This window comes from Lissotriton helveticus, chromosome 1_1, assembly GCF_964261635.1.
Source record: "Lissotriton helveticus chromosome 1_1, aLisHel1.1, whole genome shotgun sequence".
NCBI lineage: Eukaryota > Metazoa > Chordata > Amphibia > Caudata > Salamandridae > Lissotriton > Lissotriton helveticus.
Window position 1 is genome coordinate 1,029,523,264 of NC_136057.1, and position 288,358 is coordinate 1,029,811,621.

General features: G+C 45.7%; 1 protein-coding gene across 1 annotated transcript; it reads right to left on the reverse strand.

Annotated features, from left to right (window-relative positions):
- Positions 1–50,453: 50,453 nt before the first annotated feature.
- On the reverse strand, positions 50,454–219,278 carry RBM28 (RNA binding motif protein 28). The gene is made up of 19 exons (XM_078677774.1): positions 219,049–219,278; positions 184,146–184,295; positions 181,668–181,762; positions 181,240–181,315; positions 180,387–180,479; positions 179,135–179,206; positions 178,560–178,773; positions 158,526–158,695; positions 156,643–156,715; positions 156,194–156,303; positions 151,225–151,298; positions 149,670–149,805; positions 130,802–130,866; positions 118,979–119,137; positions 96,305–96,454; positions 95,755–95,829; positions 52,759–53,189; positions 52,340–52,433; positions 50,454–51,386 (listed from the first exon to the last, which is right to left on the reverse strand). Exons 1-19 carry the CDS (start codon positions 219,164–219,166, stop codon positions 51,246–51,248), a joined length of 2,496 nt encoding a protein of 831 aa, XP_078533900.1. The 5' UTR covers positions 219,167–219,278; the 3' UTR covers positions 50,454–51,245.
- Between the last annotated feature and the right edge of the window lie 69,080 nt (positions 219,279–288,358).

Genomic DNA, 288,358 nt, shown 5'->3' on the forward strand with positions numbered 1-288,358 from the left:
ACCTGCGGGCTGCCTTCGACCTGGTTCCAAGGTCAAAACTGTGGGAAGTTCTTGTGACACTTGGGGTCCCCGGGGAATTGTTGTCCTTAATCATGCGGTTGCATGAGGGCAATTATGCCAAAATTCGCTGGGGCGGGTATGGTAATGACACCGCTGAATTCCCAGTTGAGCGTGGGGTTAGGCAGGGCTGTTCAATGGCGCCTACTTTGTTCACCCTTTTTATTAATGGTGTGGTTTCTTCTATGCAGTCTCAGGCAGTGGATGCTCCCTTCCTTGCAGGTGAAAAAGTTCCAATTTTAATGTTCGCCGATGATACCTTAATTTTATCAAAAACACCAGCTGGGTTGCAAAAAGCATTGGCAATATTTGATGATTTCTGTGTAGCTCATGGACTGGAGGTAAACGGGTCCAAGACAAAACTCATGGCCTTCAATCCCCACAGAAATTTTAAATCAAACATTTCGTTGAGTGGTCGTACCCTGGAGGTTGTAAAATCTTTTACCTACCTAGGGATCCACATTTCCAACGATAATAGGTGGCGGTCACACCTTAACATTGCTACATTAAGGCACAAGCAATTAGCTGGCACAATCATCAAAGAGCAAAGGAAATCGCTCACTAAGCCCATCAAACCACCTCTGATAATCTACGAGGCAAAAGCAATAGGGTCTGCCTTGTATGGTGCGGAACTATGGGGGTACGAAAACCTTCAGGAGCTCCAAACCTCTGAAAACAAATTCTATAGGAATCTGATAGGCGTCCCTCAGAGCAGCCCGCAATTGCCTCTAAGATATGAATTAGGTAGGAGAGCAATCTCTGATAAGGCCAAACTACGCCCGATTTTATACTGGCGTAGGCTTTGGACCACGCCAGAGCTCTCTCACTATGCGAATGGGTTTAAAGATGTTGTCACAAGCGACTGCTACAACAAAATTAAATGGTTTAAATCATTGAAGATTGCCTTGTTCGATATAGGACTTAATGCTCTCTGGGCTGACCCAGCTGGGGCCTCATTTCCTTCCAAGTCCACCATAAAAAGCATTTACTGGGATCATGCTGTCAATAAGAGTATGCTTAGTTTAAACAGTGGGTCTATGACCACTAGCTACTTAGAGACCAAGTTGTACCCAATTTATGAAATGTACTGGGATTACATATTAAAGCCCATGGACAGGAAACTGCTTTTCCAACTGAGGGTAGGCTCTCTGCCTCTATCTAACCTAACATCTAAATGGAAAGCAGGAGGTGCGTCAATTTGTCCTGTCTGTGGGGTAGGTAATGAGACTCTTGGTCATTTTCTGTTCTCCTGTTCAAGGTACTCCACTCCTAGGCGAGTTTGGTTGGCTCCAATGTGTAGGAACCTAGGTACAAAAAATAGCATGGTAGCATTGCGGATTTTAAGAACTACATCTGCTAATTGGATTATAATTGCCATTGCAAAGTACCTGGGGTGGGCTTGGATTATAAGACAGAGAACGATTAGAGGATAATAATTTATTGTGTCGTTCATAGGAACTGTTAGATACACGTCTATTCTCTGTAATAATTTATGATATATTCAGAGACTGCTAGGCTACAGTCTATTCTCTGAAAAAATTTATTATTTGGTCAGTGACTGCTAGACTTGTATCTATCTTTTATTCTATTGTAATATATTTAATTTTAACGTATCATCGGTCAGAAACTCTATGATATATTTTTATAAATTGTTCATCTGTGATTACTATTTTGGCACTTTTTCATATCAAACCTGCTTTTGACATTTCTCTTTTTATGTACTGTGTTTTTAAATACTAACTGCGTGCTTAAGTCTAATATGACGTTGTAAATTTAATTGTTTTTTAATATATGTATGTTTGTCTGCTTTTATGAGTAATACTCGAAATAAAGCACTTTTGAAATTGAATTTGAAATTGTAATAGTGTAAACCAGTGTTAGCCTATGGTAGACCCAGCCTTGCCACAGTGAATATTTACTATTGGGGGGGGGGGGTCATTGCCAGGGTGTGTAAAACATTAAACATACATGTCCTACTTTTAAATACCATTCACCGTGCCCCATGGGTATTTAAGGCTTACATTAGGGGTGGCTTATAAGTATTGAAACTGAAGATTTAAGTGTGTCAAAAGGCTTATTTTGTTTTACAACTGCACAACCAAGCTGCAGAGGCAGGCCTGGAGACATGCTTTACCTTGTCACTTTAGTAGTGGCACAGGAAGTGCTGCAGTCCACTAGTGGCATTTAACTTACAATCCCTGGGTACATGGGGTGCCATAAACTAAGGACTTGTAGGTAAGTTAAATATGCCAATCAGGGATTTAGCCCTTGACATGTTTTAGGGGTCAGAGCACATGCACTAGGCACTAGAAATCAGTGTCTCAGTGTGCAGAGGTCAAAAACCAGCAATAAAATCTAATAAAAAGATTGGTGGCCACGCAAAAAGGTCATTTTTCAACAGCAAGATTAAGTTCCAAGTGAGTGACGAGAGGCTGGCCCCTCTCGAATACATCTTTCAATCCTTCAAACCTTCATTAGCTACTTCCCCGTCTCCCCCTCCTATCATTCACAATTCTACTTCAATCAGAGCCAGTCCTACACTTAGGCCAATGCTATCAACACCCCCTCTGCCTGCTGCGTTTGCCCCGTCCTATACCAATACCTAGTGCTATCATCCTTTCCTTCCCTCTATTTCTACACATCCTCCATCAGGTCCCAAATTAACCTGCCTCATTCTCCATTCTCAGCCCTCAAATCTTTACTCTCTCTCTCCCTGCTCTCCCACTCCCCATCTATGCCACTCCAGCACTCTGTCCTCCTTCACCCCTCAACCTATCCTACACAATGCCCACTCCAGTTTTTCTCATGCCAGACTCTGCCCCCCCAACCAAACTATAGCCTCCTCATAGCACTCGGACCAATTTGCTCCTAAACCATTCTTCCCCACTGCATCATCTCCCCTGGAATCCTTCGGATTCACTCTACAATACCCCCTTAATCTCTCTCACCCTAGACCCAGCCTCTCAACATAACCTCTTCACAGCATTCTCTGTCTCTCCCTCCCAATTGAACTTTGCCCTTTTCTTTCCTTCAACCACCCACAGTCACCTCTACCCATCTTTCATCTGACTTTCTCACCTACAGAGACCCCCAATTCCTCACACCACTATCTTCTCTCATGTACCCCTCAGTACAATCCTTACTCTAGCACCAGAGGCCTAAACATATTTGTACTAGCCAAGCCTAATCAGAGTCAACCCCAAATCATATACAGTATCCCATCACCCAACTTCAAAAGCCACTCTGACCCCTCTCAATGCACTAATGCCCTCCTCGGCCATATTGAAGGAGAAAATGGATACCCTATCTCAGATAATCAGCCCAACTATCTTACCTATTCCCCAGTTTAAAAGGTGACACACCTCCCATCTTTCAATCCAATCATCAATCCTTGAAGAATAATCCTCCGGGAGAGAATCTCCCACGGCTAAAACATGATCCCCGTCTCTATGGAACCTAATGCTCCCCCAAAGACTCCAAACTCAGTAATTTTATAGCTAGTTATATTTTCTGTGGACTGTATGGTAAACAAGTAACCACTCACCATAACACAAACCTGATAATTGATCACACTGCAGCCGACAATGCAGTCTCTGTCATCCTAAACATCAGACACTCCCATGCCCTCTCCTCACCCAAGATGAAGAAGCAGGACAACCTCATTCAAGTTCCTTTAGACAAACTAAAGAACTCTGTGACCTCAACCACTCACTATTCATGGCAATGCAGGTTACACAGCTGCTACTCAGCAGTCAAGTACTGCATGGGTAACTTTGACAAACTTTTGGCGTTTGAGCTGCATATCCTACTTCTTACACAAACGTAGCTCGGGGACTCCACTAACAATATCCTTGACTTCCTTATCCTGCCACAATACTCCATTATACAGTATGACCAGTAATAGGACAGGCTGAGTGATGGAACAGCAGTAGTATACAAGAACTCAATGACCTGCAGAAAAATGCCTACTCTCCATCCCCAATCGTCCCAGTGACTTTCAATGGAGATCTTCAATCATAAGGGTCTCCCTCTCATGCTACATGTCCTACATCATCCCCTTAGTGAAAATATTACTTCCAGAGAGCAATGCATGGCCTTCATCATGTCTCAAATCCTGATCTCTAAAGCAAACAACTTCCACTGTGATTTAAACCTGCATTGGAGTGATTCGGCTGATAATTCTGTCACTATGTTGTCTTGATTCCAGAACAAAAACCTTACGTAACACTTTAATAGCCTTAATCGCTCTAAAGGTGCTACCCTTTACTAGATTATCTCAAAGATCTCAATGCTCTCTGTCAAGGACCCCATTCTGGTGGATTAGTCAGATTCTCTTCCGTCTTGTCTTTGCTCACCGGAATACCTCTCTACAACAGAAAAATAAACAATATGGTTTCCTGACACACAAAATGTAGACTTCTCCGCTCTTGCAAACAGGGCCAAATTGAATTTTCCTTCATTCGACCCTCTGAAAGACAATAACTTAACTACTGATGAATTAACAAATGAAAAAAGTACCTGATTGAAGATTTCGTTCCACTAAAAATAGGAAAGAAGATACCAAAATCCTTTCTCCGTGGGTTCTCTGGCTCTAAAGTTTTTCAATGAAAGAGCAGCCCTAAGAAGACTTGAAAAATAATTAAGAGACGTACCCCCTCCAAGAATACTCTGTTACAACCGAAGGCCACCAAAAGCAGCTACCAAACACACATTTTCGGAGTCAAGTCCACTCACATCAAATTACTGCTGAATACCTCTACCAGCAAAAACTCTCTTTGCATTGGTTAAAGAGTGAAATCACCTGACCCCAAACAACTTCTCCCATGTTACGGAACATAAGTGTGAAGTTGTGGCTCTCTTCTTCGCAGAGAAAATTGATTCTATTGACCTTTCCTTTTCCCCAAAATCTTCTGACTCGTATTACCACAAGTTCCCCTGTAGACTACTGTCCCACTAGTCTAACTTATATCCAAACAGCTGTCCCACTGGTCTGAATTTGAAGAAATATCAATTAGAGCAACTTGAAGCTATTTGTAAAGTAAAACTGTCAAACCACTAAATGGATGCTGTACTCAGCTCCATCAGCAAGAATTTTATTTTGCCAAACAGTTGCTCCAATCCTGGATCTCCTTTGTGAACTATTTCATCATTCAAGGTATCTTACCGGACTGCCTGAAAATTAGTCAAATCCATTCCCTTCTGAAAAAAACATAGCATATTTGAATTATTTAAAGAAGTACCACTCTAGCTCTAGACTTCCCTTTGTATAAAAGGTGATAGAAAAGTTGTATTAAAGAAAAGCAGGCAGAGCCTCCATAGTACATAAAGGCCTAGAGGATCCAAACCAAAAGCACATATAGATTTCAAAAGAGAATGAATACATAACCAATAACATGGCAGCAGAATTATGCATCATATAACAATAGAAAGGAAAGACATCCAGGTTGAAAGGTGCCAGGTGCCACCCATCTTTCCTTTTTCTCTTGTTTGTTAAGAAACTAAACCTCGAGAAAATGAAAGCACAAGACAAGGAACAAGAGACTACCAGGCAAACATGATAATGGACAAGCAAACAAAACAAGTGAAAATGAAATGACAGTGGACAAGCCTACAAAACAAAAATACATTTAACTTAATATATTTTCTGGGTGATCTGACCACATGAGTACTCCTCCACAACACAGCATCTTGATCCCTTCTCAATGCAGACATAAAATTGTTTTTAACAGAGATAGTGTTCTTGTCTTCGGCAGATGCTGAATTGGAATCTACAAGATTATCCTTACTTGAGTTATTCTTCTTACATTTCACCGTTGACCATCGGACACACCTACAGCATTATGCCGCACATCAATAACAACCACAGGGTCTCTAAACTTCACAGATCCTTCATTTAGCAGAACAGGTTATTTGATACATACCAAGTCACCTACTTCAAACTTAATTCTCTTGTTGAAGCTTCCTTTGAGTATCATATTTCTTTGACATCTAGCAACACTGGAATCATCACTTATCATCTGGGCCTTGCCACTGGATGCAGCAACATCACAACCTTGACCTTTCATCTCCATTTTCCAAAAGGTACACAAAGCTGAAACAACCTTCCTTCATCCCATAAGTTCATTGATACTTTCCCAGTAACCAAATACGGAGTAGATCTATAGGACCAAACTAGGTTCCTGATGGCTGCCTCACAATCCACCTTGGATTTAATGGCACTCTGAATACACTCCATCAAAAAACCCTGTTAAATCTCTCCACTCTACCATTGGCTTGAGGGTGATGAAGTGGATAGAGTAGATGTCTTACACCACACTTCTTTTAAAACTGCCATGGTGAAAGGCATACATTGAATACCATTGTCAGTTAGTATATCTTCAAGAATGCCTTCTCTGGCAAATACCTCATGAAAGAAATTAATGAAAGCATCAGTATTGTATTCTGCCAAAGCACATACCTCTTCCCACCTAAAAAGATGGTCAATCGTTACTAGAAGAGGCAAGACATGAAAAGGGCCTAAAACATCAGCAGTAATCCTTTGCTATACCTTGCCTGGAGAAATTACCAGAACTGTATCAGGAACAACAGTGACTAAATGTTTGTCACTACAGCAGCATTGTGTGCATTTCTTCACCAATTTTTCCAAATCAACATCAACTCCATGCCACCAGCAATCATTCCTGACTCTACGTTAAGTGGCACTCATGCCTAAATGACCTACATGAGCAGTTTATAGGATTCGGTGAAGAAAACACTCCGAAGGTATCAACTTATCCCCTCTCACCAACTATTCTCCTTCTATAGATTAATCATTAGCCACTTTACTATAACACTGTAACAGCACATCCAGAACTTTTTCTCTTAGCCATTCAGTCTTCACAAACTCCATGACCTGACTCAGTATAGCGTCCTCTCTGTTGGTTGCACCATAACCCCATGTCTGAACATGCTACAACATCCTCATCCTTAGCTATAATGCATTCTTCAATTTCTTTAAACACATCTAATTCACAAGGTCACAAATAAGCGAGACAAAAAGTCTGCTCTAGAATTCTTACCTCCTGCAAATGTGAACATAAAAAATTGAATTCCAAAAATGTGGCCAGCCTGGCTGTAGCATTCTCAATTTTTCTGCCTGATAAAATGTCCACTAGTGATCTGTGATCTGTTCTTAGACCAAATTTCCTACTCCAGAGTTATGACTTGACATTTTTGACACCCCATATGCATGCTAAAATTTCCTTTTCTATAACAGAGAATCTTGTTTCAACTTCTTTAGTTCTCCTGGAGGCAATACCCACAGTCACTTCTTTGTTGCCATCTAACTGTGACAACACAGCAGCCATGTCATAAGCACCGGCACCTACAGTTACAAATGTCTCGCTCCCTTCAACATAAGGTTGAAGAAATGGAGCTGAAAAAATGCATTGTTTAATACTTTTGAAACTTTGTTAACATACAGACAATCACTTAAAGGTAGTATTCTTTGTTAGCAAGAATCTAAAACATCCAGTCTTGCTTGCAAAAATCTTAATGAACTTCTGGTAAAATTCACAAAGACCTAAGAAAGACCTATGCTGCTCTTTGTCGGTGTGACAGCGTGCATTGAGAATTACATCAATTATGCTTGGTTTGTGTTTAACTCCGTCTGAAGTCAAAATAAGGCCCAAATACTCAACTTAATTCACTCTAAATACCACTTGTCATCTCTCATAGTGACTCCATTGAGTTCCAATATGCTTCATACTTTTTCCACACACTGACATGCGACACAACTGGAATGTACCATCAGGTGTAACAAACACTGTGAGATGACAGCATTGTTCATTCAATTCCACCTGATGATATGCTGCCTGAAGATCTAGCTTTGAAAATCACTTGATTTGACCTACAGTACTGATGAGGTCTTCAATGTGTTGCAATGGAAAAAAGATCTACCCAAATGGTATCGTTTACGGATCTTAAATCAATACACAACCGTAAATGTCCTGATTTTTTTACTCGGCACTATTGGAGAAAGCCACAAAGTGGTGTCAATGGGTTGAATAATTCCATTTTCTTGCATTTTTATTAAAATTATAGAGAACTCACCCCTTACACTATAGAGTACATTACACAACTTAACAGGTGTAACACCCTCTTTGACCATGATTTTTTGTGCCCAAAATGTTTGATTTTGCCCACTTTGTTTTGAAAACCCCCTTTTAAATTAGTTTTTTCTAATTCACATCAGAGATAGGCTTTATAAGAGTTACATGGTGTTTATGTATAGGTCTAATAATTAAATCAAAGTCTGTCTGATGACACCTAACACATTAATACTTTTGTGAGCCTTTTCCTTTAATGGTTTTATTTTCAAAGCAAATATCTGCCTAAAAGTACTTGACTAAATCGTTGTGGTAATATTTGGAGGAAGAAGACCTTTGGTTGCCCAAAATTCCTTGTATTTTTCAATGGAAATAACCATAATTCTTACTCCAGAATCCAGAATCAAAGGAATTAAAATTCCATCCATTAGAATTGGTATGTGGGTGACGGTGCCCACATGCATCACAGATAGTGTGCTTCACCGGCCACACCCCCAGAAGGAGAGGAGTAGCGTTGAGGCGAGGACGGGGACGCTGAGGCTATGGCGGCTCCAGTGTTTTTTTGATTGAAGTGAAGCTTGTTTACTTTCCCGGGGCTCTCTGAGAGTCAAGGAGGGGCGACACGTACGTTCGAGGCAGTGATGCCGAGCACAGCACTTGAGGCATCCAGGGTAGAGGTCGGCTGCGCAGCGTTGCACAAATTGCCTAATTGAAGCTGAAGTGTCGAGGCTGCCGTGGGAACTTCTGAAATCCTGGTGTCACATTAGAGCCAGCAGTCGTGCAGACGAGCCAGAGTGAGTTCCTCCTCTGTTCGTCCCCGCAGCCTTGCTGGTTCCACTGCCAGGCCCCATCAGAGAGTGACTGTGCAGTGCTGGCTTGTCGTGTGCAGTTCAACAACGCTAGATGGGAGACATTTGATGGCTCGGTGAGTCAATACTGACTATGTATTGGTGGGTGCAGTGACATTTGCAGTGAATGGGTGGGGTTGGAAAGGGGCTTTTCAGCGCATATTTCAACAAACCTTGCAGAGAGGGGGAACAATAGAGCTCTTCTTTTGGCACCAAGCTAGTGCCACAGTATAGCAGCAGAGCATGGAGGCTTAAGAAACAGCGCCTCGAAGGTACCGGAAGGAGAGGGTAAGACCACACAACACAGGGGCTGTGCTTTGCGTTGTACTTGCGCTCCTCCCCAGGAATCCAGCGCCAGCTCTCCAGTGATATTAGAAGCCACCCTCCCAGAGTTGCAGCATGAGAATTGACACCTGACTGCTAAGGCGAGGGGTGGTGCAAAGGTCGGAAAAGGGGAGCTGAGGATAAAGGATTCGCAGCATGTGCACATTTAAGCAAAAGTCTGTAACTGCTAATCCTCATTTGATCATTCAATCTACCCCTGTTCGAAAGTCGCATCATAAGGGTGGTCTAGAGAAGACATTGAAAGGCTCCTGCACCTTGCCCAACACACAGCAAAGGATGGATCTCAAGGTGCAACAGCTGTTGGAAGCCAATAGGTTGCATGCTACAGATCTTCCGCAGACATAGAAAATGGTGATGTCAATGTAAACGAAAAGTCACAAATTGCGAGTTTGTCTATGAGTCTGGAAAGAACTGAACAGTCCGACAAAAATATGGAAGCTGTGGACCCCAATAAAATGTTCATTCCTGAGCCTTCCAGACCCATTTCCACCCCTACCTGCTGTAAACAATATCCTTCATTCTCAAAATCTCATATGGTTGCAATAGCTGCTAATACCCCGGGCCAAACAATAAATAGAACAATACAAACTATACCAGCCCCAGCTCAACAGGCAAGGCCAAAAGAGACAGCAACAAGCATTCAACCTGCTTTTCAATCTGTTACATTCACAGTAGACAATGAGGAATCTTCCCAGGGGGTAGGGAATGGAAAAGATCCCAATCCATTGGTTAAGGATATGTTTGATGTGATTTTATATGAGATCAAAGAACTATGGACCATTCAATCACATGAGATTGCCTTGTTGCATACAAGACTGTTGCAAAATGAGGATACAATGGTAAAAGTCCCAGAGCGGCTAGCTGAAGCTGAACAACAGTAATCTGTGATCAGGATATCACACAATTTAGACAAAATATAGAGGCACTTGAATCAAAGATGCAAGATATGAAAACTTCAATCCGCTGTCAAATCTATGGCTAGTGGGGACTCCAGAAGCAGTGGAGGGACCACAGGTTCGGGACTGGGGTGAGTCCCTGCTCAAAAAAGCCATTCCAGAACTATCAGAGGCTTTAACTATCACAAGAGCTCACCGGGTGCCTTTCCAGCTCCCCAATAACGTGAAACATCCTCGTACCATTTTAGTGAACTTTGCTGACTTTCGAATCAAAGAATAAATTATTTTCAAGGCAATCGAAAAAAGAACTTTGACAACACAAGAAATTCCACAATTTAATTTTTTTCTGACTATGTCGGCAATGGCAGCAAAAAGGCAGAGAGAATTTATTTGAATGATTGATCTTTTTAAGTCTAAAGGGAGCAGACAATTATCGCCCAAACAACGAAGCTAAAGGTTCTCAAAAATGGCAAGTTCCATTTACTGGACAATGTAGCAAAGGTGCAAGAACTGTTACAGCAGATATCTAATTGAATAAAGTATTTAATACGCTGCCATGAATGCAATATGTTGACGTATGGTTTTTCTTTCTTTTTTTCTTTCTTTCTCTCTTCTTTCTTCAGAGGGCTATGCCAGGGGCTTAGGAGATCAGATCCCTTTGGGGAAGGGATGAGCACTAAGGGGTGCAGAACCATGGCACCCAGCACACCAGAAGGGGGTTGGGAGGAGATGTGGGCTATTCTCCCACAATTGCCACGGGGTGGGGTTAGGGCTGGGGCACCTAGGGTGGGGGAGGGCTGGTACCGGGGTAGGGAACAGAAGACCTGCAGGACGAAAAAAGAGGATAGTTCATCTAAACGCCGATACATCCACATGACACTGGTAAACATCAGGAATCAATAGAAGACAAGAAAGGCTAATGGGCCAAAAGATTACCTCCTCTCTCTAGGTATCTATATTCGTACGAAACACTATCATACACTTTATATGCTATTTGCACAACACTGTCACTTTATTTGCTTCTTATGCACAGACACTTTAAACAGTTAAATTATGTACTGTAAAATAAGCACCTTTTGGTTTTTCATGTTGATATGTTTACAGGCACAAGGCACTTTGAATATGATCTGTTTCCTTTGATGGCTACTCATCAGCAGATACCTAAGGATTTGGTAAGAATTCTTTCTTTTGATGCCAGATGCCAATGGCATTAATAACAAAACTATTCAATAATGGCTGCAAGGCAATACCCCAGACATTATATTGATTCAGGAAACGTATTATATACATAAGAAGAAATTCTCAGCTAACATCTTTCAACAAAGGGCAGGTAGTAGTCATTTCTCATCGGCAAGTACGGCCCAAAGGGGGATACCAATTTGGTTTTATACATTTCTTCCTTTCCAGATTTTATACTCCCGAGCACATAAAGATGGAAGGTGGGGTTTGTCAATGGCTAAATTAATGAAAAAATACTCACCATAGCCACAATTCGTGCCCAGTAGAAGATAATCCTGCGTCTCTGTTGGATCTATATCACACATTGTTGCTACTCCCTAGCATGGTAATAATAGGCGGTGACTTAAACTTCTTACAGAACCCTGTATTGGATTCATCTTCTGGGGTACGGAAACAAAATAAACCATGCAAGGGTGAGGTGCTATCGGACTGTATGGAAAACTGGATGTGGTAGACAGTTAACCGGTAGGATTTCCTAGCAAAAATGAATATTTGTGCTTCTCTGCCAAATATCAAACAGCCGCTAGGTTGGATTATTTTGTAATTTCTAGGAAACTAAGTTTAGTTAATTGTATGTATAAATAGAACAGCTTTTCAGATCATGCTTTAGTAAAACTCGAATTATCTGGACTCGGGAGGGGCAAAAAATCTTCTAATAGAGTTCATCTTGAGGAAGAAGATTGGTGTGGGGAAATCCAAAATGAAATCAAAAGCTTCTTCTGTTTAAACAGAAATACGGCTATGATCAAAAGTGTGTGTGAGGCTTTTAGAGCCACTATTCGTGGATCTATAACTTCTAAAGAGAATGTAACTAGACGTGCTCAAAACACAATAAGAGCACACTTAGAAGCAGAAGTAAGGCGCACACATGAGCAATATCTAAGGGAGAAAAGTAGTAAAAACAAATCAGCTTTAGAGATAGCTCGTAAGACCATGCAAGACTACTATTACACTAAAGTACATACAGCTAACTCCGCCTATCTCCAAAGGGTTTATGAGGATAGCGAATTTACTGGCAAATTTGCCTGGCAAAAAAAAGATAAACAGGCACAGAATAGAGTTCACACTTTGACGCACAAAACCAATAAAATCCATATTACAAATGAAGAGCAAATACAAAAGCCATTTTTAGAACACTATGAAACCATTTACTTAATCAGACAGGAGGTTGACAGCCTAAAATTAAAGGAATTTCTTAGTAGATTGCAAATTCTAAAAATACAAGCAAGTCAAAGCGAAAGTGTAATCGCCAGTGTACAAGAAATCGAAGCAGTTGTTCAATCTCTGGCTAATGGTAAAGCCTGTGGGCAGGATGGGTTACAGGCGAAATAAAAAAAAAAAAATTGTGTAATATTAAATCAGGAACTAGTTTTGTTGGCTAATCATATTCTGCAGGATGGAGATACCACCTTTCTTCCACATGGCTGTGGTGTTTAGCTTCTTGAAAAAAATAAAGATAAAGAGGATGTGAATTCTTACAGGCCTATCAGCCTCCTGAACATAGAATATAAAATTATAGCTAAACTACTGGCAAACAGAATGAATACGTGTGTAGGGTCAATTATACACACAGACCAGTGTGGATTTGTCACCGGGCATCAATTATCTTTTAATACCAACTTTTTAGTTAAAACTCTGGATTATTTTACTCAAAACAAAATCCCGGCTAAAATAATGCTATTAGATGCCAAGAAGGCTTTCGACCTTCTGTGCTGGGAATGTCTCTTTCACCTTTTAGCTGAATTTGGTTTTCCTTCTGAGCTGATTGGCATAATCTCCAAATTCTATGGGGGCTACTGCACAAATAAATATAAACACAAATTAAATTGGTAACTGTAGAGTTGTTAGAGGAGGTTGCAGGTAAGAGCAGTGGGGCCAGCTAGGGGAGATTTCAAGAGACGACTATGAGGTCGCAGCTTGTTAGAGGAACAAGACAGGATTGGCTCAGTCTCCTTTACTCTTTGCTTATTTTATAGAGCCGCTTGCTATTGCCAATCGCACAATTAGTAGGACGACATCTCCAATGCACGGTATGACAAACATTAAGCTATATGCTGATGAAATTGCTCTTTTTTAAAACCTTATTTAGAAGTTCAAAGTCAAAATATCAGTATTTCTCGGGAATATCAGTCATTGGAGGATATAGAATAAATAAATCAAAGACAGAGATATTGCTCTGTAACTGCACTTCAGACTTTTTATTATTAGAATTAAGTTCACTGCTTGATATTAGGCCTAAGAGATATCTTGGCGTATATGCCTCGGAGAATTCTCTATATGCTCTAAACTATGTTCCTCTAATTATTGACCAAATGGAAAGATCTCCCTATTTCAATAATTGGCCGGGCAGCTATTATTTGTATGATGATTTTACCCTTATGCAATTTTCTATTTGTAGCTATTCCAAATGCTGTTCAATTGAAAAATGTTAAGGAAGTGCAAGGCTTGTTTTCTATGTTTATTTGGGCAAATAAGGTAGCAAGAATTGCTATTGATGTACTATATAGACCTGGTGAAGAAGGGCGTTTAGCTCTTCCGGATCTGAGAGAATATTACTTTGCGAACTTTGTATATATCATGTACAGAACAATGAAGATTTTAAATATTAATAGATATGACAATTTCTTTATAGATCTAACCCACCAAGAATATGATATCAAGGTTTATATGCGTGTAACAAAAATCCCCCAAAAAGTTAGATATAAAATATTATAATGGAGTATTAAGCAAAAAAAAAACTTTTTAGTCATTTTGCTATCCCCAATATTAATGGGGAAACGTTGCTTGCAGATGTATATATAGGCCAAGATCTATTGCTAGAGCAGGCTGGTATAGCCAAATGGAGAAGTCAGGGTGTTGGCAAAATAGGAGAGTTTTTTAAATGGGAATTGGAAAAACTGGACTGAAATAGAGCCGAGCATTGATCATAGTAAAACAACTTTTCATTGGTCCTTTATTAGAATTAGATCTTTTTTACAGGAACTCAATTCCATACCTATAAATGAGACTAGCGAGCTTGTGGGGCAGCTGCTAGATCCCAAAACCTGTAAAACGATCAGCTGCTGGGCCCTCTCTTACAAAGTCCGGCAGCAGGTAAACTTTATCTGAAAGCTCAGAAAAAATGGCAATCCCAGGAAAGGCTTCAGATCACCACCTTGACCTGGGATCAGATCGAATAAATTTAACTACGCTTTATTGAAAGCGGCCAATCTTCGACAAACGCAATATTATACTATGTGGCTCTTATATAGCACGCCCGATTTTTTACATAAAATAAACCCCCAGTTTTTTTCCACAAACTGTTTTTGCTGCAATATGGAGGGAGGAGGGAAGTAGACAAATATCATCTGAGAATGTCCAAGGTTAAATGTATTTTGGGGAGAAATTTATCAGTACTGTATTAACAGATTGAAAGTTCAGCAGATGTTAGACATCCAGACCGTTGTGTTAGGATACTCACCTGATTTAATAGTCGATCACTGCAACAACAAAAAACAAATATATCTTCTGGTTTAGGTAGCTCAGTCATTAATCCTTCAAAGATGGCGGACTGATGATATCTCGACTTTTAGCAATTACTTTGCAAATTAAAGAGGATTAAGGAAAGTGGAAGAAAATATGCTCTAAGATCGGGGTCATATAGCAAGTTTGCGAACCTATGGGAAAGTCATGGCTAAGAGCTAGTTTGTCAAGAAGATATGGAATAAGTAGTGAAGTATACACTTGGTGGATTAATATGTGGGTGATATAACTATGGTTTAAGAAATGCTGTACATGTCTAGGGATTTGAATCGTGCAATATTTGAACTATTTTTCTCTTTTCCTGTATATGTCTTGTACATTCTTAATCATGCGGAAATGTGAGACAGTGCAATAATTTATGACTATATTATGTTTGGTGAACTATTCCTAAATAAAATAGTTAAAAAAATAAATATTAGAATTGGTATGTGGTAACAGTACTTGCCGTTACTATGTACACTACCAACCTCAATACAATCTACAGAAAGAACTAACTCCTCCACTTTGTTACTAATGTCACACTCATCACCCAAAGTTGCACTCCTTATTCCTATTCATTTGCCACCTCTACACACTGTTTCGAAGTATCTCACTTATTTGCATTTTCAACGTTCGTGTGGTAGCTGGACAATTTTGAAAAACCAACAGGTGAGTTAAATATCTACACCTATAACATGCAGGCTTCATTTCAGCATTAACTGGACATTTGCCATAGTTTGCACTGAGATTAGACTGTTGTGAAACGGACCATTTATTGTAGGAATAGCTTGTGACTGGTTATTGTGGGGGTTAACCTGAGACACCTTTTCCACACAACTCACGGAATTGTCATTCTCCAACTGCTTGGAAACCTTTAGTGATGATTCAATACTTTTGCGATGTTTATCGTTTCATCTAGAGAGGGATTCTTAGAAGCCAACAGTCCCTGTTGTATTTTTTAGGAATAACATCTGGACACAATTTGGTTTCAAATAAGTTGTGAAGTAAAACCTTCAAAATCACAATATGCTGCCAACACTTTTAAGGCCGTGACATATGAATCAATAGACTCACTGGGAGCCTGTGCACGTGTGAAAAATGTGTGACAATGCACCACTAAATTAACCTTTCCTTCAAAGTAAATTACCAACTGCTTGACAGCGACTTCAAACTCATCATATTCTTCATCCTCACTACACACATATTCAGGTAGATGATCAAATACATTTTGACCTTCTATACATAAATAATAATAAAGTAAATTGTGTTTCATATCTGGTTTGAATTTCAGACCATCAATAGCACCCACGTCAGCATTGAATGACCTAAACCTAATTATCCAGTTCAAGTGAGGATCTTCAGAATCCTGGAGTTGTAACTGCCTGCATCATGGTATATCAGAAATAATAAAAACAAATACTCACAATGAGTCCACCTGGCAAATAAGCACAAGTTAAGCAAACTATAGAATACTGTAGAGAGAAAGATAAAAGTGTGAAGTACGTTGTAGAAATTAACAAAATAATATGAATACGATGCAAGCCATTTGCTGTGGTAGACTAGCAGATTGCAGTGTGCTGATCACTGTGGTAGAGCAGCACATGACGGTGGACGCGATGGTCAAAGGCGTTGCTTAACACCAGTGGGTGGCACTGCTCATAGTAAAGCTTAAGTTGCAAGCAGGAGTTTCAAACAATAGGTGGTGCTGCACAATGAAGAACTGACAGGAAGTAGTATAATACACAGGCAGTAGGATTGTAAAACGCCACTGCAAGCTGGAGGACGCAGCTGACAGAGATTCAACAATCACAGGTGCTATTCAAGGTAGGTGCAGGAGAAATCCATGGCGAGAGCAAAAGCGCGCACTCCAAAACAGCAGACATGCATTCCAATGCGCCAAATGCTGAACAAATAGACGAGCTCAGCAGACAGATAACCATAAGATGACCCACATGCAGAGCGAACCGGCATGCGCAACAAAGAGAAAATCGCGAGGGACTACAAGTGCTGACACAGGCAGCTCCAGCAGTTGTCCATACTCTGCACACACAGACCGGCTGGTCTGTGAAACCCTCCCGTCTTGAGGGAAACACCAGAGAGGGCTCTTTAAACTCCTAAAACCATCCCAAATGTGTGGAACAAGCACATGGGACACCCACCTTGAAATACAAGGATCACTGCAACGATGAGGGGAAAGTGGATCCCTGGGCCCCGTTAAAAAATAAACACAGTACCTGATAACTGACCTTAAGGAAGCCCAGTAAAGGTCTGAGGGAGTGGTGTGGCGCAGCTGCCAGAGCAGCTGACTCCGGAGCGCGGGACTACGGTTCAATCCCCGGCGCCAGCTCTACTCAACATCATGTGACTCTGGGCAATGGCTCACTTAATCTACCCGATGGCCCCCAGCACCTTCAGACCCTTCAGGGTGATTAGTTTGCGCTTAACAGATACCAGATTTATTTATTTAAAGGTTGCCCATCTCATAAATTTTTTTGTATCCAAATAAACTCCAGTAAGCAAAGTGAACTACTTGAAGGGTATTTATTGAATATAGCAGACAGAGTTTCCTAGGTACTTAAGGTCCCAGAGAATCCAAACATATGACTTCAGATTCAAACCATAGCACATATAGATTCCAAAAGAGAAGGAATATATAACCAATAGCATGGCAGTATAATTATGCATCACATAACAATAGAAAGGGAAGATATCCAGAGTGAAAGGTGGCAGATGCCACAGGTATCTTCCCAGACTGCTTAAAATGGGTAAAATCTATCCCCTTCTCGAAAAACCTCAGCAGATGTGAATTATTCAATCAACTACCATCCTAGCTCTAGTCTTCCTTTTTTATCCAAAGTGATAGAAAACTATGTTACCTCACAACGTTATCTTCATATCCAGCCAAACACCGCCTGGACAAATCCAATCTGCTTTAGATATGGCCATACCATCTTCACGTGGTGGATGACAGTCTCCATATTCTTGACTCTGGCAGCCCTGGCCTCATTGTTCTCCCAGCGTCCTTTGACAAAGTCAACCATAAACCTCTGATGAACATCCTGAAAGCTCAGATGGCCATTGAGGGCACAGTCCTAAACTAGTTTTCTTCCTATCTTTCCAAAAATTCCAAATTATTACGATTGGCAATTGCCTCTCCAGAACCATCACCTTATACAAGTGGTCCCTGAGGTTTCAATTTTGCTCTGTGCTCTGTTCAACTTCAATATAGAACCCCTTGGAAGAATTCTCGGAAACTCTTGTGTTTTATATCACCAATATGCACAAGATGTGCAAATCTACCTCAAGATGTACTTCGCAAATGACAGCCTCCCGCTGGCGAACTCTAATCCAATCTCTAGAAATGGATGTCCAACCACCACCTGAAACTGAACCCGACTGAAAAAGAATTCCTTTTAATATCACCCAAAAAGTATCCCCTGTCCGTTCAAGAATGGATTATTTGGGGCTTTTCCTTTGGGCTGCACAATATCGCGGACAATGCCAAAACTCTGGCATTTGTACTTGACTACTGTTTTAACATACACTTCCAGATATCTAAGAGGGCTAACAATACACACAAACGCCTACTGCTCATTTGGTACACAAGACACTAAGGGGCATATTTACGCGCCCCTTTTACGCCGCCGTTGCGTCACTTTTGTGACGCAGCGGCAGCGCAAAAGATGCACCATGGTGCGGGGTACTTACAACGTGACGCATCTCAGGGACAGGTTGTAAAGCCCTGCGCCAGAAGGAGGCGTTCCTGCGCGGGGGGGGCGTTCTGGCGCAGGAACGCCTCCTAAAAGTGGCTGAGTGAAATCTACAAGATTTCACTCAGTCACTTTGGGGCCCATGCTGCGTCAAAACCCTGCGCCTGCTTGAAAGCGTAAGGATTGACGCAGTATTAACAAGATAGGGCCCCCCAGAGCCTTGCTGGAGCTGCGCCACGCTTACGACGCAACTCCAGCAATGCGCCGCCTTTACGGCACAGATGCATGACGCATCTGTGCCGTTTTTGCCCATTGGTGCACCGCATTGTAAATGCGGCACATCAATAGTGGCAGAGGAATGGCGCACAATAAGTGGTGCATCCCTGCTGATATGCAGGGATGCGCCACTTATTGTAAATCTGCCCCTAAATCCTTAATGGAGACTTAAAAGTCTGTAATAAAGGCACTAGTCCTCTCCAGACTGGATCATGGGAACTCCCTGCTCTCTGGGCTCCCTGAAGCTCATCCAACCACCCTCACAGACATTCTCCTTGCAGCTGCATAATTTGCCGCAGGATACATGAAATTCTACTTTATCGTACCGATCCTGCTTAAAGATGGCCGGCCTGCCTCACTCATAGAGCCCCAATGCCTCAACTCCCTACCTGGCCATGAAACTGAAACTCTCTGGTGCTCAGCGACGTATTAGAAACTCTGAATTGCTCCTAGTTGAGCCCATAACCTTGCTCAAGAAGTCTCCTATTATCACTATTTGATTACTTTCTTATTTGTTTGCTGATCGAACTCTGCTTCTATTGTAAAGCGCTCTAATGCCGTGGGCAACACAAAAACAAATAACAAATATACGAAGCATCCTACATTGGGAAGTATGGCGATTGTATTGACCGCCATTGAGGAAGGTACAAGCTTCACATTTTGCAGGGTCTCGGCGAGCAGTTTTATTTTCTACCACCAGGTGGTGTCCTTGGCAAGAATTAGTATGAGAAAGACTTGCACTAGAAACCGAATGTAACAAGTTAATATACCATCATGTTGTAACTATATAAGTAATTGTTCTGCTGTGTATATTTGCTACTGAAATGTTTAATGAAGCACCATTAAAATATACGCACGGTGTAATATATTTACTAATGGAAAGAAAATCCTGTCTGTGACTCGATTTACCTAGGGTGACCAGAATTTTAAAGCCAAAAACAGGACATTTCACAAAAATAGAAGAAGGACTACAATGTTACTTCAAGCGATGAGAGCGCTCCTCAGCAGAGAATTACAGAACAGGCAGTAAGAACATACATAAAATGCAATTTTTAAGCCCAGTAGCTTGCCTGTAAAGTAAATTGCTTTCTTAAAACAACTGATAACTATCCCTGCTTTGTAAAACATAAAAAACACCTCCCACCGTTTTCAGTCTACCCTCTCTAAAAACGGGGACATGAGCTAAATTTCTTGAAATTTGCTGGGACAGCTGGTTAAAAACAGGGACCGTCCTGGCAAAACGGGGACGCCTGGTCACCCTAGCATTTACCCCCTATTTTGGGCTTTAACCAGATTTAAAAAGACATGGACAGAAGACGCATCGATTCATACACATATACTGGGGAACGGGCAGCATTTCTGTTGGCAAATGTACCTGAAAACCCGCCTTGTAGTTTTGCTAATCGAAGCCTACTCCTACTGGGATTTCACAAGGAAAAGTGCCATCATGTATGAAATACAGATCGAACTAACCATATTTAACTCTTTTAGCGAGGGAGGGATTGTACCCAGTTTAAAAAAAATTGCAAGCACAAACCTTCTTTAATGGTTGTTGATCCTTGTAAGCTTTTGACATTTTTCAATGGTTGTGCTTTAGGTTTTCTTACGGATTTGGGCGCCCACTAGTGGCAAAAATGAAAATCCTGTCTAAAAATGATTTTGTCTTGCTTGTCAAATCAGCATTTTTAGGTCGAGCCTAGGGTAGCGCATGCGCTGCTCTAGGAAATTGGCCTCTAGGAATCACTTCAGCTTTTCAACAAGCTCGTGGGTGTGGTGCTCACATGCTATTGGCCTTTGCGTCTGGCTTTAGCATGCAATTGGCCAGGAGAGTGTGGATGTCCCAGCTTTTCCTGAAATGTTTACTCCCAGAGCGTTTTGCTCTCGGGAGCCAGCAGCGGCCCGCAGGGGTCATCTGTTTCAGGTCAGGTATAATTTCCAGACGTTCGCGGTGGCGCTTGTTGCAATTACTGTTAATGTGATTTTGTGTGCGATGTGTTCTATGACTTTCTTTCATTGCTATATTATTTTTTAAAGCCTTTTGCATGTGTATGCAAACATTTTTATTTTATGTTTACTTTCCAAAGGTTCTTTTTGTTCTCTTGTGCAGCCACACACCTTTGATCAGCACTATGGCCGCCGAGCATAATGTTTCAAAAGACTAGCAAGTTAATTTCGCTTCACGTTACTGAACCCCTTGTCTGGTTAAAACCATGGCCTTATAGATTGGATTACGTTTTCCCTTTACCTCATGTACTCCCAGTCAATTTTTGATCGTCACTTGTTGCACAAAATAAGTAATATTCACTACTGAACAATTCAGCTACAGCGAGCAGTGGCTTGCTCGTACCTATAGAGAAAAGCGAATAAACCTGCTCTATTATTAATTTAGTTGCTGCACTGCTCCAGCACTTGCTAAGGTATTTGCAAGAACTATCCGAAGCCCCTCACTCTGCCTGTTCAAACTTCCTCTTTTAACAGCTATTTATCAAGGATAATACAATGGAAAGTAGTTAATTGCTGTATATGGCAAGTACAGATGTTGTTGACGTGAATCCACAACACAAGATTCATGTGCTTGCATATTCTGACACCTGCTGGCCTGATTCTGGAATTCGACATCAGTCAAAAGAAGTAAGATTACAATTATAATCTATGGAAACCGAGAGCAGGCGCCGTGTTGTTAAAAAAAAGTTGCGTGCTGCTTCAATGTAGAGTGAGCACTTCTTGAAATAGAATCTTTGCACAAATTTAATTTAATGTATTAAATTTGTGCAAAGATTCTATTTCAAGAAGTGCTCGCTCTACATTGAAGCAGCACGCAACTTGGTTCTGTCTGTAACATGCTCCTTCTAAATCAGACGCGTAGTTATGTCCTCAGAAGAAAATGTCCATGATAATATAGGAATTTCAATTCGTATAGCGTCATTTTACAGGCATATTCTTTTTTAGAGTACAAATCTCTGCTCTTTTGAAAGTCCTATTCCAAGAGTGATGTGAAGCTTTCACAAAATCGTAAAAGGATTCCTACAGTTGTTCAACCCTACTGTAACTTGGTCCATGATCTGCATTTGTAAAATAATGTACTATTCTTTGCTTTTCGCTTTGGTTTTAGACTGATTTGTATATGTTTATTCAATATCTGTAATCATGCACGTGAGCTAAACAAGTATTTACAACATGCTACACAGAAGCTGTACTACTGTAGAACATGGCTAAAAGAAAATTGACAAACCCAACAGACAGATCTCACGGATGAGGCCTCTCAGGTTTGCCAGTGCCTGCTTTATTAAGTGTTGAGCTCTTGCACCCAGGGTTTACGTCTCAGACTGTCCAGTCCAATCCTTATGTTGTATATGTGTGCACACAGGGCATGACGCTACATTCTCAAATGTGACGGCAAAGTACCACTCTTCCCTTCTTAATTGCAGTTATGTTGAAATATAGTTAAAGGTTTGTTCCCTTTTCTTCAAATTATGCCTTATCTTTATTTGTAGATTTGTCATAGTGTTATGAGATTTGATGCGACTCGTTTTTCTCAATTTTTGCCTCTGCTGATAACTTTAGAGTATTGCAATTTAAAAGGTTTGCCGATTTTTGAGGTCTCTAAACTTACATATTTGTTTAAACAGAAATTTGTCAAAAACTTTGAAAAAACTAAATATTACAGCTATTTGGCTGTTAGGTGTTTTTTGGCATGTTAGCAGCACAGTTGAAAATAAAAACAAATGATAACAAGCATTGGCATAGCCAATAGGACTTGCTTTTGGGACCTTATAAGTATTTAATTATGCAGCACAATATCCTTGGTGCAACAACATCAACTGTTGCATGGCTAAACACTTAGAAGGTCCCAAAGGCGAGACCTATTGGTTATGCCAATGCTGGTTATCCCTTTGTAACTTTCATTTAAATGGCGCTTGCAACCTTTGAGGGGGCCCTCTAGAGCTTTACGCTGGGCAGCACGCTGCTTCAGATCCCAAGGTTAGTGGATAACTCAGTGTTCGGTATTGGGGTTAGCATTGCGCTCTCATAAAAACTATTGCATACATTTAACCCAGTTTCTTATGCAGGGCATTACATTTCTCCAGAAGTCAAGGCTAGTGGTCAATCCACTGTTGGTTATTGGAACTAGTCTTCTGCTGTCAAAGAAACCATTACCTGCTCTAGTTTCTTTGTGCAGGATTAATTGATAAGAGTCAGGTGTGACCATTAGTAGAGAGGGGCTTGTGAGATCATGCAGATGATTGGGCGATTAGATGAGCTAGTAGATATTAGGCATGGTTAGGTGGCAGGAGTATGACGTTCAAATGAGAGGTGGTGATCTTTGAAATTATAAGAAATTTGCAGAACTACAACAAAGATTAAGGCTGACATGCATGTGAGTTGACATGCAGAGGATGTAAGTAAGTTATAGACCAATGTCATTTTTTCATACAGAAGTTTGGTAATTGAGGAGGCTTTTTGAGATAGCAAACAATGTGCTTCTATACTGTAGAAAGAACATTTTGTGGGGCATTATTAAGCAGGAAAAAACTCAAGAACTGACTGACATTTAAAGATTGGTAGGAGGATTTTTATTTTAACACTGACTGCTCAATATTGGTCTTGCTGATAAGTAATCAATGTATATCTGAAGGTTCATAAACAGGTCTCTTAACGAATGAACAGTGCTTAATGCTTGCCTGTGGTTTTCCTATGCCCTGCGCCAGCACTTAATTGCCAACACTGGCACTTATGACAGTCTGCCTCATGGTGGCGCTGTTTGTCTAATTTAGAGATTAGCTCAACAACAGTTGTCGATCAATTCAATACACATTAACAATGACTAATACCTGCCATCAAGCCATTCTTATAGTTTGGGGGCCTAGAATAGTCTGAATTATTACACTTGTAGGAGTGTAATTGTTAGTAGTTGAGTTGGTACTGTCAATGGTAACACTGTCAGGGCAATGTGTGGTGCAAGCCTACTGACAAGGGCCCCGGTGCTTACATATATATATATTCTTGTTTTATGGTTTACAAGTAAATGTCTGCTCTTTGCTCTTTTCAGATCTGTGGCTTCAGGATGGGGAGAGGGGGTGCTTTTTACAAACCAACTGCGTTCTGACCAGCATATGAGAGACAGTTGTGCAATTCTAGGACAATTAGGTTTTCATTTATCGTTCTAAATCACTCTCCTCTAAATAAGGTCATCAAAAAAATATAACATGTCCGGAGATTGAGTTTATTATGTGTGATTACGCTTTCATACTGTATGGGAGTTCTAATTCATTTACTGCCTGGACTGCTCGCTAATGCAACTTTTGAAGGACGAAGTTAGGATATCCGAATGGAGTACAGTGATCTTCAGCTTAGAAACAGCAGTGGTAAATATCATAATCCACCACGCATACTACTTTGGCATAACTAAGCCTTGTGCTTGCTTTTGTTCGTGGTAGTTCTGTTTGGGTGTCATGAAGCTACGGTCTAGTCATGGTCAATCAGGACTGGACTGACCGTAGCAGGCATCGGGTGATTCCCCGGGAGCCTGGAAGGGTGGAGGCCAGTTTCAGAGTGGTGGGGGCCAGTTTTGGAGCGGTGGGGGCTAGTTTTGTTACTGGAGGGTGGTTTTGCAGCAGTCCTGCAATATCTGCACCAGTAACAACAGCAGCAGTACTGGGGGGCGATTTAGTTAAGCAGCAGTGCTTCACACTTCCACCCACACCCGCCCCCATCCCCAGTGGCCAGTCTGATAAAATTGCCAGGGCTGATTTGGGTTCTCAGTCCGGCCCTGTGGGCAACTGTGCCATAAGGTCACAATATGTAGCAGCCTTAGAGCACAAGCTCACACAGCCACAAGAAGGCACCAGACAGCAACAAAAATGACCACAACAAAAAAAAAATTGCTAGGGGAAAATATGCCTGAGCATTTAGAGATGGAAAGGCTAAAAGGGGTTTGGATGGCATATACCCCCAACCCCCAGATATATTTTTTTAAAACAATGGGGTCAAATTGTGCATTTTACAGCAAATATTTCATAAGTATTTGTTAAAAAGCACAGGCTTACCAACTGTGGTCCTCCTAAATTTTGTATTGCTGAAAGCCCTCCCTCATACACTTCAACCACTCATACCTGCTAAACCTCCTCAGCACCACTGCCCCACCTACTCTCATATTCTTCATTACATTAAGAGGCAAATTTATATCCCCTGTACTTGTCAGTCCCTTCTCAGCCTGTGCTCATCTCCTGATCTCCACAAGTGCTGGAAACCTTTGTATTTCTGACCGGATCAAACTCCTTCCAGTCCTTCACCAACTTTATCAGTCTCTTAACAGCCTCTTCTCTCCAGCCCCTTGACTTTTGAGTTCCCTCGACACCTTCAACCCTCTTCAGATACTGGTACACCTCAGACCACCTTGTCATCCCTGCCATTCACTAAATTTGCAGCTTGGTCACGGGATCCCATTAACAGGAGATGGCTTCCCCGGTTCCACTGTTCAGCCCAGCCTCTTAACTCTCCCAATTGTCACACACTTTTTTTTGTTGTCTAGTTAACTCTCGCACTCTTCGTCTTTCGTTCACGTTGTCACTTGCTTTTCACTCGCTCTCTCACTCCCACTCACTCGCATTCATTCATTGCCTCACTCACTGTTACTCACTTTCACCCCTCAATTTCTGTCTTTCTCTGTATCAGGCAGCACAGTAGGAGACAGTTTTTTCCTTGACAGTGTCACTTCGGGTCCGCTTCAGTCCATGCACCATCTCCCTCCCTTTGAAGCACCACATGGTGAAGTTTGCAGTCACATATAGCAGGCAACTGACAGCACAGGTTTGACTTGGTCCTGTTCAGTCAGTGACACTGTGATTGTTACTATGGGCCTTGCATTTAGTTAGATTGCTGACAGGGAGCACTCTCGGGTAGAGAGCTGCGAGGACTGCTTCAAGACCTGTCTCCACTCAAGCAAAGACCTGTCAGTGCTCTGAACGGACAAACTGCACATGACAGCCTGGACGAGGTCTCCTCACCAGAAGTGGCATGTCCTGTTTGTGTATCTTTTGTACATGATTGTTATGGTATGGCTTGACAGCGTAGCTGTTGCCAGACAATTATGTGAACCAGAAGCACATGCTTTAATTGGTGAGAAGTGGTGTGCTTCCACAAAAGAAGTGATTGCCCTCCGCCCAGCTGTGATCATTTTGTTGTTTATCCAGCTGCCTAAGGTTGAAGATTTGGCAGGAACCCACGATACTGGAGTGCTATTAAAGTATCTTAGATAACTAGAAAGTGGTGTACGCCAAGGCTGTCCCTTATCTTCTCTCTTACTTATTTTATCTCTTGAACCTTTTTTTGTCTGCCATAACTCCTCTATTTCTGGATTTCTTTATGGTGAAGCTATCGGCATATGCGGATGATATTTTACGTTTTATATCAAGACCTGAAAGCTCTATTCCCCCTTTATTGCATGAAATGTCCGATTTTTCTTGTTTCCGGTTACAAAATCAATTCTGATAAGACAGAAATTCTCCCCATCATCAAATTTTGTCTCAAGCAACATTTTGATTTGAATGGCTTCCGAAGGAACTGTTCTGAAATTAAATACTTGGGCATTTGGTTTAATAATTCACTTTCAGATTTGGTTAAGATTAATATGAAGGAAGAGTTTGATCGTGTCTCTAAGCTCCTCTCTTCTTGAAGTGAGGATGGGCAGATGCACCACCTTATGCGGCCTGCATCAGACGTCCCCCAGCAAATTTGTTAATCACCATAATCCTTGCAGTAGAGGCACAGGTCGGCCACTTGGCCAAGTTTGCAAGGAATGATCAAGGATTTAAACTTGTCATCCCTGTGTCATAAGGGGGTAAGGCTGAACACTGATCCTTTGTTTAAACAAGAACATGCTGCACCTGCACTTGAGTCACATTAAACGCTGATTTCCTGTCAGGAATGGAACCCAGTAGACATGGAGAGTTTAGCGCAATGAACACAAAACACACCGAAGCATAGTAAGATGTGTATGCATTGCATTTTGTACATCTGTGATTAAAAGTACTCCCTTTCCTTGAAAAGAGAAGCACTGGACTGGAGGTTGGAGCTATTGTGTCTATTGGTTGAATATTGATTGCTGAGCTCGAGCACCACATACTACTCTCAGAGGCATGCGACTTCTTACCCTCATTACAGAGATTCACATGCTTACGGGGTTGTACTTGGCCCACTTCAAAAAGCCAATAGTAAACAACCCTAACCCCCAGGGTTGGTATTAAGTAGTCCTGTCTGCACTGTGCTAACTCCCACCACCACCACCACCACCACCACCACCGCCCCACTAACCAGGGAGCATTCGGAGAGTATCGCTCCTCCTTTCTGCGCTAACTTGATGCTTTGGCTGCCTTCCTATTTATTGAACAGCTTCTCATATCTAGGGTGAGCTTCTAGGATCCTTCAGGATGATGAGCATCTTAGGAATCCAGAATATATTCAAAGTACTGAAGTAGTGTAGGTATGAATTACTACTACAGTTTCAACAGTGAACAGAGAAGGTAACAATAGAGTATATTTTATGGTTTTTACTGACTATGACCTTAGTTACAACTAGAAATGCCTCTATAAGTCAAAGAGAAATAGAAACATTCTAAACACATGCGTGAATGTCAGGTATAATATGCCTTGATGTGATCTGCTCACATCCGAGGTGAGATAATTGTAACTGGATCCGAATCAATGAGGAATCTGGGTGTGTGCATCTATAGTTAGGAGTGGTTGAGTCTCCTATAAAGGCTCTTGCTTTTAGAAGGTGAGCAGAGGGATCAGACAGCTGAATAAAAGATGCAGAAGCTGGATAAAAGCCAAAATAACACAGAAAAATTGGCAGTACTTTAGGAGAGTGAAACTGAACCTCTTAGACTGTGACAGATCTGGAATGAGAAACCTCAGTGGGTCATATCTGTTAACCTGCCATAATCAAAGTATGAAAGGGTATGCAAGCGTGTATGTCACTATTTTGCCTTGGATTAGCATTACTGATAACATAACTAGAACAAAGCCTAATTAGAAGAGGGCTTAAGGATCTGGATCTTTGTGTTTCGGGTGGCTGTAGGCGTTGACCATGATTACCTCCTCCTCGTTTCCATCAAAAATGAGGCTAGTCTTGACTGTGATGATGGCTGTTAAAGTGGAGTGGACTTCCTCTGTCTCGGTTGCGAAGTCGATACATAATTTGCCAGCCCACCTGATAGGTGATATTGAGACCGCTTGACTGCTGGCGTGGAAGAACTCAAGAAGGCTCTGTATTTGGGGCGGTTTGGCAAGTCAGGTTTCATGAAGGAGAATTATATCAAAGGATTTAATGTACAGCAGGAAATGTGAATCCATAACTTTACTTGCCAGGCCACTAATGTTCCATGAGCACAAACGGAGGGTAGGTTTGCTCTGCATGAGTGGCACATACCAGTGCAGATTTTGTCACTGGTGGCCATTGAGGCCGTTGATGGCTCTGGAGACCCACCTGAGATCAGAGTGCATATTTGGTTGTTGTGGTGGAGAGTAAGGTTGACTACGCCTGTCGTTGGGCACCCACCTCTCTGTAGGCGACTGTCACCGGGCTCCAATGAGTACAGAGCAGGTAGTTTTTGTTGTGTAGATAGTTGTGTTGCCCTCGTTGGGGAGTAGGGTAGCCTGTATTGTAGTGGAGTATTGTTTATGCCTAAGGCTCACGGTTTTATGGTATATATTCTTTCAACATTTCAGTCTGTATTTTTCCATATTTATTTTTGGCTAATTTTTTCTCAATGTATACATTTTTATTTTGTGTTTTCTTTATAAATGAAGCTGCAGTGGGTATTTTTCCACATTTATTTTACTGATAAATGTATACTTGCATTTGAATGTCCAAAAGGTTTCAGCAGTATACAGTGCAATAGCGTTATCTGAAAACACTTGCATTTTAGACTAGCATAAATAACTATAGATCTGCACTTAATTGGGAGATCTATAGTCTCTTTTATTTACCCTACCTCCCAATCTGTACCCCTACTGACCTGGCACTCATGATTGACAGTATAACAAATCATTAAAGGAAGACCCATGTTCCATATTTTTCTGTATTCAAAAATAAATACAGACAGGAAAATAAATCGTTTTCTGTCTATATTTATCTGTAAAAATCTGTAAAAACGGAAAACTGGGAGCCCTAATTAGGTACCATGCCTTGAATGTTTATTGTTGAGCTAGTTCGTTTTGGGCAATTGATGGTAATCAACAGGTAGTCTTGGTGACTTCACCCGCTGAGATAGCTTCTAGCCTAATGAACTACTGCGTTAAAGTCGGTTGACCTTATGTCTGCTAAAGTTGGAATGGTTTAGAACAGCAGTAGAATATTGACTCTGTTCAGGACATCACAGTTGCCTTTTGACTTATACCCGGGTTTAAAAAGCAGGATACAAGAGCCCAGCTGTGAGTTAGAAAAATGTGTAGGATGGCCCCGCCCCCTGAGGTACTGGCTGGCTGATCCGGTCCTGGTTGTCAGATTTTGCTCCCCTCCGCATAGAGTGCTATGACCTGCGGGCAGAGTGAAGTAGTTGGCTTGTGGGGGCCCGACATCTGCAAGCTCTTGGCGGGATGAACCTTCTGTGCTGGAGTCCCTGGTTGGCAAACCCCATGTACTCCCAGGCAGTGTTTAAGAGCCTGAGCCGGAGTCCGGGATGGCCGCTGTTGAGGTAGAGAGGCTTGTGAGCTTTGTCCTTGCTGTCGTTGGCTCTCTACTGGGCAATATAGTTCCTCTGGCTGCTGCCAGGTTCCTTACTGGGCTCCCCTCGTAAGCTGGATTGTGATGGGGAGTGAGGAGAGGGGACAGGGTTTTTGTTATGCTGTGAGGTCTGTGTGAGCTGGCGGTGTTCCCTGAGGAGTGAATTGGAAGATCACGGTTTGTGTGTGCGATGGACCTCTTGTCCTCGCGTGATGATTGGTCCGATACTTCCCGCATGTCTGCACTCGTGGGGGTCGGTTGACTGGTAGCTCCTGGACTGTCCTGTGATTGGGGGGCGGGACTGAATGGTGTGTATCCTCTGAATGGATTTGTTTTGGTCAGAAGAGGTACGCAGCTGGTTGACCTGTGGCCGTTTTCTTCTGCCCTTCCTCCTTTGCATCCATTTTTTTGTCTTGTGTTTTGAGCTGAGAAAATCTCAGGCAGTGAGGGTACTATGGCAGGGGTTCATTGATCTGCAATAGGAAGATGGAAGATGGAAGATGGGCGCCCCCCAAGCACCCCCCCCCGGGCCGGCTGCCAGTGTTTGGTGTCTGAGAGTTTGTAAGAGTCGATGGCTCCAGGCATGGATCCCTGTGGTCTGGTGCTGTTATGGCAGGAGTACCCTCACTGGCGGTGGACTCATTCTTGAGTTCATTTAGGACATTGTTGAGCATGGAGGCAAGAGCAGGCAGTTTATCCACAATCGGGCAGCACCTGTAGATCAGTTTTGCCTCTGAATGTGCCCATTTTATCAGTGAATTGAGGTCCCCCAGCTTCTCATCTATGCCTACGACAGAGAGCCAATGTGTTATGTAGGGTCAGCTGAATATCCATCTTGTTGGACTGGTACTGAAGGGCCTCCACCGACCGTTGTATGGTGTTTAGGAGGGACGCCTTACGCATTGTCAGTCTTGGACACAGCTACTCTGCCAGAACTGGCCCTACTCCTAGTGTGCGATTCTGGCACTGCTCTGTGATCATGGGCAGCAGCTGAGGGGGAGGGTTCCTGTGATAAATTAAGAGAGTAAGAGACCAGAATTTCTGACTACTCCTGGGAGCCCAGATATGAGAGGACCCCCTGCTCATCCACCTAGTGTTCTTGGTCTTCGGGGTCTTCTTGGGGCTCGGAGTGTTCTGTGCTTCGGTTGTAGTAAGTTTGGTGTGCCGATATTGGGCGGTGGGCCATAAAAGTGTTTTGGAGCAGTTGGGCTGATGTCTTGATGGCCAGATTTATGGTTGGAAGGAGTGAGGCGTCTCTTGACGTAGGCAACCATCTCATCTATGCTGCTGCTCACTGTGTCCTGTGGCCCTGAGTCGAACATTACTAGGGGGGCCGGTGGCTGCACTTGCCCCCTTTCTTTCGGAGATTGTATTTTTGCTTTTTTCTGGAAGGGGGTGGTCCCCTCATCTTTCCTGACCTCACGGGGATTGGGTTGACAGTCCCCCTGTGGTGAGAGTTCCCCTTTCATACGTCTTCTTTGCTTTGATGCTTTGCTTGGCTAATGAGCTTGCTTTGTGCTTGCTTGCCTTGCCTGTACTTTACCTGTTTTTTACGTTTTTAAGTGATTTCAGAAAGAGCAAGCTGGTATTGCTTTGGTGCTGAGGTGTCAGCCGTGGAGGTTGAGGTCTCATTTCCCATCTGTCATGTGGTGCTTGTGGAGCCGGCTTCTTGGTGCGGGTGTCTCAAGACCCAGCCAGTTCAGTGCCTCCTCACCCCTCCTGTGAGCTGCCTAATGCCTTGGTGCCTTAGTGAAACAGGATCGGGGCATGTGCATGCACGTCTTGTTGCTGGCCTGAGGGGCTAAAGTAGTGGCTGGGGTGAGAGTGCAGGGCAGAGATTGGGCGGCAATTAAGTGGTGTTTACATGTTGGGGAGAGGCTGGATGGAGGTAGCTGAGAACAACACAGATCATCAGTGGGTCCAGTCCAGTTTGGTTGAGGCTCCTTGGCCTCAATATCTGGTCCCCCTGACCCTGCCTCAGCACCAGAAGCCCCCAGCTCAGCTCCCCTGCTGCCACTTCCCACCGCACTCGACCGTGGCTGTGCCCCTCTGCTACCTCGCAATAATCCTCACTCTGAATCACTCTCATGCATGGGCTCTGAGATGTAAAAATAACAGGTATTTTTATACATATTGTAACACAAAGAACTTCGTATTTGGGAAAGTACTTTAAGATATACATTTGTACAGGTAAGTAAAATTGTAACACAAATGCGATTTTACGGGGCAATATTTTCCTATGGAGAAAGAAACATGTACTGCATCCAGTTACTTGCAATCATATTTCAGGAGTACTCTTTAGTATTTAAAGTGCTAGGGGACCAAGGTCCAAAGAACCACACCAGTTCAGGTGACCCCGCCCTGGAGTGTCTGGTTGCAGAGGTGCTGGATGAGTGGTAGCCTTGGGTGCTACATCATAGACAAAGAGGGGGGTCACCTCGAAACAGGCTACAGAGGGGGACTTGGGGACAAGTCCAGGAGCTCCCAACAAGGGGCTCAGTTTGTGAGGGTCCTGGAAGCAGGGGGGCACAGTCGGTTGTCGAGGACCCAGGCAGAGGAGCTACGGTGCAAAGGGTTTTGGTCAGCTAGGCCCCTGCGTAAAAGGCACTTGTGGTTCTCGGTCGGAACTGCAAAGGTGGACAAAACAGGACAGGTGGGCCACTCTCGGTGCTGGCACTGTGATGCTGATGTCCCTCATCTGCTGGTTGGTCTTTGCAGCGTTGGAGTCTGGGTAGGACTTCAAACACACTTTGGTTGCTACAAGGGGTCTGGTAAGCCGGGTATTGGTGCAGGGCGGCTCATGGGGGTCTTCGCATTTTCACACTTGGTGAGGAGACAGATCTGACCTTTAGGAGCAGAGTGACCTCCTCCTGTGTGGCTGCTGTGACGGTGGACATGGTGCTCAGCAAAACTGTGAACCGGACGTTGCGGTCGGTGCCTGCAGGTTGCAGGGAAGTGGCTCCTTCACTTGAAAGGAGATGCTGATGGCTTGGCGAAGTGTTGGTAGCCCTCCATGGCTTTTGGAGGATGCACAGATTCAGGCAGAGACGGGTTGTCATGATTGTAAGGACAGGAGCAGGCAGACAGGGTTTGGCACCAAAGTCCACCGGTAGTCCGCAGTTCTCGCTTCTTCAGCTCTTCCTGGTCCTCTGAGTCCCTGGTGTCAAAAGGCCACCTATGTACTGACTTAGGGGCATGAAGGGTAGCAGCAAATGGGCTACTTACCCTTAGAAAGGGAAGATATCCAGAGTGAAAGGTGGCAGATGCCACAGGTATCTTCCCAGACTGCTTAAAATGGGTCAAATCTATCCCCTTCTCGAAAAACCTCAGCAGATGTGAATTATTCAATCAACTACCATCCTAGCTCTAGTCTTCCTTTTTTATCCAAAGTGATAGAAAACTATGTTACCTCACAACGTTATCTTCATATCCAGCCAAACACCGCCTGGACAAATCCAATCTGCTTTAGATATGGCCATACCATCTTCACGTGGTGGATGACAGTCTCCATATTCTTGACTCTGGCAGCCCTGGACTCATTGTTCTCCCAGCGTCCTTTGACAAAGTCAACCATAAACCTCTGATGAACATCCTGAAAGCTCAGATGGCCATTGAGGGCACAGTCCTAAACTAGTTTTCTTCCTATCTTTCCAAAAATTCCAAATGATTACGATTGGCAATTGCCTCTCCAGAACCATCACCTTATACAAGTGGTCCCTGAGGTTTCAATTTTGCTCTGTGCTCTGTTCAACTTCAATATAGAACCCCTTGGAAGAATTCTCGGAAACTCTTGTGTTTTATATCACCAATATGCACAAGATGTGCAAATCTACCTCAAGATGTACTTCGCAAATGACAGCCTCTCGCTGGCGAACTCTAATCCAATCTCTAGAAATGGATGTCCAACCACCACCTGAAACTGAACCCGACTGAAAAAGAATTCCTTTTAATATCACCCAAAAAGTATCCCCTGTCCGTTCAAGAATGGATTATTTGGGGCTTTTCCTTTGGGCTGCACAATATCGCGGACAATGCCAAAACTCTGGCATTTGTACTTGACTACTGTTTTAACATACACTTCCAGATATCTAAGAGGGCTAACAATACACACAAACGCCTACTGCTCATTTGGTACACAAGACACTAAGGGGCATATTTACGCGCCCCTTTTACGCCGCCGTTGCGTCACTTTTGTGACGCAGCGGCAGCGCAAAAGATGCACCATGGTGCGGGGTACTTACAACGTGACGCATCTCAGGGACAGGTTGTAAAGCCCTGCGCCAGAAGGAGGCGTTCCTGCGCGGGGGGGCGTTCTGGCGCAGGAACGCCTCCTAAAAGTGGCTGAGTGAAATCTACAAGATTTCACTCAGTCACTTTGGGGCCCATGCTGCGTCAAAACCCTGCGCCTGCTTGAAAGCGTAAGGATTGACGCAGTATTAACAAGATAGGGCCCCCCAGAGCCTTGCTGGAGCTGCGCCACGCTTACGACGCAACTCCAGCAATGCGCCACCTTGACGGCACAGATGCATGACGCATCTGTGCCGTTTTTGCCCATTGGTGCACCGCATTGTAAATGCGGCACATCAATAGTGGCAGAGGAATGGCGCACAATAAGTGGTGCATCCCTGCTGATATGCAGGGATGCGCCACTTATTGTAAATCTGCCCCTAAATCCTTAATGGAGACTTAAAAGTCTGTAATAAAGGCACTAGTCCTCTCCAGACTGGATCATGGGAACTCCCTGCTCTCTGGGCTCCCTGAAGCTCATCCAACCACCCTCACAGACATTCTCCTTGCAGCTGCATAATTTGCCGCAGGATACATGAAATTCTACTTTATCGTACCGATCCTGCTTAAAGATGGCCGGCCTGCCTCACTCATAGAGCCCCAATGCCTCAACTCCCTACCTGGCCATGAAACTGAAACTCTCTGGTGCTCAGCGACGTATTAGGAACTCTGAATTGCTCCTAGTTGAGCCCATAACCTTGCTCAAGAAGTCTCCTATTATCACTATTTGATTACTTTCTTATTTGTTTGCTGATCGAACTCTGCTTCTATTGTAAAGCGCTCTAATGCCGTGGGCAACACAAAAACAAATAACAAATATACGAAGCATCCTACATTGGGAAGTATGGCGATTGTATTGACCGCCATTGAGGAAGGTACAAGCTTCACATTTTGCAGGGTCTCGGCGAGCAGTTTTATTTTCTACCACCAGGTGGTGTCCTTGGCAAGAATTAGTATGAGAAAGACTTGCACTAGAAACCGAATGTAACAAGTTAATATACCATCATGTTGTAACTATATAAGTAATTGTTCTGCTGTGTATATTTGCTACTGAAATGTTTAATGAAGCACCATTAAAATATACGCACGGTGTAATATATTTACTAATGGAAAGAAAATCCTGTCTGTGACTCGATTTACCTAGGGTGACCAGAATTTTAAAGCCAAAAACAGGACATTTCACAAAAATAGAAGAAGGACTACAATGTTACTTCAAGCGATGAGAGCGCTCCTCAGCAGAGAATTACAGAACAGGCAGTAAGAACATACATAAAATGCAATTTTTAAGCCCAGTAGCTTGCCTGTAAAGTAAATTGCTTTCTTAAAACAACTGATAACTATCCCTGCTTTGTAAAACATAAAAAACACCTCCCACCGTTTTCAGTCTACCCTCTCTAAAAACGGGGACATGAGCTAAATTTCTTGAAATTTGCTGGGACAGCTGGTTAAAAACAGGGACCGTCCTGGCAAAACGGGGACGCCTGGTCACCCTAGCATTTACCCCCTATTTTGGGCTTTAACCAGATTTAAAAAGACATGGACAGAAGACGCATCGATTCATACACATATACTGGGGAACGGGCAGCATTTCTGTTGGCAAATGTACCTGAAAACCCGCCTTGTAGTTTTGCTAATCGAAGCCTACTCCTACTGGGATTTCACAAGGAAAAGTGCCATCATGTATGAAATACAGATCGAACTAACCATATTTAACTCTTTTAGCGAGGGAGGGATTGTACCCAGTTTAAAAAAAATTGCAAGCACAAACCTTCTTTAATGGTTGTTGATCCTTGTAAGCTTTTGACATTTTTCAATGGTTGTGCTTTAGGTTTTCTTACGGATTTGGGCGCCCACTAGTGGCAAAAATGAAAATCCTGTCTAAAAATGATTTTGTCTTGCTTGTCAAATCAGCATTTTTAGGTCGAGCCTAGGGTAGCGCATGCGCTGCTCTAGGAAATTGGCCTCTTGGAATCACTTCAGCTTTTCAACAAGCTCGTGGGTGTGGTGCTCACATGCTATTGGCCTTTGCGTCTGGCTTTAGCATGCAATTGGCCAGGAGAGTGTGGATGTCCCAGCTTTTCCTGAAATGTTTACTCCCAGAGCGTTTTGCTCTCGGGAGCCAGCAGCGGCCCGCAGGGGCCATCTGTTTCAGGTCAGGTATAATTTCCAGACGTTCGCGGTGGCGCTTGTTGCAATTACTGTTAATGTGATTTTGTGTGCGATGTGTTCTATGACTTTCTTTCATTGCTATATTATTTTTTAAAGCCTTTTGCATGTGTATGCAAACATTTTTATTTTATGTTTACTTTCCAAAGGTTCTTTTTGTTCTCTTGTGCAGCCACACACCTTTGATCAGCACTATGGCCGCCGAGCATAATGTTTCAAAAGACTAGCAAGTTAATTTCGCTTCACGTTACTGAACCCCTTGTCTGGTTAAAACCATGGCCTTATAGATTGGATTACGTTTTCCCTTTACCTCATGTACTCCCAGTCAATTTTTGATCGTCACTTGTTGCACAAAATAAGTAATATTCACTACTGAACAATTCAGCTACAGCGAGCAGTGGCTTGCTCGTACCTATAGAGAAAAGCGAATAAACCTGCTCTATTATTAATTTAGTTGCTGCACTGCTCCAGCACTTGCTAAGGTATTTGCAAGAACTATCCGAAGCCCCTCACTCTGCCTGTTCAAACTTCCTCTTTTAACAGCTATTTATCAAGGATAATACAATGGAAAGTAGTTAATTGCTGTATATGGCAAGTACAGATGTTGACGTGAATCCACAACACAAGATTCATGTGCTTGCATATTCTGACACCTGCTGGCCTGATTCTGGAATTCGACATCAGTCAAAAGAAGTAAGATTACAATTATAATCTATGGAAACCGAGAGCAGGCGCCGTGTTGTTAAAAAAAAGTTGCGTGCTGCTTCAATGTAGAGTGAGCACTTCTTGAAATAGAATCTTTGCACAAATTTAATTTAATGTATTAAATTTGTGCAAAGATTCTATTTCAAGAAGTGCTCGCTCTACATTGAAGCAGCACGCAACTTGGTTCTGTCTGTAACATGCTCCTTCTAAATCAGACGCGTAGTTATGTCCTCAGAAGAAAATGTCCATCATAATATAGGAATTTCAATTCGTATAGCGTCATTTTACAGGCATATTCTTTTTTAGAGTACAAATCTCTGCTCTTTTGAAAGTCCTATTCCAAGAGTGATGTGAAGCTTTCACAAAATCGTAAAAGGATTCCTACAGTTGTTCAACCCTACTGTATCTTGGTCCATGATCTGCATTTGTAAAATAATGTACTATTCTTTGCTTTTCGCTTTGGTTTTAGACTGATTTGTATATGTTTATTCAATATCTGTAATCATGCACGTGAGCTAAACAAGTATTTACAACATGCTACACAGAAGCTGTACTACTGTAGAACATGGCTAAAAGAAAATTGACAAACCCAACAGACAGATCTCACGGATGAGGCCTCTCAGGTTTGCCAGTGCCTGCTTTATTAAGTGTTGAGCTCTTGCACCCAGGGTTTACGTCTCAGACTGTCCAGTCCAATCCTTATGTTGTATATGTGTGCACACAGGGCATGACGCTACATTCTCAAATGTGACGGCAAAGTACCACTCTTCCCTTCTTAATTGCAGTTATGTTGAAATATAGTTAAAGGTTTGTTCCCTTTTCTTCAAATTATGCCTTATCTTTATTTGTAGATTTGTCATAGTGTTATGAGATTTGATGCGACTCGTTTTTCTCAATTTTTGCCTCTGCTGATAACTTTAGAGTATTGCAATTTAAAAGGTTTGCCGATTTTTGAGGTCTCTAAACTTACATATTTGTTTAAACAGAAATTTGTCAAAAACTTTGAAAAAACTAAATATTACAGCTATTTGGCTGTTAGGTGTTTTTTGGCATGTTAGCAGCACAGTTGAAAATAAAAACAAATGATAACAAGCATTGGCATAGCCAATAGGACTTGCTTTTGGGACCTTATAAGTATTTAATTATGCAGCACAATATCCTTGGTGCAACAACATCAACTGTTGCATGGCTAAACACTTAGAAGGTCCCAAAGGCGAGACCTATTGGTTATGCCAATGCTGGTTATCCCTTTGTAACTTTCATTTAAATGGCGCTTGCAACCTTTGAGGGGGCCCTCTAGAGCTTTACGCTGGGCAGCACGCTGCTTCAGATCCCAAGGTTAGTGGATAACTCAGTGTTCGGTATTGGGGTTAGCATTGCGCTCTCATAAAAACTATTGCATACATTTAACCCAGTTTCTTATGCAGGGCATTACATTTCTCCAGAAGTCAAGGCTAGTGGTCAATCCACTGTTGGTTATTGGAACTAGTCTTCTGCTGTCAAAGAAACCATTACCTGCTCTAGTTTCTTTGTGCAGGATTAATTGATAAGAGTCAGGTGTGACCATTAGTAGAGAGGGGCTTGTGAGATCATGCAGATGATTGGGCGATTAGATGAGCTAGTAGATATTAGGCATGGTTAGGTGGCAGGAGTATGACGTTCAAATGAGAGGTGGTGATCTTTGAAATTATAAGAAATTTGCAGAACTACAACAAAGATTAAGGCTGACATGCATGTGAGTTGACATGCAGAGGATGTAAGTAAGTTATAGACCAATGTCATTTTTTCATACAGAAGTTTGGTGATTGAGGAGGCTTTTTGAGATAGCAAACAATGTGCTTCTATACTGTAGAAAGAACATTTTGTGGGGCATTATTAAGCAGGAAAAAACTCAAGAACTGACTGTCATTTAAAGATTGGTAGGAGGATTTTTATTTTAACACTGACTGCTCAATATTGGTCTTGCTGATAAGTAATCAATGTATATCTGAAGGTTCATAAACAGGTCTCTTAACGAATGAACAGTGCTTAATGCTTGCCTGTGGTTTTCCTATGCCCTGCGCCAGCACTTAATTGCCAACACTGGCACTTATGACAGTCTGCCTCATGGTGGCGCTGTTTGTCTAATTTAGAGATTAGCTCAACAACAGTTGTCGATCAATTCAATACACATTAACAATGACTAATACCTGCCATCAAGCCATTCTTATAGTTTGGGGGCCTAGAATAGTCTGAATTATTACACTTGTAGGAGTGTAATTGTTAGTAGTTGAGTTGGTACTGTCAATGGTAACACTGTCAGGGCAATGTGTGGTGCAAGCCTACTGACAAGGGCCCCGGTGCTTACATATATATATATTCTTGTTTTATGGTTTACAAATAAATGTCTGCTCTTTGCTCTTTTCAGATCTGTGGCTTCAGGATGGGGAGAGGGGGTGCTTTTTACAAACCAACTGCGTTCTGACCAGCATATGAGAGACAGTTGTGCAATTCTAGGACAATGAGGTTTTCATTTATCGTTCTAAATCACTCTCCTCTAAATAAGGTCATCAAAAAAATATAACATGTCCGGAGATTGAGTTTATTATGTGCGATTACGCTTTCATACTGTATGGGAGTTCTAATTCATTTACTGCCTGGACTGCTCGCTAATGCAACTTTTGAAGGACGAAGTTAGGATATCCGAATGGAGTACAGTGATCTTCAGCTTAGAAACAGCAGTGGTAAATATCATAATCCACCACGCATACTACTTTGGCATAACTAAGCCTTGTGCTTGCTTTTGTTCGTGGTAGTTCTGTTTGGGTGTCATGAAGCTACGGTCTAGTCATGGTCAATCAGGACTGGACTGACCGTAGCAGGCATCGGGTGATTCCCCGGGAGCCTGGAAGGGTGGAGGCCAGTTTCAGAGTGGTGGGGGCCAGTTTTGGAGCGGTGGGGGCTAGTTTTGTTACTGGAGGGTGGTTTTGCAGCAGTCCTGCAATATCTGCACCAGTAACAACAGCAGCAGTACTGGGGGGCGATTTAGTTAAGCAGCAGTGCTTCACACTTCCACCCACACCCGCCCCCATCCCCAGTGGCCAGTCTGATAAAATTGCCAGGGCTGATTTGGGTTCTCAGTCCGGCCCTGTGGGCAACTGTGCCATAAGGTCACAATATGTAGCAGCCTTAGAGCACAAGCTCACACAGCCACAAGAAGGCACCAGACAGCAACAAAAATGACCACAACAAAAAAAATTTTGCTAGGGGAAAATATGCCTGAGCATTTAGAGATGGAAAGGCTAAAAGGGGTTTGGATGGCATATACCCCCACCCCCCAGATATATTTTTTTAAAACAATGGGGTCAAATTGTGCATTTTACAGCAAATATTTCATAAGTATTTGTTAGAAAGCACAGGCTTACCAACTGTGGTCCTCCTAAATTTTGTATTGCTGAAAGCCCTCCCTCATACACTTCAACCACTCATACCTGCTAAACCTCCTCAGCACCACTGCCCCACCTACTCTCATATTCTTCATTACATTAAGAGGCAAATTTATATCCCCTGTACTTGTCAGTCCCTTCTCAGCCTGTGCTCATCTCCTGATCTCCACAAGTGCTGGAAACCTTTGTATTTCTGACCGGATCAAACTCCTTCCAGTCCTTCACCAACTTTATCAGTCTCTTAACAGCCTCTTCTCTCCAGCCCCTTGACTTTTGAGTTCCCTCGACACCTTCAACCCTCTTCAGATACTGGTACACCTCAGACCACCTTGTCATCCCTGCCATTCACTAAATTTGCAGCTTGGTCACGGGATCCCATTAACAGGAGATGGCTTCCCCGGTTCCACTGTTCAGCCCAGCCTCTTAACTCTCCCAATTGTGTCACACTTTTTTTTGTTGTCTATTTAACTCTCGCACTCTTCGTCTTTCGTTCACGTTGTCACTTGCTTTTCACTCGCTCTCTCACTCCCACTCACTCGCATTCATTCATTGCCTCACTCACTGTTACTCACTTTCACCCCTCAATTTCTGTCTTTCTCTGTATCAGGCAGCACAGTAGGAGACAGTTTTTTCCTTGACAGTGTCACTTCGGGTCCGCTTCAGTCCATGCACCATCTCCCTCCCTTTGAAGCACCACATGGTGAAGTTTGCAGTCACATATAGCAGGCAACTGACAGCACAGGTTTGACTTGGTCCTGTTCAGTCAGTGACACTGTGATTGTTACTATGGGCCTTGCATTTAGTTAGATTGCTGACAGGGAGCACTCTCGGGTAGAGAGCTGCGAGGACTGCTTCAAGACCTGTCTCCACTCAAGCAAAGACCTGTCAGTGCTCTGAACGGACAAACTGCACATGACAGCCTGGACGAGGTCTCCTCACCAGAAGTGGCATGTCCTGTTTGTGTATCTTTTGTACATGATTGTTATGGTATGGCTTGACAGCGTAGCTGTTGCCAGACAATTATGTGAACCAGAAGCACATGCTTTAATTGGTGAGAAGTGGTGTGCTTCCACAAAAGAAGTGATTGCCCTCCGCCCAGCTGTGATCATTTTGTTGTTTATCCAGCTGCCTAAGGTTGAAGATTTGGCAGGAACCCACGATACTGGAGTGCTATTAAAGTATCTTAGATAACTAGAAAGTGGTGTACGCCAAGGCTGTCCCTTATCTTCTCTCTTACTTATTTTATCTCTTGAACCTTTTTTTGTCTGCCATAACTCCTCTATTTCTGGATTTCTTTATGGTGAAGCTATCGGCATATGCGGATGATATTTTACGTTTTATATCAAGACCTGAAAGCTCTATTCCCCCTTTATTGCATGAAATGTCCGATTTTTCTTGTTTCCGGTTACAAAATCAATTCTGATAAGACAGAAATTCTCCCCATCATCAAATTTTGTCTCAAGCAACATTTTGATTTGAATGGCTTCCGAAGGAACTGTTCTGAAATTAAATACTTGGGCATTTGGTTTAATAATTCACTTTCAGATTTGGTTAAGATTAATATGAAGGAAGAGTTTGATCGTGTCTCTAAGCTCCTCTCTTCTTGAAGTGAGGATGGGCAGATGCACCACCTTATGCGGCCTGCATCAGACGTCCCCCAGCAAATTTGTTAATCACCATAATCCTTGCAGTAGAGGCACAGGTCGGCCACTTGGCCAAGTTTGCAAGGAATGATCAAGGATTTAAACTTGTCATCCCTGTGTCATAAGGGGGTAAGGCTGAACACTGATCCTTTGTTTAAACAAGAACATGCTGCACCTGCACTTGAGTCACATTAAACGCTGATTTCCTGTCAGGAATGGAACCCAGTAGACATGGAGAGTTTAGCGCAATGAACACAAAACACACCGAAGCATAGTAAGATGTGTATGCATTGCATTTTGTACATCTGTGATTAAAAGTACTCCCTTTCCTTGAAAAGAGAAGCACTGGACTGGAGGTTGGAGCTATTGTGTCTATTGGTTGAATATTGATTGCTGAGCTCGAGCACCACATACTACTCTCAGAGACATGCGACTTCTTACCCTCATTACAGAGAATCACATGCTTACGGGGTTGTACTTGGCCCACTTCAAAAAGCCAATAGTAAACAACCCTAACCCCCAGGGTTGGTATTAAGTAGTCCTGTCTGCACTGTGCTAACGCCCACCACCACCACCACCACCACCACCACCGCCCCACTAACCAGGGAGCATTCGGAGAGTATCGCTCCTCCTTTCTGCGCTAACTTGATGCTTTGGCTGCCTTCCTATTTATTGAACAGCTTCTCATATCTAGGGTGAGCTTCTAGGATCCTTCAGGATGATGAGCATCTTAGGAATCCAGAATATATTCAAGTACTGAAGTAGTGTAGGTATGAATTACTACTACAGTTTCAACAGTGAACAGAGAAGGTAACAATAGAGTATATTTTATGGTTTTAACTGACTATGACCTTAGTTACAACTAGAAATGCCTCTATCAGTCAAAGAGAAATAGAAACATTCTAAACACATGCGTGAATGTCAGGTATAATATGCCTTGATGTGATCTGCTCACATCCGAGGTGAGATAATTGTAACTGGATCCGAATCAATGAGGAATCTGGGTGTGTGCATCTATAGTTAGGAGTGGTTGAGTCTCCTATAAAGGCTCTTGCTTTTAGAAGGTGAGCAGAGGGATCAGACAGCTGAATAAAAGATGCTGAAGCTGGATAAAAGCCAAAATAACACAGAAAAATTGGCAGTACTTTAGGAGAGTGAAACTGAATCTCTTAGACTGTGACAGATCTGGAATGAGAAACCTCAGTGGGTCATATCTGTTAACCTGCCATAATCAAAGTATGAAAGGGTATGCAAGCGTGTATGTCACTATTTTGCCTTGGATTAGCATTACTGATAACATAACTAGAACAAAGCCTAATTAGAAGAGGGCTTAAGGATCTGGATCTTTGTGTTTCGGGTGGCTGTAGGCGTTGACCATGATTACCTCCTCCTCGTTTCCATCAAAAATGAGGCTAGTCTTGACTGTGATGATGGCTGTTAAAGTGGAGTGGACTTCCTCTGTCTCGGTTGCGAAGTCGATACATAATTTGCCAGCCCACCTGATAGGTGATATTGAGACCGCTTGACTGCTGGCGTGGAAGAACTCAAGAAGGCTCTGTATTTGGGGCGGTTTGGCAAGTCAGGTTTCATGAAGGAGAATTATATCAAAGGATTTAATGTACAGCAGGAAATGTGAATCCATAACTTTACTTGCCAGGCCACTAATGTTCCATGAGCACAAACGGAGGGTAGGTTTGCTCTGCATGAGTGGCACATACCAGTGCAGATTTTGTCACTGGTGGCCATTGAGGCCGTTGATGGCTCTGGAGACCCACCTGAGATCAGAGTGCATATTTGGTTGTTGTGGTGGAGAGTAAGGTTGACTACGCCTGTCGTTGGGCACCCACCTCTCTGTAGGCGACTGTCACCGGGCTCCAATGAGTACAGAGCAGGTAGTTTTTGTTGTGTAGATAGTTGTGTTGCCCTCGTTGGGGAGTAGGGTAGCCTGTATTGTAGTGGAGTATTGTTTATGCCTAAGGCTCACGGTTTTATGGTATATATTCTTTCAACATTTCAGTCTGTATTTTTCCATATTTATTTTTGGCTAATTTTTTCTCAATGTATACATTTTTATTTTGTGTTTTCTTTATAAATGAAGCTGCAGTGGGTATTTTTCCACATTTATTTTACTGATAAATGTATACTTGCATTTGAATGTCCAAAAGGTTTCAGCAGTATACAGTGCAATAGCGTTATCTGAAAACACTTGCATTTTAGACTAGCATAAATAACTATAGATCTGCACTTAATTGGGAGATCTATAGTCTCTTTTATTTACCCTACCTCCCAATCTGTACCCCTACTGACCTGGCACTCATGATTGACAGTATAACAAATCATTAAAGGAAGACCCATGTTCCATATTTTTCTGTATTCAAAAATAAATACAGACAGGAAAATAAATCGTTTTCTGTCTATATTTATCTGTAAAAATCTGTAAAAACGGAAAACTGGGAGCCCTAATTAGGTACCATGCCTTGAATGTTTATTGTTGAGCTAGTTCGTTTTGGGCAATTGACGGTGATCAACAGGTAGTCTTGGTGACTTCACCCGCTGAGATAGCTTCTAGCCTAATGAACTACTGCGTTAAAGTCGGTTGACCTTATGTCTGCTAAAGTTGGAATGGTTTAGAACAGCAGTAGAATATTGACTCTGTTCAGGACATCACAGTTGCCTTTTGACTTATACCCGGGTTTAAAAAGCAGGATACAAGAGCCCAGCTGTGAGTTAGAAAAATGTGTAGGATGGCCCCGCCCCCTGAGGTACTGGCTGGCTGATCCGGTCCTGGTTGTCAGATTTTGCTCCCCTCCGCATAGAGTGCTATGACCTGCGGGCAGAGTGAAGTAGTTGGCTTGTGGGGGCCCGACATCTGCAAGCTCTTGGCGGGATGAACCTTCTGTGCTGGAGTCCCTGGTTGGCAAACCCCATGTACTCCCAGGCAGTGTTTAAGAGCCTGAGCCGGAGTCCAGGATGGCTGCTGTTGAGGTAGAGAGGCTTGTGAGCTTTGTCCTTGCTGTCGTTGGCTCTCTACTGGGCAATATAGTTCCTCTGGCTGCTGCCAGGTTCCTTACTGGGCTCCCCTCGTAAGCTGGATTGTGATGGGGAGAGAGGGGACAGGGTTTTTGTTATGCTGTGAGGTCTGTGTGAGCTGGCGGTGTTCCCTGAGGAGTGAATTGGAAGATCACGGTTTGTGTGTGCGATGGACCTCTTGTCCTCGCGTGATGATTGGTCCGATACTTCCCGCATGTCTGCACTCGTGGGGGTCGGTTGACTGGTAGCTCCTGGACTGTCCTGTGCTGTGATTGGGGGGCGGGACTGAATGGTGTGTATCCTCTGAATGGATTTGTTTTGGTCAGAAGAGGTACGCAGCTGGTTGACCTGTGGCCGTTTTCTTCTGCCCTTCCTCCTTTGCATCCATTTTTTTGTCTTGTGTTTTGAGCTGAGAAAATCTCAGGCAGTGAGGGTACTATGGCAGGGGTTCATTGATCTGCAATAGGAAGATGGAAGATGGAAGATGGAAGATGGGCGCCCCCCAAGCCCCCCCCCCCCCCCCCCCCCCCCCCCGGGCCGGCTGCCAGTGTTTGGTGTCTGAGAGTTTGTAAGAGTCGATGGCTCCAGGCATGGATCCCTGTGGTCTGGTGCTGTTATGCCAGGAGTACCCTCACTGGCGGTGGACTCATTCTTGAGTTCATTTAGGACATTGTTGAGCATGGAGGCAAGAGCAGGCAGTTTATCCACAATCGGGCAGCACCTGTAGATCAGTTTTGCCTCTGAATGTGCCCATTTTATCAGTGAATTGAGGTCCCCCAGCTTCTCATCTATGCCTACGACAGAGAGCCAATGTGTTATGTAGGGTCAGCTGAATATCCATCTTGTTGGACTGGTACTGAAGGGCCTCCACCGACCGTTGTATGGTGTTTAGGAGGGACGCCTTACGCATTGTCAGTCTTGGACACAGCTACTCTGCCAGAACTGGCCCTACTCCTAGTGTGCGATTCTGGCACTGCTCTGTGATCATGGGCAGCAGCTGAGGGGGAGGGTTCCTGTGATAAATTAAGAGAGTAAGAGACCAGAATTTCTGACTACTCCTGGGAGCCCAGATATGAGAGGACCCCCTGCTCATCCACCTAGTGTTCTTGGTCTTCGGGGTCTTCTTGGGGCTCGGAGTGTTCTGTGCTTCGGTTGTAGTAAGTTTGGTGTGCCGATATTGGGCGGTGGGCCATAAAAGTGTTTTGGAGCAGTTGGGCTGATGTCTTGATGGCCAGATTTATAGTTGGAAGGAGTGAGGCGTCTCTTGACGTAGGCAACCATCTCATCTATGCTGCTGCTCACTGTGTCCTGTGGCCCTGAGTCGAACATTACTAGGGGGGCCGGTGGCTGCACTTGCCCCCTTTCTTTCGGAGATTGTATTTTTGCTTTTTTCTGGAAGGGGGTGGTCCCCTCATCTTTCCTGACCTCACGGGGATTGGGTTGACAGTCCCCCTGTGGTGAGAGTTCCCCTTTCATACGTCTTCTTTGCTTTGATGCTTTGCTTGGCTAATGAGCTTGCTTTGTGCTTGCTTGCCTTGCCTGTACTTTACCTGTTTTTTACGTTTTTAAGTGATTTCAGAAAGAGCAAGCTGGTATTGCTTTGGTGCTGAGGTGTCAGCCGTGGAGGTTGAGGTCTTATTTCCCATCTGTCATGTGGTGCTTGTGGAGCCGGCTTCTTGGTGCGGGTGTCTCAAGACCCAGCCAGTTCAGTGCCTCCTCACCCCTCCTGTGAGCTGCCTAATGCCTTGGTGCCTTAGTGAAACAGGATCGGGGCATGTGCATGCACGTCTTGTTGCTGGCCTGAGGGGCTAAAGTAGTGGCTGGGGTGAGAGTGCAGGGCAGAGATTGGGCGGCGATTAAGTGGTGTTTAGATGTTGTGGAGAGGCTGGATGGAGGTAGCTGAGAACAACACAGATCATCAGTGGGTCCAGTCCAGTTTGGTTGAGGCTCCTTGGCCTCAATATCTGGTCCCCCTGACCCTGCCTCAGCACCAGAAGCCCCCAGCTCAACTCCCCTGCTGCCACTTCCCACCGCACTCGACCGTGGCTGTGCCCCTCTGCTACCTCGCAATAATCCTCACTCTGAATCACTCTCATGCATGGGCTCTGAGATGTAAAAATAACAGGTATTTTTATACATATTGTAACACAAAGAACTTCGTATTTGGGAAAGTACTTTAAGATATACATTTGTACAGGTAAGTAAAATTGTAACACAAATGCGATTTTACGGGGCAATATTTTCCTATGGAGAAAGAAACATGTACTGCATCCAGTTACTTGCAATCATATTTCAGGAGTACTCTTTAGTATTTAAAGTGCTAGGGGACCAAGGTCCAAAGAACCACACCAGTTCAGGTGACCCCGCCCTGGAGTGTCTGGTTGCAGAGGTGCTGGATGAGTGGTAGCCTTGGGTGCTACATCATAGACAAAGAGGGGGGTCACCTCGAAACAGGCTACAGAGGGGGACTTGGGGACAAGTCCAGGAGCTCCCAACAAGGGGCTCAGTTTGTGAGGGTCCTGGAAGCAGGGGGGCACAGTCGGTTGTCGAGGACCCAGGCAGAGGAGCTACGGTGCAAAGGGTTTTGGTCAGCTAGGCCCCTGCGTAAAAGGCACTTGTGGTTCTCGGTCGGAACTGCAAAGGTGGACAAAACAGGACAGGTGGGCCACTCTCGGTGCTGGCACTGTGATGCTGATGTCCCTCATCTGCTGGTTGGTCTTTGCAGCGTTGGAGTCTGGGTAGGACTTCAAACACGCTTTGGTTGCTACAAGGGGTCTGGTAAGCCGGGTATTGGTGCAGGGCGGCTCATGGGGGTCTTCGCATTTTCACACTTGGTGAGGAGACAGATCTGACCTTTAGGAGCAGAGTGACCTCCTCCTGTGTGGCTGCTGTGACGGTGGACATGGTGCTCAGCAAAACTGTGAACCGGACGTTTAGGTCGGTGCCTGCAGGTTGCAGGGAAGTGGCTCCTTCACTTGAAAGGAGATGCTGATGGCTTGGCGAAGTGTTGGTAGCCCTCCATGGCTTTTGGAGGATGCACAGATTCAGGCAGAGACGGGTTGTCATGATTGTAAGGACAGGAGCAGGCAGACAGGGTTTGGCACCAAAGTCCACCGGTAGTCCGCAGTTCTCGCTTCTTCAGCTCTTCCTGGTCCTCTGAGTCCCTGGTGTCAAAAGGCCACCTATGTACTGACTTAGGGGCATGAAGGGTAGCAGCAAATGGGCTACTTACCCTTGGGGTCAGTACACCCCCTGTATGCTCAATTCCTGTGGAGAGTGGGCATAACCATGTCCCAAAGTAGCTAATTCCACCAAAACAAGATGGTGGAATCCTTCTCTCATGGAGCACACTAGACAGCCTTAGGGGTGTGACTGGTAGTGCAGCACACCACCTTGCATAGCTATGTTCCTGTCTGTCCTGGTGCCAAATAGGCCTCAGTGCAGGGGGTGGCATCTCCCATGTCTGGGGGAAGCCGGGGTCGCATATCAAAAGCAGCAGAGGCGTTGACGCCTTTGGCTTTGGTATGCAGATTTACTAGCCATCCTGCTGAAGGAGGTGTTCACATTTCCTGCCAGAGCAGGCATTTTTCCTGACCTCTGAGGGCCCTCCAGGGGGTCAGAAACACGCCTGTGGTAGCAGGCTGGAAGATACCAGTCAGACAGCACAATAAGAGGCTGGTAGGTTTTCAGGGGGCACCTCTTCTGGCATCAGGATTTATTAAGACAAGATATTTGATGCCAAACACCATAGGTTTCAGTGAAACCATCATGTAGCTGGGGAACTCATAATGACTAGTGCCCAGTACATATACGTAAGATGGCTTCCATGTTCACTTGTACTATCTAGCAATTGTACTAGACAGAACAGGGGCATATCTGCTCATGCAGATATGTCCTCACATGTAATTTAATGCACTCTGCCACAGGGCTATAGGGGGTGACCTCCATATATTACCTGAAGTATTTGTGGGCATGGCACAAAGGGTGTGTGCCATGTTGTGTTTTCACATCTGTTTTCACGCATCCTGCAATGGCAGCCTGCACGAGTTTGGTGGTGGGTCCCTTATGGTGGCACAATTGATGCTGCAGCCCTTAGGGACCGTCTTTAGTACTTATGCCCTAGGTACCAGAGGTACCATTTACTAGGGACTTCTAGAGCTGCTAAAGTTCTTGCCAATTGTGGAACAATTGAGCAATTTCTTTGTTTTAGGGAAAGAGCACTGGCAGAGGGGACCTGGTTAGCAGGACCCAGTGCACTTTACTCAAAATTGCATCAAATACCAGGCAAAAAGTGGTGGCGACCATTCAAAAAGGGACTTTTTTTGCTAAATTTACAAAGAGAGAAACTAAAACATGTAATTATTCAGATGTGCAATTGTGGAAAGGCGATGGGTACACCATATTGGGATGGGGTTGGAGATGCTACCCAACCTAAACAGAGCAAATTAAATTTTGTTGCACATAGGGAAGCAGACTAGAACAATAAATGGTAGATAGCAGGCTAACCTTAACTAAAATAGTATCCCAAACATTGGGGGTCACATTCAGTAATTGTGACTTTTTCCAAAATAGAAAAAGATCTACAATGTTCAATTATGAAACAAAAATGCAAGGTTTTAACAGTAAAACATATCAAGTGGTCAACTGGCGAGTAAAGTCTACATCACCAAATTGTGTGGTTTTACTCTAAACGGAAAATAAGTCACTACTTAGGAGCTAAACTTATAAAAATGAAGGCAAGAGAAATAAATTCAGTAGTATAACTTGTTTAGTACTAAAAGCCAAAACCTTAGGTTTATATGTCTATGTATGTATGTGGAATCTATATGATATGAGCCTAGCTATCAGGTAGGAGAGTGACGAACATGCTAAAAGGCACAGATGCACTGAACAGTTTATTGGAGTAGTAGATGGGTACTGGGAGCAGAAATGGCCACCAAGCAGTGGTACAACTGCATTATTCTCAGAGTACAGTCTTTTATCTAGACGTTTTTTAAACATGGGTGGTTGGATGCTTGTGTTACTATCCAGCCTACTGTTTATGTCCAAAATACCCAACGGTCTGACACCTAAATGTACATGTAGTATTAATGCAGTGTTATACTTTCTTTGGATGTGCTTGATTCAAATGGCGCAAAGAAATAAATGGTTGTGCAAATAAATACTCATCAGGCCTCCAAAGCTTGAATGCCTTTTGGGGCTCTGTTCCACATCGCCAGCAAACCTGAACAGTTTATCTTGTAGGACAAAATTATTTAGTAAACACAACTTAATGCATCTGCTGAGTAGGGAAGCAGATATGCTGTCCTAGCTACTGACTGGATATTTGTTTTACATGCCCTCGCGAAACCTGCCAAATCCGAATTCCAAAGAGGAGAAAACCACAAATTCAAACCCAAAGAGGAACTGAAAAACATGCCAGATATTTCTCACGTTCTTTTTTAGTATTTTAAAAAGCAGCCCAGTGTTCTGTTGAACAAAGAAAAAAGGCATGTCAATCGGTAAAAACATATAAATAAGAACTTGCTTTAATTTCACATTTTCATTTACAAAATATTTATATTTGTTAAACAGCAAGTGTAATTGTTTCTTCAAAAAATATTGGAAGTAAAATGTACTCTTTAAAACAAACTGTACAGTTCAAATGGGAAGGTCAGCTAAAGGCATGTGGAGAGGAATAGGATCCTTAAGAGAAAGGGCTACTGTCACAGGGAGACGCCACAAGGACCCTGGGAAGATGGACTTTTTCACGTAGAAGTAGAAATACAAAGTGCGGCAGAAATGGACCACCAATATTAATGAGATCAAAAAAGGTTTTCAGAAAATTGTTGAACATCTATGGCAAGAGGTCATTAATTTAAGATATTAATACGGGTTGCATGCAGGGGTCACCATTCTGCATGTTGGTAGGAAGAAAGAGTGAGGCTTCCTCCGTTATTCAGGATTTGCCGTTTACATATTAGCACCCTGGAAGTTAATACTTCGTCTGGTCTCCGTACATATGCAAACCCTTTTTCAATGTCCCTCTCTCTCTCAAGTCTGTGAGCCATACCAGATTAAACTGGAAGTTGGTTTACAGCTTACTTTGACCCCCAGCTTCTGAGATTTTCTAAGCATTTTCAAACAAAGCCCATGGAGATAGAGCGTTAGACAGAGCTTACTAAATTCAGTCGCACTTGGGTGAAAGACTATGTACAACTGAGAACTAACAATCCTTAAAGTCTGTCTTCACGATCTCACTCCCAGACAGGACTTTTACAGTCTCCGGCAGAAACAGGCGTTCTCAAGATCTGTCCAGATGCCTTCAATCGTCAAACCACTTGCTTCTCATGCCCGCTGTCGCAGCCTTAGGGTTCCCCAGTATTTTCTTCTTGTACTGCTCCACCAGCTGGTTGAACCGTGTCTCTGCCTTATTCAGTGTTGGTTTCTTCTTCTTTGCAGATGCCTGTAAGAGGAACATAACGCTGACACTTATGCATAACCATGACCTTTATGCATAATTCTGATAATCCAGACCCTTACCTTTTTTTTTTAACACTGAACCCTTACTTATTTCATTCTCTATTACTTGATGAAGCTTCATTTAATCATATACTAGTTTACAAGTTAGTTATATTCTTCTAAAATTTAAATTGGTTGTGAAATCGTTTGTTTACAACTTTGTTATTAGGGTATTAATGACCCTGGCTTCTTTAAAATGAGACCTATGAATTTCGATCTAAAACACCAACTATCCATATCCCTTCATCTTGCCCCTCGAAAACTGCCAGCGCATCATTTCCTCCCTTTTACAAATTAGCATATCCAGAGCCAATAGTTTAGTAGGGCACCTTCACAACTAACTGTAGATGTATCACTTCTGAGGATAAAGACTAAAGAGGAGCTTTTCAGAAGTATATGTTGAGGTGCCACTTCATCTAGCGGGTGGTTCTGCAGATGATCCCGACAGACCAGACGGAGACCAGAAAGGTCCAAGCTGTATACATGCCATTAATAAATAAGTGAATGCATTTTTGATCTATGTCTCAATTCATAGTAGGGGACATATAGACGTCACATGCCAGAAAGGATGTATTTATCATCAAACAATAGAACTGTAAAACTATAACCTTAAATAAATGCTAGAAAAGACAAACCACGCTGCTACTACGGTTTGGTCTCTAGGTAACTGAAATGAGTTAGGCGAGCAAACAAAAATCATCTCTGTATCCTGATAGCCCAGGAAAAAAACAATTCTAGTCTAATTTTCAAACACATGACACTTCACAACTGTACCAGGAATCTATGACCTTGTGTGCCAAGTCACATGAAGTGAACAAAAAAGGGGCAGGGATGGGTCCCCCTACTTTCGGTATGTACTTTACGCACCCGACTACCCAAGCAAAAAGTGTCACTTGCCTGTTTCATGGGCGGCTTCTCCACCCTTCTTTGGCTGTGCTGTGGCTTCAGTTTCTTCGGTGGAGGTTGCTGGAGCTTTCCCTGATCCCGTTTCCTGAACAGAAAATGGTAACCAGTTGTTGGATCCCAGCTTAACATACATAACAAAAGTAGTGGAAACTGGATCCACGCTACATTGCTGACAACTCTCCAACCTGGCACTCAGGGTTTCTCATTCAAGTTCAAGAAACACATAGCTAAAATCTTAAAATTATAGGGGCCCCGTGTCTAGAGTGTCTCCATCAGCCTGACAATTGCGAAAACACATTAAAATAACTGATTATGCAGACAGTCTAGAAGACCGAATATAATGTTACAACCATTTTCCAGCTCTCAAGACATTAAGCTGGCAACATCAGCTTCTTCTGTAGTTCACATACCTGATTTTAGGCCCCCTGTGAGAAGGAAGAATTTGCACCTTCCGCCGTTTCTTCCCATCTGCCATCTCCTCATGCTCCACCTCCTCTTTTGACTGGAATCCTGACCACGACCTGTGCTGCAATACTCCAGCAACAGGTCTAGTTGCCTGGGCTTTAGGCAGTGCCACCTGATCCTTCACTTTTTCCACTTTTTGAGTAAGAGTCTGGGTCTTCATAGGTCCCACTGAATCCTTTGCAGACTGCCCTTGCGTTTTTAGGAATCCTTCATGTCCTACTGTTTGGCTCGCTGGACCACCCTTCTTCTGTGCTGGACCACTGACCGGTCTCTTGATGCCTCCTTTGGCAGCATCAGCATTCAGCTTGCTTGTTTTCAATGGGATGTCTGATATTTTTTCACTCTTTTGAACGTGCTGCTTCGGTCTCAGTTTCTCCTGCAACAAAACAAAATGGACAATAAGTAACTTTAATTGTGAAAGAAAACCTTAGAGACATCTGGACACATTAATTATTACTAAATTACAAGGACATCACAAATTGCTTAGTTTGAAGTAACAAAGTCCTTGATTTCGATGAAAGCTAAAAGCACACCCTGAATGATCTGATATACCAAGTTAGGGTCTGTTCTTGCCAGCACCACATCCAGGAAAACATGCCCAACGTGAAGGAGTGTGAATAAGTTATTGTAAGTCTCTGAATCCAGAGGAAGAATCCAAGCAAAGATGACGAAAATGTAACCATTTATACAACGTAGAGTGGAGTTTGAAACCAAATACATGGATCTTTTTCAAATTTGCCCCAACTCATGAACCTGTAATGGAGAAACTCTAGCCTGAGATTAGACCAAGTTTGAGATTTTGCTATTGTTAGCCTAAAGTTTCAAAGAAAAGATTTCAACAATGTATTCAACATGGTATATAATGATTTAGGAAAAGAGCTAGCTAATAACATCTGGCATACGATTTGGAAGAGAACAGGGAGTGCCTCAATGAGCATTCAAAACAGAAAGCAAACACACACTGATAAACTGATAGTAAACAGATAGTATCTGACCCTGCCCCAGCCACGATTACGTGCTTTCAGGAAGGGAGTCACGACTATGTCTCAGAAGAGAGATGAGCATGAACATTCTTGCACAGATTATGTTACACAGCTGACAGCAGCGCATAAAGCTGGAAACATAAGTAAAGGCAGGATTCAGTAAGTATAAACACTATGGGGCACTACTCTCTGGAATGGAAGTGGTGTGTTTGAACCATTAAAACTGGTGTCACTAATGGCAGAGCTTAATAAACGTGTCTTCCAATCCCTACATCAAACATGCAAGACAGCACTGTTCTTGAAAAAACGACTTACTCTGTTACCAAATTATCAGTGCTTGAAAGTCACTAAATAATAGATTTTTGAAAATCTCGAGTTTATTTGCATGCCAAATGTGCAATACACTAGTCACAGCTAAAATAAGATACAAATAAATGATGCAGCCTTGGAAGCCGTATTTTGGATTACATAAGGAATGTAACATGGAATGTAACAAGGACTAATAGGTTGATAGGTGTACAAAGTGTATGGTTTACATAAGTCGGAGTCATGCTGGTTTACAAAGAAAATAAAACGGTCTAGGTTGGAAAGAAGTTTAGCCACTAGAAGATCAGCGAGCTTGGAGGCTGTAAGATGTGCAGACTGGATCCTAAACTCTCCATCTCATTTAAGAAACAAAATAAACTTGGAATAGAAGTGGTGTGGTAAGGCAACACATTTAAGTAATTTGCTTATCACTGCATTGAATTAATGCAATGTTTGTATTTTTATATAGTGAAAATAAGTGTTTTATAACCAAATGGCAAAGGTGGGACATTTACCATGGAGAGGGGAAGTGTTATCCAAAGTAGGTCCAACATAAGTGTGTGCACAGGTACACATTGTACAGGTAGTTTTCCCCTGTGCCTCTGACTGTAGATCATATAATAAACAAAAGGGGGGAGTGAGAGGAGAAGTGGATTCTGTCTCCCCTAGAGGTATGTATAAACAAAAAGGAATCCACAAGGGTGGGTTTGGTGATCCCTACAGTGGTGGGGAGCAACCAGTGTTGTTTAAATACCCCTCACACACCAAAAGGCCCCTTGGTGTCATGCTTCATCATCGGGGTCTTCGCAAACCTCTACGGAATGCGGCGTGCTACGACTGACGACTACGCAGGAGCACTAACATTTGAACTATGTGTTGGTGTGTGTGGGTAAAATAGTGTGAGTGGTGAGGTGAGTGAAAAAATTAAAAAATACCTGGCGCGTGGGTTTCCAAACAACTTTATTCAGTCCCCGGCTGGTATCATTAAAAAGTGCTAGGGAGGTAGTCTTGTCTATTAAGGGTAAGACTAACTCACAAGTGCGTTGTCGACATGTTTCGGAGTTAAAAAACTCCTTCTTCAGGACAAGGATATGCACTAACTATCCTCACCTTACTCACATGGGTGTAAATATAAAAGTGTGCTCTACAAAAATAAGTCTAGGTGAAATGTACCTATCTGTTTTTTATTTAAGTTCGTTGCGCCCAATTGGCGAAAATACTGAACCTGTGAAGGAACAAAAAGGTCACAATAAACCAAAATGTAGAAAAAAGGGTGTAATTACACAACAGGGTAAAAAAGGAACCAAATGTGGTCCAGGAACCCTAGGAATTAAAAACAGACAAAACAAATAGACAGGGACACACATGGATTGTTTTTCATCATCAGGTGTTATACTCTGGAAAAAATGATTGAAAGGCATGCCCGAAGTAAAATTGTAGCTTACTTAAGAAAATGGGTCTAATAACCTCGTGAGCCAGGTGCGTAGTGTTGGGGGTCTCCTGTCCTGCCCACTTTGGCAACCTATAGGGTGTTGAAGCAATCAGGCTATTAGGATCAAAGATGATACATCCAGACCTAAGAAGGAGAAACACCCATCACATACACACACACTCACTCACGGTTACAGCAGTGCCTGCTTGGCTTCTCTCCCTCAACGCGGCTCCGACGAAGTGTCGGTTCTGTGAGAGGTTGCCCAATTTATATTGTCCCCGTGATAGGTTAATTGCCCCTTGATTGGAAAAGGAAATGCCCAAAGATGGATGTGGTCATTGAGTTTTCCTGGTGCTGCGCGTGTTGACTGGGCGCGTCCACGGGAAAAGAACGGGGCAAAAGCAGAGGGATAACGCTAACCGTCGGCGCCTGCGCCGAACGGTAGTAGCTGCGGAGGTGCCCGGCCTTCCCAAAGGGGATGGTTAGCGCATGCGCGGGTAGTTGTAGATGGATGCTACTTCAGTTAAGAAGCGCTGCGCGGCAAATCGGGCATGTGCAGAGGGATAACGCTGCCCGTCGGCGCCTGCGTCGAACGGTAGTGTCTGCGGAGGTGCCCGGCCTTCCCAATGGGAATGGTTTGCGCATGCGCGGGTAGTTGTAACCATTAGTTCCAATGAACTCACGGTCAATAGACTCTCCTTATACAAATTCTAGTCTATTATGTTCGATTTAATTTGGTTTGGTTCAATTTCTAGAATAAAATGGAAAATGAAGGTGACAATTAGGGAGGAAGAACTAAACTCGTAATGAGTTTGCTGGGAAAAGCGCAATAAGCGCTAGGCTGAGGTAATTCTTAGGTTATATCAGATATATCTTTTAACGTAATTGGCTCCATGGGATGGAGTCATTCAACCCAATAGTATCTGAGCCCAAACGGAAGACCCATCGCTGTTCCTTCTCAAACAGACCCCTGTCAGAAGGTAATTGTTCAATGACAGTCCAATGTATCTCGTTCACACAATGTTGTGCCTCAAGGAAATGCGATGCCATTTTTGTCGTCTGTTTTTTACACCTCACATTGCTTTTGTGCTCATTGATCCTGGTCTTGACAGCGCGTGTAGTCATCCCTACATATTCCTTACCACAAGGACATGTGATCAGATACACAACATTTTTGCTGTTACAATTTGTGAAGGCACGTTGGTCCCATTTGGTGCCATTCCTGAATACAAGGCTGAGGCTTCTTTCTGTGAGGTGACAGTTGTTGCAGTTACCACATGGGTGGTGTCCATGGAGACCCTGCAGTCTCGTCTGTTGGACCGCCTGGGTGCGAGGTCTGGTATGCACCAGGATATCTTTCAGGTTTTTTCCTGAAGTAGCATCCATCTACAACTACCCGCGCATGCGCTAACCATCCCCTTTGGGAAGGCCGGGCACCTCCGCAGCTACTACCATTCGGCGCAGGCGCCGACGGTTAGCGTTATCCCTCTGCTTTTGCCCCGTTCTTTTCCCGTGGACGCGCCCAGTCAACACGCGCAGCACCGGGAAAACTCAATGACCACATCCATCTTTGGGCATTTCCTTTTCCAATCAAGGGGCAATTAACCTATCACGGGGACAATATAAATTGGGCAACCTCTCACAGAACCGACACTTCGTCGGAGCCGCGTTGAGGGGGGAGAAGCCAAGCAGGCACTGCTGTAACCGTGAGTGTGTGTGTATGTGATGGGTGTTTCTCCTTCTTAGGTCTGGATGTATCATCTTTGATCCTAATAGCCTGATTGCTTCAACACCCTATAGGTTGCCAAAGTGGGCAGGACAGGAGACCCCCAACACTACGCACCTGGCTCATGAGGTTATTAGACCCATTTTCTTAAGTAAGCTACAATTTTACTTCGGGCATGCCTTTCAATCATTTTTACCAGAGTATAACACCTGATGATGAAAAACAATCCATGTGTGTCCCTGTCTATTTGTTTTGTCTGTGTTTTTAATTCCTAGGGTTCCTGGACCACATTTGGTTCCTTTTTTACCCTGTTGTGTAATTACACCCTTTTTTCTACATTTTGGTTTATTGTGACCTTTTTGTTCCTTCACAGGTTCAGTATTTTCACCAATTGGGCGCAACGAACTTAAATAAAAAACAGATAGGTACATTTCACCTAGACTTATTTTTGTAGAGCACACTTTTATATTTACACCCATGTGAGTAAGGTGAGGATAGTTAGTGCATATCCTTGTCCTGAAGAAGGAGTTTTTTAACTCCGAAACATGTCGACAACGCACTTGTGAGTTAGTCTTACCCTTAATAGACAAGACTACCTCCCTAGCACTTTTTAATGATACCAGCCGGGGACTGAATAAAGTTGTTTGGAAACCCACGAGCCAGGTATTTTTTAATTTTTTCACTCACCTCACCACTCACACTATTTTACCCACACACACAAACACATAGTTCACATGTTAGTGCTCCTGCGTAGTCGTGAGTCGTAGCACGCCGCATTCCGTAGAGGTTTGCGAAGACCCCGATGATGAAGCATGACACCAAGGGGCCTTTTGGTGTGTGAGGGGTATTTAAACAACACTGGTTGCTCTGACTGTAGATCATCACAAAAGGTACACTCTTGTAATACAACTCTGGTAAATAGCCCTCCTCCTGAGTACAGCCAAGAGACCTGGGGCAATAGTAATCTATCAATGTACCTGCTTGCACTGCAAGGAACAGTGATGCTTCCAACTTGTGCTGAACAAATTAAAGCTTCTGTAATATGCTTTTGTAATGTGGAAAATGCATGACCTCTCAAAAGCAACAGCATTGCAAGCCAATACTAAAGCAAATAAATACTAAACTTGCCTGCTCGTATTAAGCTCAGCACGCGGAAGTAGGAGAAGTGAGAAATGATATCTTTTTAAAAGTTCCAGATTTTCTTTTCACCATTCGCACTGCAAGATCATTTTAATTTTAATCAAATCCAGGCAAGCTGGAAAATGTACCCTATTCTATGCAAGCTTACTTTTTGCGACAAATTGTTGACTAAATCACAATTTTCACACATACTTCAAAAAGCTGCAATGTTTGCTGTAAAACACCAGGAAAGTTGCAAAGAAATTGCATCTTCGTGCATCCCTACAGACCAGCTCTCAAGGATAAACTCAGAATCTTACGACAACTTCTGGAAGAACAGAAACTGGTGCATAGGTAGGTTAATAAACAAGTATTTGCAATGCAATAGGTCTCGCATTTGGAATAGTTTGAGCTCTTGGCATTGTGATTGACAATGGCTTTTATTTATGTGTTGGTTTTTAAAACATAAATAAAAGGCATTATCATTTACATTGCCAATAGCCTAAACTCTCGCAAATGCGAGACCTATTGCATTGCAAATGCTTGTTTGTAAGTCTGTTAAACTCTCTAAACCCCTCTGACGTATTGTATGTAGACTTTACTCCTCTTAGAATGCATTGCCCCTTTCTCGGCCCATAGAGTTTTTGTTTCCCTCACTTGTGCTTGGTGTTGTCACGCACTTTCTGCAATCAATCGCTTCTCATGCACTTTCTGGAATCAATCGCTTCTCATGCACTTTCTGGAATCAATCGCTTCTCATGCACTTTCTGGAATCAATCGTTTCTCATACACTTTCTGGAATCATTCCCTTCTCTCTATGTAGCTGAAGTTGTGACCCCCCTCCCCCTGCAGTTGTTGTTACACATGTTTCCTGCCTCCCAGAAGTTGTAGCACACTTCCCCGCCCCTCTCCCCCGTTCCCTCTCTCTCGGCACTGATCCTCTGCTGAGCTGTACACATCCCATACCAGGCGGGGCTGGCGCAGCAGCGCGGTGACCTGAAGAGAGCTGCTCTGCTGGGACTGTCACTCTTCGCGCCACTCTCACAGAAGGGCCAGCCCAACAGCGTCCCCTCTCAGTGTGACATCAGCAGTGACCCCTCTGTGTCACTTTGCCATCAGGATTCCCTCTTTCTCCCACTCGGCCAGCACTGCCCCCCCTTTAACCCCCTTGTCTGTGGCCCTCCTTACCTTCCACAGCAGTGCCCCCCCGCCCCCCATGGAGAACTGCCGTTCATGGATCAGGAGAACGCCCTCATTTCTGGTGAACTTCTCTCTCCTGACTGAAGCTCTCGTTGCGGCAGGTAAGAGAGGACATATGTGGGGGTGAGTATGGAACCTGAGATGTCAAGGGGCCAGGGGCCCGTGGGAGGACTTGGGGGTAGGGGGGTGGGGTCTCGGTAGTGAGTGCCGAGTTCCTATGGGGCTCATATGGTGACAGTGTGTGATGTGGGCGGGTGATGGGCTACCGGGGATGAAGGAGTAGAGTTGAGGGGATGTGCGGATATTGCTGTAGGTCATGCGCTTTCATGGGCTGAGGTATCAAGGGGATGTCCTACGTCAGCAGGAGGCTGGCATGTCGAGGGGCTTCCAGAGGACAAGAGGCGGGTGATCAACTGCTGTGAATTCCCAAGTTCTGGGGTTTGTAGAATAGCATCAAAGGAGTGTTAAAAAGCGTAGAGGCGTTGCAGGGATCTGCGAGAGGGTGGATGCAGTTGAGGTCTTTAAGAGTCGAGGGGCTGTGCCCGCCAATTCTCAAGTGTTAGGAAAGATTTAGTCATTTTCCTTTCAAAGTCACACTGCGGACTGGGGGTACGGGAAGGGGGTGTGGGAGGGTGAGACATGTAGAGGTAAAAGAATCGGGAGGCAGTATGCTCTGCCTCCAGAGCCAGAGTTTGGTTGTCGGGTTTTGAAACACTGCAACAAGTGTTCCCTCAGCCCTTTATTTTCCTCCCCGCGCCCCCTCCCCTTACTGAGCAGCTCGGATCGATATACCAGTTTTGTCTGCTTCGCTCTCTACGAACCTGCCCTGTGTTTCCAAGTGATAAAGTTGCCTTTGTCTTACTTTGACGAGTTAGATAACATCGGTGAAAAGGTTATTTCTTTTACTCTGCCGAGGACAGCATGCATAGCAGCAACATTTTAGAAGAGTTAAAGGGAGTGTGTAGTAAAAATAAAAACAAGAAAACAGCAACGAGAGCAGCGTCGGAACGTGACGAGCTCCAAAGTATGGCCAGACCGCCCTTTTCCCTTTTCGTAAAATGACGGGTGGGGCGCGTTGTGCCTGCCTGCAGCCCTGCTCTCCTTTTGGGACGGCCCATCTGGACTGGATCACGGCTTGTTTAGATAACACGCCTACTTAGATAGGAAAGTGCCTCACGACAGCCGTGAAGCAAACGATACAGTCCAGAGGGGCCGTCCCAAAAGGCGAAAGGGCAGCGGCTACAAAACTCGATTTCCAATGGCAGGCGACGCAAGCCAGTGTAATTGGGGGGCGGGGCTTCAAACCCCCTTCTGAAATATGCTCTCACAAAATCTCTCGCTGAGCGAGCAGCGCTTTGCTCTGCAACGCCAGGCGAGACCTAAAAATTAAAATAAAAAGATGACGGGAGATGGATGCAGCAAATATGTTTTGACCTTTTTTTTTATAATTATCTTAACATCACAATGTTAAGAGCATCCTCATATTTAAAATAAGGAAAACTGTCCAAAAGTACTTCCGGTGTCTAATACTCAGCTAAAGTGTCTTATTCATGTCACATAAAATGAGCTTTGAACATGACCGTCACCATCAACAAACCTTTACCTTTTTAGTAGATTAATTTGCACCATGGCAGAGCCACTAACGCACAAGTTACTACTTGTGTAACGATATATCTGTAAGAGACATTAGTTAGTATTAGATTCCTTACCTTAGAATATCCCCAGGCGTCAGACTGGATCCGGAAATTTTTGCGTAGCAGTACCCTTGCGCGTCGGTAGGCGTCGTCTGCGGCTCCTCGTCCGTCGTCGGCGTCGTGGGCGCCGTGATGACGTCGTCGGAGTACTTAGACGCCGCCTCCGCGTGCTGACGTCAGTTCTTAGACACAGCTTTTCCGTGCCAGAAACGCAGAGCCATGTTAAAAACCAACACTGGTGCCATTGAAACTAGGGCCCTGAAAGGGGACAAACCTAACCCTAGATATTGGTTCGCAGAACGGGGAGGATGGGTGGGTCGGTAAGGAATCTAATACTAACTAATGTCTCTTACAGATATATCGTTACACAAGTAGTAACTTGTGCATCTGAAAGAGACGCGTTAGTATTAGATTCCTTACCTTAGAATAGATACCCCAGCAATATCTACCCCGGTGGTGGGTCTGCGAACCAATAATCACACCAGAAAGTCTCGGAGGACGGAACGGCCAAAGAAGCCATTCCTCCGGACTTGGCTGTCCAGGCAGTAGTGTCTTGCAAACGTGTGCAGCGATGCCCACGTAGCTGCCTGGCAGATGTCTTGTAAGGGCACACCCCTGCCCAGGGCAGTGGTAGCCGCCGTCGCTCGGGTAGAATGAGCCCGCAATCCAGCAGGAGGCTCCTTCCTAGCCAAGGAGTAGCATGCCTGGATACACAGGATGATCCACCGGGAGATGGTCCTCTTGTGCACTGCTTTCCCCTTCTTCGCGCCCACGTAACCAACAAAGAGTTGGTCATCCACCCGGAACTGGCGTGTGCGATCCAAGTAGAATGAGAGCGCACGTTTTGGGTCCAGACGGCGGAGCCGCTCTTCCACTTTAGAGGGATGCGGTGGCGGGAACAAGGTTGGCAAGGTGATAGACTGCCTGATGTGGAAGGCCGTGACAACCTTGGGCAGGAAAGAAGGTTTGGTACGCAGCACCACTTTGTCCAGATGGACAGAAAGGAAAGGTGGAGTACAAGAAAGGGCCTGGAGCTCACTCACTCTCCTGGCAGAGGTGATGGCAACCAGGAAAGCAGTCTTCAAAGTTAGAAGGCGAAGAGGACAGTTGTGAAGTGGCTCAAAGGGAGCGCACATCAGGAATGTAAGAACCAGGTTCAAGTCCCACTGAGGCATCACAAAAGGAACAGGAGGAAACGTGTGTGTGATGCCCTTAAGAAATCTATTAACAATAGGGGACTTGAACAAAGAAGGTTGATCAGGCAGCCGGAGAAAGGCTGAAAGGGCAGAAAGGTAGCCCTTGATAGTGCCCAGAGCAGAGCCCTGCTGGGCAAGAGAAAGAAGGAAGAGAAGGACCTCAGAAAGAGGGGCATTGAGGGGATCCACAGCCTTTGCTGTGCACCATGCCACAAATCTGTTCCACCTGCAGGCGTATACCGACTTTGTGGAGGGACGCCTGGCTGCCAGAATGATGTTACAAACTTCAGGAGGCAAGTCAAATGGCCTCAACTGTCGCCGCTCAATCTCCAAGCATGGAGGTGGAGACTGGACAGGTTCGGGTGGAGGACCGTCCCCTGCTGCTGCGACAGAAGGTCCTCCTGAAGAAGCAGACGAACCAGGGGATCGACTGACATACTGAGTAGTTCTGGATACCAGTACCTTCTCGCCCAGTCCGGAGCCACAAGGATGACTTGGGCCCGGTCGCGCTTGATCTTCTTCAGCACTCTGGGCAGAAGTGGTATAGGCGGAAAGGCGTACAACAGACCGCAACTCCACTCGCGACGAAAAGCGTCTCCGAGCGAGTGCCGCCTTGGAAATTCCAACGCGCAGAACTGATGACATTGCGCGTTCTCGTCGGTGGCGAATAGATCTAACCAAGGCTCTCCCCATCGCTGAAAGAGGCCTTGCGCCACGTCCGAGTTCAGACGCCATTCGTGATCCATCATGCACCGACGGCTGAGCTCGTCCGCCCTGGCGTTCAGAGAACCTGCCAGGTGTTGAGCCACCAGGGTCACGCCCTGGCGTTCCAGCCATTGCCAAAGGAGAAGAGCCTCTTGACAAAGGATCCACGACCCCACCCCGCCTTGTTTGTTGCAGTACCACATGGCGGTGGTGTTGTCCGTGAACACCTGCACTACACTCCCCCTGACAGAGGGGAGGAATGCCTTCAGTGCCAGACGAATCGCCCTGAGCTCCAACAGGTTGATGTGGAGCCGGGTCTCCGCCGGAGACCAGAAGCCTCTGATCTCCGCCTCTCCCATGTGGCCTCCCCAGCCTTGGAGGGACGCGTCCGTCACAACTACGTGCTCCGGTTGGGGAAGGGAGAGGGATCTGCCGCTGACCCATATCGCGGTCCGTAAGCCACCACTGTAGCTGTCTCGCAGTTCCCTCCGAGATCAGGACGTTGTCGGATAGGTTGCCCTGATGCTGGGCCCACTGAAACTTCAGGTCCCACTGCAGAGCCCGCATCCGCCACCTGGCGTGATGCACCAGCAGGATACAGGAGGCCATCAGCCCCAGAAGCCGCAGCGTCAACCTGACCGAAACCCGGGATAACGGCTGAAAGATGGGAATCAGAGCCTGAATATCCCGGACCCGCTGTTCGGGCGGATAAACCCGAAACCGCGCCGAGTCCAGAACCGCTCCGATGAAGAGGAGCTTCTGAGAGGGGCACAGGTGTGACTTCGGCACATTGATGGAGAACCCCAGCTGGTGCAGGAGGTCTGCCGTCGTCTGTAGGTGGCTGACTACCGTCTGGGGCGAGCCCGCCTTCAACAACCAGTCGTCGAGGTAGGGGAAGACTGAAACCCCTAACCTGCGCAGGTGAGCTGCGACCACCGCCATCACCTTTGTGAACACCCGTGGGGCGCTGGTAAGGCCGAAGGGGAGCACGGTAAATTGAAAGTGCTCGTGGCCAACCATGAACCGCAGGTAGCGCCGGTGGGCAGGCAGGACGGGGATATGAAAGTAAGCGTCCTGCAAGTCCAACGCTACCATCCAGTCTCCTGGGTCCAGGGCAGCCAGGACCTGAGCCTGTGTCAGCATCTTGAACTTCTCCTTCCGGAGGAAGCCGTTGACGTTCCTTAGGTCCAAGATAGGGCGTAGGCCCCCTTTGCCCTTCTTGGGTACCAGAAAGTAGTGGGAGTAGCAACCACACCCTACTTCTGGCCCAGGAACGCGCTCGATGGCCCCCTTGGCCAAGAGGGCCGTAACTTCCTCCTGCAGAAGTCGCAAATGATCCCCCGATACACAGTGGTTCTGCGGTGGCATGGATGGAGGAGTCGCCTCGAAGGGGAGGGAGTAGCCACTTCGGACGATTTGCAGCACCCACCTGTCCGATGTGACAGTGCGCCAGTGGAGGCGGTGATGGCGAACCCTGCCCCCCACTGGCGTCACATGGGCCTGAAAGCACGGACTAGGAGGGTTTTGAGGCGGATGCTGCGGGGGAAGGTGTGGACTGACCTCCCCGCTGCCCCTGACCGCCCAGACGGCGGTTCCCCGGGCCGCCACCGCGTTGGGTATTGCCCTGCGGAGCGTGGCTGGCGGCGTGTGTGGGCGCACCCCTTCCGTGGCTACGAAAGGAGTGAAAGGCAGCCGATTGCTGGCGCTGGCCCGAGAGGCCCAAGAACTTGGCCGTAGCCCTGGAGTCCTTAAAGCGCTCAAGCGCATGGTCTGCCTTGTCGCCAAAGAGGCGACGGCCATCGAACGGCATGTCCATGAGTGTGCTCTGGACATCAGCCGAGAAGTTGGCGGACCTCAGCCAGGCGTGGCGTCTGACCGCCACCGTCGTTGCCATCGCTCTACCTAGCGAGTCGGTGGTATCCAGCCCACACCTGATGGAATACTTGGCTGCATCCCGGCCCTCCACAAGGGCTTGGCCGAGTTTGGCCCGTACCTCCAACGGACACTCTGGCAGCACTTCCGCGACCTTATCCCACACAGAGTGGGTGTAACGTCCCAAGAGGCAGGCGGTGTTGGAAGACCGCAGGCCTAGACTAAGGGATGAGAAGATCTTCTTCCCATACTGGTCATACCTCTTGGATTCCCTGTCCGGCGGGGCCGACGGGAATGCGGTCTGGGAATTGGAGGCCTGGATGACCAGGCTCTCGGGGGTAGGGTGGGAGGACAGGAAACATGGGTCGCCCGGGGCTGGGCGGTGGCGTCTGGCCACGTTCCTATCTACGGGCGAACCCGTAGCAGGCTTGGACCAAGTGCCCAGAAGAACGTCGGTCAAGGCCTCATTAAAGGGCAGCAGAGGCTCGACTGCGGTTTAAGGACCTCAGTGAGGAGGTTAGTCCTCACGGCCGCGACGGGGAGCTCAAGGCCCAAGGCCTTGGCAGCCCTCATCAGCACCACACTATAGGTTGCCCCCTCCTCCGAAGCCACGGTAGGAGGGGAGACAAAACCAGTGTCTGGAGAGGTGTCCAGGCCACTGGCCTCCCCAAGGTCTCCTGTCCAGTCCTCAGGAGACTGACACTCCCTGGTCAGAGGGTCCTCAGACCCCTCCCAGTCCTCTTCATCACCCATCTCCTGAAACTCAGGGTTCTCAACTAATGGGGCCTGATCATAAAAGTGAAATTCACCAAACGACGTCTGGAGCAGCGCCCATCGGGGCCGTCCCGACGGCGGACCAGGAACGAAGGTGGAACCAGGGACGGCGCCGCCCGAGGACGGCGCCGGAGGCGACACCTGCGGGTCCGACGCCGGGGAGGTCGTAAGATCCACAGGCGACAAACCAGATCCTGAAGGAGGTCCAGCGGCGTCCTGCGGCGCCGCGACAACTGAACCCCCCGGCGCCGGGCCCGAAGGCGCCGGCGGCGTCGGGATAGGGGGGGACCTGCGGCGCCGGGCCCGAAGGCGTTGGCGGCGTCAGGGCCGAAGCACCCGACGGCGTCGGGGCTGGAGCCGCCGACCCGCTAGGGGCCCCAGACGGGTCCGCTGGGCCCGAAGGCGCCGCGGAGCCCGCCGGAGGAGTTTCCTCATGGCGTTCAGCCCAGGGAGCGGAGGGTGTGGAGCTGCACGCGGCACCCGCGACTCCGACGGAGCCGCGTGGGTGGTGTCACCCGAACCCCCGGCCGCATCGTGCGAGCGTCGGGGGGAGTCCGAAGAGCGATGACGCCGCTTGGACTTCTTGTGCCTCTTACCTGACAACGACTTCGACCCGGAGGAGTGCGGCCTACCCTCGGAACTGTGGTGGCTCCGAGCCCGCGACCTGTCCCTCGACCTCCCATGGGATCGGGACCTCTCACGGCGCGGGACCGACTGCCGGAGTTCGAGTCGCCTGCGGGACCGCTCCCGCCTGGCTTTCGAAGAGAGGGCCCGGCAGTCGGAGCAGGCCTCGTCGTCGTGGTCGACGCCTAGACAAGATAAACAGTCGCGGTAAGGATCCGTGACCGACATCAGGCTGTCGTAATCGTCACAGTGCTTGAAGCCGGGCATCCCTACGGCACCGTACGGAGTCGAGAGATTCCGAGGACAATCAAAAAGTGATCAAAAAAGTTAGTCAAAAATTGACTAGGGTTACTGCTTTTTCCAGATCTGCGCTTGCTGGCGCGGAAAAACTGACGTCAGCACGGGGAGGCGGCGTCCAAGTACTCCGATGACATCATCACGGCGCCGACGACGGACGCGGAGCCGCAGACGACGCCTACAGACGCGCAAGGGTACTGCTACGCAAAAATTTCCGGATCCAGTCTGACGCCTGGGGATATTCTAAGGTAAGGAATCTAATGCTAACGTGTCTCTTTCAGATATAAAAATCAAGAATAGGCTCATTTAGTATAAACTGTGCCATTTCTGGATGAAGACCAGTGGGACGTTATTCAGGGCATCTCCTGCAGAAAAAGAAGATGATGCATCCACAGAGGCCAATAAAATCTCAGCTGGCATGTCTCATTCTAGTATGGATAAATCATAATTTGTGAATTCTCCTCCCAACCGTTTAGTTAAAGCTTCCACTCAGTGTACATGCTTTGACACCTGAACATGTGCAAACCCGCTCATCCTATTCAGAGGGATAAGAGACAGAGTACTAGTTCTGCTGCAAGTCCAATAGTAGGCCTGGCAGGAAGGAGGCCTCTTAATTAATGTTTGCTGAATAAAATAGGATAATTTCTAATGCTGTATTATGACTCCCCTCAACATCAAAAGTCTTAAAGGGTAACAAGTTACTTTTTATGTAGCAAATCACATTCTAACATGCAAATCAGACACAATAATCCCTTCCAATAGCCTCTGAAAAGCAGGCTACAATATCCAGCAGCCATTCCCTCTAGAAAAGATTGATGTTCATAGACCCTGTCGCAGAGTTGCCACTTTAAGCCAGCAAATGGACTCTTGCATTCTACATTCAACACCCAAGACATCACAGGAGCAGTCTAAGAAAATAATATTATTGACTGGATTTTTGGGAGGAGACAAGAGCAAGAGAATATCCCTACTTTATAGAGCCCCGCAGCAGGTGTCAAGGATGAGTGTTAATTAAGAAGGGCCATGCAGACCTCGAAAATTAGAAGTACTAACATTCCTCTAGAGAAGAGATCCTCTATCAACACTGAAGACTTGCAGCAGAGAACATATCCACTGTGTGCCTTCAAGCAATATAGCAGTAACAAGCCATTCCAGGACCCAAGACTCCCTTGACCTACCCACTTGGTCATCAATACACAATCACTGCACTTATGTACAGCGAGTGGTCACACAGTAAACAAAAGGCTAAGAAGCATCAACCAAAAAACTCTCTCTCAAGTGACGCACCACTATTTCTGAATCCCTAGGTGAATGTTTCTGATATAATGGCAGACAAAAAAGACTAAGTGATTAAAAAGAACAAATAAAAAGTAGCATTAAACTTGAAATGAGCCCAAAAGTACACCTCAAACATCACCGAAAAACCTGAAAGAATATATGGAGTTAGAATTCAACAAGCTACACAAGGCTGGCAGAAAAGTGCTGACTGAATGTGATGCTTAAAAAGTAAATCATGATGGAACACTTTAAAATGCAGTGTCTCACAGAAAAACAGCCCAAGATTTCTGGGATCGTTCTCTCTACAAGATATTTATAAATAAGGAATCTTTATGTCTTTCGAGTTTTGGATATCCAAAGAAGAGATGGGTTTCAAGGATTCTATCTTAGGAATAACCAGTACCAAAGTAACAGAACCCCAGTAAAGCAAAACTACTTTGAGGCAATTAACCTGAAGAGTTCGCTCAAGGAAAGGAACGTGCTCCACCTATAACAAATAACAATTTTGAGGGCGAGCAAAGTCTCTCACTGATGCAAGAGAAATCAAAACTACTTTTGGAGCAAAGTCACCATCTACTGGGCAGGGGACAGCCTAGCAGTTAGTTTGATGGTAAGCTCTTTCTAGGCTGGCATTGGGTCCTTTGTTACTTTCTTAAAGCAGCGTCCCACTACCTTAAATGAGAAAAACTGCATTGGTGTTTGTGAGAAAGTGCCTCATTTGCATGGTTAGTGCCACACTTTTTACCTGGTTTTGATGTTGTTTCAAATGTGGTGCACAGGTCCCTGCCATCCAGGCCCCGTGACAGTGCTCCCTCACTAAAACAGTCACCCCCTTTAGCAGGCCTCACAGCCCTAAGGCAGGGTGCACTATACTACAGGTGAGGGCATATCTGCATGAGAACATGTGCACCCACAATATTGGGCAACTTTTCCCAATATTGTAAGTGCCAGTGGAGCCATAGAGAGTACGTGGGCTGGGAACTTGACAACTTGAGTTCCACAACACTATGATGGCTTCACTGAATTTAGGAATGTTTGGTACCAAACTACTCCTTTCAATAAATCCACACCAATGCCACTGTTAGATTTATTTTTCCATGTACACAGAGGGCATCTGAGAGGTGCCCCCTGAATCCTTAAGAACACTGGTGTGGTCTCTGACCGGCAGCGGGCAGACAGCCACCACCAGACATGTTTCTGAACCCCTGGGCAGAGAGCCCCCCTTCTCTGGGACAAGAAACTATGCACATCCTGGGCAGAGGTTTCATGCCTCCTCCCCCAGGATGTCCCAGTGCTCCAAGACGAAAGCTTCAAAGGCCTGCCGCCTTTGTAATGAGACCCCCAGCCTCTGCTGCCAGCAGCAGATGGCAGCTCCTGGTTTACGCTACCACATTGGGCAGGGGGTGGGAGCGAGATGTATCACAATGTTCAGTCCCCGTCATCTTGATGATGGGGGGGGGGGACCCGTACAATCAGGGCTAGATCTATCCCCCACCCATAATAGAGGGGGTTGCCACCCCAGGTAAGCTGCCCATTGGCCCTACCTGCTACTCTCTTAAAATGCCGCCTAAATAATTTAGGGAGCTCCCCTAGACCGGACCTCGAGATCTGCGACAACCTAATAAGAAAGAAGACAACTTGCAGCAGAAGCCAGAAGAGAACAACTGCCTTGGCCCCAGCCCTACCGGCATGGCTTCAGCTTTGACAACCCTGCGACCTTTATTGCAACAACGTTTTAACGCCATTTTACCTTTCTGCTGCTTCTGCACATGACACATAACTGTTACTTTAGTTTTGAGCCTAGTAGAGTGTTTTGATTCACACGAGAATAATATGTTGTTACTCTGATATCAGCCTTGCTTGGTGAGCTGTGTCTGTACAGTGAGTGCTGAAGCCTTCAAGGATATCTCGACACAGTTGTTGGGAGGTCTGATCTTCGCACGTTCCTAGACATAACATACATGCAGCTGTGGCCAAATTCTGGCTTTAGGCGTGTTTTATATTGCTTTGCACAGAGCACACACACACACTTGATGGTGCTTCGCATGCAGAGAGCTGGTGGAAGATGATGTGATCCCTTACCACTAGGATCTGAGTTATGGGGCCGCTCTGCTAAAACCCAAAGAGACCTTCTTAGATATAATATAATATACTTTCTAGGGAGGGTGAGAATTAGGTGTTGTTTAACCTTCTTCGCTTTAGCATTTTAACATGCTTTCACCTTTTCTATTCTATGGACTAGTAACTATGTTGATTACTTTGTTTCTTATAATATGTTTGCTTGTGTTAGCTAAGATACTGCGCTTGAGAGCACTGCATTAGAAAATAAACATTTCAAATGTGCACGCGTCCTCATTTACTCCTTGTTCTGGATTGAAATGATTGTATGACGAAAGAGTGTTCATGTGTTCCACGTTACCTGGAGGTGTTCTAAGTCCATGTTCTGGTTTGTCTAAACATTGGGAGTTTGTAATAACCAATGAGACACTGTAGCTAGTCTGGTAGGGGATTTTGGGTACTAAGGTGAGTTTTGGCACACCCTAATTCACTGAGGTTCCAAGTCTCTATGCACAGTTCTGTATGAGAACGGAATCCCTGCGACATGGCGCCCAACTGTTGGTGGTCTTCTTACATGACACTTTAGTGCAACATTCAGTCCTTAACCCCTTCACTATTGTTTCCGGTTAACGGTGGTGTCAGACAAACCTACCTATATTTACATAGGTCTTTTTCAAGCTTGAATCTTTCTAAACGGTTTCCTTGAATTACTACCCAGTTGTGCTACAAAGTTTACTTTGTACCTCTTTCTTTCTGTGTCGCTATGGCCGCGGTGAACATTCCGCAACATAGTCGCATTGTGGAGCGCAATCATTTGCAGACTTATAATGTTCCCGTGGATGGCATGGCAGTGATAATGGTGGTGAGTGCAGAAGTGGCTTACCCTTACGAAATCTTTTACTCGTGGGTGACCTTCCCACCTGTGAACGCTAATACTACTGTGTTCGACACATACACTCCCACTGCTGTGCCACAGGAATATACTCCATATAGGGCACAGGAAGTTCTGATTGATGCTTGGCAGCACCGCGTTTGGTTTGACGGCGCCCTACCCCACTCTTTGACAGCTCCGAGGTTAGGTCCTTTGTCCATTCCCGGCGCAAACTGGCCTGTTTTGGCTGGATTTACACCTCATCCTCAATGTGGGGCATGTTCCGATGTTGAATTAAGAAGACTACATGTAGTCGCAATTAGCGTAATTATATCGTTAGTGCAATAAATAACCCGTAATCTCCCAGGCGGGGCCCCAGGTGGTACGGCCCTTCCTGCTGGACAGGGCGGCATGAAGCTCAGTCCCGTGATGGTCAACGCTGTGATGGGCAAGCGCCCCCAGGATAAGGATGATTTTCCTTTCTGGCTTGCCGAAAAGTTTGACCAGCTAGAAGCTGTATTTCCTAACACGACTCCTGGTGAAAAACACAGGATTCTGACAATTAGCTTGCCGAAAGACTTGACCCCGGAAATTGGTGACTGTGAGACATGGGGTAGAACATTTGCGGCAGTCTATGCGAGGTGTTACGGCACTCCGTCTATGACTATCCTGCCGACGGTCCTTAAGCGTGTTCAGGATGAGCACGGACCTGAGTCGGCTGTTGAATTGGATATGCGCCTATGTGGCTCCTTTGATGTAGTTTCCGATCTCATAATTGCAAATGTCAAGGGGGATGCGGTTAACTTTCAGGTGTCCAATGCTTTGCAGGCAATTCCCGATGTCGAAAAACCCCAACAGTTAGCAAGGATTATTGTGGCGGCTTATAAAACTGTGGGCCGCAATAGTGTGGGTCTCAAGCCTTTTTCTACTAAAGAGAAAAAACAACCCCAAGGGCAGAAGTCAGAAACTGACGAACAGCCCAAGACCAAAAAACAAAATTGGCCGAAAAAACAAAAACAGGGAAAACAACAGCAACAGAGACAGGAGTCTCGTCCTGCGTCTCCACTGCCTGCGCCCCCAGAACGTATTTATGACTTGCGCGATCGCATGACGATAAAATCACCTGATCGTTTTCAGGTTTCTGATCAACGTTCTCCTCGCTCTTTTCAGGACTCATCGGCCTCATCGACCGGTGGTGGAGGAGGCGGCAGGGGTCGGGGTGGCCAGCAAGGACGCGACCAGCCCCGCCCGAAAGACGGTAAAGGCAAGCAGGACGTTTCTACACCGAAGAGACCCCAGTTTCAAAAGAAGAAAGTCGCCGCTTTAACAGCGAGATATGCCACAGATAGTGAGAACGCAGCTTCGGAATCAGACAAGGGCTCTGACCTTGCTGGACAGCGCAGCGAAGATCACCATAGTGCGAGAGGCCCTGCGTCCACTACTGAAGGTGACAGCGACTGATCGTTATGTTGTTGTGGAGACAGCTGACACCAGAGTAGCTCCCCCTGATAGACTTTATGAAATAGTCTTGTTCATTGAAGGTGACATACAGCGTACCATAAAAGGGGTGTTTTGGGAGAATCTTACAACTACCTATGACATTTTGTTAGCGGAGGCTGACTGGCCCCCACCTTTTGTTCTCGCAGCTCCAAGAGGGGAGGAGGTAATCCTCCCTAGTTTCGCGCACACGGTCTCCAAGGAGCATGCGCTGAATTTTGCAGAAGAGTGGGCTAGAGCCCTTGCGTCGGCTCTGTACCGTACACATTGTGGTTGGGATAAATTTTCCCCACACCACGAAATACCTTTGCGGTCTCAGCCACAGCCTCAACCTCAATATCCCATTAGACGTGAAGCTAAAGCTTCCGTTGCGGAAATCCTTGAACAATTGGAATATCAAGGAGTGATTGAAACGTGTGTCACCAATGAATAACCCTCTTTTTACTGTGACCAAGCCTGACGGATCATATCGTTTGGTATTGGATTACCGCCATTTAAACTCGCATTGCCGTACCTGTGCAGTACAGAATACTCACGGCCGTGCCTTAGTGGATAGTCTTGTGCGTAAGCGGTTTAAGACAACGCTTGACATTTCCAATGGTTTTTATGCCCACCATTTGGATGGTCTAAGTTCCCAATGGACCAGTTTTTCATGCGGCGGCGAACAAAAACAGTTCAGGCGTTTACCGATGGGCTATAAGAATAGTCCTGGAGTATTTGCTGCCCGCATAGTCCCTCTCTTAGAGAGAATCGACCCTGATGCATGCTCGTATGTGGATGACATTTATCTCACAGACGACGAACTTTGGGAGCATCTGTGTCGAGTTGACCGCATCATTTGTAGCTTTGCGGACTTCGGTTACAAATTCAACTTTGCAAAGTCGCACATTGCAGAGTACACAGTGTTGTTTCTGGGTTACGAGCTCAACAATGAAGGTAGAGGTTTGGCTCCTCACTTCTTGGAGAAATGCGCACAACTGCGCGCTCCGACAACTCTGAAGAAATTACAGTCTTTGCTGGGATTTTTAAATTTCGGAAGGACATACATTCCGGAATATGCCCAGCGTATCAAGCCTCTGTATGCCTTGATAAAACCAACTTTCACCAAATCATGCTGGCTGCCAGAACACTCAGCTATTCTGCAATCTTTGCAAGCTGATCTGCTCGAATCTAAATACTTACGGACTCGTGATAACCACACCAACCTGGTGATAAGAATCGTCCCTGGGGTGGTGGGTTTCACATACCTTACTTTTAACGAAGGAGACACAGTACCTATTGCCTACAATTCGCACTTGTACACTTCGGCTGAAATGCGCTTTCCACTGTGGAGAAAGTTTTGACGGCTGTACAGATGGCGATTCTTAAGGAACGTGCTTTGTCACAGGGAAAACGCATGTTGGTTGTTACCCCGTGTCCTGCTTTGGAGGCAGTTACGAAAGCCAGTGTACCTAATTCTAAAGCTTTGCACCCTCGGTGGATACAATGGGCTGCTTCATTGACATCTCCGGATGTCACATTTATTTTTGATGCCTCCTTACGGTCGCAGGAGTTTTTGCAATATGAATTTGTTCATCCTGCACCTTTGGCTATGCGGCCTTTGGAGGATTTCCATGGCATCATATACACTGATGGTTCGGCGCAGGTTGCTCATGGGTCTAAACACGCATACGTTTCCGCATGTGCCATTGTGGTAGGTGCCATGGTGAACGATCAGTTCAAGTCCAGAGTAGTGCACACGCAGACTCTAGGGGACTGCATCGCACAATTAGCAGAGCTTTGTGCTCTGATGCTTGCATTGGAGTACGCTGATCCTAGTGTGACGACTCTTACTGTAAATGATTCTTATTACTGTGTCCAGTCTTACAGTGAAAACTTGTTCTTTTGGATTCAAAATGATTTTCGTGATTCCAAGGGTAGCACAATAAAACATAAAATGATCTGGGTATGAGTGGCTGAGCTTAAAGAGCAGTTGCCTCTCATGTTTGTAATTCATACTCTTGGTCATCGGCGCGTGGGAGTCCACGCTGTTGGCAATTCGCTTGCCGATGAGGCAGCAAAATCAGCAGTATCAACATATTTAGTTGCAGCAGTTACACGGTCCAAAAGTAAGATTGATGATGATATCTTGGCAGCTGTTGCTGCCACTGAGAAGGGAGGTAAATATCCGAAGGGGTTCCCTTCGTAGTACTCATACCACTTAAGTCCCGATAAGGTTCCTTATGTGAAAATACCGGACGTTGGGGAGAGATTGATTCCCAACTCGGATCGCAGAAATACATTGATCACAGCGGCCCATGAAGGTGTTGCGTCTGCGCATGCGGGCGTTTCTGCCACTGTGTCTCAATTGCAACAGCGTTTTTGGTGGCGGGGACTGTACAAACAGACGCGCGATTAAGTCCTTCAATGTGACATTTGCCAGCCGATTAAGCCTTCAACTGCTGCGCGTCCGCCCCAAACACAGTTGTTCATTTCTAATAAACCACTAGGTTGTGTTTATTTAGATCACTGCGGTCCTTTTTCTTCTGATGCTGCATATAATACGTCTTAGTCGCAGTTGATTCATGCACACGCTTTGTATAGGTCTGGCCTCACCGCAGCGCTGATTCACGGACTGTCATAAGGGATTTGCATGTCTAGGTAGGGATTTTTGCCTGTGGTACTTTCCATTCGGATCAGGGTCCTGCTTTCGCCTCTAAGGCGTATAAGGATGCCATGGCTTTGTTCGGGGTCCAAATCAAGTTTTCGTCTCCATACAGACCTGGGGGTAATAGTGTAGTGGAACGAATGAACCGTGACTTAAAGCAATCGAGTTATAGGCACTGGCAGGAACTGGCTGGCCCATCTCAATGGCATGCAGCGTGCTCTTAATAATCTCCCTAGAAGGGCTCTGGGTGGGCGGACCCCATACGAAATGCTCTTTGGTATCAAAATGTATGTACCGGACCTTGACGGCCTAGACTCGGTGGCTGTTGCTGCCTCCTTTGACGTAGATGAACATTGCAATGTTTTACAGACTCTACAAAAGACAAGAGACAGTCTTGCAAAGGAACATTTGCCCTCCACTTCGGATGATGCGTTGCAGATCCCGGTAGTTGTCTGGCTACCACAAGTTGGAGAATTGGTTCGGGAGAAGATCGAAAACAAGAAGGAATTTGGTCCCTCTTACCGAGCTCCAGTTCCTGTGCTTGTTGTGAAGGGCACAAGAACAGTCATTTTACCACCACTTCCAGGTCGTAAAGAAAACAGGTACATCTCCATTGACAATGTCAAGATACACAGAGTGGCCGATTCTTCTTAGTATGACACCGGCAGTCTCCTGTCCTTCGACTGTGAGAAATTCTGTATTGGCCACTGCTTCGAATCCTGAGCCGGAGGTGGACCTCGAGATGCCTGCAATTTCTAGTCCTTTATTGAGTACATTGCCTGGTACTCAACTTGCTGAAACTGACTACACTTACCCAACTGACTTATCGATGCCTGATTTACAAACTCGTTTGGCCACAGAATCCAGATTTTCATTTGACACTGTTTCACACACATCAGGAAAGCCCTCACGGATTACAGTCTATGCGAGATTATTTAAAAAACATTTTTTGATTCCCCCTTGGACATATATTTGGCTGGTGCTTTTTTCGATTTACCTTTTTATGTCAATTGGTTTTGTGTTTTATTTTTTCCGAATCGTCAATGGACACTATGTCGAAGAGAGAACATGCATTCGACATCTATTTTTTTATTTTTTTATTTTATTGTTTTCTTGCAAGGAAATACAGCAATACATGAGAACAAACAGAAATTCAGCTCGAATACAAACAAAGTACAAGACTTGAAAAATAAAACAGAGTGATTAAATCCAGTCAGCAATTGGTGCCCAGATTTTCTCCCCCAGATCTCTTCTTTTGATCCCTTTTAACTTATAGATAGCAGACTCAATATTATACATAAACAATAATTTTTCACGCCAAGTAAAAAAGGAAGGGGGGTCTGAGTTAATCCACTCCCTAGTAATGCAGGCTCTAGCTACTGCCATACAAATAAATAAGAAATAAGTTACTGGCTTTGATCTAGAAGTAGAGGACTCCATACCCAGTAACACCATCTCGGTGGTTACCGTGATATCACAGTTAAGGACAGCAGCCAGAAAACTTTCAATTTGTTGAAAAAAAATCCTACGTTTAGGGCAGTGAAAAAACATATGCAAATCATTAGCTGCATACAACCCGCAACGACTGCAGTTCGTTCCAATGGTCGTACTCCACTTAACAACCTTACTTGGAGTGTAATAAAGGTCATGTATGCACATAAAATGCTGAGATTTCACCATCCCTGTAATTAAACATTCGGAAGCACACTTGACGGAAGACAAAACATCAATACCGGGAATACCTAATTTATTAGCCCATTTCAACTGGCATTGTTCCATATCATCCCCACATTCTTGAATCCAACTTAAATAGAGAGCCTATAGGGGCTTTTTTCTGCAAAAGTTCCAGTAAAGAATTTCTTGTCATTCTAGCTGAAGTAGTAAATGGATAACTCTGTAAGAACTACGGATCTGAAGAAATTTAAAAAAGTCATTTCTTGCCAAAGAAAATTTGTTCTCTAGTTCCTGGAATGAAGCAATTTGACCATTAATAAATAAATTGCCCAAATATCGTAGTCCTTTCTGCTCCCACCTATAAACCATTAAATCACAAAAAATGGCTGGCAGGAGGGCAGGCGAAGCTAAGGGGGTATAGACATTTAGTTTAGATATGTCCAGGTGCTTCCGTACTTTTTGCCAAACTCCAAAAGCTGCCTTCAACGTCTTATACTTTGTTTTTTTATGGTAGCTGGGCTCGACAACCTTAAACAGCCTTTCACTTTCTCGCCCATAGTCGTTTCAAAAATAGTTGGAGTTTGACAAGCAGACATATTTACTCTATCTCCATTTATAAGAGGACTAATGAATTGGAGCGTTGCTGCTAAGTAATAAAATAAAAAATAAGGGACATTCCATCCCCCACACTCTTTACTCAGTATAATTTTTTTAAGGGCTTTCCGATGGCGCTTATAGCCCCACAAAAACCTGGAAGTAATCCTTTCTAAATTTTTAAAACAGGAGGGATGGAATTCCAGCGGTATAGTGCGATACATATACAGCACTTTTGGTAGGATCAGCATTTTTAAAATGTTAAGTCTACCATGCAATGACAGATGTAGATGGTCTAAGCGCTGTAACATAATATTGATTTGGGCTATCACGGGGTTTATGGTAAGTCCCGGTATTTTCTCTATGGGCAATGATATCTTAATTCCCAAATATGTAACCTCTGAAATGGTAGAAATATTCGAGGGTGGATTATCTCCTGAGCATAAGTTCTGCGTTTTTTCCAGATTAAGTTTATAACCGGAGAATGACCAAAATTGTTTAGCAAGCTCATTGATTGCCGGAAGGGCAGTCTGGACATCAGTAGTGGTTATCACAATGTCATCAGCTAATCTTTTGTTCCAAAATAAAGCGGTTAATTAGGGGGTCAATATAAAGTGTAAAAAGTAAAGGTGAGCAGGGGCATCCTTGACGGGTGCCCCTAGTGATTGAAAAAAAAGGGGAAAGTTGGCCATTAATTCGAATACAAGCTTTTGGAGCGATATACATGGTTTTTAGTGCAGTTAAAAAACCTGGGCCTAATCCCTTCCTAGCTAACACGTCCCACAGATCGCCCCAGGCAACCCGGTCAAAGGCTTTTTCAGCATCTAAAAATACGAGTCCAACATTGGACCAGGTTGCCTGTGACCAATCAAGAAACGTGATCACCCGTCGAATATGATCCGCAGTGTCACGGGCAGGGATAAAACCATGTTGGTATTTGGAAACTAACGGAGAAATAATATTAGATAATCGTGAGGCAAGGATTTTAGAAATTTTTTTACTATCGCCATTTATGAGTGAAATGGGACGGAAAGATGACGGTAGCAGAGGAGGTTTGCCCTTTTTAAGAAACACGGTTATTATAGAGTCGTGCCATGACTGAAGGGAAATGCCTTGTTGGGCTCTTAGAAATAAATCCACCAGTTCTATTCTTAAAATATTTATTTATTTTATTTATTCAAAGTTTTATATAGCGCGAACAGGATCCTTACAGATATCAGAGCGCTTCACAAAGACAGGGTAGGGGCAGTAGGAGTCAACAGAGATAATGGGAACAGTATAATAGTCAATAACATGGTAATAACATGGATAATAATAACATACATAAAACCAATCAATATACAATCAGGTAAGGAAGTAATATAGGACAGCACAAGTCATTGATCCCACTACAGAGGTGTTCAGGTACCCCTTGGGGGTGTGCGGATGGCTTATACCAATGTTTTAGTATAGAGCGAAAAATGCATGGGGGCATCGGGAGAGTGGATCAGTAAACCAACGTGTATCATATCTTGGTCGGTAGTAAGAGTAGCGTAGTAGTGCCCCCAACAAGTAGAGTATAGTGCCAAGGGATAGGGTGAGCAGTGATACAAAGCAATGCAGAGTCTCTGAAACAACATCTATAACGATCAGGAGATCTTGGCCAGAAGGATGGTTTTCACCTCTTTCTTGAAGAGTGCAGTGGAGGAGATCAGCCTGGTTTCAGGAGGGAGCTCATTCCAGATCCTGGGTGCCATTCCTGAGAAGGAGCGCTTGTATGTTTTCACTTTCCGGAATCTACGAGGTTTCAGGAGTAGATTTTTTGTACTCCTATTGGATCTCGAACCTCCTGATATAGACAACTTTTGAGCGAGGTAGTTGGGTGCCTTGTGGTGCACGGCCGCGTGTGTCATAACTGCAATTTTTAGCTGTATTCTGGCTTCAAAAGGCAGCCATTTTAGAGACTTTAAGTTTGGGGATATGTGCGAATGCTTTCTCGAGCCAGTAATGAGTCTCACGGCAGCGTTCTGGGAGGCTCTTAAGGGTGCTGTTGTGGATAGCGGGAGACCGCTGAGGGCCGCAATTCCGTAGTCTATTCGAGGGATGACTAAAGCTTGTACAGCAGTTTGGAAGTCTTTGGCCGGGAGGAAGGGTTTAATTTTCCTCAGTGTGTTGATTTGGAAATTAGCTGCTTTTGTGGCTTTGCTGACGTGCTGCTGCATGTTGAGCTTGGCGTCGAGTGTGATGCCTAGGGATTTCGCCGAGTCCACGATGGTAGGTTGGACATTGAGTGCTGTTAGGTTGTTGAGCCAGGTTTGGGTGGTGGAGATTTTCGCCGGGGGTGAGATGAGTAGGAACTCAGTTTTCAGAGCATTTAGTTTGAGGTGATTATCGGCCAGCCAAGATTGGGTGTTAATAAGCGTGGAATTCAGATGTTCGATATCTTCCGGGGATTGTAACTTTAGATAGAGTTGTGTGTCATCGGCGTACATATGGAATTGAACATTGGAAGCTTGAAGCAAGGTGGCGAGCGGTTCCATGACGAGGTTGAACAGTGTAGGGGAGAGGGTGGATCCTTGTGGAACACCTAGATCTGCAGGCACAGGTGTAGATAGCACATTGTCGATCTTGAACCTCTGAGACCGGTTGTGAAGGAAGGACGAAAACCAATTGAGAACAGTTCCCGATAGCCCCATTCTAGTACTTAGCAGCTCCAGCAAGTTCTCATGTTTGACCGTGTCAAATGCTGACGAGAGGTCAAGAAGGATGAGGAGGCAGGACTCATTGCGATCCAGAATTTGGAGGGCGTCATCAATTATGTGTGTCATAGCTGTTTCCGTGCTATGTTTCGCTCTGAAGCCTGATTGATGAGGGTTGAGGAGGTCAAATTGCTCAATGTGTTTTGTTAGTTGGAGTTGAACACATTTCTCCAGCAGTTTGGCCAGGGTGGGGATATTGGTGATGGGCCGATAGTTGTTTAGGTCGGACGGATCAGCTGTAGGTTTCTTGAGTATAGGCGTGACTTGCCCCACCTTAAGGGAGTCTGGAATGTGGCCTTGTTGCAAAGAGCTGTTGATGATCTTGGTCCAGAGAGGGAGGAGCAAGGGGATAAAGTCTTTTACAGCATTAGCAGGTAGAGGGTCTGTGAGATGATTAGAGGGCTTCAAGGTGCAGAGCAGTTTGTGTATTGCTTCTTCCGAATAGGTATCGAAGTACAGCCAGGATGCCTTGTTTTTAGGTTGAGTGTCTGCCATTCTGGTGTGGTTGGGGTATCGGCTTACATCCATGATGAGGTCATTTCTTATGTTGTCAGTCTTTAGTTTAAAGAAAGCAGAGAAGGCTTCACAGTGTGGGGTGTCATTTGTTGTGCTGTTTGATTGTGTGGGTTGTGCCTTTGTTTGGGTCTTGATTAGCTCGAACAGCTTTCTTGGCCTGTTCTTCGCTTGGTCCAACTGGCGGCTGAAGAAGTCCGACTTTGTGCGCTTTATTTTCCTAAAGTAGGCATTTCTCTTGTTCTTAAGCTTTTTGAGATGCAGTGCTGAAGGGTCCGATCTCCAGGTGCGCTCTGCCATTCGCATAGTACGCCTTTTGTCATTGAGTCTGTCATCATACCAGGGGTTAGAAATTTTGGTGGAGACTCTCTTTAGTTGCAGAGGGGCGACTTCATTGACTATTGTATTCATAGAGTCAAGGTAGTGGTCAGTCAGTGATTGAACATCTGAGGCACCTGAAGGGGGAAGGAGGCGGTTGCCGATGTGGGGAGGTAGGGTAGAGGGGTTAAGATTCTTCAAATCCCTTTTCCATGTTTTGGATTTGATTGGTTGAGTAGGGTTAGGTTTAACTTTTTCGTTGATAAAGAAGGTGATGTGGTGATCTGACCAATCGCAGGGTAGAATCGCCTCCAGTTGAGTAGCGTTCTCTTTGGTAATGATGAGATCGAGTATGGAGCCTTTGTCGTGTGTTGGTTTATCGCATAATTGGGTGAGGTCAAGCGCATTGAGGAAAGTTTTGAGACTATTCACCACGGTGTCTTTCTGATCGTTCCAGTGGAGATTGAAGTCACCCAGGTAGACTTGAGTGGTCTACCGACCGGCATTGGAAGTGATCAGGTCCATGAGTTGTTGGGTGAATACGAGATTGTCATCAGGCGGGTGATAGATGAGATGTAAAGCACAGACTTGTTTGCCCTCGCTGGTGATGTCGAGGCAGAGGAGTTCACAGGAGGAAAGGGAGGGGGAGGTGACTTGAGTAACGGAGAGGTTGCTCCTAAAAATGCATGCAATTCCCCCGCCCGTCTTGCCAGGAGACCTGTCCAGCCTAATGATGTGATAATTGGGGGGGACTAGTATGTCCATAATCGGGGTAGAGGCTTCAGTGAGCCACGTTTCCGTTAGAATGGCTAGGTCCAGATCCCTACCTGAGACGAGATCCGCGATGTCGGAGGAATGTCTCTGGGCCGATCTGCAGTTTAGTAGGATGCATTTGAGTTTGGGAGAGAGAAGGGTGGTCGAGCTTTCTAGTGTGAGGGGAACTTTTCTGAGGTTGTTAGGGACGGAGCCTCTGTTGTTGAGTGTTGGGAGCCTCAGAGGGTTTGTAAGAATTGTGGGTATGGGGATGTGTGAGTTGGAAATGTCTTTTACCGGACCTGGGCCATAAGAGCGTAGGAGAGAGCATAGGTCGCGGTCCGACAAAGGGTTGAGAACACGACGGTGGCGGTGGGAATTATTGCGAACGGGGATAGTAGGCCATTGCTGGTGTCGTCGGGGGCGAGGGTATGTAGGGAGGGTGCGTCATTTGTAGGGTAGTGGGATGGTGGGAGGTAGACTGGGCTGTGAGGAGAGAAGGTCTTTGATTGCCTGGACGTCCTTTTTTATTTGTAAGATTTCCTCTTTGACTTGTTGGAGGGTGGATAAAGTCAGGTCAGGAGGGTCATTGGGGAAGGTGTTGGTGGAGAGAGCCGTTGGTGAGTGGTTGAGTAGTGAGCTGGAGAGCAGGCAGGGTATCGGGGGGGGGTATACTAGCGTTGTTGAGGGGTTCCGCGGTGCTAATGAGTGGGATGGTATTCAAGGTGTGGACGTGTTTGTGGGCGAGGGGTGTGGGTGACGTAGGTGAGGCAGGCGGTGGGTGGGAAGCATAGGTAGTGACTTCAGTGGGAGACGGTGCCGGTGAGTAGAAGAGTGAGTGAAGGCTGAAGACAGTGGGGGAGACAGGATGGTAGTGAGGGCTGAGAATAGGAGGTGGGAGAGAGGGGGATGCTAAGGTAAGGGAGGAGGTATGTTCTGTATCTTTTGTTGGGAGGGAGATAGAGTTGTGAGTGGGAGTGGGGCGGGAGCAGGGAAGGGAGAGGTGTCTGCCGTGGGGGGGATGGGGGGGGTGAATAAACTCCGAGTGGTGGTGTGTGCAGATGGAGGCGTGTTGTGGGTGGGAGTTGTTGTGTCAGGTGTGAGAGACTCGTGGGTGGGAGTGGGGAGGGAGCAGGGAAGGGAGAGGTGTCTGCCGTGGGGGGGATGGGGGGGGTGAATAAACTCCGAGTGGTGGTGTGTGCAGATGGAGGCGTGTTGTGGGTGGGAGTTGTTGTGTCAGGTGTGAGAGACTCGTGGGTGGGAGTGGGGAGGGAGTGGTGTCTGTCGTGGGGGGGATGGGAGGGGGGGTGGATAAACTTTGGGCGGTGGCTTGTTCAGATGGTGGTGTGTTGTGGGTGGGGGATGTTCTGTCCGGGGAGAGAGGGATGGAGGGGTATGGGTGGGGATAAGAAGGGTCATGTTAGAGGGGCGGCTAGTATATGCGGTGGAGATATTTGTGACTGTCCTTGGGGAGTGGGGGGCGTTAACAGCAGGTGGGCCATTTACTGGGGTGCTGGGGGTAGAAGTGTAGTAGGTGGTGGCTGCGACGTCAGGGGTGATAGTGCTGGCGGAGTTCTGGGTGGGGGTCCGCAGCTTGGAAAGGTGCTCTTTGAACTTGGGGAACAAGTTGTCTAGTAATTCCAGGTTCTTGTCCGTGGATTGGATTAGGACAATCCCGTTATTGTAGATAGTAATGGTAGACCTGCCAGGGAAGAAGTGGGAAGGTGTGATGGTGAGAATTAGGCCATGAGTTGTTTTCCTGGTGGTGGAGACTGTGAGTAGGGATAGGAACGTTTTTCTCCATTGGGCTCTGCGTGAGGTGTGGAAGATGATATCAGTATTCAGGGCTCCATTGCCCGGTGAGAAGTAAGTGTCGGAAAAGGGTGTTTCAGGGTGCGACCTCAAGAAGTTGTGTTTAAAACGTTTAGTGGCATTTTTGGTGAGAGGAGTGGAGGGGTAGTTAATTCTAAAAGTGTGCTTGCCGTTGAGCTCCATTTTAGAGAGGCTGTGGTGTTAGGTGTAGGAAATAGGACGATAATACAAACTGTCAGCCGCTAGTTACAGGGCCAAGGAAGACACTAGTGAGTGATCAAAAGTATAAGAGGTAGAAGTCAGTGTGATCCCCGAACAAACAGTGCGTAGGTGCAGCTTACCAAATGTATCCTATATACGAGGTAGCAGTCAGCTTACACCGTGTAACCAACTATGAGAGGTAGGACCGATTAGGTGGAAGCCAAGTTACATATTAGAATGTACGAGGTAACAGCAGTGTAGTCTAGGCGTAGAAAGTGGCTGGGTGCAGCTTACATGACAGAGCGAAGTGAATGAGGTAGTAATAATCAGTGCAATATCGTGACGTAGCTTACATCGAAAAACCAACAAATAAATGCGGTAGCGGACAGTGAATGATGGGGATAAAGGTGAGATAGGTGCAGCTTGCCGCATATAAAATACAGGCTAAAATAGGGCTAAACTACTAATGAATTACTGAATCCAATATATGTGCATACAAATTGCAGCAATAACAAATATGACACTGGAATATACGATAGCAATGTGATAGCAATGCATACAATGTAGGAAGCCAGTAATAATAAAATAAAATAACAAAAAAAAAAAAAACTGCAGTAAAAGGCAATGACTAGTCCATGATGGCCGCTGAGTAGAGAGAGAGGTCAGTCTAAAATGGCCGCCAGATAGGGGGTCTGGAGACGGTAGTCCTTTTTTGTTGTTATTGCTTGAGAGCAAGGAAGGGAAGTTCCAGGTTCCGTTTGAGCAAGCCCAGATCCTAGCTAGATATGAGGTAGCGATCGTTGCATCACAGGTGAAGGAAAGGTGACATGAGTGCCAGTTACGGAGAAAGTGCAAAATACGATTAGAGATAGCCTAAGGAGTCCAGTTCTTAGTACATATGGTGCAAAAAATGACTAGTCCAAGATGGTCGCCGAAGAGCCATTCTAATATGGCCGATCAGAGAGGGGAGATAGAGACATTAGTCCTCTGTCTGTTGTTATTACTTAGGGAACAGGGGAGATGCATTCCCTTTTCTGTTTGAGCAATCCCCGCCCCCAGCTTGCTGGGCGAGAGTCTTATCTCTATTCCTGGAGGACTTGTGTGGAGGAGTTAAGTTAAGGAGCCTCGTGGGCAGCAGCAGTACCAGAGGGGATTTATAGCTACAGTTTTATGGCCCCAGCCATTTTGAACAATGGATGTGATTTAAAAAGGACGTGGTTTAAGAATGAGGGCCAGCGAGTGGAGTGAAGGGGAAATAAATACCTTATGAATATACTGCTCACAAAGCATGTTGAGATACCAAGAAAATGCTTAAAAAACTCCAGGGGAATGTCCTGTGGGAATCCTTCTTTTTGCTCTTTTTTCTCTTCTCTCCTCGCTGTCTTCCTTTCCTACTCATCCTCTCTTTACTCGTTCTCTTCTCTCCTCTCCTTTCTGTTTCCTCCCCTATCCCCTTCTCCGCATTTGATAGTGATACATATGTTGTATTGCCTTGGTAGAGGTTTTTTTATTTGAATGGAATCTATAGCTATCACAGGCTATTGTTCATTATGTATATATCTTATCTTGATTTACCTATCAATTTTAGCCCTTTTTGCATATCTCTATTGCATCAATTGTATCACTTGTATTGCATTTTATATTTATTGTTCTTACCATTATTCTCATCAATAAAATTTTCTTGAAATCAAAAAAAACTCCAGGGGAATGGCATCAGGGCCTGCAGCTTTTCCAGAAGCTAAAGACAACAATGACAGCTCAATCTCCTCTCAAGTAATAGGCAGATCCAGCTTCTCCCTCTCCTGTGTAGATAGAATACCATTCAAAGCCAATTCAGTAAATTGAGTTATCCGGTCTGTGCAATCTCCTGCCATATCCTCAGCATATAGTTTTGAGTAAAAGTCACAGAACACTTTAAGTGTGTCAACTGTATTATTGACAGTCCCCCCTGCAGTATTATTAATGTTATCAATACTAGCAAACACAGCTTTCTGCCTCGCCCTCTTGGCCAAATGTTTTCCTGAATTTTCTCCTACTTCGTAAACCTCCGTTCGGAAAGCTGCAAGTTGCTGGGCAAACTTTGAAGCAAATCCTTGATGGATCTTGACCTTATGAGCCAATAGCTCCTTAATGATATTATCTGTAGCTAAGCCCTTGTTACAAGCCTGCATGAGGTGAATCTCTAACAGTCTCAATTTATTAATCTCTGCTTCCTCTTTATTTCGAGTCTCCCTCTGTTTTTTTATTGAATAGCTCAAGGTTTCTCCTCGAACCCCACACTTAAATGTATCCCAAACTACCTCTGCCGAAGCGGATCCCCTGTTATTAACAAAAAATTCAGGAATCCAAGTATTCATATGCTCAACGTAGGATACATCGAACAGGAGCTTACGATCAAAAGACCACGTCCGGGGGCTAAATAGAATATTTAAGTCAAAACTAAAAATAATAGGATTGTGATCCGATATAATTTTAGGTAACACCCTATATTCCATTTGAGCCAGTTCATTAAATAAAGTCCTAGCAACAAAAAAATAATCCAACCTAAAGTGTCTTTGATGGGGGGCAGAGAAAAAGGTGCAGCCATAAGTTCCCCCCTTCTCTCATACCCCACATCTATCAATCGATATTCTTGAACAATCCCCTTAACTACCTTAAATACATTCTTTTTTCTCCCTGCATATGCAATATTTCCACAGATTTCAAATGTTTCATCCAAATGCAGGTTGAGGTCCCCACATAATATTAACCAAGGTGACCATAAAGCTAGCTCCACACTTAATTGATGCAAAACTGTGGGGTCATCAGCAGTAGAGGCATAAACTGAGCAAATAGTAATGGTCGAGCTCCCAAGTTTAAGCTCAGCAATAACCCATCGTCCCAATGGGTCTTCTTTAGCTCTCTTAACTTCCCCCAACCCAAACCTCTTTAAAATGGCCACCCCCCTTATCGTAGAGCTTTGACGAGAACACCCCACAATCTCCAATCCAAGATCCTTGAGCCATCCTTTGTTTGTCCAAGAAACATGGGTCTCCTGTATACATATTAAATCTGCCCGCATAGCTTTAAACACCTGAGCCGTTATACCCCTTTTTCTTTTGTCATTTAAGCCACAAACATTAATGGAGCAAATCGAGAATTTATCCATTTTCTTGTATTGGTACAATTCTGCAATTAAACTTACATTTACAATAACAGAAAATTTCCAAATTTGGCACCAACCACACAAAAATCCAAAACACCAAAACTGAACATCCTTCAGCTGTACTTCCTTGCACCCAACATAACACCCTTTCCCACCCACACCCCCCCCGCAAACCACCCCACCCAGCCCACCCTCCTCCCAGAACCCCACCACCGGAAGCTTAAGGGCAAATGCCCTCATTGATGGAAAGTGAGTATAAACTATGTGATTCTACCCGAACCAACCAGACCCATATTGTACCTTACCCCCAACAATCCTAAAAGAGGAAACCATATAAACCACAAAAAGCATGAGGAAAGTGTATGACCCTTATCCTATCTCTGCTACATTGCATCTAAAAATTGTTGTGCTTTGACCTCGGACACAAAAAAAATAGTTTTCCCCTTGTGCACCACCTTGAGTTTTGCAGGGTTTAGTAAAAATACTTGCCCCCCCTTAGACTGGATTGGTGCCATTAGCGGTTTAAGCCTCCAGCGTTGCTGCACTGTTGCCGGGCAAAAATCAGGACGTACAAAGAACTCATGCCCCAATCCCTTTCTAGTCTTTAAAGGTCTAGCTAAGTCATACAAGATCTCACGAAGCAAGTAGTTTTGTAAGCATATGAGAATAGCTCTTGGGTTCTTATTTTCAGCCCCCTGATCACGTTTTTGATTAAAAGGAAAGCGATGAGCTCTTATAATTTCTTTATCCCAGACCCATCCTTGGAGATCTGGAAAAGCGTCAGAGAACAAGTCCACAACAAAACGGCGAGTGGCTCTTCCCTCCGATTGTTCAGCAATCCCCAATATGCGCAAATTATTGCGCCGTGCGCGATTCTCCAGGTCGGTCAGTTTCCAGTCAGTATCTTGTCTAGTATTCTCCAAGTCCTTAATTGACTTTTTCTGTGTGGAGAGTTCATCTTCCACGGCAGAAATCCGAACCTCGGTCTCCTGTACTCTTGAAATAGTTTCATTACTGGATTTAGCTAAGCGACGAACGACATTCTGCAGTTTACGGACAGCTCCTTGGGTATGGAGCCCTTCTGCCTTGGTCTCCTCTCTATGCGCCATAATTATTCTTTACATCGAGGTTTGCAAATTATAGATAGATTTTAGTATAATTTCCTCATCTCCCTCCAAAAATTCAAGGAATTCAGCCTGAGTTTCAGATGCCGCTCCAGCCCCTTCCCACTGCGGTTGGTCTATCACACCTAGATTATCACCTGCAAGGGGGTTCTGTACCTGCGCGACCCTACGAACTGTGTTAGGAGTTCCCTCATTCACCAGATATTCGGGACCAGGAAATTCTTCCTCGGAGGTTTAATTACAGTCGTCAGCCCAGTCTTTTGAAAACTAATGACCTTCATTAATCACCTCCTAAACAATCTCACCGTCAGATCCTAGCGAGACATCGGACATGGAGTAAAATTGGCCCCCCGATTCAATGGATTCGGCATCATTTGTAGTTAAGACTACTCCATCTTTCTCTCTAGTGCCCCCTTCATTGACCCTTGGCGAGACTCTGACCTCCCCCACCGCTTGACAGAGTTCAGCTAAGTCTTTATCAATGTCTTTTTCAAGGGGGGGGGGGAGGCCCTCCATCCCCGGTTGTAGACAAAATTGAATTTGTAGGAGTCAGTAAGAGATTGGCACCCCTGTTTTTAGATACAGCACCAGACGGGTCAGCAGCTCCTTGCACATTTCCTTGAATGAGACCTCGAGGTGTCTGAGTAGTACTCTTAGATGAAGTAGCTATATTCTTCTTTTTAAATAAATCAGGTATTACTGGCTCCTTAATGACCTCATTCTGCTGACGAGCTCGAGTCTCAGGAATAGCTCTATTGAGCGAGTTAAGCTCGGTCGCTGGCGTTACTCCAGTATTTTCCACATTGTTAAGCGTCGTACTAGCCGGATTAGCAGAGTTAGTAACAGCTTTTGTTTTTGTCCCTCTGCCTTTAGGCGCCATAATTATCGCGTAGATTGTTACAGGGCTGAATAAATTGGTAGAATGCAAACAAGTAGCTGTATTAAATGCCCTTATACTGGCCAGAGTAAATTATTCATTAAGTTATAACGGTGCCTGGTAACAATAAATCACAATATCAGTCAATTTCACAAACAGCTTACTGCTATTGATAATGTCCCGAACATTCGTGCCTTCAGTGAAGAAAATAGGAGCAGACCTGCTCGACTACCGCAGATGCTTAGAGATTAGCAACAATGTATCCACTCCCGGGCTTTCGTCTCGCCTCCCAGTCACACACCTCTCACAGCTGCTCCGTAACTGCTCTGACCTCTACCGGAATGTAGGCTTTCCACGTCCTCCACTACTGCCTTGTAACCTTGCAGTTCTCTGAGCCGAACGCCTGCAATCCAGCGTCTTCCACCTTCTGCACGCCTCCACTCTCTCAGGCCCTCCGCCTTCCACCGGGACCGGGACTCTCCACGACTTTCGTTAGCTCTCCGTAGCTCCGCAGCTACGACATCTAAATGGAACATTGGCACCCCATTCCTCATCACATACTGCACACAGATTGAAGAGAGACTTGGCTTTTGTTAACATCACTGCTTGGCCTGTTCTGAATGGGATTGTATGGGATGCTGTTAAATTTCAAATCCATGGACGCACTGAGATTATAAATGTCCCTAATGTGCTTAGAGTTAACATGGGGGATGTAGTTAAACAAAACATACGTTCTGATGATTGGGATGGTCAAGCCGTAGAGGCATTGTTTTCGGATTTGAAATATTATGCTGCCTTTGATGCTGAAGATTTGTATTTAGAATCTGCTAATTATGGTGATTTAGTTTGTTTCCAACATTTTGGTAACCACTACCTACATAAAACTAATTCCAGGAGGAGTACTGTAAATTATACACAGTGGGAGCATTGCCCAGCTCCTTTGCGAGGCAGTTCAAGTACCTTTTTGAAAAAATACACTTATTTTACTGACTTTAATCAGTCCAATCCCGCTTCATTTTATTTTAGAATGACAGAAAAGTCCAGGTCCAAGGTTCGACTTACCGATACTAAGTTATTGTACTCGAAGTCCTTTCTAGACCAGTTAGCTGTTGGAGGCTACGAGTTATGGAAGGAAACAGTTGACCTTAAATCTGTTTGGGGTTCTAAAAATTGGCAGGCACAAGGCACTGAGGCTTTGCACCGTGCATGTCTCATCCCGAATCATATGTTGTTTTTGAATTCTACTATTTCACAGACAACATGCTTTGGATTGGCTACTTCTAAAAAAATTAAATACTCCTTCCTTCCCTGATTTGGAAGAATATTCAGGTTGGGGTAATACTACAAAATTTTCGATCAGAGAGTTGCAAACTCTATTGCTGAATTCGTCCTTTAACATATCCAGTTTGGATCCCAAGGGTTGGTTGCTGTGGCACAGAAGTGCCGACTCGTGCCAACATCGTTTTCTGGGTTTAGCTGATGGCTTTACACAGGTCAGGGTCGATCCCCGTTTTGAGAGTGACCATTCTGTAACCACTTATTCAGTAGGCAAATTATGTCAGAAATGGCTCAAACATTCTACCTTGGCGTCAGTTAAACTGCATTTATCTAAACTGACTGACGATGTTGATCTGAATGATTTCATAAAAGGCCCGGCTAGAGGTAGATCTAAAAGATGGATATATGCAGTTTATAATGAAATCTGGAAAACATCACAGATTGAGGCGGCTACCCGCCTTAGGGCTATTGATCAAGCTAATTTAGAAAAAGTGCTTGCAGTTGTGGATAATAGCATTAACACGCTTTCTGCCTGCATTTACACATTGGATAATATTGTGTCATCTGTTGTTGATATTGTGCAAGATGATGTGTCTGTATTATACCATGGTCAAAATCAATTGCGTTCTATTATGCAGTTTGCGTGGACCCTGCAGACGCTTAAGGCCGGGAAAGTGCCTTGGAATTACATGAATACCTCTTCTCTTCTCTTTTTGCCCCGTTTAATTTGACTGATAAGCAACGTTTGCTTTCAATGAGAGATGCGTCTTTTTCCATGTTACACATTGAACGATTAGAGTCTTTACCATTCTCTGTGACAGAGGCCACTACTGCAACGTGGCTTATCCACGGATTAATAACTTTACCATTTGCTCTTTTCGAATTTAAAACTTGTATGAAGTATTTTGCCATTGGTAGATCCGAGCCTCTTGGTAGCTCCTATCTACATGAAGCCTGGTCGCTTCCTTTTACATACAGATGCCTTAGGGAGGGCAAGGAAGTTTATCTGAAAGGTGAAGAGTGCACCGAAACACCAGATCACTCATTAATGTGTAGACATATTCAATTACACGGCTCTTGTAATCAAGAAAAGCCTAATTTAGCCTGTGTTTTGAAAGGTACCCCCATTCCCGCTATCGCCCCCACATTCACATTACTGGCAAACGGCAGTTATTTACTTTTAAATAATGAGGATTGCTGTGGGTTAATAAAAGGCATTGCTTATATCATTACAGTCAGTGAACGTATGGTTTGCTGTAAAAATGTGTTGTATCCACCCACGCATGGAAACTTGGATGTTTCCATCTGGCCGAGGATTCCGACCTTGAAAGCAGAGTTCAATAAGATGAGTCGCATAAGAGCTCTATTGTCCCAAAAAGAAGTTGCCCTGACATCTGCTCGTGAAACATTTGTCCTTCACGTAGCTAACACCCGCACAGAGGTGCATGCTTTATTAAATACTGACCTACCATTGCATTTCGGTGAGCTGATTCATACAATCTTTAACGCTTCCTCCACAATGGGGCTGGCGCACTTTTTTAAAGTAGTTAGAAGTGGTCTTGTGACTTCATTTCAAAAGACATTTGGAGTCATTCCTGCTTTCTTCCATTCAATCTTTTTCAGCCTATTTGGTGGATTTCCGTTTTACTGGCGCTGGCTGCAGGCGTTCTGGGGCTATTTTGTTTTATTAAAAATGGATGCACATCCTGTGTTCCAAGACGAGCTGTCACGGCTGGCAATGTTTCGCAACAGGATGCTTGAATACTATGGCACGCTGCCACTCGCCACCTTAAGTGCAGCTTATGGATTATCATTTCGATTTTCCTATTTCACATGTGTCCAGCCTGTCTTTCATTGCCTGAGTTGCGATTTCGACTGGGATTTTAATCGACTCATGAGCTCCTTAGTTGCTCATGAGTTGCTTTGTTCTGACGGAGGGATTATGGCCTTTGCAGCAATGCATTGAATACTGGGTAGTTGGAATATATTCGCACCGGCTCAAGATTTCTTGGCACACAGCTTCATCGAGAACCCACCGAGTTGTCCTCTGATGGTGCTAGAGGCTCCGGTAATTGAAGAGCATGTATGTTCTTTCCCACTATTGAATTGGATGGCTGAATTATTTTCGGATGATAACAGTGACTTCCTTTTGGAAGCTGTTGCTGCTTATTTTGCATATTCAGTGCTAGGCTGAGATCTATCGGTGCCTTTGTTGACATTGGATTTCTTCATTATTTTTTTTTAAGCTATGCAAAAACTTTTTAAGCCCTGGACCTATTGGCTTTGATTAAAGCGAACACTAAATTGTCATGATGGTGAGATTTTGGTTTTTTTGGGTGACAAAAATATTTTTTCTCACTTTCTCAAATTTGAACTGACTACCGTTCTTGAACTCTGCATTTCAAAAATGAGCCCCTTATCTTATCTTATCCTTGCTCGGATCATGGGAGGGTATCGTATAGATATGCTTTACCTATATTCTGTGTTAAGTTAGCATGAGCTTATTAGGAGTTTTAACGCTATTTTACCTTTCTGCTGCTTCTGCACACGACACATAACTGTTACTTTAGCTTTGAGCAAGTAGAGTGTTTTGATTCACACGAGAATAATATGTTGTCACTCTGATATCAGCCTTGCTTGGTGAGCTGTGTCTGTACAGTGAGTGCTAAAGCCTTCAAGGATATCTCGACACAGTTGTTGTGAGGTCTGATCTTCGCACGTTCCTAGACATAACATACATGCAGCTGCGGCCAAATTCTGGCTTTAGGCGCGTTTTAGATTGCTTTGCACAGAGCATACACTCACACTTGATGGTGCTTCGCATGCAGAGAGCTGGTGGAAGATGATGTGATCCCTTACCACTAGGATCTGAGGTATGGGGCCGCTCTGCTAAAACCCAAAGAGACCTTCTTAGATATAATATAATATACTAGCTAGGGAGGGTGAGAATTAGGTGTTGTTTAACCTTCTTCGCTTTAGCATTTTAACATGCTTTCACCTTTTGTATTCTATGGACTAGTAACTATGCTGATTACTTTGTTTCTTATAATATGTTTGCTTGTACTAGCTAAGATACTGCGCTTGAGAACACTGCATTAGAAAATAAACATTTCAAATGTGCACGCGTCCTCATTTACTCGTTGTTCTGGATTGAAATGATTGTATAACGAAAGAGTGTTCATGTGTTCCATGTTACCTGGAGGTGTTCTAAGTCCATGTTCTGGTTTGTCTAAACATTGGGAGTTTGTAATAACCAATGAGACACTGTAGCTAGTCTGGTAGGGGATTTTGGGTACTAAGGTGAGTTTTGGCACACCCTAATTCACTAAGGTTCCAAGTCTCTATGCACAGTTCTGTATGAGAACGGAATCCCTGCGACAGGGTGGGAGCGAGGTGAAGCACAATGTTCAGTCCCAGTCATCTTGATGATGGGGGGGACCCCTACAATCAGGGCTAGATCTATCCCCCACCCATAATAGAGGGGGTAGCCACCCCTGGTAAGCTGCCCATTGGCCCTACCTGCTACTCTCTTAAAACGCCACCTAACTAATTTAGGGAGCTCCCCCAGACCGGACCTCGAGATCTGCGTCAACCTAATAAGAAAGAAGACAACTTGCAGCAGAAGCCAGAAGAGGACAACTGCCTTGGCCCCAGCCCTACCGGCATGTCTTCAGCTTTGACAACCCTGCGACCTTTATTGCAACAACGATCTCAAAAGCCCCTGGGATGTCTGCGGTCATCAATAAAGACTCCAATCTCCCGAAGACAGCGGACCTATCCAGAAGAAGACGACTTCAAAGACTCCGGATCCAGGGAGAGCCGCGTCCCCAGCCCACTCTGCACCCAACCCCACTCCCAATCCCAATCCCCGGCCCGAGTCTAAGTGGCTCACCTATGAAGTGAATTCTACCCGGCGAGTCTGACCTCGTATCCAGAGTTGGCAGACCTATCCTGCCCTCCACAACTGCACTGTAGTGTGAATCCCGAGGCTCCCCGCAACCAGCACCGTTAAGACTTTGACATCCAAAGGCACCCCTGCACTCGAAGCCCCTGGGCCTTGGTGAGCTGAACAGATGATGCATCCACATCCCTACTTATCTCTGCTGTCGCTGCTCTCCCTCCTGCAACCTCCAGTGCCATGCCTGCAGCCTCTTTACCGTCAAGAAGATCCTCATTGAAAAGCACTGGACGCCCAATGTCGAATTTGCACCTAGCCGCCCCTGTGCCGCTGGTGTTGCATGTTTGGTGCTGCTTCATGGCCCCCCTGCTTAACTCAACCACCAAAGCTTGGCCCCTGCAACCAATCTACTTACCTGCAAGCAGTGGGGCTCCAGGCAACCCGTCTCCATTGGAAAGAATTGGGTTGAACTCCGATTTTGACTTCTGGACCTGGCCGCCACTGTGCCGCTGGTGGTGCAGTTTTGGTATTTACCTGGCCCATGTCTCTTGCTGACCTTTGGCTACAAAGATTGGATTTGTATTCCGATACTCATCGGTTTAACCACAATATTGTTTTCCCCATAGGATAACATTGGACAGTTTGAAAAAGTTTCTAAGAGCAGATTTTTGAAAGTGAGTGTCTGAAAAGTTTCAGCGCTCCTTCCATCATCTCCTTGTGTTTGCTTTGTTCGCCCTAAGTTGGCAGGGTATGCCAATGGATTCAAGTTAGCCTGGCTGATGAAGAGTGTTACCCAGAAACAGGTCCTGCGCTCAGTCCATCATCTCCTTGTGTTTGCTTTGTTCGCCTTAAGTTGGACAGTTTAAAAAAGTTTCTTAGTGCCGATTTTTGAAAGTGAAAAGAATGTTTAATTAAAAAAGCACTTACCCTCTGACGAAGACCTGGGTCTTAAAATAAAGTACAAACTAAGAATAATGTTATAAAATTTATCTGGATCTCCTTCTTGAGTCGTGTGTCCATTATTGATCATGTGTGTGCACTCCTCTGTGTTAAGCCTAAGGCTGCTCGCCCACACTACCACTAATAGAGAACACTTTGGGTTTTGCAGTGAGCCCTGTGAACTTTTGGGGAACCCCTGGACTCTGTGCAGGATATTACCACCTAGCGGTAAAATCATATACGGAGCCAGCTTCCTACAGTGTCAATGCCTCAGGCAAATCAGAGACATTGTGATGGTTACGCAAGGAGAGCTAACATCCACTTAGTCTGCAGTTCTTCATGCTGGGTAACTGCACCATAAGCCCCAACACAAGTGCACAGAAACAACATCAAAGGGAGAAATAACCTACCAAAAGTGAAAATACAAGGCTTTGGTTACAAAGGAGCCTCCAAGATACATCTTCAGATTCAGGCAGAGCAGTCTGAAAGTTTAAGGCATGCTGAAACCATTGAGGGAAAAATGAAGAATGCACCTTACTTCCCAAGCCCTCATTGTGCTGTGTAAACTGTCAAGACATTATTTCAGTTACCACCAAAATGATGCACGGTCACAGAAATGAGAAAAGAACGGAGCATAACAGAAAAAAACAGAAAGGAGTGAAAGAAGACGCACCCACACTTGCATACAGATGTCAGGTATAAGGGAAATCGCAAAACAAGTGCACAGAAAGCATTTCAGAGTAACAATTCCCTCTTAATTTTTTTCTTTAATCTTGGACATTCAGAAAACCACCATACCAGGCTACGTTGGGTTCTCATCTCTTTTATCTTCAATTTTCGCAGATCTTCTAGGGAGAATTCCACTATCGGTCGCTGCACTCCGAGAAAGCAACAAAAGAAAGCAGATCATTTTCAACTCATAAAAGGCACTAATTTGAAGAGATCCTAGCACAGGCATGTGAAATAGTACACAATATCTAACTTTTTCCACAGAGTAACTGAAATTGCAGAATGCACATAAAACTGCACTGCGTAAGGTTATCTACGAGCAAGAACCAGGATACATAAACGGAACTGAGACAAATCTAAGCAGAAACGTTGTTTTAAGGGATTCTCAAATAGCAAAAGTCCTATACAGTCGTAGGCGAGCAGTGCGGCTTCATCAAAAATGTTATTTGGAATAAAAGCTTGTTTGAGCCTAAAACACAGGAAAGGGTGATGATAACCACTCTATTTTAGCATTGACAACAATTTGGAAATTTAAAATCAAAATTAAAATCTTAACATAAACCCATTAGTAAGAAGGCCTTTACTTGCCCAACATCTAAACGCATACCCCACGTCTCACCTTCTGTGGTCCAAACAGGTCTGGGTTGTTATTGACATGTCGAAGAGCTGCCAGAGCGTGCTCATGATCATGGAACTCCACAAATGCATAGCCCAGGGACTGCCCTTTGGAATTCCCAGCAAGACCTTTAAGGTCCCGCATCACCCGACACTGCAAGTAATGAGAGATACAGATAGCAGGATTATGAGCCATGCAAGCTGTACTACGGCAAGTATGCGAGGACTTACCTAGAGTTTGTGGAAAACAGCATACACAAAGACTAACATGAGTATCAGAGTGTCCCTATTTGACACAGAACATGACACACCAGGTCATATGATGCACCTTACCAGCTTGGGAGCTGTGGTGGTAAGACACCACTACAAGTAATAATCCCACAGAAGGGAAATCAATGAGTTGGGCAGGTATTGCCTTCAATGTTCTTCACTGACTTCTACCAGCCACAAATCCAGAATACTACATTTTCAGTGTTCCTCATCAATGTGATTACTTACATGGGCTTTAAAATTGAGTGAGGTTTTCAGAAACACAAAATCTCACCTTAAGAGCAGACCTAAAAGGACCAAAGGGGTGTTCTATGTTTTCATGTGTGTATTATGCCATTTCCACCCATTTTAGTCACTACATTATTAATTTGAAAATTAATGGACTGATCTCTGAATAGTTGCACTGTACATCTGAGAGAGCGTGTTTAATAAGCGAAAAATGAGCCTTGCATTTACACCAGCAATGCAGGATGCTGTTCATCTAGATACAGATTGTACTGGATATGTTAAACCTATGATTTCTCTGCAATTAATATATCACTGTTTGAACTTATGTTTATCATTGGTCTTATCATGAGGCCATGAAATTATGTAAAGTAAATAGGAATATTTTCCTGTGGATGAAGAATTAGGCGAGAAAGTAAGGAAATAGTCGGACAATGTGGAAATCCAAAATTGCTATTGGGAGCAAGGATGCGTGTGTTCTGACAGTGATGGAATACTGGGTAGCCTTTTTATATCATCCTTGTCATATATTGTTTGATTTTAATTAGTCAGACACAAGATTTTAAATGAACTGTTTTCAGTTCACGAGTATAGAGAGCTTGAACCTCACTTTTAAAGATGGAGGAATAGCAACTAGAAAAGTCACCTTCAATGATGTGTTGTAGAACTACCATGAGCAATTGTTTGAAAAGGATGATGTGGTCGTTTTAGAACCAAAAAGGACCAGCTCCCAAGCAGGACTACGTTTTTGAACAGCCACTGTGGCTACTAAGGCAGTAGAAATAGGTCTGGGTACACCACTGATAGAGAAAGTCAGGTGCAAGAATAGTTTTCTTCACCCTGTGTTGTTTCAATTTAACAATCAACTAAGCGAGGAACAGAACTCGCAAATAAATACACAGATTGGCTCCGGTTTGTCATCTTGTCATCCGTCACCCACTAAGACTTTAATGAGAGGGCTGTGTGGAATAATGTAAAGATGAAGAAATGTTTAGGTAGCAACCACAATGCAGAAAAATCTTGTTTGTTAAGAACCATCCTAGAGCCCTGTACAATAATTAAAATACATTAAGAACTTTTCTGTTATCAGCAAAAATGAAAGTGATCGAAATGTTAACAAGTGGAGGTGCTAAAAATGTTATGGGATACTAATAGACTTCGGTTGGGCAGACGAACCAATGCTAGTTATGTGGTAATTGTGAACCCAAAGTTACTAGCAAAATATATTTTCACCTTTGAAAGAGTTGTAGATATGAAGATATCATTACTCCATGTTTTTCAAAATAGTACATTGTCTTGGTATGATCGGTCTCAATACAGATGTTTGATCAAAGAAAATAGAACAACCATTCAATTTAGCCGTATAGCCCGCCGTAGCTGGCTGTACCAGCTATTAAAAGCCCGCTCCAGCGTTAAAGGCACGAGCTGAAGGCGAGGGACTTTAACAAGGGAGCTGAACTTTAATAGTCGGTATAGCCCAGCTACGAAGGGCAACAAGGCTATTAGAACATTCTGCCACTAAAGGGCAGAATGTTGCAACAAAAAAAACAAAGGCCTCTCGGAGTTCAAGGGGTTTAAATTCCCTTGGGCTCCGAGAGGCCTTTGAAAACAAACATTGGAATGTTGCTTTGCGGGCCTTTACCGGCCCGTAAAAGCATGGAGCACTCGATTGTCTTCAATGGAGCTTCCAACATTCCAATGTTCTAATAAATAATAGTTTACCCTGAGCCCTAGACTGTGTAACATTTTGGATGTAGTGTGTATATATAATACATTTGATTTAGAGGAGAGTGCGCCGTACTCAATCAGTTAGTCAAGAAAGGGTAGCCAAAGATTTACTGATGAATAACAAGGCTGCTACTACTGCAGCCATGCACACAAATAAAAGCATGAGAGGCACAGTGTAGGAGAGTAGGGTCTGCTTTCCTATGGTCACCCCATTTTTTTGCTTCACTGGTTTTCGACTTAATGTAGCTGTGGGCCTGCTAATCAGACCCACAGCCCTGCTGTTCTCTCTCTAAATTTCACACCATGTACTTTAGGTACATCACCAATTGGGATTTGGGTCACTCTTATGAGTCCCTGTACAGTGTACCCAGGTACCCAGGGCATAGGTGCACCCGAGGCCTACCAGGGGCTGCAGCATATCTTTTGCCACCCCTGGCTAGCCATCCAAACTGACAACTGGCTGATCACTCTGCTGGGGCAAGGTCGTGTAATCACCCCTTACTTAGATATAGTATTCCTTTGTCTAACCTTATATCTGGACACATATACACCTATAAGTCACTCCTATGGCAGGCCTTAACAATCCTGAAGGCAGAGTGTTTGGTTTTATGTGAGATGGTGCTCTAGCATGAGCTGAGCCTGTCTGCAGCTTTCGGAACCATGTCCTTATAGCTGTTCTAGGATATTGCCATACCATATACTCTTAAGTGCATTATGTACCTCGCGGTCAGATGCTAGCTTTGGTTTGGCTTTATCAAAACATGTCGTGTAAGGTGTCATATGCTTTGGAATACTACCCCCTCGCCAGTCCTGGCGACAGGGGTAGCATTCCACCCTTCTAGATGGAGAAGAAATGTTACTTCCATTAATCCCGGTTAAAGTTAACCAGAGCCTCAGCATTACAAAATGGATGCTGCTGCCACAGACACAAGTCTGACCTCCTGCTGCTGGGAGTCCTTCCAGCGAGGGAGGCTTGGAAAATAGGTTTCCTGTCACAGGGAGGTGCTAGCACCACCCAAGACAGTTAGTGTATTTGGGCAGGGAGGGCTGAATGAAATGAGACACTGCCTGGGGCACACAAGGTGTCCCATGCAATGTCCAGTTCAAACCGGTGCTGGGGCACTCCAGCCCCAGCTCTGGCGCGAAACTGGACAAAGGGAAAGGGGTGTAACCACCCCCTTCTTGGGTCCCACCCATAGGAGGGACCTAGCAGGTAATCCAGCCCCTAGATTTGGTATATATGTAGGAGCTCTGTCCTTAGACTTTAGATATATCCTGGCTGAAACTCCGATACGAAACTCTGGACCTTCGACATCCTACTCGACGTAGAAGACTGAAGAATCTCCCTTGTGGTCAAGGAGTGACCACCCTGTGCAAGCAGGCACCATCAAGCGCTCAACGGTTTGCTTTGTCGTTGCTCCAGCTGGAGCTTGAACACAGAGCTTGACAAGACCCAGACTTCCAGACATCCAACAGCCCGATCCACAGCCACAGCAAAGCTGAGACCCGTGGAGGCGACGAGAGACGTGGGACCGGCCATCTCGGAATGCCAGCGAATTGCTTTCCGTGCAACTCCTGAGGCACCCTCAAAGTTGTGCATTGGGGATTGAGAAGCCCCAGCCCAGAGCACCAACTGCACTAAAGATCACCTCTCCACACTCACCGAGTGCTGCGTGGGGCCCTTTTGCATTTTCCTGCTCGACGCGTCTGTCCGGTCACTTGCCCGTTGGCTAGTGGCCTCTGTGACGACGAAATCTGAAATCTACACCGCTGTTCTGGTTGCCCCAGACTGGCCCCTGCTTCCCTGCGAAGGAGAAGCCCCTCAGTCCTTGCTGGCCTAAGTAAGAAGCCATCTTCGATTCCTGTGTGGGTTGCATTTGCCAAGGCCTGTTGACTCTGAATCGAGAACCGACACCGCCGACAGCGAGAGCCTTTGTGGGACAGTCCTTATCCAGCTCCTGGTCGTCGTCGACACCTCCTGGTCCACGTGGCTGCAGAGACAAGCTTCGCGACATCACCTGATTGCTCCCCGACATCGCCTGGTTCCTTCCTGGTCACTGGCTAGTGACCCAGACTCTGTACCCTCTGCTTTCAGGTACTCTTCATCCTCGATCCACCCTTGGATCCAACCGGACTCTTCTCTCCTGGTCGCCTGCAGCATCTTTTCTCCAAGGCTCCATAGAACTCCACGACGAAACCCGACACACTTTGACACCTATGCACCCGCTTCCTGTGGGTGAGGTAACGCGAGTACTGCGGTGCTCCTGTAAAGATTAACTCTCCTAGTGTCCCAGTTTCAAGTGGTTAGCTTCTAGTCCAGTCGGAAGACTCCTAAACCGCCAACTTTCTAACTTTTACGCACCCATTGACTTCTATGTGTGCACGCGTGTGCATTTAGACACTGCACGGTGCATTTAGACACTGCACCCGCATCCCGTGGGCCTCCTGCTTCCTAACAACTGTTAGTCCAGTGTAGCCCCAGCGATTCCCAAGGCCCTAGGCCTTACCATTGTTCGCGACGTGGTTCTTATACCACTATTTTAGTATATGGTTTAGCGGGCCACCAGGGCCTATCCATATTTGTGCAACTTTTGTATGTTATATTAAGTAACTTGTTATGTGCTTGTGCTTCTGTTCTCATAAAGAGTTCAGAGGACTGCTTTAGAAATAAATACATATATATTTTGAATATATAACCTGTGTGGTGTCCTTTCATTTGGTATTAAAGGGATTGCATATGGTAAAACAGCTGGCTTCACATGCCCTCTTGAGTTTAGCCTAAGACTGCTTTTGTCCATGCTACCACTAGGATAGCTGGTCTATAAGGTTGACTTTACAACCATCACCATAAGGGTTGCTTGGACTGGTGCAAGGTGCTCACTAGAATAGTGAACATCATATACCAGGCCAACTTCTCACATTGGTGTGCAGCGGTTGGGATTTGAGCTTGCTGTTGTTTTACCAATTGTAATCTTTGAGATATCATTTGAAAGATCACATTAGGTACCATAGGTACATATAGCAAGACTTAGAATACGTAGGTTCTACTAAACTTAGTGGTTGTAGACCAAAGGGCTTAGCAAGTGTGACTCTCCCTGTGGGAGGTGACCCTCCCATGGCACCATCTAGATATGAAATGCTCAATTTCCAAGAGATGAGACACTTGTGTACCTCAAGGAGATTGAAACAAGGTTCCAACCCTACCATTTCCCATCTGATAAAAATCATAGAAAGGGCTGATGCTGAGAAGGCCTCTAGACAAGGTCCCTCAGTTCATGCAGAAGAGGACTTGCCATCTACAGATGATGCAACAGACCCCACTATCATAGATGAGAATGAGGATGAGCCAGAAGAAGAATCTGAAGAAGAGGTTTTTCAGTACAGCCAGGTCCAAGTTGGGAGACTTAGCCAGGCTAACCTAAGCCTACATGGGGATGAGCATGGGCAAGCCCCACACAGACCCATTAGTAGACTTAACCAGGGGTATGAGAGGAGGAGGTCTCACTCAGGTGACTCCCACCACTCTAATGCCTCTAGGGGATTCAATACCTTTGCTCAGAGAAGGATGTCCTCTCCTGAAAGTAGAGAACATCAGGCTAGGATGAGGACAGCTAAACTAAGGATTGAGAGGCAAGAACTAGAATTTGCCCTTGCCAAGGAGAAGCTTGCCCTAGCTAGAGAGCAGAATTTGAGTGGGTTACAACCCACTGGCGGCAGCAATATGCCTAAGGATAAAGACAGGTCCCGTGAGAATTCTAGGCACCTGAGTAAGATAGTGCCCCCCTACAAAGTTGGGGATGACATCCACAAGTGGGTAACTGCTTTGGAAAGAGCCTAAGTCCAGCCGGTTCCCCAGAGTCAGTGGGCAGCTATCTTGTGGCTCTCCTTTGAAGAAAAAGGCAGAGATAAGTTCCTCACAGTTAGTGATGAGGATGCAAATAACTACCCTGTCCTGAAGAGTGCTCTAATTGATGGGTTTGGCTTAACCACAGAACAGTACAGGTTGATGTTCAGAGATACGACATCCAGTTGGTGTTCAAATTGACCCCGGATCAAAGAGAACTTGCCACCAACTTCTCGAACTGTATGTCGGCGGTATCAACCTGGATGAACAACAACTGTCTCTGTCTGAACGGAGATAAGACAGAGGTTCTGGTGGTGGGGAGAGATGTCTCTGCATGGTCTCAGGCATGGTGGCCCAGTGAACTGGGCAAGCTACCTACTCCCGTAGAGACGGTCAGAAATCTGGGCGTTATGCTGGATTCAGACCTCTCCGGTAAGACCCAAGTTAATAAAATAACGGGAAAATGCTTTGGCATATTAAAAATTCTTCATAAGGTACTAGACCTCCTTCCCACTAAAGGCAGGAAAACCATAGTCCATGCTTTAATAACACCTCATCTGGACTATGGAAATGCCCTCCTGATAGGTCTCAGCCAGAAGGGCCTTCACCAACTACAATGTGTACAGAACACAGCAGCCCGACTGGTGCTCGGTCTCCCAAGAAAAACATCTACTAAAAATGCTTTATCCAAACTCCATTGGCTTCCGATTAAAGAGAGGATTAAATTCAAGACTCTTTGCTATGCCCACCGTATCGCTCAGAACAAAGGCTCCGACTATCTGAAAAGTCTTCTTACCATACACCGCCCGATTAGGGATTTAAGATCATCAGGTATGATGTTATTTAAACTTCCCCGAATCACAAGAGCTAAAATAGGAGGTAAATCTTTCCGTTACCTGGCCACAAAGTATTGGAATGCACTTCCACTCCACCTGCGGATGGAACCTTCCGAAAGGAGATTTAGGGCAAAATTAAAAACCCATTTGTTTCCCTAGCATGTAAATCTTCTGCTGAGCTCCATGTCATTACTCCTCTGGTTTAGTATTGTATTTGCAGTTAGCGCGGGGACACACAGTTTTGTGCAGCCAGGCGCTTAATAAATGCTTTTTATTATTTTTTATTATTATACCCAGAAGACACACTCAGGACTGGACTGATTTTGTTGATTGTGCCACTAAGGCTCTGGAAGGTTGGTTACTGGGAAGTAAAGTTAAGGACTATACAGGATTGTATAATTTGATCATGAGAGAACAAATCCTTAATAATTGTCAGAACCAGTTGTTGCACCAACACCTGATTGACTCAGATCTGACCTCTCCCCAAGAATTGGGAAAGAAGGCAGACAAATGGGTCAGAACCAGGGTTAAGCAGAGACCCCAGAACCAAGGTGGTGACCAGAAAAAGGCAGACCAAAAGGGTGGAGATCACAAACAAAAAGACCAGAAGTCTTCTTCAGGCCCCCAAAATACTGCTTATGAGGCGGGGTCCCAAAATTCCAAGTAAAAGAAGAATGAAGGTCCAAAGAAACCTTGGTGTAATTACTGTAAAACGGCCTCTCGCTGGTTTAGTGAGTGCACCAAGAAAGGTACAGCCCCTACCACTGCAGCACCTAAGGCAACTGCACCCTCTAGTACAGTCAGCAGTGGTAGTTCCCAACCCAAGGCTATAGTGGGGTTAACCATGGGTACTGAGGTGGATCCTGGCCTAGTCAGGATTCCAACTCAGGCTGTCCTGATCTGTGATGTGGACATGGCTATGTCCACTACTGTGAGTCCCAATACTTTGGGCAAGTACAGACAGACACCTTTGATAAATGATAAAGTGGCTCAAGCCTACAGGGACACATGTGCCAGTGTCACTATGGTGACACCTAACTTTGTGGACCCTGGACAGATTGTACTGGGTGATAATTACCTGGTGACCAATGCTAGCAATGTCACTACTACACATAGTGTGGCAGTTGTTAATTTCTCCTGGGGAGGGGTAACTGGCCTCAAAAGAATTGTGGTAAGTGCAGACCTCCCAGTTGAATGTCTTTTGGGCAATGATCTAGAAAACTCAGTAGGGTCAGAAGTGGAGTATAGGACTCATGCAGAGATGCTAGGTATTTCAGCACATGTCCTTGCTGTGACCAGGTCACAGGCCAAAAAGTGCTTACCTGAACCAGTGCTGAATCTTGAAACTATAGACCAGACACAACCCAAGAGAAAGAGCAAGAGTGTTAAGGCAGTGCATTCCCCCTGCCTCAGGTTGAGGATCAGCCCTCCCAGCCAGGAGGATGATTCTGTGATCCAAGAGGGAACTGTCCTAGAAGAGCTTGAGCCTGATCAGGTTGAGTTTCTTGGGACAGGGGGACCCTCAAGGGCAGATCTGAGGTAGGCTCTATTAGCTTGTTCCTCTCTTGAACCCCTCAGACAGCAGGCTGCTGCTGAGGCTGCTGGGAATGCTCAAGGTACCCATAGAGTGTATTGGGATGATGGGCTCCTTTATTCAGAGGCTAGAGACCCCAATCCTGGTGATTCCAGGAGGTTGGTTATACCTCTGCAATTTAGGGGCTTCCTTCTTACCTTGGCCCATGATATTCCCTTAGCAGGACATCTAGGCCAGAACAAGACTTGGGACAGGCTTGTCCCTCACTTTCACTGGCCCCATATGTCAGAAGATACCAAGGAGTTTTGTCGCTCCTGTGTTACCTGCCAAGCCAGTGGCAAGTCAGGTGGCACAACAAAGGCCCCCCCTCATACCACTACCTGTGGTGGGGGTACCCTTTGAGAGAGTGGGGATAGACATTGTAGGACCAATGGACCCCCAAACAGCATCTGGGCACAGATTTATACTGGTGGTAGTGGATCATGCCACCAGGTATCCAGAAGCTATCCCCCTGAGGACCACAACAGCTCCTGTTGTGGCAAGGGCCCTACTTTGAGTTTTCTCCAGAGTGGGGTTTCCAAAGGAGGTTGTCTCTGACAGAGGTGCAAACTTCATGTCAGGATATTTGACTGCAATGTGGAAGGAGTGTGGTGTCAACTATAAGTTCACCAACCCCTACCATCCACAGTGCAATGGACTTGTGGAGAGATTCAACAACACCCTAAAAGGGATGATAATGAATATGCTACTTACCAGTATGCATCTGTTCTTGGCATGTAGGGCTGCTAACATTCATATCTTAGCATTAGATCGCCGCCTAGTGTTGGGCTCGGATGATTGCACATTGTTGTCCTGGAAGAGTCTTCGAAGTATCCTGAGATAGGTGGCTCCTCCCCTGGACTACAGTGCGCATGGGCATCGGCTCCATCCCCAGATTGTTTTTCGCCATTGTGGCAGAAGATGGAGTGAAAAGTGTAAAGGATGTCCATGCTAATGAATAAATACAATAGTATATCTGCAGCTGCGACAGGCACCGGGGAGGAGGGTGGGCGATATGAATGTTAGCAGCCCTACATGCCAAGAACAGATGCATACTGGTAAGTAGCATATTCAGTTCGAGGCATGTGGGCTGCTAAATTCATATCTTAGCATAGAATACATAGCAGTCCCTCCATCAGCGGCGGTTGCCCGTGCCAGCTGCAGAAACCTGAAAAAGTGTCTTGAGAACAGCCTGTCCTACAGCTGCTTGCTGCTTGGAATGCACATCAACACAGTAGTGTTTTGTGAAGGTATGTGGTGTGACCCACGTGGCTGCTCTGCAAATATCCTCTAAAGGAATGTTCCCTAGGAAAGCCATGGATGCCCCCAGTTTGCGTGTGGAGTGCGCTCTGGGGGGTATTGTTAAAGTGCGTTTGGCTTTTTGATAACATATCTGGATGCACTTAACAATCCACCTGGCTATCCCTGCTTTGGAAATTGGGTTGCCTTTGTGTTGTGGTGCGAAGGCAACAAAGAGTTGTTTTGTCTTTCTAAAGGGTTGTGTTCTGTCTATGTAGTACATCAACGCCCTCCGTACATCTAAGGTATGGAGCATTCTTTCCGCCACCGTTTGCGGGTTTTGAAAGAATGCTGGTAAGTCAATAGTTTGGTTTAGATGAAACTGTGACACCACCTTCGGAAGGAATTTGGGGTTAGTGCGTAGCACTACCCTATTTGGATGAATTTGAATGAATGGCTCTTGGATTGTGAGCGCCTGCAGCTCACTGACACGCCTCAGAGACGTAATAGCTATAAGGAAAGCTACTTTCCACGTAAGGAACTGGAGTTCACACGAGTGCAGTGGCTCAAATGGTGGTCCCATCAGTCTGGTGAGGACGACATTGAGGTTCCACACTGGAGCTGGCGGTGTCCTTGGGGGAATGACTCTTTTCAGACCTTCAAGGAAGGCTTTAATGGCGGGCACTCTGAAGACAGAGAGGTGCTGCCTGTTCTGAAGATAAGCCGCTATGGCGGATAGATGTATCCGAATGGAAGTGTACGCCAGATTGCACTTGTAAAGATGCAACAGATAGCAGATGATGTTGGGGATAGATGCATCAAGCGGGTTGATGTCATTGGCCGTACAGTAGATGACAAAACGCTTCCACTTCGCAGCATAGCATGCTCTAGTAGTTGGTTTCCTCGCCTCCTTGATGATGCTCATGCATTCTGGAGGCAGGTTAAGGTACCCAAACTCTAGGACCTCAGGAGCCAGATCGCCAGGTTGAACTGTTGCGGATCTGGATGCTGAATTTCTCCATGGTTCTGCGTCAAAAGACTGGGCGTGAGACGCAGTCTTTGATGCGGCACCACTGAGAGTTCGAGGAACGTGGTGTACCATGCTTGGCGCGCCCACGTTGGAGCAACTAGGATGAGAGTCATCTCGTGCTGCCTTAGCTTTCTTGCGACCAGCGGTATTAGAGGGGCTGGCGGAAAAGCGTACGCAAATTTGCCTGACCAGTTCATCCATATCGCATTCCCCTGCGACTGTGGGTGAGGGAACCTGGCGGCAAAGTGTTGGCATTTTGCGTTCTCTTTTGTGGCAAACAGGTCTATCTCCGGATGACCCCACTGCTGGAAGTACGGGTGGAGGACAGATGGGTGTAACTCCCACTCGTGCATTTGATGGCTGTACCTGCTGAGCAGATCCGCCATCTGATTGTCCTTTCCTGGGAGGTGTTCTGCCATGAGGAAAATGTTCCTCTGAATGGCCCACTTCCACATGCTCTGAGCCAGATGAGACAGCTGTGGCGAGTGGGTGCCTCCCTGCTTTTGAATGTAGTACATCGCGGTCATGTTGTCCGTCCGGACTAGCACGACCTTGTTGCACAGATGTACAATGAAGGACTTGAGCGCCATGAAGATCGCCATCAGTTCCAGATAGTTGATGTGCATCTTCTGTTGCTGCGTTGACCATAGTCCCTGCACTGTGTAAGTGAGCACATGAGCTCCCCATCCCTGGAGAGATGCGTCCGTTGTCAGGACAATCTGCGGCACAGGCTCTTGGAACAGTCGGCCCTTGCAAAGGTTGTGTGGAGTCCACCAATGCAGAGAGTCGTATGCCCGACTGGTAACCAACACTAGGTCTGTCAATTGTCCACGAGCCTGTGTCCACTGATTCGCTAAGCACTCCTGGAGCGGGCGCATGTGTAGCCGTGCGTGAGGGACTATGAAGATGCAGGAGGCCATCATGCCTATCAACTGCATTAACACTCTCGCTGGAAGCGAGTGTTGTGGCCTGAACCTTTGGATCAGGGCCTGCATGCTGTCTATCCTGACTTGGTTTGGCTGAGCCATGGCCGTCAGGGTGTTGATCGTTGCACCTAGGAACTGCCGGACATGTGCCGGCTGAAGATGCGATTTTGGGTAGTTTAGGGAGCAACCCAGATCGTGAAGAAGGTGAATTGTAGTTGACATGTCCGCGGCGCACTGCTGCTCTGACTTGGCTTGTACGAGCCAGTCGTCTAGGTAGGGGTAGACATGGATGTTCTGCCTCCTGAGGTGCGCCGCTACTGTCGCCAGACACTTGGTGAACACCCTCGGGGCTGTTGTGACTCCGAAGGGTAGGACCTTGAACTGGTAGTGCCTGCCTTGAATAGTGAACCTGAGGTATTTCCTGTGTGACGGGTGTAGTGGAATGTGGAAATACGCATCCTTGAGATCTAAGGTTGCTAAGAAATCTCCTTGGTTTAGCAAGGGAAGAATCTGTTGCAGTGTAAGCATGTGGAAATGTTCCGATAGTATGTACAGGTTGAGGGTGCGTAGATCCAGAATGGGTCTGAGAGATCCGTCCTTCTTTGGAATAAGGAAGTACAGGGAATATACCCCTGTGCCTTCCTCTCCCACCGGCACTTGCTCGATTGCTCCCTTTTGCAGCATCACCACTACCTCCTGCTGCAATAAGAGCAAGTGCTCTGCGGACATAGGCCTTTGCCTTGGCGGGATGTTGGGTGGAGTGGACTTCAATTCTAGGCAATAACCATACTGGACTAGTTGTCTCACCCACCTGTCTGTGGTGATGTTTTTCCAGACGGGCAGGAACTGCTGCAGTCTCCCCCCGACAGGTGTTAGGTGGTCGGGGGGCAGTGACAGAGAGTCACTGTTTGCTTGGAGTAGAGGAGCGGGGGTTGTTGTTTCCTCTGCCGCGACCTCTGTTGCTGTTATTCCTGTAACCTCCCTTGTTCTGTTTCGTGAACGAGGATTGCGCTCCACCTTTTGAGAACTGGGATTGTTGACCCATTTGTCCTCTGGTGACCCCACGTGCACCTGAGCGACGAAAATTGCTGCCACGAAACTGTTGAGACTGCAGGGCCCCCATGGATTTAGCAGTTTCCGTGTCCTTTTTTATTTTCTCTAGGGTGGTGTCAACATCTGGACCAAACAGACTATCAGGATTGACCGGTTGATTAAGAATTGTTGTCTGAATATCCGGTTTAAAGCCTGAGATGCGTAGCCACGCCTGTCGTCTCAGCATAACGCTAGTATTGACAGCCCTAGCAGCTGTATCTGCAGCGTCAAGCGCACACTTGATGGCTGCGTTTGAGATTAGCTTCCCTTCGTTAATGAGCAGTTGTGTAGCTTCTTGGAACTGTGGAGGCAGGTGTTGGACAACCTGTTCTAGGGTGTCGTAGTGTGCCCTATCGTAACGCGCCAAGAGCGCCTGTGTATTGGCGATGCGCCAAAAGTTTGATGCCTGTGCAGCTACTCTTTTGCCCCCTGCCTCTAGCACTTTGGACTCCTTATCCGGGGGAGGAGCTTCACCCGTTGTCTGGGAGTTGGCACGCTTCCTGGCATTGGCGACCACAAGAGAGTCCAGTGGCAATTGTCCCCGGATGTAGGCGGGGTCCGCAGGTGCAGGCCTGTACTTCTTTTCAATGCGAGGGTTGACCACTCTCGCTCTTGTAGGCTCCTTAAAAATGTCCCCAGCATGTTTGAGGACTCCTTTTAGCATAGGAAGTGTCTTTACTGTCCTTTCAGAGACTGAAAAGGTGTCGAAAAGGAAGTCTTCCTCAACCGGGTCGGCATGCATGTCCACATCATGATTGGCTGCCGCCCTTTCAAGTAGTGCATGAAAGCCTGCTGAGTCCTCAGTCGGGGATGCACGTGCATTAAAGAGCTGCGGGTCCTGCCCCACACCCTGGGTGTTCTGGTCACCAGTGTCATCGTATGAATCCGGTTGTGCATCAGGTTCATCGATAGGGAAATTGTACTGCTCGTCCTCATCATACCCCTCACCCGCAGAGTGTTCTGGGGAGGGAGTAGGGCTCCGTCTTGGAGGAGGCTGGATTGGCTCCGTGAGGCCTGAGGCGTCAAGGGGCACCCTCTTCTTTTTCAGTGGGATGACATAGGAGTCCACTGGCTCCGAAGTGATTTTCCTCTTATAGAGGGTCAGCTTGCCTGTGTCAGCGTCGATGAAATGCTCTGAATCGTCTTCTGATTCGAGTACCCGACGTGGAAGCGGGCCAGCCGGCGAAGAAACTTGTTTCGGAGCCGGTTTGGTTGAAAACGCTTTCGGCGCCTCCTTAGGTGGCAAAAGAAAGAGAAGTTTCCCAGAAGGCTTTGCTGGAGTGTCCTTTTGCGGCTGCGGCGATGGTATCGGAGCCGACGGGGCAAAGGCTTTCTCCCTGATTCTTTGCAGTGAGTCTGCGATGAGGGACGTCTCACTCACAGTGGGTTTCGTCGCTGACGAGGATGGTCTGATCGGTCCCTCGGATCCGACGTCCTTGTGGGCCTTGTGCGCTTTGGGCACGGAACCCGTCTTCACCGCCTCCGATTCCTGAGTCCGGGGCTCAGACTTCTTGTGCGTAGCCTCCTTGGAGCAGACTTTGGCGGGCTTGGACGGCGTCGTAGCCGCTGACCCGTGCCGACCATCTTTCTTGGAGGACCCCTCCTCAGCCGTCGGTTTCGATTTTGCAGCATCGGAACCGACGGACTTCTTCGGCTTCTGCGGACCGGAGGTCGACGGAGCCGATGGGGTAGCGGGCACCGTCTTTTTCACCTGCACGGCCGCCATCTTAGGGACACTCGAGTCCTTAAGTTTCGGTTTCGTTTTCGGGTCGGCCATTTTAGGTGTCGTCGATCCCGATGGTTTCAGTTTCGTTTTCGAAACAGTCTGCTCAGCAAGTGAGTCCGTAGCCGGGCCCGAAGGCGGGGCTGTGGCTTGCGGCAACGGGTCTTGGGTAAGGCCGACAGGCGATCCCGTGTCCCGGTCGGTATCTTCGTAACCTTCGGGGCAGAGCTCGTCCCCCGAGCTGTCTGCCGCGGCCCCATAAATCTCATCGTCGTCTCCTACCTCTTCGACGTATTCAAGGCCTTGACCCGCGACTCCGTCGTCGTCTCCCGGATCCGCCTTGACCTCCGTCTCTGGTGGGGAGATTTGTAGATGGTGACCCTGGACCTCTTCGTCCTGGTCGCCGAAGATGTTCTCCGGATCCGGGGCCGCTTGCTTAGCTTCCAAGCGCACCGCGCGCCGAAGCTTGAGAGTTTTCTTGGAGCGGAACTGCGCACACAATTTGCACTTTCCGTCGTCGTGGTCAGGCGAAAGGCACTTGTTACAGACGGGGTGTAGATCGATGTGTGGGTACTTGGACCCACAGAGCGGGCAGTACTTAAACGGGCTTCGCTCCATGTCCGAAAAGGCTTGCAGTCGTGTCGCGACGAGAAGGCCTCAAAGTTCAGAGAGCGAAGAAAACTCCGCTTATTCCGGCTCCAAGAGACGGAAGACTCGAGACTGTGCGCAGACAATACCGACGCAATGAAATCGAGGCCTTTTGGCCGCTAAAAGTTAGTTTTACTTGGTTCCGACAGTAAGACGTCGAGACCACATCCGAACCCAATGGCGGAAAAAAACAATCTGGGGATGGAGCCGATGCCCATGCGCACTGTAGTCCAGGGGAGGAGCCACCTATCTCAGGATACTTCGAAGACTCTTCCAGGACAACAATGTGCAATCATCCGAGCCCAACACTAGGCGGCGATCTAATGCTAAGATATGAATTTAGCAGCCCACATGCCTCGAACAAGGGTTACCTGAAAAGCTGAGGCGAAGATGGGACATCCTTTTACCCTGCCTTCTGTTTGCTTACAGAGAGGTCCCACAAAAGGGGGTTGGCTACAGCCCTTTTGAGCTTTTATTTGGGCATCCTGTAAGGGGACCCCTATGTCTTGTGAAGGAAGGATGGGAGTTACCTCTCAAAAAGCCTAAGCAAGACATAGTGGACTATGTACTTGGTCTCCGCTCCAGGATGGCTGAGTATATGGAGAAGGCTTCTAAAAACCTTGAGGCTAGCCAAGAACTTCAAAAAGCTTGGCATGACCAAAAGGCTGTGCTGACTGAGTACCAGCCAGGACAGAAGGTGTGGGTGTTGGAGCCAGTGGCCCAAGCAGCACTCCAGGACAAATGGTCTGGACCCCACACCATTGTTGAGAAAAAGGGAGAGGTCACCTATTTGGTGGACCTTGGAACCCCTAGGAGCCCCCACAGGGTGCTCCATGTCAACAGACTCAAAGCATATGTTGACAAGGCAGACATGGGCTTGCTTGTGGCTACAGATGAGGGACAGGAGGAAGAGAGTGACCCTCTCCTAGACCTGTTGACTCAGAACCCTGATGATGGTTCAGTTGATGGAGTGGCCTTGGCAGGCAGCCTCACTGACCAGCAGCAACAGGACTGCAGACAAGTTCTGCAGGCTTTTAGACATATGTTTTCATTGACACCTAGTCAGACTAAATGGTGCACCCATGAGGTAGACACTTGTGACAGTCTGTCTGTGAAGAGTAAGATCTACAGGCAACCCGACCATCACAGGGACTGTATAAAGACTGAGGTACAGAAAATGTTTGAGTTGGGAGTAATTGAGCCATCAGAGAGCCCCTGGGCCAGCCCAGTAGTCCTTGTACCAAAACCGCACACCCAAGATGGTAAGAGAGATATGAGGTTCAGTGTGGACTATAGAGGTCTCAATGCTGTCACTAGGACAGATGCTTACCCAATTCCAAGAGCAGATGAGCTCATTGATAGATTGGCTTGTGCCAAGTTTCTGAGCACATTTGATTTGACAGCTGGCTATTGGCAAATCAGGTTAGCTGAGGATGCCAAGGCCAAAACTGCTTTCTTAACCCCAGGAGGTCATTATCAATTTGTGGTAATGCCCTTTGGCTTGAAGTATGCACCTGCCACTTTCCAAAGGTTGGGGAACCAAGTCCTCACTGGGTTGGATGACTTTTGTGCTGCTTATCTTGATGATATTGCGGTCTTCAGCTCCACCTGGGAGGATCACCTGGTCCACCTGAAGAAGGTTTTAGAGGCCCTGCAAAATGCAGGCCTAATTATCAAGGCCACAAAGTGCCAGATAGGGCAGAGTAAGGTTGTGTACCTGGGCCACCTTGTAGGTGGGGGTCAGGTTCAACCACTGGAGAGTAAGATCCAGACCATCAAGGACTGGGCTCCTCCAACTACCCAGACACAGGTCAGGGCTTTCTTGGGCCTGTCTGGTTACTACAGAACATTTGTCAAGAATTATGGGTCCATTGTGACACCACTCAATGACTTGACTTCAAAGATGCCAAAAAAGGTTCAGTGGATAGTTAGCTGTCAAAAGGCATTTGATGACCTGAAGAAGGCCATGTGCTCTGCACCTATCTTAAAGATTCCTGACTACTCCAAAGAGTTTATTGTCCAAACAGATGCTTCTGAGTTGGGGGTGGGAGCTGTGCTTTCACAACTTAATGTAGATGGTCAAGACCAGCCCATTGCTTTTATTAGCAGAAGGCTGACCCCTAGAGAGAAACGTTGGTCAGCTATTGAGAGGGAGGCCTTTGCTGTGGTTTGGGCCCTGAAGAAGTTGAGACCATACTTGTTTGGCACTCACTTCAAAATTTAGACAGACCATAAGCCCCTCTTGTGGCTAAATCAGATGAAGGGTTGAAATCCGAAACTACTCAGGTGGTCCATTTCCCTACAGGGGATGGACTTTACAGTGGAGCACAGACCAGGGACTGACCATGGCACTGCAGATGGTCTCTCCAGGTACTTCCACTTAGAATATGAAGACACAACTGGTCAAGGTTAGTCGAATGTCCCTGCGTTGGGGGGGGGGGGGGGGGGGGGGGCTTATGTAGGAGAGTAGGGTCTGCTTTCCTATGGTCACCCCATTTTTTTGCTTTTTGCTTCGCTGGTTTTCTACTTAATGTAGCTGTGGGCCTGCTAATCAGACCCACAGCCCTGCTGTTCTCTCTCTAAATTTCACACCATGTACTTTAGGTACATCACCAATTGGGATTTGGGTCACTCTTATGAGTCCCTGTACAGTGTACTATAGGTACCCAGGGCATAGGTGCACCCAAGGCCTACCAGGGGCTGCAGCATATCTTTTGCCACCCCTGGCTGGCCATCCAAACTGACACAACTGGCTGATCACTCAGCTGGGGCAAGGTCGTGTAATCATCCCTTGCTTAGATATAGTATTCCTATGTCTAACCTTATATCTGGACATCTATAAGTCACTCCTATGGCAGGCCTTAACAATCCTGAAGGCAGAGTGCTTGGTTTTAAGTGATATGGTGCTCTAGCATGAGCTGAGCCTGTCTGCAGCTTTCGGAACAATGTCCTTATAGCTGTTCTAGGATATTGCCTTACCATATACTCTTAAGTGCATTATGTACCTCGCGGTCAGATGCTAACTTTGGTTTGGCTTTATCAAAACATGTCGTGTAAGGTGTCATACGCTTTGGAATACTACCCCCTCGCCAGTCCTGGCGACGGGGGTTGCATTCCACCCTTCTAGAGGGAGAAGACATGTTACTTCCATTAATCCCGGTTAAAGTTAACCAGAGCCTCAGCATCACAAAATGGATGCTGCTGCCACAGACACAAGTCTGACCTCCTGCTGCTGGGAGTCCTTCCAGCGAGGGAGGCTTGGACAATAGGTTTCCTGTCACAGGGAGGTGCTAGCACCACCCCAGACAGGCTATAGTGTATTGGGGCAGGGAGGGCTGAATGAAATGAGACACTGCCTGGGGCACACAAGGTGTCCCATGCAATGTCCAGTTCAAACCGGTGCTGGGGCACTCCAGCCCCAGCGCGAAACTGGACAAAGGGAAAGGGGTGTAACCACCCCCTTCCTGGGTCCCACCCATAGGAGGGACCTAGCAGGTAACCCTGCCTCTAGATTTGGTATATAGGTAGGAGCTGTGTCCTTAGACTTTAGATATATCCGGACTGAAACTCGGATACGAAACTCTGGACCTTCGACATCCTACTCGACGTAGAAGACTGAAGAATCTCCCTTGTGGTCAAGGAGTGACCACCCTTTGCAAGCAGGCACCATCAAGCGCTCAACGGTTTGCTTTGTCGTTGCTCCCGCCGCAGCTTCAACACAGAGCCTGACCAGACCCGGACTTCCAGACATCCAACAGCCCGATCCACAGCCACAGCAAAGCGGAGACCCGTGGAGGCGACGAGAGACGTGGGACCGGCCATCTTGGAAAGCCAGCGAATTGCTTCCGTGCAACTTCTGAGGCACCCTCGAAGTTGTGCATTGGGGATTGAGAAGCCCCAGCCCCGAGCACCAACTGCACCGAAGATCACCTCTCCACACTCATCGAGCGCTGCGTGGGGCCCTTTTGCATTTTCCTGCTCGACCGCTGTTCTGGTTGCCCCAGACTGGCCCCTGCTTCCCTGCGAAGGAGAAGCCCCTCAGTCCTTGCTGGCCTAAGTAAGAAGCCATCTTCGATTCCTGCGTGGGTTGCATTTGCCAAGGCCTGTTGACTCCGAATCGAGAACCGACACCGCCGACAGCGAGAGCCTTCGTGGGACAGTCCGTATCCAGCCCCTGTTCGTCGTCGACACCTTATGGTCCACGTGGCTGCAGAGACAAGCTTCACGACATCACCTGATTGCTCCCGGACATCGCCTGGTTCCTTCCTGGTCACTGGCTAGTAACCCAGACTCTGTCCCCTCTGCTTTCATGTACTCTTCATCCTCGATCCACCCTTGGATCCAACCGGACTCTTCCCTCCTGGTCGCCTGCAGCATCTTTTCTCCAAGGCTCCATAGAACTCCACGACGAAACCCGACACACTTTGACACCTATGCACCCGCTTCCTGTGGGTGAGGTAACACGAGTACTGCGGTGCTCCTGTAAAGATTAACTCTCCTAGTGTCCCAGTTTCAAGTGGTTAGCTTCTAGTCCAGTCGGAAGACTCCTAAACCTTTAACTTTCTAACTTGTACGCACCCATTGACTTCTATGTGTGCACGCGTGTGCATTTAGACACTGCACCCGCATCCTGTGGTCCTCCTACGTCCTAACTGCTGTTAGTCCAGTGTAGCCCCAGCGATTCCCAAGGCCCTAGGCCTTACCATTGTTCGTGACGTGGTTCTTATACCACTATTTTAGTATATGGTTTAGCGGGCCACCAGGGCCTATCCATATTTGTGCAACTTTTGTATGTTATATTAAGTAACTTGTTATGCGCTTGTGCTTCTGTTCTCAAAGAGTTCAGGGGATTAATTTAGAAATAAATACATATATATTTTGAATATATAACCTGTGTGGTGTCTTTTCATTTGGTATTAAAGGGATTGCATATGGTAAAACAGTGGCTTCACATGCCCTCTTGAGTTTAGCCTAAGACTGCTTTTGTCCATGCTACCACTAGGATAGCTGGTCTATAAGGTTGACTTTACAACCATCACCATAAGGGTTGCTTGGACTGATGCAAGGTACTCACTAGAATAGTGAACATCATATACCAGGCCAACTTCTCACACACAGTTTATAGTAAATTGCAGGACTGCACAGTAAGAATATCAATAATGGGGTGGTAAATGTTTAATCAAATTTGCCACTACATCTTGGGAATTAACAAGTAGGGATAAGCATCATAAGATGCACGAGGAATAAAGTACTGTCATTTAGTTTGAGCATTCTAAATTCTATTTGTGGTTCTTTTTACCAAGTAGTAGTGGGTGTATAGTGCTCGGTTTATTTTGTCATAAGGAAAGCTCTTGTTCTATTTTCTTGACTAAAGTATGTATCTCGTTTAATAGCTGACGTAGAAGAAAAGTTTTCAAATTCCTGGTTGGAAAGCTGGGAAGCAAACTCCAGAATTTGAGCTTTCAACCATTCTGTACTATAGCTACAACCCATCTTCTGGTCATTTTCATAAGGAATCTAGGCGCGCTCATAAAAAGGGCGTCTGAAGACCACACTATGTCTATGGATACTGGGTGCAGCACTGCTAAGCCCTTTGTCAAAATTCTTCAGCACTTCACAATAATGATCTCTAAAGTCCCTAGTTAGGATGTCTGCAAATAGCCTGGTTGAGTTCCAGGGTATGATCGTGTCACAGAAGCGGTGCTGTAACTGGATTGCTGGAGTTTGTAGCCGCTAACTAGCATATCTTCTTATGCTGATAAATCACTGTTTGTCTGGACAGGAAATGAACGAATTTGAAATCTATGGCTTACAGAACAGACAATTAAGGAGACACGCAGTGAATTATCACTAAAAAATACGGGCCAAGGCATAGTATTTAAATTTTTGTCTTGACCCTACTTTGTTACTCTCGGGGAGGAAGAAACCCTCCATCGTTGGATCTAAGAAGCTGAAATAGAGGCCTTGCCACTGGGTTTCTCTGTAGGCTCAAAGGCTATTCGAATCTGGACCTGCAGAATACAAAAAAAAATCAGCTTCCTCACACCTCTATTTGTGGCACCATGAAAAGTAACTATACCATTCGATGAAGGCATTCTCAATAGGAAGGATTAAAGGAACGGAGAAAAGTACACTCCAGAGTCCAAGACAGTGCAGGTCAAATGTCTGTCAGTGGTGTACTGTGGCATCAACTTCAAACTGATCTTGAAGGTTGTTTGTGCTAATGAGGAGATCTGTCTATGGCACAACACTCCTTCAAAGACAGTTTTTTAAGGAACATGGGACCTCTTTCCGAGGTCCCTCCAGCAGCAAAAGAAGTGCTACTGGTTGCGGTAACAGATGGGTCAACACTACAGGGAATGGCCCGATCGTATAAAATACATACAGTAGGTCATAAAAGTGATTTTGAAACCAGATATCCTTAGGCATCAAGTGAAGCAAAACAGATCACCAGAAAAAGCTAATCCAACTAGAAGTGAAACTAAAAATAAAGCAAGTTCAGTTGTGTTCAAGGATCTTTGCTACATGAAGTGAAAAAAGAAAAAGAATGACTTAAGGAACATGGCTGTGAATTCTGTCCTTGTAAAACACCCGACTTACTCAATGAAGCAGTGTCAAAATTATTGTATAAATCGGGTGATGCCTATTGCACCATTCAACTCTTTCTTTTTGGGAGGAAAACTAACCTGGGCTTTTTCATTCAAATAGAATAAAAAGTTTAGTCTAATTAGGTCTATTAAATAACTGAAAATGTCAGGTTTTGTTTACAAGATGATTTTTTTAAAATAAGAATGTAATCTATTGAAATGTGTTCCAGGATATTGCACGTGGGGATTACATTTTCAAATATTTATAAATATCAATAAACAGATAATACAGAAATGAAAATCACTAATCAACCACAGACGACAATTCCGGCGAGTAATTCATTTTATCTGGAACTTTGGATTTCATTCACTTATTTTAGAGAAAAATTCAGCTAGTTGTTAATGTATGGCAGATACACAGTGCTCCAGAGAGATTTGTTTTCACATCTTTCCAGTTACATTAATTCAGTCTACAATGCATGAGTTCCGGAGTGCCTCTGATGCGAGTCTGCTGACAGTGTAGGTGGTAGTCTGGTGTGGAGCTTGAGTTGTATACAGCAAGGTTTTGAGTACCACCTCTCTGAACTGAAAGTGACCCTCAAGATCTATACTGCTCACGGCGCCGGTTTCATCCCTGCTTCAGGAACACTCAAGGTAGGGCCCCTGCATAATTTCTAATTGAAAGGGAGCACTGTAAAAAGGATAGATATTGAGTGGAGTGATCCAGCACAAAAGCATAGTTTTAGAATTGTTAATGAATTCAAACCCCATTTTTTTTAAAGAACAACGCTAACAGCTCTGTAGCTTGCAGCTCAGCGCCCAGATATAATTTTGGATTTTAGTGCTTTGACTTAACATATCCACAAAAGACAGGGTGGAACATGAGAGACAAGGAGCCAAACAAAAGTAACACTTCAGATCAACCAAACCATGAGATAAACTTAACATGCATCCTACCTCCTTGAGCCGCACGTTTTTCCCACCACCTGCTGCTTCCAAAAACAGTGCTCTTAAGCGTTTATCGTCCACCGACTTGGGAATGTTGTGCACACACAGCCTGGTTTTCGAGACAAAGATGCTCTGATCCTTCAGCTTTTGACGCTTCAGGTCTTCAAACTGATGGAGTACAAAGAAAAGTCTCTTGTGAAAAGGTCACAGAACACTTAGAAGAGCACAGAGACAAAAGGGCAAAAGTCCCACAAAATAAACTGTTCTTCCATGTTATATTCATTATGGTTACAGATTTGCAAGCATACTTCAGAGTAGTAGTATGGAGTGTTTCAAATGCTCTGCTATGTAGGCATGGTGCCGGGATTCCAGATCTAGGGAGGGAACATGGTGGTTGTATTTATCAGATGATGGGTAGATAAATCACAAGTAGAAAGCACCGGGAAGAGGTAGGTTTTCTTGAATAAAGGATTAGACGTCCTGGAGATTTTGTACAGTGTGCTCCCCAGAAAAGTGCTGTGGTGGTATAAATGTGCTATCCAGACATAAGATCTTTATAAAATTAAGTGGCAGAAAGGGGTCATGAGCAGAGTTTGTGAGTGGGAAATTTGCTGAGATGTTTGTATAAATAATGGGAATTTGACATGTTGCAGACCTAATATACAGTTTTGAATTTCATCTGTCAACTGATAAAGCCAGGCATCTGTTTGGCACGGTTCCGCTCAGCGTGCCCAGACGACATCCTACAGTGGCACACTAGGACAAATTAATTTTATTTGTATTTAATTTTTAAGACTTACTCAGAAAAAAGTTCAGTTAAGTGCAGGCTCCAGACAAACCTCAGCAAAGTGAAGTTTTTATTTTCCAAGGAACAGGGTTTATAGATCAAATAAGTCATAAGGTGCCTAATGAAGATGATTACCAACATGCAATTTTGGCTGGTTCACAGGAGGAGTGGGCCATTAGTGAGGAGCTAAACAGAGAAACCTAATCACCTCTTCACACACTACCAATCAGGTGTCATGAATACAAGACACAGAGACTGCTACCTTGAAGGTGCTTGGTGATATTTATCACATAATAATCCAGAGTGATTCCTGCTGACTTATATTTATCGACCTTTCCATAACATTTGATGCGGTTGAGCAACACATGCTTAAAAAGTGTTCTAATGTAGAATGGGGTTCCACAACCAGGTTCCGAATTGGTTCTCTATGTATCTTTCCCACAGAAAGCAAATGGTTAAGATCAGGAACCAGTCCTTATCCATTGCACACAAAAAATGCAGTGCCATCTCAGAAATCCTAATTAGCACAAACTATAGGAAGCTGGCTCTTTGCACAGTACAACTCTTTTTGGTATACTATATAAAGAGTCCAGGTATTCCCTTATAAGTGGACAGGAGTTTTTTCTAGCCATTCCAAGGTGCTCTTCTAGGGGATAGCATGGTCGAACAGCCTTAGACTTATGAGAGGAGTGTTAGACATCTGCAAATACACACATTAGTCAATAAATGGTACACAAGACTCAACAAGATCCACACTAATTTATAAAAATAACACATATCTTTATATATATTTAGGTACCAGAATCAATACAATGAGGTAAGTACGTTTTACATGAGAAGGAATATGCTACTTACCAGTATGCATCTGTTCTTAGCATGTAGAGCTGCAGAGTTGTACACTTAGCAATAGATCACCACCTGGTGTTGGGCTCGGATGATTGCAGGTTGTTGTCTTGGAAGAAGTCTTTGTTGTCACGAGATAGGTGACTCCTCCCTTGGACAATAATGCGCATGGTCATCGACTCCATCCTCAGATTGTTTTTCGCCATGATGGGAAATGATGGAGTTAGTAGAAGTAGAGAGAAAGGATGTCCATGCGTGTGCATCTAAGTAAGATGAGTACTGGAACGGATACAAGTCCCGGGGAGGCGGGAGGGCGTGTACAACTCTGCAGCTCTACATGCAAAGAACAAATGCATACTGGTAAGTAGCATATTCCGTTCGAGGCATATGAGCTGCAGATTGTACACTTAGCAACGATTGTGCAGCAGTGTCTCCCCTAGCGGTGGTCGCTTGTATCCGTTGCAGCATACTGAAATAGTGTTTTAAGTACAGCTTGGCCTACTGCAGCTTGCTGCTTGGCTTGAACGTCAACACAATAGTGTTTAGTGAAGGTGTGTATGGTAGACCATGTTGCTGCCCTACATATGTCCTCTAGTGGTATGTTTCCTAAGAAAGCCATAGAAGCTCCTAGTTTGCGAGTGGAGTGCGCTCTAAGAGGAACTGTTAGTGTACGTTTAGCTTTTTGATAGCATATTTGAATACACTTTACAATCCATCTGGCAATTCCTCCTTTAGAGATGGGGTTGCCCTTGTGTGGGGAAGAGAAAGATACAAATAGTTGTTTTGTCTTTCTGAAGGATTTAGTCCTGTCTGTGTAGTATAAAAGAGCTCTTCTAACATCTATAGTGCGTAAAGCCCTTTCCGCAACAGAGTCTGGTTTTTGAAAAAACACTGGTAACTCTACTGATTGGTTAAGGTGAAAAGGAGTAATTACTTTTGGCAGGAATTTTGGATTGGGTCTAAGAACCACTTTGTTAGGGTGTATGTGAAAAAATGGTTCTTCTATTGTGAATGCTTGTATTTCACCAACTCTGAGAGAGGTGATGGCAACAAGGAAGGCAGTCTTCCATGTTAGGAATTGCAGTTCACACTTGTGTAAAGACTCAAAAGGGGGACCCATAAGTCCTGTAAGGACCACGTTTAGGTTCCATACTGGTGCAGGTGGTAACCTAGGTGGGATTATTAGTTTTAATCCTTCCATAAATGCTTTTATCGCAGGTACTCTAAAGAGAGATAGATGCTGTCTATTTTGTAAATAGGCTGCAATTGCTGCTAGGTGCAGTCGTATGGAAGAATAAGCCAAGTTGGACCTTTGTAGGTGTAGAAGGTAGCAAATAATATTTTGGATGGAAACATCCAATGGATCAATGTGATTGTTGTTACAGTATATTGCAAATCTTTTCCACTTAGCAGCATAACATGCTCTAGTGGTGGGTCTTCTAGCTTCTTTAATTATATTCATACAGTCTGGTGGTAAGTTTAAGTAGCCAAACTCTAAGACCTCAGGAGCCAGATCACCAAATTCAGTTGGCTTGGTTCTGGGTGCCTTATTTCTCCATGGTTCTGTGTTAACAGGGATGGCGTGAGCCGTAATTTCTGATGTGGAACCAGTGAGAGATCTAGTAGCGTGGTGAACCACGGCTGACGTGCCCATGTAGGGGCCACTAGTATTAGTTTGAGAGACTGTTGTCTGAGCTTGCGTACTACTAGTGGAATGAGTGGGAGAGGCGGAAAAGCGTACGCAAATCTGCCTGACCAGTTCATCCATATTGCATTCCCCTCCGACGGTGGGTGTGGAAACCTGGCGGCGAAGGTTGGGCATTTTGAGTTTTCGTGGGTGGCAAACAGATCTATTTGTGGCTGCCCCCACCTTTGGAAAAATGGTTGAGAACCTGTGGGTGCAAATCCCATTCGTGAATCTGTTGTGACTGACGACTCAACAGATCTGCTATCGGATTGTGTATTCCTGGAAGGTGTTCTACAGTTAGGTGTACGTTTTGAGGGATGGCCCATCTCCAAATATTCTGTGCAAGCTGGGACAGTTGCAGAGAGTGTGTCCCCCCCTGTTTTTGTATATAATACATAGCTGTCATATTGTCCGTCCGGATTAGAACAGCTTTGTTTTGTACTTGTACTTGAAAAGTCTTGAGTGCTAGGAAAATCGCTAGCAACTCTAAATGATTGATGTGGAACAGTTTTTGTTGGCTGTTCCATTGGCCTTGAGTGGTATAGTGCAGGAGATGGGCTCCCCATCCTGTGAGGGATGCATCTGTTGTGAGCACTATTTGTGGAACAGGGTCTAGGAACGGCCGTCCCTTTGTCAAGTTTTTGGTGTTCCACTATTGCAGAGAGCGATATGTACAGCTGTCCACCAACACCAGGTCTGTGAGCTGACCTTGAGCCTGATTCCACTGTTGTGCTAGACATTCTTGTAGTGGCCGCATTTGCAGTCTTGAGTGTGGAACTATGAAGATGCAAGATGCCATCATGCCTATTAGTTTCATGAACACTCTGGCTTGAAGAGAGTGCTGGCATTGAGAAAGGGAGACTAAGCTCTGAATGCTTTAAATCCTGGCTTGACTGGGATACGCTAGAGCTGCCGATGCGTCTATGGTAGCTCCTAGATATTGGTGAACGTGCGAAGTCTCTAGGTGCGACTTGGTGTAGTTTATTGTAAACCCTAAGTCGTGTAATGTTTGTATTGTTTGTTTTGTGCGTTGTACACACTGGTTGAACGATTTTGCTTTTATGAGCCAGTCGTCGAGGTAAGGGAAGACATGTATTTGTTGTCTTCTGAGATGTGCTGCTACTACTGCTAAGCACTTTGTAAACACTTGTGGTGCTGTTGTGACCCCGAATGGAAGGACTTTGAACTGATAGTGTTGTCCTTGTATGACAAATCGTAGATACTTCCTGTGCGCAGGATGTATAGGAACATGAAAATAGGCGTCCTTTAGGTCTAGTGTTGTAAGAAAGTCTCCTTGTTCTAGTAATGGGAGTACCTGTTGTAAAGTGATCATGTGAAAATGATCCGATTGTATGTAGTGATTTAGGGGCTGAGGTCGAGAATCGGTCTTAATGTCCCGTCCTTTTTGGGTATTAGGAAATACAGGGAGTAGACTCGTGTTCCTTGTTCCTGTAAGGGGACCACTTGAATAGCATCTTTTTGTAGAAGTGCTAGAACTTCCTGTTGAAGCAGGGTTATGTGTTCTGTGGACATTGGACGTTGCCTGGGCGGTATGTTTGGGGGGGTTGCTGTGAGTTCTAGGCAGGAACCATGTTGGATAATTTGTCTGTTGTGATGGAATTCCAGACAGGTAGGAACTGTGATAGTCTGCCCCCCACAGGAGTGGAATGCTGTAGGGGAGGCAGAGGGAAGTCACTGTTTGGGAGTGGAAGAGGAGCGGTTGTTATTACCTCTACCTCTTCCCTTATTGTTGTTGCCTCTGTACCCTCCTCTAAAGTAGCCTTTATTAGAGGGGGTTTGTGTATGTGTTTTAAAAGATGATGCGTTATCTGCGCCGGTCTGCTTGGAGCCGCCTCTATAAGAGGAGCGGCGAAAAGAACTTCTAGTCTGGGTGGATTGTAATGCACCCATAGACTTAGCAGTGTCTGTGTCCTTCTTCATCTTCTCTAGTGTGTTATCTACTTCTGGCCCGAACAACTGGTTCCGATTGAAGGGCTGGTTCAGGATGGGAGTTTGTACTTCTGGTTTGAAACCTGAAATGCGTAACCATGCATGACGTCTGAGGATAACACTAGTGTTAACTGCTCTGGATGCTGTGTCAGCTACATCTAGTGCACATTTAATTGAGGCATTAGATATTAGTTTGCCTTCTTGTAAAAACTCTGCTGCCTGATCTTTGTATTGATCTGGTAGGTGTTCCATTAATTTTTCTAGTTGGTCGTAGTGAGCCCTGTTGTAGCGTGAGAGTAAGGCTTGTGTGTTTGCTATGCGCCATATGTTTGTTGCTTGCGCAGCAATCCGTTTCCTTGACGCATCAATAATCTTTGATTCTTTGTCAGGCGGGGGTGTCTCACCAGAAGTCTGGGAATTGGCTCTTTTACGTGCATTTGACACTACCAAAGAGTCTAATGGCAGATGTCCCTTAATGTAGACTGGATCAGCTGGTGCTGGTCTATACTTTTTTTCTATTTTGGGATTTAGTACCCTACACCTTACTGGATCTTTAAAAATCTCTGGAGCATGTTTAATGACCCCTTTGATCATAGGTAGTATTTGAGAAGACCTTTGTGACTGCTCAAAAGTGTCTAATAAGAAATCCTCTTCAATGGCATCAGAGTGCATTGGAACCCCGTGGTAAAGTGCAGCTCTGTTTAATAGATGATTGAACCCAATACTATCCTCTGGAGGGGAAGGCTTTGTTGGGTAGTACTGAGGATCAGGGATGTCTGGTGCATTATTTGGTGGGAAATTATATGCATCATCCTCTTTGGGATATTCTGGGTTGACATCTTCATCCTCATATAAAGGGTATGTATGTGGCTCTTGTACATCATGCCCCCCACCCAAGTCATACTCTTCGTCAGTGTGGTGTGATGATGCAGGAGATTGAGCAGGAGAAGTTATAGGCCCAATATAGGGAGTGTTAGGAGAGGAAGAAGGTGAAGGAGAGGAAGGGTGCATTAGAGAAGTTGCACAATCCTTTTTGGCAGGAACCACAGTTGGAAGTGACGTGTCTGCTGGTCTTTTCTTATGAGAAATTGCTTCCACATGTCCAGTCTTTGGATTAATATAGACTTTTTTCTGTTTAGGATCTGGTCTAAACAGATCTTCCTCTTCTATAATCTTCCTCGGCGTCGATTTCTTCGGTGCCGATAGTGGTTGTTTAGTGTCTTTTGCCTTAGGAGGAGTGATTGAGTCCTGTGGCAATTTCTTCGGAGCCGAAGGTGTTTTAGGCTTGTCTGTATCAGGCCTTGGAGTCTTTGGTACCGCTATCGAAGATTTTGGCGTGGAGACAGGTTTTGTTGGGCCTCCAGCGCCGGAATCTAGCTTCCCTTCTTTATTTTTGGAACCGGATGAGACTAAGCTTTCGGGTCCGTTAAGGTTTTCGGGTTCGGCACCGATGCCTGTTTAGGTTTGGGTGCCGAAGAGTCTTTGGGCGCCGAAGGGCGTGTTAGCTTCGGTGCCGAAGAGTCCTTCGGTGTCGAAGGATGTTTCGGTGCCAACGGAGGAGGTGGAATTGGCACATGTGGTTTTTTCGGTGCCGAGCACCAGAAGGCATAGTCTTTTTCCTCGGAGCCGAGCCCGAAGGCGGGGCGTCGGAGGGTAAATTTCGGTCTCGACTGGGCCCAATGGGCGAGTGCTGACCGTTGCCTTTGGTTTGGGCAGTGTCTGTTGTGCAGGGGCAGAGGTACTCACAGGTTGTCGAGATGGAATCGAATCGTCCGAGTCCTCTGCTCCCGATATGATCTGGAGATCAGGCGAGTCTTCCTCGGCAACGAGTGGAGCCTCCCTCCTCGGAGATATCTTCGAGTGGGTTCTCGTCCTCGGAGACGTCTTCTTCGACGATCTCCTCCTCAAAGATGGCCTCCGGTGCTGGTGCTGATCTCCTCATCTCGTGTCGACGGGCCCTCGATCCCGAATTGTCTTCTTCGATCGGAAGGAGGCACAGGCTGTGCAGGTTGACTCATCGTGTTCCGGCTATAGACAGAGGTTGCAAACCTCGTGATGGTCGCTATGAGGGAATTTTGCTCGACATACCGGGCATCTCTTGAATGGAGTTCTGTCCATGAGGCATAGGCCGTACGGCGCCGATAGGCCCAACGGCCCGCGTCGACGCACCGGGATGTAGCTGGTGATGTCGAAAAGTTTATTCCATGTCGAAAGTTGTTTGTCTAAAGTTTCATGCTTCGAAAATGCCGAAAAGAGTCTTTTCTAGCCGGAGCGGAAAACTTTCATCCGAACCCAGTGGCGGAAAAAAACAATCTGAGGATGGAGTCGATGACCATGCGCAGTATTGCAGTCAAAAGAAATTAATGGGAGGGTCCAAGGGTAAGTTTAACGACCCATGCTAGATACAAACCCCAATCTACAATTCTCATACAAACAGTATCTAGGAGTCAAAAGACCATGTAACTCAACTCTGGACACGGACACTAACACAACACAAACAGAATGGTGGAAACCCAAAAGTGCAATATATGTGACATGTGATTACCATGTGGCAACTCAAATCAATGGGCAAATATTCCCATCAGTAACCGTCCTGTACCGCCCTTTTTAACATCATTTGGGTTTCTCCTTGCCCAGGAGACAGAACACCACCACACAGTCTAATGATAGTATCGGGACTTTGTGTGGTGATTATGATGAGGTGTAAACATTAAGGGTGGTATGATTTGAAAGTCTATGTGAGGTTACTGAATAAGCAGTGTGTATATTAGTGAAAAGTGTGAATTCACACTTTTCACTAATATACACACTGCTTATTCAGTAACCTCACATAGACTTTCAAATCATACCACCCTTATTGTTTACACCTCATCATATTCACCACACAAAGTCCCGATACTATCATTAGACTGTGTGGTGGTGTTCTGTCTCCTGGGCAAGGAGAAACCCAAATGATGTTAAAAAGGGTGGTACAGGACGGTTACTGATGGGAATATTTGCCCATTGATTTGAGTTGCCACATGGTAATCACATGTCACATATATTGCACTTTTGGGTTTCCACCTTTCTGTTTGTGTTGTGTTCGTGTCCGTGTCCAGAGTTGAGTTACATGGTCTTTTGACTCCTAGATACTGTTTGCATGCGCAGTATTGTCCAAGGGAGGAGTCACCTATCTCGTGACTACAAAGACTTCTTCCAAGAAGACAACAACCTGCAATCATCCGAGCCCAACACCAGGTGGCGATCTATTGCTAAGTGTACAATCTGCAGCTCATATGCCTCGAACATACTTTTAGGCTTTAAAAGTCTACTGCTATTTTCATAGGCAGCAATGTTCTCCTATGGAGGAAAAACAAGTACTGCATACAAGTTCTTTACAGCCAATTAGAAGACCAATCCTCAGGACTTAGGGTGAGTACAGGGCAAGGTCAAAGGCAGCACTAGTAAGTCACCTCCAGCTGTAAGAGGGTGGCCGGGTGCAGTGGGGCAAATCAGCATTGGGTGCCCAATGTTAGTCTATGGGGATCAGTCTAGTCCAAAAGAGGCTGCAGGCTTGGACTGGGAGACCAGTCGGGCTGAATAAGTAGGTGGGCTCAGGCCTTATGAAGCTCTGGGACGTAGGAACACATTTGGTCCCATTTCCAGGGGCCAGGAGCGACGGGGGAAGAGGTACCTTGAGGCATTGGGTTTTCAGCATCGGAGACACTTGCGGTAAGGCAGGCCAGCACACAGAGGCTGCAGGCAGCGTAGAGAAGTCCACAGCTGGGCAATCCAAGGTAGACCTAGTCTCTGGAGGGCTGGGGGACCAAGCTGTCCATGTCAACCCACTTCAACTCTGACTTGGAGCAACGGGTGCAATGGTGCATGCCAGTGTCGGGTTTTTCCTCACAGTTCTCTCTTGGGTGCCTGCAGGGGAACAGCTCTGCTGTTCCACAAGAGTTCCCGAGTCTTTGGAGAAGTACTGGCAGTCCTCCCAGGCTTTCGAGGCACAACACCTGGCAGAGCGAGACTCTGGTGCAATTGGCAGGAATAGGCAAACAGGCCGGCAGGGTTGCCGCCAAGTCAGTTGCCTCTTCCTCAGTTCTTGCTCTTCGGTCCTCCTCCTTTTGGTCGTCAGGATCGCATTACCTGGTGGTAGGGGCTACCATAATTACTAGATTTAAGGACGTTAGGGGAGTGTAGGGTAGTAGCCAATGGACTACTTACCCCTAGGGTCACTGCATCCCCTAGAAGACCACTTCCTGTGGCATAACCCTGTCCCAGAAATCCTACATTTGCCATCACAAATATAGCAGACCTCTGATTTTCGTATTCACTTCAGTTAGCCCACCTTAGGGGTGGAACTAGCCTGAACGTGAACACGCCTCTCGGACTACACATTTTCCACCCTGTCCAGGCTCCAACTAAATGGGGCTTGGATTGGGGGAGCGGGTAGAGGGGGCAGGGTTGGTTGGCGGAGTCAACATTTTCTCAAGTGAGGGAAGTCAGATTTGCATACCACCAAAGTAGGTGGGCACTTTGAAGCTTCCACCCTGGCATGCTAATTTGCAGATTTTCTTGAGGGAGGCTTTGGAAACGCCCTCTGCCCAGGCAGGCTTAGTTCCGGACCTCCTGAGTGCAAAGGCGCCACCCCTGGGGGTCAGAAACTAGTCTGTGGTGGTAGGCTGGTTAGGACCAGTCAGTCAACACACTAGTAGTTGGTAGGTTTTTCAGGAAGTCTAACGTTCCCTCTAGGTGCATGTATTAATTAATCCATCACTGGATTGCATGTGGGCTTATTAATACAAGATATTAGATATCAAACATCTCTAGTTTCAGTGAAGCTATCATATAGCTGGGGAACTAGTTTTTGTCCAGTGTACAGCACATTACTGAAAATGGCTTCACTTGTATTGGCAGTAATTAACTGGCCAGCACAGGGGTATGTCTGCTCATACAGATATGTCCTCATGTAATATAATGCACCCTGCATTAGGGCTGTAAAGCCTGCTGTAGGGGTGACTTACAACATTAGGAGACATGGCACACAGGTGTGTGATATGTTACACTAACTTTTTAGAGCACCTTGACACACAGCCTGCAGTAGCAGTCTGTATGAGTTTGGTGCTGGATCCCTTAGAGTGGCACAAGATATGCTGTAGCTCTTCAGGACCCTCTTTTGTACCCATGCCCTAGGTACCAGAGGTACCACTTACTAGGTACTTACAGAGGTGCCAAAGGCCTGGTCACTTGGGGATCAAATGACCAGTGGTCTTATTTTGGGTAAAGAACACTGGCACTGGTGCCTGTTTAGCAGGAGCCGAGTGCACTTCAGTCAAAGTTGCATCAAATGCCAGGAAAATGTGGGAGGACTACTGCAACAAAAACCCAGTTTCCTACACCAAAAACATTCAATCTCTCTCTCAAACTTTTATACAGTGAGCGGTTTTGGTGTCACAATACATCAATATGTTGATAATTCACAGTTGCATTTCAAGACCTTACACATGCTATCTTCACCCTCAAATGCTGGTTAAAGAAATGGAGCAGTGGCTGTCATACAATACCTGATCCAAAAAAATTATAATCGTATTCTTCTCAAGCCAAAACTTGACACTAATCTTCTTAATAAACTCAAATATTATTACCACACATCTCTCTACTAATCTATGAAATCCTTCAGTGTCACCACTGTTTACACTTTAATGCCATCCAAAAATCATGCACATTATCCAATCCGTAAACTTTCCTCTACTCACTTAAATAAAAAATAAACACCTTTTAAACACCCAATCAGTTGAAAATGGCAGCTCATGCACTTATTTCTTAATTGACCTTGGCCTGTGTCATCACAATTCTAGCCAGTGTGCCCTAGACACAGTTCACCCCGCATAATGCAGTCTTTCTCATCACACCCTACGAATAGCTACAAAAGAAACAATTCAATCACCTTTCTTCAGTGTTAAAGAAAATTGGCCTTCAATCATGACTAGAATAAAGTTTAAACTCTGTTGACTAACTTACAAGGTCTGTACGTCTGCACCAATCTTAACTGGCATCAGTACTCATTATTTAAGAAGGGCAGAGGAGAGTTGAAGAAAAGACACTTCAACTGGAAGCCCCAAATCAGATGAGATCTCTAGATCAATAAAAACAATACTTCACTGGCACCACAACTAGCACGATCTTGGTTCTGCTCAGCTCACAGATAGAAAATCTTGCCTTCCGTAAGTGCACCTACTCTGACTTCTTAGCTAACCTTGTAAGTATGCCACTGAATTTGTTTTGTTCATTCCCACAACCCGTTAGTAGAATCTGGTATTGTAATCCTCTCAATCCCAGCAACCCAGTACCACTCTTGTAAGCTTCTATTGGTACTTGTAAAGTGCACTAATGCATTTTAAGCATAATACTGCTACAGAAAATGTAGAAAAAAACATTACAAACTGTGTTCTTCAACCTCATCTCACTGACCCATTCCTAAACCAAATGCCTGGTCTCTAGATCTTCAGTACTGAATATATTCCAACACTGTGAAATGGCTCCTGTGGCACAATGAGCAGAGTGGTGTGAGCTCTGCACTTACTCGTGCTCTTTTGTCAAGGTCAGCAGCACTCAGTCCTTCTGCAGCTTTTGTCCCAGCACGAATCACTGCAGGTACGAAACAAAAAAAGGCGAAGAAGGTTAAAAGAATAACATTCAACACTAGGTTTATGAATTCAAAGGCTTCCGAAATGGGTCTTATGAACACAATGGAAAGAGAAGAATCCAACTGCTCGTCCAAATTGAGTACAAAACATTCTTTGAAACACCAACACATCTGTTCACTGTTATTCTTACATTTCTTCATCAAACACACATTGGTCTTCACCATACGCATGAAAGCGAGCAGCAAAATAGTACGTAGCAAAAGAAGTTTAAAAGGCAGATCTAACCAAACTTTAATTTAATTAAGACTTTCAGGCCAGACAGTGATTTGAAAGCGAATGTGTGAGATTCAGGTCAAATAAAATGAACAAGGCTAGGACTGTCTGACAACACCACAATCTACAGCCTTCCTCTATTTGATCCCTGCTCATATTGTAGAAAATGCTGTTTGTTTTTACTGGTTTAATTTAATCAAACTCATCAACGTATTGAAAGTCTACTATTTCATAAATTAAATATGAAAAAAATAAAGGCTAAAGGGACTGAATGGAGAACAAGTAAATTAAGCTGCAATAGCAGACACGGGGACAAGTAGTCATCAAAATACTTCAAAGTGAAAGTTGATCCCAGAGTAGGGCTGGGGACATTGGATGACTTTTGGGGGGCAAATGGACAGTCTGTGGTATAAGCCCTGTACCAGAATTTTTTTTATGATAAATGGGGATTAGGGAGGAAATGTAGCACTGCTGTAAGAGGCAATTTGTCCCTTACAGCATTGTTGTCAGTGGCAAAAGGTTGTAAGCAGGGCATTTTTTTTTTATTTTTTTATTTTTTTTTAATCGGGTCATTTTATGATAAAGATGCAATGTGTGGAAAGAACAACCAGTGTGAAATTTTACAGTGTTCACTAAGTTCTCAGACACAATGCGTGGGAAGTTGGCTCTTTATGTGATATATCAAGAATCTGACATACAATGTAAACAGTACAGGGGTTCCCTTATGAGTGGACCGGGGCTTGCTATGCAATGCCAGAGTGCTATATTAGGTGGTAATATTGTCGAGCAGCCTTAAGCTTAACACAGAGGAGTGCAAGACATTTGCAAACACACACAATGATCAATAAAGGACCCACACGACTCAAGAAGGAAATCCACAACAATTTATAACAAGCATTTGCAATGCAATAGGTCTCGCAGTTGGCCAAGTTTAAGCTAATGGCATTGTAAATGACAATGCCTTTTATTTATGTTTTTTAAACGAAAACAAAAATAAAAGGCATTCTTAGTTGCAATGTTAATAGCTCAACTCACAAAAATGCGAGACCTATTGCATCGCAAATGCTTGTTCATATGTTATATTGGCAGTGCCTGGTCACCAAAGGGCTGGAAGGAGCTTGTGCGAGCACGACTCTGATGACTGTTTGACGCGGCTCATACACGGGCAGTGGTTGGCATTGGTACTAAAAGTTTTTCGGAAAAAAACTTGAACTCAATTACTAGCTCATTCATCTCTGACTGCAGCCTCTTGATATTTGTAAAATAAAGTTCTGTTTATTGAACGCCTATTTTGCTTTTTTTTAAACATTGATTGCAACTTGTATCAGTTCTACATTTGTAAATAAAGCACAATTCATTACAACAGGCTTCGCATATGAAGTTAGCCAGTGATGTTCTGAGACGTTGGAGTGGCTAAGCACACTCTTCCACACAAAAAGCATTCCTGTGCAACCACACTGTTGCCACTCCGGCCAAGTTCAGTGCAACGTGACGAGAGCACACTTGTGTACCTCAAACACAGCGTCAAACGTATAGGACACAATGGACACGTGGGCCTTCCAAGCTCACACCACCTCCGCCTTGCAGACCCTACAGGTCAGATTCTGCATTCAAGTCAATGAATTCAAAGAAAAGAAAAAACGGCCTGGAGCAGCACATCAGGCATGGACCTGGGAAACTTGGCAGCTACTACAAGGGCGCAATGCACAAGTGACACACGTCCGCTACACAACTAACAATTACAACGTCAAGGCCTCCATTTCTTTTCCTCAAGATTAACTACATTAATTGACCATAAAACAATGGCAGGAAGAATGTATACATATTGGCGACCTGCTCATACCGTATAATTTTATGTTGTCTTTGACTTGCAATGCAAATAATGCCAGTTACCCTGTCTGAGCTGCATCTGTTTAACCCCTACCGCGTTTTCCCGCTGTGCGCTAAAATTTTAAAAATGGCTTGTTTATGACAAAGCCAGCTCGTCATCCGCGCAGCACAGGTAACGTTGATGACGAGCTGGCTTTGTCATCAGCGCCGAAGGGGTTAAATGCCAATGTTATTAAAAACGGTAGTGCAGCTTTAAAGGCCTGTCTGTAAGACACTTGGCACACAGAGGTATTTCCTGCCCATAAGAGGAGGCAGGCTTTCTCCTTATGGATGCTTCAGATCCATGCTTGCAGTTCCAGCCTCCACTCGAAGTTTAAATTCACATTCTCCAAACCCACTGGGAAGTGGGGGTCAATACATTCCACTGTAGGTGCTAATTAAACTACAGTTTTACCGCAATTCAACAGGGAAAGGGAGGGCGATTTTTTTTTGTACCTCCCATCTAATCAAGTCTGACACACCTTTGCTTCATTCCCTCAGGCCCGTTTCTACTCCAAAATGTCCCCCTTTATCTGCCAAATGTGAAGCAGCGTTTACGTGGTGGCAGAGAAAGGCCCTGTGCAGGGATGTAGGTGGCTACAAGTCAATATTAATTAAAAACGACAGCTTTGTTCCACTAGTTTCACAGAGAAAAATGCTAAGTGTCCACTAAATCAGGAGATGTGGTGAGGTAGAAAAAGCGTGCATAGTGCAAGGCAATAGATCACAAAACAGCTACCCGCTTAGAACACCGTGGTAGGCCTACCTGCTTCCCACCCATAGCGGTCACTATGTGAAGTAGCGCTCGGTCTCTCTGTGACGGGACTTGCTGTACTGGATCTATGTGGGCTACTGTATCACTGCTCCAGATCTCAGACTTCTCTCCAAGCACTCGCCAGAAGCAAGCTGAACGAGACGCCGTGGGCGTGCATATAGGATGTCCGGGCACAAGCTGAAAGAGACGCTGTGAGCGTGCACATCGGCTGTCCGGGCAAGTGCACATCTCCTGTCCCTCTTCGGAAGCAAAACTCAAAACAATAGATCTCGCCGAGGTGAGTAATGCATGCACTGCATCGCTAGGCGAGACCTAAAAAAAAAATTGCAAGTACCTTTATGTATGTTACGGCACCGGAGAAAAATCGTTCAGGTAAGTACGTTTTGAAATATAAATTCTTTTCACATTATTCACATTAAAAACGGTCACTGCAATTTCGAAGTTCTGCAATGTTATCCTATTGAAGAAAGAACAACTTCTGCAAACAGGTACAGTACATCGACTTACAGGACCAATCTCCAGGAGTTTAGGTGATGGGGGGCAAGGTCCAAGGCAGCACCAGCAGTACACAATCAGCGGCACGAGGGCGGCTGGGTGTAGGTAGAAAAACTGCATCAGGAGCCTAATACGTTTCAATAGGGGTTGGTCACTGTAATAAGAGGTGGCATGCAAGCTCTGGTTAAGAAGCCAGTCGGGCTGAACCAACAAGTGGGCTCAAGCCCTGCGATGCTTGGGGAGGGGGCGGGGAGGAAACCATTGGTCCTCTTCTACAAGGCCCAGGGGCGACGGGCGTAGAGGTGTCCTTAGGTGTCAGGTTTTAACTTACTGGAGCAGTCGAGGGGGTCAGCGTGCAGGCGACATTGGGGAGTTCAGGAGGAGTGAAACACCGATGGACTCAAGCTCTGGAGGGCTGGAGAAACTTGTTGGCACCGTTGGCCCACTTCAACTCTGGCTGGAGGTACAGGTACAGTGGTGGCTTCGGGTGATGGTTTTTGGTGGTTCCAGAGACCTCCGAGTCTTCTCTTGTGGAGGTTCTTTAGAACAGGTCTGCTGTTCACAGGAGGTCTCGAGTCTTTTTCAAAAGCAGGCAGTCCTCCCAAGTTCCTGAAGTGAACAGCTGCAGGACAAGTCGACTTTGGCGCAATTTTCGACAAGGGGCGCAGACAGGCAGACAGGGTTGGTACCAGGTCAGCTGCTTCTCTTCTCTCTGCTTTTGCTGCTCTTCAGTATCCTCTAGCTTCTTAGGTCGTCTGTGGGAAACGGGTATAACCCTGCCCTAGAATTCTTAAGTATGCCATCACAAAGATGGTTACTTCTGAAAAGTATTAGCCTGGAGGTGGTAAACCTACCTGACCAGCTAATTTTCCTGCCTGTCCAGGTGCCAAGAGGGCTTCCTCTCCAGTTTCTTTGAAGCTTTCCAGCCCAAGGAGGCTAATCAGCAGGTCATCCTGTGAGACGGGGTGTTGCACCTTCTTCCTGGCCAGGCTTTTGTTCTGGGCTTCCGGGATTCAGTCTGTCTGCATCCCTCATCAAAAAAGGTGCCAAAGTCGACTCGTCCTGCAGCAGTGACTCCAGAAATCTGGGAGGACTGCCTGCCTTCAAAAAAGACTCAAGACATTCAGTGAACAGCGGACCTGTTCCAAGGACTCTGAGCCCTCCAGTACCGCCAAAATCCAACACCTGAAGCCACCATTGCACCCTTTGCCTCCGGCCCGAGTTGAAGTGGGGCAATGGTGGCAACAATGTTCCCCAGCTCTCCAGAGTTCAAGTTAATTGTGGTTTCACCCCTCCTGGACTCCCTGGCGTCGCCTGCAGCCTCTGCACACAGGACGCCTCAACCGCGACTGCTCTGGTAAGGAAAAACCAGACACCAAAAGATACTCCTGCACCAGTCGCCCCTGGGCCTTGGAGAAGGTGTCCCCAAGCATTGCAAGGCGTGAGACAACTTGCTGGTTCCACCAAACTGGCTTTCGAGTCAGAGCCTGCAGCCTCTTCTTACAGTGACCGATCCCCATTGAAACCCACTGGGATCCAGACGCTGATTTGCACCCTGCACACGGCCACCCTCATGCCGCTGGTTGTACATTTGGTGCTGCCTTGGACCTTGCCCACCACTCACCTTAACTCCTGGAGATTGGTCCTGTAAGTCGATGTGCTGTACACATTTGCAGAACTTGCTCCTTCTTCCATAGGATAACATTGCAGAACCCAGAAATTGTGTGGTAAATAAATAAATAATACCTCTCTTTTTGACTAGACGTATATCATAACAGATAGCTCAATAAAATAAGAGTCAAGATTCGAGGTAGTAGGAGTTCTGCAAGTTTATTACAGCATAAGGACAGGAACAGGTCAACCTGCATAGGAATAGGATGACAGGGCCCAGCAGCTGCTGGGGCTGGATCTGGGATGAGCGCGCTGACTTTTAATAACAATACATGAGCATATATACATAACGCAAACACATAGCATTACATTGCAGTAGGCGTAGCAGTGGGTGGAGCAGAAGGCGTGACGCGTAGCAGTCGCGAAAGATAAGGGCGAAAGTAGGTGTAACTGGGCGTATACATAGACATGTGATGCAAACGTAACAGGATATGTCATGAATGGGGCGGAAACCATGGAGGGGGCTACCTGGGGAGCCGGGACCTCTAACCTGATGGTGCGCGCAAACTGGCAATGACGTATCACTAGGAGAAGCTGGGGGCTATGAACTCTGTGCTAGGAGCAGAGACTGAAGTCTGGAGAGTCAGGGCGACATGTACCTAAACAGTATCTAGTATCTGATGTTTAGAGAACATGTTGATATAAACTATAAGTCAGGAGAGGAAAGGCTAACTTGATTCTAAGACTGGACCATGTATTATTCTACATGTAGTGCGTGATGAAGAATATGAAGAATATGAAATGACCATTAAATGCAGTATTTCTCTAACGTGGAGACGTGAAGGCTAGACAATGACGGAAACTATTGATACAGTTCAGTAGCTTAGGAATGCAGAGAAGGAGGACTGAACTGATAACTGGAACTATAACATATTCTTGGCAGACTCAGAGACTGAGCCAGGCTGGATCGGGCACTGCGAAGCAGGAAGTAAGTGAAGGGTCGAGGATACAGGTGGGGGCTGTATCCCTCCTCAGCGAGGCTTCAGGAGACAGGAGCTGAATCTGGTGTCCAGGCCCTTTTGAGGCCTAGAAACGGGGACTTTATAATAGAATAACGTGCACACTGAGAAACGTGGCAACGTAGCTTTACATAGGCCTGATATTCGTAGTATTCACGAGGACTGGAAACTGGCATACTAGAGGTGGACAGAACTGTAATTGCGTCATTAATCGGACATGGGGAGTACATATGCATATTTAATCATGCACACATAACATATGATGGATGACACGTAGGGACACAGAACATAGCAAAATTTACTTTTCCACATTCCCTCCTTGTCACTACGTTTCCATCAGGAAACATCAATATTCATGATACCATCTATCATTTCATACAGTATCATTTGCTCGTCTCGAATTATCCTGGAACGGGATTTAGAACGGGACTTGGGACTAGGAGTTAAACTAGGAATACAGGATGTAGCACACATGCCGCAAATCGCAGGGCCACATTGTATACAGAGGCAGCAGCTGAATATGATCGCTACTGCAATACCTAGAAAGGACAATATTTTCCATCCCCATGCGGAAATTATATTCCAGAACCAACCGGACCATGTCCAGGTGCCTGGATCTTGGTGTATCAGATGGGCAATTTTATGGAGTCTGGTTATAGCTGAATAAACAGACGGCGCGTTATTTGGAATGAAAATGCAGCAACTAGATCCGATGACTCTACAGGCCCCGCCCCTATCGGCCAGTATGACGTCAAGGACGAGACGATTCTGTAAAACGACAAATCTCATAGCAGATTGCTCTTCAGTTAAGTTACCTAGAGCAGAGGCAGTCTCATTTATTACAGCTTCAAGGGTTCTGGTTAACCTACGGATTAGTTTACTATTCTGGATAGGTCCTATAAAGAAAAAGAAACCTCTATTGAAATCTGTATACTGTTCTAGAGCAGTTTCAGTATAATCGACAATTGGGGACTCCCTTCTATGTCTAATGTGTACTAGATGTGTATTTCTATGATAATCAGGTGGGGCTAGGAAAACGGGTGGCAGTAGGAAGGCAATGTAACAGGTTCCCTCCCAATCGAGGGGCAGACGAACATATGCGGTTTGACCACAAATAAAATATGAATGACGTGAAGCTTTGAAAATAGATTTCCCACTGTCACTATACTTGACAACAGTAGTACAATCACTATGTCCTACATGTACGGAACCATTATTTCGGACACATAATTCGCCTTTGACTGGTAGTACTGAAATAGCAGGTAAGTCTGGAGTAGTATCAGACTGAACATTCAGGACCATAAAATTCGACGAATAATTACCTAAATTATACACTTCATTTTCTAGATCTAAACCTATTCGGTGAGGGAGACCTTGCTTGTCTGGGAAACATGTACTGTTAAGAAAAGACATATCTGTTGAGGATGACGTTAACGTGGACCATGCTCCACACGAACCATTATGTGAAAAGGGATAAGGAAAAAGTGGCAGAACTCCCTTCGGTATCTGGAAAGGGGGGAGTCGACCACATACCCAACAATTAGTGGCATTGCTGGACTGATGTGAGTAATGTAACATGCGGATAAATGAGTTATTACGCATAGCGAGGCGGTAGGACAGTTCATGAGGGGGCAGATCACTAAACGTGTGCTCTACTGTAGCATTAGCAGACTTATTTACATGTGAAACTGGGAAACATAGGTAAAATGCATAACTGGTGCAGGAAATCATAAGGCTGGAAAACAATATGAAACATAGAAAAACGATACATCGGATTGAGTTTTGACTAACTCTCTCACTATGGGGGTCTATTTTATACATGTCAGAAACAGTCTAACCGTTTCACCTAGGGGAGGACTTAGACAATCAAACTGGCTGACTTAATTTACTAGACCGTAGTTTTTGTTTATACTCCTGCTGCGGAGTTTTCTCTAACAGGGGAGGGGTTGTAGCAATGTCTTTTGCGGGACAGTCCTTGAAAACAATATTTTGGCAATCCTTCAAATCCTGGGAAATGTTCTTTAAGGCGGGTTTTAGTCCATTAAAAAGTTTGATATGAGAAAGGTGCACCCAGCCCTTGCGTCCTTCCAACTTCACGGCTGTACGGGTGGTGAGGAGGACCTGTCGGGGCTCTTTCCAACGAGGCTCCAGCGGACTTGATCTGTCAAAGTTGCGGACCATCACCATGGATCCTGGAACGATTTCATGCGGTGCCACCTCGGTATTGTCTGGAAATGCGGCGGCAACCTGTGAACGACATGAGTTGAGGGCAGACATCAAGGAAGCTAGGTAATCTGTCAGCATATTACTTGAAACATCGGTAATACTTCGGGGTCTAGGAGTACCCCACATGTTTGGGGGGCGGCCGAATACGACCTCGTACGGGGACAGACCTGATCTGGAATGTGCGACCATGCGCATGTAAAATAGAGCAACTGGCAGAGCTACTAGCCAGTCCACACCTTTTTCTTGACAGACTTTGGCGATGCGGATTTTCAGGGTTTGATTATGTCTCTCAACGAGACCGGCTGCTTCAGGATGGCGTACACAATGGAACTTCCACTGGTACCCTAACAAAAGGGAGACGTGCTTCATGAGTTCAGATGAGAATGGCTGGCCGTTATCAGAATATACGACTCTAGGGAGTCCATAACGAGGGAAGAATTCACGAACCAACTGCTTGGCAGTGGTCGCGGCTGTGTAATCTGGGACTGGATATGCTTCTGTCCACCTGGACAAAGCGCATACAACTACAAGGACATACTTGAAACCTCGACATCGCTCCATCTGAATATAATCCATCTGGAGGACTTCAAAAGGGTGGTCAGGGGGCTGGAATCCACCTTGTTCCACCGGGACACTTTTACCTGGATTAAACTGACAACATATCATACAGGTACGGACTTTCTGCTTGGCTGCAGCTCGTAAATGCTTGTTGAACCAAATGTTCTGGATACTGTCTAACATAGCTTTTTCTCCTAAATGCGCTGGACTATGTGCGGTATTAATAATGACTTGAACCATAGAGTCGGGGAGAAACCATGTGGCTCTACCCTTTGTTAACCATCCTTGATCTGTCTGGACCCCTCCTTGTTCGGACCATTTCTTGATTTCTTCGGGAGTAGCATGTAACTGGATATCTATGACATCTTGTGTAGGGTCCTTAACTGTCATACATGTAATCGGATCTGGAGTATGTGTCATGTTAACTGGAATGTCTGGAGTCTGTGCTGTAAGCTTGGCTGTGCGATCTGCTAGATCATTACCTTGGGAAATAATATCAGTGACTTTCGTATGCGCTTTGCACTTCATGATAGCAATGGATGTCGGTAAGTGTATGGCATCTAACAGAGCTTGGATAAGGAGACCATGCTGAATCTTGGTTCCATGAGAAGTCATGAAACCTCTCTCCTGCCAGAGCACTCCGAAGTCGTGTACGACTCCGAATGCGTAGCGTGAATCTGTGTAAACGTTAACTTTCAGGTTCTTGGCGTGTATACAGGCTTGTGTCAGAGCAACTAGCTCTGCTGCTTGAGCGGACAGAGTGTCAATACGGTGTGTTTCAATAACTTCAGTGTCAGTAGTCACTGCATACGCGGCGACTAGTTCTCCTGTACTTGTTCTCATACATGAACCATCCACATAAAGTGTCAGGTCGGGGTCTGGTAACGGAGTATCTGTCAGATCTTGTCTTGGCTTTGTCGTAATGTTAACTACTTCCACACAGTCATGTGGGTCAGGATTCGAAGTAACTGATGGTAACAGTGTAGCAGGATTTAAAATGTTGCAGCGTCTGATTTCTATGTGTGGCTGGAACAGTGTCAATTCATAACCTGTTAAACGTGCAATTGTCAAGTGCTGAGTTTGTGTTCGGTTCAGAAGAACTTCCACAGAATGTGGAACTTGTACTGTCAAGGAATGTCCTAAGACTATGGAATCACTTTGTCTGATAGCTAGGGCTGTGGCTGCAACTGACTTAAGGCACGCAGGCAGAGCCTGGGCTACTGGATCTAATGTGCTAGAAAAATAAGCACAGGGCTTGTATTGTCCTGCTTGATCTTGTGTGAGAACAGATAATGCTGTACCTTCACGTTCAGTAACGAAAAGTGTAAAAGGCTTACTGTAGTTCGGTGTCGCTAGAACTGGAGCTTGGCATAGAGCTTTCTTTAACTCATTGAAACTAAGTGTATGTTCAGATGTCCAAGGGAGGACAGTCGATGCGGCTGCCTCCTGTGTCGTTAACTGTATCAGTGGCTTGGCTAGAAATGCATACTGAGGAATCCATTGTCTGCAGTAAGAAGTAAGGCCAATAAAAGCTCGTACCTCCTTCTGGGTCTTGGGCTGAGGAAGACTCGCTATTAACTGTATACGGTCTGGTGTCAACTGCCTACCCCTCTTGGACAGTAAGTGGCCTAAGTAGATCACTTGCTGGACACAGAATTGAAGCTTCGAAGGGGACACCTTGTGCCCCATCTCGGCTAGGAAATACAAGACTGTAAGGGATGCCCGCTCGCAAGCACGTTCGGAACGGGCTGTGACCAGTAGATCATCGACATACTGGAGCAGGGCAGTGTCAGTTGGCATGTGAATGTTGTCTAGTTGTCTCTTAAGTGCTTGACTGTAAATACTAGGACTTTCTGTGAAACCTTGAGGAGCGCGTGTGAACATATAGCTCCTTCCATTTAAACAGAATCCGAAAAGGAACTGGCTGTCTGGATGAATTGGAACACTAAAAAATGCATTCTTGAGGTCGATTACTGTGAAGAACGTGGCTTCGGAATCAATGGCTGTCAATAGGGAAGAGATGTCTGGGACAACTGGGTACTGAGGAATAATACATTTGTTAAGTTCTCGTAGGTCGATCACTAATCGATATACTGGGGGTGCATTTGGATCAGTACGTTTCATGACTGGAATGATCGGAGAATTACATACATTGGAGTCAGTTTCTACAACTACTCCTTGAGCGATGAGCTCGTCAATAATTTTGGATAAGGCTGCTACAGCCTCAGGTGGCAATCTGTACTGTCTGATTCGTGGTAACACTACACCTGGCTTGAGAGTCACACGATAGGGTGTGATTTGCATATAACCTACATCAGTTGGACCTTGCGCCCATAGATGCTGTGGAACATTAGACAGTCTTGGATCAAAATCTCGTAACACATAGTGACCCTTAAAGTCACGTAGGAACAATCGTATTCCCTCTGGGGAACAGCATATGACTGCACCTAACTCTTTCAGTGTCTTAATGCCTAATAGGTTTTCTGGACATGACTTAGTAAGTAACAGATCAGTAGTGCGGGACAATGGACCTACTTCTAGAGTAACTGGCTTTGAAATCTCATTTACGATAGGTTTTCCTGAAAATCCAAGGGAAACATTTCTTGAGCCTGAGAGCGGAGCCCCTGGAACTTCGGCATGACTAATTGTGGTCCTACTTGCCCCTGTATCAATCAAAAACTTTCTGTCTTTCCCTAATACTTGACTGTGAACATAGGGACCTTCTTGATCTACAGGTATCTCGATGAGAGGCAAGCCTACCTCCCTCTCTAGGCTGTTTCATGAATACTGCTGGTACTCTGGATACTCAGACTGTGCATACTGGTACATCTGCTGTGTGACGTGCTGTGTTGCAGCGATAGGCTGCGGTGCTGTAACTGTATGTTGTGCATTCTGTGGCTGAGGAGTCTGTGAAACTTGCTCTTGTCTAGGCGGACGTGGTCTTTCTTTAGTCTTACCAGTAGCTATGTTGTGTTTCAGAACTGCACACTCATTTATAAAATGACCTGGCTGTTTACAATAATTGCAGTTCCCTTTAACGGGAGCTGCAGGATGACTGGCTTGATTCGGACCCCTCTTCTGACTGTCTTGAGGAACAGATTGTGCAACTAGTACTTTCATTTTCGTGTCTTTCATACGTTTTCTCTCGTGTTCTTGCTCTTCCCTGATTCTATTCTGGTGGTACTGGAGCATCTGGAGCATCTGGGACGGAGTATTAGCTTGCCAGGTGCTTTCGACTTTCAGAACTCGATTTTTAACTTGTGGGCTTGAATTCTCGACTAATTTAGTAACAAAAAGGTGAGGGTATGACTCGCTACTTGTCTTGAGGCCACTGTTGATACTGAAACATTTTTCAAATCTAGAATAAAAATCACTAATATCTTCATCTTGCTTCTGTTTACAGGCTGAGATTGCATCCCAGTCTTCCTTTCTAGTTGTCAATAATCTGGGTAGAACTTGTATTAATAATTCTGGTAATTCTTTACATTTATCTCCAAGACCGGTACCTGGTACTCGTGCCTTGTCTTCAGCTTCTAGAACTGTCCAATCTATCTTTTTCTCTCCCACCTCCCATTCTTTTTCTTTTAGCTTTTCATACACCCCTGCGGGCAACAGGACCTTTAACATTTTAATGATATCTGGGTAAGTGTATTCTCCCATACGGAGCATGTCTTTTAATTCTCTATGGAACCCTGCTGGATCTTTGTCATGACAGGGAATTAATTTCTTCATCTCGAGGAGTTCCATCTTTGTTATTGGGGTGTATACAAACACTCGTTGCATTTCACCGTCCTCTGTCTTAACTGGATGCACTTCTCGTAACGGGTTCTGTCTTTCCATGTAAAATGGTTTACTTTCTGGGGGTGAGACATGAACAAAATGCGGGTTCAGAAACGTTCTATATTTGTGGCGCTGTTCTAGAATGACACTAATTAAATCGGTACCTAGACCTCTCCATCTATACTGGAGTAACTCGTTCAGGATATCATGTAACGGACCTGGATCAGAATGTTGACCCTCATACAGAGTAATGAGGTGCTGGATCATATACATACCCACCAGTCGTTGCTCGGCTGGGGGCAATTTCAGAAACATTTGTGCCACTATTTCGTCTGGAAAAGTGGTAGAATCAGTAATCCATCGGACTGCTGATCGGGCTAGTTCTTGTTCATGCATAGTACTTAACTCACTGTAACCGATTCGTGATTTCAGAATGTGATCGGTAGCTTGGAATACTTGTTCTAGGGAACCTTGTTCTGGTACTGAATGATGGAAAATTTGCTTGTGTTCTAGGCGTAAATGGCGATCTGGAAATCTAGATTTTCCTACATACGCTATTCTGGCGGTATTCTCGTCGTCTTCCTCTTCAGGATCAGAGTTACTTTCTTTCTCGCTTACTTGTGCTGCTTTACGTTGTTCGTGTATCTTTATTATTTCTCTACGGATTTTCTTGTACATACTTTCCATGGCACTAATGGTATTGTGCTTACCCTCGGCTATATTATCACTCCACTTTGTCAGGATTTTCATTTCGGCCGGATCTTTAGACGGGTAATCTTGTTCTCTTATTAGACAGTTAATTAAAAACTTTAATATCATACGCTGGATCTCAGCTTTCCTTTGAGACATGGCATCACTAATACTTTCTGGATCATGCCCTGTACGGATGAAACGATATATTCTGTCTAGATCTTCTTTCATATTGGGTAGGGTGACTAGATACTCGGTCACCCTCCTTACGCGTACTGAATATAAAACCATATTATTCTCGCCTGGGACTGGGTCATAGGCACATTCGCCAAGGGCTTGCCTGATTTCTGCAACAGACTTATTACTCTTGGGAGTACGCTGTGATGCTTGAGCATGTAATTCGAGTGCTGATAAACGCTTGCGTGGCGGCGGGGTTTGAGGAGGACCTCCTCCTGCGGCCCCTAGACTAGAATCATCGACTGATATTCTTCGTGGCGGAGCGGGAAATTGAAATGCTGGTTGGACCGGGGGTACCGTAGCAGGTACTGCATGGGGTGCCCCGGTGTCTGGAGGGGTAGGATGTGCCTGATTTACAGGGACTGGCGGAGCGCGAACAGGATTTGCATATTCAGGGACTGTGTCGTCCAGATAGGACGAAATAAAAATATCAGCTGCGGTCGGTTTGTGACGTAGCTTGGTCGGAACTAATGGTGGCGGGAAATTACTGGATGCCTCTGGGGTCGCTTTTGGCAAGCCCTCGGCAAGAAGAGGATACATACCCTTAATAAGGGCATGCCTCTGTCTGTCTGACTGTTCGGCTTTGACTTGTTCACCTATCTCGATTAATTCTTTTTCTTGGGCTCGCTCTAAGGATTCTCTACTTAATTCTGACTTTCTGATTTCTTTTTCAGTTCTTTTATGAGCTTCTTTACGCCATAACTCGATGGCATCTTTCTGTGACTGTCTGGCTTTCTTTTTCCATAATGCCTCTTCTACTCGCATGATGCATTCGGCATCCCATGTACCCGATACGGGCCATCTATACTTTTCTTCTAACTGTTTGGTATACTCTACCCATAAATCTAGATACAATATGGCACTTATGCCATGTTTCTGATACATAAAGTGACCTGGACTGTCCCTCGGCGGGACGGGAACTGCTGCTTCCAGCAGACCCTTTCTAGTTTTTAACTGACGTAACTTGGAAAATATGGGCATGACTGAACTGTAATCTAGACACAATATAATACACAATGAACACGATACTTATACCCCATTCATACCACGACATTAAAATACATGAAAAACATTTAAAAAATAATAGTTCGAACAGAATACTACCCGGAAATACTGAGAACAGACACATAAATTTTCTCGAGAACAGAAACTGACTAGAACAGAAACTAGATGCACTGCTGAAACAGTACGAAACTTACCGGTCTCGTAAAGAGACACGTCAGGACCCGCATCCACCGAAGTGGACACTTCGTTTGTGGGACTGTGTACCACCAACCCACAGACCAGAGTCAATTAAATTGACCCTGTCTAGATACCACCCCAGTAACGGTACTCACCGGGCAGCAAGAACGGGAGGCCTCGGACTGGACTGGACTGCTACGACGACGGACGACGAACTTCGGACTTCGGACTTCAGTTACGGGTGGACCTCCGGATACCTCGGACCTTGGACTCTTGGCTTGGGCTCTGGTCGGGACTCGCCGCGTTCCTCCACCGTCTCGTCTGGATGCTGGACCGCCTCCTCCGTCTCCTCCGTGGGCCTGAGGGATACTTGAGCAGAAATATCTGCCACTGCGCAGAAGAGTTCCGTCACGACTGCAGAGGGTCAGGGGGTCGGCGTGGCTTCACCGACGCGTGGGGAAAGGGCAAGTCCCTATTCGGGCGCCATTATGTGGTAAATAAATAAATAATACCTCTCTTTTTGACTAGACGTATATCATAACAGATAGCTCAATAAAATAAGAGTCAAGATTCGAGGTAGGAGTTCTGCAAGTTTATTACAGCATAAGGACAGGAACAGGTCAACCTGCATAGGAATAGGATGACAGGGCCCAGCAGCTGCTGGGGCTGGATCTGGGATGAGCGCGCTGACTTTTAATAACAATACATGAGCATATATACATAACGCAAACACATAGCATTACATTGCAGTAGGCGTAGCAGTGGGTGGAGCAGAAGGCGTGACGCGTAGCAGTCGCGAAAGATAAGGGCGAAAGTAGGTGTAACTGGGCGTATACATAGACATGTGATGCAAACGTAACAGGATATGTCATGAATGGGGCGGAAACCATGGAGGGGGCTACCTGGGGAGCCGGGACCTCTAACCTGATGGTGCGCGCAAACTGGCAATGACGTATCACTAGGAGAAGCTGGGGGCTATGAACTCTGTGCTAGGAGCAGAGACTGAAGTCTGGAGAGTCAGGGCGACATGTACCTAAACAGTATCTAGTATCTGATGTTTAGAGAACATGTTGATATAAACTATAAGTCAGGAGAGGAAAGGCTAACTTGATTCTAAGACTGGACCATGTATTATTCTACATGTAGTGCGTGATGAAGAATATGAAGAATATGAAATGACCATTAAATGCAGTATTTCTCTAACGTGGAGACGTGAAGGCTAGACAATGACGGAAACTATTGATACAGTTCAGTAGCTTAGGAATGCAGAGAAGGAGGACTGAACTGATAACTGGAACTATAACATATTCTTGGCAGACTCAGAGACTGAGCCAGGCTGGATCGGGCACTGCGAAGCAGGAAGTAAGTGAAGGGTCGAGGATACAGGTGGGGGCTGTATCCCTCCTCAGCGAGGCTTCAGGAGACAGGAGCTGAATCTGGTGTCCAGGCCCTTTTGAGGCCTAGAAACGGGGACTTTATAATAGAATAACGTGCACACTGAGAAACGTGGCAACGTAGCTTTACATAGGCCTGATATTCGTAGTATTCACGAGGACTGGAAACTGGCATACTAGAGGTGGACACAACTGTAATTGCGTCATTAATCGGACATGGGGAGTACATATGCATATTTAATCATGCACACATAACATATGATGGATGACACGTAGGGACACAGAACATAGCAAAATTTACTTTTCCACAATTCGCCTGCGCCAGTGTGCATGCGCTGCTCTGCAAGGCTTATTGAAAGGACTGCCAAAGCGGACCACAAGCTTGTGCATGTTTTTTTTTTTTTTTTTGCTCACACGCTATTGGCCTTTGTGTGCGTCTTACTAAGAAAGACAGCACGCAATTGGGCAAAGACTGGTACATGTCCCACCTTTGCATCCGCCAACGCGAGCATCAGCGCCATCTGTTTCCAATTATTGCGCCTGCGTCTCGCGCTAATTGGAAACAGATGGCGCTCGCTCTGGCTTTTTTTTTTCTTTCTTTCAGAGCGATTAAGGCCGCGCTTGTTTATCTCTACTCTGGTTCTCTGCTTCTGACCGGGTTCCCAAAGACCTTGCTCAGAAGCTGAAAATGTTGTGCTCTGCGTTTCAGACCTTGGCCAGCCCCACCAGAGGCATGAGCCCACCCACCGTAGTACTTCACCCACGTGGCGCCATGCATAATGAAAATATGAGCATCGCTTTAAAAATATATTGCTTCATGGCCAGCGTGACAGTCAAGATTCAAGTGGGGGATACGTGGTACAACACATTAACCCGAATTCGGCTCGTGACTGCGAGAAATTTAGCACAGTGTGGCACCCTCTTTCCATTGTGGTTACTGTAGCAACACCGCACAGAAATACAATGTATGGATGTAAAAGCCACCTATTTTAAAAGCTACGTTGGTTCCCAATTGTTCAGAAAATAAAGGGCACATCTTTAATGATAATGTGTCAGAAAATATATTTCTCACCAATGGAAAGGAAAAGTGATCAATTGTATAACTGACTTCGGTATTTAAATAGATAATGAATTTCTTTGCGTGTCAATTAACTTTAGTCAGACTGTCTCTTCTACAAGCTGGATGAACGAACAATGACAGCCTCGCTACTTATATGATTTATATTTTAGCTGTGAGGGCTGTTTTTTAAAAGTTGTTAAATATGTGAACGATTTGACGCTGGGGCCCTTATTTACTAAAGTTTGCGCAAGCGATTGCTCAACGCTATGTAATTTAGCGCCGCACATGCAGACGTTTAAAAAGGTATATAAATTGATGATGGCTTTCGCGCTGTGTTACGTTGGGTGCGCACCCACGTAAGTGTTCAGGAAATTAGTGAGAGATGGACCACAGGAGCATCCAAGAAACAGCCTGCCAGACGTTATGGGGCAATGAAGCTGCCCAACAAGCCTAAAACCTGCATGACTTCCTTGTTATAGGACTGACTGGCCACGCAATAATGACTACAATTGCAGGTGTGCACCTCTGATTAGTGGCACTGCCCTGCACAAATGGCCAAGCAACCTGACCCTTGTCCCTTATTCAACATAAGTCTCTGCCGACAGTGGAACAGAGCTCACTTTTGCTTGGTCCCAAACGTGGCAGAGTGACCTGCCTCTCAAACTGTCAATCCACCCGCTCTATTATGACTCAGTTGGACCTCCATGTTTCCTACACTGACCAACAACCTATCGGATATTGGGAAATCACCAACCCTTGCCAGGTCGCCTTCCGTAGCTGATGTTCCAATGCCTTTGTTTACCTATTCGGGACTCACATGAAAAGCCTTGTGGTCCCTAACAGAAAAACTAAACAAGCAATGCAATAGTTATTGCTGTTGCATTATTATTTGCAACGCCAATAGGTCAAACTTTCCGTAATGGGAGACCTATTGCATTGCAAATGCTTGTTTAAAGTGAAAAGTGTTTATATTTAAAAACATACTAACCTGAATGATTTTTCACTGATGCCAAATCATCTATAAAGGCACTTGGTATTTTAATTAATTGTTGTGGATCTCCTTCTTGAGTCGTGCTGTAATTTATTAATCATGATGTGTATCTTGTAAATATCTTGCACTCCTCTGTGTTAAGCCTAAGGATGTTCGATCACACTATCCTCTAATAGAACACTTTGGGAATGCATAGAAAGCCCCTGTACACTCATAACGGAACCCCTGAATCTTTACACGGTATATAAATTTATTGATATATGACAGAGAGCCAGCTTCCTACACCTTCTCTTTCCATTGAAATGGCAGGACCTCAAACCCATTACCTTGCTGGAGAAACATCCTGACAATATGAAGTAAGAGGGCAGATAAAACATGATCAACGTCATGAACAACACGCACTAGCCTAACAAAAAACAAAGACACAAAACAACTAGTACATTTTTACACAATGTCACGGAAGACATTTTGATCAGGTAGGAAACATGAATGTGGGGCACCCAAGGATTAGCATTCCATTTTTTAGATTAAAAGGGTGGTTTTTAAAACCTGGTTTGCTCCCAGGCCGGCGTGTTTAGTAACTTCACAAACTCTCACTTTGAAACTGTAAATTATATCATTGCACCATATACCACAGCACTTACTTCCCTCTCTAGCAAGGTACAAGTTCCTTGTCCCCGTTGCCCTTTTGGCCTTCTTGTCTTGCAGTTTCTTAGCTTCTTCGCGGGTGACAGCCAAATCGACCACAAGCTTCCGTCCATCGAGCTTCAAGCCTCCTCCCTGGAACAAAGATGGGGTGAACATGTCATGTCCTAAATAGAGTACTCTTCAGAGCAACAGTCTAGATCTAAGATGGCCTCATAGTAGGAAAGGCAAACAAGTAAAATTTGTTTGGGGGTTCACAATAATGAATGGAAACGTACATCATGGGTAGTACCAACTTTCATGTGGTCAACTATCTTGATGCCCAAACGTATCTATACATATCTCTCATATCAGATAGAGCCAACAAGCCTAATAATTAAATGCCTGCGGCATATGGAGCAAACATTCACATTTCATAAACAGAGTGCACCAGCATGTCTTTGGGACCTATTGGTCTGGTCAATGGTTTTCAGCCATGCTGCATAGTATAACAAGATGGTGTGCAGCATGGTTAAAGTTTTAAAAACATTAAAAAAAAGTATTTGACAAGGACGCCTGCATCATGTTGTAGGCGTACACACCATCCATGTGCTCGCCTACAAAATTATGCAAGTGATTTTTTTGAGGTTTACTTTTCAGTTACTGAACCAAGTTGGTTCAGTCTCTAAAACGAAAAGTGCAAAATCGTTTTTGTGTGTTTTTTTAAAACTTGCATGGGGAGCAGTATGGGAGGCGCTGGCGCAGCCAACATGGGATGCCTAAGCAACACAGGAAAATGAATGGGCGATGTGGAAGCAACACAAAGCTGGGAGCAACAACTCAGCAGTTTGAGGTGGAGAGGAAGCAACAAAGGGTAGAAAGAAGGAGGGTGATGTGGGGGAAGCAACACAGAGCTTGAGGAAGCAATGGGAAGAAATACATGGACGACCGAGATAAACAAGGAGTGCAGAGAATTACACTAGGACGTCAGCTCAAAAAACATACACTCATTAAATGCTTAACTCAAAAGAAAAAAAACAGTGCATGTAAAGCAAACAGTGGAATCCACAAGGCAATGCTCTAAGGGACAAACGCAAAATTGACAAGCTGTCACAAGAATAAGAAGCAGGCAAATAAACTCCTGTATTCCAAACACCTAAGCAGCATAACTCATTAAAGAGCATGCAAGATATTCTGCTATGCACAAATGCAGGCTAGTGTACACCACTAAAGCCTTCAGAATCTTGCACAATATTTGCAATGTGACAGGCAAATTCACACGAATTTGCTTATTCTTTCCTTGTGATTCGGTTTTAGAGGAAGTAGTTAAAACCAACGGGAGAAGCATTGCTCATAAGAATGGTCTGAACGAATTTATCATACAGAATAAAAACAGGGCGCTCAACGTGATCCTTGCTTTAATAAAGGCAAAGAAAGCATTTAAAGAGCACTTTCCAAGATATCTTTAGACCAAATTAGGCGGACAGTAACGATCTTAAATGAAAGGTAGCTACATATGCTCTTGCACGTCAAGTATGTCTGATGAAAAATCATTTCAGCAACGTTGTACCTTACCAGTGATTCATCGCGTGCTGCCTCCATACATTTCTGAGCAGATTCTTTATCCACAAACTGGGCAAAGGCACAACCTGAAAAAGAGAAGATATCTAGTTAAGCTCTCCAGTTCTAACTCACTGCAAGGCCAGAGATGCTCCAATGTCTGGAAAACCGGCATTCCATTCAATGTCTTCGCCTGCGTCTAGCTTAAAGTACAGAGACACCGGTGAGCACCAGACAGCTGGCTGGCACATATGCAAGGTAACAGCTATATGTACCTAGGAGTAGTGAAAATGAGAAAAACAAATTTTTTAAATAAGCTGGAACGGGTACAATGCCGCACCATTCATTTCTCCAAGTTCATTTTAATAACCAGGGCTTAGAGTCACAGCTATGATGAGGGGAGGACTCCTGGTGATTTAGCTAACTGAGCAGTGGGCAATCAGTGTTATAAACACAAGTTATTTTTTGTGGCCTTGCATGCATACACATCTAATCTGATAATGACTGGATAGTTTAAATTTACCTTTTGTAAAATTAATTCCTCTAGAGAACAGAGGAAAATATGTTACAGACAACCAAACCGGGCTGATGAGGGAATAACTAATCACCACTGCAGTTGCATGTTCTTTCCTACGACATGAGTCATCTCACTGGTCCTTGGAATTCGGACCATCAATGAGCGTATATGGATTGGCTAACGTGATGATATTTAAATAAAAATACACAAATGTTGGAAGTTTCTGCACTGTGATTCTTGGAACTACCACAAAGAAGGAGTGTAGGACTACGGAATTTCCACAAGCCAGACCTCAAATCCAGCATCCATCAATCTTTTGTTTGAAAAACAGTAGATTCCTAAAATGTGTTAGACTGCTCAACATATCAGAACAGGTAAGTACGCATTTATTGGACAGGGGATCAATAGAACAACCGTTTAAAAGAAATAACTGAGGACGCAAATCCAGGCTAACACACATTCAATAATAAAAGCACTATATTAACTGGAATTACTGGGAGGACAAAAAAAAAAATAGTCGGGGGACAAGAGAATTGATTGATGTAGAACAGGTGTCTCCAACCAGTCGTTCGCAAGCTACCAGTAACTCTCAGACACCTTCAAAGTAGCTCTGTAGCCTTGAGTTCATTTTAAAATAATCTAAGGGTCACCTTTAGGAAAGGCTGTGTTACTTTAAGTTATTATCATCAGGCTCCAGATAGAAGAGGCTGATAATGAGCATTGCTCAGTCAGATTTATGGGCCAGGCTGGGTCACAGAGAGGAAGAACTGAAGTATTTAACTCTTAAATAAAAGTCCTTGTCAACTCAATATTGGAGCCAGGAAACACAATTATGTTTCTGAATGCTTTTGAATGGTAAAAAATTCAAATGAAACGTTACCTTAACCCCTTCCATGCTCATGACGGAACGGTTCCGTCATGAGCGTTGGTGGTCCTGTGCTCATGACGGAACCGTTCCGTCATGAACCCATAGGTTCTTTAGAACCTTCAGCACTGCAGCGGAATTCGCGCAGCGCTGAAGGGGTTAATGATTAACTTTTCATATTACTTTTTTCCCCATTTCAAAATGTTGCATTTACAACCAGCAGACCTTTTGTTCCCAGTGGTCAGTAGACACTGTGCCATATTTATTACTAAACAAATAAGTCATTTTATTTCAAATGGGAGAAATTTGAAGTGAACAAATCTTTTCTATGAAACATTAAGTATTAATGTACTTCTGTACTTTCAATTAAGCCATATGTGTACTAATGTTTTATTTAGCATGTTTATTCACTTAAATGACCTCCCATTTAAAAAAATATATTTTTCTGTTACAAATATGGCACCATGTCTACAGGCTGGGAGCAAGATGCTTGGTGTTTGTAAATGTGACACTTGAAAATAGGAGAAAATGTAAATGATGAGTTTTATGGAATACATATAAACAAAGTTAACTCTTCAGTATAATTTGCTCAATCCAGTGCCATATTTATAAGTGAAAAATGCAGCAATTATTTTAAGTTGGAGAATTTTAAAGTGCAGAAAATATTTCCATATTCTGAAAATTTTCGCTTAACACATTTCTGCACTTTAAATATCTCCCATTTGTGTTAAACATGTAATGGGGCCATATATGGCAAAAGGTATGTTCTGTGCTACAAGCACATACAACATAGTCTCTCAATCACCCGTCCACATATACCCCACTCATACGTACACTTGTTCATAGATTCCCCTCAGTGACACATGGCAGCTCTGTAAAAGTGCCCCTGGTAGTCAAAGTATTTTGTTCAAACCATATCATCTGGCTCTATGGACATTAGGCTTAAAGTCAATTAAGCTGGGCGTAGGGCATCTGGTAATAATGAGAGTGTTGCTTATCCTTCAGTGGCTCACGATGATTATCACTGATCCGAAGTAGCTCTAACTACAGAAAAGGTTGGAGAACCCCAATGTAGAAAGAAAAATAAAACAATGGAGAGAGGAAAAAAAAGTTACCGCTTTTAGCAAATGGGTTGAAATGCGGAAAAGGATGGCTTTGCAGAATAAAGAAGAATCGAACTCAATATTAGACAGCAATACAAAGAGAACATTGATTCAAGAGTGACAATGGGCTCTTCCCATAATTCACTGAATATCTTTGTTGAGGTGGTGTAGGCAAAAAATGTCTAGTACCGCAATACTAAACAAATGGACAACCAAGAATTTTAAAATTGTCAGCACAAAAGGGTTCTTTCTTTACTCATGAATTTTATTTTATTTTGGTTACAGCACAGCTTACCCGTGCATCACAGCAGCAGTCCAATTGAATAAAGTCTGCTTTCAGTTCAAGTTCCTTCTCGTAGCCACACCAGTGAATTGGTGCTGATGTGGCAGATTTTACAGGAATAGCAGTCCTTGCAGAAAAATCTCTTTCATAGGGGAATGAATAGTACTTGTTCTTGAGAAAATTCCAATTGCTAAAAAATATTTGATGCAACTAGATGCTTCAAGGTTGTCACGAGAATGCTACCCCACCAATTTAGACAATCAGACATGCAAACTAGTTCACAACCTTCAAACTAACTTTTGCATACAGTTCTAGAGAAACGCCTAATATCACTTACGGGTGTTCCTACTTATTTGGAAGCAAAAGAGGGTTACCTGGAGATGGGTGTACTGCACAAGCATGGACATGTCACAAGGACAAAGCGACCACTCTATGTCTATCACTGGAAGAGCATGATATGATAATGTTCTTTAATATGCTGCCAAACAACGAGCAGCTCAGTCAACCTCCTAGGACAAAAATATGCAGGAATATTTTTAATGTTTTCGAGCCCTAGAACGATATTTTTGAAACTTCCACTGCACTTATGGTGGTTGCACTAGCCAAGTTTTGACATTTTTACTGTCATTTACAGATGCGCCATGTAACTGCACAAGTTGCAGTATGCCCAACTACTGTAAATGACATCACCAGACAACAATCTTGCTGGCTATAAAGTCACTGCTGGAAGCACTCTAACAAATGTCCCAAATCAGGTTTAGGATTTTAAAGGAACAATATACTATTAACATTTATTTTCATTAAAAAGAATGTAAGTGCTTTTGTAAAAAAAAACAACAAAAAAAAACACCAGTTTCAAAATCAACATTTATTTTAAAAGGAGCGCCTACATTGTTGGAAAAAATAGAATAAGATTTTAAACACCAAAATCTTATTATTGCCAATAAGCTTCTCTTTCAGCAACAATGCCATCACAGTGTTGTGGAGCACTGAACAAGACACCGGGGAGCTCTGCCAAGTCTTTGGTAGTTAGCTGGATTAATCTGGTATGAGGCACAAATGTAAGTAAAACAAAGCAGGAGTCGGACTAGCTGTGGGCAGAGTTGAAGTTATAAAAATAACTACGGACATCACGTAAGGAATGGGGGATGTGGCGAAATTACAGGCTAAGAGGAAAGAACAGTGTGGAAAAGGGTGAGAAGTGGCAGGGGATTCTTTTCGTTTAACAAAATATTACATTGGTGGGAAACTTCTGGCACTTCTAAGGTAGGGTTAGAGCAAAGTAATAAAGGGAATTATTTTCAGGTGATAAGCAACAATTCACATGCCATTTTTACCGATATTCCAAACACAACAACCTGATCATTTTTTTTTTATTTGGTGCTCATCATACATTTGCTTGAATATTAAATCAAAGCCCCCATATTATATCACACGATTTGGGGATAGACTGGGGAACCAGCCTAATTATGTCGACCGCTGTAGCAGTTTTCTGTCAGATTTCTTGCAATTGAAATGTATTAGTATATGCATTTCACTCGCGACTTGAGGGCCCCATGAAATTACACTTTCTAATGGGCCAGGAAGCAACAGCTGCTGAACCCCAGTGAAAATGATGATTGGTTATGCCAGTCACTGAACCACTGACATTCAAACACACGCAGGCGGCTACTGGAGGAACAAAACTCCATACACACGCAGGCGGCTACTGGAGGAACAAAACTCAATAGCTATGGTTTGAGTTAAGACAGGGGTCCCTTCGAGCAGCACCAACATTGAAAATAGCATATGCCACATTAACAAGCTGCACAATTTAAATACAATGCTTAAGCTTAATGCCTGCATAATGATCTTACTGAGATGGTCGAAAAATAGTAAATTCTCCTGGCGGTGTAAGAGACCATTTTATTTGTAAAATATCCAAAAGGCATTCATTAAGCCAACTCTACAATTTACTTGGCAAGAGCTATTCTGTAGTTATTGCCAGGACCAGCTGAGGAAGGGTGAAAGGTGATGAGGTCACCTGGCTTTTAAACTGAAGTGCTGTGACTGACCCACACCTTTCACCAGCCATTAGATTTTACAATGCTTTAGTTATACCTAGATGGAAAAGCCACATTTGAAACAAGTTTCAGACCCTGCTTCTCTCAGACATACAATGACCCATTTTTCCCTTTAAAAAGCTGTGTGTGAGCAGCATGTGTACCAGACCTTACCTTTGGAGTGCTCGGTTTCTGGGTGAACGACAATTCGCACGTACTTGAGATGCCCGAAGCGTTCCAGTAACTCCCCAAGCGTGTCTTCTTCAGTATCAAACGACAAATTTCTGGAGATACAATGCAAGGGGAGTAAAAAAAATGCCATTTTACTAAGAATAACTCCCCTTTCACTTTGGAAATGAACATAAAGCAGCCCTGGGACCAACCCCCTTCTGTCAGTATTTCATCCTGAGATGGACAGAAAGAAAGATGCAATGAGTTTGGCAGTTTATGGCAAGTAAGGAGATGAACATGTGTCAATGCGAAAGCATAGAAAATAGGTAGGAATTTCAGAGCCGCGGTAACTGATCTCCATCAGGGCGCAGACACTGTAAAGAAGGACAAGGAGACAGACACTGTAAAGAAGGACAAGGAGACAAAGGGCACTTCTTGTGATATAGACTCACCGAACAAAAAGTGTTCTGCCCTCTCCAACATCAGACGGCAAATCTGTTTTTTTCTTCTTGGACTTCTTTTTACCTAGGAAGCAGTGAGATTAGTGTTCAGGGCACGAAATTCCCAAACTGCACATCACTTCAATAGCCCTAAAGCTTTTGGCTATCATACTTCTGGATTTACAATGGTCGTATCGGTCTCTTTGTTCCAGTGAATTCAAATATACATTGAGTGAGTAATTTGTGCTGGGGAATTGCAGCAATGACTATTGTAGACACAATTCTTGAAATTCGAGTTGTATGGAAATGTGTTGCTGGGGCTAGACTGTGGAGCTGTGCCCGGCTACATAGCAGAGCTACTCTATAGACGTAGGTCATCCGACAGGGGAGAAAGCGATTTAATCATATATCAAATTATTATTTTACTTAAACACGGACGGTGCCAAAGGACGCAGTGTCATTTATAAAGAGACACCAGCATCTGTCAAGTGGAAGATGTATCCCAGAACTCCAAAATACACTTGCGGTGGGGTCTGTAAGAGGCCCCACAGCAGAGATTTAGACCTCATGGACACGTGGGTCCTCATAGTGCTTTACACCAGCCCCCAGGGTGTAAGATCACAGCATTCTTAAGCACAAAAAGTCTGCAATGTTAACCAAGGAAATATATCTGATACTGGAGTCGGTGGCACAAGACTACCTCTGACCTAAAACAAGTTTTGGAGTGGGGGATGCAAATAGAACAACTCCCCGCCACATTGCACTACAGAAGCAGGGTGGGGCATAAATAATTACAGTAACCCGCCATATTGCACTACAGAAGCAAGGTGGGGCATAAATATTTACAGTAAGAGATTTTGGAGGCGAGACGGAATGATAATAGGGCCTTTGGAGTGTTTTAAAGAGAAGATGTTTAGCTGTTTCACTTCCGTAGAATCATTACGTTACACACAGAATGAGATTATTGCAACCAATATATTAACCATCTGAAATACAAGTTCAATATTTTTAAAAGGAAATTATTTTGTGTAATTCTATTTTTACTTTTATTGTGTAAGCACTAATAATTGGCTACCCTAATGCACATCACCTCACCATTCTAGACTAACTGTGGAAAACTCCACACCTCAGTGTTTCATAGGCCTCAGCCCAAGGAAGTGACACAGTTAAGGATAGTGTGCATGAGAGTGAGTGCACGAACTGTGCCAGTAAAAGTGGAGTTAGGGAGAAAAGGAGGGCCAGGTTCATATAAATGTCTTAGTGAAATGCTGTGAGATGCTTTCAGGTACATAGTATGTTGGGCCGTGGGACAGGTAAGTTAGATTATGAATGGGATATGCAGAACTGAAGAAAAGAGGGAGAGGGTAATGCAAGTGTTGAGACTGAAACAATCCAGTGTGAAGTTTTTGGTGTGGTAGTACATGCAGGGAAACCAAGATAACCTTTGGTAGATATGGGTTAGACCCATGCTTTTTATGTTGCTTAGCAATACGAACAATTTGTGATAGAACCAAAATGAGACAGATCTAAACAAAGATAGCACTGGTACTACAGAAGAAAGGATGTATTTAGAAGCTACAGGATAGGTCCCGACATTTGTGATCTAAGATAGCAGCTGGGGTGCGGAATTTCAACATAACTACCAACAATGAGGTTAGGCCTAACCTAACTAAGTACATCCACTATGGCTAAGCATTCAGTTTTGTTGGCTCCCAACCCTTCTTATTTAGTCTGCCACAATCATGCCATACTGGTCTCCTTCCTTTTGCCATCAGATGCATCTGCCATGTCTAAATTTGCACCAAGCATTAGGTATAAAGCTCCCCAAGCTTCAAGCAGCATTAAGAATAAGCCATCTCTACAAAATAATTCATAGTCCTGTTTAAGAGAGCCACCTTTCTTCTCCTCTTCGGCTGATGAACTCCCATCACTTTCTTCCAGTCCTTCATCATCATCTTCATCACTCGCATCCGATTTTCTATGTTCACCATCCTCATCTTCCTCAGCGTCCTCACCTTCGTCCTCATCTTCACTGCTTTCCGGACCATCAATAGCAGCTGTTTTGCTAGATCGAAGACAACAAAAATTGTAGAAACAAAAAAGTACGCTCAACAACAATCCAATGATTCCCCGACGACTCTTACAGGTGATCAACTGGAACACAGACATCAATTCTAAGATACACACTATAAATCATCTGAGGCTTTTACAATAATCCCTGGATCCGTTACTCTATAGTGTTAAGGCAGACCCTCATTAATTTGAGGATTCTTTCTTAATACTATCCCATGATCCTCAACTTGCTTCAATAACCAAATGGAACGCATATAACATATCCATTTGACAGTAGCCACATGGAGTATGCCACAAGGTACAGCAATTCAAGGATCTTAGGAGCCTTCAATACTCTTGTTAATGGTTCCTTAGCTCAAACAGCTTATCTCTTTCACACCCAACAATGCCAAGGGTCTCGTTCACTGCTTTTAACATTGCACGCACAAATCCTATGGGTGTGCATAAACCCAGCCTTGTATCATACTCAACAACCCCAGCAGAGAGCCACCATTTTACCAGTCTGTTATCACTACCTCATTTTTAGGGAACATAAGTATCCCTATTTAAATGTGCACAAACGTCTTCCCGAGCACCTAATGATAGAGAGTATCAAACATATCTCCCATACAGACAAAAAGTGATTAAACCAGATGCTCTATGTGGGATATGCACTGCATTGATAGAGATCGACAGAAAACCACAGCTTGACACTGGTAAAGCTTTGAAGTTTTCTTGCTCTGAACCATCGCTCTCTGCCAAATACAAAAGTGAAAATGTAATATAAATAATTAATAATGATCTATATTTGTAAAGAGCGAACATATCAGCTCTTAATGTTTCAGGGGGCTGTAGGGAGATTAAGTGAGCTATTACCCACAGTCACAAGATGCTGAGCTGCCGCAGGCATCAAACTGTGATCCCCGTGCTCAGGAATCAGCTGCTCCGGCCGCTGTGCCACACCTCCCACAATGGTAACAAAATGTCAGGGAAAATGTTAAGGAACGTTTCATATATTAGGAGACAGGACCATAAGGTCTTGTTTTCCAATGCAGTAACCCATCAGTTGTTCATGGACTCAATGGCATGTGCAGGCTAACAGCGCAGCTGACAAAGAGCACACTTTAAATAGTCTCAAAAACGTCCTCGATGCCCTTGACCTCACCCAGATATGCAACAGCCCGACCCACGAGAAAGGCTCTATCCTCGACCTTATCATCTCCAAAGAGGACTCTATCCAACTCGAATCTATCCAACCATGTGACTGGTCAGATCACCATATTGTCACATTCTTCATCAATGAAAAAGTTAAATTTAACCCGGTTCAATCCTCCAAGCCCAAAGTCTGGAAAAGAGACATGAAAAAGCTCGACCCAAGCTCTCTGCCTCCTAACAGCTGTAATCTCCTACTTCCACCTACCGGCGCTACGGACGTCCAATCCTTGACTGACCACTATCTCAACGCTATGACCTCAATAATTAACGAGGCTGCACCTATGCAGCTAAAAAGAGTCTCTACTAAAACCTCCAATCCATGGTACGATGGGAGACTCAATGATGATAGACGAGACATGCGAATGGCAGAGCGCACCTGGAGAGCAGCTCCCTCTGCACTGCACCTAAAAACTCTGAAGAAAAAGAGAAACGCCTATTTCAGGAAAATAAAACGCTCAAAATCAGATTTCTTCAGCCTCCAGCTCGACCAAGTAAAAAACCGCCCGAGAAAACTGTTTGAACTAATCAGAACACAATCCAAGGAACACCCCCAACCACTCAGCACTGTGCGCAAAGCACCTTCCTGTGAAGACTTCTCCGCCTTCTTTGTCCAAAAAACTGAAAACATAAAGAGCGATCTCCTCATTGACGCAAGCCTTTACTCCAAACCCCACTGCATAGCACCCACTGAACCAAAAAACAATGCCTCATGGTCAGCCTTTGGCACTTACTCTGAAGAAGAAATTGGCAAACTGCTCAGCACCTTGAAACCATCCAATCACCTCACGGACCCCTTTCCTGCTAACGCTGTTAAAGACTTTACCCCTTGGCTTCTCCCACTCTGGACTAAAATTATCAACAGCTCACTTCAACAAGGAACCATACCTAACTCCCTCAAAGTTGGGCAAGTCACACCTTTACTAAAGAAACCTACAGCCGACCCCTCTGATCTGAACAACTACCGTCCCATTACCAATATTCCCACTCTCGCCAAACTGCTGGAAAAATGCGCACAACTACAATTGGCCAAACACATTGATCAGTTTGACCTCCTCAACCCTCATCAATCAGGCTTCCGAGCGGGGCACAGTACAGAAACTGCTATGACTCACATAATGGACGACGCACTTCAAATGCTAGACCAAAACGACACTTGCCTCCTCATCCTTCTTGATCTCTCTTCAGCATTCGACACCGTTAAGCATGAGAATTTACTTGATCTACTAAACACAAGAATGGGTATATCTGGAACTGTTCTCAAGTGGTTCACTTCCTTTCTACACAACAGGTCGCAGAAATTCAAGAGCAACAACATGATGTCCTCGCCAATACCTGAATCGCTAGGCGTCCCACAAGGATCCTCCCTATCCCCGACTCTGTTCAACTTAGTCATGGAACCTCTCACCACCCTGCTACAAGCATCCAATGTACACTTCCACATGTACGCCGATGACACCCAACTTTATCTCAAACTACAGTCCCCCAAAGACATTTTGCTCTTGAACTCAACCATCAGAAGCACTCAATCCTGGCTAGCCGATAATCATCTCAAACTCAATGCTCTGAAAACAGAATTCCTTCTGATCTCGCCTCCATCGAAGATCTCTACCACTCAAATTTGGCTTAAACACCTAACCGCACTTAATGTCCAACCCACCATTGTGTACTCAGCAAAATCTTTAGGGATAACACTCGACACCAATCTCAACATGCAGCAACATATCAGCAAGGCAACTAAGGGAACGAACTTCCAAATAAATACCCTGAGGAAACTTAAACCCTTCCTACCAGCCAAAGACTTCCAAACTGCAGTACAAGCACTAGTCATCCCTCGAATAGAATATGGCAGCATCGCCCTCTGCGGACTCCCCCTAACTACTACCGCCCCACTAAGAGCGTCTCTAAACGCTGCAGCAAGACTCATAACTGGGTCAAAAAAGCACTCTCATATCTCCCCTGACTTGAAATCCCTGAACTGGCTGCCTTTTGAAGCCAGAATACATCTGAAAATAGCCTGCTTGACACACAAGGCAGTACACCTGAAATCACCCGGCTACCTCACTCAGAAGCTGACAATCTCTGGCGGCTCTAGAAACACTAGAGGCACAAACAATCTTCTGCTGAAGCCTCGAAGATTCCGGAAGGAAAAAACTTACAAACGCTCCTTCTCAGGAATGGCACCTAGGATCTGGAAGTCACTCCCTCCCGAAACCAGGCTCATCTCCTCCACTACACTCTTTAAGAAAGAAGTAAAAGCTATCCTCATGGCTAAATACACCTGAACTATTATTTCAGACTCTCTAAAGACGCTGGACCGATCTGTACTACTTGTTCGACCGCTTTGCTCATTTGTATGAACTGTATTATAGATATGTATTATTGATATATATGTATATGATTGGCTTTGCCCCCACCTATTTGTATTGTTAGCGTTACTGACTTACCTGTTTGACTATGTTCCCTCATCTACCCCTTCCTTTGTAAAGCGCTCTGATATCTGCAAAGATCTTGTCCGCGCTATATAAAACTTTCAAAATAAATAAAACTAGAGTTTGCTTACTAAAGACGTTCCATATTTGGAGAGGTCTGGTGCATGAAAAGATGTTAGTATGTCAAATCCAGGGTAAAGCCGGAGTTTAAAAGGATTGCTTATGTTTTTCTCTGGCCACCAAGTGGCTGAACAAACCAATTCTTGGTACTTTCTCAGCATCTATGGGCAGCGTTCTGTTAAATGTGCAGCTATGTTCATGCTGAGTAAACACCTTTAAGAAATAAAGACCACATGTGGAATGCAATGCAGTTAGTGGTTTTTGACAGCAAAACAGTACTCAAAGCCTACAGGTAAAGCACAATACGCTAGAATTTCCTTACTGTTGTTGGGAATCCAAAGACTTTCAATGCATCAACTGGTCTGAGACAGCAAGAGGGCACAATTTTAGCCCTATTTAAAATACCTTAGTAGGGATGGAGAAAGATCACCTACATGGCTCTGCAGATCATACGCCCGTCGCAAATTCACCATAGCAAGCTGTAGATTTTTTACCTCTGTACCTCAGCACATACTATGATCGTTGGAGGCATTTTTGTGACTATGATTAAGACAGAGTGCAGGGCCCTGCGTTCGGAGGAGCACACCATGTGCACCCTCAATTGACAAGCTAACCAATGTCAGCTCACCGGGCTGCAGAGAAAGGACAGTGGTGGTAGTTATATGATTTGAGTTGCGAGGAAAGGCTTTTTACCTGTCGCATAGTAGCATCAGTGGCCACCTGGTCTCTCCAATGTTTTTACATTTTTTTGTCAGTCTGCCACAACCAGGTCCTTCATCCATCCATGTTGGACAAGGATGTCACCGATGTGTTTAGTTTAGTGTGCCATGGATGTGTATGTGTAGCATGTGTTACACAGGTAGCCATAGCCACACTGAAATCCATTTGGCATTGGCTAAACTAAAGTGGTACCCAAGATAAAGGAATGGAGAAAGAGCCCAGGAACCAGATATGAATTTCAGTGCTCACCCAAGAACATTCTATAGGAAACTGGGTTTTTGTTGCATGTGCCCTCCACCCCTCCTTATCTTGTGTCACTCTAAGGGACCCAGTACCAAATTCATGCAGACTGCCACTGCAGGATGCTTGAAAAGGCGCTCTATAAAGTGAAAATGTGACATGGCCCACACCCTGTGTGCCTTGTCCCCTAACACTGCATGCGATACTTGTAAATCACCCCTACAACAGGCCTTACAGCCCTATGGCAGGGTGCATTCTATTACTGGCCAGTTCAATTACTGATAGTACAAGTGAACTGGGAAGCCATCTTACAGTATGTCCTGGGCACTGGCCAATACGAGTTCCCCAGCTACATAATGGCTTCACTGAAGCCTATTATGTTTGGTATCAAAGAACTCGTATTAACAAACCCACACTGATTCCAGTGATGGATTTATTAATACATGCACCCAGAGGGTACCTTAGAGCAGAGTTCTTCAAACTGTGGGCGCGCCCCCCTGGGGGGCCGTGGCTGCGTTCCCAGGGGGGTGAAAATAGCTCTTGAAGTACTTGCAAATAAGGAAGGCCTTGAAGAGCAAATGTATTCACTTGCCTGTGACACGTTTCCAGGCAATCTTGATTTGCATACTGCAGCTGAAGGCTTTACCTGAGAGTATAAACTGTGATCCGGGATGCCCTGAGGCGGGATGTTGGGGAAAGGGCAGTGAGTGGTGTCGCAGGGTCAAGGATGTGGCAACAAAGAACAATATATTCTGTAACTGGTTTATTTTACTAACCTTCTGGTAACTGCATACAAAAATATGGGCACACTTTAAATGGAAAATTAACGCAAGTTCAACTAATCACTTTACCACAAAACCTTAGTTGCCTAATGCAATCAAGGCAAATGTCTGTTTGTGGCTAGAAAGCAGCACAAATAGAAGTATGCAGCAGGAAAGGACCAAAGTAATGCGGCGGGGTTAAATAAATTACGTTTTAAGAAAATGCAAATAATACGACAATGTGGCACATTTTATGATAGTATTTCATTATGTTTCCATTTGCACACATGTGGATACTGTCTGGGCAAAGTTTTCACTTCATTATTAACTGTTTACCCCGAAATACACCAACGAGCAACTGAAAGGTGCCTAATCACCTTTTATTTAATTATTTATAATCACTGTCCACTGCGTGGCAACATGTCACTACATTTTTAATACCTTTTAATCCGTTTGAGCTAGAAACATATTTTTTTTGTTAACTTTGGCACATTTTACAGCAGATGCCGCAAAATCCATTACTATGCAGAAAATGTTGCAGAATTGCATAATTTCAGTGGTCCTGCCAGAAAATCATAAAACTGAATCCTAGTTGGCAAAGTGGGGAATAGTGGCAGGTGTGTATAGTGCTAAAAAGTCAAAGCCTGTGACAGAAAACACTGAAAATATATAAGTCATCATTTGTATCTATACATTTTAGTAAAAAGTAATCAGACTACATCTGGAAACAATTTGATGAGTGTTCGTTAAAAAGATGCACTCAAGAACTCAACTGGAGACAACCTCAAATGGCAAACACAATAAGATGAAGGATGGAGCACTGAAACTTATCAGACACTCGGCCCTAGTCAAATTAGATCTGGGTTCCATCATTGTTTTTTTGCTCACTTTGTCATCGTAGAGCAGACCCAGTTATATGCAAATCAGTCTAGACCCTGTTCCTCATGGAAACAGTCCAGCCCGAACTGCAAAGCAAGGTCTTCCCTGCACTGGAAACAAACATCCTGGGACCGGTTTCGGGGTAACACCCCTCATTAGCAAGGCTATCTTTAATCCAGTGGCAAAGTGAGCAAGGGACCCACGTCTGAGCATCCCCTGCCAATTAAGGGCAAACAAAGCAAAGACAGAAGATGATGGACAGAGAGCTGAAACTTTTCTCACATTACCTCTCACTAATAAGAAACATTCCTGGAGCTACAAGTGGCCTCAATAGTTCAAGCCTTTGTTGGCTCCCGATGTGGACTCAATATCCCGTTGGCAAATCACTTAATCTCCATGTGCCTAAAAAAAAAATCAAAAAATCTGACCCTGTGTACTGTAACTGGTTATCATGTAAAAGAGTACTGCAATGACCTTGGGCAGAGTTTGCGCTGAATAGAACACCCAAAAAATAAAAGGTACAGAGCCTGTTTCAAGACTGTAGTGATTATTAGGCATTGATGGGAGACGGGTGAAAGAGACAGAGGAGATATCCTTTTACTCATGGCCACTGCTATCTATCACTAGTGCAACAGGTGTAGTTGATTTGGCGCCAGATGTGCAAGGTGAACACAACACACTGATTATGGGGAGCAGAATTTTGGGGGAAATTTCTGTTTTTGTTTGATGAATTTCCTCTTTGTAGGTTTTAGATTTATTGTGGATTATGAGCTACTGAAAATGTATCCATGAAATTATCTCATAAGCCCCAACCTCATAAGCTCATTCCTGCCCCTCTACTCAGCAGTCATTGTAATAGAGTTCTGAAGGGGGGGTGGGAGGGGCAACTTGAAAATATTTTGCTTTGGGGGCCCCAGGGGAAAGAAGTTTGAAGACCTCTGCCTTAGAGGTAGGCCCTGAAACCTACGGACCACTAGTGTATTGGCTGACTCGTCCTGCTCAGCCTGCCTCCACAAATGCATTTCTGACCTGCTGGAGGTGAGAGCCCATGCTCTCTTGAGTTTGGAAACAATGCCTGCTCTGGCAGGAGGTGTTATCTCCCCACCAAGCAGGATGACTAGTAATGAGCATATCAAGGGAAGAGGCTTTAAAGGCATCCACTTTGATATGCAACCTTAGCTTTACAAAGCAGGGGAAATGCCACCCCATACCAGGGCTCATTTGGCACCACGACAGGCAGAAAAATTAGCTACTCAGGGAGGGTGTTCCCTATCAGGCTAGTACCCCCCCCCCCCCCCAAGGTGAGCTACCTGAAGTGAGCACGACTAGGAAAATTCCAGCATCTTTTTGGTGGAATTAGGATCTCTGGGTCAGGGTTATGCCCACTTCCCACGGGAAGTGGTCATGAAGAGGATGTGGTCACCCTAAAAGTAGGTAGACCATGACTACTACCCAACACTCCCTGTAATACCCCTAAATACAGTATTTAGGTGGCACCCCAGAAAATCAGATTCAACAAACACAAAGAAGGAGTGAACAAAGAAGATTTCTGACCCGACAACTGACTTGGTGCCAACCTGCCCGCTGCACCAGACCCTAATGGAGAAACTGACTCGTCCTGCATCTGTGCAGCCTCCCAAGAACCCCCGAGGGCTGCCAGTGCTTTGCAAATCGCCAGAGAACTCCCTTGGTGTAGAAGAGCTACTCCCCTGCAGCTGCAAGCACCAAAGAAGTAAGATCTGGTTCACCACCCTGTCGCTTACCAAGACTACTGACACAGCAGCCGCCCAGGAAGAGGTCGCCGTGCTCTCACAGGTAAGATCCATCCTCCCTCCAAGTGTAGTCATTGATGTTACCATGCCTAACCATAGCATGGCGCCTGCCCCTGAAGAGGCTTTGGGTCTGTGATTGCTGGCATTAAAGGGAGCCACACCACGGAGTGGTGCCTGAGAACAGCAAAAGTCAACCTTAATCAACTTGAATTAACATCAACTCCTAGATGGCCTCCCATTCCGAGCGCTGGAGCTCAATGATTTGTAGATCGGTCTCAGCTCTCACTGCTCATCTCACACTCCAACCCAGCAGTCAGGAACACCATATGCTTTCAATGGAACTATGATGACACCCCATGGGTGGATCCAAAAACAGTTTTTACCTACCCTGGAGCATGAGCAACCTTGGCCGATGCCCGGTGGAGCTGTCCTATACAGCTAAAGAGGAGTCTGGCTCCTTGGCCATCACCTACACAGCTGGTCATCTGACATTCTTTTCCTCGTCTCCCAGTTTGTGTCTCATTCCCTCCCCCTCCTCCTCTCTCTGTTGATCCTTTGATTCAAACTGATGTAACCCGTAACTCGCTGATTCAACTGATGTAAATTACAAAACTGTTTGTACCTACCACGGAGCCTGAGCAACCTTGGCCGATGCCTGGTGGACCTGTCCTATGCAGCTATAGAGGAGTCTGGCCCCTTGGCCGTCACCTACCCAGCCACTCATCTGACATTGCTTTTCCTCGTCTCCCTGTCATGTGTCTCTTTCTCTCCCCCTTCGATGGAACAATGGCGGCACCCCCTGGGCGGATACCAATACTGTTTGTACCTACCGCGGAGACCGAGCAACCTTGGCCGATGCCCGGTGGAGCTGTCCTTTGCAGCTATAGAGGAGTCTGGCCCCTTGGCCGTCACCTACCCAGCCGGTCATCTGACATTGTTTTTTTCTTTGTCTCCCAGTCTGTCTCTTTCCCGCCCCCAATCAATGGAACTAGGACGACGCCCCCTGGGCGGATACCAAAACTGTTCTTACCTACCACGGAGCCCTAGCAACCTTGGCCGATGCCAGGTGGAGCGGACCTACACAGCAATAGGAGTCTGGCCTCTTGGCCATCACCTACCCAGCCGGTCATCTGACATTGTTTTCCCCTTCTCCCCGTTAGTGTCTCCCCCTACCTCTGTGATTCTTTGGTTCAAACGGTTGTAACTATGTAACCTGTAAATCGCAGATTCAACTGATAACTATGAATCCTGTAACTTGCTGATCCTCATGTAAAGCGCTCTGATACCTCCGGGTCTAGCCAGTGCTATATAAAACTTTGCAAATAAAAATAAATAAATAATACCCACGGTACCGGACCACTTGCAGCAACCAAGGCTTGTTGTATCCAGCCCGGACACCAACGCCAGGGAAAACCGACATGCACGTTGAGGAATTTCAGACAGAGTGAGGCCAAGAGTGGCCCAGCTGACTGGGTTGTCTCTCTACGCAGAACCAAAGACAAAGAGTGAGCCTCCGACTACTGCCATCCGACACCTCCAAAGCTCCTCTGTGCCCGCACCCCACAGCCCGAGGAAGGTGGCAGTGCCAACGGGGTCCGAGACCCTCAAAGGCTGAGGCCACCATTGGGTTTGCCTAGACTGGACATCCAGTCACAGTCTGCAGCCTCTTTGTGCAGGTCCCCTCAACCTAGAGTTTCTCTTGCAGAATGGACCAAACGCCTGAAGACACCACTGCACCCGAGCCCTACAGCCGAGGCGAAGTGGACCAAAGGTGTCCATACATGTCCGAGCATCTCAAGGACTGGACCACCCCCTACCCCGATGGGTTTGCCGGTACTAGCTCCCTCAGTCAGAGTATGCAGCATCTTTTCGAACAGATCGTTCCCCATTGAAGTGAACGGGTCACCCGATGCTGAAATACAGCTCTGCACCCGGCTGCTCAGATCTGTCAGAGGTGACCTGTTGGTGTTGCCTTAAACCTTGACCACATACTCACCATAAATCCAGGAGAAGGGTGTCCGTACTTTGCTGACAAGTGCCCGAGTGCAGTATATGTTTTCCCCCCGTAGGATAACATTACCACTAACAGAAATCGCACTACGTGTGAACGTTTGAAACCTATAAAAATGTAAATCACCCGATTCTGATGATCTTGGTACCTAAATTCATATACAAATCTGTGTTATTGTTATAAATGAATGTTAAATTTCTTTGAGTGTGTGCCTCACTTACTGTCTTTGTGTGAGCAATAAATGTTTAGCACTAGCCTCTGATAAGCCAAACTGCTCGCCCACCCTAGCACAAACAATAGCATCTAGGTTATTATTTGTGCCTCTGAAAACCAATTGGGGTTTGCCTGGACTCTTTACACAATGTACCTCATTTTATTCCACTATATAAAGAGACAGCTTCCTACACATTCAAAGAATCATTTGTATTGGGTCAGATTGAGAAGTGTTAAGTAAAGGAGTGATAAGGGCCCCTTTGAAGCTCAAGAGTTAGTCCTCCCATTTCCTGACCAACTGTTCTAAGGAGCGCCAACCCCACCTATGTTGAAAGGTAATAAAGTGGATCTGCCTCCCTTACCTTTGTTGCCCTGTTTTGGGGGTTCTCCAGCCTAGAGACCCTAACTGTGTCCCATGATTCCACTCACACATTTTTATAAAGACTCTAATAGAACCAGTATGAGTGGAATAAGCAAAATGGCAGAGCTGCCCAGACCTGGGCTCAGAAGTGTCTTCTGTAATACACACCTACTCTCTGCACTTTAGTGTAAATATGGGGCTGAGGCTTTTAGCTAGTGTGGCAAGAGTTCTCTAGTAGGAACCAGAGGCTCCACAGCAGTGGGGACCGAGAAAATCTTCTGTGTTTCAGGGTTGGAGTAACTATTGCCAACTTCTCTTGGCAGGTTGGAGACCAGATAAATAGGGACATTTGCAAGCCTGCCAGGAAGGGCTGCATGAACACTGCATGAAGGCAGGAGGAGACAGACTGTTCGGGAGTGACATGGGCAGTGTTCATGAATGAGGAAGATGCGGTCCATAAGAGAGGGGCCACTATGGACCCTAGGCAGGATTAACTGAAATTGCAATTACAGCTCCACAGTACCTGCACCACTCGTGCAGGAGAATGAGGTCTGCGAGTCCTAACTGTACCTGAAGCATATGTTTTACTCTGAAAGCTTCCATTTCCATGGGGCCTTCCTAAAGATTATTCAATCTACGCTGTGGCAAAGAAGCACTCCTGAATACATTCCATGGTCACAACAAATGGAGCTGTGTTCAAAATCAATTGTTCCATTAAGACAATACCTTATGCTAAAGATCAGGTCGGCACCCTGGTAGGCTTCTAGCTTTGGTGTGGGTGGGCGTGGCTTGTGTTTGGGCAAGTGGAAGAAACAGCGACACCAAGGACTGCCCGATTGGGAGCAATACAACTTGAACAGAGCCGGCCTCACAACAGAGCGCACTTTAACAGGTTTGCACCAGAACTGCACAACGCAAGACATTGGCCGGTTTGCGGCAACTGGTTGACAGTGCCGCTTGCGGGCCACATACGAACACACAACCATCAGCTGTAGACTCATCAGGGGGTAGACCATGCCTAGACCATTGATGGAAGTGAAGGCCAGGGACAGAGACCAAATATACGAAGTAATTCAGGGTGAACTGCTCGAAGGGTTGGATCTTTCATCATTTGACATGCATGTCTTAAACCTGACTAACCCTAGGTGGGTGAGGAGGGGGATTAACTATATGCCATGAGAAGGAGGGAGCCTAGGAAAGTAGCCATTCAAAGAACTGGATTGTTCATCAGGAGAAACCCTTAAGAGGGGGGCCTGAACTGCACAATCCGCATGAGAGCTCTGAAATAGAACAGCATAGGCTGTGTTCTGAAACACATTGTATGCCTTTCTGAATCTTACAGTAATGTTTGTGTATGTAGAAATAAAATACTTTTCCTTTTTAAATAAAAGCACTGGGTGGACTTTGATTTATTTATTAGTTTCACAGTTTCAGTTCTGAGTTGCTAACACAACGCCTTCCTGGGTAAGCCGTGAACTGCTCGACTCCGTGAGCCTCAGGGACAAGAGCTAAAGGAGTTTATAGGATGCTCAATTTTTGGTTCAACAACAGTTATGCCCAATGCCATTAGTGGCAAAAGGCTCTTTTTAACACAATGTGAGCAGCCCGCTCTGGGACTCCCGAAAAGGTATCCACAACAATATATAAATGCACTTGGCAATTAACCCAGCAGCCACATTTAAGGAAGTGACCATATCGACTCCCCCAAGCAACAATAGTTATCAATAAGCAGCTGCTGACTTCTGAAACTATTTTCTCAATGTCTACTCATAAGTAATGCAACATCCTTCTGCATACCATCAGAAAGCAGTTGACAAACATACATAGATTCCTATTTGGATCTGTCCTGGACTACGTATTGTAAGCTTATTGTACATAAGCTTGCCTGCACTTGAAATTAATCTCGGGTGTAATTAACAGTAATGTCAAGAACTATCAGAGCCACAAAGTTCAGTGAGTCCGCAAAGGTATAGCAGAGGATAAGGTAGATAATACCTTACGCTCAATTTAGTGGTAGCTGGGATAAGCAGTTAGGCTTATCAGCGGGTAGTGTTAAGCATTTATTGTACACATGCAAGAAATGATGGCATACACTCAAAGACTGAATCCAGATCAATTGGTTTGTATAAAAAGTTGTTACTTTGTTATTTTATTCTAGAACCAAGAATCACTTAGTTCTGGTAGGGTTTACAGTGTAGTAAAAGTAGCAACACTAAGAATACAGTAATGTTTTGTATATGCAGTTATTTTTTTTACAATTTTAAGGATGTTTTCTATCAAATGTCAATCAAGTACAGTTGTATGTTTTTGCAGTGATAAAGTTAGATAGTTCAATCCAACAGATAGACTTACAATGCAAACCTATGGAGGAAAACAATGTTAAATAGTGTTAAAAATGTGGAGAAGTGTGGCTCACTGGTTAGAGCGGCAGACTCTGAAGCAGAGATCAGGCCCGGGACCAGGGTTCAAGTCCCGACGCGGCAGGGTCTTGGGCTCAATGTCCACGGACTCGATAATTCTCACATCGGCGCCTACTCTAATCATGGGTCCCACGCTGCAACTCTGGGCAATAGCTTGCTTAATCTCCACAACGGCCCCTACAACACTGGGATGCCTGGCTTCACCTTGGGGGTGCCCAGGAGAGGCATCTCACAGGGAGAGCCAGGAAGGGTTCCACAGCGTTATACAGCGCCGGGACGCCCCGTTGGGGCAGCTGTGCGCTTAATAAAAAATACACTACACATAGTTTGCAATTCAGTACTCTACTTACTTCCCCAGGTTTGGGGGTTTAGGACAACACAGGGCAAGGTTCAAGACTAGGTAGGTACTGCACTGCCAGCAACCCCGGGTGCAGAGGTCACAGGGCCCAAAGTTATCTAATGGAGCCGGAGAGTACCTTGAAGGGGGGTGGGGGGAGATTCAGGGGTACCTTTTGGTGTCTGGTTTTCTTAGCTTGTTCCGGTCGCGGGCGGTCAGGGTGACCCTCAAACAGAGGCAGCAGGCATCAGGGAGGGGCCTGGAGAGGTAAGTAAGCGATGCAGACGAGGTCAGGACCGCCGGGGAGACTTTACAGGATAGGCGAGTCACTTAAACTCAGGCTGGGGGCGTCAGGTGCAGAGTGTGCAGGGGTCGGGGATTCGCCTGGATCCGGAGTCCTTGGAGTTTCTTTGTTGAACAATCAGTGTCCACACAAGAAAAGAGGCTTTATTGAAGTCAGCTCAGATCCCTGGAGAGGTGCTGGCTGCAGGACACGCCGGTTTCTTGGAGCACGGTCGCTGGAGTAGGAGACAGGCCGGTAGGGCTGGGGCCAATTCAGTTGGCGTCTTCTCCACTGCAGCATGGCACTTCGGTCCTCCTTCGTAGGTCATCATAATCTGAGGAACAAGGTTCAGGGGAGCGCTTAAATACTAACTTTAAGGGCATTACTAGGGTCAAGTGGCAGTAGCCAAAGGCTACTGCCCCGTAGGGTGATGACTACACCTTTCATGGTGCCCCTTCCTTTGGGGAGAGGGACAAATCCCTGTTCCTATTGGGCCCAATTCTCCAATTCAAGATAGATAATTTCTAAGAGGGGTTCACATCAGCCCCTGGAGACCCTAGGAGTGTGCCAGGCTGCGGTGGACACCCTTACTCTGCTTACTAATTTTCCCATATGTCCTGTCTTCAAAAGTGGGGCTTGGGAAGGGGATTGGACGGGTATCTCCACTAGTTGGAGCTTCACAAATCAGCACATCACAAGGTGAAAGTCTTTGAGACTCACCGTCAAGTGTTGCTGTTCCTGCCAGGGAGAGGTGTGAAGCACCGCCACCCAGAGCAGGCTTTGTTCCTGACCTCCGAGAGCACAAAGGCTCTCACCCCATGAGGTCAGAAACCTGTCTGGTGGTGGCTGGCAGGGACCAGTCAGACAATAAACTAGAAGTTGGTTATTTTTCATGGGACATCTGTAAGATGCCCGCTCAGAGCATTTTGTAATAAATCTAACAAGGGCATCAGTGTGGGTTTATTATACTGCAAAGTTGGGCAACAAAATTGCCAGTTTTCAGTAAAGCTATCATGGAGCTATGGAGTTCGTAATCATAATCTACCAGCCCATGTACTCAAAATGACTCCTCTGCACTTACACCGGTCAATGGCACTTACACTTTAGGGGCATATTGCTCATGCAGCTATGCCCTCACCTGTGGTATGGTGCACCTTGCCGTAGGGCTGTAAGGCCTGCTAGAGGGGTGACTCACTCATGACAAAGCAAAAACAACAGGTGATGGACAGAATGCAGAACAATGTCATACATTCACCCCAGTACAGAGATCTGGGCATAAATCCATCGTTTTTTTGCTCACCATGCCTTTCCAGTTTGAACCAAGCTATATGCAAATCAGTCTTGACCCTGTGCCCCATGGGAACAGTCCAGCCCGAACTGCCAAGCCAGGTCCTCCCTGGACTGGAAACAAGCATCCAAGGACCGGTTTCGGGCTTTCAGCCCTCATCAGCCTGGATAGCTTGATTCCAGTGGCATGGAGAGCACGGGACTCACGTCTGAGCATACCCGTCCCACTCGGGGTGACAAAGCAAAAACAACAGGTGATGGACAGAATGCAGAACAAGGTCATACATTCACCCCAGTACATAGATGTGGGCCTAAATCCATCGTTTTTTTGCTCACCATGCCTTTCCAGTTTGAATCCAGCTATATGCAAATCAGTCTTGACCCTGTGCCCCATGGGAACAGTCCAGCCCGAACTGCCAAGTCCGGTCCTCCCTGGAAACAAGCATCCAAGGACCGGTTTCGGGCTTTCAGCCCTCATCAGCCTGGATAGCTTGATACATCTCCTAACCACCGCAAGACGCCAACAACCATTTTTTGTTGCTGCGTCCTGTTAAACATGCATACGGACATAAATCGACTCGTATTATCGAGCATTACGCTGCTCCGGATGGTTACATCTTTAAAACACCGTGAGACGCCAATAGCCATCTTCTGCTACAGCGTCTTGGTTGATACATAGATAATTTATATTTGACTCGTATCGTGGGGGTCTTTTACTTCTGAAAAATAATCGTGACATATGACGAGTGCGTAGCTGCATCAACCATCATTTACGCATCTGGGCGTTCTGACTTTAATCGAAGTGGCAGAATCCCTCCTCTTCAAATGCTCGCTCTATTTTAGGTGTAATATATATGCCCCTCTGGGCTACATGCTGGCAATTATCTGTCGACAGATTGTGTCGGTAGGAACTACCTTAGTATCTTCGAGTAGTTGTTCGTTGTCACAAATAAGATATTGTGTGGCTCCTGAAGAAGGCGTTCTTTTAACGCCGAGTTCATGAATTGCCTCCTCTCCTTTTTTTATTAATATTGTTATCTTTGTGACTTGTTTATAAACCACTGTATAATGTTTTTACATTTTACAATGTATGCATTGATGAGTATTCGGTGATACACGATTTGTTGATTTTATGCTATTTTGCTCAATAAATAAGAATCCTTTTGTTGATAGATTGTTTTATTGTATGTTTTGCTACTTTGATACCTTGTCCCTTCTACTGTCATGTTGCTGTCTAGGATTTGATACGCACCACCCAGGAGGCACAGGGTCAGACTGATTTACATATAGCCATGTCTGAACTGGGGTGGCAGAGTGGGCTAAAGAACGGTGATGGATTAAACCCAGATCTTTTGACTGGGTGTGAGTGTTTGATTGATTCAGATGCTCCGTCCATCACCACCCCCTTTTGTACCGCTTTTGGCCGCCATAAGTGTGGCAGGGTATGCTCAGACGTGAGTCCCTTGCTCACTTTGCCACTGGATTCAAGCAAGCCGGGCTGAAGACGGCTGGAATGCCAGAAACCGGTCCTCGGAAGCTTGTTTCCGGTCCAGGGAAGACATGGCTTGGCAGTTCGGGCTGGACTGTTCCCATGAGGCACAGGGTCAGACTGATTTGCATAAAGCCATGTCTGAACTGGGGTGGCAGAGTGGGCTAAAGAACGGTGATGGATTAAACCCAGATCTTTTGACTGGGTGTGAGTGTTTGATTGATTCAGATGCTCAGTCCATCACCACCCTCTTTTGTATCACTCATGACACAGGCAGTGTTGGGGAGGGGTATATGGCACACATGGATGTGAGCCGTCTCAACTCTACAGTTTGGTTTGCACCAAAATACGCTGCCTGCAATGGCAGTGTGTGGGAGTTATGGTGAGGGGTCTCTGAAGGTAGCAGCATACATTCTGCAGCCCTCAGAGGCCCTCTCTGGTCACAAGATCCTAGGTACCAGGGGTGCCTTTTACAAAAGACTTGTAGGTTGCCCAATTGTAAAAACAAAGGTACAGTTTTGGGAAAGAACACAGGTGCTCGGGTCTGGTTAGCAGGGTTCCAGCACAGACTCAGTCAAGTTGGCATCAGGTATTTGGCAAAAAGTGTGAGGGGGAGGGATTACTGCAACAGAAACCCACTTTCCTACATACTATGACTCAAAATAACTTGGTGTGTTCTAGTTGTCAACAAAGAAAAAAAAAAAGGATTCACCCTGGCTATGGAGCCACTGGCATGTGTAGCAAGATCGGACAAAAATTATTGTGGGCTGCAGTTGGGGGAATAGAAGTATAACAGTGTTATACGCTGATGACCTCCTCCTGTTCCTGTGATTGGCGTGGAGGATCTGCCGGGGGTTAGGAGGATGATGGACGAATTTGGGGCCTTATCGGGCCTTAGAGTGAACTGGCAGAAGTCCAGCTTGTTCCTGCTGATGGCGGACATGCCTCCACCGGGGAGCCTGGGCGACCTGAGGTGGGCGCCTCGTTGCTTCCGATAACTGGGCGTCCGCATTTTCCACTACATGGCAAATGTAAAAGAGGGGAATATAAAACAAGCGCAACGCTTCCTTAGGGATAGCATGGCCTTTTGGGGAAAGCTTCCTCTTTCCGTGATGGGCCGGGTCTCACTCATTAAGATAGTGGCTCTTCCTCGGCTGCTCTACTTTTTTACCACGCTACCAGTGTGGGTCTCGGCGGCCTGGTTCCGGGAATTGAATGCCTGCCTCTCTGCATTCATATGGGGAGCGGGCTGGAGGAGAGTAGCACTGAGCCCGCTGAAACGACCCCGAGTGGAGGGGGGCCTGGCACTGCCAGATATGGAGACTTACTCTCTGGCAGGATAACTGCAGAGGCTAATGCAATGGGTGGCGGGAAGCAATGACCAGGACAGAGGAGTCCCACCCTTCACTCCAGATAGGATGGAGGTATTCCGCACACTGTAATGAACTGCTCGGCCCGGACAGGCTAGTAGCAATGAGCATAGTGTGATCAGACGGTGTTGGAGTCGGTGCCGAAAGAAAACCAGGACGAAAAGGCCATACTGGCGAGGACTATCCTGGACGCCTTACCCCATGGCAGAAATTAGTGAGATTTAGATGACTGGGTGCAGGCGGGTGCTACAAAGGTGGGACATCTTTTCCGGGATGGGGAGCGAATATTCTTTGAGGACTTTAGCGCTGAATGGGACATTCCCCAGGGACATTTCCTACACTATGAGGTAGTTAAGGGGGCCCAGAGATGACATGGGGGGGGGGGGGTGAGGGGGGTAACGACGGAAACGGTGCCAAAGGCCACCTGTGAAAATTTAAGCCTGGTGGGGGGGAACCATCAAGGCAGTTGCATGTCTTTGCAGAGCCATTGGTAGGGATACCATACTGCCACTAGACCGATTGAAGACCCAATGGGAAGGGGATATCGCCGGTCCGATAGCAGATAAGGACGGGGTGAAAGAGCTGGAACGGAAGATACCTGTGGCAGAATTTCTTACACGGTCTGACACAAGGAGGGATTCTTTTTAGCTATAGTAATATACTGAAGACAGCAGTGCGGGTTAGGGAAGGGGGATCCAGTTAATAGTTTGGGTGTGTGGGGGGAAGAAGGGGGTAAAAAGGGGCATATCCAGTGTATTATAGTTAGGCATCGAGAGGGGACGACAGGAAAACGGACTCTGAAAGAAGGGAGCACGACCTGGGTTATAGGATATTTTGCCTCTGGACAAGTCCAGAATATATGTGTTTTAGGATGTAAAATGATTCAGCTTGATATTAAATGCCAATAAAATCTGTTTTAAAAAAAAAATGAAAATCATTGAATTTGTTAATTGGAGGATTATGCTGAATGTACATTACAATCCAGGCACACATGAGAGTAAATAAACAGTATATATAGTTTTCTTCAACACTTTTGAAAATTTGAGCACTACGATTGATGGACAGAGAAGAGAAGGTTGATCTGTTCTTGAATTCTGTATTCAATTCGACCAAACAAAACCAGCCGACACATGTTTCGTCGCATATGGAATTACTTCCGCGACTTCCTCAGGGCTGAGTGAGATGAAAAAAATCTTCATAATCGCGCTGCTAGTGATAATTCCAACAGGGCTGGGCTGTATCCTATTTGTTGTAGCGATCAGGGTTTAAGATGGCTGTATATAATTCCAGATATATGGCGGGTGCCATGAGAGTCGCAGAGCCGCAGGTTGATCACTGCGCTCTGCACGTATCTGTGGTGCTTCAGCGCAGAAATGTCTCACGGACGGTCACAGTGTTCCGGGAGCATTACACAGCTGAGCGCCTACAGTCCCTGGCCCGCAAAAACCCTTTGCCGTAGAATTTTCTTGGAATATTATGAATATTTGGAATGTATTTCCTTTCGTACTATAATTGGTATAATCAGGCAGGCTAAAAGGATCAATGTTAAGAAGGGAGGTTACACTTCAAATGCTCCTTTAGACACCCATATTTAACTAATTCTCTCTTGTCCCTGGATTAATCAGGGTGCCCTATATTTTCAGGAATGTATTCTCAAAGGCCATGTTCTGAGCTTGATGCCCATGACCACAATGTCGCCTCCAGGCACTGGTATCTAGAAAGCAATGCAGTCAAGGGCACAGAGCATATGAGCATAGCCTGCCTTCTGACTTTATCAGTACTAGTAGCCATGCCAACAGGATCTACAGGCATGGTCTGTGGGGCATGCCCTGCACCTGTAAATTGAGTTACGACACCCAACCAGATCACAATGTACCTTGCAAATAAATAACTTCAGATCTGTATACGTGGTGATAATGTATTTTTTCAATCACAAATCTCTTCTCTCATGAAGAAAGGGAAATACTCACTTTCTATTGAATTTAGTTGGGGATTTTGCCACCAATTTTTCTACTTTCTCATCAGACGAAACAGTATTGCCATCATCATCCTCCTCTTCCTCCTCCTTATCCTCCTCACCATCATCATCATCATCATCATCATCATCATCATCACCACCACCACTGACAGCACCAGAGGCGGTGCCATGTGCTTTGGATTCAAGATTTTTCACTTCCTGGCCACCTACGAACCACAAAAACATTTGAGTTTTGCAAATGCTCGTTAATAATAGAAAGCATCCAACAGGTGTGTGTGTGTATACAGCTCTGCTGGTACAAGAGGCTTAGTGGACCACAGAGAGTGGCTTCGTGGAAGTTAGGAAGTGCAAGGAGATTTGAGGACAGCTGCAATTTTACAGAAAGGGACTAGTCGTGCAGTGCGTGCCCGCTACAATTGAGACTTGGGAGTGAGGGCGAATGAGACACAGTTTGGCAGGGAAAGGAGACAGCCACTGCATGAAGGTCCTGAGTGAGGTAATAATCAGCTTCACTTCAAGCCAACGGGCTGTAAGGAAGATGTAGGCATTCCAGTAATAGGTCCTCACTTGTTGGGGGTGCTGTCTGAGTCGCTTTGTATTTATCTTTGGCCACCGCCCAATCCACAGCTACTGTCCTCCCTGGAAGAGATAAAAGACGGATATAAACTAACTGAAAAACCTCCAGCAGTTCAATGGCAACATGGATCAAAATGAATGAACCATCATGTAAATAGAATACTTCCAATCAGATTAGGACATACTCTACTTTGCTGTTTCTGATAGTTTTAAATTGCATTCAATTGGCTTCCAGCTTCTTATATAATCCCAAGCATTACTTGGATCAGTCAACACCCAAACATTTGCATGCAATGTGGATTTATATTTAAACTCAGCTTTATTTCATTTGTTGAGGAACGATAATCAGTATTGTTGGCAAACCTTTAATTACTACAAGACAACTCCGAAAATATATGATCTCCACAAAAATAAATTTGTTTTTTGAAAATCCTTCCTGAATCTGTTGAGCAGTTCTTCGCTCAAAGCTCGGGTTTAATGTAAAGTGTCAACCACTTTAAACCAATGTTTTCCTTTATACAAAATGATCAACAGTAAGGTGTTCGTTTGGCTCTGCAAATTAAATCTGTGCAATAAAAATGAATATGCAGCAATACGTGCAAACAATAAACACATCCAACAAGGAGAGTGCCATAGACAGACAGCCCACTTATCTAATGTGTGGGCCATGGATCAACACTCACCCCAGTTCAGTCATCAATATTGGGTTGGAACTCCCAAAATGTTTGTGGTAGAGCCCAACTATGGTCAGTCATTCTCTTTTTTTTTTCTAGAATGCTCAACCTGCAATTACGAGGATCTGCTAATCGATTAAAACAATGCACACATCATTTGTACAGCTGTAGCATCCTACAGCGAAGTCACTGACATCTCAAGATCTAGTCACCTTAACTAACTGAAACCATAGTACCATTGCTTGCGTTTAATGATGTACGCACTTTTGTGTGACCCCTTTTGTAAAACTACCCAGAAGCAAATAAATGTGGCAGATCTGAAAACAGAATGGGATTTCAGAAAATGAGCTTTTATTGGTCAGACAACAAGCATCCGTACTATAAGAAGTATCCAGGTATGTCCTTTCCAACTCATCCAATTTTTCCCCCAACTTTGTGTAGTAGGGTACTTTCAGAAATATACTGAACAGGACAGCACAATTTGCCACTGCAAGGATTAGGGACCAAGCTAATGACAAAAAAAAGCAAGAGAAACTTTGCCTTGAACTTTGGAAGGCTGGCATACTCACCTTTAATATCCTTCATGTTCATTCCTTTCAAGGCTTTTCCTGCCTCCAGCATGTTCTTGAATTGGACAAAGGCAAATCCACGCATCTTCCCATCTGTGGAAGTGGGACAAAGAGACCTGAGAAAGGACAACTTCCACTCAATTTAAAATCGATATTCATAGAAAGGAGAGTCCAAAAAAGACAGGTAAGTAGGGACTGAGAGTTGTTGAGGAGCCAATCGGATGTCTGATACCCATCAAACAAGCATAACGCATTCAAAAAGCCACTTCCAAACAGTCAGAAACAGCCCTCAGCTAGGAGAATACCGGTAATTCCACTGATACCCAACAGGCAGCTCTACTTATGCTCGTTTTTCTGCATTCCAACAGACATCTTGAAATGCACATCAATACTAACTGGCAGAATCACTAGATATAACACTACAGAGACAAGTATAACAGCTCTTCCAATGTTCCTCAAGCATTTATTGATAATTTAGGACTGTGAGCTCACCCTCCTCCAGTGCATCATAGCTGTGATTTGTTGTTTTCCTGATATTATAGTCAATCCTAATATTAATAAATTGTGATATCTGTAAATAGGGATGGCATCTTGCCTCAGTACTGCTCTACAAAATCCCTAAATATTACACTAACTTGGCCCGTAGCTATCAATAAAATGTTATTCTGCTTCACAGATCTTTCTGAAATTAGAGCGACCTACAACAAAGTTCTGTAAGAGCACCGGAAGTAGAACTTTGAGCCGCAGACATTTTAATGGTGGAATTTCAGTGGATATGATCAACTGACTGTAACTCTAAGAATCATGTAGAATTTGCTCCCAGAAAAAGCACATTACACTATTCACGTGTTACCTTGTTTCTTGGGGATGTTGACCTCCAGCACAGCACCAAACTTGGCAAAAATCCCCTTAAGGTCTTCTTCGGAGCACTAAGGAAGAAAAAACACATGATTAGAGAGCAGATCTTACTGGGGGAATGGCAGGAAACTGTGTGAAAAGCTCTTTTAAGTTGAAGTCTATTGCTCCATATACTGGTCACTTATTTGGAGACTACCCGATAATAGAAAAGCACTCGCTTGCTTTAGCTACTTCACAACAAACCTGTCTATTAGCTCTTCATAAATACGGACAATCCAGGACAGGGCTCGAATGCTCGCTCACCATGCACTGAGGACAGTTAGACCTTGACCTCTGGGGCTGACATTGGGCTGCTCCTAAATTATAACAGGTGGATCACTAAAGGTGACTGCCCACAGGACAAGGCGAGAGTGGAATACTTACCTTAAAGCTGAGGTTACGGATAATGAGCCGGGCCTTCTTATCAGCAGTCTTTACTCCTGGAGCTTTGACCACTTTCACCACTGCCTCCTGCGTTTCTAAAAAAGGAGATGTGAGAAAAGAACAAATAATGCTAAAAAGTTTTTAAAGCCAGGGGGGAAAAAATAAGGAAAAACACTCACCATTAGCATTCGGCTGTCAACATGATTGTTTTAAAGAATAATTATGCAAAGAACATAAAGCAATATAATAATGATGTAACTGTATATTTTGAAAGGAATATATTAACTAAAGATGTGTTAATTTATATTAGATTCACTCCGGAGGAGGAGTCAGTGCCCCCGTCTGACACATTAAGAAACCTAGGGGCTTTGCTCGACAAAAAGCTACAAATGGAGTCACAGGCCAACAGGACAGCCAGCGTGTGCTTCGGTCTCCTACGGATGCTGCGTCGACTCCTTCCGATCCTACCAGTGCCCTTACTGTAGGATTCAAATTAAACGGGTAATAACTTCCTAATTCAGAAAAGGCTAAAAACAGACTAGTACGTGTTAGACGTGCACTGAAAGGAACAGATCATACCTCTCAGGTAGACCATTACGTCCTAAAGTGCTCTATCAGGTGATCACACCAAAATGTAGCATGGTGAGAACAGAAGGGAGAATGTTTACAAAATCATAAGAAACTGTCATAAAGCATTGCTAGTTACAAGAATACACTTCTTTTTTTGACTTTCATCAGACCGAAGTCTGCTTATCATAAGACTCAAAAAAAGCAATAATTATGTAGCTCTCCAAGATCTCATAAGCATAGAGCAAAACAATCATAGCCAAGATTTCTTAACATACAGCCAAAACAAACATAGCCAAGATTTTATAGGTTACTCTTAGATATCTTTCCTTAACCAAGCAAAGCAAGCTGGATCAATGCAATCTTAATTCAAATAGTGGCAGAGAGTTCCGTATTAAAATATTCTAGTCTAGATGCAAGTGTTTACATACAGAAGTATGTATGGGTTATATGGGTAGAGTGTTAGAATTATAGCGTGAGCCTAGCCAAAGGCAGCAGTGCGCTGTACAAGGTCAAAGGCAAAGATATATTCAAACACTGGAAGGGAATCTAGATTCTGAATGGAGGCAGACTGTTACTTTGCCATGAAGTACTCTTCGTAAAGAGGTGCATCTTCAGCTTTACCCTGCTTTTTTGCACTTCATCTCTAGTTTGATGTGTATTGCTGCTGGTGTGCCAAAAGCCACCAGATGTGTAAGCTGGTCAGCCAGATAGGTAGGAGTGCTGATCATGATGGTTGTGTTTGCAGCTGGTTTTGAAGATGGCACGGGCTGGCAATAGGGAGCCTTTGGGGTTCTATCAGGATGTGGATACGGTCATATTTCTTCAAGTCCTTTATAAGATATGCTGCTTAGCGTCAGATGCCATTATGAGAAGTCAATAAGTGGCCTGAGTTCTTATTCACTTGCTTGAAGGAATGGTTTTACTTTTTTTAGTAGAGACAAACAAACTTCCTTGGTTTCTTGGCAATGTGATCCTTGAATTTGAAGTTGGTGTCCAGAGTACAGCCGAGTGACTGGACAATGTGCGAAGTGGAGGTTCAACCTGTGGAGGCCACTTTGGCACTGGTTATTGTTTGCTGTTCTTGGTGAATAGCAGGAGTTCTGTCTTGGTGGGTGCTGGATACAGAGTTTTGGATGAGCTGCAGGCAGTGTTTGAGGTGATGCATGCCTGAAGCGGAGAAGACTTTCAGTGGGAGTCTTGTATCATCATCATATTGGCAAACTGTGAAGCCATTATGGATGAGCTGAGTCCCAAGTGTCTTTAGGTAGAGGGTGAAAATGACTGGGGCCCAAATGGAACATTGGCCAACTCCACACTTTCTCCAGATCTTCTCAAACGTGGATATACTGGGTAAGTAAAAAGAGAGCCAGGAAGGCAATTGCCAGTAAATACCCTTCAAGACCTCAGCATGTGGATGAGGGTATAAAGATCAGCAGTGCCCAAGGAAGCAGAGAGGTCCAGCAATATCAGGAGATTGGCCCTTTCTTTGTTTAGGCAAAATGACGAGCTATTGAGCAGTTGATTATTAAGATCAGTTCATGTACTTTTCTGAAAATACCCAGAAATGTTTATAATTTGAACGAGCGATATTTCTCCATCTTTTTCTGGAATAATGAAATCACTTCCATAATGAGGTAAGCATCATTGCATTTAATCTTTTCAGGAAACAACTAAAAACTTAGATAATTAGCATTGAGGGCATATTCTTCCTTTTAGAAAACAGGTGGGGAAGAGTTCTAACTGGTGGTGCACTCTTTCAGCCGCCTTTCCGACTAGCACTATAAAACCCACTGAGTAATAGCGTGGCCTACAAAATGAAAAAAAACAATTTCAACCTCTTAATGTCTTACAACGGTATGAAAGCCTTACAGGCCTTTTGCATTCAAAGGGGACTCTTTTTCCACATACCTTTCTTCTTTTCCTTGGTGCGTAGCTTTTTCTTGGCCACAGTGACATGGATCCGGTTCCCATCGTATGCCTGAACTGCTTTCAAGGCACGCTGGGCATCGTCCAACATGGAGAACGTCACATACCCAAATCCACGACATGTCTCACTACCTTTGGTTGGTAAAGTGGAATAAGCAAGTCAGTAAATAGTGGCTCAAGAACTTCTAAAATAATATACATTTCAAGGTGAGCAACTAACATACAGTCATGGATCAGGAGCGAGAATAGAAAAAAGAAATGTGAGAAAATGCCTCTTTTTGCATAGTCACCCCTATTTTTAGTGGAATGGTGCGCTTAGGTACTACTGCTCTGACCCCAGAGTGTGCTTTGACCTTTAAATCATGGTAAAATTGGCTGATCCCCATTTTGCATAATTACCTTTCCAGTAATACCACAGTATGTGATGTAAGAAAATATCCCAATAACACCCCTCTTTAAATCTGTTCTCTAAAAGAAAGCAAGCATTTGCAATCCATTGCGTCTCGCATTTGCAAGAGTTCAAGCTATTGGTATTGTAAATGACAATGCCTTTTATTTATCTTTTTTTATAAACAACCCATAAATAAAAGGCATTGTCATTTACAATGGCAATAGTTGAAACGCTTGCAAATGCGAGACGTATTGCATTGCAAATGCTTGTAATTAATGGAGCATGAGCTACAGATGCTTGATGTACACATAAAAAAAAAAAAAAAGAGTAAATACTTTATGCAGTAAACTAGCTAGCTTCATTTCTCCACTAGATGGCAAGTTCGCTCTAGGTAAAGACAGAACTTTTTTTGAATGTGAATAAGTTGCGGCTGATAAAAAAACATTTAATTTTTTACGTTGTTTTACTAGATCTCTTAAAACACTGTAAAACATCTTTACACCTGCTCTGTAGAAATCAACAGCACCCGCCGACCTATAAAAGGGAAATAGAATTTGTTTTCCCTTTGATTCACCCCACGTTGTAATCCTTCACGCTCCTGTTTTGCAGAGTTTTACATATTTGGAGTTATGTGCTCCAGTCAGCCCTTTCCCTCAGATACAGGACTGCTTTTAAAACGAGTTGGGCAATCTTATGTTATGTTATTTTAATTTATAAAGCGCACGTCTACTCGAAAGTGACCCGGCGCTAGCTTCAGAAAAGGAAAAGATGCTCGACCACGTCACACGACAACACAACCTCAACATAATCTCCTACGCCGACACCCAGCTGATCATATCCCTCACCGAAGACCCCCACACCGCCAAAGCCAACCTCCACAGAGGAATGAAGGCCGTAGCCGACTGGATGAAGGACAGCAGACTGAAGCTGAACTCAGACAAGGCGGAGGTCCTCATCCTCGGACCCACCCCATCGGCCTGGGACGACTCTTGGTGGCCCACATCACTAGGCACAGCCCCGGAACCAACAGACCACGTACGCAACCTGGGGGTCATCTTCGACTCCACCCTCTCCATGACCAGGCAAGTCAACGCCGTCTCCGCGTCCTGCTTCAACACCCTCCGAATGCTCCGCAGGATCTTCAAATGGATCCCCCCCGACATGAGAAAAACCGTCACCCAGGCCCTCGTCACCAGCATACTCGACTACGGGAACGCCCTCTACTCAGGAACAACAACCAAGCTCCTGAGAAGACTACAACGAATCCAGAACACCTCGGCACGACTGATCCTCGACGTCCCCCGATGCAGCCACATCACACCCCACCTGAGACCTGCATGGCTCCCTGTCAACAAGAGGATCACCTTCAAACTCCTCATCCACGCACACAAGGCACTACACAACACCGGACTCACATACCTCAACAACCGACTCAGCTTCCACACCCCCACCCGAAGCCTCCGCTTAACCAACCTCGCCCTCGCCACAGTTCCTCGTATCTGGAAATCCACCGCCAGCGGCAGATCCTTCTCCTACCTCGCCGCAAGACCTGGAAAACTCTCCCTACCAGCCTATGACAGACTCAGGAGCTGCTGTCCTTCAGAAGACTTCTCAAGATCTGGCTCTTCGATCAGTAGCGCCCCCCCCAGTGCCTTGAGACCCTCCCGGGTATGTAGCGCGCTTTAGAAATGCCATGATTGATTGATTGATTGAACCATCACAGATTAAAAGAGCAGCGTTTTTAGTTGTTTTTTTTTTTTTTTTAAACAGCAGTAGGTCCTGTATACCCCAAAGGGTCAGGCGCAGCAAGTTCCAGGCTAGACCCGCTTTACGCACAAAGGAATTCCCACCGAGTCGTTGGCGATTAAACCTAGGGGTCTGTATCAGCAGCTGAGCAGACTAGCGCAGCCGTCTCCCTGGTGTATAAAAGGCAAACCTCTTCCGCAAATAAATAGGGCCTAGGCCATAAAGGGCCCGTTGAGTGATTGATAACATTTAAAATTTCAGACGAGATTGGACTGGGAGCCAATGCAAGGAGCACAAATGAGTGTGAACACTATGCCTTGATGACAAACCCAAGAGAAGTCTGGATGCTGAGTTTTGAACAACTGACGCAAGAGGGCGTTGGCATAGTCTAAGCGGGACAGAATTAGGGCACGGACCACAGTTTCTTTGGCACTACCTGGCAGAAGGGGGAGAAACTTCCTCATGATTTTCAGAGTGCCAAAGCAGGTACCGGTCAACTTCTTCACTTGTGTCACAAAATTTAGATTTTCATCTAACCAGACGCCTAGATTTTTAACGGTGCCTGTGCCCGCAATCAGTCGTGGAAAACCAGGAGGCCAGAGCCTCTCTCTGAAATCCGTCGAGAAGGAGCCATACAGCAGCACTTCAGACTTTCCTTCATTGCATTTCAGCTGTGCATTCGCCAGCCAGTGAAAGACTGAAGACAGACAGTGTTGGGCTACCGCAACCGAATCATTCTCCTAACTCCAAGTGAACATCAGCTGGGTATCGTCAGTGTAGGCCATCACTTTAGCCCCCAGTGACTCCATAAGGTAAACCAGCGTGGATGTTAAGAAGTAGGGGGCTAAGTGATGACCCCTGCGGTACACCAGTAATCATCTGCATAGGTGCAGAGGCACACTGAGGAAGCCAAACCTGCTTCGACCGTCCTTCCAAGAAGGACCTAATCCATTGCAACGCAAGGCCAGAGATACCTATTTCCAATAAACGGTCCAGGAGCAGAGAGTGGGGCAGAGTGTCGAATGCCGCAGAGAGATCAAGCATAACCAACGCTGCTCTCCCACCGGCATCCAGACACTCCTGAATCGCCTCTGTCACCTATAACAATGCTGACTCCATGCTATACGAAGCTCGGAAGCCAGATTGTGCCGGATGAAGCAGACCTGAGACCTCCACATAGTTGGTGAGTTGAGCCATAACCACCTTCTCGCATACCTTGGCAAAAGCGAATTTGAGCGGTAATTCTCAGGTAACAGAGAAGACACGCGCCTGTCATGATGTAATAATTTTTTTTTAAAGCAACTATTTGGATGAGCTGCGTGGGCCGTTCCGCGAGTGGTCCTATTGTGAAAGTGCGTATAGCATGCTGCAAATACAAAACAAGCATTGGCATAGCTAACAGGTCTCGCCTTTTGGACCTTATAAGAGTGTAGCTATGCAGCACATTTTCCTGGGTAGGCTAAATGTTTCAAGGTAAAATGAGTATGCAAAACATACGCATCTCAAATAAACTACTGAGGAGCTCAGCGCCGTTCATTTCAGTTGAACCACCCCAGCGTTAATTGGACTGAATGGAGTAAAGAACAGTGGTGCAGATCTGTGGCTCAAAGCAACACACCTCTGAGAAGCAGCTCCATTTACTGCTCCAGGAACATACTTCTGCATGCCAAAAAGTGCTCTGGGGCAATTAATTTGGACAACACTAACTATTCATTCACTACACTCCAACACCACCTTGCAGGTATCCTGGAGTTATGGTGGATGCAAAGATTATCCTACTTCCCAAACTGACTTGTTGATTAGGAATCCTGGCACCCATTTCAGCAAAGTTGATGCATTATAGCATGTATTCTCTTGAGGACAGATGCCAGAGCATGTGCACAGCTGGTGCATCTCGTCTTGCAACCAGCACACTTTGCTTTGACCTTTTCCAATTTTCTGAAAATTGCAATCAAAACAAAAAATGTCAGTACCGCTGCTCTAGGGGAATCATATCATACAGTCCCACATCCAATGGTGATTAAGGCATCCACTGTCAACAGGTTGTAGAACAAAATAGCAAAGTTTGAGTTTACAGAGTAGCTAAGCTGTAATATTCATTAATACCGGCCCTCAAATCTGTACCCCTCTAATTTTATTTATTTATTTATTTTGAAAGTTTTGTATAGCGCGAACAAGATCTTTGCAGATATCAGAGCGCTTCACATAGAAAAGGCGGAGCATGAGGGAACATAGTCAAACAGGTAGGTAAAAAATGCTAGTAGTACAAACACGTGGTAGCCTAGAAAATCACATAAATCATTAATACATATAAAACAAATAAGCCACGGGGTCGAACACGGAGTACAGATCAGTGCGGAGTCTTAACAGAGTTCAGAATAGCACTTCAAGTGTATTTAGCCATGAGGATAGCTTTTACTTCTTTCTTAAACAGTGTAGTGGAGGAGATAAGCCTAGTTTCAGGGGGGAATGAGTTCCAGATCCTGGGTGCCATTCCTGAGAAGGAGCGTTTATAAGTTTTTTCCTTCCGGGAATCTTCGAGGCTTCAGCAGAAGATTGTTTGTGCCTCTGGTGTTTCTAGAGCCGCCAGAGATTGTCAGCTTCTGAGTGAGATAGCTTGGTGAGCTCATGTGGACAGCTTTGTGCGTCATGCAGGCGATTTTCAGATGTATTCTGGCTTCGAAAGGCAGCCAGTTCAGGTGTTTAAAGTCAGGGGAGATATGTGAGTGTTTTTTTGAACCAGTGATGAGTCTCGCTGCAGCGTTTAGAGAAGCTCTTAGGGGAGCAGTAGTAGTTAGGGGGAGTCCGCAGAGGGCGATGCTGCCATATTCAATTCGAGGGATGACTAGTGCTTGTACTGCAGTTTGGAAGTCATTGGCAGGGAGGAAGGGTTTAAGTTTCCTCAGGGTATTGATTTGGTAGTTCGCTCCCTTAGTTGCCTTGCTGATATGTTGCTGCATGTTGAGATTGGTGTCAAGTGTAATGCCTAAGGATTTTGCTGAGTCTACGATGGTGGGTTGGACATTGAGTGCAGTTAGGTGTTTAAGCCAGAGTTGTGTGGTAGAGATCTTGGCGGGAGGTGAGATAAGAAGGAACTCTGTTTTCAGAGCATTGAGTTTGAGATGATTATCGGCAAGCCAGGATTGGGTGCTTCTGATCGTTGAGTTCAGGAGCAAAATGTCTTTGGGGGATTGTAATTTGAGATATAGTTGGGTATCATCAGGGTACATGTGAAAGTGTATGTTGGACGCTTGTAACAAGGTGGTGAGGGGTTCCATAACTAGGTTGAACAAAGTTGGGGATAGACAGGAACCTTGTGGGACGCCTAACGAAACAGGTATAGGCGAGGACATCCGGTTGTTACTCTTGAATTTCTGCGACCTGTTGTGTAGAAAGGAAGTGAACCATTTGAGGACTGTCCCAGATAGACCCATTCTCGTGTTTAATAGTTCGAGTAAATTCTCATGCTTAACGGTGTCGAATGCTGAAGAGAGATCAAGAAGGATGAGGAGACAGGTATCGTTTTGATCTAGCATTTGAAGGGCGTCGTCCATTATGTGAGTCATAGCCGTTTCAGTGCTGTGCCCCGCTCGGAAGCCTGATTGATGAGGATTGAGGAGGCCAAACTGGTCAATGTGTTTAGTCAGTTGTAGTTGTGCGCATTTTTCCAACAATTTGGCGAGAGTGGGGATATTGGTAATGGGACGGTAGTTGTTTAAATCAGAGGGGTCGGCTGTAGGTTTCTTTAGTAAAGGCGTGACTTGTCCTACTTTGAGGGAGTCAGGGATGGTTCCCTGTTGAAGTGAGCTGTTGATAATTTTAGTCCAGAGTGGGAGGAGCAATGGGATAAAGTCCTTTACAGCGTTAGCAGGAAGGGGGTCCGTGAGGTGATTGGATGGTTTAACGGTGCTGAGCAGTTTCCCTATTTCTTCTTCAGAGTAGGTGACAAAGGATGACCATGTGGCATTGTTTTTCCGTTCAGTGGGTGCTATGCAATGAGGCTTGGAGTAGAGGCTTGCGTCAATGATGAGATCGCTCTTTATGTTGTCAGTTTTTTGGATAAAGAAAGCGGAGAAGTCTTCACAGGAGGGAGCCTCGTGCATATTGCTGTGTGGCTGGGGTTGTTCCTTGCATTGAGTTCTGATTAGTTCAAACAATTTTCTCGGCTAATATTACTCAGTAATGAGAGCCCGGATTACACTATGGCGCAAGAGAGGAATGAAGGAGCCAGGAAGGTCCAATGACTTGAAAGTGCCTACCACCGCTCTTATAAGTATCAACAAATGCCAACTTTATGAAACCCCTGAAGGCTTTACTCTTCCTTTAGTGATCTCTGGTTGGGCTTCTGGGCCTAGAAGCAATCTCAATAGTTTCTATCAATCAACATTAATGATCCTTAACTGAGCCCTCCATTTCACTTGATGGTAAGATGAAGCACACAGAAACCATTATTAAATTCAGTGCAACTCTCAAACTTCAAGTAAAGTGTCAAACAAAGGAAGTGGGTGTATAAATAAATGGCCGATCACGCAGACCTTCCTCTCCCAGCCACACTTCTGTAATTTTGATAAAAGTCCTTCCCTCTGATTCCATGCTCCCTTTCTATAAACACTTTCTTCCAATTGATTTAACGCACAGCTTTCAAGTATAGCTTATTTCCAGAATATGTGTAAGGCCATATCATACCCAAATTGCATCCACTTATGAAAAAACTGCTAATAAAAAGTGTATGTGAAACTGCACGCACATGACGTGTGAAGCAAAGTAAACAAGTGGCATTCATTTGCTAAGAATAGCAAAAGCACAGTTTACATTTACAAAATCCAGTTCCTCACACTGCAAGCAAACGAAACAGCACTCACGTGCACAGAAAAGGCAACCCACAACGTGGCCCGAAATGACTGCGATCTCGAAACCATGACGATACCAGTCACAACAAGGCGGGCGTCGCGATTAAAAGGCAAAATTGTTTTCTAACACTTCCACTGCAGACAAGAAAAGCAGAAAACTGGAAAGCAGTGATAAAAAAGGGATTTTTTTGTATTCATTGCTTTCGGTCATCAGGTCTCCGTGTTTATCAATTTGCATGTGGGACTAAATTGTATAGTCCAGGTTACTTTGCATTGTGGTACATGTACTCTTACACATACAATAGGATAAACAGAACTGAAAATGCCAAAATGAAAAGACAACTCGGGCACGATAAACTACTCACACATAAAGACAGAAACATTCTAGAAGATCAGAAGAGGAGAAGACCCTCCGTTCGGGAGGGGCAGTGGAGCCATTCAGTAATGGAGTTGGGAGAAGATTAGCCCCCGAACTCTTAAGGGCGTGGGTAACTCGTCCAGGCTATGTGATTCTGTGGTTTAGATGGGGAAGAGGAAATCATAAAGCGTAACGAGAATGCAAGAAAAATATCAACATACGAGCAAGTAAAATAACTCACTTTTAATAGACACAGAAGACAGCGATACGCCTTCCCTTACTTCTTAAAGTCAGGCAGAGGCCGGTGTTTCCAGTTCCTGCCAGTCAGCCAGCCGCAGCAGCTTTAAGGCCTGCGTTTCTGCTCCCACCTTTGGCCGGTCGCAACCCTTGGTGTCTGAGGCAGCAGTTCCTCTCTGCGGTTGACACGAACCACAAGGAGGCGGGAGGAGGGGCCAGCGCCGTGTCAACCCTGACGGCAGGGAGGAGGAACTGAGTTTAAAATAACATGCATCTGCTGTCTGGCGGATTCAAACGCTCTGAACTTTAGAACATGGAAAAAAATAAAAACACATTTTCACTTTCACCAGAATGAGTCTGTAGTTGTAAGAGCATGTAAGCAGCACCACAGACTCATGCAGGACGAAGAGAAAGTTGGTTTGGGAAAGCTGTCAGTTTAGGAGGGAGGGGTGTATATTTTATTATTTTGTTTACCGTGTTCTGTATAAAATGGACCAGGCCTTGAGCTTGCGCAGCGCGGTACGGCAGGTTTTGATTTACATGCATAATTAGCTACTAAGCCTGAGTAGCACATGAACTGCGTGAGGGGTCACAGCAAAAAGCACGGAAACAGTACTGATCGACAAGGTAAGATAAGACAAGACAAGAGCGGAAAGATAAGCGCAGCCCCGCAAGTTAAAGAGTACTCGTGCATGCAGAGCGTTTGCCTTGCGGGAGCGAGCCGTGGCGGTCGCGATAATTGCAAACAGAAGGCGCTATTACAGACTCCCGCAAGGCACACGCTCTGCATGCACGAGTACTTATTGGAAACAGTGCAAAACATGCACGAGTTTCTAAGAAAGTAATGAGCGATTCCAAGAGGTCATCTCCTAAGCAGTGCCTGCGCGCTGCGTAGGCGAGACCTAAAAAAAAGTGCCCATCATTGCAAAATCTGGCATCCCACCAGTGCTCTTTAGATTAATTAAGCAAAGTGTTCTCCAGAAGGGCTCATGCAAGCTTTACAGTAAGGACACACATCAAAGGTCCAGTCCTGATGGGAGGTAACAAAAGAAGGAAGGGCCTAATAAGTCTATTAATAAATCAAAAGCCAACATTTACAAAGGACAGTCACAGCAGCCAATTGAAAAGATGGGTGGAGAGAGCCCATACCAGACTACAGCATGCCTCAGAGCAGCGTATGACCTGCCCAGGCTCGACCTAAAAAATGGTTACATCTAGTTTTGACTTGTAACGAAAGTACAAGTTAAGACTTCAGAAAATCCTTAAACCATCATTTGTACCCAGGGAAGACGACATGCTTCCACCCTGGTGTAGGAATCATAAGACATTGCATTCAAACATCCCAACACCATCTCCAACTCCTACTGCTTTATTGACTATGTAGCTAAACTACTCAATTACTCTAGATCAGGGGCTCATTACATTTTGGCTTCTGTGGACCTCCCCAAGAATCACTGCTGGAATAAGGAGACCCCGGCCTAAGCAATTTTGATGTGTTTGAGCCACAAACCTATACAAAATTACACAAACAAGCACTCACCGAACTTATACACATATGATTAAATACTTTATTTCATTCAAAAGCAAAAAAAGAACAAAAAATCAAAATTCTAATTTTATTGGGGTGGTTGAAGCTTTTCTAAATTTATTTCAGGCCACTCATCACACATACTATATTCTGTGTTCGATGCAATTGCACTGCTATATTCAATGCGTTGCTCCTACAAATCAATCTGAGGATACCAACTTAATTTTTAGCCTCCAATTTCGAATTCCTTCACATTTACAGGAGCTTTTCAATTTTGCTTCCTTAATTAAACACAATGTATTCATCTGTTATTATTATTTAATATTCCAAGCAGTCGCGGACCCCCTGAGTAGGTGTCGCTGACCCCCAAGGGTTCCTACCACAGGTTAAGAACCATTGCTTTATATAATAATATGTATGCTTAAAGGATCCCAACTAGATTTATGAGCCATGGTCATTCAACACAGCCATACATGGCTTCTTAGGCTACCTAAAATACTGAAATAAGTCATGCTCCTTCAACTGCAGAAATTCTTCAGCACCCTCTTGGGAATCCTAGACACCCCCCCCCTTCACCTATGTTGCACCGAAGCCATGGAATGAAAACTGCTCTATTCAAGACATGTGGGTTGATTTATCCAACATCACTCCCAACCCAACCAAGGAATTGATGGCATCCTGCATATGAAGGTTGTAGGCTAAACTATCCATCTATGCAACGAACAAGGAATTTAACTTTCTTACAATCTGACAGTTACATCTCCACACATGTTCCTGTGTCAAATTCTCAGTTAAGTCCCTTGATTGTAAATTATGAGCGGATGTCAAATTTCAAGCACCACACACCATATTCCATTCCAATTCCCCTTGTTCTTAATAGGTCATGCTGCTGAGTCCAGATGAAGCCCTGCCAATAGTTAAGTGGTAACCGTAGTAATACTTGTGTAAAACTATATCTGATATGCGCTTTCACCCCCACCCCCCCCTTATAAACTAGGACCTTGACATCTCACCTACATGAAAAACTGCAGAGTGAAGGAAGCTACGGAGGGCAGCATAACTAATGCGTTCATGGTATCCATTATGGAGACCATAACGTCACTTGAGTAAACCAGATCAGCTACCAGAAAACCAGAATCTAAGGTAGAGGCTGACATTATGTGCAGCTTAGAGGACAACAGAAAGTTTTTGCAATATGGCCAAGTGCCGATAAATAAAAATACACTACAAGAACCAAAAGTAATTCTGCATTTTCCCTGAGACAAAGCGGGTGGCCAGAGATTAACATATCTTCCAAGCCTTACTTCCAAGGGCACCAGTAATGAGCTTCCCACACAGGAACCCGAAACGGTGCCTCTACCTAACAGAAGGACAGTGCCAAGACAAGGACTAACGGGCATTCAAAGTTAAGGTATTACTGCTGCAAAACATCCAACCAACAACGAGAAGAAACTAGCAGTACACACAAAGGATGTAGGCATTTACCTTCCTCAAGGGTGAAAGTAAGAAATTGGATCATTACCCACATAAAGAAATAATCACAATCCTTGTTAGGGTGAACCCCCAGTCACTAAATTAACATCAGTTCAACCCCCTGGTAGCTATGGCACAAGGCGGACAGGCTTAACTTAAGGCAATGTTCCAACTAGTTATGCAGTAACAAAAGACTAATGCAAAACAATAAAAATCTGATCACTAATGTGGTTGTTATGTTATGTTAATATTTACTTATAGAGCGCACGTCCACCAAAAAGGTCTCTTGGCACAAGCAGAAAAGTTAGCTAATTAAAAAAAAAAAAAGAGTGAAATGTAAAACAAAATTTCACCAAAATGACAAAAACTCAATACGTGCAACCAGAGATATGAATTTTTAAAATGTTAAGTAGGAATAGCGGCAAGACACAGAAAGTGCCAATTATAGTCCAAGGATGTGACAGACCAGGACCTAGGCACAGTTTGATGAGGTTTAATCCAAAAGTGAGGTTACTGTTCTCAATGAGAAACAAAAAGTGTCTGTCAAGAGAAGAAAGAGGAGAGGGTATCTAGGTACTATGCTAATCAAAAAGAGACAGTCAACGAGTTTGTCTCTTGTTGCCCTCACACATCCCAAGGGATGTCCTGCTTCACCCCAATGGGGTGGAGCTCCTCGTTGGGCTGGCGCTGCAATGACCAACGGGGGGGGGGGCTGCCCAGCTCTGCAGAGAGACCCGTAGCCCCTTGTTAGAGATGCAAAGATACCAAGGAGTTGTAGCGAGAGGGATCGAGGTAAAGGGCAAGGGTAATCTGCTTTTTTTAAACGCACGAAGAATAATCTTTTTTTCTCTATATAATTTTTAAATGTTTGTTATGTCTCACAAATATTGAGCCACCCGGCAGCTCCCCAACAATACCGCCACCAGGGCCCTAGCACACACCACAAGGCTGGCCCTGTGATAGAACGCCCTGCAGCACAATCGCTGCTAGCACGCCGCAATGTTGATATGTAACTAGATAACACCACCGCCGCTCAAACGTAGACGCGCCCTAATCCCTACTGCGTGCATGTCACTTGTCGCATGAAACCAGCAACACTAGCCATTGCCTTTGACCTTAAGATAGATGTTTGGTATTGTTCCTTTTTCTTCCCACAGGATTTTTCTCGCATAATTACAAGTGCCTGTAAGTAAACAGCTGCACGTATTTACTTCTTCACTTTTCCACACACCTTAGCGCGTGTGTAGGAGATCATCACCCGTGGAGGCTCATTTTGCCACTCAGTTCACTATCTACTTGGTCCTGACGAAAGTCCCGCCCAATTTTTTCAAGGGACTGAAACATGTAGACCGCGAACACATAGTCAACTCGTAGTCATAATTTCTCTACTGGTAGTTGCATCACATAGTTTTTAACTTACACCCTGGGCCGCCAAGAATAAAACATTAGGTAAGGATCCCCAGAGGTGTCTTATTATATTACCATCACCTTCATCAACATCACACCGTTGTACAACACCCGCTCCACTGTAGTCAGGCGTAGAAGCACAACCAGGCGGCATTCGGCTGCCTGGTTGGACCCCGATGATGAAGCATGACACCAACCAGGTTGGTGTGTGAGGGGTTTTCAAACAAGACCGGTTGGGTCTAGTCACAAGGCCATAGTCACAAGTGACCCTGAATATTAATATATATTCAACTAACATACAGTGGGCCAGTCCAGATTGATTCTTTATTGTTCAACCGGGGACGGGACTCGCCCCTCAGAACCCTTGCTCTCCCTATTGTTTTTCTCAACGATATCAGCCCTCTAACATCAGGCAAGGGCGATGCTTCGCACAGTTAACTAATACATGGCACCAACGCTGAAAATCAATTCTCTGATTAGCCCAAACAACACTGCATATCCGTTTTAGAGGATCTTTTGTTGCGATCCTTTACTTGGACAACGGAGCAAACTGGACAAATGAGGCGCTGCCTGGTACTGTACACATAATCTAAGAAAAGCAACCACGAGGAAGATTTATGTCCAGGAAGTACGGTCAAAGAAATTAACATCAAAACTCCACCATTCAAATGAATGACCATCGCCATAATAACAGGAATGCATGGTGTCATTCATGGCCAGGCACGACGTCCTTCTTCTGGCCAACGCAATGACTCGCCCGTATGCAAATAAGGCTGAAACACCGCAACGGCGGTTCATATCTCGCTGTCAGGATTAGACGAACCGCGAGAGAGAACTCGACCACCAAGAAAAGAATCGAAACAAGTGTCAGCAAAAGAATAACTGACTCAAGGTATGCGGGATAACTTGGACGCGGCAGTTCGGGCTGGACTGTTCCCATGAGGCCCAGGGTCAGGAATGATTTCCATATAGCTGGGTCTGAACTGAGGTGGCGAAGCGAGCTAAAGAATGATGATGGATTCAACCCAGATCTGTGACTGGGGGTGAGTGTCTGAAAAGTTTCAGTGCTCCGTCCATCATCTCCTTGTGTTTGCTTTGTTCGCCCTAAGTTGGCGACGTATGCCCAGAAGTGGGGTCCTAGCTCACTTTGTCATTGGATTCAAGCGAGCCTGGCTGATGAAGGGTATTACCCAGAAACGGTCCCAGGATGCTGGTTTCCGGTTCAGGGAAGACCTGGCTTGGCAGTTCGGGCTGGACTGTTCCCATGAGGCACAGGGTCAAGACTGGTTTGCATACAGCTGGGTCTGAACTGAGGTGGCGAAGTGAGCTAAAGAATGATGATGGATTCAACCCAGATCTGTGACTGGGGAGGAGTGTCTGAAAAGTTTCAGTGCTCCGTCCATCATCTCCTTTTGTTTGCAGTATTTTATTTCTGCCTTTAGGTACCCATTGATTAATGTGTGCCATTTCTCCCTGATGGTTAGGATAGGGGAAATATCAAATTGTTTCAGTTTGTGTCTCACAATTGGAATATGTGTGGATTCAATTTTCAGCCCCATTTTAGGTCTCGCCTGGCGATGCGAGGGCTTTTTGCAATCGATACGCTTTGAGAAAGGGGACTTTAAGCCACCCCTTCCATTGAATTGGCTCGCGTCAGTGTTTATGTTAAACGCTGGCGCGTGATTGACAATTGGGCTTAGTTGTTACCGCCTTGTCCTCTTTTAGTACTGCCCATTTCGACAGGCCGACGCCAACTTTTTTACCGTGACGTTGGAGGGTTATTTACTTAATTGCACAAGCGCGGTCCGCTTCGGCCGTGCTTGTTTATTTATTTACTAAATTGCCCAAGCGCGGTCCGCTTCAGCTGCGCTTCTTTATTTATTTCATTAGTTGCACAAGTGCGGTCCGCTGTGCTTGTTTTACTAACTTGCCTCCAAACGCAACATAAGATACTGTGTCTCCTCATATGAGAACACGTCCAGCTGACGGCACTTTTATTTTTGACTTGTTGGCTGAGCAATAAACAGACATCAGCGGAGGGAACGGATGTGATTTGACGGCATTGAGTAAGAGACTCTTGCAAATTAGCAGGTCGCTTTGTGCATTTCCGGGACTTCAAGGTGTGTTGTGGCTTCAGCCTCGGTGCCAGACATCTGCTCCCGGAAGAAGGACACCTTGAGCACTGGAGGGGGGCCTATTTGTCAACACATTGTCCCTGCAGCTTTGGCGAAGTGATCGGAATGTAAAATCCCTGTACAAAATACGGGTAACTGTAGAGACAAGCACTTTTTGCAAACAAGAATACATCTTTTTTTACAACACAAGTAGATATTGCAGTGTGGCAGTGAATTATTTGCTATGTTGGTGGTACGTACCAGCTAATTAACTACCTGTAATTTTGTCCCAGTGACAAATCTCTTACCATGATATCCAAAAAGGAGGAAGGAGTAGGATAGTGAATATAGGCAGATTCACAAACATGGCATCAATAGTGCATGTGACATCATAAACCCTTTGTCCCCAGATGACATCAGAGGTCTGACCCATAACCTCTTCACAGCTTTTCATTGCTGCTGAGGGAGTAGCAGAAAGGCAACGCACAGAAACTACAGAAAGTAAACAGGGCCTTTAAAGCCCTATGTACTTTCTATGCTTTATGACTTTTAAACTATGGGTGATATGGGCAATGTAAGGGGTAGCAAAGGGCAAAGGGGGTAGTCATCTGCCCTTGGTGCCCTCTAATTGCCCTCCATGCCGCGGTACAGCAAGGGTTTGGTGCAGGCAGGAAAGGACTCCCCAGCCACACTGTGGTGACTGGCACAACGAGGTGTGATGAGGCTGGAGCAAGTAAGTGGGTAGAAACAGGGTTGCTGGCATTAGCTCTGGAGAGGCTTCCACATGGCTCGCCTCCTACATGTTGGGTTTATGTAAGCTAAGCGTGCCTGTCCTTCTTGCTCAGAATCCTTAGGGAGGGGGGGGGGGGGGGGGCGATAATGTGCTGTATGGTTGGCGGGTGTTGCCGACAGGAGAAAACAGGGAGCAATATGGACAATATATTACACAATAAGCAATATTTACTCCATCATATACATTACAGAATAGACAAGGATTTGCAATGTAATAGGTCTCACATTTGCGAGTGTCTGAGCTATTGGCGTAAATCACAATGCCTTTTATTTATGTGTTTTGAAAACCTGCAAGCGGTGCGTAACACGCAGTTTGTAATTATAGTCCTTGCTTACGAGAACCAATGCTGGAAGTAACTGCACTTCTTCTACTGCCAGCCTTGCTTCTCGTAAGCAAGGACTACAAGTACAAACAATACTGTGTGTTTACGTACCCAGGAGTGGGCAATTCCTATATCCTGACACCCAAGACATCTAGATTTCTTACAAGGGCGAGAGGGTTTAATTTCTAACTTGTCCAAAGGACAAGTAGACAGTCTTTTGCTTTCTCCCCGAGGCTCTTGAGTGGCTTACAGGCCCTCCTCTGGTCCTTTCATTTTCTTGGAGCACCCGACAGCAGCTCCAGAACACAGACATCACTGGAATGTAAGAGGATGCCTTAAGGGCCTCGTGACTCCTGCTCTGATTTCAACCTTGTGACCCCCTTGCCTTTTATTCTGTGCTTCACCCTTGAGCCTCAAATCGGCCCTCGTCACCCTCGCCTCCGGGGGCCTACAATAAAGCTCATGCTTTCCCTTCTCATGAGTGCTTGCAAGCTTCTTAGGCGATGACATTCAATTAAGCTGCTACTTGAAAAATGTTTTAACTGCAGAAAATCTTCGATTAAAACAGCTATCATCGGATCATCAATGAAGCTGTACTGGAACAGAGATGGCGACGACCTGTCAATCCTTTGCGCTCACATCTGTGACTTTTTTTTTTTTATTGTTTTTATTGTGGCATTTCGTGAAAATATACGTAATACAGTCACATCTGTGAACATGCGAACAGAGATGAGGAACAAAAGTCAGGTTAAAGTACAGTACACAGCCTTTCGGTCCACAACCCTGAGGTCGGACGGCATCTCGATTTGGCATATCACTATAAGGTAGATGTCAATAACCACATTGGACACAGATAAAGCAATCACACCACTGATTTTTGTTTAAAACAGAAACAACACTAAAACAAAAAATCCAGCAGAGCTTGTCAGGAAAGTCATTAGACCAGCATTAAGGGTCCAGCACTAAACCAGTCGCGGCGCTTCGTACCAGGCCCATCAATAAACTACACAATGAAAGAAAGGACCCCTGTGTAGGAAATAGACATTGGTAGGTCCCAGTAAGGACAAGTCTCAAACCTCTCATCTTATACACTCGTCTCAGGAGCCTCCCTGGGACATAGCCAGTTCCAACGTTGGAGAATCGCACAATTCACCCCGGTAAATGTTCCAGTGTCCCCATTTCTTGTCCCACACCTTGGGGCAGCCCCTTATTTTATACACAGTCTTCTCTGCTATCATGCATTGGTCCACTGCGGCCACCCATCCTACCACCAACGGCCTGTCTGGGGAACCCCAACTCATCGCTATGGATCGTTTAACCAGCAAAAACCCCAATGCCGCCTATTGTATATCCGGAGCAGTTAGGTCGTTGGGCCCCCAGATGTTAAGGATACAGTCCTTAGGCGACGCTGGTAGGGGCTTGCCCAGAGAACGGCTCATTTTAGTCCGCGTGGCCATCCAGAACCCCTGTATCACAGGGCACTCCCATAGAACGTGGTGGAAGGTTCCAGGGAGTCCGCAACCACGGAGGCACAGGGCGTCTGGTCGCCGACCTATCCTAGCTAGTGTAAGGGCTGAGATATATGGTCTGTGTAATATTTTTAGTTGAATCAATCGGAAGCTGTGACATATAGCTGACTCTCTCGGGGACATCAGTGCCAATCTCCAATCCTCTTCATCTAGGGGACCCAGGTCTACCTCTCACTTGGCCCTCAACGGCAGGAAGGAATCTGGGAGATTGTTGCAGAGTTTACGATAAGTTAGGGAGATGGCCTTTTCAGGAAGAGGCTCTGACAGGAGCCTATCTTCCAGAGGGGAGGTCTCAGGTATAGAAGTGGGGTCTGGAATTGCATCACGGAGAGCGTGTGTAATTTGCAGGTACCTAAAGAACTCAGTGGATGCCAGGGCGTATTTAGCCTGTAGGTCGGTGAAGGTCAACAATCTACCCTTATGAACAAGGTCTCCAACCTCGGAGATCCCGCTCGCATCCCATCGGTCAAAGCAAAGGGATCCTAGTCGCTGTGTGGACCATAGGGGCAAGGCCTTGGTAAGTTTGTCAGCCCATCCCAGCCTTTTGTTGGCTGTGTGCCAAACCCTCACTGTATGAGCCATGGGTCCTATGTATCTCCTTTTTGTGGATTTACCATACAGAGCCCCCAGGTAACCCTCACGTCCCGTTTGTTCTCTGTCCAACAGGAAGGCCGGGTTGAGAGGATAACCGTGTATCCAGTGGTTGATCACCACAAGCTGAGAGGCCCAGTAGTAGAGACGGAGGTTGGAGGAGGGCTATTCCCCCATCATACCAGCCCTGAAACAACTTACAGAGAGCAATCCGAGCGGCACCGCCATCCCAGAGCAGCCCCCGGAGCTCACTCTCCACCGACCTGAAGTATGAATCTGGAATGGGGAAAGGGCAGGTCTGTAGGACGTACAGAAAGCGTGGAAGCGCTAGTATTTTGAATAGTGCCGCCCTACCTAGGAGAGAGAGCGGGAGCGATCGCCAGTGAGCGACGTCACTACGTAGCCTGCGTAGTGGGCCCAACAGATTGCGGTCGTAGAATTGTGTAAAGTCTGGAGTAATGAAAATACCTAGGTAGGTAAAGCCGTCAGAGGCCAACGTAATGGAAAAGCCCCGAGGCAAGCGAGGTGGCGGGCCATGTAGCTTGTACTGCACCGATTTGGAGCAGTTTATGGCGTACCCAGAATATTTACCAAAGTTAGTAAGGACATGGAACAGGCCGTTAATGGATGACTGCGGGGACGATACGTAAATCAGGATGTCGTCGGCATAAAGAGAGATTTTATCCAGGGTCTCGTCGCTCCAACGCAGGCCTCGAATTGAGGCATCGGTGCGAACCCAGTGAGCCATGTATGTATAGGCATTTTTAAATAGCGCACTACTTACCCGTAGGGTCCCAAGGCGCTTCGACCGCTGCGAAACCCTTCCTGGCTTCCCTGAGAGATGGTCCCTTAATGGGTATCTCCAGGGTGAGACCAGGCATCCCCGGCGGTCTGGTGGGGCCGTTAGTGAAGATGAGGCAAGCTAATGCCCAGAGTTGCCGAGTGTGATCGCTGATCAGAGTGGGCACCGAGGCGAGAGAATTATCGAGTCCGCTGACCCTGGTCCAGAAACCTGCCGCGCCGGGAATCGAACCCTGGTCCCGGGCCGTCCTCTGCTCTCGGGTCTGCTGCCTCTAACCAGTGAGCCAAAGGCTCCAAGGTGAGGGGCGAACAACAGGGGGGAGAGGGGGCAGCCCTGCCTGGTGCCCCGATGGAGAGGAAATCTTCTGGACGTGAAATGGTTGACCCGGACCGGACCAAAGAGGTCCGTATATAAGAGGCGTACCCAAGCAATGAAGGTGGGTCCAAAGCCAAAGCGGCGGAGGACCTCGAACAGATAAGACCATTCAATCGAGTCGAATGCCATTGCTGCGTCGAGGGATAATATAGCAGCATCCTGAGATAGGGAGGGCTTTCGGCTCAGCACGTTCTGGGCCCTACGGAGATTCAGCGTCGTGTTCCGGCCCGGCAGGTAACCGGACTGGTCATCGTGTATCAGCGAAGGGAGTACTAAGAGAAGACGGGTCGCCAGCAGTTTAGCCAGAACCGTGGCCCCTGTGCTGATCAGGGAGATCGGCCAATAGGAGCTACAGGCAGGTTTTAGAATGACAGCAATGGAGGCCAACCTTTGATCGAGGGGGAGCACACCCAGCTCTAGGCTTTCCGTGAACATATTCAGGAGATGGGGGATGATGTCAGGGACCATTCCCTTCAGAAACTCGACCGGGACTCCATCTGGGCCCATAGCCTTTCCGGAATTTACAGCGAAGAGCGCCAAGGTGAGCTCCTCAGCTGATAGGTCCGCGTCCAAAGCGAGTCGATTTGAGTCCGAAATGACAGGGAGACGCATCTCCTCCAACAGTTGTCTGGAGTCATCAGATGAATAGACGTTGCTGGCGGTGTATACCCTTTCAAAGTGAGCGGCAAACACCTCGGCAATGTCCTGGGGGTCAACTACCACCGTTCCGTCCGGGCCGGCTATAGATGGTACCCATCTCGTTGCATGGTCGCGACGTTCCAGCCATGCGAGCATCTTGCCTGCACAGTCTCCGTATTCATAGACCCGGTGGCGCGTGTGAAGCAATCGTGCCTGTGCCCGTTCTTGGGCCAGTGGTCTATAAATCAGTTGTTGGGCACGGAGACGCTCAGCGGTGGAGTCTGTGGGTGCAGCACTATGGGACACCTCAAGATTAATGAGGTCAGTTTCCGCCCGCGTGATGAGCTCTGCCTGTTTACGCAGATGACATGTTTTTAGGGCTAGCGCTTCACCTTTCATCGCCGCTATGTAGGCTTCCCAGAGTGTGACCGCCGAGTCCACCGAGCCAACGTTTTCTTCAAAGTAGAATTCAGTACGTTCCCGCATCGCCTCTCTAATGTCGGGGATCCGTAAGAGCCAGGGGTTGATTATGATAGGTCCCCGCACCACCTGACGATTGTAAGTTAAATCCACCATCAGTGTTGAGTGATCGGATATACCGCGAGGGAGGTTTCGCGGGCGGATAAAACGGCCGGCGTCCGCGTTGGGGCAAAAGAAATAATCAATTCTCGACATGCTGTTGTGTGCGTTAGAGTAGTGAGTGAAGGATGGTGTGTCTGGAAAGTGAAAGCGCCAGATGTCCGTTAGTCCCAAAGCTTGTGTGAAGTCAGTTAGTTCAGAGGTCTGTCGGTGTGAGCTCTTCTTGGGCCTACGGTCCAGGTCGTCGCACATAGTGGCGTTGAAGTCCCCTACTATTATTAGGGTACCCGGGGAGAGGCCCACCAGGTGAGTACCCAGGTCTTTAAGAGAGTCACGTACTAAGGTCGGTGGAAGGTATACTGAAACGATATTCAGTGGGCACCCCTCCCAGGTGGCCTCCACTACTGCAAAGCGGCCTAGTGGGTCGGGAGTGGGTGAGAGCAAGAGATTTTCTAACTAAAATCCCGGTGCCCCGGGACCCGGTAGTAAACCCTGCGTGGATCAAAAGCTTGTACCCCCCCCTCTGCATTGCCTGGCAAGTATTGCCAATCAGGTGGGTCTCCTGCAACAGGACTATGTCGGGGGAGTGGCGTCTAAGGAACTGGAGGACCACACTTTGTTTTATTTTGTGACCCAGTCCATTAACGTTCCAGGTGAGGACTGTAAGGGAGCTAAAGAGTAGGTGAGTCATGGCTGTAAGGGTGGAGAGGCAAGTTAGCAGGTCGCCTAGAAGGGACCCTCTCGGGATAACCAGAGCTCGGGATCCTACCAAGCTGGAGACTAGGTAAAACATGTGGGACCCAGGGGCCCAGTGGCTGCCCGGGAGTGAGGCCCTGCCATACAGGACCCCGGGTAAGCAAGAGAACATGACTGAGGACCATTCTGCTGGAGGCAAAAGGAAAAGTTAACAACGGTAGATGACCTTCGGAAGCTCTGCGGAACACAAAAATAAACATAACATCAACAAAACTGGGCCAATACCCCCCACCCCTCACCCCTTCCCCCCCACCCTGCTTCCCTGCCCGCGGATTCAGAACTATCCACACCCCAACTAGGCAGAGTGCCTGTCGCCCTCCCACTCATTTTGGGGTTAGCAAGTGAGCCGGCAGTGCCGCTCGCTCTACTTAGAAGCAATATAAATGTAATTCCATTAGCAAGAGCATGTCATACGATTTACGGTACATTCACATAATAGAAAAGTTACTTGTTAGGTAGCTGGTGCGGCCCGACCTCGGCCGGAAGAACAGATCCCAGGAAAGAGAGTCAGTGCAGAAAGAGGAGGCTCGCCCCCCCGGACAATCTAGCAAATCTCTGGACATCCATACGGTAAGGGCCCAGACAGTGTTCGGCCAGGCCCCTTGTGGCAGAGGCGTGTCATTCCACGTCATCAAGAGGTCCCGTGAAGAGTTCTTGACTTTCAGGCGGGGGGTCCTCCCTCATGGGGTCGTCCGGTACAAAACGTTGTCGTGGAGAACCACCGACTCTGCTCCAGCCCTCCAACCAGTCCCACACCTCCTCCGGCGAGAAAAAGAACCAAATCTTCCCATCACTTTCAACACGTAGTTTCGCCGGGAACAGCATGGAGTATTTGATGCCCTTGGCTCGCAGTGCTCTCTTGACCTCCAAGAAACTGCGCCGCCTCGCCTGCACCCTTACCGTGAAGTCCGGGAACATGGAGATGCGAGCGTTTTCCAGAAGAAGGGGCGGTCCGGACCGGGCGGCCTGCAGGATAGCATCCCGGTCTCGAAAGTTAAAGACCCTCGCGATGATGGGGCGAGGGGGGGCACCCGGCTTAGGTTGGCCTCCCGGGAGCCTATGCGCTCTTTCAATGGAGAAGTAATTTGAAAGGTTTTAACGTTTAAGGTGAGTAGTGACCAAGGACTCCACAAATAGGTCGGCCGAGGGCGCCTCCAGTCTTTCCGGAACTCCCAGGATGCGAATGTTGTTCCGTCTCGCCCTCCCTTCATAGTCGTCCAGCTGCTCGCTCATCTGTTTCTGTTGCTTCTGAAGCTGAGCAACCTGCTGTTGAAGAGTAGAAGTGTCGTCAATCAGAGCTGCAGTCTTGACTTCTACCTATTTCACTTTAGTGTCCATTTTACGCAGGTCGGCGCGCAAAAGGGTCACCTCGATGTTTACTGAGTCAATACGAGTTTCGAGAGAGGAGCGAACACCGGCGATAGCCTCCATTACGTCTTCCAGGGTAAGTGTCTTCGTCCCCTGAGTAGGGGAAGCATCTTTGTTGTCACCTCTGGCACCCCAGGAGTTCTTAGTGATCTGCCTCAGAGTTGGGGGCTGTGACCCCTTGCCGGACGCCATCTCTCCCGGGCAGTGGGACCCCGAGTCCAGGAGGATACGACAGAGTCAAGGATTATGATGAGGGTCAGCAACCCGCTATGGCGACGGAGCGGAGCAGGAGCACACAATACAGCAGCCTTGGAGTCAGTCACCGCTGCATCGGCCAGGTCCTCCAAGCGTGGGTACAGAGTCTCAGGCTGCCCCCTTGGCAAAGGATCTACACACTGTACCTAAGACAACCCAGGAAGGTCAGCGGGGCCTGCGGGGCGATTCCATGAGAGGCCAGGCTCACTCCGCAGTGTGGCACTAATTATGCGCCGCTGGGGGCCATGATCCCGCAGAGGAGGGCCACCCCCCAAGCGTTGAAAGTAGGCGCCAGGCACCGGTGGGCAGTTAGGAGGTACACTGTCTGGTCAGAACAGGGCCAGGCGGCGGAGTAGGTGCTGAATATGTGGCAGATGGGATCAGTACACCCCCGGGGCAATGAGTCTCTCGTTCAGCCTCCGGAGGACTCCACAGAGTCATGGCCGATCCAGCCGCGCAGGTCCAGAGCAGGGCCAACAAGAGTTGAGAGGCACCAGGGCCCTTGGGGTCCAACCCCCGCGGCCCTTGGCAGGTGTCGTCCGCGATGCGTAGGCTGGGTGATTGGTCTTCCCCTCAGGCCTCCGCCAGTGCGCCCTAGAGGAAAGGGGTGCAGCAGGTCCGGGACGTCGCCTGTAGCCTGCCCCGGTAGACCGACGGCATCGGCAGTCTCCCCACGGAGGACAAAGGCAAGTTTTCCGGGACTGTAGGTAGTCCGCCCCAACAGCGGGACAGCTAGGTGTTTAACGCTCCGTTCTCAGCAGGCCTCGAAGCCGGGGAGTCACGTAGTTCACTCCCCGACCGGAAGGGAACCTTACCGCGTCTCCCCCGCGAGCCGAAGGCCGCATCAAAGTCCGCGTAGTGGGTCTGCCACGTCGCCGCAGGCTGTCGGCAGGTCGTATGAGCGGCACCAAAGTAGGGCGAAAGCCTAGTGCCGTCCAGGTCCAGTCTCTCTCGGCAGGCGCAGTCTAAGAGGTCGGACGGACCTCGGGGACGGCCGCCATCTTGCGGGCCCAGGGGGATCTCCTCTCCTCCGGCACAGCGGTCTTTAATGAGCCCCGATCGGGCCAGCACTTCGCCACAGCGGGCGCAATCGGTTCCTCGTGAGATTCCCCTCGGCAGAGAAGGAAATCCCGATCTGTGGACGGATCGGTGCAGCGGATCGTCGGAAACGGCCGGGAGTCGCTCTAGCTAGCGACCATTCCCGCCGGCTGTCGGCCACGCCCCCTGTGACTTTCTTTTTAAGCATATAACTTTTAAGCATTTTTTTTTTTTGCACATCCAAGCTCCAAAGAAAAATATCAAAAGGTTATTTACCCTTGTATAAACCAATGACTGTTGAGACGGGACTATGCACTACAAACATGCACTGATCACGGCCTCACAAACTGCTGTTTACCTCAACCGATAAAAATGAAGAAACAACACTATGGGTCATCAAGGTTGGGGGAGGGGATCCGCTCCGTGATCTTAATGTGCGCTTTTTAATTGAGGTCATAAGCTTATTTTAAATTAATGTTTTATTGCTTACAAATGATGCTCATATCTTTTTTGTAATGGTTTTAATTAATTGCACAATAAATATATACTACTACCTTCTCATGCAGCCCCTGCACAACCCTCCTTTACACTTTGCTTTGCCTGTACACCTTATGTTTCACTCAGTGCCTGTACTTGCTAACCCCACCCCCCTCTGCTGCCCCCTCTGACTACCCTGACCCGCTCCCCTTGGCCTCTCATATTTTACCGTATCCAGGGCTTACATTAAAGTTAATAAATTTGCCCATGGGGAATTAATGCAATCCTCAGGCCCACCCTAATTTCTCTCCTCGCACTGGGCCTCTCGTCTCACTTTGTGCATGCACCAGGGGCATCTTAACACGCCGCTGTAGCAGCTGTGGAGTTCTTAATAGGCCTCTTGTTTCTGCAGGTCCAGACAACGTTTCATAATTAACATGAAATGGTCAATGGATATATACATGGATGAATGAGTGAAAGGATGTATGTAAGAATGGATGAGTGAAAGAATGGATGGATGGATGAGTGAGTGCAAGGGTGAATTAATTGATGGATGGGGTGAAAGTGGATGGGTGAGTGAATGGATGGATGGATGGATGGTTGAATAAAAGGGTGGATTGATGGATGAGAGAGAGTGGATGAATGACTGATGGAGTGGGCGGATGGCTGAGGGAGTGGGCGGATGGCTGAGGGAGTGGGCGGATGGCTGAGGGAGTGGATTGTTGGGTGGATGGATGGCTGGGTGGGTGGATGGATGGCTGGGTGAAGGGTGGATAGATTGATGGGTGGGAGGATGGATAGATTGATGGGTGGGTGGAAGGATAGATTGATGGGTGGAAGGATGGATTGATGGGTGGAAGGATGGATTGATGGGTGGAAGGATGGATAGACTCATGGGTGGAAGGATGGATAGACTGGTGGGTGGAAGGATGGATAGACTGATGGGTGGAAGGATGGATAGACTGATGGGTAGATAGTTGGGTGAAACGGGATGGTTGATGGATGTGTTGATGAAGGAAAGGGTGAAAAGATAGATGGGATGGGTTGCAGGGTGGATGGATCAATAGGTAAAAGGATGGATGAGTGAAAGGGTAAATTGATGGATGAGGGGAAGGATGGAAGAGTGAAAGGGTAAATTGATGGATGAGCGGAAGAATGGGTGAGGGAAAGGATGGACAGATGGCTGAGATGCATGGATATGTTTGGGGATGGATGGGTAGATGAATTGACAAACAGAATGGTGAAAGGCTGATGAAAGAATGCATGGAAGCCAATGTAAAGGTGAAATGCTAGATATCAGTGGGTGAAAAGAGGCAAAATAAGGAAATCACTAGTATTCAAATCCTTCTATACTATGAGCCTAACATAACCAGAGAGGCTATTATCCGAGCTCTTATATAATGAGTGCTGCCGATTTTTGACGGTGCACTACATGATGGCACCAAAGGGACAAGTGGATTTTGTACAGGACAAGTAGATTTATGAAGCTACCGGTCCTATGGACAAGTAGATATTTTTATTAAATTCCACACCCCTGCGTACCGCTTGCAGGTTTTCAAAACATAAATAAAAGATATTGTCATCTACAATGGCAATAGCTCAAACACTCGAAAATGTGAGACCTATTGTAGTGCAAATGTTTGTTCTATATTTGTATTGCCCATTTCCCTGATGCCTGGGGTCATACATTGTCAGGGTGAGTTATAGTTTAATCCATGGGATATCCTTGTTTAATCCCTTCTTGTGTGTCTGAAGATGGTTTACTTATTGCTGTTCTCTTCTGAATAGGACAGTAGTGCTCCATGTCAGGCCTGCCGATAAGACAGTCCATTTTGTGTCATCTGCAGAGTGTTTCTTTTCAGTGAAGTTGCTGCACATCCTGGTGAAGATTCGTCCGCATCGAATCGTGCTTTTATTTTCCCCTATTCAAACTTTGACAGGTCTAGTGGTCATCCCTGTATAGAGTAATTCACAAGGGCAAGATATAAGGTATACACAATTCTTGGTATTGCAGTTCGTGCTCAGTCTCAGTGTCCAGATGAATGTGCCCAAATTCAGTGTCTTGGTGTGTTTTGTGGATACACAGGCTTTGCAAGTGCCACATGGATAATGTCCTGTTACCGGACGGAGATTCCACAGGGTGTTCTCTACCAAACTTTTTTTGAGGTGCGGTCTGGTGTGTACCAGCCGGTCTCCTAGATTTGTGGTTCTCTTGAAGGCAAATCTAGGACGTGCCAGATTCAGATTGTTGTTGTTCCGAATTTTCCAGTGTTTTAGTATAATATTTCTGATTGTATTTGACAGAGGGGTGACGTTGCTGATGCAGGTCATTATATCTTCATTTTGTTGTATGTTGTTTTCCAGAAGGGTATCCCAATTGTTGTTATGTGCTCTTTTCTTGGCTTTCTTTATCGCATTGCTCGGATAGTTTTTAGTTTCTAAGTCCTTTGTTAAAGAGGCTGCTTGGGAATCATAATCTGTTAGGGAGCTGCCATTCCTTCGGATTCTGAGAATTTAGCCGTAGGGCTTTCGGACGGTAGCTGTCAAATGGGAGAAGACTATTACAGTGCATGTCTTTTCATAGGTTTTTAGGTCTCGCGACCTATCGATGCGCGCATGCACATCGAGCGGAGCGAGAATTCATGTCGGCAAAATCCTCTTCAAACTAAGGGCTTTCAGCCCGGCGTTTTCTTGCAGTTCACGTGAACATGCACGAGCATTCACCAGGGCTTCTCCTCCCCTAGCAGCACTCCTCCCACACCAGCAACTCCCCCCTCCCACACCAGCACCTCCCCTCTCTCCCCCCGCAAACACAACCTTGCCGTAGCAGCACTCCTCCCACACCAGCACCTCCCCCCTCCCACACCAGCACCTCCCCTCTCTCTCCCCGCAAACACAGCCTTTCCTTTCATTTCTCCTCCCCCTCCCCAGCCCGTAGCAGTTGCCGTAGCAGCACTCCTCCCACACCTCCCCCCCATCAGAATGACTAATACATCTCGCTCACGACGAGCCATCTGACACGATCCTGGCCTGCCTTTAGTCTACAGTACCCTTCAGCCACGCATATTTTGTGTAAAGCTAGGTTTAGAGAGCCAGTCACGGCCCATTCACGCATCACTCTTCTTTTCCTTCCATCTAACTGAAACCAAACAAAGGCTCCGCAGAACATGACTTGTGAACATGGCAGCGGGGTTACCTCATCCGACAGGAATCCACTTTGCTGCACTTCCAATAAACACGGCTACTTTCCCTTGCCCAGACTTCTATTCTCTAACAAGAGCTAACACATGTCTGCTGTGGGGCCGGTTATCTCATGTTTTTTCCATTGTCACACACGCTTCCCGAAATGTTTTAACAAAGCTTTGTTTTCTAGTGATAATGTAGAGTTTGTGCGTGTTTAAAATGTTTTTATTTCATGTAATTGTTGAAATAAGCGTTGTGTTTGACTTTTCTTTTCTGTTTTTAACTTAAGTGTGCTCACACTGACTTATCTATACGAAAGAAAGCTTTTCAAATGCTTCGAAAACTCGTCATGAAGGGCTTCCTTTTCCTGCTCTTCTTGACTATTCTTGGAAGTGTGGCTTTTGCCTTCAGGCCCGTCGAGTCCCGTACACGGCCCTTTCTCATCACACTTGAGGTCGGGCGGGCGGGCTGGAGTCTCAGATCTTCCTCCAAGTCTTGGTGCCAGCCACGGCTCTTCAGATGGAAGCACACATATTAGACGGAGCTCACCCCTGCGCCCAAGACGCTGCAGGCTGCACCGCACGCTTTTCAAACCACACCGCATGGCGCGGAGAATACACATTTATTCAATGTATTCATTTAGTAATGCTCTGCAGTATACCGAAAATCAGCTCCAGCGGGTGACTGGGCGTCCTGGATTTTTGCCAGTTCATGATAGTTGCCAGTTTCATAATGCATTTCATATGTAGCACTTCATGCCCCGTTTATGCCATTTCTAGGCGCTGCACATCTCAGCAGCAATTATCTTGTTACAATTCCAAAATGGCAGCAAAGCAGCAAATGGTCTCACACAGTCCTACTCAAAGTACGGCACAGGAGCCCTATGCAGCTCTCCTGACCTTTGCTTGCAGCCCCCAGCAGAACCACTGCACTGGGCTGCTGTTCACTTGACCAAGTAATACCATTCAGAAAGATGTGCAATAAACAGGCCAGTATTTATTTACACTAACTGGAGTAACAAGCATTGGCATAGCCAATAGGTCTCGCTTGTGGGACCTTATAAGTATTTAGTTACAAGGATATTGTGCTGCAAAACAAAATACTTATAAGGTCCCACAAGCGAGACCTATTGGCTATGCCAATGCTTGTTTTGTACAGGCATCCTTGGTTGTTGGAGATCAGTAGGTCTAAGAAAGGAAGTTCCTTGTCCGACAGCGATTTGGTGGTGTAGGTATGGATTCAGGCTGTTAATCCAGTCATTGAATCTTTGACAGCTCTCTTCAGTTATTTTCCAGAAGATGAGAATATCATCAATGTAACGTTTCCTTGTAAGGATGTTATTCTGAAAGGTGTGTGACAGATGTGCTGTGATTCAAAGTGTGCCATGTATAAGTAGGCCAGACTTGGCGCAAAGGTACTTCCCATGGACGTACCTTGTATTTGATGGTATAGCTTTGTCTTGTACATAAAGAAATTGTTCTTTAGGGCTAGGGTGATACAGTCCATGATGAAATCCACTGGGGTATTTGATGGAACCCCCGTTGTCAGAAGTAGTTTTCTACCACTTCGATTGTTACGTCTTGGGGGATATTCTTGTAAAGGGCTTCCACATCCAGGATCATCAGGAAGTTAATTTCTTCTGTATTTGTTGTATTTTTAATGAGGTTGATTACATCCTTCGTGTCTTTTAGGTAGGATGGGGCGGTTTGAGCCAGACGACGTAAAAAGAAGTCACAAAATTGGCTTAGGGGTTCCAGCAGGGAACCAATACCTGAGACAATCGGGCGTCCTGGTGGTGGATATGTGTCCTAGTGTATCTTGGGTAACACGAAGTACGAGGGATTGGGAGATGTGTTCACAAGAAACAGCCTCCTGTTTATGATAGTGATCCATTCTTGTGTTTCTGCCTCATTCACTGTGATTCTTATCTGTGTTAGCAATGAATCAGTGGGGTCAGCTTCCAGCTTTTAGTAGTATCTCGCATTGGCCAGTTGTCGCAGACATTATTGGTCATAATCACAGGTATTCATGACAACGGTCTCCTCCTTTGTCTGCTGGTTTTAGAACAATCGTCTCGTCTTCCCTGAGAGCGGATAGTGCCCCCCTAAGTCTGTGTGGTAAGTTTTATAAGGTCTTCTAGGTTCTAATCCATTAACTTCCTTCAGTAAATCTTTCTCAAAAGTGAGAATTTCACTGGGAACCATGGCAGCCGTGGGGGTCAATTTCGATGGTGTTCTGAATCCTGTGTCTTCTTTTTCAGGGCTTACTCGCTCTTAGAAGTAGGACCTAAGTCGCATTTTCCTGAAGAGTTGGGTGTAATTCCCTAGTTAGTTTAAATTAGTCCTCTTTTGGAGTTGGTACAAAACCTAGGCCCTTTTGGAGTACAGTTAGTAGGTCATTAGAGTGTGTTCAGTCAGAGATATATACAATCATTTTTTTTGGTTGTCTGGCTCCTGGTTTGTCTTTGAGTCTCTGCATCCTGCCACTGGACTGGTTTCGTGTTGCCTCTTTTTCCTCTGCCTTTGCACCTGCCTCTGTTCCAAAAAGTAGGGGGGGGGGGAGGAGTCAGATGTTGGAAGAAAAGTTGGAATCCGTGTTGAGGTCCATGGTAGCCCAGGTACCACATGGGTGCGGGATTCGCGAATGGAGGGTTGTGGTATCCGTACATTGTTGGTGGAGGAAGTAGGCCTTGTCGACCGCCACTGTTGCCCCAGCTGACGTTGCTCGATTTGCAGTGGGAGGAGCGTTTGGACCTGAATGAAGTTGCTGAGTCCTCTACAGAAGATGCATCGCTTCCAGGCGGTTGGTAGGCTTCTTTAGTATAAGGATATACTTTCTCCTTATCGAATCTTCTGATATCCTTCTGTAATTTCTGTATTTTTTGTTGCATCAGGTAGTCCTTGTGCTCATTTATCTCAGCATTTATTTCCGCCAAGTGTGTTCTGTATGCGGTAATGCTGATCCCCGTCTTGAATCCGTTTTCTGCTATACTGATTTTAATGATTAAAGCATCTGATAGGCATTTGGCAGTGCTGATGATTAGGTTCAGCCAATCCTGGGTACATTTCCAGGCTATCTGGCGCCATCTGCATCTGAAAATTAGATCTTCAGGGAAGATGCAAGGGCCGTGGTTACTAGTAATCCATTAGGTGCCAAGTTGTTTCTAAGGTATTCTGTCATCACTGCTCCGTATAGTGCTATGTTCACCTGTTTCTTAAGGGAGGAAATGGAATTCCAATCCCCACTACCGATGGGTGCCATGTTGCCCTCTGGATTGAGTAGTTAAGGGGTCTCCAAAATCTCTGCTACAATGTCTATCCCAAAGCTGAGTCCAAGATTCTCGTCCATGGTGAGTGTGTTGTGTGACTATGTATCTCAAGGTGGTAGGAAAAGAGAAAAAAGAGGGAAAGGTGTATGAGACAAAGGCGTTCAATACATAAAGATAGAGTAGTCCCTCGGCTGAGCCGTCATACTAATATCTGTCAAATGAGGAAGGGGGCGGTGGGACTAGGAGCGGATAAAGGTCCAGTACCCGTGCTCCACAAAATTATATCAATCCCAAAAGTGGGGTTACTGTTCCTAATAAGAAACAAATAGTGTCTGTCGAGAGAAGAAAGAGGAGAGATTATCTAGGTACTATGCTAATCAAAAAGAGACAGTCAACAAGTTAGTCTCTTTTTGCCCTCACACATCCCAAGGGATGTCATGCTTCATCATTGGATGGTGCTCCTCGTTGGGCTGGAGCTGCACTGCCCTAAGGGTCCCCCGAAGGGTCACTTTAGTGGAGATCTTTTTGTTTCGCCGTCAAACAGCAAAATAAAAAGATCTCCGCTCCGGCTCGTTTCACTAATTAATTCAACTTAAATCACCCTCGGAATGTGACGATGTCCCTACCTTCTTCCCAGTTCTGTTGTTTTATCCCTCCCTATAGAGGTCTCTGTAATTTAGTGAAAAGCAAATAAAACATACTGAAGTGAAAATCATCTCTCATTGGATTTTAATATCACAATCTGGTATAGCTTCAATAGCAGTCACATACAGGTGCCGCCGCACCTTCACCCACCTCCGGACCCCCCTCTGCCACCACCAACCCTCCAGACGTGAGAACACCCAAACCCCTGAGCAGCATCCTCCTCAACATACGCTCCCTACACAGATATGCAGTAGAAATCTGAGACCTCCTTAACACCCTCTCACCCGACATCGCCTTCCTCACAGATATCTGGACCAACGTCAGCTCCGCACCAGACATCGCAACCGCCTTCCTCAACGGATTCAAGATCCAGTGGAAGGACCGCCCCAACCACCCTGGAGGCGGAATCGCCATCGTACACAAAATCTCCCTCAGACTCACCACATCCTGCACTAACGACTCCTCGTCCCCTATGGAACACCTCCAATTTCAGATCCAGATGAAACCCAGAATGAGGCTATGCACAACTCTCGCCTACAGACCTCCCGGACCACACGCCACAATCATCACCACCAACACAGACCTCATCATGCCCCATTGCCTCGCATCCACGTACTACGTATTCCTCAGAGACCTGAATTTCCCCCTCGACAACCCCAACTCCTCCGCCCTTCTGGACAACCTCACCAACATCTAACTGAGACAGTTCATCATCACCCCCACATTCAGGTCACTCGACCCCACCTTCGTTGGAGGACACAACATCCACTTCAGCCACACCACACACCCTCTCTGGATGAACCACCACTATGTCCACCGCACACAAACCCACAGCTCGCTCCCGCGCAGGAACTGGAACAAGATAACCGAGGGGTACCTCAACTCTGCCCTCAACCGTGCCCCCCCCCCCACCAAAACCAACGCCAACTCTTGGGGGGCCACGCACTCGACAGATGGATCACAGACTGCACAAACACACTTGTCCCCCTCTAACACACCGCACCACGAAAGCCACCTGGTCACTACTGACCTCTGACAATCCAAGCGCACTTGCTGAGTACTCGAGAAAGCCCGGAGGAACAGCAAAACCCACTAAGCACGCTCTGCCGACAAGACCACCATGACACAACACCACCAACTCATCAGAACCACAAAGAAGAAATTCATCCAGAAGAGAATCCTCACCAACTCCCGCAACTCTAAGGAACTCTTCAGCATCATACAATTCACCAGACCCCCAGCGAGTCCTCGGATGTCCCTCCCTCCAGGTACCTCTGAGGCAAGCTCAGCTCCTATGTCCATCTCAAGATAAGGACTCTCTACGACAACTTCGATGAGCAGAACCTAATTACCCACTTAACTCCAACCAGCAACGCAACACAGTCTACCATCACCGCCTGGACCCCTGTCACCACAGAAGACACAGCCAAGATCATGATAAGTATACACTCAGGGGCCCCCACCGACCACTGCCTGCCACACATCTTCGACAGAGCCGCCTCTGCCATAGCATCTGAACTACGACATACCGTCAACTGCTCCCTTGAAACAGGCGCATTATCCAACGGCTAGAAAAGCGCATAAGTCAAGCCCCTCCTCAAGAAGCCCACCGCACACCCGGTGGACCTCAAGAACTACAGACCCATCTCTCTCCTCCCCACGCTCCACGCTACCAAAGTCACAGAGAAGATAGTCAACAACCAGCTCATCACCTTTATAGAAGCCAACTCGTTCGTCGACTCCTTCCAATCCAGATTCCAATGCAACCACAGCACAGAGACCGCCCTCCTAGCTGCCACGGACGACATCTACTGCCTCCTCCACCAGTGCCACAGAGCTGCCCTCATCCTTCTAGACCTCTCAGCGGCCTTCAACACCATCTCCCACCGCACACTAACCGCCAGACTCCACGACGTCGGCATACGAGGAACTGCCCTTGACTGGATCTGCTCTTTCCTCACCGGCCGAACCCAAAGAACCAGACTCCCGCCCTTCCTCTCCGAAACCACAGAGATCAGCTGTGAAGTACCCCAAGCATCCTCACTCAGCCCCACGCTCTACAACATCCACATGGCCTCGCCACCAGTGTCAGAAAACAAAGACTCAGCATAGTATCTTACGCCGACAGAACACCCAGCTCATCCTCTCCCTCACCAATGAATCCAACATCACCAGACACAGCTTCCAGGAAGGAATGAAAGAAGTCACCTCCTGGATGAGCAACAGCTGCCTAAAGCTCAACTCAGAGATCCTCGTCCTCGAACCCACCCGCTCCGCATGGGACAACACCTGATAGCCCACCACCCTCAGCAACCCCCCCAACCCACACTCCACGCTTGCAAACACTGCATCATATTTGACTTCTCCCTCACCATGAACCGACAGATCAACGCAGTATCTTCCACGTGCTTCAATACCCTCTGCAAGACTTTCAAATGGATCCCCCCCCCGAATCCAGAAAGATCGTCACCCACGCACTCATAACCAGCAGACTGGACTACGCGAACCCCATATACGCCAGACTAAACAAATCTCTACTCCTCAAACTCCAGACCATCCAGATCGCCGCTGCCAGACTGGCCCTCTGCATCCCACGACAACTCCACATCACTCAGCACCTACGAGAACTCCACTGGCTCCCAGTCGAAAAGAAAGCGACTTTCAAGCTCCTCACCCACGGCTAAAAATCCCTCCACAACATCAGACTCCAATACCTCAACGAAAGACTCACCTTCAACGCACCCAAGAGAAGCCTTCGCCGATCTTGCCCTGGCCGAAATTTCACGCATCCGCAGAGCCAGAGCAGGCAATCCTTCTCCTACATCGCAGCCAAGAACTGAAAGGAACTCCCTCGCCCCCCAGCATAAGACGAACCCACACGCTGCAAGCATTCAGGAAGAGCCTCAAGGCCTGGCTCTTCGGTTAGGATGGAGCTGCTCGTACCCCCACACCCCTCCTCCTATGCCTGGAGACTCTCACAGGTGAGTAGAGCGCTTCATAAATCCCCGATTGATCGTTACAAAAGCTATATATACACAACAAGATACTACCAAAAGCATGCAGAGGTGACTCCTATATTTGACTTCTTATACCATGGCTAAAAATGTGAGTTGTTCCAAATATAAAATGTAACAGATTGAGAATGCACAGCTACTGATGCTGTAAACTACACTCCTTGTGTTGTGTCTACGTCATGTAAGTAACAAACATACACTTGTCCATTCTTTTATGCTATAAGCAATCTTTTAATAAAACTTGAACATTTTAATTGTGAACGGAGCTCACTGATACACTTTGCTAGAAGCTTGAAAATGTCAGGATTCTACAGAAAGAACGACTGTGTTTTTTAACAAAGGCAAAGCCTGTTTCTTCCTGAACCGCTATTCTTGAATACATAGTTTAGTTCTTATTCGTTTTACTACAAAGTTCATGCTTGCTCCAATATTTCCCTTATTGTTTAGAGTAACATTTCCCTGTTTGAATATAAAACATTGTTTTCATAACTGCGCCAAAATAAACATACATACTAAAAATACAAAAAAATACCAGTAATATTTTGCCAACTCATCCATACCCCTTGATGGCAATACACAATCACGTAAAAGTAACGTGCTAAGTATAATTTATATATCAACGTTCGTACCTCAGCTAAGGCTAGAAAATATACAGTCGTGCAAGTTAGGAAAAAAGTTGTCTTGCATATTTGTGAACCGCAATAATTTAGTCAGGAGCAACTGACTATTCTGCATCACTGCTTTTAGGGAAGTGCATGTTTAAGTTGGTTAAAGAGATCAAACTCGCTTCACCGAACAGCAAAAGATGTATGGAAATGTATCAGAGCCGTACTGTGATGTGAAATACACACCTCTCAGCTGCAGCAATCCTAACAAACGAGATATGTCACTCTGCACAGGTTGAGATGTGAGGAAAACATCACATAATGAGATATTTAATTCCAGTAACACTATAATTATGGTATTTCGTGAAATCGAAAAATGAAACCTTCCCTTATGTACGTCACGGAAGGTTGGCAAACATTAGATGGCAATGCCCTTGTAATGCCAGTGTACACTATACTGATTATTCCGTGGCTTATTTTTCATGACTCGAGCCTCTCAATTTTCCCAACCCCCACTCACCCATCACCAGTCAGCAACATACCTTTCTCGCGCACTACGAAGCACTGTTTGACCGGCCCCACCTCGCTGAAGAGCTGTTCAAGCTTCTCACCGCTGGCAGAATTTGGCAAGCCACGTACAAACAAAGTTAGGCCAGCCATAGTAAAGAAAAAGAGAATATTCCCTCATCCATATAATACACGCGAGTCTAATACACGGGAGCAGCCATCTTGGAAAGGCGGAAGTGCGGACGCCACCATTTTGGAAAAGGCGGAAGTGAAAGAAATTCAATCAATTGAAAGGTAGACAGCACAGTTGCCATTTTAGATTGGTGAGAGGCGTGATAAGGAAAGATAGGCTGCATTATACACAGAAGTGGTCGGATATCGTATTTTGCCTGTAATTATATTAAAAATACGAAGAAGCAGAAATTAGGCACGTTTTTTACGTCAAGGGTCTGGTTATTAGTAACTCGTTTTCTCACATTTTTGTAGAAAATGTTCTGATATTCTTCCCTTGCGTTCCGAAAATATATTTTTTTTATAAGGTAGTATATGGGAAATAAGTGTCGGATCTCATTTCACAGAGAAATAAATGTTTTTCGAGTTCTGGAAAGTTATCTACCAAGGCTGATGCGCATACATTTCGTGCAAGTATATTTAGTATGTCCAGTCCTGCCAAGCGTCACGCAACAGGTGTGACGCTCAGGCATTCACCGCACTGAAATGCAATGTCACGCATTTTGTACCTGCTCCAGGCTAGCCACCAGCGGCGCCTCTGTCACTATGCTCGTGGCTCTCTCTGCTGCTCCGAGGTGCGCCTACTAAGTTCCGTGTGTCCCTAAACAGTTAACCAGAATGCGGCAATGGTGCGGCTGTGGCGCCAGCACGGTTGATGACACAGCGGGGGGCGGGCTGCCTGCCCTCTCAGTCCGTAATTAGAGAGCCAATCACCGACCGTCATGTCACCAGGGGGCCGGGATTTTAAACCGGATGTGTGGCGGTGAGTGCCGTCACGTCCGGACCAGGAACAGGAAGTTAAAGCGGCGGGGGAATCAATCTGCGAGTGCAGGCTGCCTGCCTGCTGCTCACAGAGCCTCTCTAATGATGGCAGGCCGGCCGCCATTATGTCCACGAACGGCCAATGGGGCTCTGCGGCGACACAGAGTAAGTCACGCACTGTTTCTTCTTGTATTCCCACTCTAATTTACTTTTGGTAATACGTAATTCAGCCTGCGTACAGTTACATACTACAGCAGCTCTGCATGTAGTCTGCACAAACAAGTTGAATTCAGCTGCGAAAGTAAAGTCTGTCTTGATTGGAACTTACGGTTTAAAGGTCACATACACATGCCCTCAATGCCTAATTATCGCACACATCAAGCCGAACGTGCCTCTGAGGGAGTGTACCTTAAGGTCATTTTCACAGGTCCGGTCCGGCAGGCAGTTTGGTCTTGTGGCAGCAGTGGCTCCTTTATTTGTCTGACCTTAGCCCGGTTAATGTCCTGATGCGCAGTGTTGTCCAACTGCATGTTGAGCAGTTTACAAGCGCTAACTCGTCCCGAAGGTATTCGGTCTCCAGCCGTTATCAGGGTCTTGTTTGCGGGGGCAGACTCTTACTCCCCAGCACCACCATGGTCACAGGTGTACCGGAGAGAGATTGAGGGCCTTGGAGTGCCAATCCGGGATGGCTAGGGTCTCTTTGTTGCCACGTCTTCCCTCCTGGGGCCCAGGGCGGCATCCTCTAATTTATGGATACCCCATCGGCTCACTTTTAAGTCAGGATACTGCTGGATGGGACCCGCCGGCCGGGAGCTTTGATTTCTGCTCCTCACTACATCAGCTCATGTCCACGCCCTCCTCTCTGTTTGTACATGCCTAACTATAGGTTTGGGTGTGTTCATGTGTGCGATAATTTGTGAATATGTGCATACAAGTGTGTATCTATATATATGTACGTGGTGAGCCCTAAGCAAGGTGTGCACTAAAGCGGAGCCCGATAAGAGAACTCCAGTCATCTAAATCTGATACTCACCAGAAAGGTCAGTGACAAAATCCGTCACGGGGAGCGGTTTACTGGTGGAAACAGGGAAGGGCATACAAGGGTGGACACTGCCTCCCCCCTGGGCTGGGAACCAGCGTAGGCATGTTTAAATGAGTATTCAACACTCAATCACTGCCTGTGTACCCTGCACAGGCATGTAAGTGTGTTGATTAACAAAGACAAATGACCTATTGTTACCTTACACCCCCATTTCATGGCCCTCTTCAGATACGGGATTGCAACAACATCACATTGGGATCAGCATCTTATAGTATCATGGCACTCGAGAAGGGTGAGGTTGGGACACTGGGTCCAGTATTCACCATTCTGAGTATTCTTCACAAAGGACGTTTGTTTCACTAGGACTTAAGCATTAATGATAAGTGAGGCAAAGGCGTTCATTAACTCTTGCTCATGCATTGTCCCAGGTGAGGGTTCAAGCCAGCCTGCCAGTAGCTGCCAAGTTTTCAGATTGCTATATGTGACATTCATAATTTCATTGTAATTATAAGTTAGCCACTGCAATCGTTTGCACCAGTTTAAGATCTTCTTACAGTTTCTTGATCTAATTTCTGACATTTTTGTGTTTCCCTCGTCTAAATTGCTTGATTTTATACTCGCAAGAAAATGTCACTCATACTCGTTGAAATGTCACTCATAATTACATTGAAATTTTGAAAATGTCACACATAGCAATCTGAAACCTTGGCAGCTGTGTGTCACTATCCCAGGTCAGACAGGCTGCATAGCTGCCAAGGTTTCAGATTGCTATGTGTGACATTTTCATAAATCCAGTGTAAATATGAGTGATATTTCAACGACTATGAGTGACACTCGCCAGCAAGTTTACTTAACTGAATAAATGATACAAATAACCAAGTGTTAACTGTATCCAATCCTGGTGTGGAGCGCATTTACAACCTGTCTGTGCATTAGCTTGTACTGTGCACAACATGAAAATAGCCTAGCGTTTAGAGTTTGAGTCTCTGCCTCGAGCATGGACTCACCAATGCTACAAAGTGTGCTGATGTCCTATTCAGTGGCTATCCTTCAATATGTGAATGACCCATCATGACTATCTGAATGTATCCACGTCACATGATTATCAAATTATTGTCAACTTATTATAAACTTATCGTCTTACCATCATTCAGGTATGCATGTCAATTGCCTGCTGATGAAACCCTGGATATCTTCAGAGGCAGTAGATTGGGCTCTCATAACTAACTAGTTCTGGTCTTGCGCTTTGGGTTTTCCATTGCAGGCAGCGACTTTGGTGTGCAAGGCTGGCTGTAGGCCGGCAGGCTCAGGCCGCAAGCCACCGTTGGACGGGGCAATTCGGTTGGCCTGCCCGAGAGATGAGGCGTGGACTCCGATGGGGCAGGGTTAGAGATGGGAACGGCATATACCCCATCATTGCCTGAGCAGCCATGGATGGACTTGGGGTGGGACACTCCTACCTTGGTCAAACCACAAAAGGTTTGTGAGGTCGCTCCTCGTGTGCTCTGGGGAGCCTGAGAAATCCCTAATGGATTTCAAAATTTCAGAACCTCCGCATAGAGCTGGGAGCTCACTCAGAGCAGGGCTGGCAAAAATGTCCAAGCCAGCCCTGCTTCTTCCCTTCTTTTGCTCTCTATCTTTCCATCCATCCATTCTCTGTCTCTTCCCTCTCTCTTCTGATCGTTTATGTCTCTCTCTAGCCACACACACACTCCCGCCCTCCCTCTCACTTTGATCTGTTTTCCCTCTCAGCTCTCTCCCCCTCTTTCCCTCTGTCTCCAAAAGCCCCTGCTGCCTGAGCTGCCGTTAACCTCGAGGATCTAGAGACCGGCACCAGGACTGTCAGAGCCTGCCCTGACATAGACGTTCCCTTTATGTGGGTGGCGTCATTGTAATCGTCCTTTAAGTGTCAGATTTAGTAACAAACAGCATTTCCTAGGCATTCCTGCTAGGTTAGGGTAAGTCAGAGCGAAAGTTAAAAAAAAAAATCGAACAACTTTAATACAGCTTAAAAAGTTATTTTGACATTCAAGAAAAATTAAAAAGTTGAATGTTGAAATGGTACTTAACAGAGCAGTATATAACTGTGCACATCTATTTTAAAAAAACACACACACATCCTCGTACATTTTACCCCATTATTCACCTCTCATATTTCAGCGAGGAGACCGTGAAGGGGAAAGGACCCTTGCTACTTATCAGCGCCGGAGCATCTCTTTGCAGCAACTGTTCGCCGGACCCGCTCCGCGGGTCCCGTTTCACCCTTGACTGTCTGGGGCTGTGGAGGCTCAAACGGGGCTGCGAGCGCAAGAGCAGGGACTCCAGTGTCCAGGAGCCCCTGCGAGGTCAACAGCCGTCACCTGACCCGCTCTCCCCGGAAGCGCCGCCCACACAGCGCGGGACTGTGATAAATCAGCCCCCCTCCTTCCAGCAGGTGGGAAACATATTTCAGCGAGGAGACCGTGAAGGGGAAAGGACCCTTGCTACTTATCAGCGCCGGAGCATCTCTTTGCAGCAACTGTTCGCCGGACCCACTCCGCGGGTCCCGCTTCACCCATGACTGTCTGGGGCTGTGGAGGCTCAAACGGGGCTGCGAGCGCAAGAGCAGGGACTCCAGTGTCCAGGAGCCCCTGCGAGGTCAACAGCCGTCACCTGACCCGCTCTCCCCGGAAGCGCCTCCCACACAGCATCAGCACCTAAGCAGCCCGCTACCCGTGCACGCGGGACGCGCGCGGACGAAGTACGGAGCAAAGCCCGGGCAAAGGGCGGGCCGTTTGAGGCCGTTAGAGAACAGTAGAGACCGGACCGGGCCACCCCCCTTGGCTCCTTCATTGTATTTCCATTCCTTGTCCTGTTCCCATTAGCCCTTGACGAACCCTAGGTACAGGTACAATGTCTGTGCGTGAATGTAGAACCAGGGCAGCTAAAGGGAAGAAGCTGAATGGGACTCTTGATGATTTTATAACTAGGACTAATACTGCTATTGATGTGGAAATCAATAAAATGCAGCAGAGAGTCTCTATGGAACTTGATGCAGCTAGAAGAATATCCCAGGAGCTGTCCTTGGCGAGGAAATCATCCTTAGGTCATTTTGCCTCAGCCAAAACTCCCGAGCGTCGGGTAGGCCCTGTTCCTATTCTGACGCAGGCAGTTGTCCACCAGACATCGGTCTCCCCACTCCCAGCCCCTATGGTGGGGCCACCCCTTTTATCAACCTCCAATCATAGTCCTTCCTTGGGTGGGGTGGTGCCGGCAAAGGGGGCCCCAATGGAGATATCCCCTAATCCTAAGGGGGAGGGTGGGAGGAATCCCTTCACAATCAAAGAGGGTGCCATCCAAAAACTTAAGCGCAACACCACATCTGCCTTCTCTAGGAAGAAGGCGAAGGTTGCAAAGGCCCAGATCCTCACGGGTGCTAATCCTACAGTAGGGGGGGTGGCCGCCATACCCCCGCATTTATCCCCCCAAGTACCACCACCTACGGGGTATAACAGCCCCATTGCTGCAGAAACTAGCCGGGCAGCTTCAGTGGGGGAGCACGATTTAGTAATAGAAGGTGAGAATGATGGGGTTCCTGTGTGTGTGATAGAGGGAAGAGATGTGGAATTCTTAACGATTGTCTGGGAAACGCTAAAAAAACTTCTAACCCCCCTGGAAGTCAGACTATCGCGTATAGAAAACCAGCTGCTTGAGACAGAAAAGAGCATCTTAACCCTAGCAACTCTTAGTATAGTTGATAATAAACCGAATAGCACACTTGGTGTAATTCATCCTACACCAACAACCACAACTATTCCACCCATGGTTCCTGTGACCAAACCTATTCCCAAACCCCAATTCAAGGCTGCCATAAGTAATACCATTAATGCTACAGCGGAGTTACCTATTCAACTGCCTGTACAACCTGTTTCAGCCCCGAAAGTCACGGCAGCCTCGAGGGCTAAAGATCCTAAGATCTATTATCCGAAGACTCAGGGGGTAAAACCTAAGGAGAAACAGCGTGGGGGTTACATCGATCTCCCCCCGGATGTTAGGCCCTATGTAGTGGTGCTAACAGGAGTTCCGGAAATTGCATATCACCAGCAGGAAAACTTCGGGTCACTCAGAAACAAGGTAACACACTGGCTAAACGAAAACAGGCCGTTACCCATCCACCTGAGAAGTAAAATTCTTATGGTGCGAAGGGTACCATGGATAGGCACGTCGCACAAATCAATCGCAGGTGATTGTATAATTATCTCTTTTGATGACCCCAATACAGCACATCATATATGCACATGGAACGATTATGGGGGGAACTCGTCCATAGTAGCTAGACCCCTAACCTACTTTTATCCCCCGCTTCCACGCTCCAAAAACGGGGGGAATTGGCCTTCGGCTAGAAACCATGTATGGGGTGGTTCAGCAGATTGTTGGCAGGGCACTCAAGGCAGGTGGAATGGGGCACCCACCTATAATAGATTTGGCTGTCTTGAGGATGTTGACTGACTCACTGGCAGGGTACCTTGCACAACTTCTTCTGAGGACTTACCTTCCCCTCCACTGTGCCCTGGCTCTGTGCCAGCCATATGCATCCCTGAAAATTGCAATTTATCGGAAAATAGGACTTTGCCCAATGAGGGTAGAGTTGTCGAATCTCGACTAATTGAAATAGTCCCTGAGTCCCTTGACGATAAATTAGGCCAGGCAGTCTCGGTTCACCATAATGACAAGGGTAATCTCCTCTTCAGGGAGTCGTTTGGAACAGGCAGGCTACTGTTGGAGGGATTGATTTCCCCAGAGCTACCCCCACCCGAAGTGGCCACCCGAGGTGAGGGACCTCAGGCCAGCAGCTATATTCTACCGCCGCCGTTGATTACGGGGGGGGAGCTTACCTGCTCTCCCGTGGCGGTCTCTGGAAGGGAAATTGTATCTCTGACCCCGGCTGAGGCCTCTAGTATTGCCCCTAGTATTGTCTTTTGTCCCTCCGACAAATGACCAGGTACGGGGCCCAGAGGGAATTGGTGGCGAAGGACTGAAGGTGCTTAGCTGGAACATAGCAGGCCTTGCGCGGAATATAGACATACCCGATTGGAACACATTTGTTGAACCCTTCGGGTTGTGCCTATTCCAGGAAACCTGGTGCCTGGAACCATACCATAAGGTGGGTTTCACCACCTACTTTGTTCCTGCGATACAATCTCCAGGAGGGAAAGGCCGTCCCTCCGGCGGCCTACTAATTTGGGCTAGTATCTCGCTGGGTCTTTCTATTAGGCATATTGCCAATAAATCACCTGACCTTCAGAGAATTTCAGTTAGAGGGCCATATGGGGGGAGGAGGCTTGAAATTTTTAACATCTATGTTAGAGGGGCAAGGGGCGGGTCCTCCACACTGTCTCTTACGGGTATCGAGGAAGGTCTTAGTTCTTGTGCGTCCGATGCCCTTGTTATACTAGCAGGGGATTTGAACTGCACATTTGAACCCCTGGCTAGCGAAGATATATTGGGCACCTGGGAGGATGATGCCAGGAGAGGCATTCCACCCCTCTCACTGGCCCCTATCAGAAGCTGGTCCCAAAATGCCATCGATCTTAATGCCCTCTGTCTGGAACACGGCCTTAGGGCCACTAATGGTAGATCTAACTCAGATCAGTCAGGAGCTCATATGTTTAATAGAGTGGGTCATTCCTCGCGAATTGACTTCATTCTATTGAACTACAGCCTCTGGGCACACTTAATTGACATGGAGGTCCTCCAGTCTTCTGTCAGTGACCATAATCCCCTATCTCTGTCCTTGTCTTCCCTCTGGACGGGTGTGTATCCAGCCCCAACCCCTCATGTCTGGAAATCAACGCAAGAAGTAATCCCTTCTAATTGCGGCAGACGCCTAAAATGGAATACCTTTGCGGCAAATGAGGATAAGATCCGGGGTGTCAGATCTGTAATGTCCAACACCGCGATGCGGTTAGACTCCTTAGGAGCCATTGATCTTGAGGTTCCTAACTTGTTCTCTGAAACAACTATTGCGTTAGGTGAACTGTTTGTGGTTCACTCTTCAGGTTCAAGGGGCAGCGCAAAGGGTAGACCTATGCACAACGCGGGTTGGTTTTCACACGCCTGCAGTGTTGCCAAAAGGGAGCTGATCAGGGCGGTGAACATCCCCACTACTTCCCCCACTATCTCCCCCTGTTCCTGGTCGGACCACTTTTTAATTTCCTTCTCCCTTGCTTTAGCTCCAGCGTCCAAACCCCCCCTTCCCAAGAACACCTGGGTTAGGAAATGGGGCAAGGCAGATATGCCTTCTTTCTGCTCATCCCTACTTAATTCTTGCCCCGACCTTTCCGGCCTCGCCGCCCCGGTCCAAATGGCCACTATTGATAGCTGGCTGACCCAGGCAGGCGACGACTTTGCCCCTCTGAGGCGGATCACGGTCAAGCGAGCCCATGCTGCTAACCGTTGGTTCACCTCTGAGCTTAAGGAGAAGAAACTGGCCGCACGTAGAGCAGAGCGTGCATGGAGAAGAGACTATTGTCCCGCAAAAAAAAACACCTATCTCTCTGTGCTCAAAGCATATAAGCAAGGCATCCTCGACGCCAAGACCCTGTTTTATTCTAACAGGATACTGGCAGCAGAATCCCAAACCAAAGAGATCTTTGCTACGGTATACGAGCTTGCTTCATCTAATAGAGTCACGGCCTCGATCCCCCCTTCCCAATCGCTTTGCGACTCACTCAACGATTTTTTCGTTGACAAGGTCGCAAAGATTAAGGCCAACATCCCCCTCCCTTCCCCTACCTTCACCAATCCCTCCCCACCTGCTGTCACTTCCAAACTTACTTCCATTCCCCCCCTCACCGAGGTCACCCTTCCTCCCTTGCTTCACAAGATAAAGTCAGGCTCCCCCCTAGACTTTGCCCCGGCTCATATCTTGAGAGAAATCTTCCTAAACTGTCCTACCCCTCCCCTCACTCTCCTGAATGATTCACTCAGCAATGGAGTGGTCCCCACTGCTCTCAAATTCGCGGCTGTTATTCCCATCCTTAAAAAGCCCGGTGCCGACCCTTCATCCCCCTCTAATTACCGTCCTATCTCCCTTCTGCCCTACCTGGGCAAGGTTCTAGAAACCCATGTTACCAGCACCCTGAGCACCTACGTGGAAGTTAACCACTGCCTCTCCCCCCGGCAGGCGGGTTTTCGCCCCCTCCATTCTACGGAGAAGGTGGTGACCTCAGTGATGGACTGCCTACGCGAGGGCATTGACACCAACCTTCCGCAGGCCCTCATCCTTTTAGACCTGTCCGCCGCTTTTGACACGGTGGACCATTCCATCCTCCTCACCCGTGTCAGGGCGGCGGGCATAGAGGGCCTGGCCCTCGCCTGGCTTGAGTCCTTCCTGAGTGGTAGGGCTCAGGCAGTCCACCTAGCTGGTTTCACTGCTGCCCCTCGTAGGGTCGCATGTGGAGTTCCCCAAGGTTCCTCACTTTCTCCCCTTTTGTTTAATTTATACATCTACCCCCTTATTTTTTTGTAACAGCAGCTTGAGGTCACGGTGTTTAATTACGCCGACGACCTCCAGCTAATCTTTAACCTCTCCCATCCTTCCTCTTCACCCCTGAACGTCCAATCCGTCATGCTGTTCATTCAGGATTGGATGAACTGCAACCACCTCAAACTCAATCCGGACAAGACGGAATTAGTCCTGACCGGAGGTGGTTGCAGTCCCTGGTCCTCCTCCCACTGGCCTCCCTCACTTGGTGTCCCTCCGATCCCCGTCCCTAAGGTCAAAACCCTTGGTATTTTTTTTAATTCTTCACTTTCTGTTCACTCACAGGTCAACTCAGTTGTTTCCTCCAGTTTTTTTTCCCTCAGAACCATTAGGAAGATCTCTCGCTTTTTCTCTCTACCCGCTCTAAAGATCATAGTGATGGCTATGGTGCTCTCGCGCCTTGATTATGGCAATATCATCTACAACGGCACCCCAGCCTATGCCATTCGCCGTCTGCAGCTAGTGCAGAACCAGGCTGCCCGCCTGATCCATGGCCTGCCTAAATTCCATCGCGTTACTCCTTTATTGCAGGCCCTGCACTGGCTGCCGGTGAAAGAACGAGCCTTGTTTAAGCTTGGCTGTACCACCTTTCAGGCCAAAATGGGCACCGCTCCGGAGTTCATTTGCTCCGCCATCAAGCCCTACACGCCGGGCAGAGAGCTTCGTTCCTCTCATCAGGCCTTGTTAACTATCCCCCGTTTCAGAAAGAAAAAGGCAGGCGGAACAAAATTCGCAGTTCTCGCTCCTGCGTTCTGGAACTCTCTCCCGACGGAACTCCGTGGGACACCCTCCTACACTGAGTTCCGGAAAGGTCTAAAAACTCTGCTCTTTTCTCGAGCTTATAATGCTTAGACCCCCTCTGCTCCTGTTGGCCTCTCTACAACTCAAAAGCGCCAAGAAACCGCGTGGTAAAAGTGCGCTATAGAAATGTTTTTAAATTCAAATTCAAAATTCAAATTCAAATTAAAAGCTAAGGATGGGGCCCAGATTAGCTTGGCTAGGCGTAATTATAGAAAGACCTTAGTAAAGGCAAGGGCTGAGCATGAGATCTTGTTTTGGCAGGACCTATTGGCAGCTAGTCTTAGGAAGGACTCCAAAGGCTTCTGGGACCTAATAAGAACTAAGGACAAACCCACGGACTCGCTCATAACATGTAATATAACTGAGGGAGTATGGTTTGACCATTTCTTCAAGCTTTATGCAGCGGCCGAGGGCCCCGAGCTTATCGAGGTGGGTCAGTATGCCCCGGGTAAATTAGAGCCCAGTGAGGACTTCCTATTCACTTGCAAAGAAGTAGAAGGGGCGATCAAGCGCCTGGTCCCCAACAAGGCGGCGGGCCCCGACGGCCTTCCAGGGGATCTACTTCGTGTCAACCTAGTCGAGTGGGGGAGACTTATTGCCTCCGTAATGAATGCTGGCTTGGCTGGTGCGGCCTTACCAGATTCATGGAGGGGTGCAGAGGTCGTCCCTATCTTTAAGAAAGGGAGTCGGGACGACCCTGCTAATTACCGTCCTATTAGCCTCCTGGATTCCTCGCAGAAGGTGGCAGGCAAAGTCGTCCTAGGAAGAATTACGCAGTGGGTCGAAGAGAACAATAGTCTGTCAGACTTCCAAGCCGGTTTTAGAACTGGCACGGGGACGATCGAGCAAGCATTCCGGCTGCTGATGCTTTAATGGAAAGTAGTTGTACTGGGCAAAGGCAGCCTGTACCTTGCATTTATAGATCTAAGGACTGCCTTTGACCTGGTCCCACGCAATCAGCTCTGGAGCGTTCTCGATGCGCTAGGCATTCCCCCTTATCTTCTGGATATGCTGATAAAATTCCACGCAGACAACTTTGCACAGATCAGGTGGCGTGTCCAGGGACAAAAAACATCGCGAATTCCTGTAAATAGAGGTGTCCGCCAGGGCTGTGTTTTGGCCCCCACTCTGTTCTCATTATATGTTAACGGAGTGGTGGAGCATCTGCTACAACATCCAGCAGACGCACCATCCCTGGCGGGTAAGAAAATACCTACCCTCCTATTTGCAGACGATACCCTCCTGATCTCTAAGTCACCAGTGGGCCTGCAGAGTCTCTTTAACAGCTTTAAGACCTTCTGCGATTCAAGAGGTCTAGCCATAAACACGGGGAAGACGAAGTTCCTGGTCTTAAACCCCCCGAAGAAATCAGTCAAACCACCTAGCCTTGACTTAGTCCCACTCGAGAGAGTTAAGGAGTTCGACTATCTTGGCATTCGTCTCTGCGACTCCATGAATTGGAAATTCCATCTCCAAAAGATGCTGCTGTCCCATAAGAGAGTGACGGGTGCCCTTCTCAAGGAACATCGGGGCTCTTCCTACAAACCAATTGCACCGGTTCTTGATATCTACAGGGCACGAGGCGTCAGTGCAGCTCTCTATGGGGCAGAATTATGGGGTGTGCAGAACGTGGACCAGTTGACCCGCTCTGAAAACAAATTCCACAAAGATCTAATGGCCCTTCCTTACAGCACTCCAACCCTTCCTCTTCTCTTAGATATGGGCACTCGCCCTATTAGTGATCAAGTGAGGCTGCGCCCACTCCTTTTATGGGCTCGTATCTGGAGAGCCCCTGAATTGTCCAGCTATGCAGATGGCCTAAAAGATATTCTCGCATTGCCTGGCTGGGCTAAGATTCAGTGGCTAAAGGAAGTTAAACGCCTTCTAATAGATCTGGGCCTTGAGGTCGACTGGATCAATAGATCTTCCCCGCCAAAGTTAATTCTGAAAAAACTATTTTGGTCCTGGGTGGTCGAGGGCAGAAAGAGGAATGTTAATTTGTGTAGGTCAACGGCAGAATTTCTCTTGGTAAAAGATGTGCACTTCCGTGAGCCATATTTGGATTTTATCATAGTTCCTTGGGATAGGGCCCTCTATTTCAAATTCAGGGTAGGCGTTCTTCCAGTGGGAACTGTGACTGCCAATTGGAATGTCCCGGCGCAGACCTCCCCTTTTTGCCCTTGTTGTTTGGACAGATTAGAGACAGTCCACCATTTATTGTTTGAATGCCCGGCCTACGCAGTCCCCCGTAGCAGATGGCTGAAGCCACTCTGTAGAGAATTTGGGACTAGGTCACATAAGGAGGCCTTAAGAATTCTTAAAACGGACCCTCGCCCCCTGTTTGCTAGTGGATTGGCTAAGTTTTTAGGCTGGGCATGGCGCATTAGATTTAATAGACTCTCCTACCTTGTCTGAGAGTATTTTAGACTGTTTTATTGCAGTTACACATGTAAAGTTGCATAGAGCTTAGGTAATTTTAATGTTCGTTGTTTTTTACTGTTTTTAATGTATGTGTATTGCTTTTTATGATATCAATTATATCGAAATAAAGCTATTTACAACAACACCTCTCCATGCGTGGTGTTGTGTTTCATTTTCATTTCCATGTCTCTGGTCATACAAAACGTGGCTCGCGCTTCTGTGAAAAATATTATCCTCAGAGCCATCATGACATTTTGGTGGAAAAATCGGACTTTTCAATTGCAACTTATGTTTTGTATAGGATGGCTTTCTTCCGCCACAATCAACGCCTTGAAACAATTCACACACACCTTCTGATCTCCAGGGGCTATTGGCACTGTCAACAAACAATTCATAAACGAGCCCTGCGCCGCGCTTTGATCTTGGAGGAGGTCAGAATGCAAACCCGGGAGCACAGATAATTTGGAACTGTTTATTGCCAGCAAGTTACGCCCCTCTCTAATTCTGGACAAGAGCTGGGCACACACTTACTTTAAAAAAAATTGCAACTGCGGACTGCTCGAGAGCAAGCTGAATTTCACGCGATGCCGGCCGCCTAGCACGCCTCTCCCTGTTGTGTCCGGCCTCCCACATTAGGCTCATTCGGGCTGACTGGCTCACCTCAGCTGCACAGTTCCTGGTGCTCTGGGGCCACGAGCTAATCACTCTGGCAGCCGCAGTCTGCTGGGGTTTTTAAGTGACCCTGGCCATGGTGGGACAGGCTGGGTCGAGCAGGCATGATGCACTGGGCCGCAGGATTCATTAGCGCGCCTGCTGCGACCTCGTCAGGACCAGCCTGGAGCCATTCTGAGTTCAGCTCCTTCCCATGGAAAGTGAAAGTATACCGCGCTACTGTGCAGCCAGCTAATCAATACAGTTTACATTGTAAAGTGGGCAACTCGGAGCCCAGCCCCCAAAGAAGTCTCCCGTGCAGCGCCGGCTGGATGCCTGTGCCACTGACACTAGTATTTTATAACTTACAGTGCTTGATAGGCACAGCTCTCATATGCGTGACTTCGCATTTCAGTGTGGTGATGCGGATCACCTCACTGAAATGTGTTAGCATCACGCCTGATGCGTGACACTTGGCAGGTCTGAACAGGATTACATTAGAAGCCATCCCAGAGTCATTGGATGATCATTGAATTACTCTAGAAGTCATTTTCACATCATCAGACATTATCAAGCTCTCAAAGTCATCAGCAGAGTTTAGAAACTTGAGCCTGATGATTTGAGGATGACTTGAAGATTAGTATCTGATGACTTCCAAAGATGTGATTGATACTGATGATCTTAGGATGAGTATTTGATTACTTGACAAGAGGAAATTGTTCCTGATGATTTGAGGATGACTAGAAAATTGGTTTCTGATTATTTCACAAGCACTAACCATATGGAATAATTCTTTGTGATTTAAGGATGATTTGCTAAACACTTGAAGAACCTATTCCACATTTTTGCTCCATTTTTTGTTTAAGCTTGTTGACTAGTTTGATGATTTTGCAATTATTTACTGATTACTTCTCAATGAAATCAGTTTAGATATCACATAATTTTTTTAGTTATCTGCAAATATGCTTAAAGTCTGATTAAGAAAACTGTGTGGAGTCAGTCACTGTTAACTAGGACTGGGGAAATTTACATTATGCCAGCATGATTCTCGTAATGCTGGGAATATTCTCAAAATCATGCGATTTCGCCAGTACGTGTAATTATGCACCATTCATGGTAAAGCTTACTGCAAAAGGTGCCATTCGCGGTTAACATTTCCGCTAACGCACAGGACTTAGAATAATGTGAGCACCTGACACTTTAATTTAGTGTATGTAAAGTCACCCATTATGGTGAAACGCAACTGTGTAACATTTCTATGCACTCTGATGTAGAAAGGAAGTAGACAAATAAATTTAGAAAACATACACTGGGTGAGTTACAGCAAAGGCACAATCTGAATAATTCATTACTAGACATATTAAATGCTAATTATATACATTTCCAATCTGGTTTCATTCTCTTCCAGATACACTCAAGTGGCAAAAATGGATATGTAAATATGCATTGTAGTGCAGCAAGTAAATAAAATGGGTAAGCCAGGAGATGCATAGAGCTGGACCAGATCCTAGTCAGGGGGGGCTGGCTTGGCTCTAAGAACCAAAGCAGCTATCAAAAGATCTAATATGAAAATACTACAGCAAACATAAAAAATACAAGGCAGAGTCTCTGTGAAAAAAATGGATTATTTCTTGAATGCTTATATTTCACTTTAGAATATTACATTATATCACTGCAGTGATAATTGTTAAATGATTTTTTTTTCAGCATGAGCTGTTCCTAAACTACAATACTCTGACAGCACTGATATGAGAACATCAAGATATATTATTTTGTCATGAGCACTGTATACGTGTCCAGTAATATTTTTTGTATATGAAGCAACGCTGTTGCCTATTAAATCATATGTGTGTGTTTTTTGTATAACTGAAGTGAATGTATTCAGTGGTGGTCTCAGATTTGTTTTTTAATTAATACGGTGCACAGTGAAGTAAAGTGATTTTCATAGGATCACACATTTTGGCTAAATGGTAAAACTTAGTAAAGTAGGTACAATCAGGTGACCAGCTATATGTGCATCTCGATTTGTGTGTCCTTACAGTGTACATTATTTTTTATAAATGTATTAGTCAAAAGCGCTAAAATAAATTACAGATGCACCCTGCGCAGTGAGCGCTGTTGCAGTGTCAGGAATTCGCTGTGCTGTGCGGCCACATTCAGATGCTGACAAGTCCTGCCTGAAAGAAGCTCCCTTCCCAATTCCAAAATATGAACCCCAGAGAGAATGAATAATAATGAGGGACTTCATAGATACCTTCGTAGATACCCTAATCGGTGAGGGGTGCCAACAAAGCGTGTCGCACCACCAACAGGTAAGAAAGTAGAACCTGACCAAGCTCGAATCTCTGCGTCAGCTCAACATCCTGTCATTCTGAACAAATCATTTAACACCCCAGTGCCAAGAAAAAAGATCTGACCTTGAAATTAATCTGGTGCTCATGAAAAAGAAAGTCTCCGCTACACAAAACGTGCAGAAAATAATTCTTGCACATACTTGAAAAACTATCAACATCATTTTTGGGCATAAGATTCAAAAATATTTAGCAACTTCTCAATTATGTTATTTATCTGATGTTTTCCGGCACCGTTTTTCATGGATTTGCATTGATAACGTGGGGCTACTATTGAAACTACATGCCCCATAATGCAATATGGAGAAGAAGAAAGGGGGCGTGTGTGAAGCTTGTTTGGTGCCCAAAATGCAGCTCTAACAAGCTCCTCAAACACAGCCGAATGCCCAAATCCCTATTTCGTATCGTTTCAGATGAGGATGTCCTCACCCTTTCACATGCACTCGTCTCTAAAGGTGCAATTGGACTAGACTAGGGGCTAGTCAGATTTTTTTTACCCCACGCACTTCCGGTCACGCCGGAAGTTCTGCAGTTGGAAAGCCATGTTTGTCAAGCGTTGTGATGGCGAGGGCAAGTGAGAGCCGTCGATATCTTTGGGGGTTCAGCGATGGCGATTTCTTTGTGATTTCTGAGACCTGGTTATCCGGACTGCTGCAGGAAGATGTTGCAAACAAAATAATTGGAGAATGTTTATCCTAGCTTGAGGTAGCAGGTAATGATTGCGGGGCACGGTTCTAGGATTGTCTTATTTTTTTGGGTGGGCTGGAGAGCAGTTTTATGTAGCGCGAACTCAACCTGAAGGTATCAGAGCGCTTTACTCGAGCACCAGTTGCCTTACAGATGGACACATCTGTGGTGGGCCAGGACTAGGTCTGACTGGACCCGGGTGTGTCAGTCTAAAAGAAGCACACAGGACACTGGGATACTCCGTAAGGGGGAAAGACCTCGAGCGATCTCAAGCAGGTTTATTTATACCCTCGGAGCGAGCCCACTCCGAGGGGTGTAGGGATGCATGAATGAGATAAACTTATATATGAATGAGATAAACTCATATCGCGCAACTTAGCCCATCGGGCGTCAAGGCGCCTAGCCAAAACATAATCAAAAAAACATAATCCTAGGTCCAAGAGCATGTCTATGGGTAGGCCTCGATGAAGAGCAACGTCTTTAAGGATTTCTTAAAAAGCGCCATGGACGATTGTGTTTTTAGCTCGGAGGGGAGGGCGTTCCACAGTTTAGGGGCCACAGAGGAAAAGGCCCTTCCACCCCATCTGACTCTGTTTGTCCGAGGGACGGATAGAAGGTTCTTGCCAGCGGAGCGTAAGTTTCTACTGGGGGTATGAGGAACCAGAAGGGAACTTATAGCTTCAGCACAGCCGCCAGACAGAGCGCTGAAAACCAGGCACAGGATTTTAAAAGAGATCCTGGCCTGGATCGGGAGCCAATGCAGACTCTTCCTGGCGAGAGTGGCTGAGGAGATGTTAGGAACATCCAGGACAAATCTAGCAGCCGCGTTCTGGATGGTTTGAAGATGTCGGATAAGGCTTTTTTTGATGTCTACATAAAGCGCATTGCAGTAATCCAACCGTGATGTAACTAAAGCAACCACAGTCTGTTTGCGGGCTTGGGGGGAGAGGTAATGGGAGATTTTTCTAAGAATCTTAATGACTCCGCAGCAGGTGGACACAGTTCTATTGACCTGCTGTGTCATGGCAAGCGAGGTGTCGATAATCACGCCCAGATTTCGGGCGGATTTCGAAGGAGGAGGACAGGCTCCAAGAGAAGGAGGCCACCAATCGCTTGACCTTACCAAAGATCAGGACCTCGGTTTTCTCTCCGTTCAGCTTCAGTGAGTTTAAGATAATCCACTCAGAGACTAGTTGCATGCAGTTCCTGAAGCTGATCACGGAGGTACCCACCGAGTGGGAGAAGGACACCATGATCTGGGTGTCATCGGCGTATGACACCACCTCCATCCCATGCGATCTTACTAGCCTGGCAAGTGGGGCCACATAGATGTTGAAAAGGGTCGGACTCAAGGCCAACCTCTGTGGGACCCCACATTGCACAGGTGTAGCAGGGGAGAGGTACTCTCCTAGCTTGAGCCTCTGCTCTCTCTGGTTAAGGAAGGAGGTCAGAAGGCTCAATGCTAGTCCCTCCACCCCTATCTCCCTCAGACGAGCTGTTAGAGTCGAGGGAGATAGGGTATCGAAGGCTGCCGTCAGATCGAGCAGGACCAGAAAAGTAGTCTGGCCTCGGTCGACCTTTGATCGGATGTTGTCTACCACTACCGTAAGGGCCGACTCGGTGCTGTGAAATTTCCGGAACCCATGCTGAGATTGATCCAGGAACCCAGACGCATCAAGAAAGGTGGTCAAATGCTGATTAAGATGGAATTCAAGCATTTTAGCTGGGGCAGGCAGCAGAGATATAGGTCGAAAGTTTTTGAGGGTTTCCGGATCCAGAGTCGGCTTTTTAAGTAGAGGCTTGACTATAGCTTTTTTCCATGCTGCTGGAAACAGGCCCTCAGTCATGGCACAATTCATCACCTCAATAAGAGGGGGAAGCAGCGTTTTCCTACACTCTTTCAGGACCGCCAAAGGGCAAGGGTCCAGTGGAGATCCTGAGTTAGTTCTATTCAAAAGCGAGTCAAGATGATCGAGAGTGAGGAGAGGGAAGTTGGTAAGACTCTTGGAGGGATCCTTTGCCCAGCACTCTAAAGCAGGCTGAGCCGGAACAGGATGAGAGCTCATTAGATCTCTCTGAGCTTCAAGAGTGGAATAGATATCGGCGACTTTAGTGTGGAAAAACTGCGAGAGCTTGTCACACAGCTCTTGGGAACCTATGATGGGATCAGGAGTTTGTAGAGAACACAAAGAATCAACGATCTTAAAAAGTTCCCTAGAGGAGGTAAGGGACGTAGTTAGCTTAGAGAAATAGGCCTGCTTTTCTTTAATGACCCTAGCCTTATAGTCTCCAAGCAAAGACTTATGTTTTTCTCTGTCTGTGGGATCACAGGTTTTTCGCCATAGTCTCTCCTGTTTCCTGCAACTCTGCCTTAAGAGCCTGAGAGGGTCTGTAAACCAGGGGGCTGAAGGTTTCCGCCTAGCTGAATAGCAAAGCGAGGCAGGGGCTAAAAGAGCTACTGCTCTGGAGATAGAGTTGGAAAGTTCCAGTGCGGCATCACTGGCATCCTTCACAGAAGAGATAGTGATTTGTGACATAAGGGGGGCAAGAGAGTCATTTGTGATTCCCCTAAAATTCCGCCTAAGTTCTTTGTTGGTGGGGCAGAGGGGCGGTGGAAAAGAGAGGGAAGATTTAAGTTCCAGGGGGACTGCAAAATGGTCTGACCAGGCCAGGGGAATGGGAGGACCCGTGGAGAGTCTAGGGTCGTTGGAAAACACCCCATCCAGAATATGACCAGCCCGATGGGTGGGACTAATTACCAGCTGGCGCAAGCCACATGCAGCTAGGGGGTCCACCAAGGAAAGAGTATCATTAGAGCCAAGGTCATCTAGATGGAAATTTAGGTCCCCCATAACCGTAAGGTGGGGTTTGCCAAAGTAGGGTTCTAGGATTTTGAGTAAATTATGACTAAAACTGGATCTAGGACCAGGAGGTCTATAAATGAGAAGACCAGTAAAGGATACTGAGGGAGAGGAGGATATGAAAAAATAAACGGCCTGGAAAAGGTCGGAAGGAGCAGAGAGAGTTTTAATGCGGCAAATGGATGAAGCCTTATATAAGATTGCCAAACCTCCGCCCCTGCGACCCACTCTATCCAATCTGGCTAACGCATAGCCCTCGGGGATAGCGTTCAGAAGGTCAGGGCCAGAGGCTTCAGACGCCCAGGTTTCAGTAACAAAAACCCACGAAGGGTCCCTGGCTGTAACGAAATCATGGAACGCGATATTGTTTTTAATCAATGATCTGGCATTGATGAGGTAGCCCCCTTCGTATAGGTGGTAGGCGTAGTAAAGGTTTTAGCCAAGGTCTGTGTTTTAGAGGGATCAGGAAGAAAGGGCTCTAAATGAGCAGTATAACAGCAACATAAAGGTGGGCAAAGAAGAGCCTCCGGGGTAAAACTATAGTGGCAGGGTAATAAGGTGGGCTTTAGTGCTACAATATCATTATAAGCATAGGACAAGGTTACCTGGCTAGCCACCAATGTAGCAATATCTTCTCTGCGCAGCCCGTCCTGCAGCCCGTCCTCAGCGCGGACGGGCGCAGACGGGCTTAACTTTGGCGCAACTTCGGTGCGCGACCGCTGTGCGCGTCCGCTGTACGCAGAGGTATTCATCCCTGTTAAATGTATCCGGTCACGAGTCTGGCGCCCCACCTGACCAGCACCGGCCAATGAGAACGGGACCAGCTCTCTGCCTACGAGCCCTCCACTCAAACGGGAGAACCCGCGGTGGAACGGGGCACAGGCAGTGAAGGTAGCACACAGGAGAATAAGATACAGACAACAGTTTAAAAAGCGACTGAAATGTAAGTGATTCTAAAACACGACGAAATTAAAAGAACTGATTTCCCCAAGTTTCCCTAATAGCAGCAAGTACGATAGAATTAGCAGCAAGGCAGTCACAAAATAAAGTTAGCAGCCAGGCATAGTTGCATAGGATGCATGGGTGCGTTACATTATTTAGGAGACATCAAACACTTTCACCACCCTTACGGGGATGCACAGGCAAAGTCTCGGAGCCGTTGGCTTGGACCAGGGTTGGGCCGGAGGCTGTAGCGTTGGCTTCAGCCACAGGGAGGTGGCACAACCCCCGCCGGGGTGTCTTGACTTTCCTCACTGCCCTGGGTCTGCCTGGTCAATTGGGGACTAGCCCCTGCCCCTTGATCTACTGGTCTGGGGACCTCGATGGCCGGACTCCGCCCTGGTGATATCCCTGGGAGGGGTGTCCTTGATGTCGTGTCCTGAGATATGTCAGTTTCTGGGTCGGTTTCCGTTTCCGTGGCCTTTTTGAAGCTGGAGACATTGCGGGTGACTAGTTGGTGTCCTTTCCGGGCCGTCACCATCGTCCCTTGGACTTTTTCCACAACCCAGACCTCAGGTTCATACGGTGTTCGAAACTTCCACCCGGGGTGTCGGTCCTTGATCACCACCGAGTCTCCTATTTTGATCGTCGGCTCCTGCGCGCGACGAGCCTCACTTGCCTTCCGGTTCGTGGTCTCTCTCCTCTCCTGGAAAGCCTCGTCATCCCTCGTCCCAGGCGTCCATGTTGTATCCGACGGTATGCTGTCTCTGGGGGCTCTCGTGAACAACAGGTGAGCAGGGGCACATTTCGTGGTGCTGTGAGGAGTTTGACGATACGCTCCCAGAAATTGGTCAAGGGCGGTTTCTGGATCTTCTCCACTGTCTACTGCGATGCGCAGCGCCCGGTTGAGGGTTCTCATCAGCCTCTCTACTTCCTCATTTGCTTGGGGCCACAATGGGGTGATCTTTCGATGTCGTATAGCGAGTTTCGTCAGGTAGTCCTGGAACTCCCGCCCTTGGAAGGGGGGTCCATTGTCAGATTTGATCTCTTCCGGCAACCCCATTATGGAGAAGACACGGTCCATGACTTTCTTTACCTGAGGGAACGCTGTCGATGTGATGACCTCAACAACCGGGAACTTTAAGAATGAATCGACGATAACCATCATGTGACGTCCGTCGGGAAAACTGCCAAAATCCACACTCAGGTGTGTCCACGGGGTGCTGCAGGGTTCCTCGGTGATCACTGGTGCTGGCGCTGGGTCTCCTCCAGTGATCGTGCAGGCATGGCATGATCTCACCATCTCATCCACCATAGTGTCCATTGCCGGGAACCAGACTTTGTTTCTCAATGTGGCCTTTGCCTTGGCCATTCCATGGTGTCCGACATGGGCTAAGGAGAGGATTCTCTTCTGTATGCTCTCAGGTATCACAATCAGGTGTCCTCTCAGGACGACTCCTTCCTCCCCCACACTCAACTCATTCCGCACTTGCCATATCTGTTGGCGTGCGTGGCCAACCTCTAGCTGGAGGGTCCGTGCTCCATCCATAAAACGAGCCCAGCTGTTTCTTTCCAACGCTTCCCGGACCCGAGACAGGGTGGCGTCTTCCTGGGTGGCTTGTCCTATTTCCTTTAGCGTCATCGCTTTGGGGCAAGCCGCCTGCGAAACCATGTGGACGAAGGCCTCCACGCCATAGCCGGGTGAGCTGATCCAGTCACCTCCGGGTGTCGGGACAGATAATCGGCAGGATTGTGCGCCCCAGGGCGGAAAATGACCTTGAAATTGTACCCTTGTAGTTGTACAGCCCATCGTTCAATCCGCGGGGGAGCCAGACGGGATGATCCTGCAAATAGAGGCAACAGTGGCTTGTGGTCAGTCACCACATTGAATTCCTGGATGCACAGGTACAGATGAAAATGTTGGCATGCCCACTTGATTGCCAACGCTTCACGTTCGATCTGTGCGTAGCGCGTCTCGGTGTCGGTCAGGGCTTTGCTGGCGTACGCAACCGGCTTCCATACTTCTGAGCCGTGGTCTTGCATGAGCACTGCCCCTAGTCCCATGGGACTTGCATCCATGACAAGCTCCATCTTGCGCTGCGGCTGGAAGTACGCCATCACGGTTTTGTCGAGTAGGCTTGCCTTGATGTCCGAGAAGGCTTTGTTAGCTGCCACCGACCCTTCCCACTTGAGGTCCTGGCGCGTGAGTGCCCGCAGAGGCTCCGACATCGCCGTCAAGTTAGGGATGAATCGGCCACAGTATGTGGCCATGCCCAGGAGGCTCCTCACCTCCGTGGGGTTCCGTGGGGTGCTTGCCGCCCGGATGGCCTCTGCTTTCTTTGGATCCACTTTGAGTCCTTCTCGAGTGAAGGTGTACCCAAAAAAATCAATGCTTTCTTGATAGAAGGAGCATTTTGACTTATGTAGGGTCAAACCGCAGTCCACCAGCCGTTGTAGTGTCGCTCTCAGGTGTGAGTGATGTTCCTCGAGTGTATCCGAGTACACTAGTATGTCGTCGCTGAGGTTGATTACTCCTCGCAGCCCTGACAGCACCTCCCGAATGGCGTTTTGGAACACTTCGGCCGCTGATGATACACCAAAACTGAGCCGCCGGTAGCGGCGCAGCCCCACATGCGTTGAAAAAGTGGTGATGTACCAACTTTCCGGTTCCAATTGTAGCTGGTGGTACCCTGCATTGAGGTCTAGCTTGGAGAACCACTTTGCACCGTTCAGGTCGGCCACGATGTCGTCCATAGTAGGGGTGATATGCCGCTCCCGCTTCACCGCCATGTTGGGTAGCCTCATGACGACGCAAAGTCGATCCGCTCCCGGTTGTTTGGGCTTGGGGGCCACGACCAGCGGAGACACCAAAGGGGTGGGCCCGGACACCTTTTCTATTACTCCAAGTTCCTCCAACTTCCGGAGCTCTTCCTCCACCTGTGGGCGTAGGTTGAAGGGCACGCGCCGGTGCCGGAGAGCTATGGGTCGCACTGAGGTGTCAATGTGAAGTCGAAATTTCTTCCCTTTTAGTTTTCCCAAACCTTGGAAGAGTGCTGGGAACTCTCGTAGCAGTGCTTCTGCATGTGACTCACGCACCTGGTTTGCGAAGAAAACAAGTTCAAGGTCCTCCGCCGTGTGGCAGCTGAGCAAAGTCCCCTTCTTTCCTTCAGTCACGTGGGATTTGGCCTCCGTGGTGGTTCCCACTCACAATGGGTGGTTTGAATTACGCCCCGCAGTGGTAGGGGGTCTGTTCCTCCATATGTGTAGATTCTTGCACTTGAGGGTGCGAGGGGTGGCTTCGGTGATAGTCTCTCATACTGATCTGAGTCCATTACATTCACGGAAGCTCCAGTGTCAATGAGGGCCTGTACATCGGTGCCCTCAATGCTTACCGAGCACATGGGAGGTGGTCGTCGTTTGGTTCCTGATCGACTAACATACGAGATGACGAATACTTCATCATCATCATCGTCTTCGTACATTGGACGCCTCTCCTGAGCCTGATCATCAGACGGCGGTGACTTGTCGTCCAGTGAGATCTGATGGATGCGCTGTGGTAGGGCTCTAGATCTGGGCATCGAAAGTTCGAAACCTTCCTCCATGGCACACCTTCGCGTAATGGTTTAACCTTCCGCAGCGAGAACATGTCTTCCCCTTTGCCCCGCACGTAGCCACAACAGGGTGATCCTCCCCGCAGTACCCACACTGGTTCCTTGGTGCGGGCTTGGATGTTTGGCGTGTTGGTGGAGGTCTTCTCCGGATGGCATCCACTTTTTCCTCCCTGATCGGTAGGGTCCTTGCTGACGACAGAGCGGCCACTAGGGTGTGTAGGGCCGCCTCCATCTCCTCCGCTCTGGCATCTGATAGTTCGTGGGACCGGGCCAGGACTAGGATCTCATCCAAAGAGATCCCCGGTTGCCTGAGGATGAGTTTCCTTAACAGCTTCGAGTGACATCCCAGGATGATCTGGTCTCTGATTTCGTCCCTTGGCTCGGTGAAGGGGCACGTGCTTGCCAGCCGGCGCAGCTGCGCGTAGAACATGTCAACAGAATTTGAACTTTTCAAAGTCATTATTGAGCTGTGGGTCAAAATGTGCGTTGAGCGCGTTGACCGCCGCGTCGTAGTCGTGGTCCCCCCGTGTTTGAGAGCGTCTCAAACAGGTCATAGATTTCTGCTCCGCCGTAGTAGATGAGGAGTGACCTTTTGACTGCTCCGTCGGTTTCTCTGCTTCCTTTAAAGTAATGGTTGAGTCTCCTTTCCATCTGGGCGCTGCCGTCACCGGATCAGTGGCCTCACTGAACGGAGGTAGTGGCGCCACCGCTGTGTGCGTGTGTACAGGGGGTTGAGGGATCAGTACGGCGCCTTGATTTTGTCCTGCTCCTTGCTGAGCAGCCTCCGCTGCTTCTGGTGCGTTGGTGCTCATAGTGCTAGCACGCGGCAGCTGGTTAACACTTGGGCCTTGCTGACGTCGAGGCCCGCAGCCCACCGATGGACTTCCTGCATGTGAATCTGCTGCTTCCGCTTTGCAACTGCGTTGCTAGCTCCTCTCTCAGGTGGCGCGTAGATGGTAGAATGTGGGTGCGCGAGGTTTCTATTTCCTCCAAACTTTCCCCGCCGCGCTACTCTTCCACATGCAGCATAGCCCAGTTCGCAGTCCCAAGGATTAAATGTCCACAAAACACTTTACTGGTGCAGGGGCAATTGGTTTTGCCAATGCTTGCTGGTTGGTGATTGTTTCGGCCTATGCTTGTTGTCTTGTACTTGGTTGGCCTTGCCAATGCTTGATGACTGGCTATTGGTTCTGCCAATGCTTGATGACTAGCGATTGGTTGGTCCTGCCAATGCTTGTTGATTTGCGATGGTTTTGTCAATGCTTATTGGTCGCCTCCTGAGGTGAGTTCTTTTTTTTTTCAGTGTGAAAAGTCCTTAAACACTTCAATGGCGCTGGAGCACTTGGTTTTGTCAATGCTTGTTGACAGGCGATTGGTTTAGCCACTGCTTGTTGGCCGCTCCCTGAGATGAATCCCCTGTGGCTCCCACAGCGCGTCTCTCTTCCTCTGACCTTTGAGTATGTGAGGTAATTTTCCAGGGATCGTTTGCCGGCACCGCTTGGGGGAAAGAAGCAGGCCGAGGATGAGGACAACTCTGCCTCAGTGCCTCACAGCAGTTTCAAGGCTCCCCGGCCTCTCGGCTTCTCACGGAGCTCGGCTTCTCACGGAGTTCCCTCAGGGAAGACAGATGTCAGGGGCAGGGCCACGCGTTGGGGCCACCGAGCGCAGAGGTAGGCCTTTGAAGATGCTGTGCAGGCTGGGCGGCTCGTAGGCGGGGTGGTTTCTACTCACCCGGGCACCAACACGCTGACGGAGAGTCCCGCCAGCTGAAGGCGCTCCCGGGAGGGAAACGCGTGGGCGGACTCAAGCCGGCAGCGGCAACCAGCGCACAGCAGGCAGCACTTGGAGCGATGCGGGTGGACACCGCAGCTCCTCTTTGTGGTACAGGCAGTCACACAGGAGCAGCAGGGCCGGCTCTAGGCTCATGGCGGCCCTGGGCAAGGAGCGTAGGTAGGGGGCCCAGAAGAGGGGGTCCGGGCGGGGCGGAGCGCGCAGGCCAGTAAAGAGGGGAGGGGGTCAGGGTGTTTAGAAGTGGAACAGAGCCGGAGGCCGCCAAATCCCTGCCAGGGGCCACCACGCAAATATGTATCCATCCTCAGAGGATTAATATATTAAGGATATATATTGGCGTGGTGGCCCCTGGGGTTTGGTGGCCCTGTGCAGGTGCACAGCTTGCACATGCCTAGAGCCGGCCCTGGGAGCAGGGCAACCGCGGGTGGGCACCGCGTACTCCACGTTCGAGATGCCGCAGGCAGGCAGGCAGGCGTCAGTTCTAGACTGGCCTCGTCGCCAGATGTGGTGGGCCAGGACTAGGTCTGACTGGACCCGGGTGTGTCAGTCTAAAAGAAGCACACAGGACACTGGGATACTCCGTAAGCGGGAAAGACCTCGAGCGATCTCTCGCAGGTTTATTTATACCCTCGGAGCGAGCCCACTCCGAGGGGTGTAGGTATGCATGGGTGCATTACATTATTTAGGAGAGCCCGAGTGGCTCTCTACAACATCCATGCATTTTTGGGTGGCACGAGGAAATGAAGTGATTTGCCCCAGAATCACAGGATGTTGAGCCTACGAAACTTGAACCAAGTTACAGTTCCAAAGCAGCAGCTCCGGCCATTAAGCCCAGGGGCGGCGTTAGGTATGTGCAAGCTGTGCACCTGCACAGGGCCGCCAAATGACAGGGGCTGCCACACCAATATATATCCTTAAAATAATAATCCTCTGAGGATGGATACATATTTGCTTGGCGGCCCTTGGCAGGGATTTGGCGGCCTCCGGCTCTGTTCCACTTCCAAACACCCTGACCCCCACCTCTACATGGCGCATGCGTTCCTCCGGGGGCCCCCTACCTACGCTCCCTGCCCAGGGCCGCCATGAGCCTAGAGCCGCCCCTGTTAAGCCACATCCTCATTACTATGTGACGCAGACACCATTCTTTTTTAGCGCGGAGTGTATTTTGTTATTTGAAAAGGCATGCCTTCGTTGTGTTTTTACTAGCCAAGAAGTGCCTTCAGCAGGAGGTGGCGTAAGTTATCTGCATGTTTGAGCAGGCAAGAACCGTTTCCGCTTTTCCATTTGATTGGATTCAGAGGCGGGAGATGCCCTTCTTTGGGGTCAACGGCCGCGAGCGTGATATCTCTGCTAGATAAAACAATTGTTCCCTTTTTGTTTTGCAGGGGGGCTTTTGAGGGGTCAAGTACATGCAAAATGCTCACAGAAAGATTTGTTTCAAGCAGTGACTTCTTATATAAGAAGAGATATATGGTTCTACTAATATTTTGCTTTAAGCGTAAGAAGGAATAAAGAGCAAAGCAAAAGCAGTCACAGCAGACTCCAGCTGTCTTCAACACTCAGTGGGCCCTTATTTTAAGAAAACACTGATGTACATGTTTTGGCTTTTGTTAAAGAATTTCAAGCAACACCTTTATTTTTCTGAGCACTCTCTACAGCTGGCTGCATGCTTGTGCTACTGTTCACCCAACTGTGCTCTTGTTTTCCGCAGTCTTTTTCATATGAGCTGCCTGGCTTAGTGAAAATGTTGAGGCCTTCTTTTTTGACCAAACCAGGGCCAGCCGAATTTCCTGTCCCTCGTCGGCGCCTAGATTTGGGTCTGAAGAGCTGCCACTTCCTATGGAGTGTCAGATCAGCACAGGCTTCTGGAAGGAGAATCTTTTTCCCCGTTCTCCATTTGATGTAAGTGCTAGGATCAGGCCGTGTGTCAGAGTCCCATTGTGCCCAACACCCAACTGCCCATTCTTTGTACCTGAGCCTGCCTGAAATGTCCATTACCATACTTTCTGTAATGTTTCTGGTCATACTCATTCTCTACCACTGTGTAATGTACATATTTTAATGATTTCAGCTAAATTAGTTACAGAAGTGGGTCTTAGCGCTGCCTACAAAAACATTTAATGTACTAAAGCATATTTATATTGGCCCACATGTTCTGCCTATTTACATGCTGTTTACAGCTTGGTATGCAGCCACCATAATTTTCCACTTCTCTACATTTTCACAGTGATTAGATTATCCATACAACCACTGGCATGTACAGGCACAACCACAACTATATTTGCACGTCACCATCATAGTCCATCAAACAAACCCACACCGGTAAGGTTCACCCACTGTCATGTCCACACTCCCACTGTCCTTCTCCAACACATGCACAACCAACATTATGTGACAACGTATCCACCATCATACCAACACACAAGTAGCAGCCTATGTCAAAACAAGCAACTTAATATGGCCACATACTCACTCTCATACATCAATTCAACCACGGTCCTACATCAGCAAACCTACCACATGTCCACAAACCACCAAATGCTGAACACACCTAGCATCCTATGATCACACAACTAATATCGTAACTTTATACATCAATACATCCACCATCCTACGTCAGTACGAGAAGCAATATATATTAATTTGTCCACCATTATACATCCACACAACCTATTTTATAAACACAGGACCCTATGCACACCCAACCACTGGTTTATGCCAAAACACACCAACATCACAAGTGCACACAACTGCCATAATTAATCAGAACTACTGCTGTCACACTTCCACCAAACCACTATTGTGTCAAGCCAACCCCAGTCAGTGGCCAATAAAACCAACAAGATATTCCACACGCCCACTGGGATAAATCGGCATAAATGCCATCATGCACCAGCACATCCACCATCAACATCCACAAAAATACACTATGCACCCATTTATCGACCTCATATAGCCAAACAATCAACATTATACAACAACCATCATCATACAAGCTACACCAGATGTCCACACAATTAACCTCATGTTGGCATTGATCGCTATAGTACATCCACAGAACCACCACCATCATAAGCTAACATAGAGAGTGTGAAAATAAAATTCCGTAGGGAAGCTAAAGTTGAAGGGGAGTTTAAATAGCTAATATGTTAACTGGTGCTTCAAAATTGAAAAGCTATGGCAATTTTGAGTTACGGTGCCTCTTTAACCTCATGTTACACCTCTTTATTAGGTAACATCTTCTGCCAATAAACTCACCTTCTTCCTTATTACAACACACTCTGCATAACTAATAACTGCACACCAAGTGTTACATCTGCAGAACCACAAGTATGCGCCTATTTGTTGATACACCCAGCATTAATTGTCTACATCATCTGCGACAACATCCACACCATTATATGTTAATCTGCAGAGCCAACATTCTATGTCCACAAACTCGCCTCATTATTAATTATCTACCAGTATTTTGATCTATTAGAGCTAGAAACAGCCTTTTCTGGTGAAATCCGTAAATTAAATGGCAAATGCAGTAAATCTATAACTATGCCATAAGCGCTGCAGGCATAATACCCTCCATGGCATAAATCCACTGACCCTCTTCATTTCTATTTTTCTAAATATTATAATTCCGAACCAGTTTTAATTTTTCGGTGAACTTGAAATGAACGTTTTTTTCAAGTATCACACCCCAGAATAAACATGCAATGTAGAAATGCATAACAGGTAGCTGTGTAATACGGTCCTATATATTGCCATCTCTTTACAAACCTAGACCTTTCTCACTATGCCTTCTACCCCCCATGACAAATACTTAAACGTTAATACTAAGCGCTATACAATCTGCCAAGAAATACTCCCATGCCTTACTATTGCTAGATTTCCACTAATGAGATTCTTTACACGTTTCTAATCCAGACCTTCAGTGCTGCTCATTGGACATCCCAGGTAATTATCCAGATACATCCGCGCACACAACATAAGTTCAGCTTTTTAGCATTTCCTAACCACACTGAAATTGTTATCGGCACTGTCGAGATTCTGCTCCATCACCCTCATGAACTCATGCAATGGAACGCTCTCCACTTGTCAAATGACAGCATCCAAACAGCTTCCTACACATTTTCAGTTGAGGGTGTAGCTTGCAACTGCAATTTCACCTCACCATGTTATCGATTGGTGTCCAAAAATGGGATCATACTCAAGAACTGACTATTCACGCTGAACCTGTTCACAAGTGCATAATATGCTCTGTGCTTAATGTATCTACACAACAGGTGTAATGTTCAGAGTTCCGTATTAAAATAATCATAGGGGAGAGGGGTTGGCCTAACGGCTAGGGCGCTCGACCTCGGACCTGGAGGAACTGGGTTCGAGTCTCGGTAACGACGCCAAAAACCTCCTGTGATTCTGGGCAAATCACTTAATCTCCCCGTGCCTAAAATGAAAGTAACTGGAAAAACGTAAAAATGTAACGTAACTGGAAAAATATGTAAAGCGCTCTGATACCTGATTCGGTTCGGGTCTAGTTCGCGCTATATAAAACTCTGCAAAAAAAAAAAAAAAAAATCAACTCTACCAAAATGTCTGCAATGTTTTGCTCTAACAGCCTTGATGTGGATTTTGTCTTCGTTTTGGTGTCGCCAATAACAGTCATCAAAATCAGAACTTCTAATTCATCTACCATTAAACAGTTACATGTAGGTGGGTAAACTGCAGAACGTACACCTCTGTAGTAAGTTACACATATTCCTTTTTTTTTGCCTAAGAATTTCCTCATGTATATACTTAATAATTATTTTCATTGACCCTCAATGCAATCACTGTCCTTTATTAGTGGAAATGACAGCTATTGAATTTATTGCACTGCTGGTTTCCTGAATGAAAGTGCATTGTTTCAGGCAGAAGTGAGAGCTTTATAAGTTGAGCGTGATTCATTGAAAGGTAAGTGATTGATAATATACTAAAAGCCAGTTAAATGACAAATGTGGTTTTTGTCTTGGCCATATAACCCACAGAAATTAATCCCATGAAACTTTCCAACTCTGCAAATAACCTCCCACACTCTCAATTTCCTCTCTCCCCACAGGCCCCACACCCCCAACCCACCTCCCCTCGCCAGACCTTTCTACTTCCTCTGACACACTGCATACGTCTCCAACCCCCTCATTCCCCACTTGGACCCCCCCTCTCCCTGTGATCCGCACCACACTCCCCCACTCACAATCCCCTTCGCAAGCAATCCGCCCACCAGTTCCCCCCTCCATTTCGCTCAGTCCCCCCTCCCAGCCCTCTATCCCCCAACCCCCACTAGACTCATATCCTCTCCACACATTCTCCCCGTCCACTCCTCCCACAATCTCTCATCACTCCCCATCTCCCAACTCATCCTCACAACCACCTAATCACACTACTCCCCACCCAGATTCCCCTCACCTTCTGCCGCTACCCTCTCCTCACTCCTCCCCTCCCAACTCACCCTCACACCCTCCGAATCATACTTATCCCCACCCAGATCCCCCCTCCCTACATCCTCCTCCCCCTCCCCAATCCTCCTCTCCCAACTCATCCTTACACCATCTGAATCACACTTTACCCGCACCCCCCTTCTCCCAACTCATCCACTCCTCCTCAGAACATCTCCGCTCCCAGGATACCCCATCACTCCTACATCGCTCCGCAACTGCTCCACCCCTCTATCTCTAAACTCCTTATCCCCCGAGTTCACTTCTCCACCCTACCCTGCCATGCCACTCCTCCTCCCCTACAACTACAGCCCTCCCTGCTCTCCTGCCGGTCTCCGCTCATCTCCTCCTCAGAACAGGCCTCCCGCGTGTACCTGCTCACTGCCCCCCCAGAAAAGACCACCTTCTACTGCCAAATCTGAACCCCCCTTGTCCTCCTCCCCCCCACACCCTACTTCCCCCCACTCTCCTCTCTCACACTCCCTTCGCAACATCGAACATTACCTCGCCACTCTAACGAGAGATCTCTCTCGACTCAGGAACGATTTCTACAACCTCAAATCCAGCGACCTCCCTGCCCAAAGAAACGCTGCTAGCACTGATCTTTTAAACCCTCCCACCTCCAAACCGTGGAAAACAACTCCCATGCTGTGCCGAGCGCGGAGACCACTCTGCACCTCTTGCTCCCTCTCCCCTGGGGAGGTCTCTGACCTTCTTAAGTCCTATCCTCCCTGCTCATACACCATGTATACGCCTCCCCCCTTTGCAAACATCCCCATTATACTGGGGGTGAGTCGTACTCCCTGCTCACTGGCCTCACCGAGGCCCCCTCCTCATCTCACCACCATCCACACCCTCCCCTCTCCCAAACCTACTCCCAAACCCCTCGCCTGCATTCTGGTTAACTGTCGCTCCGCGGCCCGACATGCCACAGAAATCTCTGAAACCATCCTTAGTGAATCCATTGACATCGTGTTTCTTACTGAAACCTGGCTAAATGTCCCCTCTGCAAGCATTCTTGACCTCCTTGTACCCCCGGGTTACTCCATCCTTAGGAAAGATAGACCCATCAGGATAGGCGGGGGGTAGCTATCATCTTCAAAGACGAACTACAACTCTCCCTTATCAATAACGCCGAACTCTCCTCCTTTGAATACCTTGTAGCTGAACTCAAAATACAGGGCTCCAACCCCATCCTCCTTCACCATATATATAATCCTCCCGGAAATCCCCACCCACTCATTGACGAGCTATCTAACCTGCTTACCCAATCCTCAATTTCCACTTCTAAAAACATCTTCCTGGGAGATCTTAACCCTCACTGGAATGATACCAAAGATCCCTCAATCTCCCTCCTCTCTAACCTTCTCGAAATAAATGAACTCAATCAAATCTGTCAAGCACCAACCCATGCCAAAGGAGCCATCCTTGACGCTATCATTACCAGCAAGGATCTAGCCCTCCTATCTAACATCAATCCCATAGACTGGTCCGACCATCACCTCATCCTGTTCTCCATAACTACCCATACCTTTCCCCCGCCCACCAAAACTATAAAACCCATGAAACTGACCAGAAATCTTAGCCACATTCCTCCCGGCGTACTTGAATCTAACCTCCATGCCCAACTTCTCGCCATCCCCCCTCCCTTAATGCAAACGAGCTAACCGAACACTATAACAAAGCTGTCATTGATACCCTTGACATACTAGCCCCGCTCAAACTCAAAAACCAAAGAAATATCCCTTCAAAATCTTGGTTTAACACAGAGCTAAATAAGGAAAGACGCACACTCAGACAGACGGAGAGATCATGGCGACAGCACCCCTCCCCTTCCAACCTTACCCGCCTCAGACTTGCTAGGTCGTCATACAAAAAACACATCTGGAGACAAAAAGCTTCCTTCTTCAGGACTCAACTAGATCGAGCTAAGAACAGGCCTAGAGAACTTTTCAACATCGTACGCAATCAAACTGCTTCTGTTCCCCCTGTCCCACCTGCCTCGACGACTAGATGTGAGGAAATAGCTCTCTTTTTCTCTGACAAAATTAAAAAGATTGAGCAATTCTTCCTCCCTACTGTGATCCCTACCACCACTCCTGACATCTCTCTTATTACCCCCCTCCATCATAACTCCCCTTACTCCCGCTACTACCCACCGTAACTCTGATCTCCCTCTCCCCTCCCTGCCCCACATTCTCCTGGACCCCAAGCTACCTAACTCTCTCCTTAAAAATAATGCCGAATGGCTTAATTTCCAGCCAGTCACTGAAAGAGACGTCTTCAACATCATCACCAAACGTACGCCTTCCTCCCACACCAAAGATCCACTCCCCTCCAATCTTGTCCAGAACCTCAAACACATCATCACCCCTTCCTGGACCGCGATTATCAACACCTCCCTTGCCACCGGCTGTGTCCCCTCTTCCTTGCAACTTGGACAAATCACCCCCATTATCAAAAATCCACTGGCGGACCCAAATGACCTCAACAATCTCCGTCCCATCTCCAACCTTCCCCTTCTCTCTAAAGCCCTGGAAAAATGCGTCCTTCTCCAACTAGACAGACACATTGAACACTTTAACTTACTTGACCCCTTCCAATCTGGCTTTAGGAGAGGATGCAGTACGGAAACCGCCATGCTCAACATTGTAGACGACATCCACCACTCACTCGACAATGGCGAATCTAGCCTTCTGATCCTCTTGGATCTCTCCACAGCGTTTGATACTGTTAATCACTCTGCTCTACTTAATGTTCATAGAGATAGATTCGGCCTAAATGGTATGACACACAAATGGTTTGTCTCTTACCTTCAACACCGCACTCAACAAATCAAAGTCCATAACTGCCTATCTAACCCTGCCCCCACCTCCTTAGGAGTTCCCCAAGGATCTATCCTCTCTCCCTCTCTCTTTAACCTCTTCATGGAACCCCTTACACTCATTCTCAAACAAGCCGGGATCAACTACCATCTCTACGCGGACGACACCCAACTCTACTATAAGATTAAAACTCATGCCGACATCATTCACCTCAACAACACCCTCATCAAGATTCAAGCCTGGTTCCACATGAACCACCTCAAACCTAACCCCCAAAAAACTGAAATTATTCTTTTTTCCCCAAAAAACAACCAGCTCCCCATTCAGAACTGGATCACAGACCTTAATGCCCTCAACTGCTCCTTATCCCTGTCTGCCTCAGTCAAATCACTAGGGATCTCCCTTGACAACCTCCTCACCCTCAAGGTCCACATCAACATTTTTGCCAAAGGGGCCCTCTTCACTCTCCGCCACCTTAAGAAAATCAAGCCCTTCATCCCAAGAGATGACTTCAAACTAGCTGTCCAATCCCTTGTCCTCTCTCGAATTGACTACGGCAATGCCATTCTTACTGGAATTCCCAAGAGCCACCCAGCACCTCTAAAATCTGTTCTCTTCCTTGCAGCAAGGCTTATCACGGACTGCAAACGATTCAACCACATTTCCCCTGCCCTCAAAACCCTTAAATGGCTCCCCATTGAAGGTAGGTCCACTTACAAAACGGCCTGCATTACACACAAAACTCTCCATCAGAACACACCATCCTACCTCACTAACAAACTTAGTAAAGCCGGCTGCTCCCGATCCCTGAGAAGCACTAACTCCTTCCTTCTTATCCCCCCCCTACTGAAAAAGAAAACCACTCAGTCTCGATCCTTTTCCGGCAATGCTCCCTGCATATGGAATGCCCTTCCCACTAACCTTCGATGCAATCCTTCCTATTCTAGCTTCAAAAAAGAACTCAAACTACATCTCCTCAATAAATACTGGGGACCCTAACCCCTTTCTGCTCCCCTACACTGGCCACTTCTGTCCGACCGTAGATGCATTCCCTTGCACCCCCCCGTCCGTCGTTAACCCTCATCCCTCATCATCCCTCTCCAACCCCCTCCACTTACTGCCCTGCCCTCCCTTTCCTTATCAACTTAACTGACCACTATCTTCCCTTTCCTGACTGCCCTATTTTCCCAGCGCTCTTCTTTATCTTGGGCCTTATGTAATCATAATTATCACTTTCTCCACAGTATGGTGTTTTTTGTCTTCCCATATTTATCTTCCTGAAGCCCCCCATATGTTGACTTATATGTTGTGCATATACTATACTGTTATGTTTTGGGGTCCCTGTTTTTTTGACCGTCTGGCTCACAAAATGTAAAGCGCTCTGATGTTCCCGGGTCCAGCCAGCGCTATATAAAACCTCTAAAATAAATAAATAAAATAAAATAAATGTGTGAAACATGCACAACTATACAGTGGATCATAAAAGGTGACTTGTTTTTATTTTTAATTTTTTACTGTAGTTTTTCTGTTAGTAACTGAATGTAAGCATGGCCAATATAGTTTTGGTAAACACTCACCAGTTCTTGACCATCTTTACTTATGCTGTCAGAAATATCAGACACTGATTACAGGGTACCTGTGACCTAATAATAATAATAATTCTCCTCCGCCACCACTTGAACCTGTTGCTGTGAGGTCAAGTACAGGCCCCTATACTGGACGCATTACTTCACAAAGACACGCCTCATCCTGATCTCCATTTATAGGCTAATTTCTCAAAAATTGCAGTACAGAATTATACCAAAAGCAGATTTTTCTCTGTAAAGTTAAAACATTTTGCCAATTTTAGTGTAATATCTGTGTAACGTTCCACGATGAAACCCAAGTGATACATTTTTTGTGAAACGGTACAAAGGTTATTCAAGAAAGGAAAGTAATACCTTTCGTTTGGATACTCTGGCCTAACCATAACAACGCAGTGGTGACTGTGTAAAAAAATATATAATATTCACCAGTCAATATGCCATATTATGGTGTGGGTGTAGTTGAGCAAAAAATAGGGATTCCTTTACTATTTGATTTGATCAAGTTCGTTATCTCATCTGTTGTATGTGGGAGGGTTTAATTTATTTCCTAACATGCAGCACAGTGGGCAATCATTTAATTTGAGGATTAGTGAAACTCAACCACACATTCTGTCTGTTTATGCTAAAGAAGTTGAATTCCCAATGTTATGTGCCTATTTACAAAATACTTTTTTACATGTCAACTATTACTGGAAATTACAGCTGTTGGTCAGATTACTTTGCTACGGGTCTGAATGGGGAGTGATCCAGCGCTCTCACCAAAATTATGCAGAAATGATTCTACCTACTACCACTAAATTTACCATACAACACTAGGCCCATATCAATAACAGAGCGACTGAATCATGAGGTGATAAGATCTATATATGTTGTTTTAAACTACCCACAATAAACAATACCAGCTTGTCATTTAGAAAGTTTATTTAAACATATCTAGAAAAACTCAGGTTTTGGAATTTTATTAAACAAGCATTAGAAAAAGTCATAAAGAAAGGTTTATTCAGGATTAATAAAAAGAGCATAAATCAAGAATTATTATTCATTAGCAGAAATAAGTAAAATTAAGCATTTCCAAACCCTAACTATCTCTCTGTCTCTACCCTCATCACCTAGAAATAAAGCATATAATAAAAACTCCTTTCCTTACATATGTTGTCCATCAGCATAACACGTCCCTCAGGAATCTCGAGCGCAAGCCAAATGTCTGCAGTTTGGTCTGATTCTTATACCCTAAAATAAGCTGAGCTAACTATTTTTCGCATTCCAACAGATGAATACTAGCTCTCCATTGGCTGAGCCACCTCGTGCCACAGTAAATTGTGACATCTCCTTCTCACATGTCCGGGCTTATTCACTAGTTCATTGTTCATGCAGAAGTCTTGGCAGCATTTCCTCAGGCAGCTACAATTTGTAGCGAAAGGAGTTCAAGCAATGAAAATCTATCACGTCTCTTCCTTCCAACCTTGAGCCTGTCCGTTCTGAGCTCCGTGGCACGTTAGCAAATTTCTCCACAGAGTCATCTTTTAGCAGTTCTTTCCAAAACCTTTCAAAATAAAAGCTCTTAGGCGTTTCACCCTTTTCAGAATTATTTTCTCTTGTGGTGGTTTCATCAATAGGCCTCTTTTCAAAAAGCGTCATTTTTTCTGAGCCACCTTTGCTTGCGTCACTTTTTTAAAAGTGCACTATTTTTCTGCAGCCATCTCTAAGCTTCATTAGTATAACTATTATATAAACAAACATAAAAGAGAAATTAATGAAAGAAATACAGTTTGTTCTGTTGCCACCCTCCATTGCTAATAATTAACCCATTAGTCTAAATTACCTAGCAGAAGCAACCAAATAAAGCAGCATTTTATATCTACCATTCTTCATTTAATCCAGCAGGGTTCTTTATGCACCTATAGAGAATAGAGTGACACCACATAGACAGGGAAGCAAAATAAGCACATGCCATTTATTTTAAAACAGCTGCAGTTAATTTTTGACACAACAATAAACAAAATTAATTTATTATTTCCACAAACATGAAGAGGCAACATTTTGCACATTTATAAGCACACATGTTAGTTTCCCGCGTGTTCTGTGAAGATGCAACTTTAAACTAGGTTGAATTAATACACACACAGCACAGATCATTAATATTATTAATTAATTATGGAAGTGTAACTTCACGAGCTGAAATGTAATTCATTTCTGAATCTCGCTCCATCAACTCCCTCATCTGGTGATTTAAAAATCACCACACACCACCAAAAAATTTAGCAAAAATTTTATCTAAGATGAACATGATTCGATTTCGCCTGTGTTAGTATTTCTAAAGACTTGTCTCATCAGTTTGCCTACAACTCTCACATTCAGTTTTACAAAACCCTTCCAGTTCTATCTCTCTCTCTTGTGCCTTTCTGATTTTATAAATTCTCTTCTTTTCCTCAAGTATTTCTTTCTCTTGTGTAACATGCAACTGATCTTCAACAAAAGTGTCGCAAAAACTATAACTAATAAAGGTGTCAGTATTACACTATGTTTGTCTTGACTAGCTGAAGCTTTGCTTGTACCTTAAATTTCTCCTTGTTAATTCCAAAAAAGGAAATGACAACTAAAACTAACTAAAGCAGAATTATTAGGAACACACATATCAGAGACATCTTACAACATCCCTTAAAGATTGAGCATCTTGAACTGTTATTTAAAAAAACATGAAAGTATTTTCACTAAGCTTGCAAGGAAAGAAAAAGAAAAAAAAAGAAAAAAAAATTTTTGTCTAAATTTCTAAAAATTTCTAACACCCCCCTTTTTCAATTTTTTTTTATATATATACCTTTAAACCTTCTAACAGTTTTTCTTCGACCTTGCGTCACAAGTTATTTTCCAGCTAACACAATTTCTTCGACCTTGTGTCACTTAACACTTCTTCTTCAGCCTTATGCCAAAAACAGGAAACCTAAAATTTCAACAGGTAAGTACTTCAATCATTGTCACTATTCTCTTCAATCTTTTCCTGACTGCTACTATTTACCTCCACTATAGGTATCTCTTCTAATGTCTTTCCTGCCTCACTTTTCTTTTCAGGATCTCTTTGACTTGATATTTCATCAATCTTTTCTTTTGATCTGTGTACCAATTTGAATTTTAGGCCTTCATTTTCTTCTGGCCAATTATCACCTTTTCTTGGTAATTTCTTCTTTGACTTAATCACATTATTTTCTGTTCTCCAAGCTCTTTTTCTCAATTTTCTTATTTGAGAATCTTCATCACTCTCATCAGTATCAGATTTAGAAATTTCAATTCCAGACTCAGGTACTTCTTTACTCGGCAACTTCACTCCGTTAGGAACGTCATCTTTGTAACTGGTACTTGGCAATTCATATTCTTCTTTTTCTTCAATTACCTTCAACTTCCCAGTTTCAGAATTCCTGTTCCTGCTTTCAGAGCTTCTTTTCTGCTTTTCAATACTTTCCTGGTCTTGAATCACAATCTGATCACATTCTTCTTCTGCTTCTTTTTCTAGCAGATCTTCATCATTTTCTGAATCTACAGTCACAACTTCCAAGTCTTCTTCATTCAAGGCTTGTTTTCCATTCAAATTCTCCAGATGTCGACCAACCTGTCGATCTTCAAGATCTGGATTTCTTTCAGGCTCTTCTTCAGAATCTGAATCAGCAATGGTGACACTTTCTTCATCATAATTTTCAGATGTAGGTACACGAAAAGTATGCCCAGTGTCAATCCACCTCTTCAGTCTTTTGCACTTCACTGCATTTGTTGTGACAAGACTAACTGGTCTCACTTTCTGCCACCTTGGCACTAGACAATTTCTTTTTAGACGAACCTTTTTCCTGACCTTTTCACCTGGTAACAGATCATGTGCTTGCTCTTTTTCTCTTCTTTGCACTTCAGTTCCATCTTCATTAGCCACAGAAGTCACTACATCTGATAAATTCCTGCAGTACTCCAAATTGATGCTATCATTAATAGACATCATTCTTTCCAATGGCATGAATGCCTGACTCATGACCTTGCCCATCATATTATCACGTGGTCTTAAATCTGTCTTTTTATTGGGTGTGGCATCTGTCCATTTTATACCTGTAGCTAGGCACATTTTTGCATCTCTGTTTATAGTACGATTCTCTTGCTCCGCAACACCTGAATTTCTAGTCTATGTGTACATTGGAGCTCTTGTTCAATTCTTCTACCATCTGGTAACTTTGTAACAGTAATTGCATCATTATGTAACGTAAGAAATGCCTCAACCCATCTTGAAATCAAACAGAAAATCACAAAAACGTAGCACAGTTTGTTATGCAGTGCCATCTCAATGAAATCCATTTGTAATTTGGTGAATGGACCACTCTCCTGTCCCTCTGTTCCCATTCTCACAACTGTTTTCTTAACTTTGTTCACTTGCTGGCAAGTCAGCTTGACCATTAAATCTTTTCCAATATGTTCCAAACTATGGTACATTCTGTCTATGTCAACAATCATGCTGTTTTGTAAAACTACTCTGCCATCTTTGTGTGTCCAAATTCCATCCTCATCTTGCTGTCTACATTCTGCTCTCAACCATGTGTTTTTCTCCTCATGAGTTACTTCATCTTGAAAATCTTTGACTCCCTGCCATGTTTCAACTACAGATATTAGTATTAGCGAACTAAAAGCATGTTCATCATTCTTTTTGTATGCTGTACATTTCACGACAGCAATCTTTTCTGCCAATTCAATGTCATCAACCAATCCTTTAATTAAATTTGCATTTCTGATAAATGAACCTACAGGAGTAAATGTTTTAATCTGTTGATCAATTTTATCTGTTAATTGGATGTCTTTACTTAAAAGACCATCAGATTCATTCCAAGATACTGGGAGTACATTTAATCCTTGTGGATTGTTTTCTTGTTCTTTATATAATCCTGTATCTGTTTTGTCTGTCTGCTTATTAACATAATTTTGCAATGGCAATGAAGCCATCTCATTCTGCTGAATCATCATCTGTCGCTGTATTTGTAGCTGTTTATTTAGCTCATTTATTTCAATCTCTTTTTCTATTGACCATAATTTTGACTCATCAGACTGTGTCAAATTAATCAGATCAATATCAGACTTCTCACTAGCTAGAACTGGAATCATCACTCTTTCTTGCTGAGTTGTAATCATTACTAGTTCAATTTCAAGTACAATACAATAAAGTTTTTCGGTAACATTTTTAATTTCAGAATTTAAACTAGTTTAATCTTTTCCAAGTACAGATACTGTCATTTCTTCCATATAATTCATGGACTGTTTTAAATCATTTGATGAATTCACATAATCAGGAATATTAATTCCAGAAGTACTAGGCATTTCATCATGCTTTTCTGTTGCATCATTTTTAGTAGAAGTCTGAGCTGGCACTCTATCAATCTGATCTGGGACTTTTGGCGTTACATTAATCTGCTCTGGAGGTTTTCTTGAATTTCTGTCGAGATCTGTTTTTACAACATTAATTTTACATTGATCAATATTTTCTACACTGACCCGTTTATTATTTATTTTTGCTAATTTAGGTATCATTAATTTACTCTCGCAATTAGCAACAACTTTTTTCATTCTTATACCAGGAAACCATTTTCTTTTTCTTAAGATAATTGTTATCCATGTTAAAAATAGTTTAATATAATTATAATAGGAAAATGTGTTCACTTAATTGGCCTTATAGTTTTTGCTGATCAATTAATTAATTAATTTAACAATATCAGGTGTAGAAAAACCTTATAACTTTGTCAATTTAATATATCTCCTAATTTACCTGCATCACTAATTTTAATAAATCTGGAAAGAAAAACATGAATTTGCAAAAACAGCAATATCAAATATTTAATTTGCAACAACAAAACACCTAAGTTTTATTGGGTACGTTTATAATGTATTTATTTGCACTTACACACCTTTCTGCATCAACAGCTGTGGAAAAAGAAAAACCTGATCTAATTGCTTTAATTTAATTAAAATGTTTGGCTATAAAAACCTTTAGACTCCTTTATCAATAAATTTAGTTCAAATCTACTTTCTTCTGACCCATACACTCTTTAAGAAATCTTTAAATCCTTATTTTCAATAATTGCAGTCACTATAATTCTTCAGGCTATTATAGCGCAATTGCTATGATGCATGCAAATCTATGGAGGCAGTAATTCTAAGCAAAACTAAGGCTAAAACAGTTTCTAATAAACTGTAATCACTAGTGGTTTTAAACAATTTAAATCCCAATCACTCTGCAAATTAAACAATGTACATCAGCCAACCATAACACATAAATGCTTTGGCCAATCACAACACAACTTTCCTGACACTCAGCTAATCAAAACACTGCTTTTTGCGAATGCTCAACTAATCATAGCGCGGCCTTTTCTATAACATGCACTGTTATTACTGCAGTCTTCCTCCCCTCGTGCAAACATCAACTTTGTTAAATTTCTTCTTCAAAACAATAGCGCGGCGAGCAAGGGAATCAAAGCGGGACTACCTTTTCACTGCAATTTTATTCACCACACAACAGCATCGCGCATCAGCCAGTCACCACGCTATCGGTGATGTTCCAGCCGATCACAGTCTGTCTTTAATGTGACACACACTGTCACTGTAGTCTCTCCTTTCTCACGCGCTCGTCACACATCAGCTGTGACACGAAAACAATAGCGCGGCGAGGAAGGAAATCCAAAGCGGCAATTTTTACTTATTATAATTTACTCGGTATTACCTTGAAGCAACAGCGCGCCTCAGCCAATCACAGTCGTTATGGCAATGCTCCAATCAATCATAACGCGGCTTCGCTGTTATTCGCTGGACCTCCCAGCCAATCAGAGCTTTCTTTTCAATGCCTCCTCCAATCACATCACAGCTTTGCCATGACCTACACTGCCATACAATCTCCCTTTCTTCCCTCGCGCTCTAAACAGTATACAATAGCGCATAAGGATGGAACTGAAACGGGGACTTATCTTTTCATTAGTCGATGACACTTGCAAAATTTACAAGTAGTAATTATTTGCATCAGTCAACTCGAGCGCCACCACCCTAAACATGGAAATGCCGTTAACAAATCACAACGCAGCTCTTGCTCTGACGCTGCGATACTTCAGCCAATCAGGGCGCGGCCCTGCTTTTACTCTGTGACACTCCAACCAATGAGAGGAGCTCATATTAATACAAGCAAAAGTAAGGCAATTTAAAGGTAAGAATGATTTCTCAAAAGGTAAGTGAAACTCATCTTTTAAAACCAAGTGAGTATCAGCTTCTTTATGACCACATAACCCAAAACACCTAATTCTCTAGTACTTTCCCTTTGCACTCCTCACCTGCATATCTCGGAAATAAGTTTCTGTTCACCAAATGCTGTGCCCTAAAATTAAAATAATAATGATAAAACACCTACTGCATTGTAGACCGGTTGAAGTACGTGTGGAAATAAGTGCGCTATATATCATTCTCAGGCAGTGATGTGTGCTTTGATAAACATTGTATGCTCTGTGCAAAAAGAAATTGGTTCTGGAGTACATTTGTCGTGGCCAATGCGTATTTCTGGCACTAATGCACCAGTTTTTGATCACTGGTACACATGGTACTTATAAATGTCAATTAGCCAACCAGAAACAAAAACTTCTATTTTTCAAAGCATGTATATAAAATGGCATATATATTAATGTTTTCTATTGTTATCTGCAGGATGACATGCAGCAGCTAGTGAAGGTTCTGTTGGACCCTATTCATTATGAAATGATTGTTTGCTGAGGAGGGCATTGGCCAAGGATCCACTGGAAATTATTGATTCATTTGGTAACATATTCCAAATACCCTAATTGCCCTTCTGGTAACAAACATTCAGATCAAAGCTGCAAGTTGTTTGTGTAAAAACAGTAACTAACATTAAACATTTGTTTTGAGTAATAAAACCTTTAGGCTTAAGTTGTCCCCTAGCACCTCACGTTATTGTAGCCGTGTTCCTTTTTAGGTCGAGGACCGAGAAGGCTGCGCTTGCGCAGTCTCCGGGAGGAGAATTAATGTTCTTTAGTACGATGTTTGAGCCCGCCTCTCTCCTCCGTCTCTCCTCCATTGGCTGGCTTCCTAAACGGAGGCCACCCATTGGAGGAGAGGGGCTTCACTCCAATGAAGCTCCGTCTCTTTCGGATTCGGGGGTGTAAATTTTGCTGTTCTTTCGCCAGTGACGTCATCCGTCACTCAGAACAACAAATACACGCCCCCGAATCCGAAAATTGCCGTGTGTTTCTCCGAGGCATTTCTGCCTTGCCTCGGAGAAACGTGGTCATTTGGAGCGCTCCTCTCTCACCGAAGCACGGACGCGGTACTGGCTGAAGGCTGCAGGTGAGTCACGCAGCTTCCAGCAGCTCTTTGTGTCGCCCTCCCCCCCCGCGTCCCCTCCTTTCTTCTCGCCTACAGCAGCCTCGACATGTCTCCCCTTGGGATTGTCCCCGCGGCGCCTCGCCTCATCACCGTCTTTACTCTATAGTAGGTTTAGGTCAGAGCAGGCAGTAGAGCCCCACGTGCCTGCGTGGAGTGTGTGTGAGAGGTCGCGCAGGGAGGGTCTGAGGCTGCGGTAAGACACGGCGCCCGAGCAGCAGCGGCAGCTGGGAGAGGAGCCCGAGCAGCGCCCCCTGCCACGCACCCAGGACTCTGAAACACAGCTCCAGGCCGTGCAGGACTCGCAGCCAGAGCTCTCTGGGGAGGCTGCTCCCTTCACCGTGTATTTTCCGTCTATTTTTACCCCGGCCCTATTCACATTTATCTTTTCTTTGTCCACTGCGGCACGTGGCAGACGGTCACCCCACATCAGCCATTGCCATCACTATGAGTGACTGGCTAATAGAAATAGACACCACCCGTAGGCACGGAGGGGGCCCCGGTGCCAGCTCACAGCTCCCGCCTTTCACAGCCTACAACAGTGTGGGCCGTGGTGGCAGCTCATCCCCTGGCATTCGTAGCATCTAACATCGGGGCCCTGGCGGCACCTCGCAGCGCTGGCATTCTCCTAGTCTCCTGGTGTAATTCACAATTGCTAGCGTTTCCAGCATGCACCCGTGAGATGCCGGGTTGTAGGCAGTTCAAACTTCTTTGATTGCGCGTACTCAGTGCCAGGGGTCCTTGTGGCAGCTCACAGGTCTGGGTATTCCCGTACCTGCACTAGTGGCAACCCCGTAGGAAGATAACACTTTCTGTATTCTTTTCTCGTGGCACCCCTTGCGGCAGCGCACAATTCCTGCATTCTTTTCTACTTGTGCCAGCTCACGATTGTTAATAATTCCAGTCAAAATGTACATAAATTACCACACCAATAACATTATTTTCACAATACAAGACTTTACGCATGCAGCATATGTTCCCATTCAGTCCATGGCCTCTCTATAGAGGTAGCTAGCACCTCAGTGGTTCACTGCTACCTTTAAAGCTCTTCACCAGGGTTTAGGTGGACCGGTTCGGTATTCATGCATGGGGTTAAGAGAAGTTCAACTTTCATTTTCCTCACGTTTTGGCCTCAGTGCTTAACGATGACAGATGCCCTCAACAGGAAGTGCAGTGAGGGTTCCTGCCCACACTCCAGTGCTCGATCATGAGAAGTCCAAACAGGATGCCCTCAGAGGGGAAGGCGCGATACATCTGTGAGCCACGTGCGCCTTGCTTGGCATGCACTCTGCTGTATGGAAAAAGTCTTAAGCACAAATGAATGTGTAGCAGAGATGGCATGCTGATCACAGTAACAGCGCGCTGTGCTCCCCTGTCCCACATGCAGACCGTGCTTTTGTGCTGTGCCCTGCTGTGGTTCGACAGGACATTCCAGGGAGTGCCTCAAGGATCCAGCTGTTTATCTGGCATGATTGAAAGGCATTTACACAGCCTTCCTCATGTGTGGGCACCAGCAGGTCTGCCCCAGGTGGACGGGTAGGACTTTATTTGCTAGTGAAATGATCTCCTCAGAGATGAGCATTGCTGTGTAAGCCTGTAGAGTATTGATTGTGTTTCAGGGACAGGGGAATCCTTTAATTGTTTCCTTTTCCTCCTCAGCCATTTACCAAAAGGCCATTTTACAGATAACGACCTGCTCAGCGAATATGACATTGTAACAATCTCTGAAAGTGTGTGATCTGGCATTTTTTTTTTTTTTTTTTAAAGCGCACAATCACCCGTAAGGGTCTCTAGGCGCTGGGGGCCGTCGGGAAGATTAAGCAAGCTATTGCCCAGAGTCACATGGTGCTGGGCTACTCTGCCGCCGGTGCCGAGGATCGAACCGTGATCCCCAGCTTCCAGAGTCAGTCACCCTGGCCGCGGCGCCACACCTCTTCCGTACATTTGGGAAGTTGAAATGAGCAGATAATACCTATTTTGTGTCGGGGGAGGGGGGCTCAGAAGTGCTTACTGTCACTAGGCTAGTGTGTGGCTCTGTCTGTGTGTGGCTCTGTCTGTGTGTGGCTCTGTGTGTGTGGATAGCTTTTTTGTAGGTGGCTCTGTGTGGGTGGCTCTGTGTGTGTGGATAGCTTTTTAGGTCTCGTGACCTACAATGCGCGCAAGCGCATTGAGGGAGCGAGAATTCAAGTGCTCAAAATCCTCGTGAAACCATGGGCTTCGTTCCTGCGGTTTTCTTGAAGTTCATGTGAATCACGTGAGCAAACAAGCACGCGCATTAACGGCCGCACAGCACATCAAAGGGCTTCGCCCAGCGTGTGCTGTGCGGCTTCTCCTCCCCTAATTATTCATGGCCGGCCGCAGGCCGGCCGTACTTTCAGTTTCCCGGCCGCTCAGTAATTATCAGGTACGTGTTGTTTCACTTTGTCTCCATGCGTTTCCCCCACCACTCGTGTTGTTCTCTCCCTTGTTGTTTTTTGCAGATTTGTCTCTCTTTTCAATCTGTTGAACCTGGTTAATCATACCCCTTTTGTTTTACATTCTCTGACTCCCTCCATATCTCAGCATTTCTTTCATGCAGTTTTACTTTTTGCAGACCTCGCATTGTCTTCATTACACGAAACACAGTCAGAAATAAAACAAAAACAGGACACTTTCACTTCTCTGAACCGTGCGCAATTTTAGGACTCGATAATAGAGACCAATGCCACAATACTTTTTTTTTAAGTAACCCCTATCGTTTGAAGAAAACAGACTAAATCAAAAACAATACTTTATTTAAACACAATCACAGACTAGGTCTTCTGGTCCTTGCAGGCCACCGCCCCTTTGATTGTTTACAATCAAATTGAGTTGCAATTTGCAACTAACCAGAATTTGGTGAGCCGACCTTTCCGTGCATAGGTCCGTTTACAGATTCCATACTGATCAAGAGAAATACTTGCAAGCAGACTGCCACTAGTTTTTGCGATCAGTATTATAGTACATCTGGCCCCCATGCAGGAGACATCCAGTCGGCGCCAATGTTTTAAAGAGACGATCACTCGACGTATGATGTATAATGAGAGATAGTTTCTAGAATTGTAATAAACCCTGTTTTACGGTGCCGCCTTGCCGTGCGCCCTGCACACGGTTGACACCTACAGTCCTACGTTGCTTTAGCCCACCTCCCACACTCCCCGCGTTGCGTCCATTTCCCCCATCTTCCTTTGTGCTACCTTAGCCAACAGTGCTTATTTTATCTACTCCAGAAGGATGAACGGGTTGGTTGACCGTGCTTGTATCTGATCACTGGATCTTCAAATTGAATGCAGATTATTGTAGCAGGAGCATTGACCAACTGAGCTGCCTTACTTTTAGAATGCTGCCTATAAGATCATCCAAGCCCCCAATTGTTTGTTACTCTAAGAGCTTTGCAATGGGGGGGAGGTGGGGGAGGGGGCGCACGAGAGAGGCACAAAGGGAGGTGGCTCTTGACTGGAATTGCAAGAGCACGTCAATAAACCCTGTTTTACGGTGCCGCCTTGCCATGCGCCCTGCACATGGTTGACACCTACAGTCCTACGTTGCTTTAGCCCACCTCCCACACTCCCCGCGTTGCGTCCATTTCCCCCATCTTCCTTTGTGTTGCTTCTAGGTCCCCTGTTGCTTGTGAAATAGAAATCTTACCACCGGCAGCTTTCAAAACGACAAACTCGGCTAACTATACATCTCCACCTCTCGAATTTTGCCCAGATGCTTCCAGTGTTTTCTACATCTTCAAGAACCACATGTCGCTAGCAAAATAAAGACAACCAAATAAGAAATTCGAATGCTTTTTGTGTCGTGACCAGGCGCTTTCATTTGACACATTCGTTGACTATTCTCAACTTGAAAGACCACAACAGGGGTGGAGGTATGAACTTTTTTTCATACTTTAGTGACACCTTCAGCTGCTCCAAACAAGACATGATTATAAAAGACGACCGATCCCGCGTTGTTCATGGCGAATGTTTAGTGCTTTTTTAATAGCAGCCTTGTGCAGACACGACACCAGAAGTACTCTGCATTAGCAGTTGAGATTGCTGCTTAAAGAGATTTGAGTGCCTATTTTTGGCTATTACCACGTTTAGCTTCAACAATGGATGACACCCCGTCTTTAATTTTCCCCGTGTTCCTTCGTGTGTTTGTTTCACCCAAAGCCCTCCTCTCCTCTGTGTTGCTTAGGCCCACCTCCCACCCTCCCCGCGTTGCCTCCATTTCCCCAGTCTTTCTTCTGGTGTGTTTGTTTCACCTACAGTCCTTCTCTCCTCTGTGTACGTATGTGGTGTGCTCACAGACAAAATTAGGCTTTTTTTAAAAAAAAAAACTTTAATCATGCTGGATAGCATCAAAGATAAAAAAAAAACTTGGCAAAGCCGTTTCGTCACAAAGGCAAAATCTATTGGCCGTGCAAATGCTTGTTCCTTTACCTGCTACCATACCTCTTGTGATCCATGAAATAAAATATTTTCATTTTATTTCTTTTTTGGGAGGGCCCAGCAGTTGCAAAGCCACTCTATATTTCAAAAAACACTTTCAGATTACTCGGTTCCTCCTTCACTCACTGCTCTCTGTTAATTAACCCCACATGTGGTCCTTTCGGTAAATGTTTTAAATTTTAAATTTACTGCTGGGTTGTTCGGCATTGCAGGTAGTGCTTTCATGCAAAAAGAATTACAGTTATCAATCCAAGTGGCAAAAGCCATCAGGACCGGTAAATAAAAAATATAACAAAACAAGCACTGGCGTTGCCAATAGGTCTCGCAGTAGGAAAGTTGGAGCTATTGGTTTTGTAAATGACAAAGCCCTTTATGTTTTTAAAATGAAAACAAAAATAAAAGGCATTGTTATTTGCAATTGTAATAGCTCCAACTTTCCTACTGCGAGATCTATTGGCAACGCCAGTGCTTGTTTTGTGGGTGGCTCTGTGTGGGTGGCTCTGTGTGTGTGGGTGGCTCTATGTGAATGACTGTGGGTGGCTCTGTACGTGTGTGTCTCTGTGTGGGTGTAAATGCAATAGGTCATGCATATGCGAGCGATTAAGCTATTGGCATTGTAAATGGCAATGCCATTTATTTAACGATTAAGCTATTGGCAATGTTAATGACAATGCTATTTTTTTATGATTTAAAAAAAAAAAAGTCATGAGCAATGCCAATAGCTCTACCTTTAATAATGCCGAGACCATTGCATTGTAAATGCTTGTTTTGCTATTTGGTATTGCTTTTTTAGGTCTCACCTAGCGTTGCAGCGCGAAAGCGCTGTCGCCAGCAAGACCTATTGTTGTTGTTTTGCGTCCCACGGGAGACATACCGGTGCACGAGCCGCTTAGGGTCTGTGGACGCGCTTCGTGCGCACACATAATAATCCACATTTGTAAAGCGCACAATCACCCGTAAGGGTCTCTAGGCGCTGGGGGCCGTCGGGAAGATTAAGCAAGCTATTGCCCAGAGTCACATGGTGCTGGGCTAACCTGCCGCCGGAGCCGGGGATCGAACCCTGATCCCCAGATTCCAGCGTCAGTCGCCCTGGCCGCGGCGCCACACCTCTCCCACTCACACACACACACAGCATTACTGAGGCCGGCGGAAGGCATGCACACAAGTGCATACACACACAGACAGACGCACACACACGCGCACACACACACACGCACACACACAGACACACATACACACACACCGCCGCCGCCCCTCCCCACGCACACACACACACACACACACACACAGCCGCCGCTGCCCCCCCACGCACCCCTCCCCCCCACAATTAAGCCCCATTACCGCATCAGCGGCCTCAGCCGCCACTCCTGACTTCTGCTGCCACCGCGGGGCTCTCCCTCAGGCATGGGAGCCCCGTTTCACCACTGCTCCTGGGCCATCCACTCCATGGGCGCGGGCTTCTTGCAGAAGATGGAAGTCCCGCCCCACGACAGACGTGATGCTCCCGAACTTCCGGTTTCGGGATGTGTACGCTCACGGCTTGTTTTCTTTTTTTAACACCGTACCTGCTTTTCTCATGTGTGAATATCACGTCCTTTCGCAGTACCATTTTCAAAGGATTCTGGGGATGGAGGAGGACTAGTTTCCTCACTAAGGAGCGAGGGACCTTCCTTCAGTCTTTCACAGTTCGAAGCCCCATGAAGCTTTGCCTAAGTGTTTTTGACCTGAACCACGCCTGTTATCTTTTTCCTTCTTTAATCCGGATCCTTCTGCCAGCTCGTTGATAATAAGCATTTGTCATGCTTTTTATGACTATTGTGCCTCTTCTGATGACTCTTTGGAACAGTTTTTAGTTCTCGGCCTGATCCAGCGCATGCGCTGGTCTCGGCCGAGACATTTTGAGGCCCTCAGAAACGCTACTTTGCCGGCGATCAGCTTGCTAGAACGAGCACAAGAGCGTGCGCGCATGCAAGCTGATCGCCAGCAAAGTAGCATTTGCGGTGATGCGCGTGCACACCACTCGCTTTTTTTTTCTCGCCTTTTTTTGTTCTTTGCGGCATGGCCAATGCTTGTTTATGCATGGTTTGCTCATTAATGGTTATCTTTGAATTATATCTGTAACATAAATAGAGGTTTCCTTAGCAATTGGATGATAGAAACAACATTATTGTAGACTGTAAACAATGAAAATATATTTTTAATTCACAGGTCGTGACTTTATAATATCTTCATTTAGTCGGTTGGATCACTCACTCACTCTCTGGGATATGTGCACGCCCAATGGAGGCTGTGAGTGGCACTGTAGGGCACCGCGGATACAATGCCAGCCCCTCAGTGGTCACATGTCCAGTAGCCACTATCTCCTTGTGATCACTGCCTGGTTGTCGTTAACGGACGCTCAAGGGTTAACATCCCACAGAAAGTAGGGCTTTTCCTGGGTCAGCATTGCAGACAAGTGTGTCTCAGTGTTTCTTCCTTTTGGGTTCCGGTGCGGAAGGTTTTAATGGCAGGTGGCCCCTCGATTCTTTCATGCCCCAGCCTCCCGCTGCCCCCTAGAGCGTGCACACAGCTGAACATAGGCTGGCTGAAAGGAATGGATGAACCTCCGCTGAGAGGTGACGTGTGCACTATAGACGCTGTGCACTGCACACTGCAGGATGTGCACAGTTAAAAGGAGTCACAGTTCCACAGGCTACATTTTGATTTACACCGTGCAGAGTGCACGATGCGCACCGCACACCGTTTGCTGAACAGTGAAAACGTGATTTTTATTAACAATGTCGAGTATCATATGCATGTAATATTTCTATACTGCACAATCATATACTGTATGTATGCTAAGTTGAGTTCACCTAATGTACATATACCAGAGACAATGGTCGTTTGCTAATAATTGCACACAATAAAATCCTTTTTCCAAACCGGTCTTTTACGTGTGTGCTTGTCTCCTTACGAACTGCTCGCCTATAGCTCATCTTTCCAGTCATGTATTCACACTGTTTATTATCCATTTCTCCGTTTTTTTCAATCATTCACTGTGTCGCCTATCTGCCTTTTATCCAGCTTCATTCACTCATCAAGCACTTTTCACATTCGCCGATATTGCTCCCTGCCACCACCTAGCCATTCATTCATCCTCCTTCCTGCATGTCATTGTCTACCCATGCATTCATCGACCCTGACGTCTATCCATTCATTCATCCTTTCGGTGGCCTGCCCTGCTGCATCGGCCTGTCCATGTCCCGACCAGCTCCAGTCGGCGATGCACCCATACATTCATCCATACCGCAGCCTTTCTACTTGGAGTCCATCTGTGAACATTGTGCGCTTCTGCCTGTTCTAGATATTACTGCAGATGAAAGATGCACGCTTTGCCTGCAACCCTCCTTCACGCGCAGGTGCGTAGTGTGACAGTACAAAGTGCACGTGAAAGATACACGCAGTGCCTGCACTCTCCTTCAGGGTACAGGAGCGTGGTGGGACAGTACATACGTGCACGCCCGGATACAAACATCGAATATACTGTCCAGGGTTTGAGACACTCTTCCTGGGGCTGCTCAGAGGCCTTGGTGGCGCAGACAGAGAAGGCGCTATAGATTCCCAGACAAGGTGCATTTCCAGGTTTCTATATGTTCAGGCGGACTCGTTGCCTACAGGGTGAAATGGTGAAATGTTTGGCGCTTAGTAGTTCAAAGCAACATGCTCTCGGCGAACCTTCGGTCTTCGGATTGTTCCGGGACACCTGAAAAAAAGCCCCTTTGAGTTTGATCCTCCAATTATAGATAGAGTTGAATATGGGAGATTGTAGGGTTGGTATCCTGAGGTAAGGGTGAGGCGGGGGCATACTCTCTCCTCCATCCCACATAATATCTTACCCTGGTTTCTCTGCAGCCCCGCTCTCTTTGACAGGTGGAAGCAGTCGGGGTCTGTTTGTCCATTATTTTGTCCATCTGTGTAAGGATGTGTTAGGTTGGAATTTAACAAGCGGTTGTGTGTTGTAATGACTCAGTAAGGCGGACTGCATTTTTAATTGTTAGGACTGCTCTTTATCACGAGTGTCCCTGGTGGTGGTGGAGTAAGTGAAACAATGTCAGCCCACAGGTAGGTGGTGAGGGGGGCTCATCTTTTGCTTGAAATGCTCTACTGTAAGTTCTTGTTTTGTTTTTTACTTCCACACTGCATATCTAACCAACACACAGCGGCCCAGATCACAGCAGTCACTTCTGACCCGAGCCTAAGCTGCACATTGCAAATAACAAGTTAACATTCCAAGTCGTGTTCCCCACCAGAACTACTCCTCACCCTCTTCTGTTATTTAAACTGCAAACAGGGTCACACAGCTAAAATGCAGCTGGAAGCTTCCTATTTTGGCACAGTTTAATGGAACCAAGTCAGCCGATAACAGGTGCCTCCATATCTTACATTAACTAAAAGGCAGAGCTTTAAGTGGGATAAAAAAACAGGGGGGGGTCTCTCAAAGCGGCGTGGCCAATGTAATCAAGGGCGTGGCTTAAAAACACATAAGCTAGAAATCTGTGCTTCGCAGTTTGCCGTCCGACTTGTATGTGGCTATTTCTATCATTGCATCCAGATATATGATACAACAAGTAACATCATACCTACAACAAGTCAGGACTATTGGCTTTGTCAATGGTTGTTAGTTGCATAAGATAAATAAGCAGCAACTATGGCTTTTATATAATATTGCTAAAAAATATCGGCACAAAACAATGGCAAACCTAGTTTAATTGGTTAATTTACGATTCACCTCCTCCAAAATCTCACTGACTAAGCTATGCCCTGGCTGTTCCAGAGCGCACAGCGGAAGGGAGACCTGCAGCCGCACCCATGTTCCTATCTATCTATCTATCTATCTATCTATCTATCTATCTATCTATCTATCTATCTATCTATCTATCTATCTATCTATCTATCTGTCGCCCTCACTCTATCTATCTGTCGCCCTCACTCTATCTATCTGTCGCCCACACTCTATCTATCTGTCGCCCTCACTCTATCTATCTGTCGCCCTCACTCTATCTATCTGTCGCCCACACTCTATCTATCTGTCGCCCTCACTCTATCTATCTGTCGCCCTCACTCTATCTATCTGTCGCCCTCACTCTATCTATCTGTCGCCCTCACTCTATCTATCTGTCGCCCTCACTTTATCTATCTATCGCCCTCACTTTATCTATCTATCGCCCTCACTCTATCTATCTATCGCACTCTGTCTATCTATCTATCGCACTCTGTCTATCTATCTATCGCACTCCGTCTATCTATCTATCGCACTCCGTCTATCTATCTATCGCACTCGGTCTATCTATCTATCGCATCACCACAGCATCACTCAGGGGCACCACAACATCATTATGCGCTACAACAGCATCACTGAACGCCACAGCATCACTCGTCGCCACCACAACATCACTCAGCGCCACCACAACATCACTCAGCGCCACCACAGCATCAATCTGTGCAACCATTCAACAACTGGTTTAAATATGTTCTCTCAATGTTTCAAGCTTTATTAAAAATATCACAAAAAGATGTTAATATTTCACTTCTGTTCTTGGATTTTCGTCACAATAAAATACACTGAACATTATCTTCACAAAAGTTAGTTACAAAAGTTTAAGCTATTGCCTTATAAATTACAATAAATTCTATTTAAGTATTAATTATTTAAAAAAAATTAAAAGCCATTGTTATTTTTTATATCAATACATCTAAGTCACGTAAATAAAACACATATTGCATTACAAATGCTATAGGTGTCACATTTGCGAAAGTTAAAACTATTGGCATTGTAAATGACAAAGCTATTAATTTCACTATTTTCAAAACCAACACATAAATAAAAAATGTGTCATTTACAATACCAATAGCTTAAACTTTCCTAATGCGAGACCTATTGCATTGCAAATGCTTGTTACACCTTCAGTCAGTTCTCTCCAAATAAGCAAGAAATCTGTGACTTAACCCAGAAATCTTGGTGACAGCACTGAGCACACTTATTGCACTCTTCCCCTCGCAAGCTGTCCCTCTGGTCCCACCCTTGAGGCATCTCAGCTCCTCTTTAAACCAAAAGAGTTAAAGCCCACATCAGTGGCCTTGCAGCCCTGACGTGAGAAGAGAATCCCTTGTTGTATCATGTCACCCTCGTGCGAGTGAGGTCTCTTGTCCCAGATGAAATCTTTTCCCGGATACCGGAGACTTCAGTTGCGCAGCACCTCCAATCCACTTCTTTTGTGAAACATACTTTTGTGAGTTATTTGCACACAGTTCTTACCATCTTTACTTTAGACTTTCAGCTGTATCCCTGGTCCAAACACTTGCTTGTCTGCATTCATTTACTGGTCGCAAGGGCAGTCTCAACTTTTTTTTTTTCAGGCGGGCATGCTGGAAGCATAGTACAGTTTACCTCCTGCCAATATCCTTCTTGAAGGCAGTATAAGTTGAACCCAAAGTAGTTTACTCCCCGTTTGCACAGGCTGCATCTAGTGGCTCACAGCTTCTGGTAACTGGGAAATCCCTCTTGCTGCTTTCAACATTTGTATATATGCAATTTATCCTAAATGTTAGAGGGGCAGTGATTACAAGACAGAATGCTGTCAAACTATGTGGTCAATGTGTAGCAGAGATTAAAACCTCAAATTCCCCCATCTACTGATTATTTATTTATTTTTAAACATATTTTATTGTTTGCATTACGTTGGCAGTGTAAAAATACTGTACAGTCAACAGTTACATAAACATAACTCTCTGAATCAATTACTAATTCCACCCCCCATACAAGCTCACATGCTATAAAACGATGTACCATTTCCTCAATACAATAACGGCAAATCAGTCTACATTCGAACTATATCATGCCTCACGCTTATGGAAGACCTTAAACATCTTACCAAAAAACTTCTCCTAAACCAAAGTAATCACACCCCCCTCCTCCCTTCACCGGTGTGTATCACTTTAAGTACAATATCTACAGCGCGTCTCTTGATCTAACTAAAATCCAAGGTTTCCCTTAATAGGCGTGTAATGGGCATCCCAAAGCTATACCGTCCAACATCGATTCCTCCTCAGACTGTTGGTCGGACAGAGATTGTACCAATGCCTCCGATGCTCTAGCTGAATCCAGCGTTTTCTCATTGTTCAAGCGTCGTGCTTGTTGGAATCTAATAACACCTTCGCTGCTAGTCCATTTATTCAGCTCAGCCCTCCACCACTTGCTGTTGGGACCCTCCTTCGATTTCCAGTGCATTGTTATTTCTCTTTTTGCCAGCAGCAACCCCATATCGATGAACTTACTTGTCACCTTTGTTTTGGAGGTATGAGGGAACCAATGTAGTATACATGTCGCCATGTAAAAATCTAATTGGCGCTCAGTGACTGCGTTCAATTGGCCTCCCACTTCGTCCCAATAATCCCCCAGCTTCAGGCACTCCCACAGGATGTGTTCTAGTTCCACCCCCTCACCTGCGCACCTTGGGCATGCTGCATTGTCAACCGTAAAATACTTCTGGATCTTACCCGGTGTCAAATGTGCTCTGTGTATGATAAAGAAATGCACCAGTTGAAACCTCGGGTTCCTGGTGCCTTTCCAAGCCCTGCATAGAATATGTCCCCATGCAGTCTCCGGTATGGGCTTCCCAATGCATGTCTCCTATTTTAATCGTAAGGTATCTAGTGGAGCCAATCCCTCATTCAGCATTCTTGAGTAAAGGCACGTAACTGCTTTATATGTCCCTGCTGCCATCACTACATACTGACATGCCATCGTTGTTTTGGGCTCTACCAATCCTTCCCTCCAATGTTTCCGAATTGCATACACCAGGGCGGCATGCACCAGGAATCCTCCCCTAGGGAGATCAAACCTTTCCTGTAATGCCAGATAGGTCAGTAATTCACCATCCTCTGGATCCCTGCCTGTTCCCACTCCATCAAGGAGGTCTAGTCTCCACCATGAGGTAACGCTGTAATCATCCCCAATGGAATTTCAGGTGCATATGGATGCAGCACACCCACTCTACGGTGGCTGCGATTCCAGCACAATCTCAACGTTTTCTCTTCTAACGAGAGATTCCTAAGGTTGAGCTTTTGTTGTAATATTATAAAGGATAGGATGTGCCTCGGAATTCCTCTACCTCTCAAGTTCTCAGGATCCCTAAACGCCATTGCGACTGCCTACGTCAAGACCTGAAGTTGAGCTGCCAAGTAGTAAAGTTCCAGGTCGGGAATCGCTAGCCCGCTCTCTGCCTTCGGTCTCACCAGTGTTGTTTGGGCCACTCTCCGCCTGCCAGATCCCCAGAGGAACCCCACTATCATGGATTTCAGTAATTTAAACATAGAGCCCGGAATCCAGATGGGCAATGTTCTAAAAAAAATACAGCAGCCTAGGCAGTGCCACCATCTTTAACAAGGCAATCCGTCCCATCACTGATAACGGTAGTGTATTCCAAAATGCCATGCTACCTTTCAGTGCTCGTACGCATCTCCCGATGTTCCCTTCTAGAATATCATTGACCTCATGATAGATATGCACACCAAGGTAGGCCAAACATGTCGGCTCCCAGCGCACATTCCGCGGCATAAATAAGCATGTCTTAACCCAATTTACTCTTAATCCTGAAATGTCACCAAACTGCGACAACAAGCCTGCTGCTCCCTGCAGTGCTCCCCCTGCATCCACCAGAAACATCAATAAATCATCCGCATATAGCGAGATGTACTGCTCAGACCCTCCAGCTTATCGCGATTTTGCGATTCACGAAAAAATCGTGAAATCGGCCGACTAGCGCGATGGCCACGATATTTACAATTATTGCCGAGATAATTATAAAAAAGTGTCATAAAAACAAACAATGCCTTTTTATTGGCTGTTCGCGCACACGTCACTATGTGCCGCCATCCAGCCGTCGAATACCTGCTGCCTCCCCCTTGGCAAGATCCAATCATTTAGCCTTTGTGGCTTTGATTTGCAAATGCGACTACTGGCGCCTCGCTCGGTCAGTCCCACGTGAACAGGACTTTTAGGGAAAGAATATGCAATTCAAAGTTTGCCTAACATACAAAATGGGTGCACAGAACACAGCCTGCTGAAGACGGCCCTGCTGAGAAAATGGGAGAGTCTTTAGGTGCAGTGCTGGAAATGGCAAGCACGTGTTATGATGTATGCTGCCGGCAGGAACTGGAAATCATTAAGTTGTTTCAGAAAAACATATCACGACCCGAGCCGGTGGTTGAGTCACGGTGTGTGGTGGGCGGCATGTGACTGGAGTAGCTGCAGAACTGTGTGTTCTCCGCCAGACAGAAAGAAGGCTGTTTATAAGGTTTGAGGCTGCTGTTTCATCAGGCCGAAAGACATTTCCTTCAACTGCGATTGGAACTTCTAAGATTGTCGAAAAACCTGTCTAATAGTGAGTGGTACGCACTGTGATGCCTATTTAGTTGCATTGTTGTAGGGGGGGGGGCGCTGGGGATGGGGGGAGGATTAATATGTTTACCGTTAATTGAAAAGCAAATACGAGTGGTAACCTATCTATATGGGAATTCCAATGAAACTGCACCTAGACTGCAAATCTCTTAATTCAAACTAAGGGGATAGGATAACAATTATACAATTCCCAGAATTACATTTTGGGGATTCGGCTTTTTACAGGAGCTTTTTAAATTACAAAATGCATCACTCTCCCATATCTGTGTGAGGAATTTACCTAGAATGATAACTTAAGTGCATTTCATTACTAATATATATTAATGTATTTCGCATGTGCAGGGTTATGACATTTCACAAACTTCCTTTTTGTTTACTTATTGTTCTTATGACATCCCTTGTACACTTTACCACTCGTTTTGCACTATACTTATGGGAAGTCTATTGAGCATCATAAAATCTGCACGTGTGCAATAGCATATTACCGTACTCAAATAAATAGGTGCACATTTCGTACGCGACAAAGTGTGATAAGTGTGTTTGTAAACATTTATGAATGTGTGATTTTGTGGGTGTGAACTAAATTTCTAATGCAGGTCTTTGGCCACTCCTCTGATACTCCTATTTGGCCGAGGTTACAACCCCATGATACATACACCATACACCACTACATCTCTGCTATCTGGATATAATGTAACGTTTGAGCGTGCATTACCTCTGCATCCACTTCCTCGTCCTTATACTTTACGTCAGTAAGGAGAATCTGCCTCCTTGAGACTGGCACCCTCATTTTTAAATTCAGTCATTTTCTCTCCACCCCAGTGCTTCCCAAACGTTTTAGAACCACAGTCCATGTTTTATTTGGACAAACTTTTGCAACCCACCTAGCATTGATGGACATGGGGCGGGTGATTTTTTTTTTAAAGCGTGTGTGGTAGCGCATGGTCCTTTACAGACTGCACATTTTTCATTGAAATGGTCACTACCTTTGCTAAGACATACAGTGTTACTGATAAATCTATGTTACACACAAATGACAGTGTGCGGAAATCACATTTTGAATATTTATTATTTGTGCATCACTAAGTATCTTCATTTTTTCTGATTCCTCCCTAAGATATGCCCCGAGCACTGATGCAGTGAAAATCAAATGAGCCCATCGGCTCATTTCACTTTTCAATGAGAGACATGTAAATGGCATCCTGACCAAGTTCCTGGAAGAAGATCGTGTCTTGGACATAAGCCAAAATGATTTTAGGCCAGCGCAAAGCACGGAATCCAAGCAACTTTGCGCGCAGATCATCAGTCCTGAGCCTGCTTGACTTGAGCATCGCATTCGATATGGTGTCTCACAAAAGTTTACTTGAGCATTACAGGACATTGGCTTAGGAGGGTCTGCACTGTCCTGGTTCACCTTCTTCCTATCTAAGCACTCTCACGAGGTACAGATTAGAGCTGTGCTTCTGTAGAGCTGCAAACACTTTAAACATGCCAGTTTCACAGTGGAATTCCCTGTTAAATCAGTTTACATTGATTAAAGGCTGAAAAGGATTGATTACGAGTGAAATAAAATGCCGCAATAATGCCGCTAAATTTTCATTTCTGTCCCGCTAAATTTCCATTTTTGTGCCGCTAAATTTGCAAATCTATGCCGCAATATCCTGGGGGTCTGACTGCTGTTCCCCTCTGAACTCCAGGCCCTCATAACATTGTCCCAGCCTAGCTCTCGCTGCTAAAGGTTCTATTTCCAGAGCGAATAATAGCGGAGAGAGTGGGCAGCCCTGCCTTGTCCTGCGGGACACTCGGTAGCGGGGTGAGATTAACGCCCCCACTTTTACCCTAGCCACTGTGGAGGTGTACAACACCTTAGTCCATCCCACAAATGCTTCACCCAATCCAAAACACCTAATTGTCTTCTTATATAAGTACAACCATCGAAGGCCTTTTCTATGTCCACTGAAAGTATCGTGGCCATAGGTGAGCCAAGACGGTTCTCCCCCATAATACTCAGCAATCTCTGCACGTTTGGGGCTGTGTTTCTAGTTGGGATAAACCCCGCCTGATCCCCATGAACCAAACCGGTCTGATAGGTTTCAGTTTTCGATGCCCCGCCCACTTATACTTACGCTTATGAGTTAGCATAATGTGTCTAACTAATGATATATTCATTTATGCATTTACGTTTATATTCTTTACTTCGTTATTCATTTATGCGTATGACATTATTCAGTTCTCTTAGCTTAGCTTGTGTGCAACCATTTTGGAGTGCTTCTCTCTGCGTGCGAGTCGCACTTGCTCACCCCCTCGCGTAGGAATAGGAAAAACTCTGAATGTCAGCAGTTTTTCGTTTCTTGGCTAACTGTGATCGAAACTAATAGCAAACTTCTTATCAGAAGTCTTCTCATGCGCTGGAGATGCTGAGGCCTGGCTCCGCGGCCTTGGAAGACGATAACAAAATATTGCTATTGCAGGTGCAGATGCCTCTTGTGTGAGGCCATTGTTCACCCTCTACGGGGTCCAGTACTTTTCCAATATGGGCGTGTTTTATTCTGCTGTACCATGTTATAATGTATTGCTGTGATGAGAGGAGTCAGTCCTCTCGGCGCACTCTTAGGGGTGAGGTCGGACAGGGCCCTCTCATATGGGAGTTTGTGGCCTAATAAAATACTCTGTTTATTCTTCTCCACTGTCCGGCTGACTTCTTACTGGGTAATTATAGGTGAGTGCGGTAAGTCACTCGGGTGGATTTGAGCCACGCTTATCAGATGGCGCCCGAACAGGAACACCGCGATAAGAATCTTTCTCACCCGTAAGTGGGTAGCAGAAGACCGGGGACCCTCTGGTCGGCACGGTGGGTCCGGGTACCCATTTGATGCCGAGCTTGCTTCTCGCAGCACTGCCCCACCATGCTGATTGGGAGAGGTCCCGGTTCGTGATCCTGCGCCGGGGTCCGGAAGGCGGAACTTTGAAGCTGACCGTGTTGGTCTTGGCTGCCGGCGGTGGAGAACGGTAGAGGTCGGTACCGCGTACAGAAGGTGAGTGGTCCGACTGTTGATTGAGTGAGCTGGGATGCTCCAAGAGACCGGTGTGTCTCCGAGACCGGTGTGTCTCTAGTGGTTAGAGGAGCCGGTGTGCTCCTGGGGATAGGGTGCTCCGGGGAACTCAGAGTGCCAGTGGTGCTCTGACAGACTTGGTGGAGATTGGGTGGATGTTTGTGTATGGTCATCCAACCGGGTGGTACTGCGGCCGGGATGTGACCCACTGCGGACGGATTCTGGGCCTTACCCGAGCACCTAGTGTGTGTGGTTCGGTGGGGACAGGTCCCGGGTCCCATGCGGTGCAGTGCGCAGCGGTCTGTAGTGCAGCCCGGGAGGCGGATGTGTTCCCCACTCTCGGAGCTGTGTGTGTACTGTTCGGTCTGCGGTAGGGTCCAGGTTCCCCAGGACTTGGTCGACAGGCCTTGTCCCATTTGGATAACACGTGTTTGGTAGGGATTTGACATATAAGAAGTGTGAATATATATATGTGTGTGTTTAGTAGTGATTGTGCGGTCTGGGAGTCGGTGAGCGGGTGAGTGAAAATTTTTGTGTTGGTGAGCGGGTGAGTGAACATTTTTGTGTTGGTGTGTGATTGCGTGAGTGGAGATGCCGTGTTTCAGTAAGCTACTGTGTCTCGGGTGCTGCTGCGGCGCCTCAGACACTAGATTGGCCGAGAGCCAACCCGCCCCAGTGGAGGGCTCCCCTAATTTCGAGATGTATGTTAAACATGGATTGACTCCAATTTTGTTTAACACCTTGTGGCACAGATATACCAAGGGAAACGTGGATTTGCAGTGGCCCTTGACTGGTTCTTTCGATGTGGCAAAAGTAGATTATTTACAAGACAGATTATTTGCTAGGCGCAGTCGCCAGAGTATGTTCGACTCCCTGAGGATGTGGCAAAAGGAAGTAATGGAACGACAGCTAAGAGAGGAGAAGGTAGCTCAGAAGAGAGCGGCGCAGACGATGGCGCAGAAGGCGAGGGAACATACTAAGAAAGAGAATGAGCAGCGTATTGAGCGCGCACATGGACTTTATAGGTTACAGGATAATAAAAGTTATGTAGTAAGAGAGGACGAACAAGATGAGATGGAGGACATTTTGAATGCTCGCCCCCCCTCCCCGTATGCACCGCAATCATTGTACCCCGTGTTGACGGGTTCCGCTTCCTCTGCGGTGGTTTCAGTTCCACAAACGGGTGCTCCTCCCTTGTCCGGCACCCCCACTTCCTCTGTTTCGGCTCCTACTTTGTTGGGAGATGTCGAACAAGCTTTGTCTTCTGTCACCTCTTCATTAACTACGCCCTTGGTCTCTCTCTTTGCGGCGAGCTCACCTGCCCCCTCTGTGATTTCCTCTGCACTTCCCACTGTTTCTGCCAGCGCTACCCCCCAGGGTGGATTGCCGACTCCGACTCGAGGTGCGGGAAGTGGGCTATTTACTCAGGTACAAAAGTTACTTACGCGTTCTACTGTTGGGTTGGATGAAAAAACGGTGGTGGCTAATCGAGCTTGTCAGTGGGCCAGGAATAATATTTACTCACTCGAAGACATTTGGTCCACAATGAAAGATTATGAGCCCCTGATGCAACAGCATGCTTTATGGCATATGTCAACAACACTGATAGCGTTGTGGGAACAGGGATACGGCGGAGCTGCACCTGTGGTTCTTCATGACATTAAGAACAGAGCCTATAGGGCTAATACTGGGATAAGGGATGTGTTGCAAAGTTTGCGCTCTTTGTTGGAATATAGAAATGAGCTGCCGTCGGCAGGAGAGCCCCGCTTTCCTGGGGTACATCCAATGCGTGAGGTACACCATATTTTCCATCCTGAAATGCCTGCAGTGGTAGACCCAGTAACTCATAATGTCACTAGGGCTCGTGTGGATGCTCATTTCCAAGAACAGTGGGTATACACACCTTGGAAACGGAGCGAGGTGTTAGCGCTGAAGGCTCAGTTGCCCGACTCAAGAAAAAATCCGACTGCTTATTACAAAGAGTTGACGGAAGCAGCTTCCTCGACAGTTATGACTTTAGCAGACATAGAATTGTTCTTTGGATTACTGGTTCCGGTGGATGTGTGGAGACAGGTAAAGGGTACAGATCATGCAGAGGAATTGGGTGGTACTTGGGAGGAAATTAAGGATTGGGACAAGGAGCGAAAGCCAGGGGAGAAGCCGAAGGCTGAGATTTTAGCGTTACCAGGGCGTATAATAAAATATATGCACTCCCTTATTCCTCCAAAGAAAGTGGATTGGGATAAGTTGACTGCATGTAGACAGAAAAAGGAAGAAGCGGTTTCAGATTTTTTCACTCGTTTTGAAGAGGCTTTCATGGATTTCAGTGGTCAGGATGTATCTCAGGATGGAGGCTTATGACTTTTCGTTAATAGATTCGTAACGAATTTGTTACCGGAAATCTCGGCTAGATTGCAGGCGTCGGAGAGTACGTGGACGACATCCACCCCCTCTGGTATTCTGAGTATGGCTCAGTATTACGAACATAGGGAGAATGAGAACAAAGACAGACAAGAAAAGAAAGCCAAGGATTTGAAGACAAGAGTGCTACTGCAGCAGGTGTCGAAGGGTCGGGGACGTGGAGCCCCACCTATGGTAGTGGGTCGAGGTGGAAGTAGTTACGGAAGGAGAGAGAAGAGAGAGCGCCTGGGACAGAATCAGTGTGCCAACTGCAAAAAGGAGGGGCACTGGTGGAGAGATTGTCCGGAGCTTCGGTCCAATGCTGGACAAGGCAGGGGACGAGGTCGTGGTGAATTTCGTAGGGATGACAGACAGTCTGACGGAGGCAGGCGACCGGGAGGAAATTACTTTGATGGAGACAGGGATCGACAACACTTTCAAACAGAGGGTGACCATGGTAGAGATAGACAGTACTACAACGATGCATATACTATGGACGACCTAACTGGATTCTCTCATAACTAGGACAGCGTAGGACAGAGCATGGGACCAGTTTCTGTGGATGTTGATCAACGAGGACCCTATGTGACTGCAGATCTGTCGGGTTCCCCTCAGAAATTTTTGGTGGACACGGGTGCTATGAAAAGCTCGGTGGCATGTTCTCAGGTCCCAGGGGCGGCTCTGTCTGGCAAGAATAATATCTCCGTAGGGTTCTCAGGTACTCCGGTGATTAGCCCCATTTCTAAGCCTCTTGCTCTTACGATTGGTCCTTTCACTGTTGACTCTCCTTTCCTTCTGACTTCGAATTGTGGCGAAAATTTGCTGGGTTTGGATTTGCTGAAGAGATTGAATGTTACCATTTATTGTTCTCCAGATGGTGTGTACCTCACGTTGGGTCCTACTGTCGCGCATGCGCAGCAGTGTTTTTCAAAAGATAAGCCTCTCCCGGCTGAGTTTGTGGGGATCCCAGAGACTTTGTGGGCTAGTAGTGATACTGATGTGGGAAAAATGGATATTTCCCCTGTGTCCATCAAGGTTAAGGTGGGAGCCCGACTGCCAAGAATACCCCAGTACAAGATATCTAGGGATGGAGAGAAGGCTTTGTTGCAAATAATACAGGACTTGATACGGTCAGGTGTAGTGGAAGAGACTGACTCTAACAGTTGTAATAGTCCTATTCTCCCGATCCTTAAACGACCCTCCACCGATGCCAGTGATGGTGCACCTGATATCTACCGATTTGTGATTGATTTACGCCACATTAATAAGGTGGTTGAGCCCCAATACCCGGTGGTCTCTGACATTACCACGATCTTGATAATGATCCCTCCCTCAGCAAAATATTTTTCTGTTCTAGATTTTAAAAATGCATTCTTTAGTATCCCTGTACACCCCGATAGCCGTTACCTTTTCGGATTCTCATTGGCTGGCCGAAGTTTTAGATTTTGTAGAATTCCCCATGGTTATAAGGCTTTAAAGGCTCAATTGGACGATATGGAACTTCCCAAGGGCAATGTTTTATTGCAATATGTGGATGACATTCTCATTGCCTCAGACACCGAAGATGGGTGTCGGGACGCTACAGTGAAATTGTTGCATCATTTGGCTAATAAGGGGCACAAAGTGTCCCTTCCTAAATTCCAATACTGTCGACAGGAGGTTACCTACTTAGGTCATCTCCTATCGAAGGAGGGGAGGAGGTTGACACCGGAGCGCATCAAGGCGATAACTAAGATGGCTGTACCTAACACGCAGCGAGAGGTGCGCGCGTTTTTGGGCATAACATCGTATTGTCGCCAGTGGATTTGAGCCGCGCTTATCAGAATGAGGCGAGACGCCATAATCCGACTCAAGATCTTATAATCAGTTGACAACATTGATAATGGTCGATAGGCAGCTGTGTCTGTACCCTCCCGCCCAGGTTTTAGTAATGGAACAATGAGCGCTTCTCTCATCGTCATAGGAAGGTTTCCCCCGTCTACTGATGTTCTAATTTGCCCCTTCACTCGTACAGCTGAGAAAGGGATATTTTCTGTCTTCACCTTCCATCTGATCAATGGTATAAGTTCAAAGGCGAACCAGAACCATCAGCAAAGCAGTGTTAAAAACATCTCATAAGGTGCCCTTTATCGGGCAGGAGAATCCAGTGATTTATAAAGGCAGCCAATCTAAAAGAAAATCAAAAGTAACATAATCGTATTAATGGTACTAATATATTATTTTGTTATCTTTTTAGAATGTTATGAAATCTCCTTGCAAGCTGGCTACCTCTCAACAACTAAACTACGTGAAGGGATCTTGCGATACTGATCTGCAATTGCAAAAGAGGACAAACTACTCTGAATCTGACAACACACAACAGAGATGCTTCTTTTGTTGACTTTTTTTTAATTCTCTTTCCTTACTTTTAATGTTTTCCTGAACAGTATCCTATCTCTCTTTGAGGTCATGTACATGCCTCGGCTAAATAAAAGTAAACAGTGGCAAGTAATTTCAGACCCATTTATTTCAACCAATTCTTTGTTCAGTGTATTGCCACATGTCACCTTACCAAAACTTAGAGTGATGTTGTTTAGCTCAAATGAAAACCTGTCACAAAGAGTATGGGGAAAGGTCATAAATTGCAAGGCTGCTACTGATGGCAAATGGTACTCTTGCCAACACCACCGTTCCTCACACATTCATTTTATATCATATTTCACCCTTGTTTAAAGAATGTTCATGTTGGGACACCATGTTTTACCCAAGTATATCATTTAAAATTTGTTTTTAAATTATACTTGAGTAAACCAGGATGAAGGGAAGGGTGTTTGGAAAATGTGCTTGCATCACATACTCTTCAATAAATTATCCATCCTAAGTCTGTATTTAAACATTTAGGAGTGACCCACAAGCATCGAGAACATTTCATTGAACCATTCTGAAGTAATCCTCATTTGTAATAGCCAAGAGTGCCCATCCAGTGGATACTTTTGGATGTCACGAATTGGGATTACTTCTAAAAGATTCCACTGAGTATTCTTGGTTGTTATGCAGTGATGATGGGACGTACAGTAGTGTTTTCCACATCCCCTTGTGTACATTAACTCAAATCTCCAGCACCTAAAAGTAATCCAGACTCATTATGAAGCGGTTTAAAATGTTATACAATAATCCTGGTGTAATCCACACTCATTCTGAAGTTGTCATAAAATCATACTACAGTAATGCACACTAATTCTGAAGATGTTAGCAAATCATCCAGTAGTTATCCACAGTAATCTTGATATTGTCCTGAAATCATCCGGGAGTAATTCAATCAATCAATCAATCAATCATGAAATTTGAGAAAAGCACTACTTACCCGTGAGGGTCTCAAGGCACTGGGGGGTGCTGCTACTACTCGAAGAGCCAGGTCTTGAGTAGTCTCCTGAAGGTAAGTAGGTCTTGGATCTGTCGTAGGAGGATGGGAGGGTTCTTTAGGTCTTGGCGGCGAGGTAGGAGAACGATCTGCCGCCGGAAGAGTAATTCACACTCATCCTGAAGTTGTCAATTAGTATTCTTTGAGTTGTAAAGGATCATCATGCATTTTTAATTGAAGTAATCAGGACACTATCCTGGAGTAGTTTTTGTGATGACTCTATTGAGTCATTACATTTAAATATTTATCCCCATATACATACATCAGGATGGGGAACAGCCATTTCCACGCGGTATTATTTACCACGCGTTGCAATTACATTGCATGCGTTACAACGCATGCGATGTCACAACGCGTGGTAAAAACCACGCATACCATTCCATCGCTTGCGCTTTTACAACGCATGCGATGTAATGGCTATCCACGTCGTTGTGAGGAAACTGAAGCTGTTTCCTCACAACGACATGGACCACTGACGACGCAGGAAGCAGTAACCAGGAGCAGAGATGGCGACGCTGGAACCACGAGGAAAGAGGTAAGGCTGATTGTGCTTGGGGTGGGAGTAGTAGTTTAGGGTAGGGTAGTGGAGTGTAGGGGTGGCAGAAGTGTGGATAGTATAGTAGTGTTTTAGGGTTAGGGGTAGTGTAAGGGTTGGAGTAGTGTGGGTAGTGTAGTCGTGTTTTAGGGTGAGAGGTAGTGTAGGGGTGGGAGTAGTGTGGGTAGTGTAGTAGTGTTTTAGGGTTAGGGGTAGTGTAGGGGTGGGAGTAGTGTGGGTAGTGTTGTAGTGTAGTAGTGTTTTAGGGTTAGGGATAGTGTAGGGGTGGGAGTAGTGTGGGTAGTGTTGTAGTGCAGTAGTGTTTTAGTGTGAGGGGTAGTGTATGGGTGGGAGTAGTGTGGTTAGTGTAGTAGTGTTTTAGGGTAGTGTAGTGGTGGGAGTAGTGTGGGTAGTGTTGTATTGTAGTAGTGTTTTGGGGTTTAGGGTAGTGTAGGGGTGGGAGTCGTGTGGGTAGTGTAGTAGTGTTTTAGGGTTTAGGGTATTGTAGTGGTGGGAGTATTGTGGGTAGTGTTGTAGTGTTTTAGGGTTTAGGGTAGTGTAGTGGTGGGAGTAGTGTGGGTAGTGTTGTAGTGTAGTAGTATTTTAGGGTTTACGGTAGTGTAGGGGTGGGAGTAGTGTGGGTAGTGCAGTAGTGTTTTAGGGTTTAGGGTAGTGTAGTGTGGGAGTAGTGTGGGTAGTGTAGTGTAGTAGTGTTTTAGGGTTTAGGGGTGGGAGTAGTGTAGTAGTGTTCTAGGGTCTAGGGTAGTGTAGGGGTGGGAGTAGTGTGGGTAGTGTTGTAGTGTAGTAGTGTTTTAGGGTTTAGGGTAGTGTAGGGGTGGGATTAGTGTGGGTGGTGTTGTAGTGTAGTAGTGTTTTAGGGTTTAGGGTAGTGTAAGGGTGGGAGTAGTGTGGGTAGTGTTGTAGTGTAGTAGTGTTTTAGGGTTAGGGATACTGTAGGGGTGGGAGTAGTGTGTTGTGTAGGTGTAGGGGTAGGGTTGTCACTTACCTTGCATACTTTTACTATGAGTATAGCTTTACCACGCATGCCTTTGCGTTGTAATGGCATGCTTGGTAAAGGCATGCTCGTGGTAAAAGTATGCAATGTAATGGCATGCGATGTCATTGACATCGCGTAGTAATACCCGCGTTGTAATGACACACGTGGTATTAGTATGCGATGTAATGACATACATCCCTTCAGGATGGCTTCAGATGACTTCCCCAGATAATTACAGCAATATCCTGGCTGAAGTCATCGAATGACTCTAAAATGACTCCAGGATGATCTTCCTTTTTGACTTGGGTACCGGGTTAAGATGGTTACACGTCACAAATGTTGCCTTAAAGGGCTTTCACTTAATTTTACAACTTACTGCATTCTGGAAATTTTAGTCGTGGTTTGGCTCAAGCCAATTTTCTGATTACAAACAATGGTATGTTCATAGACAGAAAAGACATTGGCAACAGCACCGTCCTGTGCAGGTAAGACCTTTAGGGAGTTGGGGCTGGGTGGGGGGTGAATTTCGATGGACAATGACGAGGGAAAATTAAATAAATAATTCATTTTCCCATGCCATCGTCCGTCGAAATACCCACCCCACCCTGCCCCACTGCTCTTACCAGCACGGGCCACGGCTGATTGGCAAAGCCAATAGGTCTCGCCTACAAGAGCTATTATTGACTTTAAGTAAGTAATTCCTATTTGTAAAGCGCAAACATATCACCCAGTTAAGAGATTCAAGGCGCTGGGGGCCGTCAGAAAGATTAAGTGGGCTATTGTCCACAGTCATATGGTGCTGAGCTGGGGCCAGGGATCAAACCTTGAGACCTGCGCTCCGGATTCAGCCACTCTAACTGCGGCGCCACTCCTCTCCCACTTGGATTTGCCAATATGTTTTAGCAATGTAGTACACCAAAGTGGGTGCTTTTCAGTATGGCTAAACGTTATTGAGGTAAATGAGTGTGGCATAAAGTGGAGTAGAGTGAAGTGTTATGGAGTGGCATACAGTAGAGTTAAGTGGTGTGGAAAGGAGTGACGTGGAGTGTCATGAAGTAACATACAGTGTTGTGTGGTGGAAGGAATAGATTGTCATAGAGTTGCAGAAGTTGAATCATATA

Coding starts and splice junctions, on each gene's coding strand:
- RBM28 (XM_078677774.1), bottom strand. CDS start 219,166: ATGGCTGGCCTAACTTTGTTTGTACGTGGCTTGCCAAATTCTGCCAGC. Junction 156,304..156,642: donor GGCAGAACACTTTTTGTTCG/GTGAGTCTATAT, acceptor TTGTATCTCCAG/AAATTTGTCGTTTGATACTG. Junction 130,867..149,669: donor GTACCTTGCTAGAGAGGGAA/GTAAGTGCTGTG, acceptor TCGTACCTGCAG/TGATTCGTGCTGGGACAAAA.